This window comes from Pezoporus flaviventris, unplaced genomic scaffold, assembly GCF_033815535.1.
Source record: "Pezoporus flaviventris isolate CSIRO_AGI_PZ_B2104156 unplaced genomic scaffold, CSIRO_AGI_Pfla_v1 ptg000007l, whole genome shotgun sequence".
Classification (NCBI taxonomy): Eukaryota; Metazoa; Chordata; class Aves; order Psittaciformes; family Psittacidae; genus Pezoporus; species Pezoporus flaviventris.
Window position 1 is genome coordinate 13,154,189 of NW_026892555.1, and position 222,496 is coordinate 13,376,684.

Below are 222,496 nucleotides of genomic sequence, written 5' to 3' on the forward strand. Positions count from 1 at the left end.
TGCAAAATAGGTGTTGAAATGTTCTCTGATAACATCACATCATCACAGGCACGCTTGGCCTTTCCCCAAATGATGCAAAAGTACCACAGAAAGATAAATACAATGTTTCTGACATGCTGCCTAGGTATTTCATTGCAGCATTGCTGCATAACAATGTTATACTACACCATGCTATTACCTACCTCCTGACAGGGTATTTATTATCCTAGGTAAGGGTTCGGGTATCCTGCAGATGTATTTGATAAGTGAAGAGATGCAGAAAAAAAAACAAAACCCAAAAACGCGACAAAAAAGCAGGAACACTTATGGATAAAAGGTTGGCAGAGAGCTTGAGCCTCAAAATTGCAGCTCTGTTGATGAGCAGGTCAGGGAGAACATACTCTCACACCATCCATGCCATGCTACTGGTCTTATTTATTCAGTTAACAGTCCCGCAATCAAAACAGCCTCATTATTTGTTATAAGTGCACTTGAACAAAGACTGCAAAACTAAGTGGGTTTTAGCACTAGCAGTTCACCCCTCCCCTGCTTTAGCAGCTGTGTGTCTGAGGGCTGCTTGCACCGGCCTGCGACTGGCCAAACTGGTAGTGGTCAGTGGGAAACAAGAGGCTTTGCACCTTCTCTGGCAAGGCTGTTACGCTGGGTACTGATAGCCAGGCTGTGCAGAGCTGTTTTGAAGGTTTAAACTGGATAATGGTGAAGAGACAGGGATTGTTGGTGACTGTTCAAGATTTCATATGAAGTTTTTTGCCTTGTTCATCTGTGGAAGTGTGATTCCTGAAGCTCCTGGGGCCTGTGTGGTTCTTTCCACAGCTCCTATGTTAGGATTGAAAGTATGGAGAAGGTGAATAATTGGGATGGGAGGTTTTTGCTGCACTTTATGTCGTGTGTGCTTACCAACACCTGGAAGAGATGATGTTGGTTTTCTGCTTATTTCCTGCCACTCTAGAGAAGGGAAATGCCTGCTGTATCCCAGTGTTACACAAGCAACACAATACAAAGTGAGCATCAGCTCGGATCAGGATAGCGTTAGGTTTTCTGAGTCCATGAGGAGCAGTTAGCTCTTAGTTGTTAATACCTGCCAAAAATTATAAGAGATGAAGCTCAGAAAATTTGCCAAAACCTGAGTTGTCAGTCGCTGCCCCTGGCTGTAGGCAGGTGGAGGCTGTGTGGCTGTGCAGGGGCAGAGGCAGGACAAGGACAGAAACTGCTTCACTACTTCAAGCTGTCACTCTACCCTCACTTCTGAGCCATCACTCAAACCTGCTGCAGCAGTGGCCCATGCAAATGTTTCAAAGGCCGGTGAAACAAGCCACCCATCTGTACTCACTCAGCACAGAGGTACAGAGATTCATATGAAGATAAAAGGATGCCACAAATTATGCAACTATTGAAAAGTTTGGGGGCAATATGGATAAGTGGTAGCATCCAAAGTAGGAGGATATTCAGCTGTTATATTCAGCTTCCCATAAAATACAAAGGCTGCTCGGCATCTACATGGCCACGGATATGTTGTTTTCTGATGAGGATATCAGTATTGGAAGAAAAACTAAGGAAATGTGTGACTGCAACATCCTACTTTGCATCTGCTACTACAGTGCTGGGCAGTAAAGGAGAGAAGAGAGAGCCCCACTCTCCAGATACGTAGTGCACCACATGGTGCATACACATACACTCAACTGGTAGGAAAGAGACAGCTTAAAAAATTCCCAAGCAGCTGAACTTGCATCTGAAATTTCCAAAAGATGCAAAATCAGACCAGCCGGATGTGCTCTGCCCTTTCCCCAGCTTTCTGCGCACCATCAGGGCTGCCCATTTCAGAGTGTTCACTTCCCTTCGCAGCCAGGGCTGTCTGCACTCCTGCTATCAGCACTATGCCGGTGTGTGGCTTCAGCCTTACACAATTAAAAGTTTAAGAGGCTTGTGACACAGAAGGCAAGTTCTTAAATCAAATAAAAATGTTCTCCATTTGCTTCAGACTCTACAATAATTTGTTCCGAATTTCGTGCTCTCCATTGGTCCAATTTACACAAACTCACACTAATTAGCTGCAGAGCTTCTTTCAGAGTTACAAAAGCAATCATTCTCTGTGATAGCTCTATGCTATGCCCAACTCCCTCTGAATAGACTTTAATGACACAGTAACCATGGTTACAGTATATAAAATATGCAGCCACGAATTGTGGAAATGTAACAGTGTAATACAATTTTCTCTGGAAAATAAAGGTTTTTGGTATATTTGCATTAATTAGGACATTGCATGAAGTATTTCATGTCTGCATTCTTTATGAAAATAAAAGTCATACCAGACAAAATGATTCCTGAATTCTATTCCGTGCAAACTGTACCATTGGGAGGGCATTTTCCCTGATAAAACAGGGCATTTTAACTGGACGTCTATAAGTGCCATTCTGGAAAATTGGAGTTACAGAGCATTGGAAACAAGCCCAGAGATCCTCTGTGATTGGAGCTGCCATATGTCACAGAGCTCAGGCTTTTAAGCTGACAAGCGGCCACTGGGAGGAAGCAGCAGAACCTCTGGTTTGCAGAACTGAGTGGGTAACAGGAAAAATCCGTGGACCAGGCAGCAAACCAAGGCTTGCTGCATTGTGTTTCCAGGCTTTTTGCTTTCCTGTTGCTATTTGTTGTTACATCTGTTTAATTGGTGTAAAACAACCTATTGCACATCAACCAAACCTGCTGCTAAATGATACTCTGAATATGAATGCTGCAGCTTCCTCCAAGTTTCATATATCACATAACTCTTTTGGATGAGGGCTGAGGATCCTCAGATCTCTCTTCTTTTGATGGTCTGCCTGTCTTCAGATTGTACTGGTGGGCTGGGACATGATCTAGAGCATTTTAACCTTCCATGTACACCTTTAACATCTCCTTTGTTTGGGAAAGACATTTTGGGAAAAGGGTGGAGGGTGAACATCCCAGGAAAAGGGAGAGGCAAAACAGCCCTGCTCTAACTTTTGCTCTAGCTGTGTTGCGTGCTACTATATATACGTAAAATACAACAGGTTGAGTGGATCATCCATCACTAGTTTGGAGCTGTAAAGAAGATCTGAACCATCTGGGCTATAGTGACTGAAACTCAAAAGCTTACTTATATCTGCTTATTCCTATTTGCAGCAGTGATACAGTTTTTAATACAAAGGTGGTTATTTTCTCTCAAAGCATTCATCAAATGACATTAGATGAAGAATGTATTTATAAAAACTGGTCTTTTCATGACAAACTGATGTGCAAGAGAAAAGATTAAATTAATTGAAAAATATTCATTATGAATGGGTCATTTAGCTCTGGCCTTGAGCAAACCACCTCCTTATCAGCCTGACATGGGGAGATGCTCCAGGTTCAGCTGTACCTCTTCTTCTCTCAGCTGCAGCCTAGTGGGAGAAACACAAAGGAAGGAAGATTAACCTTAGGAAATACAAAAGGATGAAAGGCTGGTGAAAACTCTTCAGTTCCATTTAGGTCAGGCTGCCATTCAGGAACAACTCCGTCCAATTAGGCAACTGGAGTGCATTTGTTGTTTGTCCCTGTGTCTTGTGCACCATTGTTGCAGAAACAGAAGTGAAGGATAACACTTTTATTCCAATTCCAAGATACAGATATAACAATACTGCATTTAAGGAAATCAAACTGGATTTCTTTTTTTGTTAGTGTGTTATCCTTTTTTTGCTTGTTTTTGATTTATGCTTCCCCAGCATGCAGACAAGATCAAATTTAGAACCTCAGTTCTGCTTAGCTAGATCTTGTTTCTTTACCACAATCCTCTGATTAGGCCTTCCAAATCCAGTCAAAGATAACACAGAAAAAGCAATTAAGATTGACCTGTATATGCTCTCTATAACCTGGGGCTCAGTTTCTGAGATACATTTTGTCTGTGCAGAAAGGACAAAGAGAGCTGGACTCCTTTCTGAATCTTGTGCATTTTGAAACTCTTTCTCCTCACAGCACAGAGCATCCCTGTCAGATATTTACAAAGGACCTGTCACCATGGGAACAAAATTAAACATCAGAAAATCAAAGGAAAAAACTTATTTTCTACTCGTCTATATGCTTCTGAAGAAAAAGAAGGACCACGTAGAGCACTAGCTCCCAACTTCAATCCAGGTTTGAGTTCATTCGTAGCAATGACCGCACCATCTTCGCTCCTTCCTTCCTTTGAAGAGCATAACACCACCAGAGAAAGCCAAGAACATGTTTGAGAAGATAATGACTTATGTCTTGGTCTACATAGTGCCATCCTGATAAAAAGGAAAAAAGTGCTAATTTTTGCACTGATTCAATGAGGACTAGAATTTTACTATGCTTTTTAAGTGAAACGTAGGTTCAGCATGTTCTCCAACACTTGGACATGAAGTAAGTACTTTATGACTGCTGGTCACCCACACAGAACTATTAGTTAGAGGACCAGACTTGTGATGGTTGGGATTTTGTGGCCCTTGTGATGTCTTAGTGACAGACTGGTGTTGGTTCCTGCTCTGTTGATATGGCTGTACCCATCTGTCCTGGTCTATCTCTGCATCCCACAGAGTGGTGGCAAAGGCACCTCCCACTCTGCTCTTTCCCAAACGCCCAACACTGGCATCCCGCTCACTGAACAATGTGTCCTCAAACCGCGTTGATGCTCTGAGTAATTCAAACTTACTAAAAATATATGTAATTTCTAAGAATAATTATAGACTACCATTAACCTTTGAAACCGAGTAAGTGTATTCAAATTATAAGAAAAAAGGACAAAGATATAGAACTATGAGCCCCTTCTTAGTTTTTATTGCTATGTGTTTTGAGCTTTACATTTCCACATGCATTGGGTTCTCCACCCAATAGTGACTTGTGGTATCATATATTGTGGTGTCTTCTCCAGTCCCATTTCCATGCAGAAATACCAGCCAGGCACATCTTGGAAGCTGGCTGTCCAAAGGCTAATACACATTACTGGAAATTATTGACACATGATACTTGTGCTTTTATACATGTGCTATACTCATCACAAGTGCTTTCTGATTAAGGGCTGCTCAACAGGATTTGACCCACAGCATTACTGAAGAGATCCTGACCAGATCAGTTGAAGCAGTGAACATCACAACCCAGACCTGCCGTTGTGTTTAAGTTCTCCCTCCTCCCCAGCCCGTGTTGAACTTGTATTTATCCTCTTTCTGTAAAAATAACTCTGCAGGCAGATCTGTTTTCGTTGTCTGGAAACAAGAAAGCCCTTGCTTAAAATTGCTGCATTGCAACATAGCTACTCCTGCACTACTCAACGTCCCATGGCATTGCACGAAACGCCATGTCCACACAGGCCCACCTTCACAGGGTTCTAGCCAAGTGCAACGTGAGTCATCTTCTGAGCTTCAGCTGGCTGACTCGGGAGGAATTTGCAGGTGTGTGTTTGTTTGGATTATAAGGAGACTATTTCAAGTGGAGACAGAATGTTTTGTTCCTGCTTCTCACTCCATATGCACATTATATTTGTCACTCCTGTCAACAAACATTTGTAAACTAAAAATAATGTGTTAAATATACGTACTGCATTACAGTGCTTCCGAAGACACTGAGCCGTGTCTGCTTACAACTTGAATTTTGCCTCTTGGCTGTCTCCCTCCTTTGGTAGACAGCATTCTCGCTGTGCCATTTGGAAAGAGACCTATCCCTCACCCATCACCCCTTCTCAGTTTACTCACCATTAGCTTCATAGTTAACATTCAGACAAGGGCAACATCTTCTGAAAGTCCAAATATTTTGTAGACAGCCTTGAATGTAGGCATTCAACTGCCTTGAATCATCTTTCAGGGCAGATTTGTGAGACCTCAGCTTCCACCAAGGGAAGTTACATGTGAGCAAACGACAGCCTAACTGGGAGCCCCTCGGGTTAAACAAACATGGTCTTCATTTGCAGCACAGTCCTTCTGTTTTCTCTGTGTCAGTTTGCTGAATAGCTCAGACTCTCCTGGAATAATGGGCTCATTAGATATCCAGGATACAGGTTGTAAACTGCATTCTGTCATCTCAAGAATAAATTATACCCAAACAGCTACTGAACAGTGAGTGAGAATATAGTCTGGCACATGTATTTTGCATGACTCTCAGACCAAGCAATATCTATATGCAATCATTACCATTCAGGTAGCAAGGTCAAGGTCAAATTCTTTGCGTTGCTTGATCCTTTCCAAAGGTCATGCAGGATCATTATCCAGCATCACCTAATTGCAGCCAAATATTTTTATGAAAATTAGACTTGATTATTCACAAAGTGTCCCCAGTGGTCTCTCACAGATGAATGTGAGACAGGCAAAAAGAGAGGTGGAACAGGCAAAGAAGGAAAGGCGTCTGTAGAAAACAAGGGGAAAGGGGCGGGGGGGGGGGAAGAACTGTATGAATGTTAACATGGAATTAAAAATGGGACAAATATGTAAAAATTCAAGCTGAAAGAAAAAGAAGTGAGCAAGCACAGAATGCAAGGATTGTAAATAAAATAATATCAGCTCATCATTACAGACAGCTGTCTTCTCAGCACAGGTGCCAAGAATCTTCACTTCGGAAATTGCCTGACCTCAATTCAATTGTACTTTAAGTATCCAACAAGGTGTCACAGGTGAAAATAAAATACACAATTATTCTCATTTTTCTTAATTAAAGCAAAATGACATTCTGTTTATATTCACTTTTCTTCCCTATTAACACTTAAAGAAGAAGATAGCCACAATTATTGCGCCTTTTTGTCCTTGATTGCATCTTCCCCTCTCAAAGAAGATAATTTGCCCTTAGGTGGTTTAAGTGTTTGATTAATTAGGACCCCAGATGAAGAAGCACACAAGATCCTCATTAGTGGAGCAGAATGAAAATAAGGGATTTTAGTGATGATTTGCCTGAAATGGACAGTGCTAGTGAGTGCTTCATGGGCTGTAACAGGAGTGCTGCATCCTTAATAAATGAGTAGTGGTGGCGATGTCAGGCGTCATGCAGAGATATATCATTTCCTCTGAGGCACTGGTTCCACCTAACCAATTTTGTTAATGGTTCTGATAAGCCATTAGGACATTTTACCCCATTCCTGCCTGTCCAGAAATGTCACTGAGCTCCGATGGAGTTAGATCACACACTGACATGGCATGGGAAGATGTGTGGGCAGACTCAGCTCTTCTCTCATGGTGCCCAAGACAACTGTACTCCAATTCTATGACTTGTCACCAGCTCAGTGCGTATATCACACTGGCTCATTAAGTAATGGCAAAACATGCCGATTAGAATAGACTAGAGAGATGGTCACTTGCTCATTTTCTCAAGGAAAAGGAACAGTTATTTTAATTTCTTGTGTACTTTACTTGCTTTCTTAGTACATTTTTGGAAGGACTTGTCAATTTGGGACAGCATAAATGTCTTCTTGATTCTAGCTATTGAAGACAGTGCCCTAGCTGGGGGTTTTAAGGCCCATAAAATTAAGGCTAGTCTCTAAGGCCTCCTAAAATCATATTTAGATGCTAATATACTTTCCTGATCCTGTAATTTGCTATACAGTGACAAACCAAAAGGCTAGGATGAATCCTCCCCTTTGAATGGCATGCACCTTGAAAGCCATAGTCAGGCTCGTCTGGCTCTTACAAGTGCTGCCAATGAGAGCAATGTGTAGCTGCAGGGTTGCTTGCGTGATGCTCTCATGAGATCCTGTGCCCCAAAAGCCAAGCTCCTACTGTCGAATCTCCTGGCCACGGAGGTATTATGGTTAATGATAAGAGAGATTTCTCCCTTTGGTTAACATCCTTCCACCTTTCCGAGATATTTCTGATCGAGGATGAGATGTGGGAGGAGTCGGAGGAGAAAGGTCGGGATTCTTTTGAACAAACCAGCCGCTATAAAACACTTGCAGAAGTTCATTTCTTACAGCAGAAGTTACACAAGTTAGAAATACTGATTTGCAATGCAGACTGCTCACAGAGTTATGCAGAAAGAAAGAAAATGTTACAAATAAAAGGAATGAAACTCTACTACTGTGGGATTAATGGCAAATACCAAGGAGACATTAACTCTGCCTGCAAGAAGCAGCAGACATTTGGCATGCTGAAAAGCATTTCTGTATTACTTTAAAGAGGCAGAAAAAAATATTGAAAAAACAAGGAAAGGGGATTGAAGATTAGCTTTGACATGCAATATTCATAGCCAGAGAAAATATCTATTGCTATTTATGTAGAAGAGATAGACAATACAGGGTTCTTGTAGACATCCAGCAATGTTGTTTAATAATGAGAGGTAATTTCAATCTTACTTCAATGATAGACAAATTAATCTCAAGTATTTCTAATACTCAGCTGAAAAATAATGAACAAACAACAGAACCATCTAGCTCACACACACACACCCACACCCACACAATACACTGAATCCTCATCTCAAGGGAATGAAAAGGTTTTGATTTGTGACCCAACACTCAGGCTGTATTTAGAGTTGCCCTTGGAGAAGGCTGAGCATCTTGGGGCCATCCTGGGCTGAGCCTGAGGTTCTCCTCCTAGATGTCATGGGGCTGAGCAGGAAGGAGACCAAGTGCTGGAGAGGCAAGGTTCAGCCTAGGGGTCTGGTTCACAGGGAAGCATCAGTAAGAAGACATCTAGAATATAGATTCTTGGGGTCACTGTGTTTTCATGTACATACCCCCTTTTTTTTTTTTCTTCTTAAAGAATTTGGAGTTGAAAATTGATTCTTGGCCACAGACAACTGTGTTATCCTTTTCTTCTTTTCTTTCTGTAAAGTCAGCATTTTCATTTGGAGAAAAACATTTTTCTGGTGAGCTCTAAATAAGTGAAACAGTTGCTTTAGTTGAATGAAGACTCAGTATTGACAGCTGCAGGAATCTGGGAATGTTGCAGATGTCCACACCATGGAAATGCCAGGTTGGACGGGGCTTGGAGCAGCCTGGTCTAGTGGAAGGTGTCATTGCCCATGGCAGGGTAATGGAACTGGATGATCTTGAAGGTCTCTTCCAACCCAAACCATTCTATGATTCTATAAATACCAGCTGCTCGGGATGCTGTGGTTTTAGGCTAGAGCTAATCTTGTGATCAGCAGTTCCAGCCTTTGTGACATTCTTGTGCTTCTGGAACTCAATATTGTCCTTCCCCGTTTCCTTGAGGGAGACGTGAGGTATGTGGTCAAGAGGCCAGGAGATGCAGGGTGTTCTGCAGCTGGGTGACTGGGCATGATGCATCATTCAGCAATCAAGTAGGCAAAGAAATGGCAAAGGGGAAAAAACTGGGATGAATCTGTGGGAAGGGTGAGTAGTACATGAAATCAAGTTCCCCACTCTTATGTGAAAATATCAAATATCAAGTGTGTTTAGGACAGCAGAGGGAGTTCATATGTAGAGAGATCAGGGAACTATCGACTGCTAAATTTGTGTCTTCTGTATGACATGAATTGAAATCCACTGTCAGTGCTTACAGGGAGGGCTGAATCATCATTTCTATCTTTGGGGGTTTATTAAATGCATTCTTTAATGCAGTTTATGACAAATATAACTACTACTGAACACCTGAAATGAAGATTTGAGAAGGCAGTTCATGACTAAAGACCCTCCCTGCTGAACCCACACTGGCTCTTCGGTGAGCTGCAAGGGTGAAGCCCTTCTGAAAATCAAGTCACTTTGTTGGGTGCTTGAAATAAAGTTGTCCATTGAAATCTTTATTATGCTCCTAAGTTCATGCTAGATGAGAAAACGTTTAAGTGTCCTTCCTGCATAAGGACTCACTGCCAACATGCAGGAAACGTCAGAAGGGTTCAGGCCATTTTTTACTAGGTTGGTATCTATATCACAAAAGCCACAATCATCCTTTGATTTGAACTACATGAGTATGAATTAAAATGATTACACCATCTGAAACCATTTGTCACTAGAGAATGTTATATACCTCAAATTAGAAAAGAGAACTTGCATGAGAATGAATGAGGAATAGAGTTTATAAAACTTCCAGAGAAATTCTAATAGCAAATACATGGTATTTTATCATAAAAATCCTAGATGATAGCATTTAATGACAAGCAAAACCCAGCATTTATGTTAAAGCCTGAGAAAATGAGGACTTAGGAAGCAATCAGTACCCAATTTCTTTTTGTCATGTGTGCTACAAAATTAAAGACTGGCTACGTAGAACAGCCTAAAACAAGGTTGTAGCAGCTGCAGGGCTAGGAAAATTCTGTAAAATTAGTGAAATTTTGGTTGTAGAAAATGAAAGGCACAATGCTATGGTTAAACCAGAACGACTTTGGGAAAATCACTATGGTAAAGTATAAAAAGTATAGTAAAAAAGTATAGTATTGGAGACTTCTTATGATAATGCAGCTTTTGAGAGCAATGTGGATTATAGTCTTTACAAACCCACAGGTGAAATAACTAATGGTGCAAATTGTATATGATCATATAATTCTTGAATTTCCCAACATCAATTGATTGGAAGCTGCTGACAGTAAGGGTATGAACAGGCTAAAACAGTAATTTATTTACCAAATGGTCAATGAATCAACAGGAAGTGGTGGTGGTTTGGACTCTGTTTCAGTGGGGGTGAAGCTCATGCAGAAAAAAATGGCTATAAAAATAATGGATATGGATATGAATAGTTATATGGATATGGATAATCATACATGGAAGTCAACCTATACGGATAGGTTAACTTCTTCATGTTGAATCACAATATGAAGAAATGCATATCCATAATTAAGTTAGAGTATCAGGGCTTCCAATTTCCATGATGGAAACAAAACTTAGCCTGTTTAATGCAATAAAATCCAGGATGTAGGAAATTTCTTTTCCCAGATCATTAAAAGAACTGGAATGTGAACTGGCAAGTCCAGTAGGAGGGACTTAGTGAAACTGTTAATGTTGTCTAGAAGGTTGCAAATGCAGTGCCAATCTTCAGAGGAAAACCTGATTCTGAGCAACACGAAGCCTTCTAATGTGACTTTGACTGCAAAATGTAGAACGGAATTTTGGACAAATGCACAAGTAAGATCAGAAAGGCAACAGAAAGTAGACTAAATTGCAGCACAGTTTTGTCAAAGATAGCTCAGGACATACTAATCTAATTTCTTTTCCTTATACAAAATCAGCTATTTCCTTCCCAAAGGTAATGCAGCAGATATAATCTAGAGAGATTGAAGTTAAGTGCTTCTTAAAACACTTTATAGGATATTAGAATTTTGTTAAAGCTATCAGGGGTTAATGTGAAGTGAATAGAGGGCTCTTTAAGGAATAATTTGCCCTAAATCACATTAGAAAAGTTATGAGGATGACAGAGGTTACTGCCTCAATGATCAGTAGTGGGATTTATGCTGCTTAATGTATTAGTGGCCGATGAGGTAGAATCAAATCTGCTAATAAAATTTACAGATGACATAAAGTTGAGAGAGATTATCAACACCAAGAGAGTAGAGTCATCACAAGAAATACTTTTTATAAGACACTGAAATACTTTGGAATATCGTGTCCTGTTCTGCTCACCTATGTTCAAGAAAAAACTAAACCAGAATAAGAACACAAAGACTTTGGAAAATGGAGTATCCATTTTATGAGGAAAAATGAAAAGATCTTGGTTTATTTGGCTTGGGCAAATGGAAGTTTGGAGGGGACTGACAGTTCTTTATATTCCATTATATTTTTAGAAAGGGAGAAAAACTGTTTGGGTGAAATAATAATGCTTTTAGGTGAAATAATAATGCTGTCCTAAGATCAAATGCTGCCAGGATATTTTAATGCAGAAGGTGTTTCTTGGTGGACAGAAGTCAACTTTTGCTATGCTACAAGGATACATAAGGAACAGCCAAAGAAGATAATAGTGAATCATAAGGGGATCTAGTAGAAGTGCTTGCCACCCTAGACACCTTCCAGTCTGTATTTTTGGGTACACTCCAGTTGTTCTTTGTCCCCAGATCTGCAATTATTGATGCTCTTCGAACCCCACAGTCATATGCCAGATGGGTGCTTTGAGATGGGTACCCGTTAGGCTAGTTGCATGCCAACAGCTTCACAGCTTTAATTGCTGCTGTGGGCTATATCCATGCAGATACTTGCTGGTACTATTAGTGAGAGAAACAATATTAGAAAGGTTAACAAAGCTGGTCACAGTGCTCATGGCATTATTATCAAGGTGGACAACTGAGAGGATAGATGTCCCAGTCCTACTTATCTTAGAAACTGCTAATATTTTTGGCAGTATTTCAGGACCAACCAGCTGGACAAAATTCAGTGTCTGCCTTCCTGTAATATTTTAGACTCATAAATATTTATTCTAGTAAATGAATTCTTGGATTTTACAAACACCTGTTCTATACAATAGGTTTTCTTCCACCCACAGTAGAAGGAGGTGAACTTCTGTTTCCCTTGGAGTACATGCAGATTTTTGCTGGAGCATTCAGGAGCATAGAGTTTCTCTGAATCTTACATTCTTTTATCATCAGGAGGTCATATGCTCTGCCAATCCCATAAACATGTAAATCCATAAGCCTAAAGGGGGAGATTTACAGAGAAGTCTGTAAAAGCAACTTTGCAATACTTGCCTGGTTCTGCCTCTTACTAGCTTCTGCAGGAAATGGGTCGATCCACCTCATAGTATTAAACTAAATAACGGTCTTAATAATATAGTGAAATATATTCAGAGCCCTATGGTGCAAAATATATTAGATTATTTCAAAGACAGGACAATCTGAGTCTCTGGAGAAAAGCAAATGTAATTAAAATTATTTCTACTCCAAAAATTCACTTCTCATTACAAATGTTGCCATGGAGTATTCCCAACGCAATTTTTATTCAGAGTTAGAGAAAGACATATTAGCTTTCCTGAAAACTGTGTTATCTTGAATAAGATAGTGTACGCATTGCCTTGAGTGAAAGAGGAATGGAAATTAGATGCTAGATTGTGTCAGATGACTTTCAGTCTTCAAATTTATATGGTCTAGGTAGGAAAACGTAGTATTTGCTGAGGCAGAGATGGAAGACTTAATCACATGTGATTTCAGAGTGCAATTATATGGTATTAAATTCAGTTATTAAACATTTGTGGAAAACACTGTGTAGGATACAAAGAAATATAGACATAAAAAGTGATGAACACTAAATAAAATCCTCAGGTTACTACCTAACTGAGAACACTTTATTATATGAAAACAATGCCATCAGCAGCAGGTCATCTTATCTGACTTTAATTCATTTACATGTTATTTGCTTAATTTAAATGTTCAGAGAAAATGAGAATTCATTAAATATATTCACAGGGACTGTGAATACAAAAAGTGTGCTTTTCACTGAGTTACAACAAAGGAGAGTTTGCTGAGCAAGAAACGTGCTTATACTTTTTACTTGGACAGGATATTCAGAAAGCTGTAGGTTGAAGAATCGCTTAAAAACACAGTCTTAAACCCACTTTGTTTTGCTCCTCATCAGATAATACATGGGGGTTTCTTCCTCTGGGTGATAGGAACAAGCTCATGATTTCTCTAAAAAGAGACTGGAAAAAGGGATGTTGATACATGAGGGAAAAGACACGAGGTAATAATTGCAGAACAGTTGATACAGCTGTAACTGAAATAGTTAAAAACCCTTTGTCTGTGGAACTCTGAATAGGCTTGAGATAGACAGATGGCTGTCTTTAATAAACAAAACAAAAAGCCAACTCTGTCATTTCTAGATAAGGCCGACAGGCTGAGATTTGTGATGCATTGCTGAAAAAGTGAACTATACCCAAACGTACTAAAAATACCATATATTGATGCAGAGTGATGTCATACAGCTCCTCGATGGCAACTCGGTGAGGGACTGGTGACAATCCAGCAGTAAATGCAAATATAGACATTAGCAAAAAGAATTGTCAGAGGTCAAACATGGGATTTATATTTTCCCATAACCCAGCCAATCTTGTCCAGTCAACCACACTTGCCCTCAGATTCTACAGTCCTACCTGTGCATTTCCTGACCTTTGTCATCTCACTGCTAAGCAATGAGTAAGCAATGTCTGCACCCTCCTCTATAACTGTTCAAGGAGACTCACAGAAATGCTTTCCCCCTTTTTTTCCACTTCTTCCTCACTCTCTAAGCAACAAGATGAAAAGAAATTCCATCACCCTTATTGGCAAATTCCTCCCACAGATATTGCAGCCCAGTAAGTGTTTTTGTGGTGCTACATTCCTGGTATTTCCATCCTCACCTCCTTTCTGGACTGAGAGTGTGAATGTGGAAGAACGGCAAATGAGAGCCCTTCACAGTGATTAGGGTAAGCTGCCTTCACTAACAAGCAGCGTTGTTCAGATCAAAAGGATGGAAGTAAATGTTGTGTAGGCTCATCCAGCTTCTTGCAGAGCCAAGTCTCCTCTTGCAGGAGGATCAAAGCCTATCTTACATCATGTTTTACTGTAGCTTTCCAATAGCTGCCATCAGACATATAAATCAGATAATCTGCAAGAAGATAGCCCAGCAGCTTTATGTGGTGGGAGACACTCATCTAGCATCCCTTGCAAAGGTGCTGTTGGCGTTACCCCTTGCTGTGGAGGGCACTGATCGGGCAACGCTGGGCAGGGAGGGAAGGTACAGACCCTTTTCTCCCTTCTGACTTCCTTCTGTGCATTTGATGTCTGACTCTTTCTGTCATGCAACTGCTGTAGCCATGTTATGCCAGTACTTTTATGCATCTAGAATAAGAACTGTAAAACCCAACTTACCATCTGTCAAGATGCCCAGTGACTGAGCAAAAAGAACATCAGGGCAAATCTTAAATCCATATGCACCATTTCTCCAAAGTCTGAGAAAACCTTGAATTCCTGAATGCTTTAATAATACATACTAACAATAGACAACATTAATCTTTCAACAGAGAAAAAGACCCATTCTGCTTACACACTAAGCTGGAATTCAGGAAAAAGGCTCCAAGCCCTTTTGCTTATGATAAATGTGATACTGCATTGCTGCTATTAGAGTATCCGCTGCTTTGCGCATTGCTGCTTTATGGCAAAGTGGCAGTCACTGGTGAGTTTGCAAACATGACACATGAAACACCGAGAGACCTGTTTGTAGAACAACAGCTCAACCTTGCTGCAGAGAGCTCATGAAGAAGATCTGACCTTAAAGAAGGGTAGAGACACTGTCATTCAGACCAAGCTGATGACAGAAGTAAGTGAGCAGATGATGCACCACTCACACTGTTCAAGCTGTAGGAGCAGTACAAACATGGCTTTGGGTATGGCCAAGAGAAGATTACAGTACTGCAGACACAACCCCCAAGCTCTGGGGAAGGCAGGATCCTCTTTATATGACTTCACATTCTTGTGAGGTTGGGAACACTGCAGAAGAACGGAGGTGACATGTTTGGGTGACATGTTTGGGTGACACATGTCAGTCGCTGTTTGGCATTTGGACAGAAGCAACTGAAAACACAGTGAAGACACAACCACTAACTGTCAGTGTTTCTGTTATCAAGGAGACAAGAAGTCTGTTTAATTAATTTTGGATGCAGATTATTTGCTTTCTGCAATATGAGGCTGTTTACTTGCAATGTTTTAGGACTTGCTCAGCTTGTGGGTAGTTTGGTACCTGAAGATGAAGTTCCTGAGAGAGGTTGTTTGCTTACAGATGTGACTATGGGTATGATTTTTGTACCTGCTGAACTCTCTACCAGCAAAGCACACAGCTCCAGTACTGCTACAATAAATACGCAAATGTGTAATGGGAACTGGGGTTCACCACCATTCAGTGTTAATGCAATGCAAAGTCCAGTCATTTCTTGTGAGAGTCACTGATGAAGGGAATTCTGACAAAGGATTTGTTCACAGAGTTGAAATTCAGCTTAATTTGATCCCACATAACAGAAGTTACTTCAACTGCCATTTACAGAGAGATGATCAATCACAGAAATGTGTGATGCTTTAGAAGAAATTGAATTTGGTGAATGACAAAATATGATCTGCAATGACAACAATTTGAGCTTTCTTGGGAACATCGTTTTTCCAGCAGGGCCAGAATCTAATCTTGACATTACAAACAGCTTGCAGGTATCAAAGTTTAGAACTGCCGGAAAAATTACGGGCCTACTGTTTGTTTCATAGGCTTGTTTCTTGCATGTTGTTAAAGAAACGTTATCCTTATCCCTGCTCGAGGTGCAGATCAGCACCACTTCAGAGAATCTCAAGCCCTCCCTGGGCAGACCTTGCAGAAACCTGCAGAAAGAATGAAATCCTGGATCATAAGTAGCACAATACTTGCCTTATTTCATCTTGTGCTACTGCGGCTCTGATTCCTGATGCCTCAGACTATGAAGACAGAGCTCTGCTTACTTAAGCCCTTTGGGATTATAGTAAGGCCACTATATTTGAGGCAAGAAAACTTAATAAAACCAAGAGAGAGTATACTGCTGTTGAAAGACTGTTGCACATAAAAATAGAGAAATTACCTTTCAAGCCATAGTTGCAAACAGCATACAGATTATTCTCTTCTGTGAACAACAAGATTCAAATGAGAGATATAAAATGCCTAATGGTCAGTGAGGTAACTTGAATTTACAGGCATAAATTCAGATCTTCACTGACATAAAAAGCCCATCAGAAACTGAACACAGGACTGGTTTCACCAGTCTTTATCTTCACTGGGTGTCTGCACAAGAACAAGTAATTGTCAGGAGTACTGGAATGGTTAATTCAATTATTTGAAAGAGATTCCTTGTCACATCTGATTCAACAAGAGCTAAGTGGCTTTCCAGCAACAAGATGGCCTAACAATCCTAAACACCTGAATTTGATATTGCAAATTAATTTCTCCCAAATGCAGTTGTGCAGGGTAAGTTACTCACCGTCTTGTCATTCCATTAAAATTATACTCAAAATATGTACAATTGGCTCATGCTAAAACTCATTTTCAGAAGAAAAAACTGACAGTGGAGTATGTATTGGATGCTCTAGTTTGAATTAATATGAAATATTTAATTACAGAATGACTAAGAAGCTAACAATGACCAATAGGCTGCTCTTCCAACCTGACTTACGTAGTTCAGCCTGGCATTATTGACATGACAGGCCCATGAGCTGATGCACCATGTAACTGCTGCTCTGCTCTCCTCCTGGTAGGAAACACTGAGAAATAGCACTAGTGTCACAGGTTGTGCCTGCTACTATAGATCACTTGTCTTTCAGTCAGGAAGAAAATCTTGAAGAATCAGTATCTGACCAAGGATCACAATTCCCCATCTTAGGATTTGAACTTCATCTTAAGGGAGAAAAGCAGATGCAGGGGCATCATCGGAAGCTTCCCTTCAGGCAAAGCAGAGAATCTGAAAATTCCAGTAGAATTTTGAGAGAAAGTGTTAACCAAAGATGGAAAATCTTCACTGGAGACTTTCTCTAAACCCTTTTATGCCATAACAGTAAGAGGCATGTTAAGATGTGCCTTGCCAAACAGTTTTGAAAGACCTATTCAGCCCTCAGACAGTGAAAGATTCCTTGCTTCTGATGTGGGGTGAACTCACCACAGCGCAGGAGGCCACCACAAAGCCGTACTGATAGCTTGTTTGGAGCCTTACTAAAGGGACATCCTTGCGCGAGCTCTCACCAGAAGGGTAGGTTTCATTTTGCAGAAGATGTCACATATTTCCTCGTTCGTGAGATCTGCAGCGCTTTCCTCGCGCTGCACTGCTGTTCACTCCTCTGCCTTTCTGCTACGGTGTCATCAGGTAAGAAAAGACACTGTTGTAAAATAGGTACACCGGCGAGCATCGTCCGTGTCATGGTAGGAAGCTGGCATTCACATTCTAATAAAGCTCTAAAGGTTTCTTTAGTGTAGGCCTGGAATCAGTAGAGGTGAAATACAGAATAAAGGACTTAAAACTTATGCTAAGAAGACTGAAGAATTCACTCAGAGTACAACCAGCAGCAGCAATGGAGGAGCAGTTCAGAGCACAAAGGAAAAATGAAGCAGTCTTATGAAAGAAACTGAAGGAGGCAGATGGCAATTAGGTGTCAGTAAGTTCTCATTAACAGTGGATGGCTTCCAGACCCAATTAAAAGAAAACTCTTCAAAAAGATTTTTCAGAGCAGTAGAGACAAAAGAGAAGAAGCATTAAAACCCTTGCAAAGCTGTTGTGTATTACAAAATCTTATCTTTTCATGGTTGTTTGGGAAAAGGGTGAAAAAGTCATATTTGGAATCTGTAGTTCTGTCACATAATAACTCAGAATCCTGATGCTTGCAAAACATTGTGCTCAAACTAGTAGAAAAATGGGAATAAAGTAGAAAAATAAGAGTATAACTAACAGATTGTGCTTTGCTTTCTTCCTGTGTATTAAAAATAATGAACTCATTGCAACTTACATCTTAAAAATGTAGTAGGACTCTTAGGAGAAAGAACAGCTTTTGTACCTGCAAGACACAAAGTAAAAGACTGCTTTTGCCTGTGACCTTGGAGAAATAGTGCTGTGAAAGCCATTGGGCTCAGAGCACGGTCGCTTATTGCCCTCAGAAGTCACACCAGTCACACCAGCTCAGCTACAACTCTTTGGGTTGTGTGGGTTGACCCCGCAGTTCACTGCTGGTCTGCACAACTGCACTCAGAGGTGTCCGTCAGGGCTGAGTGTGGGACAGAACTGTGCCCATGGGCACCGTGACGCCCAGCATGCTTTCTGGTGCAGGATGCACTAAATGCATTGCACTGCCCTGGTGCTGGAGATGAGGGTGCCCTCCGGCTCCTCAGTGCTGCACACAGGGAGGAGAGCAGGCTGACAAGGATACCCAGCACCTTTCACATGGGGCTGGGGAGGAGAGGGCTGAGCCGTTCCCTGGTCCTTGTTATTCCTGGCAGGCATTTCCATGCAGCTGGGACAACAAATGGTAAGTACACAACTGCTGGGTGTAGCCTCCATCCCAGGGACACTCACACCAGCTCCTGCTGCTTGGTAGGAAGCCAGACTGTGATGGAAAAGTCCACCGCGAGGACTGTCAGGGATGTCACTGAAAGAATCTCAAAGGGCACCAGGCACTTGTGTTTAGACAGCTGAACTGATGGTTGAACATCTACACATCACAGTCACAAACATCTCCTGCATTTCTGGGCTTCCTGCACATTTCAGAGCTTTTCCACTGCAATATGTCAGAGCAGGGCACTTGGGGACACCTTCACCCGCTTTGGTACAGCTGCATCATGTCTGCAAGGGCACTTAAGGAACGTACTCAGCCTACAATGTTGTCTGGCACTGCTGTCTTCCGTAATTTCCTTCTTTTTTCCTCTCCTTTTCCCCAAGGCTTCCCAGCAGCTTAGGCAAAGCCGCTTGCAAAGTTGAGCACAAAATAACCTACAACTTATTTTCTGCTTATCTTTGGGGTAGCAAAATCCAACTTTGCAATGGAATGGGGGTTTAGGGTTACTGTAAAATGCTGGGTTAATGATTTATGTCAATCTGTCAAGGGATTGTGGGATGTTTTAAGGTCATACAGATGGAAATAGAGGAATTTCATGTTCTTCTCTCACTGACATTCCTCCATCTGAATATCAGTTCTACACTGAAGAAACCTCCTCCCTCTGTTCCCAGATAGACTGTATTCACTTCCACATAACCACAGGGACAAAGAGAGGCAGCAGGCTTGCTGGACCACAGGGAAGCATGAAAAAGGGCCAGATAGCTGGAGTCACAGCTCAGAAGCACCTTGGTGAGCTGGACTTGCTGCTTCTGCTGTTGGGCGACAGTGGGAAAGGTGCACTTCCTCCCCCAGAAGCCAGCACCCCTCACATCGTTGTTCCTGACCCTGCAGCAGCAGTGCCCAAGCTGGGCATGTAGTTACGTGCTGTTCCCCAAACTGGACTTTTCTTCTGCTAGGACAGGAAAATAAGTGTCATCCCCAGCATCCCACCACCATCCTTGGCCCTGAGAGCAAGACCCATATACAGCCGCTTCACAGAATCACAGAATCCTAAGGGTTGGAAGGGACCTCAAAAGATCATCTAGTCCAACCCTCCTGCAAGAGCAGGGTAACCTAGAGTACATCACACAGGAACTTGTCCAGGCGGGCCTTGAATATCTCCAACGTAGGAGACTCCACAACCCCCCTGGGCAACCTGTTCCAGTGATCTGACTTCAGTCAGTGCTAACAGAGACTCCTGTTCTCCTGAGATGTGGGTCAACTGAACCATGCTACATAATGCAGTTGGATCCTCCTCTTGTTTCTATCCCAACCTAATCCAAAATAACTCCATTGGCTTCCCTGGAATGATGCTTTGTGGGTGCAAGAAAGCAGGAATTGAGGACTTGGCACTGCCAAAGCTTGTCTTCATTTGCAATCATTAGTTTAATTTAATACACCTGAATGACTTCATTTGTGCTTAGCTTAGTTTTAGCAAGCGCTGGCATTCAGGAAACATCACTCCAGCTACAGGAGTGATTTGATAAGCAGTGCTGAGTGATTAGATTAGCAGAGTGGCTGGACAGACTCGTTAATTACTTGTTGTCATTCCAGCTGATGTATTCTCACTGCACCAGCAGCTTGAGCTATGCTTTTGTATAGATAAAACCTGTGTATGGTTATATCCCATTGTTTCTTTGTAATTCACAACGTTGCCTCCTGCCAGTGCTTCTAGTCCCTTAGCTTACATGGTAGAGGTCTCTACTAAGCTGTAAACTCTGCTGTTAGTCCATACCTGAGATCATTGCACGGTGCTGAAAATGTCAGCAAGAAAAACTACTGATTTTTTTGTGATAATTCCAGCAGAGACATATTTCAGATTCTCTGGGTAATGTTCTTTCTGGAGTGGTGTTTCTTGGCATACAACGGTGCCTCATTGCAGAAATACTATAGTTTTGTGATGCTGTTGCAAACAGAAGTAGTTTTCACAGTCTCTTAAGCTTTCCTGAATTAAAATCATGGAAAAAAAAAGCGCATCATAGGAAATAACCCGTTTTCAGGCTGTGGCTCTAGAGAAGTATGTGTCCACTTGCTATTTGTGACCATTTCTGTGCAAGGACAAATACAAATAAAGCAAGTAGGCAATGAGAGTAGGATTTCTCTTTGTAAACCTAGTCCCCTGTGTTACATGTTTAAGCTTGTTGGTCACCTGGACTACGGCTGCTGTCAGGAGAGAGGATGACAAGCAGCTTCAATGAATACTGCTTTTCCTCCCCTTGGTGACTTCTAGGAAATGTGGTCTTATTGAGTGCTTGATGCTTTGGTAGATAAATCTGAGTGAGATGAATCCTACCCTTCCTGCTCCCTGCCAAGAGGAAGCAGACCTGTGCTGCTGCTCCTCTGCCAAGAAATAGCAGACGTTATGTTTGCCCATATGGAGCAGCGCTCTGAATTCTGGTGCTTGGAATACATGTGGAATTCCCTTTCTATTAAAAAGCAAAACAAAACAGCCTGCTCAGAAATAAGTGGAAGGCTTTTAGGAATGTGGAAGAGGTGCTCTTTCCTGGATGCCAGGGGCAATTTAATGTTCTGTTGGATCACTATAAATTCCTTTGTCCCTAGGGGTAGTAAGTGCATGCAAAGTACAAAGGGAAAACATAAAGTAATGAACACTGTATGAATGCTCTCAAAATCTAACGCTGATGAGAAAGAATAGCATAAGAAAGGGGATAGAGCTGTGATGCTTTGCATTGCTGATAACAGTTGAAGTTTTCATAGTAGAACTGTCAAATCCTTCAATACTGGACCTACACCTCCTCTGCACTGGGAATTTCACTATATGAGGTGTGAGGCAATGAAAAATCAGGGTCATAATATCCCACTGAGTTTCTGAGTCATCTTATTGCACTGAAATAAAAGCACTTTAGAAAATACAAGCCATCTGTGATGTTAAATGCAATTATCTGATTTGCCTTAATAAATGCTCACAAATCATCACCAACCACTTGAATTTTTCAACACTGCTCTGAGTCATTCATAAGCAGGTAAAGGTCATCATGACAAGACATTATCAACTCTGATCATTATCAAGTTATTATTAGCTGCAATAGCACCACTGCTTCCATCCACATCCAGCACATAAAAGAATTTTAAAGAAGGAGATGTCATTGTTTTTAGCTCTGACATTCTGAGGATCACACTAGGTATGTTAGGACACTGAAGTCTCTACACAATAATGGTTATTGCATATAGCTTCTTTCTACTGACACTGGGGTAAGTGACAAATGTTACAGTTGCTAAAGGTCAGATCCCAAGCTCTGTGACCCAGATTCCCCATGGCTGGAGCTTCTGTACATCAGGAATTCCCCAGATATTTTTTTCCATTTGTACAGTAATTTTACCCAAGTGTGATAGGGACGCTGTGACTGTACAAATTAAATGTTCTGGTTGTAAGTTCACTGTGCTCAGGATGTAGCAGCCCTATTGTGCATACACAGATCATGTTCCAGACATGCTTTGTACAGATGCACCTGTCCCACACTGCAGAGGTTCATGTATTTCTCTCCAGGGAGACCCAAAAGAGCTGCGATAGTGATACCTAAAACTTAGTTTCTCAGAAGTTATTTACACCTGCAACAAAAGCCACAAATATGAATTTAAAATCTATTCTGCATTAAGTATAAATGTTTGTCACTGCCCACCAGGAAGAGCTGCATTCATGTTACCCACATCTGAGCACACTGAGGCTCCACAATACAAACATCCACGCACACACCAGCTGAAGTTTAACGTGTGAGTGCAGCAAGAGTGGTTTGAATGCTCAGCTAGTAAAAAAACAATGCAGAATTACCAAAATAAAGACCTTACATAAGCAGAATTGGGTTTGCTCCACAGCAGACCTGGTCCAGGAACCTTAAAACAGGACATACATAAACCCACAGGACTTGACAGGTTGCATCCAACAAGTGCTGAGGGAGCTGGCTGACACCATTGCAAGATGTGTCTCAATTTACCTTTGAAAGCTCATGGCAATTTAGGAAGATTCCTGATGTCTGGAACAGAGCAAATTTCAGTCTTATCTTCACGGGAGTGGGAAGGGCAAGGATGGTCTGGAGACCTACAGTTCAGTCAGCCTCACCTTGATTCCTGTGAAGAGGATGGAGCAACTAATCTTGGAAACCAATATTTAAGATAGGAATACCACTGGAATGGAACCCATGGTCAAAATGGATTTACAAAGGAGAAATTGAGCCTGACCAACCTGACAGCTTTCGATGATGAAATTATTGGCTTTCAAAACTGTGTCCCATAACACCTTCAAAATTAACAAAGTACAGACTAGATGAGTGGTTGGTGAGGTGGATTGAGAACTGGCTGATGTGCTGGGCTCAAAGGCTTGTCATCAGCAGTACAAAGTCTATTTGGAAGTCAGACACTAGTGGTTTGCCGCAGGGTTCAATACTGGGGCCAACACCTTTCTGTCCCATTGGGATGACAGGACAGTGTACACCACCAAGTGAATTGATAATACAGAACAGGGAGGAGTGGTTGATACACTGAATGGTTGTGCTGCCATTTAGAGGAACCTGGACAGGCTGGAGAACCTGAAGTGTGTCTGTCCAAGAGCCATGAAGATGATTTAGGGATCAGGGTATTTCCCATACAAGGAGAGGCTGAGAAAGCCAGGCTTGTTCAGCTTGTAGAAGAAAAGACTTTTGGGGGATCTCATGAATGAGTATGAATTCTCAATGGGAGCAGGGGGGAGTAAAAAGATGGATCCCGATTCTTTTCAGCAGTGCCTAGTGAAAAGAAAGAGGGCAATGGCCACAAATGGAAATACAGGAAATTCCATTTAGATGGAAAAAGAAACTGTGAGGAGTGGTCAAACACTGCAGCAAGGTGCCCAGAGAGGCTGCAGTCTACACCTTTGCCAATAGTCAAACCTGACTAGACGTGACCTTGAGCAACCTGCTCTAGTTACCCCTGCTCTGAGGAGGGGGCTGGACTAGATGATCCCTAGAGGTGCCTTCCAGATCCAAGGACTCTGTGATTCTGTGATTGTGGGTTACTGAGAGCACTGAATTGTTCCAGCCCACATCAAGTTGCAGATTGGCAAATAATATCAGAAATCAGGGCTGTTCAAACAAGTTACCCAACTGTTTACCAACTGGTCACATGCCCTGCTGTGGTAGACTGTTTCTCTAGCTCTGTTTATATACACATCCTCTGTCAGGTATGGTTTTTTCCATTTTAGATGAAGAATGCTTATATGATAAGGCTCAGTGATTCACCTTCTGCCATTGAGAGCAAGGAGGCCCTCAATGTTTTACTTTTCTCTGCAGAAAAGGGACGCATATATTTTTCAGGAAACCATAAATCTCATTCACTGGTCTCATATCTCCAGTACAAATTCATCTGAGGCTATCACTGAAACAGCCAAGTTCTGCATTGGTGACATATCCTCACTTGGTTGTTTCCACCTCATACTGCCCAATTTCTTGTTCTACCACATGTGTTTGAGCAGTCACCAGTGAGTGAAAGCAGGAAACTGATGGGGTAGCACTCAACAGGTTTTGTACCAGGCTAGTTTTGAGTAAAAAGAAAGGCTGTTTGAGGCTAATAATAGTAATAGAGGTCAGGAAGGTAAACCATGGCTTTAGAGAGCAGTACAAGCCGAGGGTAGCTAAAATTGTCCATAACATTACAGGATGATTCAGGGTGGAAGGCACCTCAGGAGATCTCTAGCCCAGCCTCCTGCTCCAAGCAGGGTCAGGTGTGAGATCAGAGCCAGCTGCTTAAGGTTCCATCTGGTTTGGGGCTTGGAAATCACAAAGAATGGTGGCTGCAAAACCTGTCTGAGCAACCAGCCTGCTCTAAGCCATAACTGTCCACTTGGCAAAAAATGTTTCCCTTATACCCAGACTGAACCCCCCTTTTTTCAGTGTATGCCTGATTTCTCCTCACCTCCCACTATGCACCACTGTGAAAAACCTGACTCAAAAAGCAGTCATCCAAGGCAGCCATGGCTGAGGTCTGTGCATTCATCCCCACTGCTGATGTTGGACTGTCCTGCTTTGTACCACGTACAGTGCTGTGCTTTGGCTTCAGCCTGAGAACACACCAATGTTTTAGTTGTTGCTAAGTAGCACTTACTCTGATCAACGACTTTTCAGTCTCTCACGCTCTGCCACTGAGGAAGGTCATAGGAAGTCAGGAGGGAGCAGAGATAGGACACCTGACCCAAACTAGCCAAAACATGACATTCCATACCATAGCATGTCATGCCCAGTATAGAAACTGGGGGAGTTTGGCTGGGAGGAAATGATCACTGCTCCAGGATGAACTGGGCATTGGTCAGCAGGTGGTGAGCAATTGTATTGTGCATCACTTGTTTATTTCTTCCTTTCTATTTTTATTTCCTATTATTATTATTTTATTTTACTTTTATTTCAATTATTAAACTGTTCTTATCTCAATCCCCATATTTTTACTTTTTTTTTTCTGATTCTCCTCCCTGTCCCACTGCGGAGTGGGGAGTGGGGGGGACAGTGAGTGTGTGGCAGTGTGGTACTTAGTAACTGTCTGGCCTTAAACCACAGCAGCAAGTTGTCACAAACTTCTTTCTGGAGGAACATCATAGAATCATAGAACCATAAAATAGTTAGGGTTGGAAAGGACCTTAAGATCATCCAGTTCCAACCCCCATGCCATGGGCAGGGACACCTCACATTAAACCACGTCATCCAGGGCTTTGTCCAGCCTGGCCTTGAACACTGCCAGGGATGGAGCATTCACAGCTTCCCTGGGCAACCCATTCCAGTGCCTCACCACCCTAACTGGAAAGAATTTCTTCCTTATATCCAATCTAAACTTCCCCTGTTTAAGTTTGAACCTGTTACCCCTTGTCCTATCACTACAGTCCCTACTGAAGAGTCCATCCCCAGCATCCCTATAGCCCCCCTTCAGATACTGGAAGGCTGCTATGAGGTCTCCACGCAGCCTTCTCTTCTCCAGGCTGAACAGCCCCAACTTTCTCAACCTGTCTTTATACAGGAACGTGTGGCAGATTTACACATTTGTACAAAATTTCTCTTTAGTTTACCACAAAGCAAGGAATGAAATAAACAACTCATTGGATCATTTGGTGATGGCACAAGTCAGTAGCACTCTCTGTGCATGACTTGACATAGGTGTTACTGGAGAGTGGAATTAACCTCACACTTTGAATCATAGAATAGTTAGGGTTGGAAAGGACCTGAAGATCATCTAGTTCCAACCCCCCTGCCATGGGCAGGGACACCTCACACTAAACCATGTCACCCAAGGCTCTGTCCTATCATATGAAATAAACCACAATAAATTCTATGGATCTTCTGAGTATTTTAACAGTCAAATTCCATTCTTTCTCCTTGCAAGTAAGACCGGAGGACATTGGCTATTTAACAATATAGTTTTATATTTTAAAAAAATTATATTAATTACTGAAAAGTCAAAAATAGAGAAAACACCAGCAATTGCAATGTAATGATAAATACACCTTGAAGACATCCTATTTTTTCTGAGTTTCTTACAGATCCTCAAATGCACTTCCTGTATTTTTACGGATTATCATGCAAACTATTTTTGACAATAAAGGAATATAGCTGTGTAAGAGAAACAATATTCAAAATATATTTCAGCAATAGTGTAGACAAAGAATATTAATTATGCAGTTTCACTATTGTTATATCAAAACCTGCTTTAAACCTGCTTTTCAGTGCCTTAATGACACTGTAAAATCTTATTACATATATTTTAGGCATGTTTATTCTATTTTGGGGCAGACTACAGCCTCTGTGCCTAATAGCTCTTCTCAAGTCATTCTCAGACCTCGGAAAACTGCTTCTGAATCAGTGTTCACACTTTAACACACAGCATACCTTGGTTCATCTTGTGATGGTAAGACTCAATCCACACAAGCATAATAATCTGTTTCCACGGATCAAACCACGGGACTTATGTCTAAACTTGATTTCTCCCCTTTTCTCAGTCTATGCTTAGTTCAGTTATAGAGCACCTTTTCATTTTAAAATCAAACCCCTGCAGAACATTAATAACAGAAAGTTGGATACTATAAAAAAAATAGCACTGTACCTAGCATTTTCTTCCTTTGCCTTTCAGGTATTTGCATGAAACTCAGCAGGTCTTATCAGGAAATGCCACTTCCTACAGCAAAAAGGAGACTGCACAGAAATCCCCACCCTCCTTCTCTCACTCCAGGTCTGGCACCCAGTATCCCTCAGGCTGTTTTTCCAGCCATTTGGCTGGCTTTGACAGAGGGAGGGGAATTGGATGGGAATTCTCTATTTAGGGCGTCCACACCTGAATTTCCAGCTACCTCCTACACTGCAGTGTCCATAAAATTTCTGCTGATACTTCCTTGTTTTTCATTACCAAACAAGTGCAGCTTTTGGCCCAGGGCGTATGCTGAGATTGTGCCTGAATCACTGTATAGCCCTTCCTTCTTCCTCTTCCAGCCCTCGATACTGGCAGAGGTACTGAAGTGGAAATCCCCAATTCGTCTTCCCCATCAATATCAAATCTGTATAGTACTATGTATGTTCCTCCTAGTCTAAATGCACTAATCATCACTTACCTTATAAAAACCACTCATTTCCATGTTCTCTTTCCTAGCAATACACAAGGCAATATGAAGTCCAGGCACTGAGCTGTGCCATGGAGGTTTAGATTGGATATTAGGAAAAATTTCTCAACTGAAAGGGTAGTCAAGCATTGGAACAGGCTTCCCAGGGGAGTGGTGGAATCACCATCCCTGGAAGTGTTCAAAACCCTTTAGATGAGGCCCTCAGTGACATGGTTTAGTAGTGGACTTGATAGTCCTAGGGTAATGGTTGAACTTGATGATCTTAAAAGTCTTTTCCAACCTGGTTGATTCTGTGACTCTATGGATGTTCCTGTGATAGTAGTGCTTCTGTCACACTGGAGTTTGATGACAAACTTTGAATGGTTTTAATTTCACCATCACAGTTTAGGCCCATTCACCTAAGCGAATCAATCACAGCCAAAAATGTTCAGTCATGGCTGTGACGCTGTCAGCCACCAGAAGCACTTCATGGCTGTCTTGAGGTCAATGAGTTTCTGCTGTTTCTTCAGCTGCCCCTGAAAGATGGCTCTTGCATGTATTCGAGCACTCAAAATAATTAATCTTATTTGAAAATCTTGAGTCACAACGATATAGCAGAAGTACCTCACTAACAAGGTTGTCAGATGATGAGTGAAAAAGTCCCTGTGTTTTACAGAAAGGACTTAAGAGCACAAAGGGATACTTGAAGCTTAATGACTCTTGAACTTCTGTAAGGTGAAAGGGGACTAAAAAGGGAAAAATGATGATGGGTAATAGTGTGGTGAAGTACACAAACCTAACATCTTGTTAGACTTGTTTGGACTGCAGTACTCTTCTAGTAGAGCAATGCTGTGGATGGATGTACTTTCATCTAATGTTAGCTGGCAGAAGCCCTACCTAGAAATAATTGAAATGGTTAAGGAGCCTCTGGTCAGCATTGCTTATTTCATCTGGTGACCTAAGGCAAAGGACACAGAAAACTGACTTTGTCGTGACAAACTGAGTCTGTTTAAAGGAAGTTTGCTTCACTTTAAAGAGAAAGTTTAGAAGAAAACTCTCTGGAGAGAGGCAAGGTAAAAAGGGAAGCAAGAAAGCAAGGAAGTGTGATGAGACAGCTCTTTCTGAGCAGAGAAAGCTGGTCTTTTCCTACTCTATAATTTAGTAGGGTGTTTTTAGAAAGTTAGCTCACTCTTACTGATGTTTTTGAAAGCTCTGCTCAAAACAGATTGTACCTTACCATAGATTATTGAATCAATTTACAGCCTCTTTTCTCTAATGAGTGACATACATTAAATTATGATTTGCTTAGTCTTGACCATAATTTGAGAAGTTTCTGATGGTTTTGATACTGTTAAATACTAGGTCTCACTAGCTATCATGTAACATTGGGTATCAAACACACCACCTTTTAACATCCATCATGCCCTATTTTATATCTAGTCACAGCCATAATTTTGCTGTTCTTCAGCAGGCACAACGTTGTAATTAAACACTACAGGACTGTATAAAGGGCTCAGTAAAACTGTATTCAGGGTATAGGACTCCAGCTCCCCATGTGCATGCCAGTTGCACTGTAAGTTCTGATTTATTCACTTGCAACTCATTCTTCTCATTCTAACCAAGAAAGCACCACTTCACGTATGCATTAGCCAGGTAATTACTCTAACATACCTCCAAATATTGTCATGATTAAATAAATGATTAATGATTAACTGAATACATAAGCTTAATACAAACTGTCATCAAAATCACAAAAGCTGATGTAGTAATGTTGAGAAGAAACTGCTGGCGGTTGTACGTGTGTATTACATGTATTTGAAAACTGAGATCTTGACAGAAAACATGTGAATATCAGCCCATTTCTCCCAGCATATGGGATCAGGTGTGTGATTGTACTGCATTTGGGAATACCAGCATATCGCCTCCGTCACAATTACTTATAATGCACTGTGAGTATGCCTGCCACTTAGCTAACTTGTGAAAGACAAGGCTGCTGCTCAGGGAAGCTTGTATCTTGACTCATATACAGCACAAAGGCTAATAGTTCAAATGCATATGTGAGCAAAGGACAAGCGAGGTCTTCAGGGCAGAGCTGGTACAAGAAAGCTTCAGGAAAGAGCTGTACTTCAAGGCCATTCTGTAAAGGCTCTGTTTTTCCTTCATAAAATAAATGAAGACCCAATTTTATTTGAATTACTTTAGATATTCCAAGAATGTCAAAGTTTCCGGGGTTTCCGGAGAACTTATTTGCACATCATATGTTCTTGCACTCTAATTTGAACCCACAGAAGTTTGTTTTGCAGAAATAACCTGTAATGAATAACACTTATTAACCACAACAGCTACTGCTAACAAACAAAAAGAACACATGAAAATGTTTTCACTCCTTATCTGCACTTGCCCTGTGCACTCAGTTCCTCTGCTGTTGCCTTCTTGCTTTTAGTAGTGACATAACTTTGGTGAGTTTGGAGCAGGCTGCTCAGGGCAGTGGTGGAGTCCCCGTCCCTGAAGTGTTCACAAACTGTGTAGATGAGGCCCTCAGTGACATGGATAAGTGGTGGTCTTGGCAGTGCTGGGGTAATGGATGGACTTGAGGACCTTAAAGGTGTTCTCCAACCTGGCTGATGCTGTGATTCTGCGGGCAGGGTGCCCGCTCAGCCCCCTCCTCCCTCATTTCGGGGTGGTCACCACCCTGCCAGCCTCCCACCGCCCAGCCGCTGCCTCCCCCGTCCCGCTCTCCCCGCTCGGCAGGTAACGGCGGAGCCGCCCGGGGCCGCCGGGACCACCTCCGAGCGCGGCGGGGGCAGCGCGTGCCTCCCCTCGGCAGCCCCGGGGATGGCGGGCCCGGGTGGGGTGACGCGGCCGGGACTACATCTCCCAGGGTGCCGCGGGCGGGCGCACGGCCCCGCCCTGCTGTCAGCGGGAGCGCTGCAGGTTGACCGTCGCGGCTGCAGATGAGCGCAGCCCGCGCGGGCGGGGGGGCAGCCGGGGCAACGCCGCCGGGGCCGGGTCGGCGGCCGGCGCACTATGCGAGGCCGGGAGGATGGCGGTGGAAGGTAAGGGCGCCGCGTCCCCGCCGTCCCTCCCCTGTCTCCTCCCCCGGGCACTCACCTGCGCCGCGGCGGGGCTGGCCCGGCCCGGCTCGGCTCAGCTCGGCTGGAGAACTGGGGGGGCTGTGCCTGTCGGCGGGGCCTGAGGCAGTGGCGGGGCCGCTCTGCCCCCGCTACACCGGCCTCGCCCGCGGGGCGCTCGGCCGTCTCCCGCGCCCCTCGGCCCTGGCGCCGCGGCTGCCCCGGGCCAGGTGCCGCGGGGCCGGGCCCCGGGGGGGGGGGGGGGGGTGTGGTGGTGCTGCCCGCGCACCCTGCGGCAACCGGAGACTGCGGTCCGGCTACTTCCCGGCGAGCCCGGCGGAGCCGCCTCTGCCGGACCTGCGCCACCTCCTCCGGAGCGGCCCCGCTCAGCCCGCCGGGCGCTTCCCGCCCGGCCGCCGCTCTCCCGCCGGTGCTGCGCAGCCCCGGGGTGCCCTGAGGCCGCGGTACCCGCGGAGTCCCGGCAGCCCTCCCCGCCCTGGCAGCACCGGGGGTGCTTGGCCCCTCCTTCCCCACAGGAGACGCAGAAGCCCGAGGGCCGCGGTGCTCAGCTCCTGGGGAGCCGCGAGGTGTTCGTGAGGTGCCCGGCTCCTGGGGAAGGGCTCGATGTTTGAGGTGGTGCCTGCTGAGAGGTGGAAAGTGGGCGCTTTGCTGAGGTCTTCCATGGATGGGCTCCTGCAGCAGTCTGACATGGGCCGCGTGTTCCCTTTCCTTTCCATGGGGCTTTTGGGAAGTTGGAAGAGAGATTTGACTAGGGAGAAGGGAAATCCACTTTCCTGCCACCCACTAAGTCCAAAATTCACTAGCACTTCAAAGTAAGGCATTGAGGATCCTGGGGTTTGTGTCCCATCTTGATTTCTTCTGTGCCCTTGGGAAAGTTTCAGAAACCCACAGTGTGAAACCCAGCCATCTGACCTCTCTCCTGTGCTTAATTTGGGGTATGTCAGGGTATTTTTTGGGTACTCGTGAGCTTTGTTTCTCAGATATGTTGAGATCTAGGGTTCCATTGGAGACCACTTGCCTTATTGCTGAAATTCATGCTGAAGCTGTCTTTTGCCAAGTACACAAGTGAGCAGCACAGGTGATAGTCCAGCAAACACTTGAGCTTACTGAAGGCAGTGGGCAGCTTAATGTCATTGAAAACCAGCTCCTGGGCAAACTCAGATAAAGGTAAACAAAATCACTATGTCTCAAAAGATGTCTGTGTGCATCCCAGGTTGTCTACCCACAGCTGTAAGCTTCTCCAGGAATCCAACAGATTTTTTGTGCACAGGCTACTTTACTGAATGGCGGTTTTGAGAACTGTAATGCTATAAAGGAGGGTTGTGATCCTGGTTAAAAACATTGCTTTCTTAGTGGTAAAAACTTAGAATGAACTGGGCATGCTTGCCTGGTAGTGGGTAAGTAAGTAAATGAAAGGGGCTGCCATGCACCAGATGGTTCATATGCCAGTAGCAACCCCTATTTCAGTGCACTCTCTAATGTCGTCCTCCTTTATTCACTTGCAGTCCTCCTCAGTCTGTTTGCTAGATCTTTTCAGGTCTGTAATAACTCCTGTCATATCTGCAGTGCCTTCCATCTGAGAATCTCTAAAAACTTTGTAAATATTAATGAAGGAAAGCTCTGCTAAAGCTTTGGGAAGCAGTGCTGTTCCCTTCTCCTGAGATGGGATTTTTTTCTTTAACTTGTTCTTCCCATTTCCTTCCCCTAGGATGCATCCCTCTTATGATCTCTCAGAACAGGCTTTCTTGTCGGTATGTTCTGCTTTCCTCCCATTTTGGGTTTTTCTCCCTCAACTTTCTTGCCTTTGCATATGTCTCTTTTACTCACACTAGCACAGCAAGATGACTACTTGCTTCTGCAGTACAAGTAGCCATGTGGCTGTGACTACTTTGTGTTCAAGTAGTGCCTGCATGTTTAAGACCTTTCCATAGCTGTCATTTTCTCTTGGAACTATGCTTTTTTATGTGCCTGTTCCTAAAAGCATGCTATTTTCTCAATGCATCTTCTGGAGCCCTGGGTGTGAGCTGTGTTCTTTTCATGAACTGTGGTTTTTAGTAGGTAACATGTGGCATTACAGCTTCTGTTTGGAAAGCCAAGAGGTTGCTTGCCTCTCATGGCTCTGATCCACTGCAGTGTGTGGGTCCTGCTCTAGTCAAAAGTAAAGCTGCTGTCGAATCTTTTAAATTGATGGGTTTGTAGAGAAATGCCCATTTGCTGAACTCAAAATGTTCTGGACTCAGGAACAACACACTAGGGTTTTTTTTGTTTGTTTGTTTTTTCCCTTTTCCTCTTTGATTCATTTGTTTTTATTGGAAAAATGTTTTCATAGTTTGCTGCTTTGGATCTTGAGAGCATAACCTGCTGTACATCAGCTCTGGAAGCTTGGAAATAAGGAAAGTCCTGAAAACCTGGTTTATGCTGTGGTTGTCTGGCCTTCCAGGCTCAGCTGGAAGCTTGGCTAGTATGGGTTTCCTGCATCTTCAGACCTTGCCATAGTGTGTAGCAAAGCTTTTGGGCAGCTGGGCCAAGTGGCTTCTTGTCTGAACTTGCAAGTGGCTGGCTGTGGGATGCAACTGGCAGGGAGTGGAGAGGTCCCTGGGGCACAAACGAACCGCGGATCCTGGAGCATGGGAGCTCCTGGCTGGAGCCAAAGTCCGCTGCCCCTCTAGCATGGCTGTTGTTCTGTGGAAACTGCCCCTTTGTCAGTCTCAGCCATGAACCCAGACTCTTTGTTTCTCTTCCCAGACATGCTCTGGTGTGGCTCAAGTGGAAATGTTTTGTAACTTCAAGTTTGTGGAGGATTTTTGAGAAATTCTGGTTTCATTTTATCCAAGGAACAGTTGAAATCTTCCTCAAATCTCATTATTTTAATGCTGTCTTAGCATAGAGTGCTGGAGTTACTTATGGCAGCGAATGTCCAGCAACTTACTTCAGGCAAATGATCCAAAATGTTTTTACTCGGATAGCTGACAGTGATGGAGTTGCAAATATGGAATAGGAATTTGGAGGATACTACAGTTCTTTGCCAATTATATATATTACATACCTGAGTGTCCCAAAAGAGGTTATGTGGACTGAGAGGTCCTTTGGGCTGTGTAGTACCAGTGTTTTTGATTGATGATGAAGGATTGGTGTGTGTATGGGGAAAGCGAGTTTGCACTCCTTAATATGAGCCCATCTAGATGGGAGCACTGCCAAGGTAAGTCTATTTTTAGACCTAACAGTTTTGACAATGTTCCTTTAAGTGGTGTTTTTTTCCCTCTAGTAAGAATGAAAGAACTAGGTCAGAGCCAGTAGAAAAAGGCTTTTGATCTCTGCAACGCTGTTCTCAAATTCTCTTTTTCTTTTTTTTTTTTCCTTTTGCTCTTGTGCAGCAGAGGTAAAGGGGAAGAGAGAAATGGTGATTTCTTCCCCTGCAGTGTTTATTGCACAGGAAAGTTTGAGACTGATGGCATCCACCAGATAATGCATGTGTGCAGGTAATCCCACGCAGTTCTGCTGGATCCCCTGCAGCTCTGACCTGTAGTGTCTTTGAGATTCCTTTGAGCAAAAAAGTGCTAATTATATCATGGAGTTCTTTCATACTAAGTGTTTAATGAAGCTTGGTCTAACACCTTTCCTGCTCTGTGTTGGCTTTGGGAAGCACATAGATAGGTTTGTTGCTGGTCTCCTCCTGAAAGGTTACATAAACGTCTACCATCCTATGGCTCTTCTGTAGTGGGCTCATGCTATTGAGACCCTGGATCTATCTACAGGAGAATATGGGATAAAGGTTGAACTTGATGATCTTAAAGGTCTTTTCCAACCCAGCTGATTCTATGATTCTGTTTCACTAAGAAGCAGAGCCTTGCTGACAGCAAATGACAGTGGCTCTAGCTTGACCCCTTGGTAATCCCCAAGGGAACTAGACACTTAAAGGAAGTAGTGTGGTGTAAAGGTTAACTGTTGCAAGACTGGAGTTATTTGCAGTTTGTAACCAACTTCTATCAAAATGATCCTCTGAATTTTGGCAACATAAAATACTTGGGTGGAAAGCCTTCAGTGCCTAGCCCACCCCAACGGATATTGAGTGCTGCCATGTGTTTTCTTGGAGACTTGAGAGACGGTGAGCTTATAGACGAGCTGTGCCAACTCTGCCAGTAATGTTACAGTGAGTTCAGGACCATCCACAGGATGGCTGTGAAGCTGGTTTCAGTGTAGATACCCATCATGCTGTTCCAGAGTGTGCCCAAAAGCACAATTCTTTTGACAGGTAATCGGTTATTCAACTTTGTACTATTCCTACACCCACTCCAGGTTCAGGCTAGATGTCTCCACATCCAGGTTTCCAGGGAATGGGATCTAACAGATGGGTTTTCAGCACACTTAATTGCCTATGAAGCATAAAAGTAACAAGCCCTGTCATTCAAAAATAGTGTGTGCTTCCAGCAGTCCTTGTTTTGTTCAGTAGTTTCCAACTACTTCTTAGCTTGAGGGACTTGCACATGTGGCTTGGTGAGAGCTGCCAGTTGGAAGCAGGGCTTGAGACATACATCTACTCTCCACTTGAAATGTGACCTTGGGTCATAGCAGAGGAGATGGATAAGACCGGTGGTAGAGGTGCACACAGAACAGGATTAAGACCTGAACTCCAGCCTTTGGTCTTTTTACCAGTTCTGTATGTTATTTAGTGACCATTTACTGCAAAAATGCATCAGCATAGATCTTGTCCCATCCACATTCATGGGGCAGCCTTCTTGTTGGGCTGTAACATCTATACCCTTCTTTCTTGCTCGGCAACAGCACAACTTCAGAAGATGCCTTCCCTTCTTGATATAGCAGCACCCTCCCACCCCTCTGCAATGTGCATATGGCTTGGTGGCAGTGTGTGCTTCTCTGCTTTCAACTACTGCTTAGAGCTTCCCAGTGTTGCTGTGTCACAAGGGTTGTGGTGGGAGAGCAGCAGTGAGAAGCTCAGAGTAAAGCATGGTATTCAGGCAGTTTGCACAAGTAGTAGAGCTGTTGTAGAGCTACTTTTCAATACTCCTCTGGGTTTGTTAAGGATACTGTGTCTGGTTCTGGTGCCAACTTTCTCTGCTGTCCTGGCTGAGATAGCTTCACCCTCTTGTGCCCTGTCACATCTCTGGTGTTTGCCTTTTGTCCAAACTGTATGATCTCTGAGGCAAGGACTCCTCTTTCTGTGCACAAGAGATACTCAAAGGTTGGGACTGAGCAATCCTATTATGAGTTATTACTCATGGAAGCTGTTATCTTTGAATGGATACAGCCATTTACCTTTGCAGATTAACAGTTGAACAACTCAGTCCACAATTATTTGCTGAAAGCATGTAGAGAACGTGGAGGGAGTAGTTATGGAAGGTGCCAAAGACAAAGGTGGAGAAAAGGGCTAGAAAAAGGAGCAATTTTGAAGTTTTCTGGAACTGGTTTGTGGTTGTCAAAATAGCAAATAGTTTTTCAGGAACTGTGAGGAAGAGCTCAGAATAGGCAGTAAAGGTCTTTGTTTCTGTATCATTGCATATTGCTCTTGTATGTTGAATGTTTGCTGCAGGTTCATGTGCCACACCCCCAAAAATGGACAGGACTGAAAAGAATACAGAAGAGGGCAGTTGGCTGGTCAGAGGGGTGGTATTTTCTCTGAGGGCAGGTTACAAAGATTCTGATTCTTTAGCTTGGGGAAGAGATTACCTTAGACATTGACTGGATGATTTGGGGTGAGAAGGGAACAAGGTCACAAGACAGAACAATGAAGTTGTAGGGGTTTGTGCTTAGAATAAAGGAAATAGTTTTTCATGAAGCACACAGTTCCCCAGGTTCAGCTTTCAACCTGGGTCATTCCTAACCTGTACACCCTGCTCTCACACTGTTTTCTTCAGCAGTGGCATAAAGGGCTAGACTTCTAGTCTGACTCAGCCTGATCAATTTTATGACAAAGTCTAGCTCATCTTGTGTGCATCCAGAACAACTGGACTCAACACAAGAGCTTGATTTACATCAGGTAACTGAGAGGAGAATCTGGCCAGGATAACCCAGAAACATATAGAGGAGGTGGGGAATTGGGCAGTGAGCTATAAAAACATTAACAGTAACCCAGAAACATATAGAGGAGATGGGGAATTGGGCAGTGAGCTATAAAAACATTAACAGACAGTGATGTAATGTATAAGATGGGTAGCTCTCTTTTCAAGTGTATAACAACTGACGCAGTTCTGAAAGAGGAACTGTCTGCTATGTTACGTCAATGGGATTGGGGAGGGGGAAGGAAGAGCCCCACGTTAGGCTGCAGCTGTAGAAAATACCAGTTCCCCACAGTGGTTGGGGTTGGAAACTGCATATAGATGTGCATGAATGGGGTGAGATATGATCCGAGACCTTCAGGAGAGTCTGTAGCAAATTAGATATACAGATCTTGCTCTTATTGGCTTCTGCCCTGGGGAGGTTGTACCTTCCTTCCCCTTGTCTTTCCAGAAGCATCCTGTGGCACAAGGACTACAAAGAGAATGATGAGGGAGTTGCTGTCAGTAGCCGCATGTTCTCTGTGCAGCATGAACTAAACTTGGCATTAAAGAACAGGTTTGTTACTTGGAACAGCAAGAATTCACCCTAGTATGTGCTGCTCTTGGATGAAGCAAGCAGGTGGGCAGGGGTACTCAACTCAGGCTGAAGTGAACTCTGCATTCAATTACAGGATCAAATACGCTTGCAGGGAGTATGGGTTGAGCAGGAAAAGGGTATGAGGACGACATTTGGTGTGGATTGTAGCTTGTCTTTAATGCAGTCCTATCTGTAGCTACATAAAGTAGAACCTTGGTAGCTCAAGCTTCTCAGCTGAACATTCAGATCATTACTTCTCTCCATCCCCCTACTCATTTACTCTTCTTTGCCCTGTTTTTATGTCTTTCTCTCCCCACTTTCTTCTTCCCATCCCCTGGGTATTTTAGTTGAGTTGATTTGCTTCTCTGCAAATAACCTAGTAAAAGCAAGAAAGAGACTTTTAATAATGCTGTTTCAGAAACATAAAGAATAATTGTAATGTGTGTAAATAGAAGCTTTCTCCTGGATTTTGCTCTGCATGCTCTCAGCTAATGGTTTCTCACTACACAAAATCCGCTGGGGTATTACTGTGAGTAGGATACAGTGGTATGAGTAAGCAGTAGGAGGTGAAGAATTTTACTGGGGGAGGAAAAGAAGTCATTTACAGGCTCTTCAGTTAAATGTGTAAGGGAAGGGGTAGCCTCAAACAATGATAAAGGAGGTAACTCCTAGGCACTTCAGAGAAAGCCAGGACTGAACACAGAAGTCAACTGCCAGATTGCAAACTAGTTATGCTAGTGAGAATGAATAAGTATATTTCCCTTTGCATTTTGATGGCTTTGTGCATCATTCATGGGGCAAGAAATCAAGCCTGGATCCACAGTTGAATTGCAGCCATTTCTGTGCCACGTGTTCAGCAGACATCAGCTTTCATGAGTAGGACAAAGGCAGAGATCTGTGATGCATGTTTGGGACAGCACACCTCTGATGCCATAATAAAGACTTAACCTGGGTGTGTCTGAGCTGTTCTTTGTATGCTGGATAGGCTCACTAGTGTTTAGAAGAGGTTTCTGATGGAGTGCTGGCTGATTATAGAATTGAACAGTTTGCTATTAGGACTTGAGGCATTCTTAGAAATACAGTTTGCAGTGGAGCATGACTAGCTAATCTCCTAAGCAGTGATTGCAAGACAAGCTCCTTCCAGGAACAGTAGAGCTAATGAAGCCTTGTTTCTTACCCACATATGTTCTTTATCTTTTCTACCTATTTCCTCTCTATGTTCGCTGTGAAATCCTCAGAGGGTAACAGTGGTACCTAGTCTAGAGTTTGCATAAGTTGGTTGGTGACTGACGATTGTGATGTATGGTGGATACTTTCCCTTCAGAGAGCATTGTTTTAGGTTTCTTCCTCTCTATATAGCCATTGATTATTCTGTTTTCATACTTTGTATCTCTTACAGCACCTGTCTGGGAGATGCACAGACTTGCAATCAAACTGAAGTCCAGAAGAGTTGCTTCACTTTTCAAGAGAAGCTGTGTAGATACTCACACGAGGCTTCTTACTAATAGGGAATGAAATCAGTTTGCAAAACAAATTACCAAGTATTTTGTAATGTAATCCATTGTTCAAATTATGATGTTGTGATGCATGTTACGTACTGATTTTTGCTCTGAGCTAATGGTGTAGCTCACTAGTCCCATTCTTTGCCAGTATTCTCCTCTTCATCTGTACCTGTACAGGATTTGTGGTAGACTTGCCTTTCTCACTGAACTGGCCCATTTTTCAATGAGCCTCTCTCTTGCTTGTGTGAATTCAGGAGCTGCTTGTCCCAACTGTACCTTTATTAAAATGGAATGAGAAAATGCTCCAGAAATAATTTGGCTGTCCAGTCATTGTGCCTGCTTTTCATCATGAAACTGTTGCTATTACAAAGGCAGAACTTGCATTGCTGAGGCTCCAGGGTCTATCTAGCATAGTGATAATGTGCAGTCTGTCTCCTGAAAAGCAGGTGTAACAGAAAAACTGTCTTTTATGTTTACAGCATTTCTAAGGTCTATGAGATAAGAGATGGCAGTGGATATTGCCATACATAAAATAAGCAGTTTTCAGTAGGAAAATTGTCAAAAATGAACAAGTGAATTTCTTACCTGAGTAAACTTAAGTATGTATGTTTGTGTCCCTGTGGGATGAAGGTTTTAAAAGGCAAACTTAACCCACATTAAGAAGAGGATTTTGTTTTCTGGGCTTAGGATTTCTGTTCCATAAACTAAGGAGTCTTTATTCTCTCTATACACTTAAGATTTGCATGGCCTTCAAATTATGAGTTTAGTTTGATTCCAGATGAAACTAAGTTACTCATTCTGATTTCTTGATATATATTTCTGGTGCTATACAAGAGTGCCTACCATTAGCTACCTCTGACAGCTAAGGTGTGTTTATGTGTGTGTATGTGGAATGTAGTAGGTTGTCTCACTTTTTTTCTCTTTCTGTTTGTCTTTCTTTTTGGATGCTTTTTCATTGTTTCTGGAGAAAGTGAATGGCTTGTGGTAGTAATTGGCTTGGTACCATGGGATGACTACCCAGTTGCTCAGGGATAGCTGCAGCAGGAATGCAGCTACTATAAATTATTGTCTTGCTGATGTTAATTCTAAAGGGATAAAAAGCCAAAAGCCCTGTAATTTATAGTTGGAAATTAAAACAAGCTCCCCTCCTCTGAACACATTATCCCCTTCTGCCTCTGTCTTCTTCCTACACCTGTCTCCCCTTTGCTCTGCTCTCCCTGCCCATCTTGCCCTGGTTCATTGTTCAATTCCTTGCTGTAGAGCTGTCTCTTCTCTTGCCCTTCAAGATACCTCCTGGCTAGAGGGCATGTCCCACTGCTTGAACAAACTCTGGATTATGAAATGTATATGTTGTAAGAAGTTGTAAGAAGTTTATTGTTTGTTAAATTGATTAATCCAGTAGGTGATTAATGGTTGTGATAAAGAGAGGCCAGAAAGACAAGCTACCCTCTGGAAGGTCCTGAAGGTAAAGCAGTGTGGGGTGATGTCTGCCAAGCTTTGCTCTCTGTGTCTGAGCTTTGAACTCAAACCTGTGGGTACAGCTCATTAGTAGCAGCAGTTTACAAAGCACCCCACAGTTCAGGGCTGGCCTGGCTTTTGGCACAGCCTGTTTGTAGTAACTTCATGCTGATTTTTGATTCTGACCAAGAGAAGCAGATAGCTAGACACCAATATCACTTCAGCTAAGTGGGACTTCAGCCTTAAAGGTTTCTGATAAGTTCATGTTATCTGTACTGAAGTAGAAAATGCCCTGACTGATTTGGTGGCTTCTTTGCTCTGTGTAAATGCTCCTGATTTGGTGGCCATTAGATGGGCAGATTTTAGAAGAGGTCGAAAAGAGATGGGTTGTCTAACTGTGCTGATTTACATTAGCTGGAGGTAGCATTTACTTCTCCGTACATTCCTATAGGCAAAGCCAGACAGTTTCTCAAAACTAGATTGGTGAGGCAGATGGACCATCCATGAGAGTTACAGAAACTTATTACCCTGGGTAAACATTCTGCCAGATAAAAGAGTCAAAATAATCTTAAAATTCATGGTACAAATGAGGGTCATCTTTACTAGCTGTTTTTAATCTTGGTTTTTAGTGTTGTAGAAGTGGATCTAATTGCTCAGGTCATAGTCTTTGAAATAATCCTGTGTTTTCAAAGGATATTCAGTTACTAATGAAGTACAAGCTGGAAATGCAGGAAGGGCTTTGCTGTGTGGATCCTTCTTGATTGTTCGGTCAATGTGAACAGCTGTCTCAATATGGAATAAGGTCTTGGTGTTCTCAATGTGAAGGTCTCCTCCCTGATGAGGAGACATTAAAGCAGGTTGTGAATGACGGCAAGCAAGAAGCCCCTGGGGTATTGTTTAACTACTTGGTATTGAAATGTAGCATCCAGAAATGAATAGAAGTCTGACTGAAAGCACTGACTGCAAAATTTGATGTGGTTGGAGGTTTTATTTCCTTCTGACAAAGAACTGGCCAGAGATGGAAGGAACAGGCCCAGTGAGAGGTGCTGTCCAAAGGTCTTGTAGGATCTTCTTTCCTGGAAATACCTGTTAAATCTTCATGACCTTCATGCAGATGTGAGATAACTGAAAAGATAGATCCTTTTTATAAGGTCCAACCAGAGTTTGTTAATGTTCCAGCTGTAGCGACTACTGTCTGTCTTTTTCATCAGCACAGCATTTTATGATAGGAGTAGCAGGTGTATTGTATGGACCTACCTTAGCATTGTGCAGCTAAGTCTGTGGCATGAATACATAAGATGGAACTTGTGTGTTTGCCAGTATTTGACACATGAAAGTGTTCTAAGTGTTGTTAGAGGTTGGATGGGTGTCTCTCATGCCTGCTTTTTGTCTCCAAATAGCAAAAGCTAGCATATGACTGTGATGCACACAGAACAGGGCACATGAGTAAGAAGATGCTATTTTTACTGGATCACTTTTTTAGAATAGAGCAATTGTTATTGCATGAAACTCAAGTACTTGCCAAATATGCTTTAATATAGCCTTAATTGATCTGCTTAACATTTTAAACAGCCAGCAGCATTCCCCCTGAAACAAGAGGTTATGAAATGTTTGACATGGTAGGCAGAGTAGAGTGCACAGAAGTAGCGATTGATCACAGATGTGATCTGCTAAGCCTTGAGCTTACAGATGGAGAGACAAAGACTTTCCATCTGCCCATCCAAAACTGGATATATCAAGGCTGTGTTTTGAAAAGTGCCTTCAGGCTTTTCTCAAGATAGGATTCACAGAGTACCCTCTAGTAAAAGGCAAGGCTTGCCCCCAGATGTCAGTCACTTACTGTGGCTCTTGGGGACTCCTGTGTACCATAAGCATGCTCAGGCAAGCTGTCTGTTGGCTGCTTGCCGTTGGAAGGGAGGCAGCATTCACGGTACCCTGCAAGTTCCTTTCAGACTGCACACACATGCTGGAAGGGATCTGCTTGGGCACAGAGCTTGGCTGACGTCTATTAGCTTCTGCAGGGCAACAAATTCTCTTCTCTGTATACATGGAAAGGACTTGGGTTTGTGTTCTTGAAGTGGAAAAAATACACTGTGTATTGCATTAATTTTGTTCCTTCCCTAGCTTTTTAGGACAGACGTTGTTATTTTTCCATTTTAGGTGCTCTACTGACTGTTTCTTACAGGATTTTTTAACTTGGCAGATCTCAGCAGTCTTTTAAGTTGTGGAAAAGTGGATATTTTCCTCTAGATTCAGCTTTTCCACTGAGCTGGGGTGCAAGAGCGCTTAAGTATCTTTGTTTTAAATAAGAGTTTGTTTTGTAAATGTAATCTGTGATCTATGTTACTGTGTACCAGCATCATTTGTCATGTGCTTGTTGCTGTGCAGCTGGAGCTGTACAGAACATTCACCCTCCCTCCCCCAAAGAAAACAAGTTCCTACCACAGATAGCTTTCAGTCCAAGTTAAGTGACAATTGTTAGGAGCATGAAGAAAGGCATGGCATTAATCAGCTGTTAGGTGGGGTTTTCAGCAGGGAAAGGGTAATATAAGAGCTCTGAAACTAGATTGAGTTGTATTACTGTGACATATGGATGATATATGAATATTGAAATTGTATGGAAGAATACTGGGAGAGGTTCTGTTTCAAAATCTGAGGATGCTGCTGATATCTGATGGTATTAGGCTGATACTGTCAGCTGATTTGGAGGTAGGATTTGGTGTCTTGGTGGACTTTTGAAGTCAGAATGATGAAGTGGATTTAATTTGCTAGAGGGAAGAGGTGCTGAGACAGTGGGGTTATTGTCAAAGCAGTGGTATGGGGAAATGGTCTGAATGCAGAGGGTGGGGTGAGCTAGTGTTAGCTAATGACAGGGCAATGAAGAGTAAGAACCTAGACAAGTATTTTAGCAAGAAACTACTTTGTAGGTAGGTAGAATCTTTTGCAGACAAATGCCATTAACTCCTGAAATAGATTTAAGAGGAGTCAGGTGAGAGGGTCTCAGCAGTTGGGTTGTGGTAGAGTCGGTGATTTGTGATTTTTATAAGTGCTGCTTAGACTCGGTTCTATAGGACATTAACCCTGGGAGCTGGCAGACCCCAACCCCTTCAGTTTTTCAGTGTCAATCCGGAGTTGAGAGCTGGCTTTATCTCTATAAAATTGTATAAACTGCTGATTTAGAAGAGAATGTGTTATTGTTGACCAAATGTTGACCTCTTTTAACAAATCTTGAAAGGGAGCAATTATGGTTTGCATTGACATTTGAAAGGAGGCAAGAGCTCCACCACTGTCTGCCACAGAGATAGATATATGTGTTTCTGTGTGGTAACAGGAAATAACAGACATGCAAATAAATATTTTTTGCTTCTTACCTTCTGTGTAGCTGAGAGGTGGAGGTAGCATTAGAGGAAAACACTGGACCTGGCTACCTGAAGATGGCTCTGGACAGAGAAATTGGCTTTGCCAACCAGCTGAGATGCTTATTCTCACCTCTGTTTTTCCCACTCCTGCCTTCTCCCCATGCTGAGGCTTTCGTTCTAGGTGTGTAGTCCCTAAAGAACAGATTCACTGCAGGTATATAGTCAGCCACGACTGTTGGGTGTGAAGGAGAGAGATTAACTCTTCTCTTCTACCCCTAGGAAACAAAATACCAGTTGTGCTCTCATCCCACCTCCACAGATATCAGCAACTTTGGAAAAGTCTTTCCCAAGGCAGCCTGTGTTTCTTTTAATGAGTGACCTCTTTTCAATAACAAGGTAACAGCCAGATATGTAATCACTAACAGCCTCTCCAATTTTTTTCTCTTTTGCATCCTGAAGGAGCCCAATATAAAGCATTGCTGAAACAGCACTAACATTTATTACTCTTGAAAGAATGATGGGCTGAGAGTAAATAAAGCAGCATCTTGTGATGATTTATTTCTTTTTTAACCCATGCAGGTGATGCTTAGAGAATCATAGAATCTAAATGATTGGAGAAGACCCTTGTGTCCAACCATTAGCCTAGCACTGCCAAGTTCACCACTAAACCATGTTCTCAAGTGCCACATCTACACATCTGTTAAATACCTCCAGGGATGGTGACTCCACCACTTCCCTGGGCAGCCTGTTCCAGTGCTTGAAAACCCCTTCCAGGAAGAAATCTTTCCTAATACCCAGTTTAAACCTCCCCTGGTGCAACTTGAGGCTCCTTCCTCTTCTCGTATTGTTTGTTACTTGGGAGGAGAGACCGACCCCCATTTCACTACATCCTCCTTTCAGGCAGTTGTAGAGAGTGATAAGGTCCCCCATGAGGCTTCTCCTCTCCAGACTAAACCCCCCGCCCCCCGTCCCTCAGCCGTTCCTCATCACACTTGTGCTCCAGCCCTTCACCAGCTCCATTGCCCTTCTCTGGCCCTGCTCCAGCACCTCAGTGTCTTTCTTGTACTGAACACAAGATTTGAGGTGCAGCCTCACCAGTGCTAAGTACCGGGGAACAAAAGCAAAATCCAGGAAGCAGTAGGTATGGAGTGCACCTAGAAATAAAGGACTTAAAAGCTAGGAAGTGACTCTGATAACATTATTAAGTATTTAAGTATTTGGATTGACTCAGTGGTGTGGCTGGGAAAACCAATACGAGGAAAGCAATGACTTGAAGACAGTTACCTATTTTTTCCTCCCCAGTGAGAGGCAATCCCAGAATGATGGGATTTGGTTTCACATGGCCACCAGCTAACATACAGGATTGGTTTGAACCATGGAAGAAGGAAGTTTGCAAGAAGAGCTACAGCTAGACTTGGGGAAAAGCTCCTTAGAGTTGGTTTGGGAGAAAAGGCTCTGTAGCAGCTCTCTAGGTATCAGGAAGAAATTGCAGGTGCTTGCTGTTCTAAAATGAGACAGAAATATGACAGATAAGACCAGCCACCAGTCAGACTGTTGCACACCCCTTTTCCTGATGTGCTTTTCCTCTGATTACAATAGAAAATGCTCCTGTTTTTGAGAAATTGGTACCTGAAGGGGAAACCTAGGAGTTCCCAGAAAACTTCTCAGAGGCTTTCCAGCGCTTTTAAAGCAAAACCACGATTCTCTATGCAAGGCTTAAGCAGATGGAGGATTCCTTTTGAGAAAGAAGGGATTTTTAACTGGAAATCTTTCTCCTGTGGTGGCCAGTAGAAACCCTGAACTTGCCTTCAGAAGCTCTGTATCCTTCACCTCCTATTTTTCCTTCCCCAGAAGGAGTTCTCTGCAGGGGTCAGCTGTGGACGTGCTGTAGTTTAGTGATTCCTCCTCTTCGTCTCATGCTGTCTCATAAATAATTGACTGTTTGGAAAGGGACCTCTGCCTCTTTTACTCTTGTCAAAGAAGTCCAGGACTAATCCCACTCTGCTACCCACAGTGAGACTGAAATTTAGTGCCATTCCTGTTTGTAGTTTCATTTACTATTTTTTTTCTGGGGCAGTGATGTATTTTTCTACTATATAAAATAGCTGCAATTTGTAATAAAACACACTGCAGTTCTTTACTGCTTTCCATCATTCAGTGTTGTCCATAAATTATCCTTCATAATGTTCCTTTGCCTTCAAGATAGATGTTTCCATCCCTGGCTTACAGATCTAGGTATTGTAGTGCTTGGACAGATCACTTATCTTGTATAAATATTTGGATGTTTTTAATAATCTCAAGGAGAAAAGGCCAACTTCTTGTCTTCTGATTTAATTCTGCACCAAGGAGTTGCTGTTTAGGCTCACAGTTTTCAATTAAGACTCTGAGATTTAAAGTAAGTGGGTTTTCAAAAGGTGCTGTAGTTGAAGTACCCTTTGCCTTCTCTGGCAGCTTGAGCCTGGTTTCCATGAGAGGCTATCAAGGACTTATTCATAGGCTTGTAGAAACCAGCAGTTCCGATTCCTGCCCCTGCTCCCCACCCTTTGCCTCTAAGCCAAGCTTTTGTTTTAGCTTTACATTGTGTTTTGGGTTCTGGTCAGGTCTGTCAAACATTGCACCACAGTATCTGAGCAAAGTTCTCTGCCGAACAGGGGAACTTGGAACCATTAATTAGGGGTAGCACTAAAAGCAGTGCAGTTATGCAGGAACGTGAACGCAAAACTTGGATAGTCACGTGAAGGGGAAGTTGCCTCAGGATCCATACATTTTAAAACGGCTACATGTGCCAAGGAGGTTGTTAAGGCTACTCTATGCAAGCGCTGGAACAGTGACATTTCAGACAGAAAATGATTAAACTTCTGCTGTAGTTCTAAATGTGCATTTCTCTGATGTGGTTTGCATTTGTTTTGTTTTTCTCCCTCCATCTGCTTTCCTTACTCTGCTGTCATTAGTCCACAATTCCTTATGTGCTCCTCGAGAGTACATCCATCTTGCCTGTTAGGATGGTATAGGTGGCAATTTGCAGAAGTACAAAGTGCTGAAGGAGAGAGAATCAGCTGGGTAAGTCATTATGCAGAGACCAACTTGCTGTGCACAGCTTACTTATCCCACATTGTTTAGGACATAGAATGTTGTAGTAATTGAAAACGTAACAGAAAAACTTTAACTTGCTTGCCTAGAAAAGAAAAAAGGTATGGCTGAATGCTGAATACATGGGATATATTCTAGCCTAGTAAAAGCTGTAAGTTGAGGGTCTTGGGTGCTGTAGTGAATCCAGTTCAATACAGTAGCCTGCACTGTGTTGAGGCTGTATTGCCTCTCATTCTCTTTCTCAAATATCTCGCCCTGAATCTATGTCCAGGTATAGACAGTTCTTTTGCCATGATCAGCCATAGGTTACCATGTGGCACTTCTTAGTACTTTGTAATAAATGTTTGAAACATTGGGTTCTTCTTTCCTAAGCAGTGTTTTCTTTTTCTTGCATTTTTTCCCCAGCTATCCATTGCAATCTGAATCCAAATGGTATTGATCATCCTGGCCCCACAGAAGGTATTAATCTGCAACTTGAAGGTGAAGGAGTTGAATCGCCCTCTGTTAAGAACACTAGTACTCCAAAAGGGCCTGAGTCAAAAGAGACACCCAAGAGACAAGTGGAGCCAGAAATATCCAAGGTAGGTAGGACTGGGTTTTTATTTATTTTGCTGAGTCTTAAACTGCTTCTTGAAGTCCTGGCTACTGGTTAAAAAGCATTTATCATCCTGTTAAAGACATACGAAGGTGGAAAAGTAAAAGTCTGAGGATGTGGATGTTACAGATGGAAGGTCTTGCCATGGAGTTTTAGCCCACACGCATCTTGGACATAGCGCTAGTTTATTTTGCTCTAGATGAAGATAATTAAAACAATGGAATATCCCTTTTTCAGGCACTGTGGAGACTTTAGTTTTCCAAATGACTTGGGTAAGAACCAGAATGAGAATAGATATGTTTTTCCTAAGTGTGTTTTGTTTGTGTGTTTATTTTTTCCTGGATGCGGTAAAGGAAGAGAAAGGTTCTATGAATATGTGGATTTTGTGACTGAGTTGAATAAACTGTTAACTAATTCTAGGTAAAGGAGCAGGTCAGTTCTTCCCTGTCTGGTATGTCAGTGAATAAACATCCTTCAGAGGTGAATTCCTAAAGACAAATGAAGTGTCTGTTCTCATTCATAAGCTGCCGTTTCTTGTTTGTGTGCAGGAGATGTGACTGCCAACTGCGGGTGAATGTGTGTGCTCCAGACACTTCAGACAAAGGACAATAATTTGTCATATTAGATATGTTTTTAGCTAGAATGAAAAATAAGAGAATGTTTAAAAAAAACCCCAAACAACCCAAAACCAAAAAAAAAAAACAACAAACAAACTGGGAGAGATTCTGTAAAAGCTTTATCAGCCTTTTTGAAGGCCTAAACCCAGAGTTTTGGTGGTGATTTCTGCAGAGTGGAAAATTGAGGTTTTCACTGAATCTGACACTTTGGGAGGTAATAGAGCAATTCAAATGAGTGTCTTGTTTTTTTTCTCCTCAAATGTCCATCAGAGGCAGTAACAATTAACTCAATGACTGAACAAATGAAAGTATCTCCTACTGTCAGCAGTACAGTAAATCTAACAAATAATACACATGTGAGGTAGTTCAGAATAAAATAGCATGAAATGTTTTGAGCAGTAGCCTTGACAATAAAGGCTTAGCATGAATCCTCTGTTCTGATTTTTATCTAAAATACCTAATTTTAATGAGTACAATTTTAAACTCATTTCATTCTGTCTTAAATCACTGAACTAGATCTAGTACAGGCTGTCATTGATCAAAATCACTGCTACTTGCAGTCTGCTTTGTGGCCAAACACATTGCTGATTTCTTTTGAACCCTTGGGGAGCAGGTTTATGCTTTTGCTTTGAATCATCTATTCAGTAACAAGACCACCAAATTTTGGATGGGCTTTGAGACAAAGCTTAGCTAATAATGCATTTACCCAGCTTGTTGCAGACAAAGGCAGGCTAACCCTGCCCATGTTCCAACATCACCAGATGAAAATCTGCCCTGTATTGAAAGCTAAGGGTGAATGTTAAGCTCAGAGGAGATCTTACAGTCTTGGATGTGAAGAAGCTAAATGACGCAGTGGAGCTTCCAATTGAGAATGGGACCATGTGTAGTTGACACGGAAACACAAGCAGATCAAGCTTGTCTTTGCTTGCAAAAGCTCATCCTAGTGGAGAATCAGGATGAAATATAGCAGTGATTTAATGTAATGGAGCCTGATTCCACTATCTGAGTTGTGCTTGTTGAATTGGTGAATAGAAAACAGGCCATTGCTGCTGGAAATAGCTGGGGAAGAGGGGAAGCGTAGTGCTCTCGAAGTAGTGAAGTCAACTATTGGCTTCCTACATCTGATTGCAGTAGCTTCATTTAAAAATCTGGGTATGCCTCAGATATAAAAACTACACATTTTGCTTGATGGAATAAGCTTGGCATAATAGCATTAAGCTAATGAAGTGGACTGGTATTCTGAATGTTTTGTTGCCTTGTTAGTAACTTTGTTTTTGAACTGTTAACTTGGTGATGTTTTTCATATGGATTCATATGTTACAGCTGAAGTGGCCTGTCTTTTCTGGCTTGCTCAGCCTTAAATTTAAAAATCATGTGGTTTATCCTCTAAAATGTGAATATAGAGATAGGTTTGTAACTTGTGTGCCTTTAGGAGTTGAATTAAGCTGTCATTATGAAACATTATCCATGCAATCATATCTGTACAGTGGAAAGATGAATGGCAATAGAGGAAAATACTGTAAATAAACCACTGTGGGCAGATCCATTTCAAAGAATCATGCAATGGTTTGGGTTGGAAGGGATCTTAAAGATCATCCAGTTCCAACCCCACTGCCATGGGCAGGGACTTCTTCCACTAGACTAGGGTGCTCCAAGCCCTTTCCAGTCAGGCCTTGAACACTGCTAGGGATAGAGCAGTCACAGCTTCCTTGGCCAGCCTGTTCCAGTGTCTCGCTACCCTCATAGTGAAGAATTTTTTTCCTAGTATCTAATCTAAATCTACGCTTTTTCAGTTTAAAGCCCCTGTTTTATGTGTCCTCATTGCTCAGTTGTTTTTAGAAAGGTTTCTTTGCAATCTGCTGTATTCAAATAATATTAACGCATACCTCATATCTACAGCAATAAGAGTTAAGTTAGACAAAGCAATGCAGTGTATTGAATGTAATTTAAGATGCCTTCTAGATCATCTTCTCTCCTTTCAGCTTTCTAAATTGCCTTCATGAAGACCAATTACAGTACTTTAAACCCCTGACCGCTTTAAGGTTTTGCTGTCCAAAGGAATAAACAAAATCTCCTTTCTAATGAAGTCTGTCCTTCTTTTTCTGTCCTCAGCTATATACTTGCAGAGCAATAGTAACTCATGGGCTACAGACAGATCTAAAGTTCTCTTTTATGCAGGTACTGTAATTTAAATAGGGGAGTAGAAGTGTTTGTTTCTGTATTTGAGATGCAGACAGCAGGAAGCATAGCATGAAGTTCCTGATGAGTATGAATTCTGCCTTTTATAGGGTGACAGACGTAGAATCTTAATGGAAAATGGGACAATAGTCTTAGCCACCACCCTGTTACAAAAGTGAGCAAGTCCAGAAAAGGACAATATTATTATTTGTCTTTGAACATAATCCACTGACACTCTGATAATGTACAGTATATAATACAAATTAAGGAAATTATATGAAGTGTAAAAATACTTTAGTTTTTAAGCTTTTTTGCTTTATATATTTTTTAAATGTGTATTTATGTATCAGTATATACGCTTTCTTGGTCAGTAATTGATTTTTCAGTATTCATGCTATGTAAAAATACCTCAATCAGTTGAGTGGACACTTTCACAGAGCAGAAAACTTCATTGGAGAAAGCAAGAATGGTTTATAATAAACATTTTTTTTTGTATATTATTTCATTAACACCTACATCTAATCTGTTGTGTGTGTTTTCTGGAATTATCTTTTCATTAAAATGCTACTTCTGGCTCTTATGTCTGGTCTGGTTTTAATATCATAGTATCTCTAGATAAACACAGTGAGTTCGGGAATTTGGAGTTACAGAGTAGAGTTCTGTTAAAGAAAAGTCTTGCTGTACTTCTGCAGTCCTGTACCTGTCTGAGTATAGGCTTTAATAGAAGGCAACTTTCCTAACAAATTTAGAAAATCATCTCTTACAGGAATATTGACTTTTATCAAGGCTTCCCACATGTTGCACTCATATAGCCCTGTTCATTGTAAGTGTGAGACCCAAATCTGGTCTGTCACTTATTGCAAGAAGCTTATTTATTCAGGGAGTTTTGATTCCTAAGGTGTGCATATGTGGTGACGCACTTTGTCTCATTATGTGGTAGCAGCAGTAGGAAATAATAAAAGCTTTTGGATGGCAACCGCTCCAGTTAGACTTTTATCTAGCTTTAGCTATGGCAGGTTTTTATATCTGACCCAGAGGCAAATTAACAAGCCTTTAAAATGTTCACGAAAACTATGAAAAGGAACTGGTAAAAGAAATGAGAAGCTTTTTTATCTTGCCTTCTGTGGATAAGTGCTATAGAGACAACCGGCAGACGATACTTTTTTGTTGCAGCATAGCTCATTAATTCTTTTGGTTGCTTTTGCTTTCTTAAAAAACCCAACTCTTTCTCAAAATGACCTTAACAACAGTGAAAGGCTGACTGAACTCGGTAACAAGAGGACAGGAATTTATCTTGGCTTAGTGGGTCTACCTCAGGACTGATTGTGGTGGAAGCAGCTCCTTTGGCTTCCTGGGGAGTTCTGCTCTGCTTGGGAAGCATTTGGTGTGTGTGTGTAAAATGTATGGTGAAATGTCCAAGCAAAGAGTCCAAGCTTCTGAGTGATAAGGGTGTTAAAGAATTCTTAGAAATATAAAAGTGTTTTGTCAGTTAATTAAAAAAAAATAAAAATCTGGTGCTGCTCTTTAAAAAGAGAACAGAAAAAGTAATTTTCTGAAGAATTCTCCAGTTTTTTAATTAGTGGCTCTGCTTCACTATGTTTATCCTTTTTGATCAAGCTTCTAAAGTAGGATGCAGTGGTTCTGGTGATGCATATGACAGAACATGCATACAGTCAAAGAATGGTTTGGGTTGGAAGGGACCTTAAAGCTCATGCAGTTTCAGCCCCCTGCCATGGGCAGGGACACCATCCACTAGAGCAGGTTGCTCTAAGTCCGGTCCAATCTGGCCTTGAACACTGCCAGGGATGGGGCAGCCACACCTTCTCTGGGCAATCTGTGCCAGTGTCTCACCACCCTCACAGTAAAGAACTTCTTCCTTATATCTAACCCAAATCTCCCCTTTGTCAGCTTAGAGCCATTCCTTGTTCTGTCCCTACATGCCCATGTAAGAAGTCCCTCTACAGTTTCTTGCAGGCCCCTTTACATACTGGAAGGGTGCTCTGTGATCTCCCTGGAGCCTTCTCTTCTCCAGGCTGAACAAGCCCAAGTCTTTCAGCCTGTCTTCACAGGAGAGGTGCTCTAACTGCTGATCAGCCCTTTGACTGTCATTCACAGCTGCTTGGTGTGCTGGGACCACTTATACACACACTCCCCCACTCCCCCCTTTTTTGTGGCCACTGAACTGGGGCAATGAGGTTTTACCATTCGGGTTTGTCTTCCAACGGTCCCTTCTGTGAATGAGACTCTAGATAGGACTGACTGAAGCTAACGAGCGTTTCACCTCTTGAAGGTTCAGCGTAACCCTAGCTGGGCTGTTCCACTCCTCCAGGTTTTGCTTTAAAATGCTGTGGGAGGGTGTTTGGGTTGCAGACCTCTGCATGTATCCCATTGGAGGAGCCGGCCTGGGTGGCAGAATGCTACTTTACTGACATAAAGTTTGCTTTCCTTATTTATTTTTTTTTGTGGCGAAGTAGTTAACAGATTACCAATGGGCATAGCAGACCACAATGAAAGCCGACAGATACAGTGTGTGATACATGGTGTTTTTTAAATTCTTCTGTCGGTCTCTTCCTGCTTTGAACTGCAATAGTGACAAAACACCGCTTACTGCATTGGGTTTTTTTATGACTAGCAAAAATAGGTGCAGAATCTGAGGGTACAGTATGTCTGAAATGGATTTACAAGTATTTGGTAAATGTTAATGTCAGATAGCTGAAACAGGGCAATGTGCCTATCATTCTGTGATTATTAGTAATACACAATAATAAGTATGCTCACCTCTGTCTTCATTTTCAATAGACTTCTTTGTGTGTGTTGCATAGTTAAGTATGCATGTTGTCTTGCTTTCAGGTGTCTAAACTGGGGGCTGAAATGTTTGCTGTGTATGTATATCTTCCTCTCACAGCCCATCATTCATGATTATGATCTCCAGCTGAAGTGTTAACTTTCAGAACCGTGCAGTGAGCAAACCTTCTATCCTGGGGGGTGGAAGAGGAGTGCTGGGAGACCTTGTGCATTGCAAGCATCTGAGGCTGATGTTTTGTTTATTACTCTGGGGTTTTACTGGTGTGAATGGAGTTCTGGAGTAAACCCTCCTCTAGTGCAGAATATAGCTTGGTTCAGAATTTACATTGTCACAAGCCAGGAAGACAAGGAATGTCTCTCTGTTGGTGTCCTGTAAGCCAGTTTATCACAGGAGGATAAATGCCTCATTCAGAATCCAAGGGGATTGTTGCTGTAGCATATTTTTCCCCATTGCTGTTTCGTCTATTGTAGTTATAAATAATGTAATATTTTTGCAGTGAAGTTTCTACCTTAAGCATAAAAGATCTGGCTTCTCCTGTTCATCCTGTTTGCCCTGACTGCATGTCTAGGGATTCTGAGACATCATCTGCCCTGATGGCAGCCGCACGTAAGTGGGAGATAGTGCCCAAGTTAGTTTGTTGTGCTCTGCCCGGAACACTGAGGGGAAAAAGAAGAGCATCTGCAAAGGAACGTTATTCATTTCCTTCTCCTTCACCCCCCATCACAAAGTGGGATTATTTTCCTATTGCTTCTCTTCTTTCTCGCCACAGGAAGTCAGAATAATTAGCTCAGACTAATACTTGGCTCTTTAGATGGATATGAGTAGAACAGATGAAATTTACTCACAAAGACCACTATTGATTGACCTTCCAAGCTATTTAAAAGGAGTTTCCTTCATGAAGTTTGGCTGCACAAGGATGCTCTATCTCTGACTTCAGTCCATGAGGTGATAATAGCAAGAGAAATTTCTGCTTGTCAGGCTTTTTACAGTTGGACTTGCACCAACAAATAAATGATGAAAACATTGTCAGTGGTGGCATGCACACAGCGCACGCATGTGAAGGACAGCAAGGTGTTGGCCTGCCAGAAACAGTGCAGCCTATGACCCTCTGTGAGTTGGGGTTGCACAAATGCAGAGCAATGTGGTGGGTTTTGCTGCAGGCAGCAAATGCAGTCCTTGTGTAGGGCAGGCGAGAGCAGATGGTTACAGAGAGGCAGCTGAGGGAGCATAAGGAGGGAAATGGAGTCTGATCTGGCTCCTGTTGTCCCCTGAAAACTATCAATGTGAAATTTGTGTTCTTTCCCCTTGCACTAGTGTGAAAAGGAGCAGCAATCGCAGTTCGTATCCGCGAACATAAGCAGCAAACAGCCACAGTAGTACTCTAGAAATAAGTGGGATGTCTAATACTATAGACTTGTGGAGACACAGACACATTATTTAAAAGAACTTCTTCTCTTCAGGGGGAAAAGAAATACAGATAAAAAGATGGAGTGGCTTTTAGAGGAAAAAGCAATTCCATATAGCATGTGGATGCATAATGTGCTTATAGTGCCGGTTCTGCTGCTTGCCTCGTTGTGAAACTGCTCCACAAAGCCATCCAAACCCTCTGCTTTCACTTTGAAGCTACTTTAAGGGCTTCACAGAGATTGCTTCCAAAATAAAGCAGTATTTTAATGACATGGCTGCCTTAATGGGGAAGGAAAAGTATAGAATCACCCAGTAAAGAAAAATAATAGCATTGTGATTGCAGGGATTGCAAAATGTGTTACGGAGCCAATTTCTTATTTAAAATGGGAGAGCAGTTTAAGGCCTCAGTGCTGGCACTGCAGGTTCTGCAAACAGTGCATCTCACCTGAGCTATAACCATTATTTCATTAATGTGCCACTTGTGTGGACACTGCTGACAAAACTGATCAGCAGTTGCTGTAGTTCACCTTTTCCTCTCCAAGTGGGAACTTCTTTCCATTTTTAAAAATACCATAATTGCTGAGCACCGGGAGTGAGATGTATCACAATCACAAAAGGGGTGTGGGACTGTAATAGCCTTGGTAACATCTGAAGGTTGTTTCTTGTGTTACCAACTTGCCAAGCTTCTCCCTAGTGCAAAGGTGTGCTAAGGAGTGTAGGGATTTCATTAGGAGAGTCTGGAAAGAGGCGGCTTGGGGCAGAGTGGAGTCTTTTCCCCTTGATTACTGTGGGTGGAATTGAGCTTGCTGATGAGGACAACTTAAGGGTCTGTGTGTAAACTAGGTGTCTAAACTCCTCTTACATCAGTGGAGATCTAGTCAGTGTGCTCTGAGGAGTGCAGAGAGGGATAAGACTCCACCTGAAGTGAGCACCACTCAGCTGAACCTGTTTATGCTTTGTGGACTGATTTAACACTTGAGTTTAGGTATTCGGATCTCAAACTCAATTCTGTCCTTTGCCTTACTGGCTAACCAGCCTCTGCACTTGATGTTGAAATAGTTATTAATGTCTGATGAGGATGAAACCTTGTATTAGGAGACTGTATTTCAGAAGCTGCATTTTCTCAAAATCATACTTTGAACACTTAGGATAGATTAGTCCCATGTGTACAGGGATGATCTGGCAAGCAAACACTGCTTAATCTGAAAAATAAAAATAGTCTGTCCTGGATTGAAAGGAAATGATTGGAGTTTGTGTCATTTTTCCAGTTTCTTTTAATTGGTCTTGGACTTCAGAAGCCTGATGCGCTTCACTAGAAGTGAAGTTCTTGCTCTGGGGCTTAGGTTTTCCAGCTGTAGAAGAATGGTGATAATAAGGACCAGTTAAAACTGTTGGTTTAGTATAAAACTGAGATTTGGAATTTGCTACCAAAATTTTGTCTTTTGAGTGTCTATGTATGGAAAATTGATTGTCCAAAAGCTCTGCAGCGTGTTGCTGAAACCTGGAAGGTATCGGCTTGGTCAAGCTGTCCAGGAATAACAAATGCAGCAGCTCATTTGCTGCCTGTTCCCATTCTTCTCCATGGGACAGATTCCCCAGCTGTTTTCATGGTGGGTAGTGGTGAAGGTCTCTACTGTTGCTTTGTCTGTGTCATGCCTCTGGAGGCATTTGGTGGATGGGGGATCAGTGGGCGTGGTGCTTGGCTCTGAGGGTCCTCTGAGCACTGCAGAAATGCCAATGATAATGACCTCTGAAACTGAAGAGGCTTTTCAGCATGATTTCATTTCACACTTTGCAAATACTAGTTCTTTTTAGTTATTTCTGAATGTGGACTTCAGTCAGAAGTGTTTCTGTTTTATCTTTATTCTACAGTCAGCTGTAGATTACTGTGTAGCTGATATGCCACTGCAGGGAGCAGAGAAACAACTCCCAAATGTTAAAGCAGACATTTTCTGTGATGCTGTATTATCAGTGGGGCAAGCAGAAAGTAAGGAGGATGCCGTGTTTAATGAGAGAAAATTCTTCCCTTTCCCTCTCTTTAATTTTTTTTTGACCAACTGATTTGTAAGTAGCCTGGGGTGTCCTTGGCTGTGGTGCCATTTAGTGAAACTTTGGTACAGTGATTTCAGCCTGGGGATAGCTCTAAGTGCCTGTGTTCTACTTATGGTACTTCTGTGCTCCTAGTTATGTTGGTGGGGTGCTTTTATATTGTCATTAACCACTCTGGGCATTTGCAGGGTTAGTTCAAAACTAAGACTGTGTGCCAGACTCTTAAACTAAAAGAAGTGTTTTAAGTTTGCAGTGGGAGAGCAGAGGGGGAAACCAGTATGACAGTATGCTGCTTTAAATTTGGGAGCTGTCAATTTTAATGTGCACCTGTGGCCTTCGGCACTTGGAAAAGGTAAATGCTGTTGGTGATAGTGGTATCAAACATCACAAATAATTTCTCTTTAAGAGATTAGGGAACATGAATCCAATTCCTTCCACAAATCCACAGTTTAAGAAGGGAAATTACCTTCTGGTTTTAGGCTATTTACTGATTTTAGCTTTTGAACTCTCATTCTGTTCATGCAAACTTGTGATGTTTTCCTATTCTCTCAGTATACCAGCTGCCATCTTTTGTCTGCCAGCCCTGTGAGGTGCTATGGACCAGCACATAGCCATCCCCTGCCCACCAGTTCAGGCTTCACTTCACCTGTACCTTTTTTAATTCATCTACATTCCTATGCAAAGCAAAGAGTTCACTAGAGTCAGTCAGCTACAACCAGTTAAGACTGATGTAGTAGTCAATTTTGCCTTGGAAAATGTTGCCTGGAATGGGAGATCCTGGTCCCGGTCCCTGTGGTGCAGTGCTACTAAAACCTGCCTACACCTGATACACAATGAATAATCACCAGAATCTGCCTGGGGCTTCCCACCAGTCTGACTGAAAGTGTGCTGTGGAGGAAGCTCAGCATGGGTTCCAGGAGGGAGCTGTGCCCGTCTTATGTCCCACAGCACCTCTCAGATGTGACCCTTCTGCAACCTCAAGAGCTGCAGCAGTAGGAGCAACTTGAGTGTGAAGCCTGGGCTGTTAGGGAGAGGGAGCAAGGCCACCAGTTGGGGAAGCTGTAAAATTGCCCATTTCTAACAACATAAACATATTTCCTGCATACCTGGGGGTCACCACACAACTGCTAGCAGTCCTTAACATTGTCTGGAGCATCAGTTCTTCAGTCCTCCTTATCTCCTAGTTCCTTACCCAGAGATCGTAATTGTTACCAGTAGATGTTCTCAGATGATGTTGTTGGTAGAATGAGTATTTCTGGTGTTACCAGTGTCTAGGAATGATTATGGTTTATGAAGCTGCACTTCTAGGGTTAAATGTGTCCTTGATATGTATATCTAAAAATAGAAAACCTTCAGCTCTGAACAAGGTAGAGTTACTGCATGTCTTGAGGCCTTTTTTTCCATCCTTAACATAGAGAATCTCATAAGTGGGTATTACATTCTGCCTGTTTTCCTTTTTTTCTCTCATGTCTGTAAGTGCATCCATCAACTACTGATGACTTTGCTGACCTAGACACCCTCTACTTTTTTTGCCTTTTTTTCCTTGCTTTAAACAAAAGCATGACAATAGAGTCTGTCTTTAATGGTTTTAGAGCTGCTATTAATTCATCTTTCATTCAAGGCTGATTGCTTTCAATCTTAGCAGTGCACTTTAGATTGTGAAGGATTTTGTGAATATGTTTTTGTTATGAAAAGGTAGATGTCACTGAACTTCAGCATACCTTTGCTGATGACTGATAGTCTTTTTATCTAGATAAAGCTTGTGTATAGGTTTGAAGAGATACTTCTGAATAATCAATTGCTGATTAAATAGAAAAAGTTTTTCTGGAGTTAAAGACTATCACAATCATATGTTCTCCTTCAGCTATAAGACTGTCTCAAACTTACTTCTCTTTTTGTGACCCAGAAGTTTTGCTTTTTTCAGGTTTGTCTTAAAGAACAAATAGCTTAATTGTCAACATTTCAGCATTAGATGGTGATTTGTGAAGTTGATGAGGAAAACAGAGGCTGTTATTCCATGTACTGAGATTTCCTGAAACCTTTATTGTTGACTGCAGAAGAAGAATCTGAAGTGCTTGTAAGGTTCCTGCTTATTAAGCTGTCACTGCTGTTTTCTTTTTCCATGGGGAAGGCTACTTTATGGCTTGCAAACTATAGTTAATTGCCCATAGTAACTGGTAGCAGATTATTTTGGAAGAGTTTTTTTTTCCTGAATAATTATCATCTTTGTTTTCCATAGCTGCTGTTTCGTGTTGCCTCAGTCTCTGTTGAAATAATTTACTATTGGAAAAGTTTCATTTTTAAACAGTATTTTTGAAGGGGGGGGGGGGAGGGAGAAGAACAGTGTCAAACAAAATGCTCAGATCAGGTAATTATTCAGCATGCTGATTAAACCCTCAAATTCAGGTGAAATTCAATTAGTTGTATGTCTTCATTAGTACACATTGCCCCTTCTGCCTTTTTACTGTGAGGAAAACAGTATAAGATAGTACCTTTTTTCTTCCGGTTGACTTTTTATCCCCCGCCCTGGTTTCCAGGTTTCAAAGGATGCAAAAAATGCTGATAAAAGCCCCAAAGAAGAATAATTGGAAAGAAAGCTGTCTTAGCTTTTGATTCCAAAAAGAATATTCTAGAATGTAGTCAGGTTATGTGAACAGGCCTGACATTTGGGGGGGAGGAAACCCCACACTGGAGTGCATCCTGTTGTTGTGCTGTGAAATGTTTTATGCAAATTGCAAGTGATTCTAAAAACACAAAATAAATTGAACAGATGAAACTGAACTTGAAAATTAAATTAGCTCCTCTATACATGCTACAATAATGGCAAATAAAACCAGGTCATTGTTGATGAAATTCTCATTTAATTCTTTTCATGTTCATTACCTTCTTCCTCCCATGCCCCTCTCCATGGTTGTGTTCCTCCCTGACCAGGGTTTTCAAACCTGGTTCCCTTAAGGATCTTACAGACTTCTACCATGTTGGAAAAGGGCAGGATGGATTGAGTGGAAGCGTGAGTGTGTCCCAGCTGAATTGAGCTGATGATAGAGAACCTCATTCAGTGGTGGATTTCCTGCAGCATGGTTCAGTCACCAGCCCCTGCTTTCTCTAATTGACTGCTCAGTTCTTTGACTTCAGCGAGTTGATCAATTTATCATCCACCTGAATTATCTCACTCTGACTTTTATTAGTGATAGAGCACTCTGTACTAGTTGGTCAAGAGCAACCAGTGAGAACTGTCCCCCTTGGCAACATTTCCCTGTTAATTTGGCTTATTTTAATCACTTTGCCATGCTGGCAGTAGTTAGGGAGAGTATTGCTTTGCTGCAGAGAGAGAGGTCTGTGGAAGTGCAGTCTAAATAGAGCTAGGGAGAGACTGAATCAAATGAGGAGGAACAGGAGAGTGGTAACATTCATAACCAAATGTGTTTTAATTCTACACCACTTCACCAGCTTTATCAAATGCTTCAGTTTGTTCTAATGTGTAAGAAATGAGAATTAGGTGATCTTACAGTGAAACAGGAGATTCAGACGTTTTTGGTTAAGAGAAATGTAGCAGTTCTCTGCATCCACTGCTATAATTACTTGGACAATATAATGGGGAGCAGTGAAATTATACATCTCATAGCCTGGGATATATTATTGAGCTCAAATGGTCAAAGAAAAAGATGAGGAAGGCAGAGGCTGTAGGGATAGTAGGTGGATGATGAAGATCAGGCAAAGTAGTTGAGTATGTGCAGCAAAAGGGAATTTGACTGCAGAGGATGAAATACAGTGCAAAGGAAGAGTAATTTCTAGGATGAGTCTGAATATCCCACTGTATTTATAAATCTTAGAATTGAGGAAGAGGTGAAAACAGAAAATTATTACTGCTGCATACAAATACACTAGAAGAATAAAACTGCTGTGCTGACACAGCAAGTATGGCTATAAAACAAGGTAGAACTTGAAACTTTCCTACCTATTAGAATTTTCCTTTCATACTTTTATTAATGGGTATCAATCTGCCACATGTATATACAGATTGACTACAGCCTCACCCTTAGCAAAACTCCTATCAGTTGTTTCTCTTTCAATCCTATTCTAAATAGATTTACAAGGATTATTGTATAAAAACAGTAAATGGAGTTTCATTGACCTTTGGAATCTGCACAAAATGTAAAAATATAAGTCATGAGCTTAGATACGTTATTGATGTTTTAATCAGTGAAGCAATGCAATGCACAAACTGTACATCAGTATTTCTTCTTTCACTTTCAATAGAAATTATCACAAGTGGTTCTTATGTTTGTTGCTGAAGGCCTTTTAGCACCACTGAATTTTGACCAATTTATTAGGAAAGTTGTTCAAATTTACTATTTTTATTCTCTCCAAGCATGTATAAAAAATAAGGTAGCTCTTATTGTGTTGTGACACAAATCTTATGCAATATGACAGTACTAGCAAGTGCTTTCTAATGATGTGCCATAATAGTTCAGTGCATTTCTACTGTGTATTATGCCTGGGTTTAGAAGTGATCAAGGTATTAAATAGCATTTTTAAGGTTATTTCTGATTATACTAGCCAAGAGAATCTGTGTATATTGATCATATTTTCGTGTCTCTTGGGAAACAGCCGTTTCCTATGTGTACCTGCTAATAATTTTGTGTGATAAAATAATACAAGTATTGTGTTCAAAGACATAAAACAGCAGTAGGGTAAAAGTGAGTAAGAAACCTCCACCTTCATATGATCTCTTTTGTGAGAACATAGAAGGGTATTTCATCTCATGAAATAAACCTTGACGTTTTCAGTCATCATGAGATGACTGCATCTCATCAAGGGACAGTTCAAGTGTTTGACTTCGGTGGAAAATCCTTGTTGGAAACATGTCCTCATAAACAGCTGGTGATAAAATGTTTATTTGTAACTGTAAAATGGTGCCAATAGCAGCTATGTACAAGGGAGGAGTGGCTCCATGTGGGAAGCTTCAGTGACAAAGTGAAATGGGACAGAACTGGGAAGAAAGTGGGGGCTGCCTACTAGAGCTGTGCCACTGCATCTTGGAGCGAACGGGCTGTCTTGTGAGCCGTGAGCAGAAGAGGTTAAATCACACAGAAGAGACTGGGCAGGTGGGGAAGGAAATCTGACAAGTACTGAACATCTCTGGGAGAAAGCAGAATTTCTTAAACACTAGATTATCTGGAAGCCCCATGCAGCGCCTTGCAGAACTGTCTGGGTCTGTCAAAGTGCTGCCTGTCAGTAGATGGTGCTCTTTATATCAGCTATTTACTCATGCTGCCTGTGTTTGGCTGTGTTTTCATGTAAAAGGTCTGGTAACATTCCTTAACAGTTCATTTCTCTGAATTCTGACATCTGGGAGATTAGAAAATGGAGGCTTTGAGGGCCTGCCAAGAAGAAAGGGGGGGGGGGAGTTGACTGGGTTTCTTTGAAACATCCTTTATCCTTAAGTCTTTTTTCAACAACTTTTGCTTGTGAATGTGTATTGTTTTGAACATGGACAATTTCAGAAGTTTCCAACATAAAAACCTTGAATAAACATCATGGATTGGAGAATATGTATCAGACTAATTCAGTTTGACCTGTAAGACACTGCAGTAATGTGGTCTAAAATAAACCCACAAAGCAGATTTGGCAAATCATTTGCAGTTCTTAAGTTTTCTTTTGCATATGAACTTTGCAGTTTTACCTGCTGTTTCTGGATAGATAGGAATTAGTTTGGTTTTAAATGTAATGCTTCTTAGAAAGGACTTACATGAATCAATGCAATTGTGAGTTTTACCTGGAGTCATTTCTTCATCGGTAGCTGGATGGATATAAAAACCTGCATAAAGATGAAGATTTCCTTGTTAATGTGTTTGAAGTATTTTTGGACCTGCCTGCATTTTTTTATTATTCAGAAAACATGCCAGCTCTGGAGGAAAAATTTGAATGTGTTAATTGTCTAAAAATATCACTTGCCAAGGGCTGCTGTTGACACAAAAGCCCTGATCTGGGCAGCAGAACAGCACGGCAGACCTAAGAGGAATCTGAGATGCTTAAAGTTACCTGTGTCTTTATGCAGTGGTGTGTGTATAGAACATCATCTATTTAACCAAGAGTTAAATTTTGGCTTGCGAGGTGAATTTGCCCCTGGAGTGAATCTTGAGAACTGCCTGCTGTTCACTGCCTGACACTCCTGGTCTTTCTGCAAACAGAAACTGAAGGATTAGCGTGAATTTTTCATGTAATCTTAAACCGCAAGCAAATGATCCGAGAAAGAGTAGGGAATAGAGTTCCTTTCAGAAATGTAATTAAAATATTTCTAGTTCTTATTCAGGGCCAGTTTGTCTTCCCAGCACATTGATTTAGATATCCCTTCACAGATTTCTCTCCAGAAAGGATATATATTGTATGTACTCCACACATTAAAGCAGATTAATATCAATCCTCACAATGCTCAATTTACCTTCTCTCAGCTTTTCTTTCACATTCATCTCCTTACGACCCAAGTTTCTAAAATTGAGGTCAGAAGGGCATAATATTTTTGTTGAAAATCTCAACTTCATGTTTCTAGGGATGTCTCACAGCTGCCTTCCCCAGGAAGATGTTGCTGGGACATTTTGGCTGGAACCAGAGATGTAAATCTTCACTTGATTGGTGTTTCTCCCCTACTTAGCTTCCTTGATGCCTGCTGGGATGTGCCTGGAGAATTCCCAGGCCACTAATGGCCTGATCTAGGAGATACCATCTATGTGGGGTTTATAGCTCTAAATCTCCAGGGTTTTGAGCAGGGACTCTGTTGCTGCCACATCCTTCTGTTTCCTTTTAAATAAGGACAAGCTTCTGACCTTTCATTTGCTTTCAAGTTTACTTGCTGTACTACAAGAGATGCTTCCTGTGAGTGAGAGGAGATGTGTCCCTTTGGCTTGGGCTGGCCTTGATATGAATATGGCACTTGTGCACTGTGGCGTTTTCTGTATCTCTTTGTTTGCTAACTCGGGCTGCTTCCTAGCCAGGAGGGGCTGGCTGTCATGAATCTCAGTTTAAGGCTTTTTGCTTTCTCTAATGAAGAGCATAAAAGGGCATTGTAGTACAGTTTTTATGAATATAGGACTTCATAGGGATAATAAGCAAATACAGGAATTCCCTTATTAGGGAGAGAAGGCTAGTTTCTCAGAAGTAATCAGGAAGAAATGACATTGACGTCAGAAATGTCCTGCTTGTTTTGAAAAATAAGTAGTTTATCTGCCTTCTAGATATTTACTTGAGAAATCCATTATGACCTTCTACACAGGCATTGCAATGCTATTGCATGAATCAGATAGCTGGGCTTGTCTGCCTCTTCTAGCAACACTTGCCTTTTTTCTCCTGATTTTGCTGGAAGTGGAAGCAGTGTCTCATTGGGAAGCAAGAGGTTGATCTGTCAGCTGAGGCTCGGAGACCTGACCTTATTCATACTCATGTACACGTCTGGCCTATAAAGTTGTTCTCCTCAAAATGTATTTGGCTCAAGAGAACATAGTTAAGAGTCAACTGGCAAAGATATCTAGAAAACTTTGATTGCTGTTGGGATATAAAATGCTTTGGCTGCTGCACTTGCCTTCTGCATATGAATGAGCCTATCCATAAAGACTGCGAGTTGGCATGGAAAGGTTATACTACTTCTTACAGTACGAGCCTCTTAATTGGCACATCTGCTGGAAACAAAGGTGCCAAAAATGTGATTCAATCGGAAGGAGTAAACCTTGTAAGAAAGCAACCTGTCATTATTTAATAAGGATTAAGAGCCTCTCAGGATGTTAGACATTCTCCTTGTACAAATGTACTGTTGTTGAGCTGATGGTCAAATTAACCTCACTGCCTACTAATGCTGAAGTAACAGTTTCTTTTATGGCTATTCTCATATAGAAATGCTTCACTGTCCTTGTCTTTAAGATAAAAAAATGGACTGTACTCTTCACCTCTGACATGCAGCAGCGATTAAAAAAAGCACACATCTGATTCTGAAGCCCTAGGCTGTGACATGTTGAGTATCTTCTTGACAGAACACTGTAATTAGCAATGGAAGGATCTAGGTGTGGTCTGTGCTGGACAGATTTATTATGTCAGTGAAGCCTAAGAATAAAAGAATTGTGCCAGTATCATTAATGACAACTCCTACAGAGAAAGGTAACTCTTGGCAAAAGCAATATTATGCCATAGATATGTTTTTCTTTGAAAAACATGTTGCCAGTAACCTCATAACCACCACTGACAGTGTTAGGTACATGTTTCTGAGATTAGGTTTAGCCTAGTATTAGTATTTGAATAACCAATTTATTAGAATATCCTGAATATTTAGAAGCGTAAGGAAGATAATTTTTTTTCTTTAATTAAATTTGTAAGGAGAAGGACTTAGAATTTTAGATACACTTTTATGTTTTGTTCCTACTGTTACCTGAAATCTCTGGAAAGACCAGCATACTGCAATGTACAACCTCTTTTTATTTTTCCCCTCCCATTAAATAAAGACCCATTTGCACTGTAGTAGTATTCCTAATAAAGAAGATTCAATTTTATAAGCCTTAGAAAATTCTACCATTCAGCTACATGCCAAAATTTTTAATTGACACAATTCATATCCATGTCAGAATGGATAATGTGAATATAAACCAGGTACATGTCACACAGTCATGGTCCTGTCTACTTCTCACTTCAAGGAAGTCTGTTCTGTGCTTCTTATTGCTAACTATTGATAATTGAGCTGCTTTTGATATAATCCCTTGGCTGAAGAATCGCTGATAAGGCATCACCAAATATATGTGCTTATGAGTCAGAAGCATTCTCATGATCCACAAAACACATACAAGCTGAGAAACTTCCTTTAACTCTTATTACTGAATTTGCAAGTACAAAATCTAAGCTTTGTGCTGGCCTTCACATCTTTAAGTTTTTAGCTCTTTTACTTAAGGCAGGATAGAAGATGAGCTAACCCGCAAGTTATGTGTGGCATGTGGAGGGTGGGTGTCTGGCACTTTTATTCTCACTTTAGTAGATGGTTAAGTGCAATAAAGAGTATGTGCTTGTAATAAAGTTTAGTTAATTACTTGTAAGTTGCTGTTAATACAGGGCTGTTAATTGAAATTAATTCTGTTTGTTCTTTGACTCAATAGTGGTCACAAGCAGGCTAGAGAGGTTTAAGGAGGAAGCTTTTATCTTCATAGCTGCACAAGGCATGCTAGTAGAGCACCTGCCGTGTCAACAGAAATCATCCATTCTCCAGATCCATGCAAGATACAGAGTACGTTTCTGTTTGTCAGGCAGGAGGATTTTCCCAAGTAAATGGGAAGGCTGTAATTTGTGACACAAGATAGTGATGGTTTAGAGCCCAGACTTGGGCAGGTTTGAGTTGTCTCAGGTAGTGAAGGGGAATCAAAGCCACATCAATGAAGAAGTATCAAACAGTTGATATATCTTGTGAAGTAGGAACCCTCACCCTGACAGACCAACTTTCCCTCTCCACATTTTCTCTGAAGATATCCAAAAGCAAGTATTTAATTTTCAGACTGGAAGGAATCTTCTGCACTGAGTGAAATGGATCTTTAGTTTGGCAAGATTAGAAATGCAGTGTTTTCAGATGAAGTGAATTTTTAAGCATTACACTTTTTGATCTGGATTTGGCTGTCAAAAAAGTGACTGTGCTCCTGGCCCTACTTTTGATTTTTTTTTAAGCATTGTTGGCCTGTTTGTCCTGGTTGTGGCTTTCAGGACTTCTGATAGCAATTAGAATCATGTCAGGCAAGCTTCTTGACAGTGCTGAGGAGTGCTCTGTCTTTTCCCTTCTCATCCTGACACTTCAGTTCTTCACAATTTGCTGATAGTGCCACTGCCACTCATATCAACACCAGCACCTGCCAGTCATGATTCTTACTTTCAGAATACGGTATCTCGTTGAAAGAGAGTACTCTCGTAGGAAATATGTCACCTTATTTATCTTTGCTTGTTATTTTGATAGTGCCTTTATCCCAATCAGGATAATGCTCAGTGATATTTTTTGGACAACTTTTATCCCTTCCTGTTGGTTGTGTTACTTCTGACAGCCTTAAGAGGGAGTTAACTCACTCTTTTTACTTTCCAGATCAATATCATTGGTTTTGATAATTTGTTTCTTTTCCCCCTCACTTTTCAGTATGTCTGTAGTACTCCTAAGCGTGTGGCAGTGGTACAGAACGTACTGGATTGGGTCAGTCCTAGGGCTTGAAAGCCAGGTAGAACCTCCGTCTTTGTTCAGTGTTCTTTGACCAAGTGGTAGTGCTACACTGATTTGGGGCACTGGGGTAGAAGTTTCTGCTTGTGCAGAGCTGGCTTTAAGCTCTGCTAGAGCAGACTTTTGGGAGGGATGGTAATTTACAGCAGTCCGGTGGAGGCAACAAAAAGAATCCTGTGGCTGAGCTGGCCCTTGGCACAACAAAGAGGTGAAGAGAGTCAGAGAGGTGGGAGGCTGTGGCCCACTGCTGCTGGGGAGACCCTCCTAGAAGTGGCATTTGTTCATTTCCTTTTCCTCAAGAACGTAGGAGTATAGGAATAGCAAATCAACTTTATGGGACCTTTTCCACTTCTGCACCTTCCATGGCTTCTCTGCCAGGCTCCAGCTTTTCCCCTTCCTGGTCCTTCCCGGAAAGGGCTGACCCAGCGCTATTCACTTTGAGCTCAGAACCCTGCACTTGTGCTCCCTTCTCCCCAGTGATGTCAGAGGACCATCCTCATCTGTTCAGTGGCTGAATTGAGGGCAGTGATCTCTCTGCAGGTCCAGTTCACATCTCTCCTTGGGCTTCAGGAATGTTTGACTTAGCTTTGACTAAGTGGGGATGTTCTTCTGGGGCCTCTGGCACCTTGTCTGCACTTCATTTGTGCTGCTGTGAGACACAGTGAGCTGGCTGAACTGAGTTGTTTCTCTTAAAAAAACAGTATAGTCTGAGAATGTGGATTTAGGGGAACCAGAAGGTATTATAGGTCTACTGCAATCCTTCTGCTGACCAGTGGTAAGAAACAACTCCCTCTTGTGTGTACTTGTAACTTGTCTTCTGTGGGATCCCATATGGGGACCCTGATGCTAGGCAGCATGGTGTGGCCATGTGCCAGTGGACCAGACCAAGGAAGGAGGGACAACACGGATGGCAGTGATGGAGGTAGGGCTGAGATGTGGGCTGGATGCTCTTTCAGGCAGCATGCTTTCAGCATTAGGCTGTGTTAATGGATGTTAGAGCCCTGGGAGCTGCACAGTCTCCAAGTCTTGCTCATGACACCATTATATGACACTCTGCTATGCTCAGCAGATTAGGCCAGCCAGTTGCATTTTGCTTCTTGACATGTGGAGCAAGGAAGTTTGGAACTGAGATGTGAGACCTTAAGCTTGCAACTCAGGGAATGCAAAGTGCTGGCTGACCATGCTTCCAGCACAACTTGGGAGTCTTGGAGGGTCTCCCATGTCTCTAGTTCCTATTCAAATTGGATATTGTGTGTTGATCAGTCATTGGGGTATGACTTGCACGATAGCTGCTATAGTGTCTCTTTTTTGATCCTTCCTCAGTGGCATTAGGGTTTATGTCTTGGCTAAACCAAAGCTGCTGCTAAGATGGCCCTTAAAGTGTGCTTTAAACTAAACTGCAGTGATTTTATTTTAATATATTTTATTTGCCATACTGATTTTCTTTTCAAAGTGACTTAAGTAATAAATTAGAATGTGACGGTTTGGATTTCCCATCCAATTAAAGTTTTAAACATTCGATCCCTTATCAACATAAAAGGGAAAGTGTCTCAGAGTCATTTCCTTGTGGGGTTTTGTTTGTTTGTTTTTAAATTTTAAATAGGCACATTTCCTTTGGTTTGTCATTTTTACTTCTTCTTAGTATTAGAATTGTCAGTAACACAGATGGGAACCCAACACAGCGGAGGTTTCGGTGGTTTTATGAGCTGTCTGCTTACTATTGTAATTTTCTTCAGTCTTCGCTGGAAAAATCTTCCAAGTATGACTGTCTGAGAAAGTGTATTTCACAACCAAAATGTGTCCTTTCCAGATTCTTCAATATTTTAGGATATCATATAAAACCAGATTCGTAAGCCTGCCTCATTTCTTCTTTCCAGAACTGAAACTAGCTTTTATGTTAGTCTTTGATTCTGAATTCTATATAGGCAGTTTAATGGTGGAAAAGTAATTTGAAATACATGAAAAAGAGTCTTATTTTCTCAGTTTTAGAAATATAACCCAGCATTTTTAAAAATAAATAAACTGTGCTTTTGAAATCCTTACTGAGTATTGCTGCTCCTGCTGCTCCTTGTCACAAATGCTGAAGGTGATGCTGTTAGTCTTGCTTTCAGAGCAGCCTGAAAGATTTGACAATAACTTACCTTTTGGAGCTGCGCAGTTTCAGTTCTCTGCTGTATGTATCTATATCAGATACACATACAATTTTATTTTTTCTAATTTTTAAATATGTCATTGGCCCTTTATAGTTTGCTTGCAGAAGACGTTATGCTTTGCTTTAACAAGTATTTCCTTCTCAGCTTCATGCATGAAGTGATCCCACTTCTTTCTGCCAGTCTCTCTCTCTGATCACAGACACATCAGTGGTTTTCTGACACATTTTAATGTTTCCTGCCCCAGCTGACTTTGACTCATTCTAGGGATGGCAGCCACCCATCTCATTCTCTGTCCCTACTAGGTGGCATTGACCTTATTACTTCTTTCCTTTTCTCTTTCCATACCTCCCGTTGCAGCTATCAGCCCTCTTTTCTCTCAGGCTACCTACTGAGGTTAACATAATGGTTCAAAACTGAGAGTTGTACTCCATGTCTACTCCATGTGAAGGTTTCTTTGTGTCTGAAACACAGTGCGCAGAGCTCCATTGCAGCCTTGCCTTGCTGATGTCCTTTGACCAGCTACAACAAAATTTGTCCTGCCTTGTCTTTTTCTGGTTAAACTGTAAACCCACATCAGAGTCTCTCGTGATGTGTGTTGAAGCAGAATCTGCCTTAATAACTTTGATCACCACCTCTTTTATCCATCTCTCTTTCATACAAGTGAGAAGTTTTTAGGCAGAAACTGTAGGGTCACACATTGTATAAATTTGAATATAAATATGCATTGGCTTTGCTTATGGGATGGCAAATTGCATGTTACAGATGGTCTCAGGCTGCCTTCTTCCAGCAGCCCTGTTTGACTGAGGACCCTGATCTTCACAATCCCTGGGTTTTGTAATCTGAGCAGATGCACAAAATGTTTGGCTTGGAGAAATTCTTGAAAGAAAACCTTGGCTCATAATATGTGAAGTAGTTTTAATAATGAGATTGAATCCTCCATCACTCAAAAGTACAGAAGCCTTTCTTATGGAGTAACACACAGTAAAGACAAAGAAATTCTGGTGAATTAACTGACCTTCAAAAATGGCAGGTTTGCTGAACTGCACCTGGAAGGCTGAAGAGATAACTATGTCATTGCAGGACTTCAGAGCTAATGCTATCCTGAACACTGGAATGCATTCCCTAGTACTGCGCAGGCTGTAGGCCTGATTTATTTATTTATTTATTTAGTCTTGAGTTGGTGATTTTACATACTGTCTTGGTCTGCACCATGGAACAAAGAGAGCATGAAATTGTGTCATATATTAAATATGCTAATTTTTTTTCTTGAGTAATTTTTGTAGTTAGAGATACAGCAAAAACTGGGCTCAGGCAATTTAGAAGAAAGAGCTTGACAAAAGAGTCCTGAAGAAACAGGTTTTCCTTCAAATATAGAAGCAAAGAACAGAATACTGAAGATTTTTATTCTCATGAGATCTATATCTGGCACACGAGATAGATAGTGCAGCATTTGGCAGGATTTAAACTACTAAGGTGTTGCCAGCAAAGGGTGGTTTTTAGGATGAGTTGATGTCAGGAAAATGAAGGCTAATCCAAAGATCACTTTTCTTTTAAAAACATATATTATTTTATTTTAATCAGTCTGGGCCTATTATTTGACTGAGCTAGTAAACAGAAATCAAGTAAAGCATAATATGTTTTCCACTTGTCTATCTAGTGTATAGATATAGTTAGTGGCAGGGGACTCATTTGGTAGGTATGTTTATGGTGAGGGTAATTTTCCCTGGTTTGCTGGGATTTTTTTTTGTATAAGATCTAGCTTTAGATCAGGGAAGAAATTAAAAAATGAATTTTGTGGAAGGGAAGCATCATTTTTAACAGCCTTTCAATGAGAGCATCTGGTTGGAAAATATTTTGGATATGATGTTCCAAAAATGAAAGCGGCAACAATGTACTTTTTATAGCCATTGCTTTAAAACCCCTGTATTCCTCTATCTCATCAAGTCCTTATGAATTAGAAAATGAAACATAACACTTGATGGTGTCAATGTAAAGATGTCTTTTTTTGGACTGCACAGTTACAAGTTTAAGTCAAAACATGCTTCAATCACCATTCTGAATATTGGATGGTAAAAATAAGCATATATGTTTGCTGTGCAGTGATCTGTATATTGTACAATGTGATAGTTAGATTTGAAGCTGCCTTTCAGTTCTGCAGGCACAGAGGGAAGTGTTAATTTTGTCTTGTAATTGCTAATAAACTCGTTCATTTAACATGATGGTGCTTAAACCTTTAAGAGGAGAATAGTTGCTGAACTGAAAAGAGCAGCTTCTTAGTTAAAACAAACATTGGCACTATTTGTGTACTTTCAGCTAGGAATAAATAGCTCATAAATCTATAGCTAGCTATATATATTTGTATGCAAATATTTGTAATTTAAATATTTTTATGATGTACCAGAAAAGCCATTAACAGTTTATTTTTCCAGGGCTGACAGACTTCCCTCTAGTCTTCAAAAATTCCACTGCTCAAGATATAGCTTTAAATTTAAGGCGTAACTCAACATAAAGATAGACAGTGAAGTCTTGACCCTGTTGTTCCAGGATTTCTCTGAAATCAGACAGACTACTTGTGTTACGGCTATTTTCACCTGTTTTTTTTTCTTTGATGTGTTTGTGAAGGACATGCATTTATATATGTGTGTAATAAAAATCAGTGAAATGATACCGTATTATTGGGCCCTTCTTTGAAATTCAGTTTCTTTGATTCAAATAGCAGTAACACGTAGGCTAGAGAAGTTCAAAGAAGAGCCTTTGATCTTCCGAGGTGCGTGAAGAACAGTTACAGGGCACTTGCTCTCCCTACAGAGGTTACCCCTTTTCCAGACTTGTGCAGTGTCCAGGGCAGGTTTCTGTATGTGCAGTAGACAAATGTGCTTCTCAGAAAGGACAGTGGTAAAGCACACACTGTCCTGGTTATAATGCACCATCAACACCTTTTGAAGGCTCTTTTTTTGTGGACCCCAAGTCTGTCTGGCATCTGCTTGCTGCAGGTTGGTGTGTGGTAGCAAAAGATGAAGATCGATTATTTGGGGTGGGTTTGTGCATGGTGTCTATTTCTGTCTTTGAAACAGGATTCATGTTACCAGTGAGGGTATTTTCGTTCAAAACAAAAAAAGCTGAGCTAAGGGATATGCATTGTATTATATATCCAACTAGAATTTTCCTGCTGTTTATTTAACTTCTACCCTTATTACACTTCTACGCAGGCAATGAAAAAGAGATAGGAAAAAATGGACAAGAATTCAAGACATGTTTGCCTGTTGGAACTTTAGTGCTGCCATACTCCCTGGCTCTAACTTAATATCTTTGCATGATGTTCTTTATGGACTTAATAGGGTATGCAAAGCATAAGCTTAAAACTGCTTTGGTCCTTTGGGCTTCTAGTAATGAAAAGTTTCAAAGCAACTTTGAAAAGGTCTGTCTGACAAAGTATATCTGTGTAAATGCTGGGATAAACCCTGGCTGGCAATATCAAGGGAATCTGCCATGAGTTCTAATGGAGAAGAATGGTTGAGGTGACATCCACCTTCACCTCAGATCTGCACAGAAAAACTTATCTCGAACCATCTACACCATGAAGGAGCTGGAGGACAGGTATTCTGCATGCACAGTGTGGGAACAGACTTTGATTTTATTTCATAGACTCAATTCCTTGACAGAATAATGAAGTAAACGGTGTTCACATGCACTTACCTTGGCAATGTCCAATACTGTTTGTAAGAACTACCCATCTACTTCAGATTTTCTTAGTCTCCTGGGCAGATTGTGTTGCAAAGAAAAAGATGAAATCACTCTGAATATTATTTTCTTTATTATATTGTTTTGCATACTTGGACAAGAGGCTTTAAATCCCTGCAGTTCAGGTTGCCTAGAACGCAGCATTTTTATATGGTTAAAAAAAGTGTATGTGCAAAGGTGAATTGTTTGATTGAATGAAATGTGGCTTTATGATAATGCAATTGACTTAATTTATGAATGTTTTATATATCAACTGTTACTCTATTTGTTCAGATAAACTACTGGAAAACTGAATTTTCAGGAAAGTATTGAACAGTGCCTTTTTGTATTATTTATGAAGAAATGACTGTTTTAAGCAGGAGTCCTACTTATTTCACAGAATGGTGATCGTACGAGGGTTAAAGGTAAAAAGGAAGCAGAAAAATGAAACCTGCTTGTAAATATCACCCAAACTAGGAACAGTGTCAACTGAAATGCTCAGTATGAACTGGTATCACCAGCTTTGCCTTCACTGGCATGTAGTCTCCTTTTCTCAGGTACCACCAGTCTTTAAGCTGGTTTGTGCCGAAGGGCTTTTTGCAAGATCTTTTCTAATTGTAGTTGTGGAACCTGCCTGGCCTGAGGATACTCCTGGTCTTCCATGGTTATGTCCAACCTGTGACACAAACATACATCCTTCTTGTGAATCTGAACACTTCAAAGCCTGCAACTATTGCCCCTCAGGTACAATCAGAGTTGGCCACTCTTTAAACTCTTAAGTAGGGCATAGTGCAATATGTTTCTGTGATGCAAGGAATATGAATGCAATGCAAAATAATGTTAAAGAACCTTTAAATGGCTGTGATTCCTGAATGATGTATTTGAATAGCTGGCTCTTGTGCGATAGTGATTATTGGATATCTGCAGTCAGAGCAGCTCCTGTCTTACATTTATTATTTTAATATTGTGTATGGATGTCACAGATTAGTGTTTCTGAAACTTGTGTGCAGACTGAACATCATTTCTGATCTTCATTCTGTGTTTCTAGTCTGGGACTGTGAAGCTGACCAAGCCTGTGGCATTATGGACCCAGCAGGATGTCTGCAAATGGCTGAAGAAACATTGCCCTAATCAGTATCAGATCTACAGTGAGTCATTCAAACAGCACGACATAACTGGTAAAGTATGCACTATCAGAAATACTTTACTTACTTAAAACATGGCAAATTGTTTTACTTTGTTGTTTTCAGATTGTGACTGTGTGCTGAGGGCTTCTTGTTGTGATTGTATGACTAGACAGTTGCTAGGTATAGAGTGAGGGGAGAATATACCAGCTTTTGTAGGATGTGGTAAGTCATTTCTCCATCTCTCTTAAAGATGAATTTCAGCTTACTCAGGGTTAATATAATGAGGAAAGAAGTCAGTCTGTATGTGGGTAAGGGCCACACCCTGTTCATTCCAAATAAATATACCCTTCCCCATGGCCACGACGTTAAGAAACATCTTATGAGAACAAATGAGTTTTTTTCATGGAGGTGTTTCACCTTGAGATTATTTTCTTAGAGTGCTTAACACATAAGATGGGAGGCAAACCCAGCTGAGCCTCTCCCTAGGTCTGAAGCAGGATCAGTACAGCAAGTTCTTTCTGACAGACCTTTGTCTAACTTTGCTCTGGACAATTGGCAATGGAGGAGATTTCTACATCTCTCTATTCCAGTATGTTACAGTCCTTAAAGTTTTTATTTTCCTAGTATCAATCTAAACCATTATTTCCAGCTAGTGAAACTGATTTCTGTCCCAGTCGTAACTGAAATACAAACAATCATTCTTTCTTGCAGTCTTTCTATTGGATGGGGGCTTCCTACTTGTAAACCCTTTTATTGTCTAGTCTAAAAAACATTTGTTTGTTCTGTTATGGTTTGGGCCTCTAATACCTGCGGGACCTTCAGAACCTTGTGTCTTGTCGTAGAACCATATATTAAAAAACATAATTGTGTTTTATTATTTACTTTAGAAGTTGATGCTGATTTTGTTATCTGCTTCACTTGTTAACGCCTACTCAGTTTAGTGCAGTGGTATATTAGCTGACCACTTAGAAGAGATGTCAGTTTAGCAGAATAACTGGATTAATATAAATACAGATGTAACTTGGGAGTTAAAAGGGTTTTGCTCGTGTCTAGGCATTAATTAATCTGTAAAAAGTTTAATGTGGAACACCAATTTGTTCCCTGAAGTGGTGGCATTCAGCCATTTAATATCAAGCAGATATTTGAGTTTCACATACAAATCTCAGTCTTAACCATAACATAAGTGATGCTAAGTGATGCTATGTGATGTATGTCTCAATCTGTGTCTGTTTGTATACGTGTACTTGTGGTGTTTACATCGATTCCTGTAGATGTTCTTTCCTTCCTGGTAAAACTGAAGTGATTGCAAACATGTCAGACTAAACTACTGATATTTGTTTACTAAGTAGCCATGAACAGGGGTACACACATGTGAGAGATATTGGTTTGCTAAGTGCTGAGTTCTAGTACATACCCATTGTGACCATTTCCTTTAAGTCATCAACTTTTGAATGCAGTCCACAGGAGTGTGGTCTGTGCCTCCACCCATGTGTATGGAGCTGACAGCATCCAGAATGCTACCAGAAAGAACTGAAGCTATTTTTCGTGTACTGTTTTACTATCGTATTCTGTTCATAAAATTAAGGCACCGAAATGGAGTTGAAAGGAAGAAAAAGTTGTTTTCATTTCAACATAAACATAGATGGAAACCTTGTAGTTTCAGTGTCGATGTGCAAAACTTAGGACTTTACAGACCTGTATGAAAAAGAAGAATCAAGATGAGTCTTTCACTTTACACAAAAGAGGTATAAGGACAATATTAGTACGTGTTAGAAAAGTAAGTCTGCAGGGAAGAAAATTACTTCAATTCAGTGGCAATCAATGTTTGTACAGATTTTAGAGAAGTATATTGAGATAATATTATGAGTGAAATCAATAACTTGGGAAGATATTTCCAGTGCTGTGACTCCAATTATTTGAAATCTAATAAGGGGATAGAACAGTGGATTTGTGGCTCAAAAAAAGTGAAAGGAGCATGAAAGGAGCATGGAAAGTAATGGATTAAGCCAAGGTCATGTAACTGTTTCCAGATATGGCTATGGAAAGGTGATGTGATTGTTGAAAATTTCTCAGGAATTGAAGTGACTTTACAGGTTGCTTTGATATGGAAAAATATGATGGAAAAGAACTTGAAGAAAGTGACATGAAAAGGATATTTAAACTTTATTTGAAGATGAAATCTAAGACATGGTCATCAGCCAGGAAAGTAGTCCTGGGCAAACATATCTAGCAATTATTAACCAGGTGTTGAGAAGTGTGGCATTTTATATGGACGCTGCTTATAGCAGCCTTCCAATATCTGAAAGGGGCCTACAAGGATACTGGAAAGGGGCTCTTCATCAGGGACTGTAGTGATAGGGCAAGGGGGAATGGGTTTAAATGGAACAGGGGAAGTTCAGGTTAGATATAAGGAGGAAGTTCTTTACTGTGAGGGTGGTGAGGCACTGGAATGGGTTGCCCAAGGAAGTTGTGAATGCTCCATCCCTGGCAGTGTTCAAGGCCAGGTTGGACAGAGCCTTGAGCGACATGGTCTGGTGTGAGGTGTCCCTGCCCATGGAGGCAGGGTTGGAACTGGATGATTTTAAGGTCCTTTCCAACCCAAACTATTCTATGATTCTATGATTTGTTGGAACAATGGAAGGAAAGAAAGAGACCCTGCTTCACCTCTTTTTTTAATGCAGTGTTTCCCAGTGTGCCGATGTCTTCAATGCATGAGGTTTTAATGCTATGATCATTAAATAAACCTTACTCTGTCAAAGTAATACCCAAGAGGTACCTTGGTCCAAGAGGAGGAATTTGATAGGAGCTCCTTGAAAGGACTCAAGCCTTTTTAAATTAAACTTTTAAGGAGGAAAGGAACAGGACTCAAGGAAACCTCTTTTTAGTTTTAGACGGATCCACAACTTCTGCATATTCATTAAATACCAAATGGCACCTTGGAAAATTAAATATGAGCTGCCACTGAAAACCTGCTCCAAATAGCCTTAAAATCAGACTAACTCTATAACCTCTAAAGTTGCTTGCATTAAATCATCATTAAAGATGCTTCCATTAAATCAACTGTTGACATATATTTTTTATGAAATTCATATAAAAAGTTGCTTTTAAATCCAAATTGGATTTTTTTTTTTTTCACTTCACTAATATCTTTGCAGGTGTTAGGGGTTCATCATATCAGCTGAAATGTTCATGTTGTTGAGCATGTCAGAGTAGGGACGGTCTCATGGTTTAAGATACTACACTGGAATTTGGAGAAATCTTGGCTCTGTTTCAGGTTATTCTGATATTCTTAGGATGCACACTGAATCCTCAGGTCTAAGTTACTCTCTCCATAGAGAGAAAGGGATTCTTTTTCTTACCAAAGCATTGCCAGAGAGTTTTCTGATTTCCAGGACATATATTTAGTTTAATTATGATCTTTGTTTCATTGAACTCAGCTGAGTTTTGTGCTGCAACCAATGCAGTGACATGGGGATGAAAGCTGCGCAGTAGAGCGCAAGAGGCCTGGGTTTCATTCCTACCTCTGAGGCAGCAAGGGTGACCAAAACCAGGAGGCTTTGTTCATCATGTTGTGACCTCTTGATAGTGTTCATCTTCCTCATACATGTTTTGGCATCTGTACAACAGAGATGAAGATGTGATGTGTGTATAAAGGATGTTGTTTGAGCCAGATAAGTCTTCTTGTTAACAGGTCCATTTCATTTGGAACAACTGCTTGCTTCCCAATCCCTCCCTTGACAAGTAATTCCAACTTCATTATTCTTCATCCTTCCATTACTGATGAGTATCACATTGATCCAATACATCCCTCATGCCAGTGACACAGCACACCTAATATGAGGTCTGATGCAAGAAACAAAATGAGTTCTTCTGTAAGATGATCTCCATAGGTGTGCAGCCCAGTGTCTACCCCGCTCTGTGTTATCTGACCCAGGGTCCTCCAGAATCTTCTGACAAATCCTACAGGGCAGAAGACTACACACACTGGCACCTTTCCTTATTTTATTGGACTTTGTCCCTTATAAACTGGTCACAGCCTGCCCTCTTGGTTGTTTGTTGTTGGTAGAGGACTGGTTTTATGAGCAAGTGTAGGATTAGTACCAAGTGAAGAAGGTCCTGGGTCAGGGCAAGGTATCGTAAGAAGTACTTTAGCCTCCTTTAAAACATTATTAAAGTTTTAATTACCACATTTTTCTCTGTTTGGTCTCAAACCTGTAGCAAGTTTTAAGCATGCCACAGCACTGCCGTATGTCTGAGAAAGCATCTGATTTATTCACAGAAGAAGAGGTTTTTAGTAGAAACAGAAAGGAACCTTCATTGTGTCCAAATGGAGGGTATTTACGATAAAATATTAGTTGACTTCCTTGTTTTTCATTTGACAGTGCTTTTCAGCACAATAGATCTCTCCTCCCAAGCAGTGTTCATCTGATAGTGATATTGTAGAAGCAATTTCCATCTCTAGCCATCTCTGTGAAGCCCTTTCCTTCTCCATGGTGCAAAGCTTAAGACAGCCTTGCCCACAGTCCTTATTGATGCCATTTTCCCCTCCTTTTTCTGTGAGATCTTAACAGCAGTGTTGGTTGGTGGGCTGTCAGATGAATCCTGACTACATCCATCTGGTGTTTAAAATCAAAATAAAATCACTGTTTCACCCTGGAGAGAGCTTTTATTCTGCTGCCTGGGTAAGGTCAGACTTACTTGCAGCATTCTTTGTGGAGCTCTGCTGCTCGTGTTGGAAAATGTGAGTGACTAAAGAGTTTTCCCTGTTTCATACTTGGCTGCTCTTAATTTTTAACATGTGGAACATATCAAAGAGAGATGGGTGTTGGGATAAGGCTCCTGTTTGCATAATACGTGTCAACTCTTCTTTTTGCACAGAAAATAGTACCAGAAATATAATGAATATAATATCAGTAATGTAAGGAATGTAATATAATGGATGTGTTTATATAACATGGAAGTGAAAGAAGTTAGAACAGCCAAATAGTTGGAAAGTGGAAATCTAATTTTCATTATTCAACCCCTTATTGATAAAGAAAATTTTCCGTTAAAGTAATCTCTTGTGTTTTAGGAATGGTTCCTGGGTCTGGCTTTGCAGTCAAATTATAGCTCAGGCAGTATGTAGTGAACTTCCACAACAAGAGGCAAAACTGTAATGGCTCATGAGAGACCTGGTATGACCAGGCCAGGCTCATCTGCAGTTGAGAAGGGGATAATGAAACACTTGAATACTTCATGGAAGTTGTAACTTAAGTATCAACATAGTTGATAATTTTCAGATAAATTGGCTTTTGATAATCTGTGGAAGAATGACATCTCTTTTATGTTGTTTGTTTCATGTTTGTAAATCTGGAACAGGAGAATGTTTTCTAACTAGCTGCCATGACATCCACCCCTGACAGTGTTCAAGGCCAGGTTGGATGGAGTCTTGGGTGACATGGTTTAGTGTGAGGTGTCCCTGCCCATGGCAGGGGGGTTGGAACTGGATGATCTTAAGGTCCTCTCCAACCCTAACTATTCTATTCTATGATTCTATGACAATCTTCATTGCTCTTCATTGCTAAACCAAGTTGCTGCTTGTGTATAGGAGAAGTAGGCCCTGTGTGCATAAGAAGAAATCAAGTCAATTAGTCGTGCAGTGGAGCCATCTTCTGTGCACAAACCAGCGGGGAGTGTCTAATGCCATTATTTGTTACCTAAAAGCCTTTGGGGAAGAAGTGATATTATTATCTGTTTAATAGGGTGGGGAAACTGCTGAAGGGTGATTGAGGCATTTTTGGCCTTGCTTGCGAATGACATATCAATGTTATTGCCTTTATATTGACTAAATTCAGAATGAACAGTTTCCATGCTTCTGGTCCATTCTCAGTGTGAGATCTGCTGTGCAAGTAGCTGATGAATGTTTTACGCTGTTTCCTGGTTTCCTGGGTATTTCTTGGGTCTGGTTGCTTTTCCTTGGTATGCTCTCTCCACTTGTAACTACCTGGCAGGATCTCTCATGGTTTCAATAAATGATTGCTCTACAGCATACTTAGAAGTGAATTGCACTCTGGTTGCCTCTTTTTCTTTACTCCGTCACTATATAAGAATTCAATAAGAGCCATGGTAGCCAGATTTGCTGTAGCTTTTACTCCTACCTGATGTATCACACAGAATCCAAATTATCTTTGAACTGAGAAGTATAATTCCTGTCCTTTAGCTTCAGATTTGAAATTCTGTCAGCTTAGCTTAGATAAGTTATTTTGTACCCTTAGAGTGTGGGTATTTAGGTGGCAGGAGGAAAAGGTATATTGCTCTTTATTTGAAGCAGTGTATACTTGCTTCTCAGTACTTACTCCTCAAGTGCTGTCAGATGTTCAGGAATTAATGTTTCATAATTATATGCAATGATAATTGGATTATTACTTCCCTCTAACACAAGGGTTTTTTCATTTTTAATTTAATCTTGTTCTATTTATTTTAGTCAACTTTTCCTCACTAGAGATTGTATCATCTCTTACCCTTCTCCTTGAAAAGATCTTTGTTGTACAGTCTTTGTAGACCTCATCCACTGTGTTCTCTACAAATGTTCTCTACTGATTCACATCAGTATCGTGTAAAATTCACTCCTGGAACCTCTCCCTGTGGCAGCCAGTTTCAAAATCAATTTCTGTTTCTTATTCGGAGGGAGCTAAAAATGTGAATTAGGATAAGATACGGAAAACTGTATCAAATACATTAGCAAAGCCTATTTCAGGAATTCTCAAACCATATTGTAAAGCTCTGTGATATTTCCTAGTTTGCTGATAAGGCTGCACAGTGTATCTACAAGAAGAACAGCACACTGATTGTGATCCACAGCCAAAAAGCTTAGGAGCTACTGACTTAGCCTTTGGGTGCGTACCCTCCCTATCTTAGGGGACTCAGGCAACCAAGTGAGATTTGTAAGACCAAGGGTAAGAGTAAATTGCTGAAGTGATCAATGGAAGGGTGAAGGATGCCTCCAAACAGAAGAATTTAGTGGACTTAATATAGCAAAGAGAAGATGTTACGAAAACACCCTTTTGTGTTCACTCTGTTTCCTTTGCTCACCCTGTTTTGTGACCCATCACGTGTTCTTTCTGAAGCATGCTTTTTATCAACTATTTCTTCCTTAGCTGCTTTACAGGGGTATTGATCACTTCAATAATAGTTCTAACATTTTGCCAAATACTCTGCCCTCTCATTTCATTTCTCAGGAAGTTCTTTTTCTACAGGCTTTTGGAACCATCCCCAACTGTTCATGATTACATTATTACTTTGCCATGTTCCTTGATCGATCCCTAGGCTGTGTGATCCTGTTATATAGGGGCTATGCAGGGTGAATCACTACTGTTACTTGGACCACCTCCAAGGAACAGCTTGAAGCCATAGGATGCAGGATTGTTAACCCTGATGGCGCTTCTTTAATTCCTATTTTTTATTTCCCTGCTTGATTAATACTGATGAACTACTTCAGTATGGTCCAGAGCAGCCTGGAGGCTTTCCACTCAAAGGGTGGAATCCTTAGTTCAGAAGTAGCCATTGAATATTGGCTTTCTATTACTTGTGCTGATTCCAAGTACTGTGCCCTGACCAAAGTCTCATTAAGCTGGAATTGTGTTGCTTTTTTAAAACTGCTGTATGTAGTGAGTCTGGAACTTATTTTTTCAGCTTGGTTAAACTGTTGGGATCTCATTTCCTACCAAATCAGGCTTTCCTGCAGCACTCCAGAAGTCCTGGTTCCCATTCTGGTGGGAACCAGGACAAAAATAGGAGTTATTGAAGAGTGTCCCTTCAGATTACTTGTGCTGTTGTCTGGAAAGGAGTATCTGTCGTCTTTGCTGTGCAGACATGAAGTCAGGTTTTATGGCTCAGTTGTAGGTAAGGAAACTAGATGGGGAAAATTTCAGTGATTAAATGGAAGAGTTGTTAGAGGACCTCGCAATTCTTCACTTTGAAGAAGTGAATTAATTTGCTGCTTAGTGGGTGTTTGTGATACCAGTAAGCAGCTAGAGCTGAGTCTTTTTATTTCAGCTTGTTACTTGCCAGCATGTGCTATTCATGATACGGGGATTTAGTCTCAGTGTAATCTTATAATTATTTGGCAGTGTTCCCCAGTCTAATAATGCAGCTAACCTGATGGTGAAACATAGAAGGGAAACTCTCCTGAAATGTGAACCTGGAGGAAGCCACAGCTGAGAGTGTTACTTCTGGTTTGTGACACAAACAAGGGAGCGCATGTTCAATCTCTCTGATCCAGTCTGTCTGCGACTTGTTGTGTTCCTTCTCTCTCCTCCAGCTCTCACCATTGTCTAATCAATCCCTTGCCACTCTTCCCAAGCCAGACATCCTCCAGTTCTGCTGTGATTCCAGCTTCTTTGCAGTCTCTTTATACAGATGACAAATCCACTCTTGCACAAATGGATTAACGCCTCTCCGAAGTGTTGCCCTCTGTCAGGTCCCCACGTTCTCAGGTGCTTTCTGCTTTCCCTCTCCGAGAGCTGGGCTCGCCCTGTGCGGGTGCCCTGAGCTACCCCACTGTCGCTGAGCGAGGCACACAGGCTGCAGCTCCCCCGTGCCTCCGGGACGGTGTTTAGAAAGAACTGGAAATGCGCTCGGGGAAACTGCGGGTGTTCCTTCCACCTGTTCCGCCTGTTTCAGCCTGAACCGCAGCTCGGCTGCGCCGTTGGGTGCGGCGCGGCGCGGCTCCGCGGGGGGGCGCTGGCGCACCGGACACCGCCCTCAGTGAGAGCGGCGCAGGGCTGGACCCCGCCGTTCGCTCTGAGCCCGGGTTGTAGCAGCCCCTCCAAGGTCCTGCAGGGGCTTATCCCAGCAGAGCATCAGCGTTTGTGTGATCGGTGGCGACTGCGCTCGGGAGCGTGTAAGGCAAGCCAGCCCTTACCCCCAGCTTTCAGTCCCTTCATTAGCATGTCATAGAACCATAAAATAGTTTGGGGTGGAAGGCACCTAAAAGATCATTCAGTTCCGACCCCTCTGCCACGGGCAGGGACACCTCACACTAGACCAGGGTGCTCGAAAGCCCCATCTAGCCTGGCCCCAGACACTTCCAGGGAGGTCCCGAATTTTTTCATGTCCCTGTGAAAATGATTCTAGTTTTGGAAATAGCCTAGCCACGTGAGCCTTTTAAAGAAAGCAAAGGGACCAGAGGAAAAAGCATTTCTTTCTTCCCTACCTCCCCCATATTATAACAAAAATAAAACCCAAAGCTGCTTTCTTTTTTTTTAACAGCTCAAGTGCTAAAACAGCTGGCCTCTGAAAGTCAAGGTTTGCCGAAGCAATAGCCTTCAGTAAGGAAAGAAGTGCCTTTCAGTGCTCCAGTGAAAATTGTTTGATTTGATATAGTTAATTGAACAGGTTGAAAGTCTGACAGGGTCTGGTACAGTGCACTTGACACTGAGCTTTATCCTTGTTGTCATAGAACGCACAGTGGAGGGAGGTCACAAATACCTGGCTCTTTTAGTAAAGATATAAGGACCCAGCTCCAGCATTTTCCTCAGAATTCAGTGGAAGGAGCTCTTCGAACAACAACAGCAACAAAAAAGGCTGGATTCTGTGCAGCCCTTACTGTGTTCAGGAATTGATTTTTCAGCCCTTCACCCACCAAGGATCTGCACACCCTGGGAAGTGTTTATCTGACTCCTCATATCCTAGAGGTGATCAGCACTTAGTTAATGCAGGAGATGGCTTCCTGTCCTGTGTGTAGGCAGAAGAATTGCTTGCTACTGAAAAAGGGGAATCCACTGTGAGAAACTTCTGTCCTTTAATACTGGGGGAAAGGAAGTTTAACTCCATTTTTTCAAAGGTGAGAAAAAGGAAGACCCAGGGAGCTGCAACCCAGACAGTGGCTCCTTGGTGCCCAGTAACATCATGGAGCAGATCCTGCTGGAAAATATGCTAAGGCGCATGGACAGTAAGGGGGGTGATTGGTGAGAGCCAACATGGCTTCACTGAGGGCTAATCATGCCTGACCAATGATTCTGTGACTTTTTTATCCATGAAGAGAAGCCCTACACATACAGAAGTGAGCCTAGACACACAAAATATAGGAACCTAATAAGCCATTTTGGTCTGAAACAAGGATATGTAGATTAATTCATGAACCTTCTTAGCAAAGTGCACTAAAGGTGTGACTCCTTCAAAAACCCCAGCAAAATACAGTCTTCCCTCCCCTGAGGTTTCATTAACCTTTGGGAATCCCAAAGTACTTATCAGAGGCAAACTCTGTTATATAGCAATCAACATGAAGTGGTTAACCTCTCATAAAACTTGAGGGACTCTTGTTCTAATGGGTTCTTGTTAACTACAGCTACAATCTGACATAATCCAATATGTGAACACGTACATTTGAGAGCTGTGTTGCTGCTGAAAATCAGGTGCTCTGTTCTTACTGTGCTTCAGTGGCTGCTGTTACAGCCTGCTGTGCATTTTAGTCTTTCAGGACTACATTGCTGCATATTTACAGCAGAAGTGGGGTTAAAGGATGAGAAAACCTGAAACAAAGCCCTGAAAAAAACCCAAACCAAATTCAAGCTATCATCTATTACACAGGAGTCTTCAGAACCTCGGGAGCCTGCACCTTAGGCTGTGCAGACCTCACCCTGTTCCCCAGCAGCTCAGCTGGAAGCACAGTGTTATTCCTGCCCACCGGGTTGGTAAGAGAAGCCTCCAAGTTCCACAGACAAAAATGCTGCTGCTTAATCACTGACTAAAAAAATCCAAAATGCTCCCCCAGGGGAAATCTGAGGGTTTGTTCTGTTTTGTGGAATGCTGAACAATGATCCCTTGAGGAAATGTGTATCTTTTGTCAGTGTGCCATGTATTTGAGACAAGCCGTCAGTGTAATCCCAGTCCTGTCAACTGTGGTGACAGGGCACCTGCATTGCGCAGGGCCTGGTGACGTTGTGCTGTGATTAGAGGGAGGTCTTTTACAGATGCCTGTGATCCCCCAAACAAGTTTACGTGTATAAACCCCAGTCACTTTCTCTGCAGGTTCTGTTGGGTGCGGTGAATTGCAGAATTGGGGTTACTTACCTGTTCACAGGTTAAAATCATCCAGTCCTGGAGTTATTTAGGTTGGAAGGGTCCTTTTGAGATTAGTCCAACCCCCTGCTCAAGCAAGGTCAGCCAGAACAGGTTGGCCGGGACCATATCCAGTTGGGTTTTGAGTACTGGTGTTCTATTTAGACAAAGTTTTCCTTGACTGTTATGTTCAAAGTACACTTTTTAATGTTTGCTTTGCATAGGTTTTGTAGATTTTATTTTGCAGGACATGTTTGTGGTCTAAATATAACAAACAGCTCAGAACCTGAAGGTGGATTAATAAGGTTACTTAAAAAATGGTGCCAAATGTTGAATAATCCCAAATGGGCTATAAGGAAATGTTTGTTACAGGGTCTAATTTTTTGTGGCCATTGTTAAGTATAAACACTGTCTGGAGAAATGCCAGGAATGTGACAATCTGTTCTGAGCATATCAAACCTATGAAGTACTGCAATCCAATCCGCTGTCAAGCACTAGTTAAATTGCAGTGCTAAAATGCTTGTGTCCATTGGTTTGTGGATGCTATATGCATGTAGATAAAGCTTGTCATATATTGGCTTATCAGAAACAAAGAAAAGGCAGCTTGATTGTGATGGATGTCACATGTAAATATTATCCTAAGCTAATCTACTTCTGCATTTGCAATTCACAGGTGTTTACGGTCCTTTTTTTATGCCACATTAAGCCATATTCAGACCTATATCATAGTGACTCATTCCAAGTCCCGTTCATGGAGAAAGCTTCCTTCTGTTAAAAAATGATGCTCTGGGATTTTTTTTCTTTTTATTACACTGAACACAAGGAGCTACAGACCTGTTAGCCTCTTGCCAATCCTGCCAAAATAATGGAACAGTTAATTTGGGCTTCTGTCAACAAAGAATTGTATTGTATAGTTAATACCAGCCATCCTCATGCCCAGCCTGTCAAACTAACCTGGTGCTTTTTTCTTTCTTTTTTCTTTTCCGTTGGCAAGGGTACAAGTTTAGTAGTTAACAGCTACCATGTGAAATACAGTATCTTGTTTTGCCCCCAAAGCATACAGCTTAGGATCACATAACATCTTAATTAAACATGTGCCTTTTAATTCTGTATGCTGGAGTCGGGTTGGTTCACTGACAGATGCCTGTACGCAGCAGGGAGACACTAATGAAAAGGGCCTTTATTGGTGTCCCCTGGTTCAGCTGGTTGTGCAGCATCGTTCAGGCTTTCTATGTTGGTTGCCTAAATGGTGCAGTTGATGTGGTAGCAAACAGTTAGCATCATGGGTTAATGGTACAAGTGTGGTGTAAATAGTCTAGCTAAACGGTTCTGAGAAAATTTGCTTTACTGTAGCCAAATGTAGTGTAATATATGAGAAATTCCTCCCTCCTGGGTGTGTGGCCTTTCCTCCCTTGGAAAGCAGGCTGTCAAAGAAGAAAATGGGTTGGGAGTTACTGTAGGTAGCCATGTTACTTGTACTCTAAATCAAAGCTAATGGGACTAGTGTAATCTTTTCTTATAAAAGTTGTATTGAATAGCAGGGACTGTTGTACACAGGTCAGGTCACTTAAGTCTCTACTAAGATACTGTGTCCAGTTGTGATGCTTTCATTCTAAGAATAGCATAGAAGTAGATAGAGGGCAGAGCCCAGCCTTTTCCCAGGCCTGGAAAATGAGCCTTGTGTTGTCATGTTACAGGAGATGAAGCTACTGAAAGGAAGGTTGATAGGTGACTTGATAACTAGGTATAGGGATTTAGCAGGACAGGAGTGTGCATTCAAAAGCTGAAATTGGAAGCTTGAGTGATTCAATAATTGGAAAATGAATCCTGGCTTTGCAGGTCATTCTGCAATGAAGTGCTTACTAGGAAAAAGGGTAGATGCTAGCAAAACCAAGCTTCTAAAAGGTGAGGAAGGTGAATGGAAAAATACATGCCTGTGAGCACAAGCAAGACCCAGGCTGCATGGACACAGTGGTTCTTTAGCAGAACTATCTGCAAACTCTAGATTCTAGGATACTCTGCAGCTCTGTTGTGTGAATTTGGGTAGGGTGTGATTTGTATCTGTGGGTATGTTTTTCTACTTCTTGAGAGTCTAGGCCTTAAGAAGCAAAGGTCCCTGGAAAGCTCAAATGACCCAGGCACCCAGTGTAGTAAAACTAGAGGTGAAATAATCTGCCACTTATCCAGCTGTTCTTCCTATGCTCTACTCATGGCTTTTCCTACTTGTGAAATCTCAATGTCAGACTATGTCTAGGGTAAAACTTTAGACATAAGGGCAACTTCCGCTTGTATTCCCACTTCAAGCTGGCTGTGAACAGTCCTACATGCTGCTAGATGTGTCCCTGTTGTAAACATCACACCTGGGGTAAGTACTTTACTGGGAAAACTACATGGTAAAACCAGTTAGTAATTTGTATGTGTAATGTGTTTTCCTGACAGCTCTCCTAGGGTTTGAATCTATTATATTTCCCTGTGTTTGACCAGGGAGCATGTTAGGTCAGATGCATGTAATATAGAAAGTCTGACTCTGAGATTTAAGGTCCTCCTCTGTGTTCTTTTAGAATTCCCCTGTGACTTGAATTTTGCAAATGTACCTAATGTGACATATGCAAAGATGATGTCTCTAAACAATCTATTGCACATTCTCTTGAGTCCAGTGGGATGCTGATACATGCTCACATACCTGTCATTCCTTTAATTCACTTCTTAGGCATCATTTCTGTACAAGATTCCCCATATAACCTATTAATACCATCTGTTTCCCATGTCTGTTTGCCCGTTCTTTCTAGATCAGGTAAACATTTGTTGCTGAAGCTGCATGTGATGCTCTCTTGCTGGAACAGGTACCAGATCTTACAGCCTGGTAGGAGACTGACTTCTAGAGCTGTTGCCTGGGAATTGCTGTAAAAAGCACTGTAGGGGAGATACCTAATTCTTAGGTCATGCTATGCATTTCCTTACATTTGCAACATCAGAAGTGGCTCTTGCACTGTCGTAAAAATGATAATGAAAATAACTATTTGAAGACCATTTGTTCTGGAGACATAACACTTCAAGTATTTTTTCCCATTCAGACATGTTTGGCATTCAACTGATGTAGCCTGGATAAGATCAATAGGAGGATTTTGATCATGGAGCTATCTTTGGCCTCTATACACTAAATACAATAGTGCCATAGGATTTCCTGATCTAGTACTGAGTTGCTGGAATAGAACTTAGTGCTGTAAAGTGCAGACATCAAATCAGTCTAAAGGAAAGCAGGGCTCACACTGGCTGTGCTTGTCCCATTTTTTACACAAGAGTATATTCTACTTGTGCAATTGCCATTGCTTCTTTATTTTCTGTGTGTGTGGCTTCTTTGGGTTTAAATAGATTACCTAATCTCAGGGTCTGAGATTTTGCAAAAGCCCTTGTGGGATTCAGATTGTGAAGTTCAGGTGTTCTCTGGTGTCCATTCAGAAAAGTAATTTGAGGGCTGTAAGTTTTCAGGAGATTTTATCTTGGTGCAATAATTTCCTTTAACAAAAGCAGAAAACAGTTACCTACTCAGGTCAAAAGAGTACATTGGCCATAAACTGTACAAGACTTTCTTTTTTGACAAGGCTATATCTTAAACTACTGTGTGAATGGTTCAAGGAGAAACACTGACACTGGATTATTTGAGTCTAATTTCCTGCACCTTTAATATTGCTTTCATAATTTGTAGATCTGCACTGTTGCAGCATGACACAGCTTTGCCTGAGCACAACACTCAAGCTAGGTGAAGGATCACATGGAGTATTCATGAGCAGTCTTCTCCCCGGGCCATGAGTGAGGTAGAGCCTTATGAGGGAACACTCTGTGATAACTGCAGTGCAGGAATGCATATTCAATGCATATGCGCCCACAAACTGCAACTTGAACTCACGGTATTGCATTGCATTGATTCCCACATTGTTCATCACCAAAAGGGTTCATTTGAGTTGTCCCTGACTGCTTATGGTGATTACAGATGTATGGTGGCTTCTAATGCTCTGCAGTGACCAGTCAGGACAATGAGGGCTTCATTTTGCAGACGAATGTCACAGCAAGTGATTGACAGTAGAGAAAGACTTGAGAGTCTTCTGTTTCAGGTATTGTTGCAAATTCAAGCTCTGTTTTGGTCTTGTCTACCTGGGACCTTCCATTTTTTTTTCTTCTGATTTCAGATTTTTGGTCTTTCTGTTGTGTTTCTTTCCAGTAGTGGAAACCTTTAGAAGTACAGTAAGGACAGTTTTGTTTTCTTATTGTATCTGGCTCTACAAAGGCATTGCCAGGCTTGATTGACTCTGTCCTTTTAGCCAGGGTTGGAGCACACACAGTCACTTCAAATGACTTTTTGAGTGGGTCTCTTGAGTAGTTGCAGACTGAAACATTTCTTTTCTGAAAGGTTGTAGCATGAACACATTTCATGTTCTTCATCCTCATGAAGACAGTGAGGCTGCTTGAGGCTTACTCTCAAGTTACGCTTTCCAGCTAGAAACTGTGGGGATTTTTATTTCCTCCCAACAGTTATTTAATTCTTTTATAACTGAACTGCAAATATTTTCCCTGACCTTGTATTGAAAACCACTGAAATTCTGGCTACAACAACTAAGCCTACCAAAAATCAGTCTGATGCAAAACAACCGCCATGGAAATTTTCAGCCTCAGTGGCTGTGGTTCAGCAACACTTGATGATTATGAAAGGTGTCAAGCGGCTATAATCATAGTCATCGACACCTGTGCTGTATGTGTGTATTGAAACGTGTATTTGGTCTCCTTTGTTAGGGATATATGCAGTGCCTAATTGTTATGAGTCTCTCTATTGGCTGCATTGTGCACTTCTCTCTCTAAAGGGAATGTGTTTAGAGGGGCTGCTGCTATTCTGTGAATCAAGAGTATACTTTTACGGATGCTTTAATTTTCTTCTGATACTGCTTTATTTACAAATGAAATTTTCAAGCTAAAAGTAAGCTATCACTCCTTATATAGAAAATAATTATTAGTAAGCTTCATTTCTTACAAATAATATGCTGTATATGCAGTTTCCATCTGTTGTAATAATTTTCATGGGTTCTGTCTCAAACCTCAGAACACATGGATTTCAAAGACACACTATATGCATCTTTAAAGCAGTGAAGTAGCTGTGGTTATGAGTGTGCTACATCCGGCCAAAGATGCATCTAGCCTAGGATCCTCTTGTAGTCCAAACGTAGTGTTTAGGGAGGAGCGTGAGTACAGGAATATTTCCTCCGAATACCCTCTTGCCTTCCAACATTTCTTTTGTTCACAGTTTTCCACAAGGGAACCTCACATACTTGGGCAGCCACTGTATGAACACATAGCCAAAGTCTCCGTGGTAATATGCATGAGTAAAGGACAGAGACAAAAACACTTATGCAACCTGAAAGCTGACACATTTCCTGATTTCTGAGATCTGAGCAGTGCAGCTTTAATATTGACTTTTCATGTGCTCAGCCATGGTGGTGTGTGTCGTACTAGAAGAGATGAACATTTCAAGATGCGAGGGAGTAATCAGAGTATTTAAAAGAACCCACTAAACACACACAAAAACCACCAGGCTGATAAAGTAGAAAACTGTGCCTTGTGCTTGTAGTTTCTACTGACAGTTAATGTTTTAGTTAAACAATTGATTTTCTAGGTTATTTGGTAGCACAAATAAGTGTAAGTCGAGAAAATGCAACCTAAATGAGCACAATATATGCCCATGTGAGTCTGTTTCAGTTTTCATACATAAGCAAGACTTGTGGTGTTTCATAGAATCAACTTGTTTGGAAATGACTTTTATGATCAATTCCAACCATTACCCCACGATTGCCAAGTCCACCCCTAAACCATACCACTAAGGGGCTCATCTACATAATTTTTGACACTTCCAGGGTGATTCCAGTGCTTCCCTGAGCAGCCTGTTTCAATGCCTGAGTAAAGTTTGATCCACAGAATCATAGAATAGTTGGAAGGAACCTTAAAGGTCATCTAGTCCACCCCCCTGCAATGAGCAGGGACTCCTTCCAGTAGACCACGTTGTTCAGAGCCCCAACCAACCTGTCCTTGAATGTAGGGATGGGGTGTCTACCACCTCTTTGCACAACCTGTTTCAGTTCTTCACCACACTTACTGAAAAAGTTTTCTTCTATTTAGTCTGAATCTCCCCTTTTAGTTTAAAACCATTACCCCTGTCCTACTGCAACAGGTCCTGCTGAAAAATCTCTCCCTATCTTTCTTATAGGCCCCTTTTAAGAACTGAAAGGCCGCAATAAGGTCTCCTTGGAGTCCTCTCTTTTCCAGGCTGAACAACTCCAGATTGAGATATTTCTGTCAACATTGATGGAAGTCTGCTTTGAAAAGCTTGCAGTATTTACTTACAGATCCCTACTGTTGCAGCACAGTTCTGACCTTCAGAGACACCACTTCTGAAGAGCTCACAGAGCCTTTTTATTGTGTTGAATTTGATGAATGATGCCTGGCTTTCATTTCCCTGACAGACTGCTTATTTTCACCAGGTGCGCTTCAGGACTGACTCTTTGTTTGTTTGTTTTTCCCCTTTATTAGAGAGCTGGTTTAGTTGTCAGTAAAATAACAATTACCATATCTGAGCATTTATTACTTGTTCTGGAATGCCAGATGTCGGAATACGACTTACAGGAAAAGATGGAAACTTCATCTCTTCTTAGCCATAGTAATCTTGAAATTTTAAAGCAATTTAGAATATGTTTTTTTACATCCCATCTGAGTGAATCCTTCAGTAGTAAGCAAGAATTTGCATACTCTTTATGTAAGCAAGCTCTAGCTAGAGCATCCACTAAATCTTGCACAGTCTATTGCTGACTTGCAAAAATAGCTGGGAACTGTTACACCAATATGATCATCCATCTGGCAGAAAGAAACACTGTAAGCTGCAGTGCCGTTAACAGTTTTGTATGGCAAAAGCTTTGATGTGCTGGATCCATTCTATACCTCGATGAATTACCCACAGTAAAAGAATAGTGTAAACAATCATAGTCTGAAACACTCCCTTGTACAAACCTGCAATTATAATTGGTAGCGAGAACTGGGGGAAGGAGTATCTTTTGACAGTATCTCTCAAGAATATATCAAAATGATTAAAGAGATTTCCCAAAGAATTTGCGGATTTGCTAATTCTAGACTGGTACATGAGTTAAAAAAATAAACTATGCAGCTTGCTGGTTTTCAACAATTATTGGCCTTTTCTGAGTGCAGAAAAGTGAAACTGCCAAATCTGACCGTAGACCAGAATCATAGCAGGAATATTGGACTTCTTTTGGGTTTCTGGAAACCACAGTGACCAGTCATGTGCTTGTCCTCTGCAGGAGGTTATTGAAAAGCAGTGAAATTGCAACTGCAGAGGCCTACCACGGACAACAAATGACTCAACTTCTAATCATTCTGCATTGACATGCCTTGTGTCCATAAACTGTATGCCATCTGGCTGCCAAACCACATTGGAAGTGGGATAACTTAGAATTGGGTTGGATTTGCCCTCAACAAAGGAGGTGTGGATGCCCTTGTGCCCTGTTGCAATTCTTGTAACCATAATGTTTTCTAAGTAGTCCCTCAAAATTCGTAGAGCCAGTAAAGCAGTATCTCTTTGCGGACTGATGTATTCTCCCTGTTCCAGTGGCATCCAGGCAGGATTTAATCTCTAGTTTTAAGTATTGGTGTGTGGTTGTTACCATCCTGTGTAATGAAAGTTTGTGGGGAGATCACATATCTTTGTCCTGATTACTCTGCAGTCATGCCTCAGGCAACTGTATTGTGGTCGTGTACTGGAAATGCTCAGTGAAATGGACCCCATGAGAGGGGAGCTTTATCTTTTCCAGCTGTCAGGCAGTAGCTTAACAGAGCTATAGAAACAGGAGTTGGGGCAGGTTCCAAGCCAGGGGACAACCAGAGCTCTCTCCAGTGTCTTTGTAAAATGGAATAGTAGTCAAACTGTATTGTATTGACTGTTGCCTCTCAACAGTATGATGAGAGCTGTGATGCTGTACGAATGTGATACGAATAATGTAACTCATACCAGAACCCATGTGCCGCTAACCCACTGAAACAGGTGGAATTGTAGAAATCTTCAGTGGATTCAAATTAGAACAAGACAAATCTGGACCATAGATCTCCACCTCAACTGGTCACGTTTCCAATTCCTGTAAGTATTTAAGACTATGTAGAAATAGAACTTAATGGAAGGAGAAATAATGTACTTATGCCTTCCTGCCACACTACCGCTGGACTGAATGTAGCAGTTAGAGATGATGTAAATTCTTTCTTCCTCTTTTAGGGTGATAAGAAAACTCATGAAAAATTATACTTGTCTTTCCACTTGTGTGGGTTTTTACCACAAGCCAAAAATAATAATAATAAAGGATAAAAAGTAGCAGTATCACCTGACTAAAAGAGTTTTAAGAAAGGCACTGGAAATAGCTTGTGTTAGCTTTAATTTCCTTGAGGTATCAGTGTGAGAAGATAGAGAGAAACTTGGCTGGTAGAGGTGCAGTTCAGCCTCCTTAAGCAAATGCTGTCTCAGCTTTGCCCAGCCTTACGACTCTACAGTAAAAATGCTTTAAGGTGAACAACTTCCATCTTGGTATACTATTGAGTTTTTATTGTTAAAAATAATAAATAATATCCTGAATTTTCATTGCATTTGTCACTTAATGACTTCATACTTCGCTATTTGTTTTGAAGCACTGCTGCCATAACATCCAGACAGGCCTTATAACAAATTAAGAACAAAGACTGTGTGCAAATAGCTTTGTAATAAATGACTTATTAAATTGGAGATATAAAATATGAATAAGAGAATGAATGCCTCAGTTATGAGTAACATTTTGCATAAGTTCACACTCAAAGTAGATAAGTGTATATGGGACAATAATTTACTTTATCACACAAGTCAAATTTCATATCTAGTACATGGATTTCTCACAAACTGCTCCTGGATTTGAAATAAGAGTATCTCTCTCCCTTTAGTTTTAAAATCACTTCACTTCATAGAGGCTGTTTCATGTAATGGAGATTATCTGGTACTCCATATTGAAGTGTAGGTCTTTTGCTTTCAGAAAACTTGTGATTGCGCTGCAGAAGGCAGTCATAGCAAGCAACATTTCCATGTTAAGAGCCTGGTTGGCTGGGTGCTGATCTGTCCTTCAGCTCTCTAAAAGCCATTTTCCCCAATCATTCTGCACTTCTTAAGACAGGCTTGAATTCTCTTTTCTAGACAAGTGTTTAGTGAAAGGTTTTGCAGGCCTGGGGCATGCATTGAATGGCTGGCAATTCCAAAATCCTGCAAGCCAGTCTCTAGATGCAAATGTTCCTGTTGCCAGCAGGAGTGTGGGTTTAGTCAGGACCTTTCCAAAATCCTGGCATTGTGGTTCTTTCTAACCTCTTCCCTCACCTCTCCAGGTAGACCTCTTACAGTGGTCAGCACGGTGCTTTAAAGCTTGATGAAAATATCTAAGGTGAATCTCAAAACTCAAAGTGGGAAGTGGCAATAAGAATGTTTCTTATTAACAGCTTTGAACCATTCAAACCAGTAGTAACTGTCTTCATATCGACCACCTTTGTGACAGCAGAGTAGTTTTCTTGGTATCTGTGCACATTTCTGTTACAGCAGTCCCATAGCAGCTCTGCTGCTACCCAGCCACTGTGCAACAGCAGGAGGTTCTTGGCTAGCAACAAGCAGATGCTTTCCCATTCCAGAAAAGTTATTTCACAGGAGGTGTTCAGTCTGCAGAGTTGTAGGAAGGTGATTTGCTTTTACCATGTGGTGTTTATCCCAAGTCTGGAATGATAATATTTTATCCCAGTAATTTTTGTGCTTAGGTAAAGACTAAAACCTGGAAACTATCTTTAGAAGTGTCAGATTTTTGTTGGTCTTCTTTCTTTCTTTCCAAGATGCTTTTATTGCCCACCCTTTAAAGCTGTTCCTGCGGAGCCTGGGCCAGCAGCCTAATTGCACTTGCAGGTGGGAGGAGACCAATATTTGTTAGCATTTTTCATCTGTGACCTGACAGTGCTCCAGAAGCAGTACTAGCTTAGAGGTGACGATTGCAGAACATGTTAAGGGTGTGCCCAAGAAATGCAAATGAACACAGACATACCCTGCAACTGTAATGAATGGTCCCTGTGAATCAGGAAGAATCTATGTGTAAAAACCCTTGACAGATCTTCTGACGAGTGCAATGTGATATGCAGCATGTTGCCCTTAGGAAGTAATCCAAAATTGGATTTGAGATTACTGCTTTCACACGTTGTCTCTTATAGGACTTCACAGAAACAGGATTCCTTGAAGAAATGTGGTGTTGCTTTCCTCACACAGTATCCCAGGCATTTACACCTCTTCTCTTTCTCCTCCTCATTTCCAGTGTTTGGACATGTTGGAACACCTTTCTCATGTGGCATAAGTAAGAGGTGAGACAGGTCTGAAAGCAGCAGAATTCTTCAAATGCCTAGAAGTGAAAATTAAATTTACATAAAATTGCCGTAGTCATTAAAAACTTAACCAAGCAACTCTCCCATTGCTTTTCCTGACTTCCACTGTTGAGATAACTGTTATTTAATAGTTTAGAACAGGTAAGAAACAGCAGAGGAAATCCTTTCCCACTGCTCTAACTTGTGCCAGTGGACACATAGAATTCACAAGGGAAGAAATCATTTTTGTCTCACTTCTGAATTGCTGAGTTCTAAGAAACCAGCTTATGCTGTTGCTTTTCAGGAAGAGATAATGAATCCTGGAAGTCCTTTCGCGTTTTAAGATTGAACAGACCCTTGCATAGCAGATGTACTTTGTTAATAGAGCTAGTTGGGTTTTGACAACAGAATTGATGGCTCTATAGTGTTGCCATGTTGATGACAGTGATGTTGCTCAAACATCGTTTTGCACTGAGGCTAGTTAGTAAGGGAGGGCTTGTGCCCATGCAGCTGAGGGCCTTTACTCTTGAGGATAGGATGGCCGTGTTTACACCAGTTACAGGGAAGAGCTCCCAGTCTCTGCTCGTTCTTGAAGCACATGCCAGAGTTTCTAGGGGAGTGTGAAGTGGCCCAGGCCAGAATCATCCTAGGAATCATGGGGTAGTTTGATAGTAGAAAATACTGAGTTCCAGTGCCTGGACAGTGGTACCACTGGTTAGTTTACTGGAATGAGCAGCAGTGTAGAATGCACATCCTTGGAACCAGCCGCAGCCCTGTTTTCAGAGCATGTGACATCAGGTGAGCTTCACAGGGCTGAAAACCCCTATGTTTTACACGCTTAATAGCCCGCATCTTTCTAACTTTGTAATCTTGCTAGTTATAGCCTTTCCTTTACAGAAATCCAATGTCTGGATGCTCCTACTGGGGGATATTGCAGGTGGTGTACACAAGTGTACAAACAATTTTGAGGGAGGTCCCAAGTAGCTAGGTATTTTTTTACCTCTCTCCTTGGTTTGCACATTTCAGTAGAATATATTGATATACAAATTATGTACGACTTGTATTCAGTAGCTCCTAATTTTGACCTTGCTAATTCTATTGAAGTTCCGGCACCCAGATTTGCTGCTCTCTACCTTAATGAAATAGAATCTGAGAGTAATCGAGGTTGGAAGACAGCTCTGGGGGTCATCTTGTTCATCCCTCTGATCGAATCAGGGTCAGATAGAGCAGGTTGCCCGGGACAGTGCCCAATCGCTCCTGAGTATCTGCAAGAATGGAAACTCCACAACATTCCTGAAAATAACATAGAATCACAGCATATCAGTTTGAAAAGGACCTCAAGGATCATCTGGTCCAACCTTTTTTGGCAAAAGAACTGTCTAGTCAAGATGTCTCAACACCCTGTCCAGCTGAATCTTCTTCTGTTCTCCTGGCTGAGCAGTCTCAGCTCTCCCTGCTTTTCCTAGTTTGACAGATGCTCCAATCCATTAGTCATCTTTATGGCCCTTTGCTGGACTTGTGTCCGTTTGTCCATGTCTTCTACTGAGAATCCCAGTGCTGGACATAGGATTCCAGATGTGGCCTCACCAGGCTCAAGTAGAAGGGAAGGATCATGTCCCTGGACTTGTTGGCAATAGTCTGCCTTCTGCAGTTCTATGAGGCTGCTGGCAGAGGGCAAGGGCGCATTTCTGGCTTATATTCAACTTGGTATCCACCAGGACCCCAAGTCCTTTTCTTGGTAGCAGAATAACAAAAATGTTCCATCTCCACTGTGAATGGAACTGAATGTAATCTCCTCCATATTGTTTAAGTAGCACCTGGCTGCTGAGAGCAGATACAAGGTCTTGAGGACATGACCAGGAGTGTCCATGACTCACTATGTGTTGCGGAAAGAATCTTGGCCTGGTCATCTTCAAAGGTCATCAGAAAATTGCTTGGGAGCAAGCTAGAAATAACTTGATTTAGATCAGCTTCTTGTGCAACTGTGCCAAAGGATTTGGAGTTGATACTTTGATCTCTGGACAGCTATGATCCAGCTGATTTACTTCTGGGGTACTGACAGGGTGTCAGACTGTCTCTGCTCACGTGGTGCACAACATGTTCGTTCTCCAGGGAAGCTTTGCAGTCTGAGGAAACTGCAGAAAATAACTTGTTCCAGTCGCAAGAAAACAGAAGAGCACTGGTGAGGGAAACCAAGCACAATGTGTATTGTAAAGAGGGCTCCAGGAGAGAGTTCTGTAAGAGCAAAGAATATTCAAAGATCAGGGTGTTTGGTTTAGAATTTTAATTACATGCTGGAAGATGAAGTAAATAATTTCTTGGTTTCTGTTGTTGCTTTTTGGGTTTGTATTGCTGCTATTCAGATCTCGCTGCCTGAATATTATTACTTGCTGGAGTGTCACAAGACATGAGTCTACAACCCAGGAAAGAGTGTTAAGCCTAAATGTTTTATTTATTAGGTAGAAAGAAGATACTGTATTTCATGCGTAACCAAAACTACATTTGAAACTAACCCTAAAATGATTTGGCTTTTGTATTGAAGACTGAGTGGAAGCTAATGAATGGAGATGAGGATAAACAATTTAGTACTTGACTAAGGATTAAATTTGTGGCTCAGTGTTAGTACTCAGAAACCATTTTCTAGACCCTTGTGGTGTAGGAGAGTTTCGCCAGGCTGAAAATGATGTGTTTCTTTTCTTTGTTCTGTGTGTGTGCATGTAAACCAGTGAAAAAGTGATTTTGTATGTTTGTGTTTGATCTCTGATGCATCTTCATGGAACCTGTCAGAATAGTCACTCTTTGTGCCAGGAAAGTATCTAACCCAAGACTTAACCAGTGTGTCACTAATACCTGATGCCTATTCTGTGAGTAAAAGCAGGTGTGCTCAAACAGTATGTAATCTGCTCCTTCGTCTGCTTAGAGAACTACTTTTTGTTATTTCCGTTGGAAATTTCTGTGATGATAGTTTCCAGTCTTCTTCCTCTGTATAAATCGTTAGATGAAAGTTGTAATCAAGGTTACAATACATTCATGAGCCACAATTGTTTTTTTCTTTAATCTGATTTTATTGGTTGATCGGTGTTTGTTCAACTCGGTGCCTCTTTAACAAAAAGACTGAAAGGTGGGTGAATCGTGTTCAAATCCTCTGTATACTTTTGTGAAACCAAGGGGTAACAGAAGATTTATACATAATGCAGTGCTCAACATTTGCTGTTCTGAAGGGATGCAGACTCTCTGACCTGGGTTCAGTATCCACGACACTCTCTAAAAGGGAAAAAACAAATGTATAGTAGAAAGAAAACACACTGAAGCTATCAGAAAGACAATATAGTATAAAGCAAAAAAACCCAACCCTGTTTCTTGAGGTTTGGGAGTTTACTAGGACTTGTTTGGTTTGTATACATTTCTTTTTCTTCCTCTTACTCTTTCCCACACTTTTTTCCAAGGCCTTTTGGAATGCTGGATACCCTGCAGAGGTAAACAGCCTATCAGTACCGCTGCCTCCTTCTGCAGACCCCAGTAACTTGAGCTCTTCTGAAATGCGTCTTCCAAAAACTTCATCTGAAGACACAAGCACCTGAGAATCACCCATTTTGCTGCTAGAGGACTCTGATTGTGAATTAACCTTACTATTGAGCTAACTTCTCTTTTTAATTAGTTTAGGTTTACCTTGGAGCACTTGCTTCTTGTTTTCCCCTTCCTACTAAATCAAATCCCATTGTGAATGGGACGATTGTTCTGCCATTTTAAGATGTTGGTGAGGTTCCTCTCACAAGCAGCTCAAAGTATCGCTACAGTCACTGGAAGCCACCCACTGACCTTAGGCTCAGCTGTAGCTCAGATTAGCCAACTGTTTTTTTTGTTAATTAGTTCCTAACCTACAAGCTTCTGGAGGCTGAGGGAGTATTTTAGAAAGTGTTGTATATTATTGCTTCGCTCCCAGACTCCTTTCTAAGCATCCCAGGCACAGCTACAGGTTGGGCAGAGAAGAGATTCAGAGCAGCCCCACAGAGAAGGACTTCGGGGTGCTGGTGGATGAGAAAATGAACATGAGCCAGCTTCAGTGTGCACTCCCAGCCCAGAAAGCCAACTGTATCCTGGGCTGCATCAAAAGGAGTGTAACCAGCAGGTCGAAGGAGGTGATCCTGCTCCTCTACTCTGCTCTCGTGAGACCTCACCTGAAGTATTGTGTGCAGTTCTGGTGTCCTCAACACAAAAAGAACATGTAACTGTTGGAACAAGTCCAGAGAAGGGCCACGAGGATGATCAGGGGACTGGAGCACCTCCCATATGAAGATAGGCTGAGAAAGTTGGGGCTGTTCAGCCTGGAGAAGAGAAGGCTGCGTGGAGACCTCATAGCAGCCTTCCAGAATCTGAAGGGGGCCTATAGGAATGCTGGAGAGAGACTCTTCATTAGAGACTGTAGTGATATAAGAAGGGGTAACAGGTTCAAACTTATACAGGGTAAGTTTAGATTGGATATAAGGAGGAAGTTCTTTACTTACTGTAAGAGTGCTGAGGCACTGGAATGGGTTGCCCAAGGAAGTGTGAATGCTCCATCCCTGGCAGTGTTCAAGACCAGGTTGGACAGAGCCTTGGGTGACATGGTCTAGTGTGAGGCGTCCCTGCCCATGGCAGGGGGATTGGAATTAGATGAACTTGAGATCATTTCCAACTGTAACCATTCTATGAGTATGATCTGCTTCTGAGCAGCCAGAGGGTGAGCAGCACATACAGATCCTGTTTTACACCTAATATAGGACCTAGGTGTGATGCTCTGGATTGCAGACTGACAGCATGAATTATCGTTCAGAACAGTCCCTTGTGTGGTTGCTGGAAAAGCCTGGAGGTGCCTGAACATCCTATATCTCTTTTTATTTATGGATTTACCTCAGTGCCTGGAGTTGTTTCCTTATGCAAGCACAAAGTTGTCTCAGTCTGAGCAGAAGAGCAGAAGGGAAAGTCTGGCTTCCCCCTCATTCTGAGGGCTTTCAAATCCTGCCCCCAAGCTAAAACCATCTGCCTGGGCAGTTGATGCTTTTCCTGGTGTGCAGGAAGGGAAGGCTGAGTAGCACTGCTGCCAGGATGCTCTCTGATGGCTGGAGTGGGTCTTGGATGCAGGCTGGGAGGTGGCAGCAGTTTGTGTCCTTGTCTCTCACATACAGGATCCCAAGTGCATTGCAGCAAGGTCAGTGCAGCCTTTCCTTAAGTCTTGGAGGCCCTGGGCTTCACATGTTCCCCTGGGAGTTCAGAGATGAGGAATTTCACTCCTTTTGGGAGAGCTCCCTTGTTCCTCCCTGTAGTAGTTATTTTTTGAAAAAAGGTTACTCAGTATCTTCCCACCTTCCTGTACCCTGGTAGGGGAAAAGGAGCTTTTATTTTCCCTTGGGAGAGTGAGACCCAAAGCCAGAGTGAAGGTCTGGATCTGGGTTTGGAACGCAGTACCAGCATGCAGCCTCTGGCAAGGCTCCTGTATGTTAGTGTTATTATAGTATTATTGTTATTACTATACTACTACTACTATTCCTGTTTCTCTATACATGGTGGAATGTCTTGCTGAGTCAAATGCATGGGGTCAAATACAGGAGTCAGAATTTAAAAACATAAGGTCTGGATTCTGTAACAGGGACCAGTTGCTTACAAATGAGAACAACCAGCCATTGCTTAGGTATCTGTCTTATTTCTCATCCAAAATGATTGTGGTTTCACAGACTTCTACAGGTTGAGTGTAATTATTAGATAGGAGGAATAGGCCAGAAGAATAAAATACTTATGTGCTGATTCTCTTGATAGCTACAGTAATAAAGGCTGGCAGAAACGCAAAGGAGCTCTGCAAAGTTGGTTGGATTACTGAACCAGCAATGCAGCACCAGACCAGTGTCTGTGTCTATAAGACTGCACATGTAATTGAGTACAGATAACTCTAACATTAGGAAAATTGTCTTCCCCTAGGTTATACAATGGGCAGCATAAGCTCTAAGTTAAGGGCCCATCACAGGTGGTGTGTGCAGCTTGACAGATACCAAGCTGCTGGTTCAATCCTCCAAAGAGACATGGTAGAGCAAAAAGTGTATCAGGAGAGCTGATTTCCTTCAGGATAGGAGAGTTGAAGCAGTCTACAGTGCTTAACCTATGAACATGCTGCTTTTAATTTTCCATTTTTATTAACATGAATTATTAACATTGTGAATATTAACACAAAACCTTTCTCAATTTCATTTTTTACTAAAAATGAAGGTAAAGCTGGTACAGGTGTGGAAGAAAGCACCGCCGAAAGCTGCTTAGAGATAACAGTGTGGAGCAAGATGAAGCCAGGGGTATAGTCTGGGAAATGATGTACTGCTGGATGTAACTCAGCAGTGGAATGTGAAAACTAATTTTAATATTGAATACCATTTTAATTTTGCTTTTTTTGTTTGTTTGTTTTAAGCAAAGCAGTGATTGGAAAACCTTACTAGAATTTCTTAAATTCTGGTCTGCTGGAACCTAAGATGGCCCACAGAGCTTTTGTAATGCACTACAGTAAGCTGTCTGGTCACATTATGTAGGTTCTTCTTGCTTCCCACACATTTGGCATTAAAAAAAACTCAGAAAATGAATTAAACGTGTTCCAAATGCTACTTCTTTGTTTAATTTTTTGCCTGAATGCTGTATGGTGGTTAGATAATCATGAAGAAGGGACAGCTTTCCCCAGTATTGCAGAATAAGAGAGACTGTGGCCCCCAGTGCCTTCCAAGGCATTATAGAAATAGGAGAGATACTGCATGTAAATGGATTGTCTTCTCTCATCCTTCCATATATCGCATACTGAGGAACTGTGCCCTTGGTTTGTATTTCATGGCGTAGCACCTTTGAGGTGCCACGTGAGTGCTTCATACTAGTGCAGTTCAAAGAGCTCTGGGGTACATTTGTCTTTGATAGGAGCAGGTGTTCTTCTTCACTTAATTAAATGGCAGCTTTATTTGAATTCATGTGTGTTATTCATGGGGCTTTACAGCCTTTGCTGGGTGCATGCACCAGTTCTATTTCTGGGCAGCACTGCTGAACCCCTTTGCTTAGGAATGTCAGAAGGTAAGGCAGTCTTCTGTGGGATTTCAAGGATTTCCCAGTTCCACTGGGGCTGGGCACTTCAGGAATGAGTGTTGGGTTTGTTGTGTGCATGTGTCTGTGGTTATTTTTCTCGTGGCAATAAATTATTTTTTTTTTTTTCTGGAAGAAAACTAATTTTTCTAAGATCCACCATTAGGAGTTAAAGGAAAGGCTTTTGCATGAGGTTGCTGTAAAGAGTTCAGTCGATTCTAATGCTTTCCAAATTGGCTTTCCCTTTCCTAATCTGTTCTGTGTAGAAGCTGTGCATTATAGTATATGAATGTGTGTTTACTCCTGAATAAATTAACAGGAGATTTGCCAGCAGGCATGATCTGATGTGGTTTCATTTTTTAATTAATAAAGGAATGGGATATGTGATGCTTAATGGGTTGCACACTGAGGGACATTAGATTAACTAGGGATTGAAGAACTGTGTGCCTTGCTGATGGTGGACAAAATTAAAGATGTTGACAGATTCACTTATGCTATCACAAACAAAAAAAGACCTTGAGGTTGTTTATTTGAAGGGTGGACCATAAATCTAGCACACAGATACAAGAAACCATGGATTTTGTTTCTTAAAAAATACGATGTGCAATACATTATTATATGTCTTTATACTTTTATATATAGCTGTAGATAATACATAATTTTGTATGGCCAGGAAGTAGGTTGGCAAATGTATATACAACAAGTAATGTGGATTTATAGACTGCTTACTAAAGGTTTACATTTATCCTTAATTTACTTTGTGGGTCCTATCAGGTCCTTCCTGAGAGCACTAAAAATGGTTGTCTCACATTTTACAGTACATTTGAAAAGTGGTGTAATATGATTTGTGCCTGAATTTATATTTCAGAGGGGAATTCAAGTTATTACTATTTCCTCCTATTAAAATCATCAGGTCCTGAATAAGTTCAGCTGAAAACCAGGACTGTCTAACAGTCTTTTACTCAAGACTTGTAAGGAATCAATATAGTTCCCATCAGTACAGTAAATTACTTACTGAACCACTTCCAGTAATCATGATGCACAATTTCTCATTAACCCTTTCCCTTCTCTGTATAGAACCAATATTGGCTTAGAATAAAGTTATTTTGGACTATATCTGTAAATCATTAGACACTAGAGTAATTAATTCAGTATTCGATAACTAAGGCTGTTACATATCTATAACAGTTCTGTTTAATATCTATCAATGATCTGGACAAGGGGATCGAATGCACCCTCAATCTGGAGATAAAACCAAGTCGGGTGGGACTGTTGATCTGCTGAAGGATAAGAAGGCTCTGCAGAGGGATCTGGACAGGCTGGATCTGTTTGCTGAGGCCAGTGGTATGCGGTGCAACAAGGCAAAGTGCCGGGTCCTGCATTTGAGTCACAGCAACCCCATGCAAGGATACAGGCTTGGGGAAGAGTGGCTGGAAAACTGCTCGGGGGAAAAAGACCTGAGGGTGCTGGTCAACATCTGTCTGAGCACGAGCAGCTTGTGCCCATGCAGCCAAGAAGGCCAACAGCATCCTGGATGTATCAGAAATAGTGTGGCCAGCAGGACTGAGGCAGTGATCGTCCCCCTGTACTGGGCACTGGTGAGGCTGCACCTTGAATCCTGTGTTCAGTGCTGGACCCCTCACTACAAGAGAGACATTGAGGTGCTGGAGCAGGGCCAGAGAAGGGCAATGGAGCTGGTGAAGGGCTGGAGCACAAGTGTGATGGGGAACGGCTGAGGGACCTGGGGGGGTTTAGTCTGGAGAAGAGAAGCCTCAGGGGGGACCTTATCGCTCTCTACAACTGCCTGAAAGGAGGATGGAGTGAGGTGGGGGTTGGTCTCTTCTCCCAGCTAACAAACAATAGGACAAAAGGAAATAGCCTCAAGCTGCACCAGGGGAGGTTTACATGGGATAGTAGGAAAAATTTCTTCGCTGAAAGGGTTATCAAGCATTGGAACAGGCTGCCCAGGGAAGTGGTGCAGTCACCATCCCTGGAGGTATTTAAAAGATATGTAGATGTGTCACTTAAGAGACATGGTTTAGTGGTGGTCTTGGCAGTGCTGGATTAACAGTTGGACTTAATGGTCTTAAAGATCTTTTCCAACCTAAATGATTCTTTGATTCTATGATATAAAGATGTGTGGTGCTCCCACTCAATCAAAGTATACAATTAAGTACTTTCTTGAAAAATGTGTGGATGAGTTCAAGAAGCAGGAATTGCTTGCTTTATTTATGGGAGCAATTGGCAGTCAGGGAGACTCAATTTTGGAGATGTCTTTAGCATGAGTTTTCAAAATACCTGGACTGTTTTGAGCTGCTTGGCTGGAAGAAAGAATCTTCCATGGAAAGAGTTAGGGTACTTTTAGAATGCAGTCCCTAAAATGAATATTCAAGATCCATGCTCACTGTCTTCCAGTATTTTTCCATGATTTCAGCATTACTGCACCATTACTGCAGGTTTGTTGTTTTCTTTCAATAGCACAAATCCAATGTTGTTGTGACTGAGCAGATGGATGTGCTTGAGCCTGTGTTGCAGTATGTAGGAGCCCCGAAGGTGGTGGTGGCTCAGGAGAAGCAGCTGGGGGTAGCTAGCTGGGAGAGCAACTTGGGAAGAACCCGGGAAAAACTGAGTGCCAGAAAAACATCTAACTTGGTGTATTTTTGGAGACCATTGTCAAGCAGGACATATATAGCTCAAAGGACTCTGTCAAAATAAGAGAATAGAAACAGCATCTTTTGATGAAATATGAAGGGAATTGGGTAGGGCAGCACTAAAGTGAGAGGAAGTTATGCCAAACTAAGTAATCTGAGTTAAATAGCTTCACAGATATCTTACTGACCACTTAATAAATTTGACAGATTTAGAAACGAAGTCATGTCTTGGTTGCTGCTAATTTTGTATTTGAAAATGCAGCTAAATCAAAGATTGTGTTGAGTTACTTTTTCTTTCATATCCTGTTCATGCCTGTGGTTCAGAAGTGGGGAGGAAGGGCAGAAAGGTGCAAGAGAACTGTGACCTGAGAGTGGGTTTATGGAAATAAACTCGTTTCAATTGTACATTTATTGGCAGCAGTAACAATAGTCATCACTTCCTCTTGTCAGAACTATAAACAGACATGATGTGAAGACAAAGGCTGCAGATAATATTCAGATAGTGCCTTTGTTTACGTAGCTGCTTTTTTGAGTGTGAGCAGACATTAATTGACCAGTCTGGGAGTGTTTTCTTTCAGAAACATTACGGTAGAGCTGGCCTCATCCAGATCCAGCAAATAATGAATGGGGAAAAGTCAGAAAACCATTTTACTCTTCTTTGACTATGTTAACAAATAACAGCGTGTCCAAAGCTAATTTGATACGTGAGCAAATGCCTTCCTGTGCTTTCCTGCACTTCCACTGGAGCCATACTGGAGTCACGGGCCTCTCCCATTCCTGTGACTTAACCAGAAAGTCATTCCTATAGCTCCATGGAGGTTTGCTGCATTTGTTAACAGGATGAGAAAGCACAAGAATGCTGGCTCTGATGCTGGAGAACTTCCTCAGGTGGAGATCTCTGATATCCATTGAAGTTAGTCATCTTTGCTCCTCCTGGTCCCTATCATTAGAAACTATTGTTCCCTCTGCTTTGTTTCCATATCAGTATCCTTTGTGTCTCCTATCTGTCTAAGCTGTTCCCCAGTTCAGAATTGTTCATAGTGTCAGAAGTACCAGGCAGCTACTAATAACCATTCTGGAAGCTAATTCTACATAGAAAATAGAATCATAGAATAGTTAGGGTTGGAAAGGACCTTAAGATCATCAAGTTCCAACCCCCCCGTGCCATGGGCAGGGACACCTCACACTAAACCATACCACCCAAGACCTTGTCCAACATCTAGGCTGGCAGCTGCCATTATGCTAGTAGGTCAGTAAAGTGTTTGCTGCTGTGGCAAGTCTGATGAAGAATGAATCCATATTTACATTTGAAGCAAGTGATCTTCCCTGTTTAGTGAGATATTAGATAGCTGAAGTGGGGCAAGGAGGGTGGTAATGCAAGCTGCAGTTTGCCAGGAGTCTGCACCAGTCTTAGAGCTAAAATGATTAATAAGATGAGCCAGCTCTAACTGCTTTTGCAAGAAAAGCTATAGATTTGCCACAAGGCATTGATGACAAAGTGGCTGATATGTCCAGTTGACTGTTGATGAGACAGTTATGAGAGGGGGAGACGTGCTCTTAAATTCTCATGTAGAAAGCAGAAAATCTAGGATTGTATTCTCTTCTTTACTTAGTTCCTAGGTTTAATAATTCTTTTTGCCTGATGTTCATCTCTTCTCAACTTAGTAGCTTATTTTAATAGTCATTCTTTTTTTGCCAGTTGTTCATCTCCCTCTGCTGCCACTAAGAGGCCATTTTCATTTCATAGGTGACTATTCTTTTCCACACCTCTTCTCATAATTTCACCATTCCTCACTATGAAGTCACAGCCTCTCTCTCTGCCTGTTCTTGTTCGAATTCTTCTTTCCTGAGAATATGATAAGAATTTTTTACTTGTGTCTCACCAGCACCTTAGAAATTGTATTAATGTCTGTCTGTCATGGAAATTTCTTACTTGATAAGTCCTAGAAGGCTTGTTTCTAAGTGCTGAAGAGAAACCAACAGTCAGCCTATATAAGCAAGAGGAAAGCCGTGTTCAGACTATTTCAAGCAGAAAACCCCAGTGAACTATAATTACGAGTATGTTTGTGGAACTAAAGAGGTAAATACAAAAGCAATATGTTTGAAATTGTTCTACTGCAAAACTAGAGAAGCACATTATTATCAATTAAGTAAGAATATCCCATTGTGTCAACAACAATTTAAAATGGTGTTTACAGTATTTAAGTATGATCTTGAAAAAGTTTTCTTCTTGCATAATTTGAGGGGTTAGTGAATCCCATGTTCTCGTTTTTCTAGGTTTGTCAGTTGGCTCTATCCAGAAGCATGATCCAAAGGCGCATGACTTAAGTTTACAAATCACAGAAGCAACAGATGAGTGTTGAACTGTTAACCAAATACTGCAGTGCAAGAACTAGAGAGCACTTGAAGCAGTTAGTAAGAAATCAATATAAACTAGACAAAAATGGGCAGTGAGCTTCTGGAATTTGCTGCCTAAGGAGGCTGCAGAGGCAGACAGTATCAGGAAGATCAAAAAGACAAATTTAGGGACATTAGGACAATAAGTAGGTGCTAAGAATGCCATACTCTCTAATAACCCTTGTATAACAGTTCTGGATACTAGCATGGTACAAAGGGAATGACTTCAGGAAGCAGCCTTCCCAATAGCTCTCCCAAAGGGTATCTCCCACTGCCACTCTTGAGTACTCTGAGGTGTTGGTCTGGCATTAGGGCATTTTCTAATGTCCTTGTGTTCTCCACCTTTTTCTTTCTTTCTTTCCTAGATTTTGTGCCCTGTGGTAAGTAAACTGGATATCTTGTCTTGATAATCAGGTGTACCTATCATATTATACTCAGGAGATCTTTCTTGGCCATGTTTCACACACACTATTTGTTCCCACTAGCGATTTATCATTTTCAGCAGCTTTAAATTAGTCATAGTTTTCTTCGGGGTTTTTGCGTGAAACCAGACTCTTTCCTAAATACCTGATCTCATTTCCTTGTATTTCTTGAGTTCTTCATACCCTCCTAGTAAGTCCTTTCTTACCTATTCATTCACCTTCATTACAAGTGTACTTTCAAGGCTTCTCATGAGGTGTCATATTTCTGCGAACTGGCAGTTGGTGCAGCTTCACAGGCTTTGGTTGAAGAGCAGTAGATTATACCAGTGCAAAGAGGTACGAGGATTTCTGATTAGGTACAACGAGGATTTCTGATTAGGTACAACAGTCTGTGCCGCATTCCTTGCTCTAGGGCCAATGCCAGCCTCATCAGACCAATGCTTATATTCATATTAATGTTCTGTGTCATGCAGTGTTTCTCCCTCCGTTCAAATTTTCATCTCATCCCAGCTTGATCAAATGAGAACTGCAGCAGCTAAGGCATATTAGAAAAAATTAGGCCATCAATCCGTTATTAAGCTGGAAAGTATTTGATATTCTGTGTCTGCCCTTGAGGTATCTCAGAACATTCCATGGCTTATCTGTCCTGAATATGAGAGGGCTGGGGTTTAGGTGCTAAAAGATGCATGCAGATAATGAGGGAGTTTGGGCTTTCTAAATCATTTGGTTTCTAGCCTTACAATTAGCTAAAGCCAAGGCCTGGGTGCTTGTGACTGTGATCTTTACAGTTCCTCTTGTCAATAGAAATAAAATCTCCTGGTCTCTTTTATGCATGTAGCTGCTACATCTAAGAGGTAGGGTCAGTTCTGTAGTGTTGGGTAATTTTCCTAAGATGTAGGTGGAGTTCCTTTACTTGTGTCCTAGCAAAGATCAGTGTACACTCCTCAAAAATGTCACATTTGTTACATGTTCTGCTCTTGATAATAGATTCTATCCAGCTCTCTCTGAGAATTAAAAATCTACCACCGGTTTTTATTGTATAGCTGTCTAACCATGATGCTTGTCAAAATGACCATCTTTTGTGTATGCTTATTAATGTCCTTTGTTAATCTTCTCTTTTATTAAGAAAATAGATCTTATTGAGATCCTTCATGCAGATTGTTTCATAGAATCACAGAACAGCTGATATTAGAAGGCATCTCTGGCAATATCTAGTCCAACCCCTACTCAAAGCAGGGGCAACTACAGCTGGTGTCTCAGGACTTTGTTAGTCAGGTTTTGAGTGCTTACAAAGATAGAGACTCTACAACCTCTCTGGACATCCTGTTTCAATGTTCAATAACCCTTACAGAGATCTTGGCACCAAATGATAACTCTTTCCAATATGCAGAGTACAGGAAGCAAGACAGCGAAGCATCTGAAATCAAAAGCTGATTGTCAGGACCTTGGCCTTAGTAACTAATTGGCTTTGGGGCCTGATCCAGGAATTAGCAGTATCTTTTCAAAGGCATGACTTAATACCAGAGTAAAAAATTTTACCAGTTCTGACTTGGAAGTTGTTGTTCTGAGTGCTGAAAGAAGAAGGTATGGGGAGGATTGAATTTTCTTAGTGCAGGTCACTTACTGCATTCTTGGAATGCCACAGTTGGATGTTTGTCTTCTTGCCTCATCACTGCTTCAACACATCACATCGGACTTGGTGCAAGAAAGAGTTAATTCAAGGCAACTTGTGCAAGTTGCTGCAGATACTGTGAGTCAGAGACATTTTTTTCCAATGGCATGATGCTTTGAGCCCAAGCCACAGGGGAACTGGCATTCAGGAGTTGAAAAGAGACATCTCTGTTTTGTGCATACTCAACTTCCAAAGGCAGTGACTGGGATAGAAAACCAGTCTGAATATGGAATAGAGTTGCCCAGAGGAAGTAAAGAGTAGTGACTCTATCCATGGCCAAAAAGAGGTGGAGGGCACTGGATGAGATGCATGGCCTCTGTCTTTTCATACTACTGCTGCTGGCTCCCTGCCCTAAGATGACCTGCATGTTGGCACTCTTTAAACTGATGACTTGTTTATTTTTGTTTGCTTTCAGTTGCTAGATTGACATTACAGACCATGCTCTTGGACTGCTGTACATCCTTTATAAATTACTTTAAGATCTTTCAGTGTGATAAGATGATACAAAAATTGAAGTCATTATTACTATCTGTATCACCAAGGGAATTGGACAGCTGGCATTGAACTGCAAGAGATTAATTTTTGTAGTTTGTTGTTACATTAACCCGTAGAATTCTTCTTGTTTATGATTTCAAAGCAAGTTTTTCTAATCAAAAGGTCATCCTCCATAGCGTGTAGTGTTTGAGAGACATGGAAGGGCAGAAAATGTTTGAACCCTGTCATTTTTTATCTGATCAATAACGTCTTGCTTTATTAATAGCAATATCCCATTATTTTGCATTGCATTGTATCAGGATACCACTAACTGCTTGGTTTGGGGTAAATATAATGTGTCCCTTTAAATTCTTGGCATTTTTCTTGAATTTTTTTATTAAAATAATAATAAAAATTCTGTACTCGTTGCTGTTGTGTAAGGAAAGAGACTGAATAAGGGCCTTATCTTGCTGTCTTGATTATGATGAGCTGAATTTTAGCATTCATCCAAAAGCCACAGTAATAGTAGCACAGAGGCTGCTGTGTTGCAGAGAGTGTAACTTGCTCTTCACTATCTTCTTCTGCTTTCAGAATAAAGCCTGAGAAATCAAAGATGATATTTTTAGTAATTAAAAAACACAATCCGAACTAGAGAGGTAAAAATATGAGTCTGTTTAAAAAGCAAACCAAACCACATGCCATTTTGCAAGGTAGTGTCCATGTAGCTCCAGTGTCATATGCTGGTATTGGCAAGGGCACCTTTGGATATCAAATGTACGTACTGGGAACCAAGGGTCAGTAGGGAGCTGCAGGGCACTCCTCCCTGGGCTAGCTCACAGCAGTGTTGAAGACCAAAGTAAGTAAGTTTTGGTTTTCTTCCTAAGGTAAAGCTCTGCCAGATGTCTTGGTTCTCTGCTTGGTCCAAATACTTCTTTAGTGTTGTCTGAGCCACTGCGCGGTTCAACTTACAGCATGGTGATGCCCAAAAGATGGAGTTAGAGTTCTACTAGCAGCATCTGGGGAGTGTGGATAGTTTGATTGTTTTTAACATCCACAGTCTGCATGGGTTCATGGTTCAGCATTGTCCTAAAGGTAAAGATATGTCATGAACTGAGAGTGATTTCCTGCAAAGACCGTAGACTGCTTAGTTGGGCAAATGTCTTTTTTTGTTGGACAAACACCCTTTTCAGGAATGATTTAAACATAACTAGTAGTGTGAAGGGAAATCTCTGGCGCTTTTTCCTGCTTTGCTGTGATAGGTTGCTGCTGAGAGGGATTTGGAAGGCTGGACATGAAGTACAGGGCCCTTCTGAAAAGTTATTCTGTTACACTAGGAATTGCAATGGTATTCATCCTCAGTATGCCATAAATTGATTAAATTGGTAAAATTCACTTTCACTGGTGGTTTCCTGACAGTAATGTAGATGCTTGAAAATAGGTGATGGTCTACTTAGGCATCTGGACCAATTGCAGACTTATAGGGGATATCCTGCCTGTGGGGGACCAACTAGCACTGAAGAACAGCAATCGGAAATTGCACAAGATACCTATTTTACATGCCTTAATGCCTCACGAAGCACCAAAACAGTACAGAAAATCAAAAGAAAAGGGAGGAGTTGAACATAGATCTCTGACAGTAAGGAACTACTGATGAAACTGATGAAGCAATGAAACTGATGAAGCAATAACCTCTCAGACTGAGGTATTTCGGGGCTGAGATTTTTTTCTATAGCAAATTATCCTGTCAGAGTAAAAATCTTGCATTAATGAAAATCCTTGGGTGATTTTTCTTTTTGCCTTTTGCATCCAGGCCGTGCTTTGCTGAGGCTTACTGACAAGAAGCTTGAACGAATGGGCATTGCCCAGGAAAGCCTGCGACAGCACATTCTGCAGCAAGTCCTTCAGCTGAAGGTGAGAGAAGAAGTCCGAAACCTCCAGCTGCTTACACAAGGTATGAAAAATAGTGTTGATATGGACAGTTATTGAGGTCAGGCAGGAGAAGTCTGCATGAGGGCATAAAAAGTGACTTGATTTTCTCCCGCAAGAAATGATGCGTGAAAATGTCTCATAGATTCCACATGCTATCCAAGGTGGCAACAAAAGGTAAAATAATGCATAAATAAATAGAGATGTTCAGCTGCCTGTTTTGCATGATGAATAGGCTCCATCTACAGCCTGATGGTAGTCTGTCTGCTTACTAATATGAAAATAATTACATATAAAGGACACAAGTAATGAACATACTGGCTTTACAGACATTTTGCATTAATTGCTTACTTTCAGTGCTAGATAAAAGAGTAATCTCTGTAAGCTGTAAAGCTGCCAGTAGAAAATTACCTGTTAGACACGGTTTTTTTTGCATGTTGGAGTAATTTTATTGACTTGAATAAGGTTGCTTCTAATTTATGCTGGTAAGAAAACTCAAAACTGGGCTCAGTATGGAGATTTTGATTAGACAGGGAAGAAGGAGTAACAAAAAAGCTTGAACATATTTTCCAAATGAGGGTAAGATGGTTTATGATGATTCGTGTTATTAGCTTTCTGGTAAGGCTTTCAGCAGGTGTAGTAACTTGAAAGAAAAGCAATTATTCTGGTAACAGTGTAGAGAACATGTAGAGACACTCTACTATATATTTGCAATAATTTCTCACTGTCGAATGTTGTTGAGTAGTGCAGTGCAATAGCATAAACCTGATACTTTGTGGTGTTTTGGTTCAGTGCCCATTATATGTCACATAATATGAAAAATATAGTGTTCTTCAGTGCATGCACTGTATTTTTAACAAAATGTCCTTCACACATGACACTGTTCCTGATTAAGCCTTGCTCAATGTGTTTGGGGAAAAAGTCTCTGATTAGTTGAGTAAGATGCATTTTATCTCAAAGAGCTGATGTTTCAACTGAATTGTTCCTTCAGGCTTGGTGTCTTGTGGATTGTGATGAGGAGCTTTTGGTCTCCTTCATTTTGCTGTGATCTGTGAATATGAGCTTACCTCATCTTGTGTCATGTCAAAGGCAGGGCACATGCTGGAGCATCAGTATCTTTCTCAGATGTTTAAAAATGTTCCTTTTTCCTTCAGCTATTCATCCTTTCATCCATTATTACTACATCCTTTTCTTCGGTATTTTCTTCGGTATTCAGGCTGGGTTCTCTCTTCCCCTACATCTGAAGTGTTGCTTGAGAGTTTGCCGAACTGAAGAGCTCTGGTCACCAACCATCAGTTTTAGGCCTGCTTAACGAAGCTGGGATTTTATTGATAGGGGACAATGAGGATGTACTAGCTACAAATTTGGGTCAGTTGATGGCTGCAGTCCAGATAGATTTCTCCATAAACCTATATTTGGCATTGAGAACTATGTGTTTCCAGGCTTCTCCTTTATTGTTTCCCTGTGTTCCCCTCTGGACACATCAGCTGGTGTATGAGTCACGTTCAGAGAGTGGTGACTGCCATTTCAGGAATTCAGGGCAGCATCCTTTGAGATCCATTCTTTGCCTGAGCAGTTGAGGATACAGTTTTGGACTTTGGTAAGAAGATGAATGAACACATGGTGAACTATGAAGTGATAAATGTATGGGTGTGTGTTTAATGCAGTCTCTCTCTGCCACGTGGAGAGAACAGTGTTATTTAGTCTGATCATATAAAGGCATGCCATCATATGCTTTATGAAAGCCAGTACAAGCTCATAAAAAAGCTGGTGGTCTGCAGCTCCTGCTGTCTTCCCTCACAGTGGTGTTGGCCATTGCACTGCACTTCAGCTCTACTCCAGGCTACTTACATACAGCTGAAGTTATGGGGCAGCACAACAGTCCATAAAACGTTCCCCTGTGCATCAGAGCTGTGCTAATCATATGATGCTGGAGTGGGGAGACAAGGAGTGATAGGATGACAGCAGTATTCCTATTTCTTATCACTTCATTTACACCAAGTCAGAGCATGTGTCTGTTGGAAGTGCTTGTTTGCAAGCACTAAGGTTGAGATACAATTTCTCAATTACAATGCAGTCTGCAATGCTGTGTGCATGTCAGTTGTTTTCCAAAACAGGTTCTGTCCCCTTGCCCAGTTTCTTTAAACTGCATCTGCTCATATTCTTACTATGGTTTATACATTCCTAATCCAGATTGCTACTGGAATAGCTTTCTGTGGGTGCTTTTATGTTTTGAAAAACATTTGGAGAACATTTTTTTCTCTGAAAAGTAGCATATTTGCATGCCAGCAGTTTCTGCCTTTTGGAAATTCCACTTGCAAAATGCAGGTCACAGTGTAGCTATTGCTACACTGTGCTTTACTGTCCTCCAGAAAGAGGGGAAAAAAGCCCTCTGTCTCTTAGTGCACAACTCAGAAGAAATTTAAGTGAAAGAAGCCATTAAAACCCCTTTCTGAGTTAATTTAGCACACAAGCAATGAAGTCCTAATTCAGAGCCCATTGATGGTGGTGAAAAGACTTCCACTGACTTCAGCTCATACCCCAGTTGAAGCTGGAGCAAACAGGGAAAGTTTTAAAAGAGCATTATGTAATACTTAGCAGATATTTTAAGTGGGTTTGTATTCTGTTGTCTGTAGAGAAAGTTAACCTCATTTTGAAAACTCAGGAGAGAACTGGCATGCTTTTCTCCTCCCTTTTCAGAAAATGACTTAAAACTGTTTCATTCTTCATTCAGGACACACCATCCAGTCTGTTCCGGGGATCTTAAAGCCAGAATAGTATGTGATTGTGTAATAGAAGGCTTGTCTTGAGTTTGAGGAAGACTTTTGTTTGGAGTAAGAGCTGCCTGATTGAGGCTATTATCAGCAGAAACACTATTCCATCCTCCACTAGGATAGAAGGGTACAGGCCGAGCTACTGATCTGTGCTTTTTCCCCAGACTTAGAGATGTTGAGGAACTAATTTAACAAAATATCTTCGAATGTCTCTTGGGGAGAGCTGAACGCTGTTGGAAACGCCATTATTGTACTGTTATCTCTGTAGGTCTGAGTTGAAAGATCTTTGTAAAAAAGCTTGTAAAAAAGCCTTACATAACTACACAGAGAAGGAAAAAGTTACTTTGAGATTTTTCATTGTGAGTCCTGCTTGTGGCTGGCATAGAAGGGACTGTCCTCAAAGTGGTAGAACAGTGCTATGTGTGATTCTGATCAAAATATCCATAGACAGCAACCTGCTAATAGGGCTGAGTTTAAGAAGCATATTTGGATGAAATGACAACTGCATTTAAAGTGATGTTGGTCCCCCTCCTAAACTCCTGTGTGAGTTTCGTAGAGGGCAAAGTGCTACCTGAATATGCTGCCAGGCCACAGAATGTGCCAAATCTTCTTCAAAAAAAATCTCTCCTGCCAGCAAAATTTGCTAGAATAAGGTTTTATGTTTCATTGAAAGCCATCACAGCTGTTGATACCTGCTGAAGTTATTTCTTAGTAAGTTTTCTGCTCATCCTGCCCTGGTGCTCTAAAAATGTATGTGCCCAAAACGTATGTGCCCAATAATAACCACAATAAGGCCAATTTTTTCCTGCCTTCAATTTCCAAAATAGTCCCATTCAGAACCTGTTATACTACCTTAGCAGTGTGTTCTTCCAGAAGGAAAGATATAACAAGGGAAAGTGTAGAGTCCTGCATGTGGGCAGGAACAACCCCAGGTTCCAGTATAGGTTGGGGAACGACCTGTTAGAGAGCAGTGTAGGGGAGAGGGACCTGGGGGTCCTAGTGGATGACAGGATGACCATGAGCCAACACTGTGCCCTTGTGGCTAAGAAGGCCAATGGCATCCTGGGGTGTATTAGAAGGGCGGTGGTTAGTAGGTCGAGAGAGGTCCTCCTTCCCCTCTACTCTGCCCTGGTGAGATCCCATCTGGAATATTGTGTCCAGTTCTGGGCCCCTCAGTTCAAGAAGGACAGGGAGCTGCTGGAGAGAGTCCAGCGCAGGGCAACAAAGATGATTAAGGGAGTGGAGCATCTCCCTTATGAGGAAAGACTGAAGGAGCTGGGGCTCTATAGTTTAGAGAAGAGGAGACTGAGGGGTGACCTTATTAGTGTCTATAAATATATAAAGGGGGAGTGTCACAAGGATGGAGCCAGGCTCTACTCAGTGGCAAACAATGCTAGGACAAGGGGTAATGGGTACAAACTGGAACACAAGAGGTTCCACTTAAACTTGAGAAGAAACTTCTTCTCAGTGAGGGTGACGGAACACTGGAACAGGCTGCCCAGGGAGGTTGTGGAGTCTCCTTCCCTGGAGACATTCAAAACCTGCCTGGACACATTCCTGTGTAACACTATCTAGGTGTTCCTGCTCCGTCAGGGGGCTTGGACTAGATGATCTTTCGAGGTCCCTTCCAATCTCTAGCATACTGTGATACTGTGATACTGTGAAGGGGAACTAGAGGGCCTTCAAAGATGCATTTCATCTTTCTGAGGGAAGATGAAGTAAAAGCCATGTATTATTCTAGTGATGGATCATTCACTGGGTTTTTGAGGAACCTCATAACAGAAGCATTGCCTTCAAGGTCCATGTGATGAGTAAAATAGGACCCCTAGCTGAAATGTGTTATAAGGATTTTTACAGCATTATTAGCATCTTAATTCTAGAGTAAAAGCAGGATTGATCAAAATCTGAGCTGTTTGGCACTGAACCTTCCCGGGCTGTCAGAAACATGATCCTAGTTCCTGTTCACCTTATCTGCTTCCTGCTTGTGAATGTTGAAGGAGGGAGGAACCTGAGCACTGCCATTCCAGCTTGCAGCACTGCGTATGAGAAGATTAGTTGTCATTTTCCACAATCAAAGCCTTGAAATACTAGACTCATTCCCATCTTCTGAATTCTCACATATGAAGGCCTTTCCTGCTGTGGTGGCTCCAATACACGGTATGAATGACTGAGGATTACACACCTGCCTAAAAAGGGACTTGAGTGGTGAGAAAATCTGAGAACATGGACGTTACAAAGCACAGAACTAGAAGGTCACTTGGACTTAAGAGAAGACAGTTGCAGCTTGCTGTCCCCTTGCTGTGTAGGTTTTATGGATATTGTGGTACCTGAACTGCCACTGCATACTGTCCTTTCATGTCTCTTGAAGAAGTATTATAGAATGTTTAGAGTTGGAAAGGATCTCAAGATCATCTAATTCCAATCCCCCTGCCATGGGCAGGGATGCCTCACACTAAACCATGACACCCTAGGCTTCGTCCAGCCTAGCCTTGAACACTGCCAGGGATGGAGCATTCACAACTTCCTTGGGCAACCCATTCCAGTGCCTCACCACCCTAACAGTAAAGAACTTCTTCCTTATATCCAATCTAAACTTACCCTGTTTAAGTTTGAACCCATTACCCCTTGTCCTGTCACTACAGTCCCTAATGAAGAGTCCATACCCAGCATCCTTTTGGGCCCCTTTCAGATACTGGAAGGCTGCTATGAGGTCTCCACTCAGCCTTCTGTTCTCCAGGCTGAAGAGCCCCAACTTTCTCAGCCTATCTTCATACGGGAGGTGCTCCAGTCCCCTGATCATCCTTGTGGCCCTCCTCTGGACTTGTTCCAACAGTTCCATGTCTTTTTTATGTTGAGGACACCAGAACTTTGTCATCCCTGTAAAGAAGTCTGAACAACTGATGTTTGTGAGAGACAGTCATCCTGTTATACTTCCAGGATGTACTGTTTTCTTTCCTGAGTATGTTCTGGACTCAAGGTTTTGGCACCAGAGGAATCATGAGTTCCTTCCGCCAGAAATACTCCTTTTCTTGTCTGTAAAAAACAGCAGATGTTGCCTGTGCGAGCGCTCCAGGTAGGCAGTGTGTTTGCCTGCCCAGGCAGCTGCTGGCGGAAGTGTGTAACACTTGAGGAATCTCGGTTCCATGTCCCTGTGGTGGTGCTCAGAGGCGTGCAGCATTTGAAATGCTGACTGTTCTCTTACCAGGCACCCATTCTTTTGTTTTCATCGTCTTGACCTCACCTTTTTCTTCCCCCTAACCCTGAAGCTTCCAGCTCGTCCGGAAGGGCCTTTCTTCCGTTAGCATGAATTACTATGCAAATGTTTCTTGCATATGCTGCATATGTGGCATCTATCCAAGGTACAGAAAACAACACTTGATATTTCAGAAGAGCTCAAGCAAACTTAATTCTCAGCTGATTTCCTTTGCTGTGCTCTTGTTATACTTCAAAATGTCTGAGAGACCCTGTGAGTACAGCATGGAAATACTGTCATAAATTACCCCAAAGCAATAATTTATCCCTTATCATAGTGTCAGAACTATGTTCCATGACTCAACATGCTAAATGGCTTGATTATAAGTAAATAAATCCTAACCTTCTTCTTGATATAGTTTTATTTTCACTGTACATCCATATCTCTTTTATTCCTTTCCATTCCATATCCGTTTTTCCTGTATCATTGTAACAACTGTAGCATTTAACACTGCTCTTCAAGACTGCAAAACTTTGCTGCCATCCATTAGATTATAAAAGCAGTATTTGTTGTATGTTTTCTGCTTGCGGTCAAGGACATTTCCAGCTGTTACAGGGGACGCAGGCTCTGGAGTCAGAAGCTGTAGTTGTTTCTGAGATGTCTTTCAGGCGCTGTTAAGACTTCTGAAGTCAATTTTTTTTCAGGTTACAAGTGTGCACTGAGGGGTTCTCTATAGTTTTCATTTGTTTTAGCTGAAGCATAGTATAGTATGCAGAGTGTGTATCTGAGTGCAGATAAAATGTTTAAAATACATGCGTCAGTGACGATAAATACCAAATTCCATCCATGGCACCAGTTACTTGAATTTCATGTGGCTGGTTTCTGACTCAAGGAATATACTTTGTGGTGCAATCAATGGTCCCTGTTAGACCATTGAATTACTATGGTTCTGTTCGTTACCTTTCAGCTATTGCTGTGATGCAGATACATATTCATATCAAATAACTGAGTGATTCAGCTGACAGGTAAAATAAGTTCCAGTACACTGAACAATGCATTGTAATGCAGTCTGGGTAGGCTTAGCACAGAATTGTCCTTCAACATGTATCGTATATTAGTTTGGAGTATGAATAAGGAAACATGTGGCAACTATGAAATCTGTATTGATGAACTTCTACAGCAAGACTTTAGCTGTATAATGTTATGATGTGCTTGCATTTTATGTGTTTCTATAAATAATATTACAACTCGGTCTACTGGGAATGTAGTATTAGCTGCTTTGTATGATTACAAGGACATGCTTGAAGTTATCTGGCTTTCTTGTTATTTTATTAATGTCGATTTTTTGTTTTGTTCATTCCTGCTTTTCACATTTCTCAGAAGTCAGTCTACAGGAAAATTTAGAATGGACAGTTAAGTTCTTCTGAGCTAATGCCTACCCAAAACTGTCTTACACGTTTGATAAATAGATATTGCATGTACATATATATATATACACACACATATATGTACATATTTCCACACTCATGTAAATTGGAAAGAGAAAAAACAATTTTGCTTAAGGTTTAAGAAAAAAAAATAAACTACTGCTGTTTGTGCTGGAGCCAGTCAGGAAAGACTTTCAACTAAATAGGAAATTTTGGGCAGGCAGAGGCTGGGATTTAACAACAGCTGTTTGTGATCAGTGCCAGTAGAAATCACTTGTTTTCACCCAGCTGAAAAGAAGAGGCTGGTAAAAGGGATTCCAGGAATAGGTACAGTCTTTCACACAGAGTTTAAATATATCAAATCTACATATTGTAAGATGGTGCCATTTACGATGTGACATATTTGTCATTTCTAATGAGATTTTCCAGAAATCAGGCATAGAAGAAAATTAGAGTTGATATTTGTTTTATAAAAGAATTGAGGAAATCGAAGTGCCAGCTATAATTCAGACCCCTTAGAAAGTACACAGGAATTTTCAGTGCTGGGCTTCTGGCTCAAAACCTGACTGACTTCATCAGCTGACATCTTTATGGTCAAACTGAGTGGTTAATGTTGGAAGGAATAAATGCCATTGTTGGTCAGATCCAGTATCCCCTATCTCAGTGTCCATCCATGGCAGTAGCAGATGCTGCTTAGGCAGAGCCCAGAACCTTGTCCTCTCTCTATGGTCCAGTCCTCTTGGGCTCCCCAGCATCCAGAGTTGCGGCATTAGGAAGATTACTTCCCTGCCTAATTCTTTTAGTATCCATTGAGTATCTGTCTCATTGTTATGAAACAAGATTTTCAGAACAAGTTTTTTTACAAACCAGAACATAATTACTGGCAGCCTCAATGGTGCCAAAAGCACCAAAGCCTAACTTGGCATGGCTTCAGTTGTGTATCTTCTGCCTTCCACAGAGACTGTAAGCCATCCTACTATAGTGTGCGTGTGGTAGTAGCTACACATCCTCTATTTCACCAGTGACACATCAGACACATTAGATGAATTATACCTGTTGCTCTCCAGTCATTATTACAGAAGCTCAGGATGGCTGCCAGATGTATTTGTCTACATAGTAGATGACCAAAGTTAGGTGAGATCAGTTCCCACTCACTATGCTAGATATAAATATCTACACTGGAAAAAGTTGGTCTGAAAGCTGGACGAATTGCCGTCTTCACTAATGGTTCTGATTTTATGAAACTGGTGTTGCTGATGCCTGCATGAATGCGTTCTATTTGCAAAGTGTTTCACTATATTGGCACTTTTAACAAACATGAAAGTCACTTAAAGCCTTTTTGAAAAGGTAAAATAAAGTTTTGCTGTTTTGAATCCCTGAAGGTGAATATTGCCAAATAGTTCAAAAGCATTTTTCTTCCTGTTGTTACTAGCATTTATGGCCTGTGCAATAAAGATTTATAATTACGGCAAAGATTCAAGGGAGGCTGGAGAAAAACCCTCACCTTGTTATGCCTTTGTGAAGTTACTTTTCTAACTTGTGTAAAAAGAAGCTGTTTTATTTAAAAGCTTCTCTTTCTCTCTTTTTTTTTCTTTATTCACATTCTTTAAAAGCTTTTCTGTCATGTAATTTTAAAAATGAATGTGTTTCTATTCAAATAAAAGTTTACTTTTAATGGCTTTTATGCTTCATATGATAGAGCACCTTCATTTACTTAGTTATGCACAGGCAGCCAGCAGTGTTATGAACTGTTCCTTTATTACTAAGCAGTATGCAGATCTCTGGCATCTTCCATAAAGGAAAGGGTGTTCGTTTTTAAACTCTTTATTTGACATGATCATAAAGCACGGGTACGAGCCCATTATTTTATGACATGCTCAAGTATGATTAATAATTTTAACTATGCTGGTTCCCCCTCAAGATCAATAATATAGAATTTTTCCAGTCACTATTTGAATGGATTTTAATTGAAATTGATTCCCTATAAAATAATAAATTGAAGTGTAATAACAATGAGCTTGTGGTCCTTGACATTAAGGAGTTCTGAACTCTAACAAAATTCTGAACAGTTTTCAAAAACTACCTGGTTTTCTCCTATGCAGTGGAAGTACTCTATGTTTTTTATGTCAGTGCCCAGTCCAGCAGATGATGGCATCAGTACAGCAGCTTTAATTTACAACACGGAAATGGGGCAGGGAATTGCTGTGTTGTTTTTAAAGAAGTATTTTCTATTTCTATTTTCTATATTCTATTCACCTTATCCATATTGTTGGAAAAGTAGTTGGTTTACATACATTTGGCTTTTACAGTGACTTCCACCAGAACATAACCTGCTTAGAAGAGAGCCAGACTCATGAATGTGCACATCATATTATATCCAGGCATCCTGGTATAAAACTCTGACTTGGCATACTCAACTATACAGGAGGGCTGGAGCTGTCATCCTCAGGAACTGTAGGGGTAGGCAAGGTGGAGACTTTAGTAAGTGAACAAAAAGGCATGTCAAGGTTCTTCAAGGTTGAGCGCAGTCTGAAGGCATATACATTGACATGGTTTTAGAGTCCTCTCCACTAGAAGCAGTATTCAGATCTTCCCAGTCAGTTCATCTGGGATACCCAGCTACCAAGCTCATCAGCTGACATTTGATGGTGTGAGATGGAGTTGAAGTAACTCCAACACCTCAGCATTGAAACAAGTAATTTTGTCATGTTCCTTTATTTTTCACTGAGACCAGTTGGGAAGCTTATTGTCTGCGACGTGAGCTGGCAGACTCTGAAGTTCAGTTCTTGGGGTTTTTTTGTGTTGAGAGACCACTGTTGTGTAGGACTTTCAAGAGCTGGCTTTTGAGAGAAAAGCCTGAAAGAAACAAAGGTCTTGCACAGCAGAAAGAGGAGGTTCTTACTGATTATGCCTTTGTTCAGGCAGCAGTACTGCAAAGCTGCTGTAGTTAAAATTTACTCTCCAAAGTCCTCTAAGCCATATTGGTTTTTTTCTCTTTCCTCTTTGGTATATGTCAGAGGTAGAGATGGAGAAGGAATGGTTATCACATTTCCTTCTTTCTTTAAAATGTTAGGTCATTCCAGTTGTCTTGAGAAGTAGGAAAGACATCTTTCTTGAGAGGAAAGACATCTTTTTTACTGTATTTCTTTTGGTCTTCCTTTAAGAACTCCTGAGTAACTGAGGATTGTTGTTAAAGTTGGGCCAAGAGATTAATATTTCCTGCTCTAGTTTTCTTTTGTTGATTTTCCTTTTGCCTGAGTGTTTAGAGGACTTGCTGGACTGCAGTGGTCTGGTGAGGAATTTCTTTGGCTTGTTCCAGAGTGTAACTATGTGGAACATTTTTCAGCCATTCCTTGTGTTTTTCTGTCATAAGGTGCCAAGATTGTCCAGCCGTATTTAAAGAACCTTGGATGCCAGGAGTAGCAATCAGCATCATCTTAGACAATGGACTGGCTTTTAGAAGTGTCATGTAAATAAGGATGCAGAAAGACCTTTGAAAATTTCATATGCTGTACACTCCCATGGTGTCATAATTCTTGTCCAAATTTTAAAGACTTTGAAGCAAATAAACTGTATTTCAGATGGAAGGGAGAGGAAAGAGGGAGGGAGGGATGGTCCTACCTTTGAAGCTCCACTGAGAAATCAGTTGTCACATGCCTAGTTTCTGAATGGATCTTTCTCTAGACTCAAGAATTGCTTTAATGTGTCCAGCAGTGCAGCTGGCATCCATTCTGTTACAGCTGTTGACTGTGACACTAACCACTGATATTGTTGACTTTTGTAGATCTCTACTTAAACCTGGAGCATGGTTTTTTGAGGGTCATAGAAAAGCAGCCAGCCCTTACAGCCCATCAAGGTAATGAATGTCTTTTTGCTGGGGTGTATCTTCATAAAATGAGACATCTATGAGCTTTTTTTGTCTTTTTCTAGAATTGTTTCCTTTAGGTATATAGGCTTTTTCAGCTATCATCATGAAAACCATGGTTTATTTTCTTCTAATCCTAATAAGCTCTGAGAGAATTATTATTTACTGATATTCGCTTGCCAGAATTGTTTGTTGATAAATTTTCTTTCTCCCTTCTTACATATCAGCTGCTGTGATAAGCATTAGAATGTGTGACCATTGCTTTTTGAGCAACTTATGTTTTCCTTTATTATACCTTTACTGCTATTCTTGGAATTTCTTTGGTTCCCTCTGGTAATGGGAATATCACTGCGGGAATTTTATTGTACTTCTACATGGCTTAGCTTATCACATGATAATTCTGGTATGAGCATATATGTTTTAACTGATTCCTTCAGTGTTTCCTCTTGATTCGGATGATCAGAACCGAGGTTATTTAGGTAAGGAATGTAAACCTGGAACGAGAAGAGAGGAACCCTTTTATCAAGGATGTTTCTAGGAATTTGGAGCACCTAAACTAGTGCGAAACTAGAAACATCTTTGAATTTCTGCTGCTTATAATTAATTTGCCTATAGTCTTTGCGGAAGTCTTTAGCTGACTTAAAACTTGATCCATTATCTTCATGTACACATTCTGTATCAATTCTAGCACAGTGAGAGAACAGCAAGAGTAGCTACTCCACTACGAAGAATGTGAATTTATGTCTACCACCAGCTACATGTTGCTTTTATCCCAATTATCTCCCTTTGAAAATCTGAGACCTCAACTTTGCTCTTGGTTCTGTGAGGGCAACTGAAGGAGTAACGCTCCATTGATTTCAGTGAAATGTGAAACTAGTTAAAATGTGAACAGGATCAACCCCATTTTTCCTCTACTGCATGAGACTATAAAGCCCATTCAAATCAATGAAGGGTACCAATGACTTTGCTGACCTTTGGATCAAATCCATAAACCTTTTTAGTAACTTAATTAAAACCACAAATACAGAAACATAAGTATTCTGTTCTTTAACCCAACATGGGTCTTTCTAAAATTGAAAATATGATCCCTGACCACTTTTATGGTATCAAAAATACAATTTTGATATTTTATTCTTGTTAGAACTTTTTTCTTCACTATAGAAAGCCTATATTTCACTTGGTCTCAAAATCTCTTTTGACGATATGCACTGCCTGTGTTATTTGCAATCCTAATTTCATAATGACTGTTGAAAATTAAAGCAAAAAAACTTGCTTTTATCTTTCATTGTTGTTTATTCATGCTCTCCACTAAAATGGCATAATCAAAGATAAAAACAAGTATACTGTCTTTTAGGCTGAGCAGTTTGAAGTGTCTTTGATGCATTTTATGTTAGCCAGCTACAAGTTAGGTGTCTGGTCGAACTCATTGCTCGCATTCCTCAGATAATCAATGAAGAACGACAGCCACCTCCAGAGATAGTCTGTGCCCTTCTAAAACAGATGCCCATGATAGGAGCAATGCATTGCCATCTGGATGTTCCTTCCTCTGTCAGCTGGAGGACTTGCCATCTAGTTTGGGATAGCTAATATTAAATAAGGGAAAAGCAGGCAGTCGCTTTTCCTACCATTTGCTTCTGGGCATGAAGTGTATAGCAAGTTATGTTACCCATTTTTAATTTGACACCAGCCTTCCACTGCCTTAGTATATTAATTTTATAGTCTTTATCTGTACCTGTTAGCAAAATTTGGTTATGCAGTGCTCTTAAATTGCTTTTCTTGCTACAATTGATAGCATCATCTTTCATATTCTGTTACTTTCTGTGAACATCTTTTTGATTGCTCAATGGCAATAGAATTAAAGCACCAACCAAAAAGGCTGAAATTAATGAGTTGCAAGTTTCAGTTAAGGGGTTTTGGGGTTGTTTTCTTACATGTAATTTAAATGGTCCTTTAGTCTGAAACCAACAAGGACTCATATATTGTCTTGGGGGATATGGTTATAAGTTACCTGTGCTTTGGCAGTTTTTCTCAGACAGGCATACTTGAGTAACTGCACTTAGACAGATCCTAGTCCTCTGCGTTCTTCCTTTCATCTGGATGTGGTTGAACCTGATACAAATATTAAACCGTTGTTGTTGTTACTATTATTGTTGTTGTTATTTTCTGATTGTAGCTTTTGTTGCCTCTGTGAGCTGAGTCCAGGCTCATACAGAAAGGCCAGGGCCGTGCTGAGAGTCCCAGATGAAATGCTCATTGGGAACTGAACTTTTGCTTTATAGTTCAAAAAACTTAATGAAAACTTATTCCCTTTCATATAATTCATTAGTACAGGCAATGAAGGTGTAAGTCTCTTGAAAACCTGGGACTGCATAATTTCAATCAAATAGAAAATCTGGTCAAACCTATCAAAAAAATGATCTGAAATAATCATACAGAAGAGCAACTGAAAAGCTTCTTCATATGTCTTTTGTTTGGGCTTTCTGTGACTCCCTTAAAGCTCTGTTGCATTCTCGTGCAGCGCGTTCATTTTATTGAATGCTAAAGCCTTTTACCATCTGCCAAAAGGTTTTATTTTGGGGTTTCCTCTTATGTGGGAGGGTGGTTTCCTCCTTCCCTTCGTGCTAGATTCATTGCTATCTTTAGGAGTCAGAGCCTACTGGAGACCTTCCTGTCTCCTTTTTATTACAGTCTCCTCCTTCCTTGCTGTGAGTTCCTGCTCCTGGGGCAAAGAAGAGAATAAGAGCTGAAGCTGCCTTTTCAAGCTGCCTGGCTGATGCAGATGGATTTTGTTTTTGGCACAGGGTTCCAGTTCCTGGAGTGCAGGGCTGGGTGTGCTCAGCAGCAGCACTCCCTAGGGAGGGTGTTTTTAGGAACAACTCCTGTGTGAGGGTACATGTAACTGCCCCACGCTTTGGCTAGAGTACACGGGGATTCTGGAAAAGGGCACTGCAACCTGTGATAATTACTCTAAAAGCAGTTTATTCCTCTCTATTTGTTAGTCTTTTACCTCAGCACATTAATCCAACCTGTTCTGCCACTGTTAAGACACCTATAGGCATAGCTCTTTAGTTTCTTCCTATTACAGGGACTTTTAGATGTTTATTTTTTCTATGAACATATCGATTTCCTATCTTTGCCTTTCTTGTGCTCTAGAGAAAAAGAAGTGAAATTGGAGGTGTTATATTTGCAGAGGAATAGAGTTACATCTTTTTTCTCACTGAAGGCACACAAAGTAGATGCTAGTTGGGGGTTTTCAGCATAACTCTCAAGACCTCATAGCAGCCTTTCAGTATCTAAAGGAGGTCTGTAGGGATGCTGGGGAGGGACACTTCATTAGGGACTGTAGTGATAGGACAAGGGGTAACAGGTTAAAACTTAAAAAGGGTAAGTTTAGATTAAATATAAGGAATAAGTTCTTTACTGTTAGGGTGGTGAGGCACTGGAATGGGTTGCCCAGGGGAGTTGTGAATGCTCCATCCCTGGCGGCGTTCAAGGCCAGGTTGGACAGAGCCTTGGGTGGCATGGTTGTGTCCCTGCCCATGGCAGGGGGGTTGGAACTTGATGATCTTAAGGTCCTTTCCAACCCTAACTATTCTGTGATTCTATGACGCAGGGATAGCTGCAGTGGGATGTGAGTATCCAGGTGCTGAGCCATGAGCTCAAAGTTCAGGAGAGCTTTGCTCCTGAAATGATCCATATCAGCCGCATTATAGACCTCACACTAAAATCACCTCACACTAAACAATGTCACCCAAGGCCTCGTTCAACCTGGCCTTGAACGCTGCAAGGGATGGAGCATTCACAACCTCCCTGGGCAACCTATTCCAGTGCCTCACCACCCTAACAGTAAAGAATTTCTTCCTTATATCCAATCTAAGCTTCCCCTGTTTAAGTTTTAACCCGTTACCCCTTGTCCTGTCACTACAGTCCCTAATGAAGAGTCCATCCCCAGCATCCCTATAGGCCCCCTTTCAGATACTGGAAGGCTGCTATGAGGTCTCCACGCAGCCTTCTCTTCTCCAGGCTGAACAGCCCCAACTTCCTCAGCCTGTCTTCATACAGGTGGTGCTCCAGTCCCCCGATCATCCTTGTGGCCCTCCTCTGGACTTGTTCCAACAGTTCCATGTCCTTTTTGTGTTGAGGACACCAGAACTGCACACAATACTCCAGGTGAGGTCTCAGGAGAGCAGAGTAGAGGGGCAGGATCACCTCCTTTGACCTGCTGGTCACGCTCCTTTTGATGCAGCCCAGGATACGGTTGGCTTTCTGGGCTGTGAGCGCACACTGAAGCTGGCTTATGTTCATTTTCTCATCCACCAGCACCCCCAAGTCCTTCTCCACAGGGCTGCTCTGAATCTCTTCTCTGCCCAACCTGTAGCTGTGCCTGGGATTGCTATGACCCAGGTGTAGGACCTTGCACTTGGCGTGGTTAAACTTCATGAGGTTGGCATCAGCCCACCTCACAAGCGTGTCGAGGTCCCTCTGGATGGCATTCCTTCCCTCCAGGGTATCAACCGAACCACACAGCTTGGTGTCATCAGCAAACTTGCTGAGGGCGCACTCAATCCCACTGTCCATGTCAGCAACGAAGATGTTGAACAAGACCGGTCCCAACACCGATCCCTGAGGGACACCACTCGTTACTGGTCTCCAGCTGGACATTGAGCCATTGACCACAACTCTTTGTGTGCAGCCATCCAGACAGTTCTTTATCCACCGAGTGGTCCATCCATCAAATTGATGTCTCTCCGATTTAGAGACAAGGATGTCGTGTGGGACAGTGTCAAATGCTTTGCACAAGTCCAGGTAGATGACATCAACTGCTCTACCCCTGTCCATCAGTTCTGTAGCCCCATCATAGAAGGCCACCAAATTGGTCAGGCAGGATTTCCCCTTAGTGAAGCCATGCTGGCTGTCACCAAGCACCTTGTTGTTTTTCATGTGCCTTAGCATGCCTTCCAGGAGAATCTGCTCCAAGATTTTGCCAGGCACAGAGGTGAGACTGACTGGTCTGTAATTCCCCGGGTCATCCATTTTCCCCTTCTTGAAAATGGGGGTTATGTCTCTGCTGAGTGCATTTCTGTCTTTGCTTGTTTGATTTTTTTTAATCACTGGCATTACACTAACCAGCATGTCAGGTAGTAATAGGAATGTAATATTATTTTATCTGTGATTAGCTCATCTCTTGGGCTCTGAGATGTTCTAATCCCTATCCTTCTATCATCACCCAGCTCTCCTCGAAGCTTTGTCCTTCAGTTTACTTACTCGCCCTCTGTAATTGAGAACTTTATTGTTGGTCACCATGGAAAATTGTCAGTGCTTGAAAATAAATGATCCATCTTCCAGCCCTTCAGTGCATCTAGTTTTTATGACTATAGAAATCTAATGAAACGTTGAAATGGGATTGAGGAGGATGAGGGTGTCCCAGGGTGTTACCTAAATGTCTGATCTACAGATGAAAGGGGATGCTAGGATTTCTGTTCAGGAAAGTGCCAGTAAAACCGCCTGTTCCTTAGCACCGGTATTTTAATGACACTGAATTCCAAAGTCCATGTACAGCTTTGCACAGAGGTCAGTGGTGCCCATTTTTAACAGCACAATGGTGCAACATAACACAGCAGCCTGAGATGCCATTCTCCAGAAAAATAAGAGGGCTGTGTGAAAAAATGTCAAGCAGGAGAAACACGTATCTCCTCATTTAGAAAGCAAGGCATTGTACTTCAGATTAAACACAGTTTTCCATGTTCTCTCTGTCACACAGATGCACACACATGCACACACTCTAACTGGATAAAAATGTAATCAGTAAATTAAGGATATGATTAAAAATTAAGCAGCCACTGCAGAAATTATCAATAGTAAGTGCTTATTAACTCACATAGAAGAGCATGCTGGTGTGATAGCTTCAAATTGGTTGCTGAAACCCGATTTGGAGCAAATAAGGCCAGCTTTTCAAAAGGGTATTTCCGGGTTTCGGTGATCAGACCCACAGCTCCCATTGCTCATTCTGTTCCTTCACAATTTTTGCCAGCCTTGTTAAGTAACTGATAATATGCATGACATTTTTGAACTGTACTGAGCAATATGCTTACTCCTTCACCTCTGATGCTTGGCAGAACGAAACAGCGTGGGTCCCATCACATGCATTGTGGGACTTTATGGTTTGCCCCTCATCTTTATCCCCTTTTTCTGAGCCCCTATCCATTCTGTTACCCACATTGCTGGCTGTTTCTTTACCTACCTGCTGCATGATAAGCTGAAGGGCGCAGCTGATGGCTTTAAATAGTTATGGGAAAATTGAAGATCAGAGTTGCCTCCAAACTGGGACTAATCTGGAAGGACTGAGCAAAGCAGGATCTTTTCCAGTGAGCTCTCTGTTCTTGGATGTTTGTCTTTCAGGTGGCTTGGATAATATGGTTATGTGACCAGTATATGGTACAAAGGAGCTTTTGCGTACTCATTTCCTGCCTTCACATAGCCAAAACTGAGTGCTACTCACTCCAGAAAGCAGCTGAACTTTCTGCTTGCTGTCTGGGTCTCCCGTGTTCATTTGGGCTGCGGACCTCCTTCCCTCTTTTCTCCTGCCAGTCAAAAGTGAGAAATGAAAGGGTGTTACTTGAGTTAAAGATCTGCAGCCAGCCCAGTATCAGTGGGTTGTATATATCCTGAAAAAAAACTTTAATTCTACCTTCCTGTGAGAAAGTAGCACATCCCCTGACTGGCTGCCAAACTCCTTGAATGTGGCTGCAGGTGGCTCAAATGTGTTTTTTGTTAAAACACAGCTGGAAGATGATTTCTGTCATGAACACCTCCGCCCTGTCAACTGTTTCTGTGCTTGTTCTGCTCCGATTGGTGTGGTCTGTGTTTGGAGCCATACAGTGGGTGGCTCTTTGGTAGCTGCCAGTGTTGTAGCTCAGCTTTGGCTGCAGCCATGCTTTGGGAAGCTGCACTAATAAGTGGGCATACTGGAGCAGGTGGTGTGTGTTCAGGGCTACCTTCAGTCACTTAGACCACTGACTTGCATTTTGGGGCTGGGAGGGCTGCCTTGACTGGGGTATTCACAGTGAGAGTTCCTGGATGTAGCAGGGGAATAGTATGAGAAGGGATGCTGTAGCTTTAACAAACTGAAGGACATAATGGATGTGAACCAAGTCTGAGGTGCAAAGCGGGGTTCCTGCAGCTGCTGAGAGCTCCTGCTGGAGCAAGGATCTGGATTGGGTAGACTCAGTGTGGGCTTTAGTCTTGTTTTCTGTGCTTTGTTTCCTGACTTTGCCAAAGACTTTCCAAAATAGTTGCATCTCTGTTGCAGCCACCAATTCTCACACTGTGGAGAGAAGGGCAAAGAAACCAATAGCACATGATGTGCCCAGGTGGGAGACAGGGAACAAGTTTGGAAACCCACTGGCTTAGACTGGTGAAGCTGAATTGCTGTCAGCAGCAGAGGGAAACCTCTCCAGAGTGGTCTCAAGTGTGCAGAATACTGCAGGGAGCAATTCCTTTTCTTCTCAATGTCCTGAAGAACAGATGGATCTGACATGTTTATTGCCTTAAGCTGTCTTGTTTTATCAGTACATCAGATTTAGGTGCTTGACAGATGTACCAAACAGAAAATAAAATTCATCCATGCCCAGTTGTATGTGTTTTAGCATCTCTAGTTCCTGTTTAGAACAATTCTTATTAACCAGCTTAGCCTGTTTAGAAATGAGGAAGTATTTTCATTTAAAATTGAGGGAAGACAGAAAAAGAAAGTGTTACAAATGCAAACTGATCTTGTGAGCTTTAAAAGCATTGTTTGTCATCTTCAGCTTTTTGGTTCAGAGCTGTGTCTGAGATAGGAATAATGTCAAACTCCACGGAAAGGGGCCAGGTTGAACCATACTGGCAGTAGTGAAGCAAGATTTTGTACATGTTACAGCTTGAAATTTTAAAACCTGTGTTACAACAGGAAAAGCATGAAATAAAAGCTTTCTGAAGGCAGCAATGTTTGCTCCAAAGTAATTGCAACACTGTTCTGAATATCAAAACCCAGTTTTGTTCACATCTACCCCCGTTTCTCATTCCTGTTTCTTTCCCCCAGCACACATTTGGATTCTATGGGGGATGAAGCAGCGAGTGCTTCTGTATCTTTTTTCACAGCAAGGTCTCTATCATGGGTTTTCTTTTCCCTTTCCTTTTCAAAAAACTCAAAGAACCAAAACTGGTGTTAACATCCTGCAGTAGTTCCAACAGTTGCAAACCGTGAGGTGCAAAGTGGGTATGAAATATTTAACGTGGTTTTAAATTAAAACTCTGCTACATATTTGCTTTTTTAAAGAAAAGTACATTGGATTTATTTGAATTTCATACAAGAGTAAATTTAGATCTTACAGGTTCTTGTAATTATTTAAATTCATATTTTTTCAGTGTATAGCAGTGAGTAATTGCTGCTGAAATGCAAAGGAAGTCAGACAACAGAAGTGGGGAAAGTCACTGGTTAAACACCTGTTGTTGAAGAGCTAAACTCTTGTTTTACTTCTGCAGGTGCAGAGATAATATCTTTTTCATGTTTGTTCAGCTATTTCAATCCAGTGACTGCCTCATTCAAAAGTAAAAAACCACTTGGGAGGAAAAAAAGCTGAAAAGCTTGTTTTCCTCTTTTAAGCTATAAACAAAATCTGTGCAGTAGGGGATAAGATCTACCAGTTCTGTGATCTTGAGAAATATGGCAACTAGAACTGACATTCAGTTCACCGACGTAATGATTCCTTGCTTAATGAGACTGATTACTTAAAAAGTATAATGATAAGCTTATTTTTGCCTTGATTATGTAGCTTATTTGGAAAATACCATTCTTCAACATCTTTATTGCATTTCACTTTTACACACCAGGATCTATTTTGTAACTAGAACTTAACATTAATCCCAAATAAATACCTAGCACAGTCTATCATTATTCGTGCTCAAATATAATGAGAACATAAGGAATGAAAATCAGTCAAGAGTTGTGTATGAAAATGCTAGTCGTGTAGATAAATATGTGTAGGTTGTGTTAACTGAAAAATAAATGCCATATTTATTGATAGAAGCTCTATTTAAATTTATGTCAACAAGCTGACACTGCCCACACGCTTAGGACAAGTAGGTTTTGTATTTTTTGTATAGTTAACAGCAGTGTTGATAGGAGAGGCTTCAGAGGTAAGGAGCATTTTGACTATCAAGACCTATTAACAGAAAACAGCTGTATGGAGAACACAGAGGAGCAAGTCTAGAGGTCCAGGCACCCAAAGGGCAAGGAGGTAGCTGGGAGGAGCCACCATGGATTTACTAAGGGCAAAGCATCCTTCTGTGCTGAGAAAATCATCCTTCTGTGATGAGAAAACTCGCTGTGTGGACAGGGGAGGAGCAGTGCATGTTGTGTACCTTGACTTTACAAATGCCTTTGTAATTTTCTCCCACAGATAGCCAAATTGCTGTTTTATGGAATGTCTAGGGAGACAAGAAGTGAATGGAGAACTGTTGGCATCCCTAAAAGACTGATACAATACTGTCCGAATACTTTGGTTAGTGCCCATGATGAGACAGGTTCCACCCTCAGCAAATCTATGGGATGATCCCAAACTAGGGGCAGCGCTTGAGGTGCTGGAGGGCAGCACTATCACTCAGAGGAGGACCACATTCTACTGGGCTGTAGGAACAGCAGGGTAGCCAGCAGGTCAAGGGAACTGATTGTTCCTTTCCCTTTGGCATATGTGAGATGACATCTTGAGCAGTCTGTGCAGTTTTGTGATCAGTATGAGAAAGACGTTGACAAACTGGAGTGAGTCAGTGGACACCACGGTAACGACCACTGGCCTGGAGCACCTGATGTAAGAAAAGAGGGTGAGGGCTGGGTTTGTTCAGCCTGAAGACAGGTGTCTGCAAGTGCCTGTTGGGAGGGTGCAGAAAAGACAGACCCGGTTTCTTCTCAGATGTGCAAAGGGCCAGAACAAGAGGCAATGGGCACAAGTTAGAATACAGAAAATTCTAACTAAATGTAAAGGGGAGGGAAAATGGGTGATCAAACACTGGAATGGGCCCAGAGAAGGTGTGGATCTCCATCCTTGTAGATACTCCAAAATCAGCTGGACACAGCCCAGGGCGACCTTCTCTAATACTAATCCTCCTCTGAGCAGGAGGTTGGACTTGAGATCTACATAGGTGTCTTCAATCCTGCATGGTTCTGTGATTGATAGATGCCATCATGCAAGCTTATCAACACAGCTTCCCTTTGTGAGTCACTGGGAAAAACAGGATCCATTAGAGGTGTTTTATATGATTTGCTTTAGTTATCTATTATGGTGTAAGTTGAATCTCACTCTGGGAAATCTGATCCCTTCAGAGCGACAAGCTGAATAGATGCCCACCCTTGGTCAAGCGAATTTTGTCTAGGCTATCTAAAGAGTTAAAATCTAAAGAGGGTTACTTTTGTTTCTGACGGCAAAGGAAATTAGTGAAGGAATTTACCTTATGCTTTATTCTGAGTCATCAGAAGGAAATGGTTGAGAATTTGAAGACAGAAGGCAATGTGAGTGAAAATGATCACAAAAGAGTGATCTGAAGAAGAGGAAAGAATGAGCATAAGCAGCTGAAAAATGTCAAAGGACTTTAAAAGAGCTGGTGTCTTTGAACTTTGGATTAGATAGGGAAGGGCTGGGAAGGGAGGGAAAGAAAGTTTAAAGGAACTTGACAGTTTTTTGGAAGACAGGATACTACAAACATGGCAGGAGGTTGTCCCATTGAAGGAGAAAGACACAAAATATGAAAAGTAATTCAGGCCTTCTGCAATTACTTGAAAATCAAGAATACTGTAACTAATGGGAACAGGAGAATGCATTGCTAAGGCAAAAAATCTAAAAGTAGCACAAACACCTCATTTAAAGAGTTGCAGCTACAAGGGTTATTAAAATACGGTTTTCAAGACTATAAACATAAGGGAAAGACAAAGAAAATTAGAGTTCTGTTACTCTGTGCACAAGGAGGGGAAAGCTGGTCAGGATGGAGGATGAGCACCAGTCTTTCTTGGATTCAGGTTTTCCAAATGTGTTAATTGTGATGGGGTGCTTGGAACAGTTAATTTTAAAAGAGGGGAAAGAATGCAAGCTGGAATGGGGGACAGAGGTGGAATATGTTTGTTGGATGCAGCGAAGTCATCGGTGTCTCCTGAAATTCACTTCTAGAAGTCAGATGAGGCCATCCGTGAACTTTAGCTTTTATCTTTAAGAACTTGTGAAGGATGAGGAAGGGCAAACTTAAACACTGAAATGAGGAAACCTTTCAGCTTAACTCTGATACATGGTGAAATACTCTGGAAAATTATGACTCAATTTGTAAACACCTAGAGAATAATGAGCTGATGGAAGAAGAGCCAGTGTGGATTTTTTAAGAAAAAAAGATGAGTCAAGCCTCTGATTTCCTTTCTGAATGCATAGGAGGTTTAGGAGATAGAAGTAGTAGGTATGTCTTTAGTAAGGGTTTTTGCAGTGCTGTGGAAAGCCAGGTAGTCTTCTTGAAAGGAATGAGGGAAAAAGTCATCTAGATGAAACTACTGGGAGGCAGATGAAGGCCTGGTTCAAGGAATAGCTATTATTTGCTTGGCAGATGGGGAGGGAACCTGAAGTGCAGTGCTGTTAGATTCTGCTCCAGGTCCTTGGCTGCTCATTGTTTTCATTAGTGTCTTCAATGATGGACTGGAGAGTGCAGAGTGCGAGGGACTAGCAGGATTTGGATATTGTGGAGGACAAGTTTAAAGTCTAACGTGATCTTGATAAAATGCAGAAATGGTTGAAATGAGTAAAATGGGAAATCAGGAAATGTAAATAAGGAAGCCTGCAGTGAGGAAGGGAAAACAAGTATGTGTATGAAGATGAGGGATGTCTGAGTAAGTAACAGTACTGTGAGAGAGCATGTGGTGTTGGGTTATCACAAGCTGAATATGAGTCAGCACTGGGATATGTCTGGGGAAGAAAATGGGGAAGACACCAGACTTCAGTGTAAGTGGGAGTCTTGCATGTAAGTCATAGGATATCCTTAACACATTTCTGTTGGCTCTCTGTCGCTCTGCTGGGATAATGTCCAGAGCTGGCTTCACACCATGAAACAACACAGACAAACTGGAGAAAGCCAGGAAGAGAGCTGCAGGAGTGAGCAGAGATTTAGAAAAGACCAGTGAGGAAATATTGAAAGAGTAAGGTCCAGGATATGAGGACAAAGCTGGAAAGAGACCCAGTCTTTCAGGTATATGACAGAGGGGAGGTTTAGACTCGACATTAGTATTTGAAGTTAGAATTACAAATTCTTCCCTGTGGGGGTGCTGAGACACTGGCACAGGTTGCCCAGAGAAGCTGTGGCAGCCCCATCCCTGGCAGTGTTCAAGGCCAGGTTGGATGGGGCCTGGAACAACCTGGTCTCGTGGAAGGTGTCCCTGCCCATGGCAGCGGGTTGGAACTGGATGAGCTTTAAACTCCCTTCCAACCCAAACCATTCTGTGATTCTATGATTTGTAATATAAAATCATAGCAGTGTTTCCCCATGCCCTCTCTCCCTACCCAGAGGTCAAAGGGAGAGTAATTAGTTCATGTTGCACCTCAGGAGTGTATGTAACATAAGTATATTAGAGTGGAGTATTTGGAGGAATGAAAGTAGAGGAGGGTTGTAGGTGTGAGTAATAGGTTAGAGTCACCTGTGAGGATATTTATTTTTGCCTCAAGGGAGGGGTCGACCAGATGATCTTTTTTGCAATCACTTCAGTTCTATCTATGGCTCCACCAAAGGAAAATACCAATTAAAAATGCAAAGCATGAATAAAAGTGATTTAAAGCAAGGGTTTCCTTTTGTTAATTTGAACTATGATTATATTCAGCATTTTAAGTAACCCTGGTTTAAATTAAGCCCTTATGGTGCAGTGTTAGCATCTTCTATTTATGGAGGTCTTTTACAATGCTATTTTATTCATTAAAAATGTTCCTTGGTGTAATAATCCTGTGGAACATGAGTTATACGAGTAATGATGAAGAGACTAAGACGTTCTTAAAACTGTTCTGAGGTATTTGCTTTAATGCCTTAGTTTTTCGGTAAATTGGCTGAATCCATACTGTAAAAACTAGATGTCTCTTGAGACAGTATTGTCCTAATAAATACCAATTTCTTAAATAGGTAACACTTGCATAGAGAAATTTCTCCCATCTAAAAATGAACTCTTCCCCAAACACACAGCTCATCCAGCCTTGTATATCTTACTTCATCCAGTGCTTTACTGGTGACATTAATTCAATGAGGAAACCAGAATGGGAGCCTGCTAGTTATTTTTCATGTTTGATTTCCTTCTCTATGAATTTAATATAAAGATGGTTATGTTAAGCTAATTATACCTTGTCTTTTTATTTTCTGCTGCTGAGTGAAATCATGTAGAAGAATTATTTTTCTTCCCTTTTCCCCGAGGAATGGAACATTTGACCACAATTACCATTTTTTACATTAGATAGAGCACCTTGCTGTCTATTACCACAAGTGATTTATTAGTACATAGTGCACACAGAGAAACAGTGTCTGACTAGCCAATGGGACATAGTGATCACACAATGCAGTGCCTGCAGAATCAAATTATGTTTGTGTTTAATATTAACCCAAATTGCAAAATAAGGCTTCAGAGAAGCAAACAAAAATCCTCAAAAAAGAAAGCCCAAAAGTAAACAGAAGCCAGGTAATTGCTGGGATGAATTTTCTTCTTGCAGGAAATCAGTGCTGAGTGGAGTGCCCAAGGTAAGGGAAGAGCTGATTTCTGGCCTTTCACATCCTGCTGTCCCTGGCTGTCCTGCTTCCTCTGCCTGTTTCTCTGCACATATGTGCCACCCACCTAAGGAAACAAATAGAAATGACTGGTCCCAACGTGGTACTTCAATTCTTTAAGTTGATTCTGACCACAAAGATTTCTTGTGTATAAGAATAGGTCATATACACACTCAAGACTTGTGCTTCTCACAGTGGGCATGTGCTCATCTGCTGGCACAGAAGCACTATCATCCACAGAGCCAGGAGCCGAGCACCTTTCATCTGGGAAAAAGGATTCTTAACAGCCACATCTAAAGCTGTCTCTGACTGGTGTAATGTATTAACAGCAGGAACGAAAGAGTTAATTCATTTTCCATCCATAATTTTTTTCTTTGTAGAACCGATTTGACACAGTCTAGCAGGGTGCTGTTACTGAAAAATTGAAGCACCAGGTGTGATTAAATAAGATCACACATTTCATTCCCTCTTTAATTTCACATCACCCTTCAGCAGCTGTATCCCTTTGCTTTCCTATAGTTGGAGAAAGCATTGCATTTACAGCAGGAAGCTTGCTATACTGGCAGCATGCACCACTGGGCTGTTTGAAACAAATCTGTTTGTGCAGACAAATTATTTATTGTTTGGTGGACCAATCTTATTAATCTGTTTATTCTCAAGAGTAGAAAATACAAAGTGCTTTTGTGTAAAGGATACAAACCTGGGCTGGCTCCTCTGTATTTCCAGAGGTTCATGCATGCAGCAGAACAGGTTTTGTTCCACTTCCACAGCAGAAAGGTAAAGTATAAAGACAGGAGAGAACTTGGGATCCTTTGTCTGTTCTTACCAAGCATAGCTCTGTGGGATCTGATGAAGTCATCTGCTTTCCTGAGGTTTCATGGCCTGCCACTTCCCTCCTGGCCACTGCAGAGCAGCAGTACTGGCACAGTGCACAGAGTGTACCTTTGTCCACTTGCTGCTGTGTCTGATAGGTGGCACTGGGCCACAATGGCTGTTTGCAGTTAGAACATGGTGCCACAAGAAGAAAACAATCAGGTTTTTAACTTGCCATTGCCTTAGAATGGCATTCCTATAAAAAAACTGAATTTGATTCTTAGAATATTGCTGGTAGTTCTTCCAGGCAGCATTTCCACTTCCAAACTATGGCTGGCCTCACTTCTCAGCCAAAAGCAGCTCAAACCAGAGATTTAGCTTGTATTTTTTTCAGTCCTTGAGGAGGGAGGGGGTTGTTTGCAATACTCTGGCTCTCTTACCTGCAGTAGAAAGTTTGTGCAGATATGACAGTGTGCTGTTATCATGCAGCTCTGCCATAATTAATCCAAAGAGTGGAAGTCTCTGTTCTGTTGTGCATCAGTGTATGACTGCTGGATTATCATGCTGTGGTCTCAGCTCCAGGACATGCAGCTCCTGGGAATATGGGTTTGGGTGTTTCTGAAGAAACCTACTGCTGTAGATTTTGCTTTGCTTTTTCCTCCTGCCCTTCTGGTGCTGCGCTCCACTGACTTCCTGCTGCACTCAGTGGTGTTATCACACATTTATACAGCTCTGATGTTTCATAATGCAATATGGTAACACTTCTCAGAAATATTGAGCAGCATTTGCCAGTTGCCTGTTTATAAGTGTGGGTATCCAGCAGTCTTGCCTGTCCTCCAGCACCCCTAATCCCCTGTGTAAACAGCCAGTTTTGCTCACCAGGGACTTGTCAGAAGTGCATCCATCAAAATTAAACAGATGAACTAAAGAGTGAAATTGTAGCTGAATACCACATCTCTTTCATTCCCAAGTGAACAGGGTTTTGTTTGCTGTGGCATTATTCCCACATTAAAGAAGAATATGCCAGGGGAGGGTGACAGAAGGAGTTTGGAGGTTCTAGGGATGCATCTGGGCTTGTGTTCGAGTATAAATAATGCCTATGAACACCTGTCCTCAAATTTGATCTTGGAAGCAGCATTGGGACCAGATCATTTGATGTCTCCTTTTTTAAATGAAGCTCTGTAGATAAAGCTGCCTGCCTGTAGTGTGAGGCTGTTCTTAAAAGTGAGCTGACATTTGTGCAAACGTGACTTAGTTCTTGCAGGAAAAGATCCTCTTTGATCTGCAAGAGGACAAAAAATAAAACTCCATGGAACTCCAAAGGAAACCATTTTTCTTTTCTTTGTTAGTAACCAGTCTTCATAGGGATGGAGGAAGCTGCTTTGACCTTTCTTTCCCTGTGTGATGCAGACTGAGCATGACTGTTTCATCCTAAGTGAGGCCAGTATCAAATCAATAGTTGGAACTAACTGTGCCATTTTCTGCATAATTATTGCCATATGCAATGGGCTGTGTTTCCTGCAAATACTTCTATAGTGACTCCAAGTTTGTCTAAGATTTACTGCTGTTAACACAAGCAGGATTATTTCTTAGCTGTGTGTTCACATATACACAAAAGAGGTGTTTCAAAATGTGAAATTATATCTAAGTAATTGTTTCTTATAACGCTGGGGATTTTCAAGGATTACCCTCTGAGGTTGCAAGGAAGGGCTCAGGAAATCTTTCAGGCTGTGAAAGTTACCCAGTAATGTCAGCCTCAACTATTAACATGCCCACTGTTGACCCCCTTCAGAAATAATGAGGTTTAAAAAGAACCCACATTTTGTTCTGAATGTCCTGGGAATTTGAGTCTTTAGGCTATTCTTGGTTTCAGGCTGAAGCATTAAGCCTGTTAAAAAACCAAAGTAGACATTTTCATGCCATTCCCTGGTTTGTGGAGCTGTTGCTTTAAGGGAAACACAAGATTAATATCGGGAACCTTGGCAGTAGCCCTTAGTCCTGCTGCCAATGCAAAGCAGGGTGTGATTTTCCCTACCGCTTTCCCCATACCCTTTCTTTTCTTTAGGTGGATGAACTTCTCTTTCTTGCTCAAAACCAAAATGCTTTTGCCATCGGTGCTGCTTCTCCAGCAAGGTCCTTTCATGCTGCTCTTTTCCTTTCCACATGCAAAGCAGCCTTTTCTCACACCTGCTGTGAGATAGGATCCATCTCCCTGAGGAGAGCACAACATCTGTTTTGTTTCCTCAATGGAGAGACAGAGAGAGATTCACAAGAAACCCTCCTCTTTTCCTGCTTGCTAACAACAAAAGAGATTTTAAAGCATTTGGCGTTTCTGGAGAGAGGAAAAAAACAGTGGAGCCTGAGACAGGAAAAAGCCAGCCATGGAAAAATAAATTGAACATAATTTGAGCTGTAATTAAAGGTTTTAAAAAGAAGCCAAACTGCCAAGTTGGAAAGAAAAATGTGCATCTTGAAATAAAGTACCTTTATGGAAGGATGTGCTTGGGGTTATAGTGTAGGATTGCCATTCAGGACATCTTGGCTCTGTTTCAGGTCTGAGCTTCCTGGGTGATGATACCAGACTAGAAAATTAACCCTTATTTGCCATGATGTAAAATTTGGTGGTATTCTGAGTCTTGGTATTTCATAGTACTTGTAAGCACAAGGAGATGACAGAAGTTACTGAAATAGAAGCTGCTGTGCCACTGCAGTGATGGCAGCTTTTTGCTTATATTAAAAAAGTTCATGTCCTTTAGAATGTGGAAGTATTGTGAAATGATGTATAACTACATCCCTGGGGATTCTGTTTGTTGCTAGCATAGTGTAACCTGAAGCTTCAGTAAGGAGGCCTTCAGAATAAGCTAAAGGGTAAAGTGAAAAAGAGTGCTTCACAGAACTTCATAGAGAAGGACCTTGTGGTCTGCCTGCCAATGTTGTCCATGCACACTGCATGAGACTTTGAAAGCAGCAGGTTCTGTTATATACAGTCTATTTGCCAGTTAGAAGCCAAACTGAACCCAAAGGCTGCAAACTGAGCTGTCTCTGAACTGACTGGGGGAAGGCTTCACATCTGTGAGGGTGCTTCTGCTGTGACATATAATGGGAAGTTCACAGGCTGCACAATGGGATGAGTGGGAGAGTAGGGTGCTCCTGCTGCTGCCTGGAAAATCCACATGTGCAGCTTTAAGCTGCTAAATCAGCATTGCAACCTACTGATGCTTCCATTCGTTATAGAGCTGGCATCATACAGATGGATAGTTCCATCATTCATAAATCCGTAAAACCATATGAATAAATTCAAAGATTTTTATCTTTTAAAGGTGACCCACGACCCTCTTTTTTGTTTACAGCTGAATTCCTCAGCCACTCTGACAACATTACTGATTTGCACTCAGCCAATTTGGATTTTGTGAGACAAATGAAAAGTCTAGGATGTGCTGTGACTTCCTTCTGCAGTACAAATCAAAATAAATCAAGGTTATTCTCTCCCGTTCTCACTGCTGGTATCAAAACTGTCTCCAAATCAGCATGGAAGTGTGCTAAGAGGTAAAGAAGGATGTGGATTTTGGTGGCATCTTCATTTAATCTTTTTATAGCTCTATTAGTAAAAATGCCCATTCCTTGGTGGTTATTGTGTGTTTGAAGGGCCAGTACAAATTACATTTTCAGAGGTGATAAAGTAGGAGATTGTTTATAGTATTTTGGGACTGTCTTAATTCACGAAGCGTATTCTTTGTATGTTTCTACAGATCAGTTTGAATGATCTTCTGTATTTAAAAATTCACCTGACAATTTCGCAACCTGATAGCAATCTCTCAATATGGTATTTATCCTCATGTGATGAATCTGGGACAGATGCTGTGGTTCAAAATAGAATAGTCAGGCTTTTGGGTCCATTTGCTGTAGCATTTCCATGGTAGTCTGAACTTTGGGCCACTGGTGACAGTTCTGTCCCCTCTCCAGTGCTCACTTTGATACCCATATGCATTTCTCAAACCTGCCATTCACTTCCATTGTTATCTCTGTTTGTTACTGGAGGAAACCACTGTATTTCCACCATTCACAGAAAGGCTATAAAAAAGTGGAACAAAAAGGCTTGAAAAAGAAGTAACAACCACAGAAACCCTGACTACTGGAAACAGAAGATTTAGAACTTAGCATTGGTTGAGTTGCAGCAGAAGTAATGAAGTGTGAAATGTGCTATTCCCAACCAGTACGCCATGCTGCTTTAGTTTACAGAATATATAATTATATAACATTAACATTCTGGTATGTCAGTCTTTGACAAAAATTGAAATGAAAACAGACAAATGCCTGAATCTATTTATAAGACTATTATTGTAATAGTGGTGGATAAGAATACAAACTTAAATAATTTTTATTATTTTGTGATTATGCCCTTAAGATTCTTTGATTCTGTGTCTTGGTAAATACTTGCATGCTGTTGCAAACCAACTTAGTTTAGGAAACCTTTACTAAACACTTGTGGAAGTCTTTCCAGCATACTTTTAACTTGGCCTGAATCCTATAAGTGTAAGACCAGGGATCTGCTTGGAGATCTGCTTTTGAACTTCAGGAATAAGCTGCATGTGAAATATGGGAGACTGGTTTTCTTAGTCAGACCTTGGTCCATTTAGACCAACATTCAGCCTTTGACAGTGGCTCAAATGAGCTGGTTAACCAGACGTACAATGCTACAGCCATTACAATGAAAAGCGCCTCATCCCATCACTTCAGGCGTCTGTGTTAACCACAGAATTGTTAGAATAGGAGATGCCCTTTTATTTCAGTTGCAAAGAGATAAATGTTTACTATTAGTGGTTCCCACTATCTGATTACAGAGGAAGAGGAGATAATCCTTTCCTAATCTTCTGCAGGCAAATTTCTCCTCTGAGGCACTGTTAGGTCCCAAATTGACCTACTGTGCTTGTGATGCTGTTCAGGTATCTTTGATTTAAACTATTTTTTGAGACAATCCATCAAGTCTGGATTGCTCAGGAGACTCCTGGTGGTCTCTGTTGTAATTTGCTTCCATGTAGCTGAGGCCAGAAGAAAACAGATTATTAAAATCAGATTGGATGCCTTAGGAAATGAATATGCTTTTCTGACATGCCCACCAATGTCCAAGTCTCCCATGACAAAGATGCCACCGGAGCATCTGCTCCCCTTGAAGGGCCAGCTCACTTTCCCAGGCTAGTCAACTTCTCCGTTTCCTTCGAGATGATGCTGCTTCTTAGGATCAATTTAGGGGGCTAGGAGTTGCATTTTTGGGGGGTTCTTTGCTGCTCATACCTTACAGCATTTTTAGCTGAAAAATAAGTAAGTCCCCAGGGTTTGTTTTGCTGTGGTGTTTTGGTTTTTCCCCCCAGAAGATGTGTATTAAAAATCAGATTAGCTTTCATCTTTCTGCTGCTTCATAGTGGTTTGTACTAATCCCATAGACAACCTAGGGGATACAGAGTGCATATGAACAGCCTGCTTGGGTCAAAAGATGACCTTTCTTAGTTCCTGTCCCCAGAGGAAGCAGAATTGTTTAGTCTCTGGGATGCTAACAGGGCGGTGCTGAGAGACAAACTAATTTTGGTAGCTTCATGCAGAAAAAAACCCCTCTGAAACCTAATGACCTTCTGTAAGGGAAAAAGGCTTTAGGCATGAAAATACAAGCAGAAATCAACAAGACTGTCATCTGGGGATCGGAGAGAATGCAGAAAAAGAAACAACTGGAATACACTGTATGTTTGAGTTAACTAAAAGGTATTATTTTGACATAGCAGCACAGTTGACAGAGCAGGTAAGGTATGATTTTCAACATAGTGCATTGCCGTTTTTAAAACACAGCTCCCGATCCTTCACAGGGATTTTTTTTTAAGGAATACCTAATATTTGGACATGTTGCACATCATCAAAAGCATTGAATCAACACAGCACTAAATTCTGAGAATTGCCAAAAGCAGGAGGAAACTGAGGAGCGTAGTAGGAGGTTGTACTGAATTTGGGGAGGAGGCAGGAACAAAAAGGAACTCATGTTATTAAGATTATGCCGAGGAGGATCGTCAGACTTGTATGGTTTTGCAGGTATAGTACTTGAAAAGCTGCATCTGGTTTAAAAAAAAAAAAAAAAAACAACAAAATTAGGCAAGTGTTTAAAATATGTTTATGAATGGTTTTCTTACGTGTACAGATTATGCTGGTGTTCATACAAGAGTGGATGGCAGCATGGCATGAGGATGTTTGGGATCAAAATCGTTCTTTCTCGTCTTGGATCCCAGTGCTTCTTAGGAAGAAAAGTCTAAGTTGAATACTGGTGAAAACTAGATCCACCAGCTTTCATAGACTGTATAGTCCATCCCTTTGCACTGAGTCAAAATCAGTGTGTAGAATTTATAGTCTTATTTGGAAAATGGTTAGAGTTATTTTTAGTTGGCAGTATTAATGATTTGACAGCATGTCACAAATGCCAATTATACAATGACCTATTGCAATACTAATTGGACATATCATGTAGCAACCATACAGTTGCTAAAGGACATGATAATGGATAGTAACTTACCCAAATTAATTTGTAGATTACCAGCCCCTGGTCCATTCACTTTGGTGGTGACCAAGAGAAAAAAGCTTATTCTTACTGAGATGATAAGACTGCAGATCTTCAAGAATACAAGCCTGTATACTGAGTGTCTGATTCCTCTTTGAGGAGATGACATTGTTCCTGTACCACTGCAGGGGCTCCAATATTGGAAACTATCTTAATGCAGAGATTGGGACATTGTGCCAAAGCAGCTACTTGGAGACTGAGTTGCTGTGGGACTTTTCTAGCTGGTATTACATGTTGGGCAGGTGATGCTAGGTATCACTGAAACTCCCACTGTGCAAAAGGCCAACAGATCCTTTGGACTAACACAACAATAATACCACCTTTTTATGATATATGTGCCAGAGGAATTCAACATATCCCTGGGCTAACTCAAGTCTTTCTATGTTCCATTTAAGGCATATTGACAAAATGGGCCACATTATCACTCAAGTAATTAATATAAAAGGACATGGGCAAAACAAAATAAATAAAGGAAAAACTCTAAACCAAACCCATTTTCTGGTCCTGTGCTCCTTCTGCTGGTTATGCAAAAGCAGTAAACAAGCCGTATTCCCAGAGCTGTGCTGACAGCAGTGATGATGGTGGTGCACAAATTAGGAGGTAAACAAAAAGCCGTGTTAATTTCAAGCTCCATTAGAAACACAGGCGGTAAAAAAAAAATCAATGTCTCCCAAACAGAAAAGGTCAGAATTGGTAGGCAAAGAAAGAGGCTCTTCCGGTAGGTGGAAGACTCTTTAATTCTTATTATGTCTTTTAAATTGGGTGTAAGCAAGAAGCAGCTACTGGTCAGTGTCACATTAATGACTAATACACTGAAAATAAACTGGCAAAAAATGGATTTAAAGAAGAGTACACTGAGTTTAGGCTCAGGTTGAAATTCTAGTGTTTAAAGGCTGGTTTCTATTTTAAATTGTGCCTGTAGGTTCTGTGGATATTCAGTTACATTTATAATCTTGGCATGACACATTTGAGGGATCATTCTTTTGAGAAGTGTAATCATCAGATTTCACTGTTTTCTCTTGGCATAGTCTATTCTTGAATCCAAATCCTTGGGGCCTGTTAGTTTAAATTTTAGGCTTTGTTGTGCATCCAGATTAAGTCTGGAAATACATGCGTGTCATTTTGTCATCAAGCCGTCTAGCAGAGGATGACAAGAAGAACAAATACTGCTTTGTATGTTTTCAGTTTATGGTAGCGTGTCACCTTCAACTCCACTAACATTAAATGTTTATCACTTCATGTGATCTTTGCTTTGCATATTAAACTACATTTCACATGGCCACATTAAATTATGTATGGTGATGGAGTTCTGTGGCACAGTGTCAGGAACCAGTTCTTCAGACGTGAATGCAGATGCAAAGAACTTCCTCTGTGAACACCACAGAGTTTGACCTTACAGAGCAAAGTTACTCTGTGTTTGAGGAACTGGTGGTCTTAGCATGGCCACAAATGTTCTGGAAAGTATTATTCTTATCCTTATTAATTATAAATCTGCTACAGTTGGAAGTATTTAGTGTAACTTCTTTTGATCAAGAGCAATTTTGGGAACAAGGCTGTTGATGCTCATGCGTTCTCCAGCACCAGCTAGTCACAGCATTTTATTAACACTTAACTAGTGTCCATCCCTGGGTAGTAGGCAGCATTCCCCTCTACAGAATAGGACCAAGACAAAAGGAGTTTGAAGGCAGTATTTTATGTATAAAAAGCTATTTGTGTGATACTTAGATTGGTTTTAAACCATCTTCCACAAAAATATGGTCAGTATTTCCTGTAGTGGAATCAGGATCTCTGTGGCAGAGAGCACAGATAAGAGATACACAGAAATCCCAGCTAAACCTATTTTCTTGCCAAGAGCTGCATCTCATCATCATCTCTTCATCTCATCTCATCCCTAAGACGTAGCTTGTACTTCTAATTGTTATTCCCTTCAGTGGACATTAGCATACTTGTTAAATTGGCTGTTTGTGTCCCAGAACTCATCTGCGTGTCCGGTGACTCACTGAGACCTGCATTCTGCTTGCCCTTGGGGAACATTGGAAAAGTTAGCTCTACACTTTCAGCTTCCAGTCCTAAAACTGCTGCGCATCAAATTCAGTCCTACCTTCTTGCTTCATTAAACACTTAAAACTGCAGTTGTTGTGAGAAAAAAGTGGGTTTTAAAGGGGAAGAAGTCTAAAAGGATGTGTTCTCTCCTGGGGATTTCAACATCTTGTTTGTATTCTTTTGGCTTTACAAATTACCAGGTGCCTTTTTGCCTCCCTGGCTGTGCTCTCCTGCCAACCTTACTACCTGCCTCCTGTTTCTTAATGCAGTCACCACCAAAATAGACTTACTCTGCCTGACAGTGTTGTAATTGAAGCATGAAGGTAGCATAAAGTCAGTTTGCCCATCTGTACTTGCACTGGGAGTATATTGCTAACAGCAGTCAAATTTTTTTGGCCAGGAAAGCGAGCAGTAGTGATCTGAGGCTGTGTAGAAAGCTGGTATGTCAAGTGCCAGTTTTCAGAAGTTCCTCTGATCTGTTTACTCTCAAGTTTCACCTCTCTAGGTTAGTGATTGCCCATTTTGAGAATGCAACATTTGTATTTATTTCAGCAAATGATAGCTTTCGTCTCTCTAGAGTAGACAATGCTGCGTTCTGTCAAAACTTCAGTTATAAACAGCCTCCTGTCTGTAAGTCTGAGGCCAAATACCACCCCTTGAAATCATGAGAAGCTAACTTCAGTGAGCTTTAAGGGCTGGCTAGCTGGTTCTTGTGTCTGTCTGATGATAAATTATGAACATCATGTTGAAAAAGACTTTGTGAAACTAGCCTTCATGACATCTAAGTAGTAATGACTTCAGTGATGCTTGAGGGCATACAAAGTGCTCACCGTTTACTACTACAGTGAATTCTTTCACAAGGCTTTCCTCTTCTGCAGAACAATTAATTTTACAATTCATTTACTGACATTGGCATGCACTTCGCTTTATAATATTAGTTAAAATTGGTTTATGATGTCAGTCTTATTTTTAGCGCACTGAAAGCAGGGGAGTAATTGAAGTGTGCTGTTGTACAATTTAGGGCTTGTGGTGGACTTGGAGAGATGAGGATGTGCCATTCCTGCTTCAGTCAGCCTAGAGGGAATAGCTCTTCTCTTTAACATTTCATTGTAATCTTTCTAGTGATACCTCAAAATGTCAGCTTGTGCCTCATAACCTAAGTTAAGCTCCCAAAATAACTTCTGATGTACCTCAGAAGTTTAAAAATTAAATCTTGGTGATACGCACCAATAACATTCAGATCTGAAAGGCTGCTGAAGTTCAGTATATCGTTTATTTTTGTTTAGTTCTTTTTTCAGATCTCAGTTGTCTCCTGTATGTTAAAACCAACAAGTTGGCTTTATAGGCTACCACAGGGTACTTTGCTGGTCATGCTGAAAAGCTTTACTTGGTTGTAGTGTTATATTCTAGTGAAGTTTTAGAAACTTTCCAGGATAAAAAGGAGTTAAGCATTTTGTCTGTAGTTTTCTTGTTTGCTGTGTATGATAGTGCTTTGGTTCTAAAATGTCTGGTTTTCTAATGAAAATATTTTGTAGCTTTTCTACAAAGAAATGAATGCATTAGGAAGTCAGTCAAGCATTGGGTGAAATTTAGCTTGGGGCTCACACAACCTTCCTTAAATCCAGTGATGACTCAGAGAAAGGGACATTAATAAATGTTTCCTATCAGGAGTGATGTCTTATCAGGAGTTTGAAGGAGGAAGAACACTGTGAGACATCTACACATGAATGGCATCCTACTTGACTTGCCTTCAGGGAAAATAATGTGTGTAGATCATAAGGTTGGCTCCGTCTTTGGAGTTTATGGAACATTTGCCTCTGTGTTTGCTTTTCCCTGTGAGACAAAGCAGACGTTGGGAAGCACTGAAACTCAGTGTATTAGGATGCACAAGACACAGAGCTCAGAGAGCGGCAAGACCTTCATCAGCCAAACAAGTTGATCCATGTGCTGACCTGACCTTACTCACATTTTTCCTGTTAGAAGAGTAGATTATTTGCCAGAGTCATTCTGAACTCTCACTATGAACACAATTTTTCTGCTGTGCTCGTATCTAAAAGCTATCTATTTTTATTGCTGTCCCCATCTGAAATATTTCAGGCTAATGAAACAATATGATTGTTTTTATCTCCAAAGTATTTCATTTCTACTGAAGAATATCATCCAGAAGAATGCAGACCTAAATCTGAGCAGTTATCTCTGCTAAGCTGCTTTTAAAAAATGAATTAGCTTAGTAAAGAGCTGGCAAATACATGCCCAACATTTTGTGAGGATCGCTGATTGTGAAGTTTTGTTAAACTGCGCTTTCTCCAAGCACGTACAAAAATAGCAACTTTGGAAATCATGAAGCTGTGTCTTTTTCACAACTGAAGCTATTATGAGACTGCAGGCAGTGTTCTCATTCCCTCCCTTCCCCTTCAAAAGCTGAACATCATCTCAAAAATGTGAGGAAGGAGTAAGCAAGGTGCTTAATGTGACTGACTGCTCCAGAAATAGGTACTATTTGCTGTGTTAGGCATCAGCCAGCAATTAGGGTTTGCAGCACTGAATCTCATTCCATTTTCATTAATGAGGTAGTTAACAAAGATATGATACAGTCTTCTCCTACAGTTACACATGCTACTCAAATAAGTGAAGAATTCACATATTTCCAGGCCAGTATTACTGTTTTTATGAACCTGCCTCTGTGATGTCTGCAAATGCAGGCAAAGTGAACTTCTGCGATCAGGGAAACTGCCACTGCAAAGTGGCTGGGAGTCCTTTTCGGGCCTGACTCTTGTGTGCCTATGAAATCTTCTCTTTTGTTCCAGACCTTCTTAGGCTCCCTCCCTACAGCTTTATGGACTAGCGAGGTCATTCCCCATTGCTGTAATTCCACCTCCCATCACAAGTGCCTAAGTGGTGGTATCACCAATGCTATTCTTTGGGAAGAGCTCCCTGAGACCTACCACAGCATCAGTTCCTGGTCTCCTTCATGTCCCACCTGATGACCATATCTGACTGGCTGAACGTTTGCCAGCATTTGAGCTACTGCAGTGTGCTGACTGCTTTGCTGTCTTGCTGACCAGTGTCTGTTTCCTTGTGTCTCTGCATCTGGTGCGTTTGCCTTGTCTTTGAATACGTCTGCACTGCCTTCTGCAGTATGTTGTGGAGAAACATAATCCAGCCAGGGAGCTTGGATAAGTCTATTTGTGGGAGGAAAAGCTTTGTGCTCTGCTACCATAGCTCCTTTTCTTGAGCCAGCTCATTTAAACTCAGATCACTGTACTGTACATTACACTGTAGTTCATGGACTTTGTTTTGCATTGGGAATTCACTTGACACGAGAAGTAGGGGAATGTTTTCATTACTAATAGGTAAATATGTTTTCATATGAATTAGCCAATCAGTTTATTAGTATATGTTACAGAGCTGCCCTATAATGACAGGACAAATCATAGAATTATAGTATAGAATACCAGGCTAGCAGAGACCTTAATGAGCATCTGGTCCAACCTTTCCTGGCAAAAGCACAGTCTAGACAAGTTGTCCCAACACCCTGTCCAGTCGAGGACAGATGTCCCATGTTGAGGAATTCACCACTTCCCTGGGGAGATTATTCCAGTGGCTGATTGTGAAAAAGTTTCCTCTTGTTCCCAGTCAGAATCCCCCCAGGAGTAACTTCTGCCCATCACCCCTTGTCTTTTCCCCATGACTCCTTGTAAAAAGGGAGTCTCCATCTTCTCTGTAGCCGCTCTTTAAATAATGGAACATGGGGATAAGGTCTTCCTTGAGCCTTCTTCTCTCTAGACTGAACAAACCCGGTTCTCTCAGCCTTTTGCCATATAGCAGGCTTTCCAGTCCTGGGATCATCTTTGTGGCTCTTCTCTGATCCCTCTCCATTGTGTCCACATAATTTTTTTATAGCAGAGACCAAAACTGAACACAGTATTCCAGGTGTGGCCTGACGAGAGCTGAGTAGAGTGGGATAATGTCATCTTTATCTCTGCTGGGGATACCTTTGTTGATGAAACCCAGCATCCTGTTGGCTTTCTTTACCACAGCTGCACACTGTTCACTCACATTGAGCTTGTTGTCCAGCAGGTCCCTTTCTACAGAGCTGGGTAGATCCCAGCCTATGCTGCACTCTTGGATTCTGCTTTCCCAGAAGCAAGGCCTTACACTTGTCCTTGTTGAAGTTCATGATGTTCTTGTTAGCCCACTCTTCCAGCAGTTTGGTATCATTGGTGGACTTCGTCAGGGAACACTTGATCCTGTCGTCCAGATCACTTGTGAAGACAGTAAACATTGGAATTCTTCACTGATGCACTGCTTGTGCTGAATCGGATTTGTCTTGCCAGGCTTTAGGACAGGTAAGGTGTAGTTGTAAGTCCAGGCTCCCTCCCTCTCTATCCAGATCTTAAAATAATGCAGTTATTAAGAGTATAAGGGAAGAACTGTAATTTCTCCACTGACACTGCTGCGCAAAGACCATTAGGGGACAATCCCTTATTGAAACTTCTGGTTTGGCATTTCCTTGTCTCTTGTTTTGGTAAATGTATTATTTTATGAAATGTTTCTACTTTTTTCTCCTTGATGCTATTCAGATCGGACGTAAGAAATGTCCAACTGCTCTACACATTGATTTTTTTCTTACTAGCTTGCTGAAAAGTGAGGGGGAGGACAGAATGCAAAAACTTGACATTTGAGGATGTTTTCCAGCTCTTTTAGCTATTATTTTGTGTTGCTGTTGTACCTGCCACCCCCTGGTGAGAATGGCTGCATATGCATATTAGAAGGCAGTGGCTGTCCTAAAGAGCTTACCTTCTAGCTAAGACAAATGGTAGGAAGCAGCATCTGAGGGTTGCTCCTTGGAGGGTGAGGCACAGAGGCACCGCAAACCGCATGCTTTAGGTTGCATGGGAAGTCTGTGCTGGGATCCAAACTGAACACCAGCACGAAGCTACTCCAGCCTCAGTTCCTAAGAAAGAATTCTCCTCATTAGTGGTTTTCAATACATCACCAAGTAAAGCAATTCTCTGAAAATCCATGTGGGCAAACCCTAATGCCGAGCATCATGGCTCCCTTCCTACCTCTGTGCCACTTTTAGGAGCACTAATGAGACCTACCAGCCTTTTTCACCCAACCTATCTGCTGAAGACTGGAGGAAGATGTGATTTATTAGCTAGGGCCAGGATGACTAACATCATAAATCTCCTCTAGACGGCAACAATTAAATTTGCCAGGGCTCTTGGCTTTGCCACGTGGAACCCGTGTGATTCTGACTAGATATGACCACGTTATTCTGCTAAATGAGGATGTTGAAATGACCATCTGGATTTTATTAATAAGTGTATAAATCTGAACTATAAGGGGCGAAAAAGATGAACTGATGCCAGTATATCTGTGACATATACTTAATAATAAAACTTAAACTCTTACCAGCCTGATACAAATTACTTGCTCTACTGTGCCAGTTCTGCCACAGCTACACATTTCATTTTTGTGATATGCTCTGCGACTGCTTGGCTAGTAAGTGCTTAGAAGGGAAAGTAACAGTTAGATAGATGCATCTGGTATTTATAGAAGACTGTTTTAATGGTGCTAAAAAACTGATGTGCTCAGCGTTTCTTGCAGCTGCAGTTGAGTTCGTGTCAGTAATCCTATCAGGAGGGTTGCTGGTTTCCAGAGTAATTAGAACCCTGAAGCAAATAAACACCAAATGAATTCTCTTCTTTTGAAGTTATCTTTTCTCTCCTCTTTTAAATAGCCATTCTCTGGTATAATTACGTACCAGTCATTATAACATTAAAAATAATTTTAAGTGAATGAATGCTATTTTTGTTGTTGTTCCTTGCTAATTATTATGAACTAATTGTAATTTAGGATAGTCTTTTAAAAGTCTTATTTCATTAGAGGATGGCTACTGACTTAAACTGCTTCCCGCCTTGATCCCAGGGAAAGGCAGCAGCTCCAAGCTGGCCTCATCTAAGCGGTCTGGTGGCTTGCAGTACTTGTGGGTGCAGTACAAGTTGTTGCTCAAAGCCGTTTTGATGAAGTCCTGTCCTCCTGGCATTTAAGCCGCAGGTTAAATACAAATTCGCAATACTGTACACTTGCCACCAGGGAAGTGATGATAGAGATACTGTATGATAATATAGGGAGGTAATAGCCTTCCTATCTGGCTTTCTGTGACTGTGTCTGGGGTGATACATTGAGCCTCGAGCAGCTCATTCCTGAAAAGATACTGGCAGGAGTTCAGAGCACAATAACAACCAATGCAGTCGTCTGGAGAGGGTTTCACTCTGAACTCCGGTATCTCAAACGTTTATCTGGGTTTATTAGTTTTGCAACGCTTGTGGCTTTAGTCAGATGCTTTGGATTTGTGCTCACGTGTGCTGAGTTACGGCGCATAGGTGCTGGGTCGTCATTGTGTAAACTTTGTAGTCTGCTCTGCATTTTTTGGCTCTTGTATCCAAACTGGTTTCAAGATTAAAAAATAGAATAATAAGGATCAGTTACAGCTACATAAGCAAGTATGTATTAATTGACATTTACTGGTAATGAGGTATGAAAAGGAAAAACCCACCCCACCTCTCAGATCCTAGCTTGCATTTTTAAGTTTGGCTGTTAGAAGAAAAATCTCTTTGTACTCACAAATAGAGCACATTCAGCCCAGAGTTACTAGCACATAATAAACATGGAAACATCTAGTGACACTTTCTTTAATGGACTCATTCTTTAGACTAGTACCACAGCTTTTATAACTCAGATTCCTCAAATGGCTTTTATAATGTCATTTCTTAAGCAGCCTTAGCTTCTGTTGTCCTGCAACGGTAATTCCTTCCTACCAAAAGGACCAAGGCAGCACAGTGCTCTGCCTGTAACCAGGCATGTTTGCAGAAACACCTGACAGAGGTGATGTGGAGATACTAAAGCTTCAGGTGGTTCTAGTGTATCTAACATGCAGTTCAAATGGAAGTTCATGAGGTACTTCCTAGCATGGCTGTGCTCAGAACTTTTCTCCTCACCCCTTCTGCAGTTATTTTTGAGTGAGAAAGATTTATAGTGAGAGAGCAAATTGCCATGTTAAATCTGAGCTCAACTTTTGAGTCAGTCATCACCAAGCAGGGCCATATATACACAAATACATAGGGGAAAGATAAGCCAAATCTGCTAATGCTTTAGGTCAATGCATCTGTGATAGAGCACATAAAATCCTCTAAGGAGAATTATGTTGTGAATTATAACTACTTTATGCTTGAATGAAAGCATTCACCTGTAGGTTTAAGGGACACAACCTCCTACACAGTGACTTCATTATTTAGAGTGATTTACCTTAGTTTTCCTTAGTGTTGCCACATTTTGGATTGGAGCTCATGTATACTGAATTATACTGCATAGACACAGGGTCATCTTTTTCTGAACCCTGTATTTTATCCTGCCTTTTTTACCTCTTAGCTTTGAAAGGCATCTCCTGAGGAAAGAACACGGGTTTGTACTTGTGATACATCTCAGAGGCTATTAAGATAATGGTTTCTTGACAGAGAGGTACTTATGTTTTTCTTGCTAAGTCTTTTATTCCAATTGTGATAAATTTGTGCTGTATAACAGTGAAAATAAAACCCCCATAGTTTCTTTTGAAATGAGCTTAGGAGTGTACCATCCAAATGCCTGATGCTGTCGGAGAAACCCTTAACACCTACTGTTGCACACACTTCTGCTGATCCAGGAGTTTTTAAGCAAGGAAAGCAAGATATTCTTCATAGATGTGTATCAGCCCCAAAAGGAAAAGGGAATCCATTTAGAGGAGAAAAATATGTTTCCAGGGAAAAATGAAATTACTGCAGAAGGTCTTAAAATCTTGCAGTGGTCTGACAGGCAGCAAATCCTGGGAAGATATCTGGTCACAAATAGCATTGGTATGGCTGGTACAGGCTTCTAACTGATATTTCAGTCAGCTAGATAGAAGTGAATCAGAGGTAGAAGTCTGATCATCCAAAAAACACACACTCACACACACACTATCTTTCATCTGAGAAGAAATGAACACATTAGTTCACTTAGAGTCACACCAGGCATGAAAAACTGGTTTCCTAGTCCAGAGAAAAGTGAACAATATAGAAAAAGATGCCCTTCGTTAATTTTTGCTCTCAACAACATGTTAAAATTTCAATTTCAATGCAATTAATGGGACAAGAAAATAACAATGAAAAAATCCAGGCTGTGATACTGTGTTCCTTGCAATTATTTCTTAATGCTAAATAAACACACTGGTGAGAAAATTGTAATCTGTAATTATTGCACAGTGCTAGAAAAAGCAGTGTGATGGCCAGTGCCAGGTAGGCCTACAGTGAACAAACCACTTATTTATAGCACTATGCAGGGCTGCGTTCTGCCAGTGTGTTAAAGGAGCAAATTTCAGTGGTGATGTAGATTTGGTAAAAGGCCATCATGCCAACCTGTTCCAGATTGGGTTTTGGGAGATGGAGAAAGGAGAGGGGAGGGATAGCAATGTCTATCACAGAGAAAAAAAGGCAATGAAATGTGACCCTCTTTTAATTAAAGGTCCCACAAAGTAATTTCCCCCTTTTGCTTGTGATAATACACTTTTGGCAGGAAGAGTAATGCGAACAAAACACTCTTCCTTATAAGCAAAATCAAAGAGGGCAGGCAAATTGTGTTCAGTAGCAATTTGTTGGTGAATTTGTCATTTGTTTTTGAAGAGCACTTGAAGTCAGACAGCAGGAGCAGGGTGTTTTGCTTTTGCCTTTTGAATGGCAGCAGCAGTGGGGTTTGAAAACCTTTTAGAGGAGTCTGGGGATAGTCTCCCTTGGGAAATTATGGAAAATACCTGTCAGTCTTAATGGAAACTCATCATTCCAAAAGGAGACTAATGTGCTCTTTGGAAGTATATTTTATCAGCTCTGAGTCCTCTTCGTGGTAACATAAAGTCAGGTAAATACAATCAAGGCAGTGAAAACTTACAAACATCTCCCCTGCTGGAGGAATTTTAGAAAGAGCTACACAGGTTCCCTCTGGATATATGAGCAGGGTATAAATAAGATCAAAAATTGCCTCTTTTTCCCTAATTTGATAATTTCTGCTGTTTCTTTCTCCTTACCTGCTTATTTATGACCAGATGGAGCCAATGTGCTTTATTTCCATTTCCCAGCCTAACAGCACTTTCCTTTTGAAAGGACCTTTTAAAGGATGTATGGCCAGAAGAGGTGGGGCCCTTTTTTCCCCCCCTCTGGTTAGATATCATTTTGGTCTGTCTCCTTAGAGGTTTTAAAGAAGTGCACCACTCTCTTACATGGGATGGGAGAAAACACACAGCTGATGTAGCTTAATTAGTACATTGTGTCTCTCATGGTGGTGTCTTCTGTGTAATGTGCTCCAGGAAGGATTTTTTAGAGGTGAAATGCAGCATCCTGTTGAGCAGAGATGCTGAATGACCCTGAAGTGGTTTTGCAATTAGTGAGCAATAGCCAAGAGAAATTGTACTGCATCTGACACGCAGTGCAGTGCTTTCCAGACAGAAAAGACACATACACAGTGCTAGGGAACAGCTGATGGCAAGCCTTTCTGGAGGAACAAGCTGTAACACAGCAAAACTTAATCAGTGCTGTCCTCCCTCTTTCCTGCTCTCTATGTCTTTATTTCTGCCTTCTGCATCTGCTGCTTCTATTGAAGACATTATTTTAGACATTAATGTCTAAAGCAGGGATCCTACAGAGGACCCTTGCAGTGTGATGGGTTTAGATGGAGGCACTAAGCTTTAGGAAATGGCCAGTGGTTAGAGATGCTGTAGTTGTTACTGGAAAATCTCTCAAAACTGGAAGGAAGTGGAAATGTAAAGTGCCATGCTGGTACCGGATTTTACTGTCATTCTGATGAGTGTAGGGTTAGGTTCAATGTGATAGGTAGACTATCTTGGAATAGTTGGCAACCACTGGTAGCTGTGACAGGAGCAGAGGCATTTCTGACCATCTACCAGAAGTACCCCAGGGGAGAAGTACAGGGTATCTCCTCCACTTCGAAGTCATCTTGCAAGTTTTAAAAGTGCTTTTAATAGCAGATTTTCCTTTCTTTTGAATGAGCCTCATTACAACTAATTTGTTAAGCTTTTTGTGAGCTGCCATATGGCACAAATAGGAACTTGGTGAAAATGTATTTATCATCTCACAAAATGTATATAAAGTTGTCAAAACCATAATTAAAAGCATCCTCTTTTAGATATATTCTTACCAATTAGTCACTTGGAGCTTCTAGGCCAAGTCTTATCAGCTGGCTGGCAGGGGATATCTTGAAGATATCACGAGTCCGGATGAGATGTTAAGCAAGTGTATCAGTAGTGCTATTTCAGGTATCACAATCTGATTCTGATTTCTTGAAGATCTCAGAAGAAAATCGTGAAGTAAAATGTTTCATTTTGATCTCTTAGGAAAATTTCTCTTGCCACAGAGGAGAAAATAAGGCTCGATGGAGAAGTGTTTCCTCAGTGCTGGAAGTGCGCAGCCCTGACATAGAAAGCCTGGGTTTTTCCCAGCAAATGTGCTCGACACACCTAGAGTTAGGTGACAAGAAGCCCCTTTCAAGCCACCAATTCAGACAGGCTGCTGGAGGGTCATTCAGATTCAAGGCGATATTCTTCCTCCTCTGAATATAATCAGGTTCTGAGCTTATGAGGGCATTTATTTAAATGCTTCCAATTTGTGGGATGGAGACAGCTTATAAGGTCTAGCTCTGCAGCCTGGCAGAATTTGCTTGGACAAGAATTTGGCTATCAGGGATTGAAGACTTCTGTGGAGTAGCCAGACAGAGCTTCCTTTAGAAGTCCTTGCTCCACAGCTCTCACGTTATGAAAATGTTTGATATTGCTGCTCCTGCACCCTAGACTTGAGTCAGTCGTTCCTCTGGTTAAACACTCTTCCTAAAAATCAATTAACATTGTTCATTCTCCATCTATTAAACAAGGAATCCCATAGATTTCTTTTTCATTCCCATGAATTTATGTTACAAAAATTCATCTACGAGGCTAGGCTCAGAGCAGGTCTAGTCAGAAGCTGCTTTCAAGTGTGCTGCGCCTAGCGCCATAGATGTGTCTATGATGGCAGTGAGATCTCCATCCCAGCTTGCCACCTAGCACAGCAATGGGAATATTTAGTAGATAGTTTTGAGATGTTTCTGTAGCAGTTTAAGGTTGTGTGGGTGGAGGCTGTTGCAGCTTTTCCTCCCCGACTTCTTCCAAGTTCCTAACTCCTCTCTTGGGACTCCTTGGCACGGGCCTCGGGCAGATGATTTCCAAAGGTCCCTTACCCTAACAATTCTGTGATTCTGTGACCCATACGGCAGTGTGGTGAGCTGATTTACTGAGTTGGTCTAGCCAGAAACTGGTCACTTAATGACTCATGACTGCCAAAACAGTAGAAGCTTTGTGCACAGAGACATTTGTCGTTCACCTTAGTATTCTCTGCATCATGCAGCTATGTTCTCACCTTCTCCATGCACACAAATACACATGCTCGTTCATGTTCCATTTGGAATATGGAACTGTAGTGTGTTACTAAGATCAGGCTTTCTGGTCCGTGTTTCCACCTTTCTCCGAGCACCGGTACTGCAGAAAGCAGAAGGGTCTGGACTTTTTGCAAAGTCTGTATTTGAGCTTTCAAGAACTGGTGCAAAAATTCCAGCTGTTTCCAGACCTACCCACTGCACATGCAGGGTACCAGTGCAGGAATGGTGTGTGCTGGATTGGCCTCCTTGAAAATCTGCACCAAAATATTTGCTGTGGGACTGACCTCAATTTGGATCTGGTGGACCCAAACACCAGTGCTGGAGTTGCTTACCCATACAGACAGGGAGTGCTGTCAATTGGGTTTGCTCCCCGAAGGTGCTCTGTATCCCCAGCTGTTCCTGAGGCAGACAGGGGAGATCAGCCGTGGAGAAACAGGTCTAGGCCTCTTCCCAGAGGAAGGCCAGGCAGTTCAGGGGTGCTCTCCATCCATGGAGGGCTCTGTCCAGTGGTGCGGATAAGAACTGAGCAGATGGAAGAGTGAGCGCTGCTTGGGACAGGTCAGCAGACAATGCACACCTAGCCTTCATGTGGGTCTCCTACTGCAGACTTACAAGACAAATAAGCAAAAGCTCTTTCCTTGTATATTCAGCAATTGTTTCCTGGTGATAAGAGGACATTTTAGGGAGGAGACTGCTTTCCCATACCCATCCCCCTCGTACCAAAGCTCTACCCCTCCTCCTGTAATAACTATTCACTGTTAAAGAGTGCCTTTTCTCTTTGGTAGTGTTATTTAGCACAGCCTTCAATTAAACAAGCAACCTGAGGAAATTAGGGGGTGGTTGCCTAGTAACCAATTGCCTTGAGATCTGGAAAGATACAGCAGATTTAAGGGTTAATTTTTGCAGGTGAACTCAGAAACGTCCAGGGATGTGGATGGTGGAGATTTTAAGCCAGAAAGATCTAGGACACGGTTTGGAGAAGAAGTAGAGTTCCCACTGGGTTCTCTCTCCAAATAACAACATAAGAAGAGCAGTGTTTGTTTAGTTAAAATCCATGCTGATGGAAATTAAAGGAGAAGACAAACAAGATTGCTCTTTGAGGGTACTTCCTTGTGTGTGATATTTACATAATTTGCCACAGCATTGCAACATTTTCTAGCTGTGCATCTCATTCAGAGTTCAAAGCTTGCCTAAAATAAGCCACTGCACATGGCCGCATGGCCTACAAAAGATAGTGACTGCTTTTGTACACGTGTTCCCTGGGATAGCCTCATTTTCACAAGGTACCCACAGGTGTCAAAAGATCTGTTTTAAATACTTCAAAGTTTATTTCGAGAGAGCCAAGGCCAGCATAGAGCTTCTGGCGGCTTCACACCTCTGAAAATCAAGCCACAATAGTGCTGCTTCAAAACTTCCTATTCTGCCTTATTGAGTGTGTATTTTCCCTTCTTTAATGCATTTAAAGTAGTTTTAGAATTAGATAAATAGGGAAGAGAGATGGTTTGGGTGATAGTGCATGCTACCTCATGAGAATATCCTTAGGATATGCTGCTAAACAATCTTGAACTAAAGAGCATGAATCCAGATGTGGAGCTGAGTGGCTTTTTGGAAGACCTGTGTGCCTACCCCCAGTAGAGGGAATAGGGGTGAAGAAGCCAAGAACAAGGCAAGATGTGAAGGCACCCAAGTGTGCTTCAGCCTGAACTCTATTTTACAGTGTCATGATGAAGAATGAAACTCATGTGCAGATAGGCAGATTGATTCCCTGTGAAGATAATCACGAGCCATACTGTGAAATCTTTTCTTTGCACATTAACTGGTACGTGTAGTCTGCCTGCAATATGTACTAGTTATTTTCTGTCTGGATATTAAAGTCATTTTTTTTCCCTACCGATGAAAAGCAGAGGGTCAAATTAATCCCTTCCACATGCTGTTGTTACTTCTTTGTGCTTATTTGTATTATGACAGCATTTCAGAAGCCCTCCTTGTGGGCCAACACCTTACTTCTGTCCCTGTTTTATGAATGTGGACTGCAAAGACTCCAAAAGATTACATGCTAAATATGTCAGAAAGCAGCAGGTAATTGCAACAAATAAATATGTGAGAAAAATAAGACAGTAGCACTCTTAAAGCCACAATCCCAATAAATCTGTCAAATTTTTTGTGGACATCATGCTAACGGAAAATGTTTCCAGATTTCTCCCAGGAAGAAGACACTAAGGTGTTTCAGACAAATTCTGCCCAGAAATGGGGCCCCCTTGAGAGACAATCTAATTGTCTTCAGAGATTTTTGTGACTGGATGGCAGAAGCTGGTGTCCCTGGCAGAGTTAGGATCAGTAGCTCAGTAAAAAATACAAAATAATGAGTAAAGATAAGCTCTGCTCAGAGCGACCTTGAAAGTCTTAAGATGTTTCTGAGACTGCTGTTGCAAATATGAATCCATTATCATCAAAGCAAGGAAACAGAAACTATTCTTCATGGCAGCACTTTGAATGGAAGGGAAGCAGGGCCAGGAGAGTCTGTGAAGTCACAGCTCATGGACTCTGGCTCTCAAGATAGTAGTCACAAGCTTGGACAAATTTTCCTTTGGAATTGAGAAATCTTACAAGGGAAAGAGGGAAATGCTGCCAGGACTCCAGTATGGTTTTAATCTGCACAAGATTGCCCAGGTCCTTGGTGGAACACTGTTTGTACTCTCACATTTTAAACTGATGACTGGATTGTTGGGCATCAGGTTTGACATGCATCAGGCTAGGTACAAGCACCAGAAGATCGTATGCTCTCCAAGCACAAGGTGTGCTCAGCACTGTTTATGTAGGACCTACAGGCAATAAGTTTTTTAAATTAAATCACTTTGACCTAGAATGAGGTTTAATTAAATACTGCGCTAAACAGACTTAAACAAAAAGGCATTTAGTAAACCACTATGCAAATTTCAGTGCAATTAAAATTTGAGATCTGACGACTTTACACTATCTCTATAATTGCTGCTAAATGTGAACAGATCAAATAAGTACACTTCTTATTGTGTTTCTTTTTGTTTTTTTCTTGTGAAAGCTAAGTTTGCTAATGATTCCTTTGAATTATTTCTCTATCTGATCTATGGATTCATCATTAGAGTGGGTGTCTTTGGGGTGGGTAGTTACTGGTTGCTTTGGATGTACCAAAGAAGTCTTGCATAATACAGAGGTGACAGGGCACTCATTAAAGAAAATAGATGAAGAATTAACTGAAGACAATAATGAAGAAAGAGTTCCTAAACAGAAATGTTGACTACTGGCTTTCCTACTTAGGCTGGAAAGAGAGTTTCAAAGGGAAAAGTACATGGAACCAATATAATAGAAAAATATCCTCCATTTCTTGGACTTGGAATTTCCAGAACTGGAACTGGACCAGCTCCAGCAGAGCAGGACTGGATCCAGTTCACCAAGAGAGCTGACTAACTTCATCTTTGAGACTAGGGTCACTGAGCAATATTCATCATTTTCTAGCCAAGAACGACTGACCCTTGCTCTGAGTGAAACTGAGGGAAACAATCAATACACATACAATGAGAGCCTTTAATAAATGCCCGCAGTTAGGTGATATGGCCCCAGATGTTGAAAGAAATGGTTCTGCTGTTTAAACTTGTAGACTCCCTCTGCACCCAAACCTCACAGAGCCCAAAATGGACGTGATGTGTGGGACCAGCCTGCGTCTGCCTCCTCAAAACCCGAAGCTTAACAGAGCCAACATATTTCTGTATTGGTAGCATCTGCTACTACTGCTTCTGCTCTGCAGCAGCTGATGTGACCCAGCTGTGGATCAGCATTTATGAAGGAGCTGAGGATTATGTGCTCAATATCTTTTCAATGCATCCTGCTGCGAACTTCCTGGATTTCCAGGGAAGGCTCTGCAAATCTGAATGCCCCAGAAGCTGCCAGCTCTCCCTCTTGCTGTCCTCAATGTTGTGCTGCCTCTCCTGCTGCCTTGCCTATGCCCCCCCTCACCTTGGGTATTCATCCATCCCCAGCCACCTCAAGAAGTGATTGTGATTTTTGCTTTCAAAGTAGCAGTCTGTGTCACAGGCAGTTGAACAGGCAGGATTTAAGATGACCTGCAGAAATCTGGAGACAACAGAGGGTAACCATAGATAAAAATTGCAATTAAACTTCTATCTTCTGTAAAAGAAAGACCACATGAAAACAATGGGCTCTCCCATTTACCCTCCAGATTGCAAAAGAAGAGAAATCAGTTGCTATTGTATTAAGTCCTTAAAAAAGATCTGACTTTCTCAGCATTTTTATAAATGAGTCTGACTTTGAGCTTGTGGTGGGTGGGTGGTTGCAGAGGTGAAAGGATGAGCGTTATTTGCATAATAAAATCACAAAGGGAGTGAGTTTGCAAAATTAATTTGTTTAAAATTCACCCATCTCACACCCTGGGCATATGTGCAGAAGATTAATAATAAAAATAGTCACCTATAGCATATCAATTAATGGCAATGTCCAGAACAAAGAGCTTCCTTCCCTAGGCTCAGGAAGGCCTTTGGAGAAGGGATACACAGCATGAACTGAGCATAGTTAAAGCAGGGAGGGCTGGGAACAGGCAGCCCCATGCTCCCCTGCTGCAGCACCCCATGAGGCTCCAAGCTGGAGCTGCTGTGGGGCTCAGGACTTAGCGGCAGCGGTACCTCTGTTGAAGGAAGGACATTGCAAGTGTCCTAAAGGATCCACTCTTGTGTTCCAGGGACATAAGTTTGTCACTTTCTTCCCCAGTCACATCTCTGCAGCTGGTTGATGCAGAATGGATGACAGGAGGGTGTTTGGTAGTTCCAGGATCTTGTCAAAAATAACTTTTGTTTCCTATTACAAGCATCAGTGGCTGTAATGTTTGCAACAATGCCACTACATTTCTGACAAAAGCTTGCTGGAGAATACTGTGTTTTATTATAGTTTTTGTGTTCTATGGTTAGTGATGTGTTACAATTAAAAAGCCCAGACTGAGACACACAAAAGTCTTTCTGAATGCACTGTATTTTCTAGTAGATAATATCTGAGACTCCTATACAATATGGAATATCTGGCCAAGGGACAGCAAGGATATTTGAGCTTGGATCTGTTGAAGAGTAAGTTTGGGCTCTTTTCTCCTAATGATGTGATCTACATCTTGCCTAATTTAAATGTCTACCTCCAGATGAGATGAGCTGAGATGAGCTGTTACTCTCCACTGTGGAAGAAAGGAGGGTAGCCATCAACCACTTGGTTGTTCTGCTCTGTAGACGTCTGCTGTTGGCTAGATGAAACCTATCCCGAGGGGATTGAATGATGGACTGAAAACATGTAGTAAATAGCTGTTCTCCTGGTATTGAAATTATATCAGTAAGGGGATGTCCTAGGAAACTTCGAAACAGAGATTAAAGCATCTGAATATCAAAGTGTATGGGAAGAACAAAGACTACTGTTAGATTTTAAATGGTTTATGGTTTTAATATACTATTTGCAAATATTAGTGGGTTTATTATGGTTGATGTTTTTTAATCAAGTCCATCCCAAAAAGCTCATCTAAGAATTCCACAAGCAGCTTGGAATAGACAGGGTTTTATGTTAATTACCATTTTGCTTACTTTACTGCTATGTGAACCATTGATAGAACCTCTCAGCTCACTAATAATGTTGGTTGTGTCCCTACTATAGGTTCCAGTAGTGCTTTCCAGCACCTAGGTATGGCTACTTCTCAGCTCCACTGTGGTGGAACACGCACAGGTTTCCTGCTCTCAGTAAACTAACACCTCAGCTTTACACATAGAGAAAGCCCAAATAGCAGAGAATCACAGTGTCCTCCAGTTGGCCATCAGAGGGGAATAATCATAGTATCATAGAACCATTTAGGTTGGAAAAGGCTCTTAAGATCAAGTCCAGCCATTAACCCAGCACTGCTGAATCCACACCTAAACCCTGTGTTTTTCAAATACCTCCAGGGATGATGACTCCACCACTTCCCTGGGCAGCCTGTTCCAATGCTTGGTAACCCTTTCAGGGAAGAAATTTTTCCTAATATTCAATCTAATCCTCCCCTGGTGCAACTTGAGGCATTTCCTCTTGTCCTATTGTTTGTTAGTTGGGAGACCAACCCCCACCTCACTCCATCCTCCTTTCAGGCAGTTGCAGAGAGCAATAAGGTCCCCCTGAGCCTTCTCTTCTCCAGACTAAGCCCCCCAGATACCCCAGCCATTCCCCATCACACTTGTGCTCCAGACCCTTCACCATCTTCATTGCCCTTCTCTGGCCCCACTCCAGCACCTCAATATCTTTCTTGTAGTGAGGGGCCCAGAACCAAACACAGGGTAATTGTGGGTCAGGTGCATTTTATAGCACGTTATTGCACTATATTATAAATTGAGGCATGATGATAAGAGTTCACCTCAGGCATATATCAACACAGATGGTATTATGACTTTAGTGCTTGGCTTTGCTCCAAAAGTCCATTGTTCAGAGATTTATAGAAAAAATCAGCACAAAATTTATCATATAAGACAATGATAGATTTTCTTCTTGCTTTACTTTCTTCACCTTCCCATTTCTTGTCCTTCTTCTGAGCTTCTCTGTATTGTGTCTCTTTTCTATTTCCCCCATTGTGTGCAAGTGCCACATACCAGTCAGCTGTACTTTCCCTTCTCCACTAGGTTAGCTACACACACAGGTAGTTTGCAGCTCCAAGTTGCAAATCAGTTGTAAATGGCAGCTGAAGAGAGTCTGCACCCTGAAAAGAATCAGGTGAATGAGGGCTGGGGAACTCCATGCCCTGGGTGTGGAGTTGCTACATGCAGGGACCTACTCAGAAGCAGTAGCCAGAGTAACTGCAGTTACCGTCTGCCCAGCCTTCATCGAATGGTAAAGATCAATAGGTGCTATGGCTAATGCTAAAAAAAGACCTGAAGTTGGGTAATTGTAGCTCCCTCCGTTCAGACCAGCAGTCTCCTGCTGAGGAACAAAGGAGCCAGGAAAAAGGGAGAATATTTAAGTTGAAAGATCTTTTCTAGGCAAATTTCACAGGTCAGAGGGGCATCTCCACGTGAGAAAGTCAGAGATGGGGTGAGTTGGCCAGGGTATGAGGTGGAGCTGTCAGAGGCATATGAAGATGGTGGCTCCCCACAGCACCATTTTGAGTGCAGCAGGGAATCACCGGGAAGCAGGAATGGAAGAGGAGCAGGTGGCAGGCAGATAATGTGTGATGTGGTCAGAGATTGGAGGATGAATTTCCAAGTGTCGACAGCATATGGATTAATAGATCGGCAGGATCTTGTAATCTAGATGCAAATCTGTAGATCTGCATTGATACAGCTGAGACTAAATACTGTCACTGAGAGAGCTACACAGCTGAACAGGACTTTAAGAAGTGGTGCAGCAGTGGAAGGGGCTGACAGAGCAGCACATGCAAGTAAAATGAGGCTGGAAGAGATCATTCAGCTTAGTTATGCTGCTTTTGCTACATTCCCTCTACATCCTGGAAGGAATCCTGAGGAATGAGGCCAGAACAAGAACAATGACCCTAATTTGCCATAAATCCTCTCTTCTTGGCCCAGCTTTCTCTTGCCCATGCCAGTAGCGTAACAGGAGGTCGTCTCCTGAGAGCTTTCCCTTTACCAGCTTTTCAGAAGGTGAAGAACAACTATGTTCGCTGTGGAGGACTATGAAATGTGGCTGATACCACTTATGGAGGAAAATCATTGAGGTAGTTTTGTGCTGGAAATACAGAGCATGATAAATACACAGTCTAGATGTGGAGAATGACTTCTTATTTATTCTTGATCTGGAAAAAGCATGAATGATAGCAAATACTGTCTGCTTCCAAAGAGATTTATCGCTTAATATGGGCTTCTCAAGAAGGTATGAGAGGAGAATATAAAATGAAACACGGGTGTTTATAATTGAAGAACATTCTCCCTAAGGGAATCAGATCACTTTTTTTTTCTTTAATGAAAATTCAGTCAACTAGATAGCTAGTTAGCCCAAGGAAATGTTTTCAGTTATCAGTTAAAGGGAGTATGTGTGTTCTGTTGCTTGAAGATGCCATATCTTAAAATGAATCAGGATGCTGGATAATTATCACTTTACTCTTTATTAAATTGCTGCTTTTCCTCCAGCAGTGGCTGTAGCAGCTGTTCGGCCACATTCATTAACTTGTAGAGTACAAGTTTTTCTTTTAACCACAAATATTAGGGCTAAGGTTGCTTTTTTAAAGTTAGGTTTTCAGCTGATAGCTGAGTACTGAAATCAGCAGGAATTTCATCTATTTGCATGATTTCACATAGAGGCAAATTTCTAAATATGGGTTAAGTTTGGGGTCCCCTTAATTATAAAATTGCTCTCAGAGCTTTTATAAAAGATCTGAATTTTTGAGAGCTTACATTAAAACTACAAGGTGGCTTGCTCGCTGATTAAACAGAGTGAATTAGAAAAATCATTTTTAAATGAAAAATGGTTTCCCCTGAATATTAATAGGGCAGGGGTAAAAAATATGATTCATTTATTGCACATTCACTCAGAATTTAAGCCAAAGCAGAGTTTTGCTGTAGATGAAAAGATGTTTAAATGCACTGGTGAAGGTGAGGTTTCATTGATTTTCACAATTGCAGGCTGCTTCAAGACTTGGTGGTCCTGGAGCACACAGGAATAATGCTGCAGAAGAGTGGGAAACTACATACATGCATGAAAAGCAAAGCATGTAACTGTAATATTTGGTAGTATCTCCATGTGATAATGGCTAAGACAAATCTGTAAGCGTAGCTTTTACAGGGGCTGGGGCTAGGCTGTAGCTTTGGTCACTGTTCACATGCTGACTCTTGGCCATCTTTTCTGACAGACCATCAGATCTCATGCTAAGCCTCCTATGGGTCTCACATGGTCCCTAAGTTCTGTTTCTGAAGTCTTTCTGAGGAAACTGCTAAGCACTTTCAAATCTGTAGGTTGAGGACAAGATGCTGAACTGGACATCTACACACCCTAAGTGATGAAGTTGAAGGGTGATAGGTAAAGAATAAGGATTTGAGGAGACTGTCCAAGTGTAAGCACACAATATGGTACATTATGACTTGAGTTAGCATTAAATGGATTTCTGCTTTATTCCTGAAGTTTTACACTGTTTTACTTAGCAAGTTAGATGCTTTCAAGTACAGCTACAAATCCTAAATAGATTGCCATTGCTGGAAGAAGCAATCAGAGAAGAAAATAGGTGAGGTGGGAAGAGACCTCTTGAAGATTGACAAGTCCAAGCATCCTGCGCAAAGCAGAGTCCTCTAGTGCAGGGTGTTCAGGGCCATGCCCAGTCAGGTTTTGAATACCTCCAAGCATACTGACTCCATAGCCACTTCAGGCAACCTGTTCCAGTGTTTGACCACCATCACAGTCAAAAGCCTCTTCTCATGTTTAAATGGAATTCCTGTGTGTCAAATTCATGCCCATTGCCTTCTGACCTGTCACAGGGCACAGAGTAAAGGAGCATAGCTCCATCTTCTCTACTTCCACTATCACAAGATCCTTCTCAGCCCTCTCTTCTCCAGAGCTGAACAACCCCAGCTCTCAGCCTGTCCGCGTATGACAGAAGCTCCAGTCCCTTAATTATCCTCTTGGCCCTTTTCTGAACTCTCTCCAGTAAATCCATCTCTCTTTCGGTCTAGGGAGCCCAGCAGTGGATGCTGCACCCCTGATGTGTCTCACTGGTGTTGAGCAGAGAAGCGTTACCTCTCTTGACCTGCTGGCCATGTGCTGCCTAATGCAGCCCAGGAGGCTGCTGGCCTTCATTACTGCAAGGTCACATTGCTGGCTCTTTTTCACATGGGTGTCCATCAGCACCTCAGGGCCTTTTCTGCAAAGCTGCTTTGCAGATGTTTGGCCAAGGCATGTGTTGGTGCCTGGGGTTATTCCTGCCCAGAGGCAGGAGTTTGTGCTTCCCTCTGCTGAAGGTCATGAAAGCAACAACATTGAAAAAAACAGGTTGTGAGACTCACTGGAGCTCAAGTTTGTGTCCCAAGGAGAAGAGGACAGAGCATATTGAATGTTAAGTAAAATTAAAGCATCCGCATCTTTCCCGTGGTATGGTTAAACCTTGTTCTCTAGACTGTCAGACCAGGAGCTAGTTTGCTGAACTGCTAATGTTTGGCTCTCACAATGAGATGTGTGTTTATGATTAAGAAGCTCAAGCCTGGAAGTGCTGGAAATATGTGGGTGTCGTTCCATGGGGTGGAATGTGGGACTGATCCATCCTTGTTCATGTTGAGTCATTTCTAGATGCAAATATAAAGTGTTTGGGTACCTAATTTTGGCATCCTTTTTCTGCAATCTTTTTCTGTCCAAAATCTTGAAGAACCCCTCAAAGATACACGTTCATAGCCAGATAAGCCCAAATGTAATGGAGCTTTTCCAAAACCTGCAATCTCAATGATCCAGCTTTCCTGGCATTCACAGCCAGTGCTCGAAGGCAGTCTGACATGTTCAGTCCAAGCAAAGGTGGTGTACATACAGTGAAAGACCTCTCATTGTTCTTAACCGTAGCTGTGAAATAGTATTGAGCAAGTGCAGGCAAGTTTTACTTTGTGTATTTTCAGCTTAACTGAAGTTTGAAAACAGATGAATGGAATTGCCATGTAGAGGACAAACCTTAACAAAAATGAGAAAAGGAGTCAAAAGGGTTATGAATAAGCATCTGCTCAAGATTTAAGATCATTATTGTTAGAGCTATTAAGATACAAAGACATTTTATGCTAGTGAAGATTTAAATATTGATGTTAGATAATAGTAGGGCTAAACTTCCTTTTCCCAGAGAATATCTGCTCTCCAAGAAAACTGCTTGGCAGGGTGTTGTTAACCACAGGGCTAAGAGAGGTCCCTTCTGCAGACTGTGCAAATGCACTCAGTAGTTTGTCATCTGAAAGCGTACGGAAGGAATGCCTGTAACTTAAGGAAGCTCTCATGATGAAATGGCTTGGAATCATTCACAGTCCCAGTATGCCTTCTCCTTAGTTCAAAGTTAGCCGAGGATGGTGGAGGAACGCGATGAACCAGTGTTTACTTTTGCCTGTCCCAAGTAATTTCAGTAAAATCAGATTTCATTCTTAAGTCACCTTATGTTTACAAACCCCCAGAATTACACATCAGGTCCATCACAGTGTTGACAAGCCAGTTGTGTTTCGTGTTAGGTCTCCTTTAAACAAAATCCATGATAACTCTTTATACATCAACACTACCGTAAATATAAAAACACATGTGCCATTGCCTGTCCTAGGACCAGTGTTTCTGTCTGTTGTTCAAAAGTGTAACACTAAGCCCAAAGAATCCAGATTTCTTGGCATGATAATGTATATTCCAAAAAATGCTGGCTGGAGTTGGGACTTGTTTTCAACTGTTTGGAAGGGGCTCAGGGAAGGAGACAGGGAGCATACGGGGATGGCTATCTTTCCCAGACAGTTGACTGACGCTGTGAAAAACCAAGTTCACGCACAGGAGGCACAACTTCACAGCTCTGTTGTTCACAGGTTGCTGTCAGCACATCTTTCAGAGGGAATCAGCACAGAAATAGGCAGGTTTGGTCCGCACCGCCGATCCCACCCTAAGACCATCTGGTGAAAACAAGAAACCCTGGGAGCAATTTGTGCAAGTGAGTTCAGCGCATGGGTTGTGATCTCACCTGCAGTGCCTGTAAAATGCTGCCCAGTGTCATTTTGTCAAAGGATAATGAGGAAATGGAAAATATACATATATTCTTATGCAAAGATGCAACCACAAATTTAGATCAGGCTTTTCTTATCCCACACGTTTTTGATTGAATTATACAGTTATGCAATCCCTAGGCAAGAACAACTTTGTGTTTTCTTTAAGTTTTAAAAATGCATGGGGTTTTAGCATGCAGTTTAACTTCATTTCCGCTCACTGCAAAGCAGGGGCTACTTTAGACTTATCTTGGGTTGAAATCAGAATGATTCAGACATTGCTGGAACTTATTTGGCCATCCCTGGCACAGGCTATGGAGAATTGCATGAGTCTGAACTTCTGTACTGAATGCATTTTGGTCTTTTACCTTCTCCGAAATGGCAGTTTGTAGAACAAGTGATTGAATGCATTTTTTCGCACATACAGTAATGAAAAGCTGCTGATGCATTGCAGAGAACTGCGAGCCTTTGCATCATCATAAAACAGGTCTAAGCAAAGAGTTTTTAATAATCAGGTTTTTCATGTTTTCTAAAATTACATCTTCTCCTTAATTCAGTTTGCTTACCAGAACTAGGATATATATAGTGAAACCCTTTTGGTTGTTCTCTGGGATGGGAAGTTTATCTTTGGATGGTAGTTCTGTGTTATGTTTCTGCTTTCAGATTCACTGCTGGCAATTTAATCCAGGCTTAGCTGTAAATGAACATATGACTCATTCTCTAGGTGATAATATGAAAAGGAAGTCTTTACATGTGTTGCTTCGTATTGTTTTACTTCCTTTTTAATATTTCAAGTTTTAATTTCTATGTTAAAATACTCTGAAAGAGAAACAGAGTACTTCTCCAGAGCTGACCACTCATCAGTATTGACCGCAAAAGTCACTTCTGTTCACAGAAATGTCTGCTGATCTTTGAAGTGTATTGACATTTTCAGTAAATTTTGCATTGCATAATTGTGGGAATGGCTTTTTCTATTCCCATATTGCAAATCTTTAGTACAAATTGACCACTTCTGAGAGGAAGTTTGAAAAAGTTCAAAAAAAGCAATAGAAAAAGCACTAGAGGACAAATAGAATTATAGGAGGCTTTGAATTTTTGTAGATCTCAATACCCAGAATTGCTGTGCTGCTTCTCTGAATCGGTTGTTTTCATTTAATACACTGGAAGAAAAATTAAGCCAAGAGCTTTTGAAAGTAACCCCACCACTCTCCACATATTTTAAGCTCTCTAATCAGAACAGCAGTTTAAATATTGTTAAGTTTACTGACTTAATCATAAAATGTTGCAATACAGAAGCAAATGCAATCAAGAACAAGGAACGACATCTGATTCCATGGAAGAGCACAGGATATCAGCTGCATTACTTCCTCCAAGAAGAATCTTCGAACTGAAAATATTTCTACTTGTACTGGGTTAAAGCAGGTGAATTTAAAAATAAACTGTGATTGCTGCAGTCATTGCAGAAGTTTACAGAATATCCACGCTGTATTTGAGTTCCTTACAGAATAGCCACAGTCTGGCTTTTCTCTTATGATAAAACGATTTTCCAGGCTTTTCTACAGTTCATGCCTTGCTTAAAAGTCTGTCTGCATGACTTGCTGCCAGAGGTAGCATTTCAACCCTCAAAATCTTAAAACTGTGGCCAATCATATGGTTTATCATGACTGTGACAGTAGTTGGTGTTTCTCTACGAGCTACTGCTTCTTAAGGCATGTGAAATTACGAGTTTTCAGCTTTCATTAAGCAGTGAAAAAGAAGTTTCTGCCCCTTCATGGTCCAGAGAGAACAGCTTGGAAATGTGACTCTTAACAACTGAAAAATCAGAAAGCAGATCAATCCCTCCTATTGATTTTTCACCCAGCCTCATGGCTTTCTGGAGGGGAATCTGACTCTCGTCTTCTGCCCAGACTGACAATATTGCCAATATCCCATGCTCTCTGGCAGTGTATTTTATCATCTGGGATGGAATTTTATCATCAAGATCAGGGTCTCAAATTTTATACGAAAATGAAACTATTGATGGACAAAATGAGGGTAGAAACATGGGAAAAGGAGAATACTTTGAAAAGTAATTGTGTGTGTGAGCATCTATTTTTAAATGTGCCCTGAAAGTTCCTTTTCTTCAGGATTAATGACCTGTATGTATGTAAATGTGTGTGTTCACATAAGCACATATATATATATATATAAATGCATATGTGTGTGTGTTTGTACACACCTATAAGTAGTCTTGCAGAAGAGACAAACTTGCATGATCCTGCATAAGGCCATATCAGGTTTATCGCAAGAGCTTTGATAGCTCAGATGCAGTCAGGATCCCTGTCCTTTTGATATTCAGTGCTCGGTTTCACATGATACATCCAAACTCGTCTCCTCCAGCCAGGAAAGAAAAGTACAGGGCAAAGTTTTGCTGTAATTATAGATGTAATAAACCACTTTTATATTTCTTCAGAAGCATTTAACTGAGAACACCCATAAGCTTAGATCCAGCAATCTACTATTTTAAGATTGCCCAGAGCAAGTTAATTTTAGGTTTAGTGCTTTGTAATTTAACTAGAGAACTGCACCTAAAATTTAAAATTGAGTTTTGTAGACATTAAGACGATTTGCTTCTGTGAGTTTATTATTATTTATAGCTGAAGTGTTTAATAATTTGCAGTGTTATGTGCACAAAACTACCACTGCAGTCCTGGTTTAGCTAATGGTAGCTGGTGGTGTCTTTGTTTTTACTCCTGGGCTGTTTTAGAGACACTGTGCTGTGATCTTACCCTGATCTTAAAGAGATCCAGCCAGGAGTTAGAAGAGCAATGCCTCCTCTACACACAAGGTCTAGAAGTGTCAATGCGGTAGATCTATGGCTTAAAGCAGGGATTTAGAAAGTGGCTGCAGCCTCCAGGAGCCAGGGTTGTTGTGAGAGGCTGGTGAGAGGCAACTAAGACAAGACCAACTGTGGTCAGCAGGCTTCCAGGCATCACGCAGGACCCACACTTCCAGAGTGTGGGTATTTCTGAGGGCTACAAAACTGCTCATCTTTCAGAGTTCCTGGCTATATCTGGAGAAAAAGATCAGTCCACAGCCCAAGACTAATCTAACAGCATGGTCCAAATGCTTCCATTACTAACAGCCCTGTCTTCAGCCCTGCCTTGAGAAGACTCAGGCTTGTGCAGGTCCTCCTGCTCCTAGAGGAGGAGTCCCATCTGGGAAGCAAAAGACTGAGACATCCACAACTGTCTCATCCCATTCAAAAGAGGAGTAAGTTCTGTAAAAGGCAGTCACTGAATTGCCTTTATTTACACATATGAAGAGAACAGAGGAAGAGGCAGGGGAAGGATTAACTATGGCTTTTACTGTAAATGGTACAGAAATGTGAGTTAAGTCTGAGCAGAACATTCATGAGGCTGCTCTCAGTTTGACTGGAAATGTGACTGGTCTATACCACGGGCTTTGCTGCACCCATCCCCTGGCAGTGAAGATACCGTGCTGTTAAATTTAACTCTCCTGCTTGGAAACCTGTGCATCTGAAAGTGTCTTTCCAGACAAAAACATCGTGCTGGATGAGCTGTAACATTTGCAGTGCATGGAACAGACTTGCTTCATCTGCCTGCGGGTGCCCTACAGACAGGCTACATCCGAGAGGAAACTCTGGTTAAGTTTCCAGGGACAAAAAATCCAGGGAGGCAGAAGAAAATGGGAGGAAAAAATGAGCAGGATGAAGGCCTATGTGACTTTGCATCTTACCAGATAAAGCAGACAAGTTTGTACCAATTAAAAAGAAATACAAAAAAACAAACCCCAAAACAACAAGTTAAAAATGGAAGGAAACATGTTTAAACAGCTAAAGGTGAGTCAGCAGACAGGAAGCTGATGCACATGACTGGTGAGATTATCAGTAAATCTTTTTCACCACTTTTCCTCTCCCCCCCTTCCCCTAATTACAGCTTTAATGACTCTGCTTTAAGAAAGCATCCACCCCCTGAATTAAGTATTAAGCTTTCCTGGAGCCCAGAATTTCCCTCTGTCCTGTGGAGAGGCTGGCTTCTCCCTTGCAGTTGGCTGGGGGGATTTTAGAGACCCAAACACATCTTAAAGCTCACTCGCTAATTATTAGGTTCAGGAGAGAATAACTTTGATTTCACAATGAGCATTTTCAAGGCCATTTTTTCAGCCTTGAATATGCAGAAAGGATATTCAGTACCTTCAGTCATGAGTGTCTAAGTGAGAAGGTAATACTGTAGGGCCTGGATTCATAGCATCTGCTGAGGCACAGATAACCAAGCATAACCACACTTCTAATTGAGCAGCACCATCATTAATTCAGGGACCTAATGTAATTAAAGGCAATTAATAAACATCATTAATCAAGGTATAAATTAGGTGAGGTGAATGCATTTGTAAGGCCGGACTGTGGTTGATCTGATTTCTGTATGTAATGGAGGAAGGAGGACCCCAGAAGTCCTCCAGCTTCCTTCCAAAGATCTCCTGTAAGGTACCTTGCTTAGCTACCAACGCAAAACCCCTCACATCCTTAATTCAGGCTGTCAGTCCAACATCTTTCACAATAGCTACTCTTTTAATGGGGAGATGGGGAGCTGGGTTCTGTTTTTTTTTTTCTTCCTTCTTCAGTGCTGCAATACTTGATAGAACGGATGGAAGCACATGCACTGGCAAGTCTGCTGCGCTAATCCTCATGAGATGCCCAACTGCCTTGTTTCCTGAGTACATGGTGTTCATCAGCGTAGGTTGACTGTGATGCAACTCCAGCCAACACCCTGAGTGTTTCATAGTCTTGACATAACTTGATTCCAGGAATAACTAGAGCCAAATCTGCTTTAACATTTCTCCTTTCTCATTTGCACTTATTCACCTCTATATCATGCCCGCAATCCAAGTCTGTAAAGTCAAACCACAGCTCAGGAGAGGAAGGTGTGGCTTTCTGCTTTGTTCTTCCAGATAGACCTGAAATAGGAACAGAGAGAAGGCAAAATTTCTCTTCCTTTAAAGAAGATGCATCAATTTGAAGCAGTAGGTACTCAGTAATGTCCATCAGCCTGTTCAAGCAAAGGTCCTACTGACTTTGTGTTCAGGTTCAGAGCGTTGTTCGTGGGCACTGATGGAGATTTCCATGGGAGAATCCTAATATCACATTTTTAAGCCTTTAAATAAGGCATTTATTAAGTGGCTCATTTTCAAGGTAACACCACTCAGTTCCTATCACTTGGGTTTCAATACAGATGTTTGAAACAGTTGAGAGCTGCTGTAGGTTCAGCATTGCTTAAACAAAAAAACAAAGCCCAAGAAACACCAACACAGCCCTTTTCTGAAACCCCATTTTGCATTGGCAAGGCACAAAATGCTGGTTTCTGCTCACCTCCAAGCAAAGGGTAATAGCGGATGTTATGTTACTCTAATCTCACTGATGACTATTTTTACAAAACACACTACAGTACATTTACTAGTACATGATGAAAGGGCATAAATAATTTAAACAACAGTTGTCAAAATAAATGAGCAAAGTGCACTTTGTGATAAATTATACTTGCTTTTTTAATGTGTTTCTCAGTTGCAAAATTCAGCAATTTGCTGTGGATCTCCCAGTCATTACAGTGAATTAGCAAGCCTCTACTCTTCTCCTAGCCATAATTTTAGTCTTAACTAGAGAGGAATTATTTAGTGTTATTCTGGCAAGGGTTGCTCCTTAATATTCTTCTACAGCCACAGTCTTACAGTGTAATAATGTAAGTTATGTATGTATCCTGGTGACTTGGATTTTAGAGCTGAAAGCTGATTATGGATAGTAAAGAATTTCAGCTAGCATAAAGATCTAATTGTTTTAAATTGAGTTTAACAACAATTCATATCATTGGCTGTTTCAGTCCTTCCACTGGCATGCAAGTGCCAACCAAATATATAGTTGCTTAAGGAGTGCATAATGGGAAGTTATTTTTTAGAGGTCTAATACCAACATTAATGTATACACAGAGTATGCATCCACTTAATTTGTCTGCTAGCTTGTGTTTAGGGTATAACTTACATGATGGAACTCTCTTATCGTTAGCCTTTATATATATATGTGTATATATATACACACACACACATTTATGCTTGTTCTCCTTTGTAGTTACCCAGAATTATTTTGCTCACTTCCTTTTTCATGAACCTAAAGAGACTACCACAGTTGAGTGTGTCTGCAAAACAGAAGTGAAGTTATTTTTCCCTACCATTCTGTGGGTGTCTATGTTGGGTTTTTGTTTTGTTTTTTGCCGGGCTTATTTAGAGGGAGAAAAAGCCATGGCAGAAACCCCACAAGAATTGGCAGTAGGTTTCAGGTGCAATAGTAATAACCAAAGTATTTTTTTCAAGAGTTTGGCTTGCATGGACTAGTTATGGAGATGAAAGTGTGTTGTCAAATAAATCATCCCTGGTGAAGTATCTCCATTTTGGTTTTACCTTGGAATCAAAGAGCTGATTTCCCAGAAGTGTTACTCAGAATAAGGACAGACAAAAGACATGCTTAGATGCAGACTTAGAGGGGTAAGTCTGGTATACATCGTGACACACAAAGGATGAACTGGAATAGTGAAGAATGTTTTTGTTTGGAACTGCTGACAGTGTGGGTGTATGCAGTAATCAGTGCCAACACAGACAGATAAGACAAATATCTGATAGAGAGATTAGATAGATAGATAGATAGATAGATAGATAGATAGATAGATAGATAGATAGATAGATAGAGGTGTTTTCCTGATTCATCCTCAAGGGGCAGATTTGGGGGAATAAACCTCAAAAACAAGCCCTTCATTTAAAGGTACAAATAGGATCTTTTCCCATCTACATATCCTACCTTCAAACTGAATTTAATGTTTCTGTTGGAGTGAGAGCCTGGCTATTTATATAATTTGATTTCACGTTCGATATTAAATGGCTGAAAGTTTGCAGACTGTTCCAAAAATGTAACACAGGGAAAAGGTGTCTGATGACACTAGAAACCAGCTACTGCCTAACCCCCGATGCAGCAGGGTTACAGGTCATGCTTTTAGGTGCTGGAAAAGTCATTAATTCCTCAATCATAGTGTATCTATACATTTCTGTGCATAAGATTTGGCCTCTTCTTACACTAAGAAAATTCTGTGGGCTGGGGAGGTAAGACCATAAAGTCCCAAAGACTAAAAGGATTGGAAGCTACTACCCATTAGGATGGATGTGCTTCTGGGTGGTGAAAGCTCCATTAGCGCCAGTCAGAAAAGGCTGAGGTGATTTGCTGTGCAGTCACAGAAGGACATTTTACAGCTGCAAATTGCTGGTATCAGACCTTCACAGGTTTTTATTTAGGGAAAGGAGAGGTTGAAGAATCAAAGCACCTGTATTGGAATTAACAAGAGAAATGGTCAACAGGGCACAATTTCCATTTCAGTCCTCCAAATCCTTTGTCTGGTCCTTAAAATATCAAATAAAGATTTTAACACAATTTATAGCAAGCACTGGAACTAACAGTGATTTGTCATAACTTGGTATTAAGAAAGGAGTCTTGGATGTTCCCAGCAAAATCAGTAATTCTGCTGCCATGCAGAGGAGTGAGCACCAGCCAAGCTACTATCAGAAACCTTTATAGAAATGACCCAGGGAGACTGGTTTTCACCTTTCTAGTGGTTGCCATGATCTTCCAAAGGCAAAGTTACCAAACTAATTCTGTCTCTCACAAACTCTATAGAACATTTTTAGAGTGTGTTATTACTCATCAGTATGTAAAAATGGCACCTCCTTACTCAAAAAATCTGTTCCCTGTGTGTATTCAGATCCATACATTCAGCCTTGGCTAACTAAAATAGTTTTGTAGCCTTTTTTTCCCCCTTAGCTCTTTAGTAGATGCAGCATCTTAGTAGATGCAGCACAGCTCACAGTTCATTTTCTCACTTGTTAACTGAGATAAGCAGTTGGACAGTTGAACAGTTGGACCAGATGATCATTCCAACTGAACTACTCTCTCAATGAAAACCTTGCTCTTATGTATTACTAGATAAATTTTGAGGCCCTGTCTACCTGCAGGTACATCCCAGGTTTCTCCATGTTCCCACTGTAGCCAGCAGTAAGGCTCTTCCTGAGAGTGATCAGGTTTGGGGCTGGGGACAGCAGGCAGGGACCAGCTCTGCACTCACTGTGTAGGAAGTCTGCAGGCGGAACCGTAGGTATCAGCAGTAGGTGTCTAAAAATAGTTGGATGAATCTGGGCCACTCTTTCATTTGCAAGACCTTTGCTGGTACAGCAGACCAGAAATGCCGAGCATGGTAGTTAGACTTTGGGTTTTATGTGTTATATATAATGTAAGTAGATAATGTTGTGTGATGGGGAACAGGTATCAGTGATACTTCTGTCCTGGTCTTTGGTAGATGATTTGGTGTGGTTTCAAAATGGATCCAGATCCTTACCACAGATTTTAAAGACCGTTTGGAGAGATCTAATTAAGCTTTGGCTGTCAGAAGCATAGAAGGCTGCGCCTTTGCCTTGGCTTTAATGGAGAACATTATCAGGCGTTGTAGAGGCTGCTTCAAAGGTTTTGGAAGCAGAATCTCAAAACAAGGGGTAGAAAACAGGGTCTCAGACCTGTTTTTCATGTCTGATCAAGTGAACTGAAGTTGTGCAGAGATATTAGCCACTCAATCATGAGCTCGTATCCTGGACACTTGTCCTGCAGGCAGTCTGCTCTCTGGGAATAGGGGTCATTTTCTTTAAAGGTCGTTGCAAATGATATCTCAGCGTGGTGGTATGGATGAGTTGCTGGATCTGCAGAAAGTAGGTATTTAGTCATAATCACTTGTGATTATTTTATATATGTAGTCATGACTGATAGACTTTGTGATATATATATATATGTTTCACGTGGCATTTTAGCTAGAGTTATTATAGACACATAGCCTGTCTGGATCCTAGGCAGAGAACCTGTCTATATTTTGCATTTATTGGGCAAAAAGTGGTTTAAAAGTGTTGTGCATGCTTCCAAGCACCTCATGTTGTCACACCAGAGATGATGGCTGTCTAGCGATAGACACGGTAAACTCTTTGTTCATGGGTAAATGAGTATGCAATTGTGCAGTTGGTTTGTAAAGCACGCCTGAATGAACAGCCCTTGATAAAAGCGAGATAATCACCATTCATTAAAATTTGTTTTAAAAGAGCATGTACATATATAGACTTTCATTTCTGTATCTTCTACGTTAACTCCAAATCAGTGTCATTAATGAAACTGAGTAATTTGCTGTTAGCTGACAATGTGTTTACTGAGTATCTAAATTTAAATATCAGGACTATAACTGCAGTGCATATTTTTCCTATGTATTTTCTTTACAAATGGCATATGCCCCATTTGTCTAATCCCTACTTCTGTGATTGCAAAATAGCCAGGTTACATAAAAACTACTAAATTATATATTTGCATACAATACTGCTGTGGCTCTGCAGATGCCATTTTGGGCTCTTCAGTGCTTATAGGTTCTTTCCCTGAAATGGTTTGTTATTTCATCAGCAGTACTGCAGAGCTGTTCCAGTCTTTTGCTTGGAAACAATTTTTTCATCATTCTACTCCAATTGCTGCAAATGAAGTAAATAATATTTAGTAAAATAAGTAATAAAAGACCATAAAAGAAAGTACTGCTAATGTAGTTCTTCCTGCCATTTAAACCCATGGGATTTTTGTAAGTCGAATTTCAAAGTCTTTGGGTAGAAACCAGCCTTTAGTTAAGTGTTTGAATAGCACAGTGGGACCCCGATTCATGGCTGGGCACTGACAAAGTAACACTACTAAAAATAGTTTGCAGAGTTGGGCCCTCCAGTAGCAAAAGAAAAGTTGGAGAATGCATAATGTGGAGAAATGCTGTGGCTGTTGCCAGTGGGTCTGCTGCACCTATTGTTATTTAAAACCAGAATTAGCTGTGCCTGTTATCTACCGCACAGTCTATCCATTCGCAGACTGCTGGCTTCATTCTTTATTACCTTTCTAAATCGAGTTAAACATCAATGTTCTTTGGGAGACCATAGTCAGCATTAGGGGAAACACAAGATAGGACTCCACATTATGAATACTTCAATTGCAGAGATGGCTGAAGAGGCTCTTGCTGCTGCCCGCGGCGTTCCTCCCCGCTCACTGCCAGAACTGCTCTAGCTATGGGGGAGTGATAAAGCTGATCTGAGAAATGAAAAAGTTTAAAGCTTTGGTCTAGCTTTTCTCATGAGTTTATTTCACAGGTCCATTGTACTGTGCAGCAGGGTTGGCCTAGCAGCAGGGCAGGGGAGGAAGGGAAGCAGAGTTGGAGGACCACCTCTGTCTCCAGAGTTTCATGATTCATCACAAGGAATCGTGCTCCCAGTCTGGAAGCAGAGCCATGGTCTTCAGCTCAGAGGTAGAAGGGGAATCTCTTTCCATTGCACGAAGGTACAAAGAGAAAGCTGGCTTGGTGGTGAACAGAACGATTCCCATTAGGCGTCCTGAAGGGACACACAATGAGCATGCTCCAGTAGGAGGTGGATATTCCAAAAATACCATGTGGAGTATAAGTAAGGATGTTCTCAATCTCAGCACTGCATATACCATATACTTTATCATAGGAAGCTACGCCACAAAGGAAAACTTGCTTTCCACTTTCCAGGAGAGAAGGGCAGAACTATTGGATCACCTTTCTTATATACCAGCTTCAACAATCTTACTTTTTAACCAGATATATCACAGTTTATTTACTGGTTAAACTCTGAAGACTTAGAAGCAGAAGCAAAAAGGCTTTTTTTGAAAGCTGATTTTATTTATTTATTTTTTTAAATACATAAAGCCATTAAAATCTGCAAGATGAAAATCTGGGATGGATTTATAGCAGTGGATTTAGAAGTGCTCACTGGAGCGGCCTGGTCTGTGTAATAGCAATGCACAACATCCATGTGCAATGAAGAAACACCTTTCAATGATATCAGGAGATGTCATTTCCTGAGATATTAGAATGAATTTCTCATCTGGAATCTGGGCCAAGAGGTTAGAGACAAAAGTTCTTGTTGGCAGGCGGTGCTATGGTGATCACAGAGACTTCTCCAGGATGCTCCATTAGGGCTGCAGATACACTAATCTCACAGGAGCCTCTAACCAGAGAAAGCTGTAAAAAACAGGGGGGCCTGAGCTGTAGCAGCATGTTGTAGTTACGCCCTAGTGAGGTGAGATCATTTCTCTTTGTAGTCTCAGAACTGAAAGTAGAAGCTGAATGACAGTATCATTAAGAAGTCGATATTTAGCACGTTTACAGATCTCTCGGTTCCCACCCTTTGCAACCAAACTCCAGAATGCTGAAATCTAGGATTTTCTTTGAGACAAATCCTTTTATTAGTGGAGTGAACTAAGTGGCAGGTCCTGAACATCTCACACTGCTTTTCTGACAAGGCTGTTGTTTAGTTTTGCAGTCTCTGCAATATCATCACTTCATTTTTTTTTTCCATTTAGACATTTTATCAGTACAATATTTAAATATAGCCTCTTCAGCAAGGCACAGAAACTCCTATCTAACCTCCTATCTAACAAGTGCCAGCATCCATTTCTTCCTGATGCACTCACCCTGGTGTAGCCTAAACAGGGAGGAGCAGAAAATGTCCTGCCAGTGTTTATTATTGGGCAGTCTGTGATAGTGGCTGGGCTTGTAAAGCAAATCTGATGGTGTTGCTACCTTAGCAAGTTGATTGAGGCTACTGGAAGACTGAGTGTCAATGCTGAAGATGTGTTGAATCCTCTTTTTCAGTGACCATGCACCGAGCTGCCTTGCATTTACCACGGGGTAAGGGCATACACATGGACAGTTAGAGTAGAGCATCTGTTCTGCTGTATATCCAGACGCCGGTTACCTCGCAGTAATGTGTTCACAGAGGCATACCCTTCATTATCCTAAATACACAAATGCATGATGCAAACTGAAGATTTCAGACATATGGACATGCCAGAAGCTTCAAATCTCTTGTGGGTGAGGCTTTAGAAATGTCTCGAGGGGTTACCAGAACTTGTTGCAGCCCCAGGTCTGCTTTTGAATGATGTGTCAGCACTCGTTTAGGATAAATAGTAGAAGACTTGTAAGAATCATCAGAAAACATTTTCACAAGTGACTTGGAAATCAAAGCCTTGTTGACTTCTAAGGAGACTTTGGTGTGCAAATCACTTGGGTTTTTAAAAAATCTTGTCCATCTTCTTTCTAACCAAAAGCTGTTTCGTGCTCCAGTAGCAAAAATTCTTCCTTCCTTCCTTCCTTCCTGCCTGCCTGCCTCAGAAACTGAATTGGGATCCATACTTTCCTGGCACTGGAAGAGAAACACCACATCCCATTAGGTGTTTCCCCCTGATTTTAGAAGCACAGAAGTTTGGCTGCGCATGAGTTGCGATAAACTGTTTGGTCCAAAATAAAATGGTAGAACTTCTCCAGTTACAAATTCCTACCCCCTAATTGCCAACCATAGCTAAAATATGGAAGGTGTTTAATAATAAACAAAGGATGATTTTTGTTTGCTCTAGTTTTACTTACCTATGTGAATTCCTTTACTGCAACGTCCATTGGTTCATATATTGCTTGTGGAAACGGAAAGCAAATCAGTGGCAAATAGAAACAATTTGGCAACATGGACACTATAAATTATGCAGCTGCAAAATTATACCAATAGTGCTGAGTAAATAATTCCGCTAAAAAACTTCAGTACTTTGTGGATTGTTTGCAGGAAGCATATCATTATCTCAGTTGTGTGTATGAATTTCTAAGAAGATTATTTAGTGTGTAATTTCCTTGTCAAATTCCAATATCCAAGGCCTCAAAGGAATTTAGGCCTCTTATCCCTCACTGGAATCTGTCTCATTCTTGATATCGGTTGAAACGTAAGCATTAAACATGCTAATCCTGATCATTGCGGTACCTACATTTCACATGCTAATTGGAATTTTTAACAATCAAATTAGGCATGAAGTTCCAATTCCTGTCACCTCTTGTTTGCCATTTAATTGCTGGGTACCTACTTTGAGCTCACCATTCAGCTTTCCTGATAATCAGTGAAGAGAGCAGCTGCCAAAGAATCATTTATCCAATGTGACAAGTAAGTAGGTGGGTCACTTCTAAGGGCCCTGTCCTTTTCCACTGCTTGTCAAAGAAGCCTGGATAACCAGAGTAAACTGGTTGCCTGTCTAGGATGGGTGAAATGAGCTTGTCTGTGCAACCACCGCAGAAGCTTCAGAGCTGGTGCTCTGGAGAGGGACTTCTCATAGCTCAGCACAGGCAGGGATGGATTCTCCTATCCCACTTCTAGCTGTGATTTGCATGTATCTGCTTTTGCAGTCTGCGGTTATGCATGGAAATACCCCACTAGCTTCAATCAAGCTATGTGTAGAAGTACCATTGTATCTGCTTTTGCAGTCTGCGGTTATGCATGGAAATACCCCACTAGCTTCAATCAAGCTATGTGTAGAAGTACCATTGAATCATCTCAGAAGTCCATGCAAGTTTATTTATTTACATCTCTAACCTTAAAGACAAGCTTCCAGGTGGGAAGCAGATAGGGTATATAGCTTTTTCTGATGCTGTTCCACTTTGAGGCCTTCACCTTCACCACTGAGTTGCTGCTCTGCTGCATATTTCTCTTTCTTGCATCCATCAGTCCATACTGGTATGCTCTGCTATCAAAGAATCCCCATGACAAATTAAAGTCTTTTTCCTGATATGACATTTATCCCCAAACCCCTCTGTTGAAGTATGGCAATGCCCTTCTTTCTGACTTTTAAAGGTCAGTTTCTACCTATTATTAAGTTATTTTCTGCCACTAAGTCCTGTCCTTGATTTACAGTGGATAGGCCTCCACTGCAGCACCTGAGAGCATGTCCCTTCCCTGAGCCCTGATGCCCAGCCTGACTGGTGATGACTATGTGTGAGGGGGTGACAGGGAGTGTAGCATCTTCCCAGGCATAGGCTTCCCTTGGAAGGAAAACTGGCTTTGCAGACAGCCAGGGCAATGTGGAGTGCTCCAGCAGGTCCTACAGGACTGTAATCTGTCCCACAGGACCCACATGCAACACATTGCAGACATGGTCCATATCAGTTAATTTGGACAAAGGGGGACATTACAGACTATTGGTATGGGAATGGCAGCAACCAAATACAGCACCACCTCTGCAGCATACTGAAGAGCTGCTGTGGTCTGAAGCAAGTTTTATACATTTTTGTGCAATTGTATTTTCAGGAACGTGTGTGATGCAAAAAGAGAGAGAAAGATGTGCAGGTGCTTTGGATAAACTCCAAACTGAAATAATGGAAAAGGGACAAATCAGAGTAAAGCAGAATTTGCAACTGAACAGTGAGTTTGTATGCTAAGATCATTATTACTCCCCAAAAACTTGAATGACTGATCATCTTTATGAACACTAGCTAGATATTCTTTGTTTCATACCTGTCATCTTTTCATTAATGCCTTCTTCTCTTGGCTCTGTGGTCAATACAACCCATATCATTTCAGGCCTTGGACTTCACGCCTGATTTAAGAACCAGTTTGATACAATCAACCCATCCTTCATTTATCAAGGCCTTCTGCAGAGGCAGCATTACTGGTATCTAGGGTCTCTAGTGGGTATATATCAAGATAGTCTTAATAATCACCTAGGGAGCTCTTCAGAGATGGTAACTCATTTTGATCTCTGTAGTTCTATTTTCCAGCTGCCCAGACAGAGACATGAAGCTTGATTTGCAGAGTGGCGAGCAATCTCTGCTGCCTGCCTTGTCACAGCATCAGTTGTGGGGTGGAAGAGAACCTCTGTTTCAGACAGAAGCTTCCCTCACTGCAGTGCTCTCCCTGGCCTTGGTCCTGCAGCTGGGAGAATTAGACTGGAGCCTTTGATCTGATTTGTTTTTTAGAGCAGCAGTGGTGTATACACCATGCTAATTTCTCTGTAGAACTTTCTGAGGATGTCTGGGAAGAGTTCCCTGTCCTGGTCACAGCCAGATTGATGAGGATAAAATTGTGAGTGCCTTTTATCCAGACAACCCAGTGGCCATGGAGGACCATGCTGGATTGTAGCATTGATGGTGCACTGATTTGGCCTTCAGATGGCAATCAGTAAGAGACATTTTTCAGGTATAATCAGATCTTCATTGAGAAGTCTGCATAGATGGTCACACTTGCCATCTTTATGGTCCTGTTGTACTCCTCCTTGTAGCTGCAGCTTCCAGACCCAGAGTACATATTCCAAACTCTCACTCCTCCATAGGGTTTTCACCTACCTCAGGAGACCCACAGAACTCTGACAGCCTGAAGCTCTTGGTGTTGGAGCCAGGAGCTGGACAGACACCAAGTGCAGCCTTGTAGCTATCTTTGTGCCTAACTAAGAGCTCTAAAATAATGCACTCTTCTCACTCTTGTCTTTTGAAATTGAGGCATTTTCTTTTCACAGAATGGTTGGACACCGAGTCCATGAGGATAGCAATCATTATTTTTCAGATGTAGGACACTGTACATTAAACGTGGTAGGCCACAGGCTGAGCTGCAAGGATAAAGCGATACCAAATGGCACCAAAATGTTCTTTCTCTGCGTTCTGCCTGTTTGGTGCTCAGAGCAAGGCAAGGGTCCTGGGCAAAACTTTGTTGACGTGATGTAATTATACAGACAAAGGGTGTGTATTAATTCATTAATCCAGAGGGCTAAATAAAGTTACTTGTTCAGCTACTTGAAGGGTGGGGGCTGAGTTTGTAGACTTGATGATGTGGTTTTGTTTTGTTTTGTGGTAAATGTGTGTGTGCATATGTGCAGTCTTTCAGGTGGCTTTAGGAGGTATAATTGCCCTTTTTGCTTGGTTAATCACTTCATAGAATGGAAACTTTCATTTCAGGGAACCTCACAGTGAATATCTCCCTACAGGTGGATGGTTTGTTCCACCTATTAATCCTGCATAAGCTCTGCATAAGCAGTGAGGGAGTTGCAGCTCCAGAAAGTTTCCAAACCCTTTTGCTATAATACTTTGATTTTTCTAATGAAGTCTTTAGTTTCATCTGATTATGTTTCTTAATTTAATGCATATTTCAGTGAAGATCCTAAAGCAAGTAATAGCATGATATAATGTACGGAATTAATTCCCAAATACTGCTGCATGCTTCTGAACAGGATAGGCTTGAAAGTGTCTTGCAGAATCTGTAGAAGAAACACAAGAACAAATTCCAGGTGACAAGCAGAGCAGCCACAAAGGCACTGCAGGCCACCTGGGACTGTGTGCTTAATCACCTTGCCTGCATGCTGATGGTACCACTTCAGACTGCGTCTTTTTTAAGTTCACTCAGTTTGCACAGTTCCTGGTGCTTCATAATATACCCCAGGCTCTTGAAAGCAATAGATATGCAAAGGCTGATGATGTAGTGCAAATGGCTATTTAGAGCCACAGAGTGTGGAAGACTATTCATCTGTGACATGCTTCTTCGCTTCCTGCAGAGCACCCCAAAAGGACTTGTGAGATCAAGAACACAGGCAAGCAGTGAGAGATATGCATGATGAGGCATGAAGTCAGCAATCACATATGCATTTTCAGTTTAAGACAGCACCAGCTGAGATTATCAGACTCCTTAGCACTGCATTCCTCTAAACCTTTCTGTGTGCTACACAATTTGAGTCTCTAGAGAAGGATGCTGGTGGACAGAATTCTTTGAAAGAAGCCATAAACACTGAGGAAGTGGTTGCGTGCGCTTTTTCAAACCAACTGCTTGTTCGTTCAAGGAAATCATCAGTATCTGTTACCTCTGTTCAAATGCAGACATGTTTTCACTTTTCTTTGTCTCTTTGCAACAGCAGGTAAGTGGTGGGATGTATCTTGAGTAGAGATGAATGAACCACTTTGAAAGAGTCTCTCCCAGGATTTTGCCTGATTTTTGAACTAGATTTATACGCTGGTGAAATTTCCAGCTGCTGGTTAGGCTGAGGCATAAAAAAGACATACTTTCTCGGGACAGATTTTTTTCCTGAGGTTTCCAGATTAACACTGTGAACTCGAGCTCAGAAGGCATTAAAAGGCTTTTAAGGTATTTTTCAGAACAGACTGGAGTGTGAGCTCAAGCCCTTTAGAGAATTGTCCACCACGAGCTCTGATTTGTGAAGGAAGGGGCAAGGAACCAGAATTCCTGCATAAATGATCTGTACACAGAATCAATGTGTGTCCTCATTTTGTTTAACCTATTAAAGTTGCTGAGAGATTTGCTTTGGTTGGAAGTCTGGAGTTGTGCATGACTCATGAAGAGACTCTTGGCTAATCTATTGAAGGCATTGAACAGCTTAGTGAAACACATTTTGGACAACTACATTTTCAACCCATTCTGTGTGAACCAACTGTGTTCCACAGAGCAGCTGCAATAACCTCTGACTAATTGGCTTTTCAGAAGGTTACCTGCTGAGAGCATCTGCCATGACATCCATTCTCCCAGAAATGTTTCATCTCAGAATTGCCTGATGCAGGCTATAGAGCCCAGCATCACACACAAGAAGTGAGCTTTATCTTGAGTCAGAATATAGGGGAAAGGATTTGCCCGACCTTGTTGAATGTTCATCATCTGTCTTGAGGCACCAAGCATCCTTTTGAAGCCTTCCTTGAGACGAGCTTTGCCACCGATCTAGACAGCGGATCTGCGAGCGAGCCAGGATCCCGCATACCCACGTACTGGCAGTGGCTTAATAGGGCTCTCAGAGTGCGCCAGGCAGCGTCATGCACAGCGCCGTGCCTGAGCAGGCTGTGCTCAAGCTGCATGCCAGCTGCTGCCAGCAGCCCTTGTGTGGATCTGGGGCCGCTCACACTGAGAGTATAGCAGTACATAAATAACACCAAGGAGTTTACTGCATGTAAAGTCTCTTCCACAGATCTCATATGTGAATATTTATTCAGTAGCATATTTATGGTGATTCTATCAACAGATATTAAAACTATATCCAGGAGGATTTAGAGTACCTGATTATGGGAGAAAGTTGTCCAGAAGAACTGTCTTCAAAAAAAGAAACCCTGAATTCATCCCTACAGAAACAGCAACTCACGTGTCAGCTGCCATTTGTTTTAAAGACTCTGCTCCTGGAGTCTTGTGATGATACATCAATGTCCCTGATCATTTGAACAAAAAAAAGTCTTGTTTCATGGTTAGATTGCATAGTTCATGACAAAAATGTCCTCACTAAAAGTAGGGGTGAAGGGAAAGTTTTGGTATTTTTCTACTGTATTAACACTGCATCTAGAAAACAACATTAGATAACCTTCAAGTCTGTATCAGCTACAAGGTCTTAGCACTGAGGGGGAAATCAGGCAAGCCAGACCAAGACATGAGTGGTTGGGAATCAAAACAAAATTGGCAGTCTTATCAAAACCCATCCACCTCTCTGTTTTCTCTCTCAGCTCTGGGTGTTGCATTCAGTCCATTGATTAATATGTCACTGCTTACCAGAGGCTGCTGACTGTGACATTCGCAGCGAGGCAGCTTGCTGTCTTTGTGCAGCCCTGAGGCTTGACTCGTTGCCTGTAAGAGTGGGGCTGCTCCGAGGTGGATGGAGCAGGCTGGTGAGTGTTGCTTTGCCACCTCTTTCCCGCTGGCTCCAGCTACGTACAAGTGTGCCAACGTCTGAGGTAACCTTGGATCTCTGGCGCTGTTGACTCTGTTTATCAGCAACGTGTTAGGTAATGAGGATATGCAGCTATAGGTGCATTTCCGTGGAGGTTAAAAGAACTGGTGCTGCTCTCCACCCACAACAGTAATGCGATGGATTTATGACAGAGGGAAAACAAACTCTTGATACAGCTTCCGTCTCATCTGACATGGGACAAATTATTCCTGTCCCTGCCAATGCTGGCCAGCATTTCCCAGCCCCTGCTAATCCTCCTTCCTCCTTCCACCATGGTGACTGACCAGGATCAGCAGCTCCCCAAGTAGTTTCTTTTTACATGAGCTTCCATGAGCCTCACAGACACAGCTCATGCTCTCATAGCTCAGTGATGAGGATTCAATGCACATTAAATAAAGAGGTAAACCTACAAGTGGGCTGCCAGCCTTTTCCTTTTGCCAGTGTACAAAATTCTTCAAGGGTAGCGATATCTCTAACTAGCAAGTAGCAAGATGCAACAAGTCTGCAGTATTGTACAGTGTATTATCAAGTCTCAAGTGCCATGAGAAGCATGAAGTGTGGCCTTTCTGACACAGAAAAAATACTAGTAAATGTAGCTGCATGCAGGTTTTCACTGGCCTTCAAGGAACAGCTGTTAGCAAAGATAATAAACGCTTGTTTTCTTTATCAGAGTGCCTCAATTATGAAAATGTGACACGTAGGTAATAGCACTAGGTTGAGCTGAATTAACATGTTTAAAATGAATGAAAAATGTGTGCCTTTTCCAGTTAGAAAAGCATCACACAGCACAGGTGCTCAAAAATAAAATACATCTCTGACTTTGAAATAACTGTTGTCTTTCTACAGCAGCTTCTTGAAAATGTCATGTGAGATTAGATCTGCACACCGTTGTGTTGGTGAGCATAGGAACCCCTGCAAAGGGCGGTCTTTGTTCCAAGAGCTTACAGTCTCAGGCAAGGTTTTCAAAGACAACTGCTCATTTGTGATACCTTTTAAAAAGATGTGACTTTCAGAGAGTGCTGGGTACGCACTGTTAGAAGAGCAGGGTCCTTAGAGGAGTCTCCAGCTGGGCACCAAAAATTATATAGGGAATGAGGAAGAGTAAGTGATTCTAAAACCGTGTCCTCAAAAGACAAAGAAGAGAAGAGCTAGACAACCACTAAATCTTCAGTGTGCTTGCTCTAAATGCAGCTTAGCAGAATTACTACTATTCCCTTGACCATTATCACTGTATATGCCAACTGGTTCTGCTGGGTGTTCTGCATGGCTGGAAGTGGTTGTGGATGGAGCTCAGATTGGGATCAGTCCCCATTTCTCCTTGTTTGTGGGTTTCTGTCTGAAGGGCCAGCTGGCTCGTGTCAAGCTTATGCACAAGTACAAGCCAATGGCTGAGACAATGAGTGATTGGAGAATTTCAGCTCAAAGTACAACCCTGAGGCCTGACCTGATGTAATGAGCCAGTTTACCCATTTTACTTTAGTCCTGCAACTTTGTGGCTCGGCAAGGTATTTTCTATTGCTTGGTAGAGCTTTTGAAATTTACCCTTCTTTGCAGCAGATGAGCTATTTAACCTCAAAAAAACTCCTGTTTCCTCTTTGTGAAACAGGCACGTCTCTGCTGATGCCACACAGATGGGAGATATCCTCCAGTTCACTTGGAATCAAACACTTCTGATGTGAGGTACCAGTTTGCCTCTCTCCAAGTGTAAAACCTCCTCCCCCAGATTTCCCCTTTATCTTCAAACCTGCTTAATGTCACCATTGCTTTCTTTTCTGCCCTGGGGGATGTGGTTGGTTATCTGTCTAGACCAGCTGCAGGCTCAAAACCTTCCCGTATGCTCATCTACAGAATAAAACAATTGCTGGGTTCCAAACGTGCATCTTTCTCAGGCCACTACTGACTTGGGTATCTCGTGTAGTAGATGATAGTAGGCGATGGTGGGATCATTGCACTAGGGAATCTTGAGAATAAAAGCAAGCCAGCTGTAAAAACAGAAATCGAAAGTAGCACTTTTATCAGGTTCATATGCCCACATAAGGAAGGAAATAGCTAAGGAGACTGGTTTTATTGTTTGTTTATTTCATAGAACATATTTACACTGAGGGGTAAAGTGCTCATGGCAGGGTGTGTGGGTTTTTTTATCTTACTCACTGTTCTTCCAGCATCTACTGATTTAACATTGAATCCTTTCCCTGCTTGATCAGACCTTCATGTGCATTGCTGCAAGAGTTTGGGGTTCAGAGAAGCAAATATGGGCAAACTGACAGCTTAGCAGAGCCAGTCAACCTGCACCATCCCAGAAGAGCACGTCAGGTGTGATTTTGAAGGGGTGAGAAGCAGAAATCCACTGCCAACCTGAGTTTCAGCTGATGTGAATGCTGCCTTGGCAGTACCAGCATCCTATTAGCTTCACAGTTTGGAACCTGCCCCAAAAAACATAACAATACAGCTCTTCCCACACGTATAGACACATATACAGGAAGCAGGACATCAGCTGCACAGGGTGCAAAGCCCACCCTGATGAGACCTGTCCCAGCACTGCTGTGGTCAGAGCTGGTCAGTAAAACAGGGGATGGGTCAGGGCTCTGTGATAAACAAAGCTGTGTCCAAGCACATTGAAATAACAGAGTGAACGTGTTTCTGCATGGCTTCTTGGCTCCAAAGGCTAGCATAAGCCTGTGATGGGTTTACATGCATTTTCATTGCTGCATGCTGAACAGATGACTGAATACTCTTCAGCGTGAGCAGTCCTGCATGGACACCCATCTCCAGGTCAGAAAGGCCAAAGAGGGAGCACAAATCCCCATCAGAAAATCATTAAAGAACTTAGTCTGACAGAGACCTCTGGACATGGTTTCACTCAACTGTGCTCAAAGCAGGGACAAGTTAAGTTGTTCAGGGCCTCTTCTGGTTAAGCTGTGGACCTGGTCAGGTAACTTGTTCCGTGATGTGACCACCCTCACTAGGAAGATTTGTTTTTCCTTGTATCTAGCTGGAATCTCTCTTGTTCCATCCTGTGCCCATTACCTCTTGTCCTTTCGCTGTGCATCCCTTACAGCTTTGCAAGGGATTTCAGGCACGGAATAGCAGCCACCAAAACTGAGCATGTTTTACTGCTTTTAGTAGGGAAAGTGAAACTCTCTGCAACCCCCTGATTATCTTATAGGGTCTGAAGTGGGTAAGGAAGTGGATGAGCTGCTTGCACATCTCCTGCACAGCAGTGGCCAACTCTCACCATACTGGACATCAGAAATGGTGAGGGAACATCAGCTCCTACTTTGGTACTTGGTGGAGCCTTTCCAGCATTTGGCCATCAAGCCTTCGGTAGTTAATGCAAGCCCAGCCAAACAGAACAGCCTGCTCTCTGGGACTGAGAGTAGAGGAAGAGTAAGCAGTGCTTTCACATAAGGCAATAAAATTGAAGTAGGATTTGTTAAATCGTACAAATTATTGCTGGTCTGCACTGTATATTTATCTATGGAATTGATTAAGCACTGAGTTTGATGAGTAAAGCTGATTAAAAAAGTACCAGGGCCACAATATATATTCTAGGAATAGTTTGTCTTTTCAGCAGAAGCACATTTACTCAGCTCAAACCTGACTTTTTTTATAGTGGTTGAGATACCTGGTAATTCCTTTGCTGTGTTCTATACTCACTGACTGGTTTTGGTTTTCTCTTTTGTTTTTTACAGCCCCAGCAGAGAGCTCTCCATAAACATTTCCAGCCTCTAAAGCTGCTGTCCTGCCACTTGATATGAAAGTGAACTTTCCTTCATGAAAAATATATAATAAATTGCACTGCCAGAAGGTGACCACGGAGGACTGAAGACAAACTTGAAGTAAAATCAGCCCTCTCATAATGATGCATTCTGGGAAGACCTGGTTTGCTGTGGAGGAAAACTGTGGTGCATAATATCCAGTGCTAATTTGGTGAAAATGGTCACTGACAGACCTTTAGCTGGAAAATCTCTTCCAGTTCTCATCACTGTGCATAACTTTTGAGTTCCCTTTAGGGGACTGTCTATGCCCTTCACTAGAAGTCCTGTTTTAGCATGGCAACTACTGGATTCTTTTATTATGTATGCAGATGGCATGATGTTTTAGGAAAAACTTACAGCAATTCTCCAATCTCAGTGGATATGTTCACAATATTACACCCCGATAGGAATGTAAGCGTCTTGTATATGTTAGTTTTGCAGTCTAATGGTATTCTGTTAAACGATATCAGCACTTCATATGTGCTTTCTGCACAGAACTAGCACAGTCCATATATATATAATGGTCTTTTCTAAACATACTGAGAATCCATTTCAGTATATGTGCTGAGACTGCATCCAAACTGAAGCCCACTCCTAGCATCCCTTCACCAGTTCACAGTAGATTGTGTAGATAGATTTGCACGTGGCAGAGATGTGACTTCTTTTATTGAACCTTAGAGAACAGCTGGCTCAAAGGTAGCCAAGAACAGGGTAGGTTGAATGAGCTGTAGGACACTGTGTCTGCTCTCCCTCTCATCCACCAAATATCAAAGGTTCTCATTTCTAGTGTGCCAATGTGTTTTCTTACTCAGCGAGGGAGAGAGCCTTTCTCAGAGACACGTGTGACCCTGGGTTTGGGCTACAATAAATCCAGAACAAACTGGAAGAATTCAGCTTCTTTATGCTGGCCACCATTTATGTTTTAGGCAGGGCTGGGGAATTGTAGTCCAAACCAAACTCTCTGAACAAGGTGAAGTGTAAGACTATACTTTTAAGGAGCAAGACACTCCCTGTGGAGAGGGCAGACTTCTTCATTAACTTTTTCCACTTTCTATCCAAACCAGTATTTTGGTAGGAACTGGGAACAAGCAAATGGTTCCAATAAGCCTTTCAATATACTGTAGCAGGCTCAAGACTGTTGCATTCAATCTGAACGTTGTTTTTTGTTCAGTTTCTGAATAGCAGGCCACATCACTGGTGGTATCACAGCTGGCTGTGGTACTGTTTCTTCCGTGGGGACTCAGTGGAATTAGTGTCTGTCCCTCACATCAGGACCTTCTTGGCACACTCTTTATAATGAACTGATGCCATCAGCATACTGAGGGGACTTACCCATTAGTTCCTTCTTTCTTTAAAATGAAAGGTAGCTTTTTTGTGTACTTGAAGACCGTCACTCTCTCCAGCCTGATAGTCAGGTACTATAGAGTGGCCATTAGCATATATGCCAAACTGTAGGTGAGATGCCATACTGGTGTGAAGATGCAGTGATGGAGAGAATGTGCAGCTACATCAAGACAAAGAGACCTTTTTATAGGAAGCTCCCATGTTATAAACTCTTACAGACTATTGTACAGTTCATTGTTAGAGGAGAATGGAAGGTGGTGCCCGTACGACAACAGATAAATATCTTTAGAGCTTAATTGTTTTCAGATGGATATGGGCTTAGGTTTCAGCTCTCCACCCATCTCACATTCAGCATGTTGGATACTTCTGTAGTATCCAGTCCAAAGCAGATTATTTTTAGTGATGACCAAGACTTTCAGAAGTTGCTAGTGATTTCTGATGGTTTGGGTCTTTCCATGGGCTCTCAACCGGAGCTCCCAAGAATTACAAAGCGGTGACCGTCTCCATTCTCTTTCTGAAAATCCTGGTCCCCAATTTTAAATTAATTGGTGTAAAAATTTTCCTTAAGATGTAAGAATCTTTGCCAGTGGCAACATTTGCACATTTAGAGCTTTTCATAGGGTTGCAGGTTGGAATCTGATACCAAGAGACCCGGCCGTGCGCATGGCACAGGTCCACTGTAAACGTCAGCAAGTTTTACAGCTCTTTCTGCTACAGGCTTTAAAAATGAGCTCTGGCAACTGACATCCATGTCTTGTTGGTACAGCAATTTAAAAAGAAGGAGATGCCATACTTCTACAGTAGGAATTCTCTTACTTTACTACCTAGTGAAAAAATCTGGAACAATTTGAATGATAAGAGAAGAGTTTATCAGAGAGTGTTGTCTTAAGGGTGTACGAGAAGAGGTTGTGTTAGACAGAGAGCCACTAGAAGCGTTTTTTGTATCAATGTTAGTTTTGAACATCTTCCAGTATATGGGCATGAATTTAGATGTGTGCACTTCTCCCGTTAAAACAGTTTGTTTTAAAAGCTTCCCAGGATTTTAGCTATGGTGACCTAGAAAAGCAGTGTTATAGGCCCTGAGAAATGTGAAAATCAAGTCCAGACCCTTGTGTAGACAGACTGGTGAAAAGTCTGCTGTAGGTGCCTCTCGGACAAATCTCCCTAAAAGCTGGTGTAGGTCTCCATCCTACAGCCAGCCTGTGCATGTGGATAACTGCAAGCATAGTTCCCCTGAGCCCCGTGACACTTCTCACGTGTGTAGCTGTCTGCTGGAGCCATAAGGAAATAACTGTACTTTTTGGCTTGTATTTGACTATTCATTGTGTTTGGATTTTTTAATCACTGTTATTCTCCCAAAGTAGGCCATGCTTCCTCAGGGATATTTATGAAATTGTTCTACATCTCCTGAACAACTTATCTGGATCCCAGCATATTCTTCTGAAAACTTTTTAATATAAATAAACATGTGGGAGAGATTTTTGTTCTTATGAATGGGGGCAGGTACTGTGTTCTCGGAAAGGCTATTGAGTGGAGACAATCAAATCTATTGCATTTTTTATGCCGAACACCTTATTAATAGCAGACACATCCGCTTTTGCTTGGGTCACAGGAACAGTTCAGGGGAAAGAATGCTTTATCTCTACTCAATAAATCATTTATGTCGAGAGTGCCAAAGACCAAGTCAACATGAAAGGGAGTGAATCAGTTATTCCAGCAAAGGAAGTGAATTTAAATATGCTCAGAGCCATTAGTTCGGTGCAAAAGAGTGGCAGATTAGTGCTATTTTCATAAAACAGCAATTATCAGCTCTGTAGAGATAGATAAGTTTGCAAAGGCCAGTGCTGCTGTTACACTGATCATGAGTTATTATCCCTGAAATGAAGCAGTACTGCGGGCAGGATGCTGTTCCCCGGGTGCAGACCTGCAGCCTTTTTCCTATGCTCAGTACCTCTCCTGGCCACCGCGCTCGCCTGATTCCTTTGTGTTGAGAAAGGCTGCATCAGACCCTGCTAAAAATCACTGACAGAGCCTCGGCCATCCCAGGTGCTTAAAACCATGAGAAATCCTGCACTAGAAACCTGAAGGAATTGCTCATCCCACAAAGCGCACTGGAGCTGAGAGCATCCTTTGCGCTGTTTTGTTCCTAGAGCTTTTCCATCTGCCTGGCTTTCAGTGCCTGAACACCACCCTTTATTCCATTAAGGGAAAGGCAGCCTTCCAGGAGGGGAGTTTGAAAAAGCTCCACAAGTTCTTGGGTTTTACCTGCCCAGCTGTGTGGCCATGCTTTACCGGTGCATGCATCCCTCCCTCTCTGTTCCTTAGGGCAAGCATTGTCACTTGGCAGCAGTTGCAGCATTGCTGAGGAAATTAAACCATTGAAAATGGCAAGATTCTGGTTTTGTTTTGCCCTGAATTTTTGGCACACCCCAGGCCAGGCCCCAGCAGATTTACGTTGGTGCCATCAAAGTCTCTGGAGATGTTGACTTGTGCCAGCCATGGAGCCAGGCCTGGGGTGGGATTTTGTCACTACTAAAACCAACCTCCCCTTACCCACCACAAAGCCACTGAGTTATTCAACATTGTCTCAGGCAAGCAAAATAAAACCCAGCATCTTTCACATTGGTCCCCTTTTAACAATGAACATCTCTGCCGTCAGTCTCCTTGAAGAGCCCGGGTATCTATACCAGGGTCAGCTGCAGAACTGTGCTGCGGTTGACCCTGGTATATATAGACTGTGGTCAATAAGATGTTAATATAGAAAGAAAAAGTCTTCTGGTATAATTAAAATGGATGGGCGATGGGGGAATTGCTACCAGCATTACCTGCAGCCTCCTACAGTAAAATTCAGGAGAGTTATCTGGAATGCAGAAAACCCCACCAACAAAGCATATAGATGATTAGGCAGGCTCATGAGGATAAATCAGCAAGTAATAAAAGTAGATGTTTAATGAAGAAAGCCAAAAAATGTATGGGAAGTCAGTGGCAAATAGGTTGGGGCTGGTTAAACCAAAGGCTTTACATATATCCTAATAAATGGCGTGGTAGCAAAGTTAAGCCTGACGCTAGACAGGCACAGCACAGTGATTACTCACAGTACGTGCAAAACCCAACAAATACTCTTGTATTGTGTTTGAAAGCAGTAGAAGGAGGGAGTCAGACTGCACATTAAAATGTAATTCCTCCTACTCCATCAGTAAGTACAAGTAATATTAAACAGCAACTATCCAAACATACCTTTAAATTTGTAAATTAACTGAAACCAAAAGTGAAGGAAAACTTGCCTGGGTCTCCTCAGGACTAGAATGCATGGAAGATGCTTCAGATGGCACAAAACCCCCCACAATAATTCAAAAGAATGGGTGGTTTGAGCCAGAAAACTATAGGCTCATTAGCTTCCTATCAGTCTTAGGCAAAATCATGGCAAGGTTGATATGGCACTATCACTAAAGCAATTAAAAATTGATAAAACCCTCCAAATGATTTCTATAGAAATGTATCATGGCAAATGAAGTTGCTATCACTTTTTGTGATATCAAAGGCTTGTTGATAAAAGAAACTCTGCTGGCACACTGTACTTAGCCTCCTCTAGATAGTTTGATTCTGATAAAGAGAAAATAGCACAACGCAAAATTCAAATCACCCATGTTAAGTGGATTAAAACTGATTAGAGGCTGGATCACAAAAAATAGCTGTAAATATGAAATTATCATCAGTGAGACTCTTTCTAATGAGCTCCTCCCAAGGTGTGCTCTATTTTCAATATTCCTCCCAGGGAAAGAGGAAATCGCTGTTGGCAGCAGCCAGAGATGACAAAACCAGGGGTGTGGTAAATGATGACATGGAGCAGGTCAGTGGCAGACAGTAACCTGGAGGACTGCGGAGCCAGAAATGCAGGAGAGGTGGCAGCAAGTCCAGCTTTGGGGCATGGGGAGTGTGTCTGGAATGGTACATTGGCTGTGAAGGTGTGATAAGTAATCCACTCGGCACCAGCCCTAGAGCTGCTCTTGCCAGCTGGGATGTAGGACCTGGCATTAGTGATGCTGTCCCAGTTTGTTCGGTAGCTGCCTGCCTGTCAAAAAGTGTATTGACAACTGGGAAAGATTATTTTCAATAGCTCCCAGTGTCATTCAAGGGCAGGAAAACAGGTCTTATTATAGTGTCAGACTAATGAAGCTCAAGCTATTAATTTATCAGAGGCAATTTGAAGAGGTGACTTGATCTCCTTCTGCAATCACAATCTTCTACCTGGGCAGGGAAGTGCTGTCTGAAGGCAGGTAGCTCTTCTATTTAGAAGAAAAGGGAATGATGTGCTCCACTGGTTGGAAACTGATTTCAGGCTAGAAATTAAGTGCAATTGCCCAACAGGGAGGATAATTACCTGTGGAGACAACTTACTCAGTTACCTGGCATGTTCTCCATCACAAAAAGTCTTTAAATGCATGCAGAGTATTTTTCTAAGTCAATAAGCTCTACCTCAAACTGAAATCCAGGCTTGGTGCAGCAGTTACTGGATGAAGTTATTAGGTGTGTGTTATGCAAGGATTAGTCTAAGCCATCAGATGTAAACCTCTGAATTAAAAGTATGCTAAAGTTTCCAATAGTGCAGGAAGGCAGGGCAACCTTTAGCCATTTCTTCACACAAAATGGTCTCAATTTAAAAAGCTTGTACGAACAGAGCTGTACTTGATAGCATTTGGTATGAGCATCGGTAGGTCTACTCACAGCTGTAAGGTTCTGCACTTAATTAGAGGAAGAGAGCTGGACAAGAAAGGACAACAAAAACCCTTGGACATGCAGAGAAAGTCTTGTCTTTCATTAATAATAGCCTGGAACAAAATGCTGTGCTCAAATGATAGGGCCAAGTGCATGTGTAGTCTGAGCAAGGAATAACAAGTGTGGGTTTGCCTGTTAAGTAAGGAGGTAGCATCTTGCTGGCAAGGAACACATTTTCCTGCCTTCACCAACCAGCAGAGAAGCTGCAGTGCTGACTGAGAGCTATGTTGTATGGCTGTGCAGCTGAACGCAGTGCTCGAGTTCCTTGCTTCAAAGACAGCAAACTGTTCGTGTTGATGATGAGCCCCATCGGAGCAGGTTAATAAAGCCCTAGAAGTGAAATGACTTCAGTGGGACTACCCAGAGCAATGACAGCTGCCCCCAGCAGTGGGGTTTTGCAAGCCTGGGCCCTACTACTGTTGGCTGGTTTCAGTGTTGTACCTTAGAAATAAGCAAAGGAGCGCTCAGCCTCTGATTCCGGTTTCGCAAAACGGGTGTTGATGGATGTGAGGCAAAGTGTGAACCCCCAGAGCCACCTTCTATCGTGCTTCATTGGGCAATGGGGAGCACGAACTAGGATGTATGGTTTGAAGAGTAAACAGTTCACACAAACAAGAGAAACTATAAAGCAATACTTACTGCAAATTGGTATTGAATCGACATCTAGAAGTTGAAACAAGAAGGGAGTTAGCTACAGCCATAGCTAAAAAAAAAGATCTTTAGGGATTCTTGCTCTAATCCAGTGTGAAATCCTAAGAAAATTAGTTTGGTCTAGATTTATTGTTTAAAGAACATTGGTACATGCCTGCTGCCTGTCAAATAAATTCTGCAGTCACTGGGTTCGGTGTATGATGGCTTATGAGTGTCCTCACACTGCTGAGACACCTTGCACTCTGGAGGAGAGCGGTCCTCAACCAGCAGGACTGCGGTCAGCCTGGACCCCGAAGCAGCTGATCTTGGAGATGGCTATGTAACATCTATCCTGCCATAAAAGTAGGATTTCCAGTGCTGCTATAACACAGCCAGACTTAGTCTGAGAATGAGATGAAAAGCTTCTTTCTGCTTTTAATTCCAAATATATCTAAATACTTTTTCAGAGAGAAAAATAATCCTCTGTACTGTTGTTACATCTCTAATCATGTTACTTCTATTAAGCCTTGAATTCATCTGTTTAATGTCATAAGTCACTAAATTACGTAGTGATACACAGGGGGGTTTCTTAAAGCAGGGAGATCGATACTGCAGCAAAACTGCATGTAAGCAATAAGAAGCTGTGCAGAGGAGAAAAAAAAAACCTCTCTGCCCCATCAGATGCTATGGGGACTTGGTTGATTGGCTTTGTTTATTGAGAACATGGTTTTGCACCAAGGAAGTTTCACCAACTGACCCAGGCCCTGGTCTGAAGACCAGTCCAGATAAAGGAACATTTGGAGTCCTCTTACTTCTTCATCTGCAGTCTTTAGATGCAAGAGGCTCCTTCCCTGCTCTTCTTCCGAGAAAGGTACAAAAGATATTAAGTGGCAGTAGGGAAAGCAGAGCCAGGAGCTTCCAACCTATGCAAAGCATCTCAGCATGAGACCCAGGTCTTAGCTATCTTCTGAGCCCAATGCCACTGACCAAGGGGAGGAATGGGGCCGTGTGGGGCTGACCTGCAGGTGAGGCCAGTGTCCTGTGCTGAGTGCTCTCTTGAAGCTGTTGCAGGAGACACAGACCTTGCAGAATCAGGCCCTGTGTTTCACAGCTGGGGCGCTGCATCTGCTGGTCTTCCCCTGAAATACCAGCGAACTGCAGGAGGTGATGCTCTGGCACAGGGAATGACCAGCATCACCCCAGAGGTTGTGTGCTCTGAGGGGAAGACTCCTTCACTTTGCACTGAGCTGCTGGATACTTGGTGAGCCTAAGGGGCATATTATGAAATACCCACAGTTATTACAGAATCTGGAAGTGGCAGGGATGTGCTTTGGGATGCACTGGGTTTTGCTTTCAGGTTTTTTTGTGAGGACTGCAGTTACCTGGACCTGCCTCTTACTTGTTTTTCACAAGTGGGTGTAAGATGGGAGTAATACCTGCCTGGCTCTGCACAGCATAAACCAGCAAATGGGCTCTTCATGTGGGCTTCTCTATTTTGTGGAGGTGAATTTAAGGTTGACTGAAGCTGACCTTGAGTAGAGCAGGTAACTGACATCTAGAGTTACGGCCACACCTGAGCTGTCTCCAAAGCTTGCCTCAAAACCAGTAGCCCATGGACAGAACCAGATGCCAAGGCTGCGCCTGCACTTCGGCACTGGCAGCTGATGGTGGATGTGAGCCACAGGGAGCAAGAGGGGCACTAGGATGGTCCCAGTCCTGGGAATCACGTGCCCTGATGCAGGAGAGCTGGATGCAGAAAGGCTGAGTGCAAGCCCATGGCCATGCTGTACAGTCAGACAGCTTCCTGAAGCCAGCAAGTTCTGTCTGGTCTGGCTGCCTTTGGAGTCAGTTCTAGTTTACATTCACTAGGGAAATACTTAAGCCAATCATCTCCTTTTAATGTTAACTTGGTGGAAAACCTAGGAAGATTCTAGCAGTCTAATGGTGAAAAAGTGACATGCTGTCATTCCCAGTTTGTCTATGGCTGAACTTTTGCAATGCGGAGCCAAATGAGGTGGCATAAGACAAAAGTGTGCCTTTTTGTTTGATGTAGACTGCATTTCTCCAGGCATCCCAGGTGTTGATCTGAACAGCAGTGCTTTCTTCCCAAAACAGAAGTTACCATGCAGTCTGAGTTTCAGGATACGAAGTGGCCATCACTGTTAATTCCACCCGACAGTTTTTATAGTTACTCTTGAATTGCTTCTGTTTTCAAAACTCAACAAAACCCAATTTCGAATTCTTTGATGAAATTAAAATCAAGATTTTGGTATCTTTGGGCATGATCTCTGGAAGCTTTGGGTATCTGCTTTATCATTTTGTATATTTGACAATTTTGTACTCTGCATTGTTTGACTTCATTTGTGCATGGCGATGTATTAAAACATGGAATTTTTATTATACAGCACAAGCATTTTGTTTGATTTAAACAAGGTTGGGGTTGGACCCAGAGTACCTGAGGTGTGTACAGCAGTGGGCTGCTGTATGGGGTACACCTGCAGGCATAGATGCAACACAAGGTGTTCATGGAGAAAAGAGCTCTGTTCTGCTGGCAGCGTTTGGGTGTAATTCCAGAGTGACCCCAGTGACTTTCTTGACTTACCCTGGATTTAGTGCACACTGCAAGGAAGAATTCCGCTTCATTGCCAAGTGAAGTGCAAAGTCGTGAACCTGGGTTGGAACAATCCCAGGCACAGCTACAGGTTGGGCAGAGAAGAGATTCAGAGCAGCCCTGCGGAGAAGGACTTGGGGGTGTTGGTTGATGAGAAACTTAACATGAGCTGGCTTCAGTGTGCGCTCATAGCCCAGAAAGCCAACTGTATCCTGGGCTGCATCAAAAGGAGCGTGACCAGCAGGTCAAAGGAGGTGATCCTGCCCCTTTGCTCTCGTGAGACCTCACTTGGAGTACTGTGTGCAGTTCTGGTGTCCTCAACATAAAAAGGACATGGAACTGTTGGAACAAGTCCAGAGGAGGGCCATGGCAGGAGATTGGAACTGGATGATCTTAAAGTCCTTTCCAACCCAAACCATTCTGTGATTCTATGATTTCTTAAGGCTTGGGGGATGCCCTTGTAGGCAGTGAAGCACCCTCAAATCAGACCAAGCCACAAAAGGAGCAAGTATTCGACTGTCCGTGGTGCATGGCATTTCACTGCCATCCCATCCCCATTTATTCTCAGCATTTATGGCATGACAAAAAGTCAGTGGGTAAGGTAGTTCTCAGAAAAACGAATGTTGAAATTCCATCATTATATTGTGTTCTCCCATATAGGTGATTTTTCCTTTTCAGCCATAATTCTGAATGTTCTCATGTTTGTAAGGCAGAGACTGATGAGATGTTTTGGTCAAACACAAAATACTGGGCATAATACAAAATAACAGAATAAAATTATATAGTGTGCAGTATAACTGACAAAGTCAAGAGAAATTGTCATCTGAACAAAAAATATCATGGTTTTTACTGTAACATCTCAGGCTGGGGCTGCAATTTACTAAATTCTGTTTATATCTTTTAAAAGAAACTTTTGTCACTGGGAAGAATATGTTAGCACAGGGAAAGCTCTGGGTTTGTACAGATCTGTGCACATTACATCTTGGACTGAAGGAAATTAGAACAACCATATAAGTAAATAGAATGGTTTCTATGTCACATACCCTTTTCACTGTTGGGTCTCCATACAGTGGCACCATATTATTACTGCTCTGGGTGCTGCACATTAAGATTATTCCCATTATAAACAATACACCACCTAAATCAGATCTGCTTTATAATGAAACTGCAGCTACCATGATAATGAAATACTCCTCCCTAGAGACAGAATTTAGCTACTGATGCTGTGGAACAAGGAGTTTCCTTGTGTGCTCAGATGGGTTTTGAGTCACAAATCTCACCAATGGGCCTGCAGTTTCTTATAGAATCACAGAAACATAGAATGGTTTGGGTTGGAAAGAACCTTAAGATCATCCAGTTCCAACCCCCCTGCCATGGGCAGGGACACCTCACACTAAACCATGTCACCCAAGACTCTGTCCAGCCTAGCCTTGAACACTGCCAGGGACAGAGCATTCACAGCTTCCTTGGGCAACCCATTCCAATGCCTCACCACCCTAACAATAAAGAACTTCCTCCTGTTCTATCACTACAGTCCCTAATGAAGAGTCCCTCCCCAGCATCCCTATAGCCCCCCTTCAGATACTGGAAGGCTGCTATGAGGTCTCCACGCAGCCTTCTCTTCTCCAGGCTGAACAGCCCCAACTTTCTCAGCCTGTCTTCATACGGGAGGTGCTCCAGTCCCCTGATCATCCTCGTGGCCTCCTCTGGAACAACAGTTCCATGTCCTTTTTATGTTGAGGACACCAGAACTGCACACAATACTCCAAGTGAGGTCTCACGAGAGCAGAGTGAAGGGGCAGGATCACCCCCTTTGACCTGCTGGTCACGCTCCTTTTGATGCAGCCCAGGATACAGTTGGCTTTCTGGGCTGCAAGTGCACACTGAAGCCGGCTCATGTTCATTTTCTCATCAACCAACACCCCCAAGTCCTTCTCCGCAGGGCTGCTCTGAATCTCTTCTCTGCCCAACCTGTAGCTGTGCCTGGGATTGCTCCAACCCAGGGGTAGGACCTTGCACTTGGCATGGTTAAACTTCATGAGGTTGGCATCAGCCCACCTCACAAGCGTGTCGAGGTCCCTCTGGATGGCATTCCTTCCCTCCAGCGTATCAACCGAACCACACAGCTTGGTGTCATCAGCAAACTTGCTGAGGGCGCACTCAATCCCACTGTCCATGTCAGCGACAAAGATGTTGAACAAGACCGGTCCCAACACTGATCCCTGAGGGACACCACTCGTTACTGGTCTCCAGCTGGACATTGAGCCATTGACCACAGCTCTTTGCGTGCAGCCATCCAGCCAGTTCTTTATCCACCGACTGCTCCATCCATCAAATTGATGTCTCTCCAATTTTGAGACAAGGATGTCGTGTGGGACAGTGTCGAACGCTTTGCACAAGTCCAGGTAGATGACATCAACTGCTCTACTCCTGTCCATCAGTTCTGTAGCCCCATCATAGAAGGCCACCAAATTGGTCAGGCAGGATTTCCCCTTAGTGAAGCCATGCTGGCTGTCACCAAGCACCTTGTTGTTTTTCATGTGCCTTAGCATGCCTTTCATGAGAATCTGCTCCAAGATTTTGCCAGGCACAGAGGTGAGACTGACTGGTCTTCACTCACAGTTTGTTACTCAGAAGTCATCAGTGGAGGAACCACTTGTGCCATCTGGGATTTGGTTGTTTTTCTCCCAGTGGCAATTAGTCCTTGATGCAACTTGCATGATCTTACATTATATTCAGGTACACCCTGTGGATCCATCAGAGCTTACCTTACCATGAGCATCTACTGGGGGTCACAGACCCAGATCAGGCAGCTTGGCCCCTTGGGCTCCAATACCGTAGGTTCCTGAACTGAGAGACCTTACCAGCTGAGCAGATCTGTGCTCACCTGAGCAGAGCCTTGTGATATGAGCAGATGTCCTTAGTCCATAATGAAGTCCAATAAATGAAGCACAACCCTAGAAACAGATGTGATGTTCCAAATCCCATGACTGAACTGCTGTATATGACAGAACATGCTGTCTCTTGATGTCCCACCTCATCTGTAAAGGATACAGGAAAAGAGGAACTGCATTTACCCATCACTGTTAAACCTTGTAACTCAATGACAAAACTGTAAGTCTTCTAAGAAGATCACAGTGCAAACGGGGTTGATTTGAACAGACCAGGCACCATGGTACAAAAGAAACACTTTATTTGGAGGACAAGAAGTCACCGTCCACAGTCTGTGCTTACCTGACATTCTGCTCTCACTGCACCCAGTCAGAGTCTGAGTGCACGGTGTGACACGTTCACAGGTGAGGTGTATCAGCCCATACTCAGTTTGCCTGAGGTTTATTCCTCTTCTGTGCAGTCCTTTGTCTCCTTTGTGTCACTGCCTTGTCATTGCCTTCTCCTCGCTTTTCTGCACCTGATGTGATTTCTTGCCTTCTACTGTTGTTAGCATCACATGGGAAATACACTGAGTTACTGCATGTGAGAAACACACTTCCAAGTGAAACAGTTCTGCTTCAACTAAATGGTGCCAAGGCACTGGTTTAGGAGGAGCTGGAGCAGAGGACAAATTGCTACACGTTTGTTCTAGGGCAACATGAGTCTTAATCTCTTCTTATTGTCTGTGTTGGAGTGAGGGGCTCAAATGGCAGAAAGGATCCACATGGGACACTAGGAAGTGCTTTCTGGGAACAGGGATGCTGCTGAAGTAGTGACTGCTTAAAGAGATGGAGAACAGCTTTGAAAAGCTTCCATCAGCAATCCTGACCCTTTGGCAGGAAAGGAGGATGGAACGAGCTGTCTACCAAAATCTCCTTTAGGCCAATTTTTCTGCAGGTAAGATGAATGGGGAGCAGAGTTAACTCTGTTAATTATCATTACTTTACATTTCAGCTGGAACTGAATTTAGCTCTTCTTTTTCTGCCTCTTCAATGTAAGAACCTACTACTATGTAGCTATGAGTAATTCCAGACTCATTTAGGTCAATACATCAGGTTGTCAGAGCTCAGAAACTGGGACACAACCACTGCCACGGCTGGGCCAGATGCAGAGGCAGAGCCCAGGGTGACAGCAGGGACCAGATCCACCTTCTCACCCCAAATCACCATACTCATCAAGAGTCCGATTTATGAGATATAGTGCGACAAATAGCAGCAATTAGCGAGACCAAGAACACCAAAAGGGTGGCACCCTTTAGGGTCAGGGTGAGGATCCCTCTTCACCTCCAACATCCAGGCTTTCACTGAGTCTTTACCAGGCACCATCAGGGTATATGGGCTTGTGGAGAAAAGCCTTGGAATGAGTTGGTTAGAATTAAAAAAGGAAGAGTAAACATGTTGAGCTCACTTACAAGATGAAGAGAGGCAACACTTCATAGACAGCTGGCCAAAGCCAGGGGAGCTGCAGCCATCCATTGCAAGGGGCAGGCTAACAGGGTGCATCATTGGTGGTCATTGCCAGCCTCCTCCAGAAGCTGTAGGGTGATCAGGAAAAGTGCTTCTACTTCCCTGGGGGTTGTACTGCAAAGAAACTATGCTCTTCAGGGCACATCTTGAGTCTCAGCTTGAGCTGGCACTTTCCAGATTGAGACAGGAGAGCATGGTTGGGGCTGAGCGCTGAATGTTCAGCCCAAAGGGTGCTTCGGCTCTGCTTAGTGCTGCGAAATGGGACGGAGACGCAGCCTACATGGGAGGCAGATTGTTTTATAGGAAACATTGGGAATGGTTGCACTGAGCTGATTAACCCATTTTAACGTTTTCATTTAGCTGCTCAAGTTGCCCCACATGAGAAGTGCAGCTGCGAGCGAAAACACTCCCACATGCGGGAAAGCCAGATAAGCCCCCGCCTGCCGCCATTACAGCAAGGAATCGGAGTCCTCTGGGGAAATGAAGGGTTATTTCTGCCTTTGTTTAAGCTTTAACTCGGAGCATGAAGGATGCCGTTATGATAGCTCATTTTGTGCGTGTCCCCGTGTCCCACACTGGGCCTAGCTTTGGCAATTCTTGGTCAGAATTTGAGGAATTACGGGAGCCTGGCTTCCCACTGCGTAATTCCACCTGGAGACAACAGTTGCTCGTTTTACCCCAGGGAAGAAGCTCTTCTTCCCCCCCTCCACTTCCTCGGTTTGTACAATATTAAGTAGGGGATACTGGGCTTTCTTCATGCTTCCCCTCTTTGTCTGTGTTATTAGTCCCACAACAGGCTGCCTCGTAATCCCAAAATACAGCTCTTTTGGACACTGTTCCACTAATCCCATGAGGGACTTGGCAACCAACAGGAAAACCGAGATTGTCTGGAATATTATCCGAACGTGCTGGACCAAGGACCACCCTCAGCCTTTAGCATTTCTCTTGGGTCACCAGTCACAGCCCTTTAAACTTAAATTAAAACCACTCCAAAAGCAGGGTGGTTTCGAGCGCTAGCAGCGGGGCATTTATATGGGATTTTCAGACTGATGCTTCTCCACAGGCCACTTTAGGACCCCTGAGTGCAGGATATTGTCTCAAAATATTCCCTAAAAGCCACCAAGAGGCACTGGTATCCAAGCACAGGAATAACAGCTCTGCTATCTCTGAAAGGGTTAGCTGTAAACCAGTCCTACCCTCTCCAGTTGTTTCGGAGCTCACAGCCGGTAATTCCGCTCCAATCTCCTATGCTTCCCATCACAGGCCGGAAGAAGCAGAAATGGGATTTGGTGTGGCTGCACGTTCACTTGCTCCCAGGCAAGGCACGGAGCTGCCTGGGATACAACTTAGTGAAGCAGAAAATGTGGGCATGCATCTCCATGGAAATAGGTACTTGGGAAGCATCTGAGCGGTTCTGGGGGTTGCGTTCTGCCATGCGCTGCGTTTTGAATGGTAGCACTGTGAAAAATCAATGTGGCACGTTTTAAATGGATTACGAGGCAGATAAATGGCAGGTCTCCGAAGAGGAGCTGCAAAGGAAGAGTGATCCCATGGGAGTTTTTATAGAAGGAATATTTAGGAAGCTGTTCTTGGCTGTTTACTTCAGAGGTCAGGATGGATAAACAATTGAATATGAGGTCCCCATGTGATGCTCTTGCTAAAGGGGCTGCTATGACTGTAGGATGTATAAACGGGAATATTGAACGGTAAGGGAAACATATTCGCTCTCTACCTGACATTAATGAGATGAAAATAGTCCAGTTCAGCTGTCAACACGTGAAAACTGTGTTGAAAAACTGAAAAAGACTGGGAGAAGAGCTATAAGACTGATTGAAATCATATTTTACAATGACCCAAAGGAGCACAATCCAGTTATATTATCAAAGAGGAATATAAGAGATTAATTGATCAAGGTCTGTAGTATCTGTACCTGCAGGAAGAATGCAGTATCAGAGGATTACTGAATCTAGCAGACAGAGGCATACAAACCAGGAAGACTGGAGCTGGAAAAAAAGAACCAGTTGAAAAGGAGGCACATTTTTCTCCTTAATGGCCTTGTAATTAACCACTGGAGGAGCTGACATGGGATACAGGAGGTTCTCCATCACCCAAAAAGGTATTTAAATTGAGTGGGGATGTCTTTCTCTACAATGTAACTCATGTATCTGAGTCGGAATTGCTGGGCAAAGCTTCATGGTCTGCATTATGCAAGAGGGCAGAGGAAACCACCATGGAGGTGCCTTCTGGCTGTGAAATCTATGGAACTATCAAAGCAATGACATCTGCGTATCACATCCCAGCAGCGTCTAGCCTGTTTATGCAACACATGTGATGGAAAGACTCTTTTAGGGATATTTAGAGGGCTTTAAATGTTTTATTAGAGGTTTACTTTATAGACTCTGCCTGTAAAACCAGGTAGGTGAAATAAACCTTAAAAATAAAAAGTAAAATCTCCTGAAATAGATTTGCTATACCCCAAAATCCCAGTATTAAAGACCAATATCTCAGGATACTCCGGGCTTTCAATGTGATGCTCCAAGGACTCAGCCCTTCATCATGGTTTAAAGCTCCTATTTCACAGATTTATAGGTGCTAAACTCAGAAGGGTCCACTGTGATTATCTAATCTGACCTTGCACATAAAGGAGGCCACAGGGCATCCCTCAATTACTTCCAGGCTACTCTGAAGCCCTTCATACCATCCTCTTCCCTCATACCACAGCCGGGGTAGAACCCTTTCTCCTCCATCCACACAGATAAACTTCACATCGTTTCACGTCTCACTGCAACATCCTTCCTTCCACCCCTGACAAATGAAATCTTTCCTGGCACATGTCCATTCAAATTGCTGCTGCAAAGATCATTTGCCATTCCTATGTCTCTTTGCCTGCTTCTCTGGCTCTCCCTTCTGCCTTTCCATCAATACATCTCCTGCCCCCTCGCAGCCTGGTCCCTACCTCTGCCTCTTCATCACACTTGGTACCAGCTCACTCCTGCCTCTCATGGCCCACTTTGCTCACTTGTTTTTTTTTAATCCCCTTCTTTTTCTCTGAGCAAACCCCATGTGGTGCAGCACCAGTCCATGGGAGGGCCCTAAGAAACATCTGTGCTGCTAAATGAAAAGATGGGAGCACCTGCACCCATCAGGCTAGGTTCAGCCACACACGTCACACAGCTTCCTTTGGGCACATCTGCTGGGGTCCTCCATGGGCTGCAGGTGGGTGTCTGCTCTCCACGGACCTCCATGGGCTGCAGGGGCACAGCCTGGCTCACCGTGGTCTGCACCATGGGCTGCAAGGGAATCTCTGCTCCTTGCCACACAAACCCAATACACTGACAGACGTGGATTCTGGCACAGGGAGAAATCATCCCTGTGAATCATTAAATGCCTATCATTCCAAGACATACAGCAGCATGGTACAGTTTTCATCTAGACAAAGCCTCTATTTTAAGACTCTTCATCTCTCTCAAAGAACCCAACTTGATAAGCTTGAGTGCAGGAGACTGGTACCACAGGGTTCTCTTTGTAAATCAGGGTAAACTGAGGCAAAGAACAGGAGGTCCCACAATGGGGAAGTGAGCAGCACAGAAGGAAAAGTCAGACCATGGAAAAGCCCATGCCAGACTTTGCTTTCTAGAGAAGAGCTCCTTGCTTTCTGAGTGTGAGCAGTGATCTGTCTGGGGTAACAGGGAAGTGAGGAGAGAGGATGCAGAGAAGCAGGGAAGTGAGGAGAGAGGATGCAGACGCAATCTATGGCTTCTGCTCTATGAAAAATGACAAATACCCTCTTTTGCAAAGCTTAGTTCTCAGAAGTTTTTAATCTAACGCTGCTGTACACAGCTGCACATCAGGTCCCCATCTGGATTCACACAGTTACCGTCCTTTGTGTCACAAGCAGAGCTCATTCCTTCTGGAGCCAATCTACATAAAACTGCCAAAAGCTGACACCGGTCTCCCCTCAGCATTGCCTATTGACAAGCAGGCACCTCTGGCCAAACTGAGAGGAAACATCTGTCAGTAGGTGTTAATGAGACCAGAGCATGCGGCAGGCAAGACCCAACCAGCTCAGCGAGATCAGACACAATTCGTGTTCTCATCGGGTGATCACAGCCACCTACGGCTGCGCTCAGCCATCAGGGATCACATGCAGGCATCCTTCCTTATGTGCTTTATGAATTTTGGAGTTAGCAGGATTCAGATCTGCCCTTCCGAGCTCGTCTGTCAAAGCACAGTTTTGGCCAGTGCCTTGCAGGGATTTGCGCAGCAAAACAAATTGGTACTAAAGAACGTGGTGAGTGTCCTACTGTCTGAGCCAGCACTGTTGAAGCATGGGGTGGGAAGAGTTTTTTCAGCAGAGAGATAAAATTAAATGCCCCATTGGTTGCAATTAGTCCTGGTACCATGTTTTTTTTGCAGGCAGTCATGGGCAGCTTCAATCTTCATACCCACCGACCGTCCCGAATGACATGCTGCCTCTGAAAGAGGTGTGTGGCATGATTTCAGATTGTCAGGAGACAGGATCGTCCCTTTGAACAGTGGTGAATCAGAAGGAAGGGAAGGAAAAGGGGAGAGAGGAGAGGCAGCAATTCACCGAGAAAAAAGTCATTTAATTAACTGATTATTTACTTCTATCTCACTTGTACAAATCAGAGCTAAGTATATCCATCCAAGCCAATGTATATGATTCACAGTTTGTCAAATAGATAGTCTGCAAGTGAGAAGTTGCAGAAATAAAAGTCATGAATCATCAGTTGTTCTTTTATGCTCGTGGACAGCATCTTTTATTACATGTAAATTCAATTTATAACCATTGCAAACTGAAAAAAATAGCTAAAGTCAAGTTTGCAGGGATAGAAAAATGACAAGGCTTTGAGAGCAAGAAATTGTGAGCCTAAGGATGGATTCTAGCCTGTTGTTTTAGTTGGATCCACCTGACCAGCTGCAAACATCTGCAATATCTGTTTATGGGCTCTACCTGGGGATTCTCCATCCCAGCCTCAAATAGCTCAGTAAGAAAGCACACCTTAAAAACTGCCATTTCCCTCTGGTGACCATCAGAGGAAGCTCAGGTAAAGACTGTGGTTTACTAAAGTTAGGTGAGATGAAACCTATTTGCTAATGCTCCTTGAAGCCAAATTCATAGACAAGTCCCTAATATAGCTTTGAGAATTTCAGATGAGACACCTGGTTTGATGCATGAGCCTTTCTTTGCAGAGTGCTAACCTCCTGCAGTGCTGTCTGCAATGGTAAAAGCTGCAAACATCTCTCCACACAAAGTCAAGTTGCACAATCTGAGCTGAACAGCCCAAAAGAAATTGATCTTTTTTAATGTGAGGTCTTTCCTGCACCCATTTCCCAGCATAGGCACCCTCTACCCTGTTAGTTTCACTATAGACATAAACCAGCCCCATCCTCCTCTTGAGACTCATCCCATGCTTTTGCCATGGCTTGTTGGGAGCACCCACATGGTTTAGTCTGCAGAGGTTATAAGCACATTTCTTGGTGCTTCTTTGACATGTCAAGAACTGTCAAGGGTTCGCACAGTGGGAAGAAAAGCCCCATCCCAAAAACATCTCAGGTGGGGTGTCCCCACCAGGCAGCTGCTGTCCTGCGTCACTTCTAAAGGTGCAACAAACAGGACTGTGTACCTTTTGCCTCTGGAGCACATCTACAGGGTCAACAAAGAAGTGGATATAAAGTTAGCTGTTTAACTGACTGGACTGTTCAGAAATACAACAAACAAATGTAAATACCACTAGGCATCTGGAAACCAGTGTTTTCTGTCTGAGACTCAAAAACGAACGCAGAGCAACACCCAAGCACTGAAAGTTAGCAGACAAGTGACAAAAATAAACCAGTTGCTAGGAGATGGCATTTAATCTAGAATTTTAGGCAATAAATAAAAATGAAGTTATAAGAATAAATGTTGTTTAGGGCAGAAACCAACCTGCAGCAAGTGGCTGTTTATGAGAGGGAGCAAAGCCGCTGTGGTTGCACAAGAGCAGGATGCTGCCCAACATCATGCCAGAGGTGAATGGGAAGGTTATCAACTTGACCATGGGAACAAAACCCCCTCCAGTGAAAGACATTGTGGACAAAACTCTTTTGTAGTTGCAGTTGCTGGGAGATGTGCCACTAAGGTAAATAAGGGCTGTACATCAACCTGCAAACATCACCTTTGCCTGGGTTGGAAGCTCAACCAGAACCTATAATGTTGTGAAACTCGGCTTGCTGCCTCTGGTTGTAAAAATTACAGGAAAACTCAGCAAAGGAAATCCCAAACCCCCCAGAATCTGCTGGTTTCTTTCCCCACTGAAAGCCCTACTTTCTTTCTCAATAGAATTAAAAATGATGAATCCTGGGTTTAAGGGCAGAATGTCTTGTGAAACCCAATGGGTTTCAGTAGCAAGGGCAGTAGGGAGTGAACTTGGCTGCTCCTTACAGCAGCCCAGCTCTTGATGGGATTTCCCTGAGCAGAATTTTAGTCCTGTTGAAATCAAGGATAAAATTGCAAAACATCTCAGAAGGGCATTGTCTTCCACACACACACAAGTAAAGGTTTGCCTGTAACCTGGTCCAGCACATAGTAATCACCTGCATCTTTTGAGGATGCAACTCTCTTCTGGTTCATATATAAAGTAACTATAAGGTAGGTCTTAGATGCAGTGTTTGCTGCAGCACTGCCTCTGAGTGATTTCCATCTCAGACACCCCCTTGACCAAGGCTGGAAAGCATTTTATCGCTATTTGGTCACAGTGATTATGTCCATTAGTGGCACCAAACCATAGAGGTCCCAAGGACAAGATGGAAATTCCTAACTTGGATATTACCTGAAATCCTGAACACTAAAGCACTGCTTGCTTAGACTTGCTTAGGACAGCGCTTGTCAGACTGATTAATAATTTTCTCTGGGCTGCAGCCAAAGATCAGAGTCCATGCTGACACCTGCAATCTGCCAGAAGGCTTTGATATTGCCAGCAGTTATGGTCAAGCCTAAATAAGCACTGGTTGAAGGGATACACACTCCTCACTCTGAAGATCCAGAGGACCATCTTCTCTGCTTGTCTTCCAAAGCATAACTGCTGGTTGCAAGCATTGCTGGGTGCTGCAATGGCCTCTGCAGGCAGACCTATAGGTGCTGGCAGGAAGGCAGTAACAGATGTGCTGTTACATCAATGCTCCTGGTGGCACCAGCACCAGCTCTTCACGCAATCCAGACACCACAGATGGTACCACTATGTCTGGATGTGCACATTTGTCAGAGGAAGGACTGGACAAGGACTGTTTGGCTGTTGTTCAGTCTCTCTGACTGATCCCACCACTGGATGGGAGAGTATCAGCCAGGGAGGGTTGGCTGGGATTTTGTCATTACGAGTGGTTAAGAGCCCAGCCACCACAGGCACTGATTGCATCTCTCTTACTTTATCATTTCTAGGTGACCCTGCTTGAGCAGGAGGGTTGGACCAGATGTCCCCCAGAGCTGCCTTCCAACCTCACCCATTCTGTGATACGCTGATTTTTATGCCAGCAGTGATTCCTGAATTTGTGGAGCTGAATGTAAAGCCTGGAGAGACCTCACCTTCAGTAACCTGCTCCTTCCCCCGCTGTGAGAAGCCCACCCCTGCTGTACAGCTCTGCAGTTCCATGGGCATCCTCAGGAGGGACCTGGAGGCTGCTCTGAGGGAAGGATGGTAATGGTGATGCACACCTAGTGCAGGAAGGCTTGGGCCCTTGCAGCAGCGTGGTGATGCCCTTGGGTCACAACAGCCCCAAGCAATGCTCCAGGCTTGGGGAAGAGTGGCTGGAAAGCTGCTGGGCAGAAAAGGACCTGGGGGTGCTGACTGGTGGCCATTGAACACGAGCAGCTTGTGCCCCGGCAGCCAAGGCCAATGGCATCCTGGCCTGTACCAGCAATAGTGTGGCAGTAGCAGGGCAGTGATGATCCCCCTGTACCCAGCACTGGTGAGGCTGCACCTCAAGTCCTGTGTTCAGTTCTGGGCCCCTCACTACAGGAAAGACATTGAGGTGCTGGAGCAGGACCAGAGAAGGGCAATGGAGCTGCTGAAGGGCTGGAGCACAAGTGTGATGGGGAACGGCTGAGGGACATGGGAGGGTTTAGTCTGGAGAAGAGAAGGCTCAGGGGGACCTTATCGCTCTCTGCAACTGCCTGAAAGGAGGATGGAGTGAGGTGGGGGTTGGTCTCCCAGATAACAAGCAATAGGACAAGAGGAAATGGCCTCAAGTTGCACCAGGGGAGGATTAGATTGAATATTAGGAAAAATTTCTCCACCAAAGTGGTTGTCAAGCATTGGAACAGGCTGCCCAGGGCAGGGATGGAGTCACCATCCCTGGAGGTATTTAAAAGACATGTAGATGTGGCACTTAGGGACATGGTTTAGTGGTGAACTTGGCAGGGCTGGGTTTGCAGTTGGATTCAATGATCCTAAAGGTCTTTTCCAACCTAAATGATTCTATGGCTCTATTATGGCATGGCTGCTCTGGGCTGCAGCGGGCTGTTCTCCCAGAATGACTGGAGCTGCCTTTACTTCTGCTGGCAGAAAGCACAGATTTATCAGCAGGCAACGGAGGCAGTAACCTCATCCCTGCTGTGTCAGGTGGGAAGGGCCAGCTGCCCACACTGTCCATCTGTCCACATCGTGGCTGAGCCTGGGGCTCCCTTCAGCCCAACGTGGGATTTGAATGAAGATCAGAAAGAAAGAGAAATGTAAAAGAGGCTTGTGGGAACTGCATGATTTTTTTCAGTGTGAAAGCGTGAGCTCATGGGCTTCCAAGGGCCACCGAGAGGGCTTGGACTGCGTGAAGATGATCATAAATCAGGAGGCAGGAGCACGGAGTATCCTCACTCTTCAGTTTGTAATAATTTGCAATGACTACAAGCAGGCAAAGTGCGCCAAAGCCAATCATATCCTGGTTTGTGTTAGAAGCATGGCCAGGAGGTGATGCAGGAGGTGATGCTCCCCCTTTACTCTGCTCCCAGGAGGTCCTATGAGTACTGAGTTCCGCTCTGGGGCCCCCAACACAAGAAGGATGTGGACCTGTTGGAGTGAGTCCAGAGGAAGCCACAAAGATGCACAGAGAGCTGGAACACCTCTGCTATGAAGAGAGGCTGAGAGAGATGGGGTTGTTCAGCCTTTCAGTACTTCAAGGATATGGAAGACAGAGAGACTTTTTACCAGGGTCTGCAGTGACCGAACAAGGGCCAATGGTTTTAAAATAAAAAGAGGGTAGATTTAGATTAGATATAAGGAAGAAATATTTTTATGATGAGGGTGGTGAGACAGTGGCACAGGTTGCCCAGAGAAGCTGTGGCTGCCCCATCCCTGGCAGTGTTCAAAGCCAGGTTGGATGGGGTCTGGAGCTTGTGAGCAATGTGATCTAGTCCAAGATGTCTCTGCCTATGGCAGGGGGTTGGACTGGATGATTTTTGAAGGATCCCTCCAACCCACACTTTTCTGTGGTTCTATGATTTGACTTTTCAGCCCTATGTTCTGATTTGGGGGCACTTTCCAAACCTTTAAACAGCAGCACAACTCCTAAGAGGTCTGGGAAGAAACTCCTGATCCTTTGCTGATATCTAGGGCTTAGAAGTACCCTCCAAATCCAGGTACTGGTACCTAGGCCAGCCAGTGAACCAGCAGTTGCAGGGCATTTCTGAGGGAGCTCACGGTTGAGCAGCAGCTTTCAAACATTAACAGTGATGTTTATCTGCCTTCAGAGAAGCTCACTTCCCTCGTGCATGGACTGTGTGCAAGTCAGGCCTGCTTATCTCTTGATGCAATTGATATGCAAGGCTGCTGCAGTTTGGTGGTTAATAAAGCCAGAGTAAATGCTGCTATAAGTATCAGTTGAAGAAGGAAGTGAAACCAAAGGGCACTGCCAGGGGTCTGATGCCAGCACTCTGCTGTATGAATTATAAAAGGGGGATAGAGTCTCTATTTCTCTGCATGGATGTATGAGATACATCCTGCTGTAACCTCAACTGTACCTCAAGATGCAGGTCTAGGGGAGAGGAGAAGAGGCCGCTCTGCTTTTCACATGAGGAAAACAAGGCAGGGGAAACCAGGGCAAAATATTTCCAAGGTCCACACATGGATATCCGCTCACGGGTATCCCAAACGCCACCTCTTCCACTGGTTTAAAGCCACAGAAGCAAGGTGGGCACACTCTGAAGGGACTGAGGTCATGCCAATGAACAGAAGTGCTCCCTCTCCGCAGCAGCATGGCTCACATAATCTGGGGAGAGTGGAGAGCAGAGATGAGCTGAGCACAGCCAAGCCCATCCCAGGCCAGGGATTCTCCACTTCCCTGGCTGAGTTTAAGGATTCTTCTCATTTCCTCAGCAGCTGCCTCGGGTTTACACTCACCACCTACCTATGGAAATGGGAACGGGTACTCACACCCACCTACTCCATGCAGCAGAGCGGGCTGTGTGGAGAAGATGGATTACTTTCATCTTTGTGATTGTGTTTTACCTTTTGATGCCCTGGATGTTTATTCCTTTATCGTGTATTAATTATTGGCATTCTCTAGGCTTCCTTCTGTCTTAATCTGATTTAAAACAGACATTTGCATTTGAAAAGTAACTAGCATGTATAGCAAATCCTTTCCCTTGGTTTGCTATTAATGCAGCCGGCTTTGATGTATTATATTAATGCTGTTTGCCAGGGGTGAAATTAGCACACCCGTCTGTGGAGAGGCACCTCCTTGGTGAATCTAATTCTTTTACCCCCAGGCAAAGCATCTCCCTCCCCTGGTGTAGAACCTGGATCCTGACTCCAGCAGCAACATGGTCACACCACCCTTTGCTGTGCTTGTGCTCATTTCTGGAAGTCCAGAGGCTCTGTGTCCTGCCCATGCAAACCTCAACCTGCCAATCTGCCACTGGGGAAGGGGGATTTTACAGGAGAAGGATTAGACATCTATTTCAATGGAGGATGTGGGAGCTAAACACATCACACCGCACCAAACCAGAAGCTGAGGGTTGTGCAGGGAATAAGGCAGGTGAGCACAGGGGTATGTGTGGTCAGAAGGGGACTGGGAGAGTTCGGGATTTGCCTAAGGGTCTTCACAATGGTGAAACTCATGTGTTCTTCAAAACCGTCTAACCTTTCTGATGCAATTGGGGAACTGGGGGAATAGAATAAATCAACCCTCCGGTGGGTTCAGTACCAGTATTTCCCCAGTTTCTATTGCTTTTTTCACACTGTATCGCTTGCATAATTTAGGTATTCAGGGAAGTTGCCCTGAGCCTCATTGATCTGTTTAAATCGGTGCAAAGGGCATACACACAGCCACTGCTGTAACTCACTTGGGTTGGTTTAACTGCAATGATCAGTGGTGGGTATGGGACCGAGTGACCAAAGGTGCGGTGTCAGGCTGGCTGATGTGACAGTACCTGCGTTGGCTTGAGTCACCAGCCCCAATCCATGCATTTCCCTCCACTGCACTGAGGTCTGGCAGTCAAACTGCATGGAGCAGCCTCTTCTCACCCCATGCATCACAAAATTCCACATTCCTTGAACGGGGAGGATCAGTCCTGCTGTGGGGACTGGGTGAGAAGCAGTACTTCTGCGGAGCAGGGCTGGGGAGAGAATAGCCTTTGGCAAGAAGTAGCACTGAGCAGCAGGATCTGGAAACCAGAACAGCGTGTCTGATTACGGCGCTAGCTGATCAGGAACAGCTCAAAGTGAACTTGTTTCTTCCTAAATGCCCATGTCGAGTTTTGCACGAGGTTAAGTTTGTTTTAAAAGCACTTCAGTTAAATTATTACAACTTCTGACCATGGATGGGACTTAAGGCAGCTTCCAGAGCTCATTTACAAAAGGGGTTGGAAAACTTATTTCAAGTTAGCAGCCTACTTTACAGTAGTAGTTATTTGAACAGGTGGGGACTGGGGGAAGTAGGAGCATTAGTCAAATCGTGAATCATCAGCTAATCAGATTGCCACCCATGTTTGCACCAAAAGGAAAAAAAACAGTGCACAAAACCACCACACATCCCCAGCTACAGAACTGACTCAGCACAGACCCAAACGTTTGATGGGGTTTGCAAGGCTGAGTGGTTACACTTCCATTTGGTATGGACATGGTCTTGCTCTGGAAGACACCAGAGGGGTTGTCTCTCCTCTGACTCCATCACCTCTGAAGGCCTGGGGCTTCTTCGTACTCTTTGCTCCCCACCACATTTCTGCTCCAGCCAAGCAGAGTTTGGGCTGTGCAGTCTTCACATGTCCCTTCACTAGGGTCTGTTCTGCCGAAGCAATCAGCACTCAGACTTGAGGCTCTTCCCACTGGTGGGCTAGGAAAGCAAAGAGCCCAACATCAGATGTCCCAGGAGGGCACCCCAGGACACCCGCACCCCCCGCCTCCTCCAGGGATGCTGCAAGCTCTTTCTGGTGCAGGAGGGCAGAAGCGGGTCACAGACCAGCTCCCTGACCCTTCCAAGCTGCACGTGAAGGGCTGTGCAGGACCATGCAATTTGTTGAGGTGCTGGAGCAGGTCCAGAGAAGGGCAATGGGGCTGGTAAAGGGTCTGGAGCACAAGTGTGATGGGGAACGGCTGAGGGACCTGGGGGGTTTAGTCTGGAGAAGAGAAGGCTCAGGGGGGACCTCTACAACTGCCTGAAAAGAGGACGGATAGAGGAGGCGTCTGGTCTCTTTTCACAGAAACAGGTGACAAGACAAGAGCTAACAGCCTCAAGCTGTGCCAGGGGAGGTTTAGATGGGATATAAGGAAAAAAATATTCACAGAGAGGGTGCTCAGGCATTGGAACAGGCTGCCCAGGGCAGTGCTGGAATCACCGTCCCTGGAAGTGTTCAAAACCCGTGTAGGTGAGACCCTTAGTGACATGGGTTAGTGGTGGTCTTGGCAGTCTTGGGGTAAACGTTGAACTTGATCTTAAAGGTCTTTCCCAACCTGGTTGATTCTACAATGCTAAGGGCTGCAGCAGGTCTGCACTGCCCATGCACCACAGTGGGGGTTCGCTTTCTCCTGAGTGCAGTCACTGAGGAGTCCCTGGGGTAAAAAACATACAGAGATTTAACAGGATTAAAAATAAAATGAAACAGAAACTACGCTCTGTTTGTGGAATTCCTCGTGTCTTACACCAGCAAGCAGATAATCAGAAATAAAGTGCTGAGGCTGCTAGCAGATACTTGCCTGTTTGTGTGTGCAGTGGAGAAAAGTGCTTGTTTGGTGTTGATTACAGACTATGGAATAAGAGCAATTTCTTATCCCACCTCCACAGGAGCTATTTAAATAGCTTTACACCCACTTTGAAAGATGCTCAGTTAGAAAGGGATTAAGTCTGGAAGTTATTACTCCTCGAAGGAAGAAGCACCAATAAACAGGCTCTGCTAAGGCTGCTGGTGCTCCTTGGGATAGCACCCACCTAAGAGATACAGCTCCTCTCACACCAGACCTCTGAGACACTTGTCATAGGGCAGCCCATAAAGAGAGCATATGCTGCAGAGCCCTTCATGCCTACTCTTTGTCCCAGTGAAGCTATGGGCCAAAGCCCAGCTGTATACATGCAGACACCTCAACACACTGCACAGGCCACCATGTGCTCCCCATCTGGCACAGAAGGGAAGGGAATGGCCAGTGAAATCCAAGGCAAAGCAATAGGCAGAGACCTAATTTAAAAAGCCCTTATAAAATCCTGGGGATCGGGTTGTGCCACCCTGAGGATAGGGCTGTGCCATGTGCAGTCATTCAATGCCTCCCTTTCCCCTCCTTGGGGATTCCCAGCCATGAACTCACAAAGTGAGCAGCGCTTGCCAGCTCTTTCCCAAAACTGGCAGTGGAGATTTAACCCATGGCACAGCACCCGTGCAGGGCTCTGACAGGACGCTGCCCATCTCTCAGCATCCCATGTCCTGCTCCCTCTTTGCTAACTCTCCTGCCCAGTGGGCTGGTGTGAACGGGGGGGGGCCCTTCCCCACAGCAGCCACTGGCCAAGTCTCTTCCTGGGGGGTACTGAGGGAAGTTAAGCTCAAGTGGGGAACTGGAGTGCATGCGGAGGGGGGGAAAGCTGTGGGGGACCAGGGATGTGTGAGGCAGGGACCCTGTGCATATCTGAGCACAGACACTGGCAGCCAGGGAACTTTCCCAATCCCACCACATTATGTGTCTGTGGATTCCAGGTGCTTCCGAATTCAGCTGCACCCAAAGGGAGGCTTTTATGAATGATGCACTAAAAATAGCCACAGAGTGCCCAAGTCCTCTAATGAATCTCATACAATGCTACTATCAGAGTCAGCTGCTTGTATTTGTACCCCCTCGGCACAGTCACCCTGCTCTGTAACGCAGCACGCTGGGGCCCTGACCCTACAGCAAGTTTCAGGCAAAGCCTTATTTGTCTCTGGCTTTTCCCCAGCAGAGCTCTGCTGTGAGATTAAGATCTTAATATTTATAAGCCTCTGTTTTTACTATCTGTTTAATGTCATGGTAAATCAGGCGCCTATGCTACTATCCCTCCATCCCACCTGAAACCTTCACCTTCTTAGCAAAGGGCAGTTATGTTTTTCCTTAAAAATAAACTAATTATAAAACCACAGTGATTTTCTCACATTTAAACAGCCTCTGTAACAGCCAATTATTTCTGAGGACATGAGAAACAGCTGTTGCACTGCTGAAGCTCAGTTACATCTCTGCATTTTGAACGGATAAGAGTTGATATTTTTATTCCCATGTGATATTACCAAGATGTGATAAACAACCATAGTGTTAGTATTAATTTGTGGAGCAAAGATCACTTTAATTTACTTCTAGCTGAGGAATCATTTTAACAGTATCACCACTCCACAAACAACCATTTGAAAATCTGTTCTGTCTTTACCTCCTTTTTTCCTTTCTTCCTTTTGTTTTTGATAAAGCAACACACCCCTGGGCAAGGGCTATATGAAGGCAAAGACAGTTTGTAAGTCAGCCTTAACTCTTTCCAGACTGAGGACTGGCCTTCAAAAAATGCTTTTCAAAGTTCAATCCAGCACTGTTGACTAGTGAATAAAAGGTGAGCCCTGACTTTGCCTCCCAGGGACCTTCTGAGCCCACCCAGAAGGTGGGCAAACATTGCACAGGAGTTGGTTCCTCTCCTGTGGCCTTCAGGTAAGGACTCAGCTAAAAGATTTCCTCTTCGGTCTGTGGATAATTACCCAAATCAAAGTGGGATCTGTGAGTACTTGGGATCTGTGGAAACCAGGCTGCTGTCATTGTCCCTCCTCATGGCAGAGGGGTTGGAACTAGATAACATAAGGTCCTTTCTAACCCTAACTATTCTATGATTCTATGATTTAGGCTTCTAAATATAGAGCCAAGTCTGGAGCTCCAAGCTGCTGTCTCTGCAAGGTTTTGCTTAATTCTTTGGAAATCCTTGCTGCACTTTGCCACAGAAAAGCACATCCAAGTAACCAAGAATGGTAACTCTTCATCAGGGACTGTAGGATAGGACAAGGTGGAATGGGTTCAAACTTAAACAGGGGAAGTTCAGGTTAGATAAAAGGAAAAGGTTCTTTAATGTGAGGGTGGTGAGGCACTGGAATGGTTTGCCCAGGGAAGCTGTGAATGCTCCATCCCTGGTGGTGTTCAAGGCCAGGCTGGACAGCGCCTTGGGTGACATCATCTAGTGTGAGGCATCCTTGCCCATGGCAGAGAGTTTGGAAGCAGATGACCTTAAGGTCCTTTCCAACCCAAACCATTGTATGATTCTACAATGGTGGTTTGAGCTAATGAAGCAACAGGGTAACATTTTTTAACTGCACACGTGCCTGCTGCCAAGCCCTTCCAAGTATTTTAGATGCACTGCATTTTTTATGCTGCCTTTCTCCCTAGGATCATGACACCCTTGACAGTGGTGATAAATCAGCTCTTGCTCTGTCCTATTAGCCAGGAAAGCATTATCAACTCAATTTAGCTGGAAATCTGAGGCCCCCAGGTAAGCCAGTAGAGTGATTACCCCAGGTAGTTACTAGAACAAGCCAGTCTCAGGAGGTGAATCCCACTCTACCCACTCTGGGAGGATGCTCTCCTGGAAGGCACAAGGACGATTCTAGGTCTCCTACTTGGGCAAACACTTTAAGCACAGAGTTACCAGATTTAGAAAAAAGAGGGTTAGGGACAGATGAGCATGTGACAGCATTTCTTCCCTTATGTTTTGTGTGGATTTCAATCCTAGAATCACCGAACTGTTATTGTCCCTTCCTTCCTAGGGTTGGAAGGGACCTCCGGAGAGGCACGTTTTGAGATTCAGAGTTTAACCATGTAGGCAAAGTAGACGGAGGAACAACTAATGCCCAGTGGGTTAGTCAAGGACATCACTCAACAGCATCAAAACTAAGGTGCATCCAAGTGTGCAAAGCAGTAGGATATTTTTCACATACAAAAAGTGGAAGGTACCATGGGCTTCATGTGGGTGACTCTTAGGAATTAAACTTTGGAGGCACCTAAAGCTATAGCTGGACACCAAGAGCAAGACCCAAAACGAGAAGCCCACACTAATCCACCTCTTTAAGAATCTGGCCCCGAGTGACTTGCCACAGATTGGGCAGGTGTTAAGTTGCAAAGCCAGAAATAGAAAACCGATTCCCTCTCCTGGCCTTTCATTTGAGGGCTTGGACAGAGTCCCAGACAACTGCCAGCCGTATGAAGATATAAATTATTTGGAAGAGTGCAAAGGGTAACGGACCAGAGTCAAAAGCCACCTGCAAGCTTGCAGACCCTTAGCAGGCACCAGTGGCCAGAGCAAACCTGGGGGCTGTGACTCATGTATTTGCCATGTGGATATGCTGAAACACCCTCTCACCACCAATTCTTCCTCTTCCCTAAGCAGGATTTCTATTATACAATGGTTTGTGCTCCACCATCCTCCTGCCTGGTACCAGATGCAGGCAGATTTATTACAGACAGAGGTAGGCTTCCACTTCTGGAGCACTCTGCCACCAGTGAATGCCAGGACTGTGGAGAACTCTGGTTGAAGACTGAAGGCAGGCTGTGAGATTCCTGTCAGCTGCCACGTTGCCCACAGGGCCCAAACAACAGCAGCAAAATAAAGCCAGGCTCATTTAATTCTGTATATG

At 42.2% G+C, this 222,496-nt stretch overlaps 1 protein-coding gene across 5 annotated transcripts; it reads left to right on the forward strand.

The window, feature by feature from the left end:
• Positions 1 to 30,383: 30,383 nt before the first annotated feature.
• On the forward strand, positions 30,384 to 200,795 carry SAMD12 (sterile alpha motif domain containing 12). 5 transcript variants are annotated; one of them, XM_061447822.1, is made up of 7 exons: positions 30,384 to 30,543; positions 46,985 to 47,160; positions 73,378 to 73,507; positions 111,452 to 111,592; positions 122,746 to 122,817; positions 174,214 to 174,285; positions 191,578 to 200,795. In XM_061447822.1, exons 1-6 carry the CDS (start codon positions 30,531 to 30,533, stop codon positions 174,279 to 174,281), a joined length of 600 nt encoding a protein of 199 aa, XP_061303806.1. In that variant the 5' UTR covers positions 30,384 to 30,530; the 3' UTR covers positions 174,282 to 174,285; positions 191,578 to 200,795. The 5 variants fall into 5 exon arrangements, with proteins under 5 accessions (XP_061303806.1, XP_061303807.1, XP_061303805.1 ...); XM_061447823.1 differs by lacking the exon at positions 174,214 to 174,285; XM_061447821.1 differs by lacking the exons at positions 174,214 to 174,285; positions 191,578 to 200,795 and adding an exon at positions 183,493 to 183,638.
• Positions 200,796 to 222,496: the final 21,701 nt, after the last annotated feature.

Coding starts and splice junctions, on each gene's coding strand:
- SAMD12 (XM_061447821.1), top strand. Junction 111,593..122,745: donor CCTCCAGCTGCTTACACAAG/GTATGAAAAATA, acceptor TGACTTTTGTAG/ATCTCTACTTAAACCTGGAG. Junction 122,818..183,492: donor AGCCCTTACAGCCCATCAAG/GTAATGAATGTC, acceptor TTGTATTTTCAG/GAACGTGTGTGATGCAAAAA.